Source organism: Mobula hypostoma, chromosome 7 (genome assembly GCF_963921235.1).
Source record: "Mobula hypostoma chromosome 7, sMobHyp1.1, whole genome shotgun sequence".
Lineage (NCBI taxonomy): Eukaryota > Metazoa > Chordata > Chondrichthyes > Myliobatiformes > Myliobatidae > Mobula > Mobula hypostoma.
Window position 1 is genome coordinate 112,837,325 of NC_086103.1, and position 288,358 is coordinate 113,125,682.

Below are 288,358 nucleotides of genomic sequence, written 5' to 3' on the forward strand. Positions count from 1 at the left end.
TAGTCTGTTAATGTTAATCTATTTTCTCTTAGAATAATTATAACTAGGGAGATACAGACCCCTTCAAAGACAAAAGGGGGCATCTTTGTGTGAAGCCTCAGAGATGAGGAAATCCTTAATGAGTATTTCTTCTTTGATATTGCCATGGAGATAGACCTGAAGACTTTGGAACTTGAGATAGTTAATGCGGAATTCTTGGAGTTAGTCCACCTTACAACAGAGGAGGTGCTGGATATTTTAAAATTTAGAAAAGTAGATAAATCTCCAGATCCTCAACAGGTATATCCAAGAATATTGTGGAAAGCTAGAGAAGAAATTGCAGGAGTCCTAGCTGTAAGTATATACACATTTATATACTAGTATATATCTCAGGGAATTGGAAGTTATCAAAATGATGGATGGTATGAGGAAAGTCTCTGTAAGTGGGAAGGGACTAGACTAAGAGAGACAGGATAGACTAGAAGTATGAAGTAATAAATTTAGTGTAGCAAGAGCAGGCCGAAACAATGGGGCTGCCAATATAACAGATTGTAAGCTGAAGGAAATATTGATACAGCGACACGGGGAGGATAAACCTCACACTATTCCAATGAAGTAAGTCATGGCATCAGAACACACAATGATGTGTTTGTTTCTCTAAACTACCATTGCCTGCCAAACTTACAAAAAATAATAAAAATTCCACCAAATCTGGATTCCTCTCCAAAATGCATTACACGTTATTTCTGGAGTAATTTCCATTCACCAGCCCTTCAAAATGCTCACAAATCCAGAATCTTCCAATCCAAAACCTTTTGTGTGATACACACAAAACACTGGGGGGATCTCAGTGGCCCAGGCAGCATCTATGGAGAGGGATAAACAGTCGATGTTTCAGGCTGAGACCCAGATCTGCATGACCTGTTGAGTTCCTCCAGGATTTTGTGTGTGTGTGTGTGTGTGTGTGTGTGTATGCGCGCACTGAGCAGGATTTCCCACATCTGCAGAAGCTCTTGTGTTTATAATTCCCTTTGTGTGATAATGATCAAAACATCAAAAAGGAAGATAATTCATTTGAGAATGCAATAGACTGATTCACTGATATAAGTGAGAAGAAAATATTTCACAAGTTTATAACAAACAGAAAAGATTAAGTTTAAGACCAAGCCATCAAGACTTTGCAAGCATGACCAAATAGGGTAGATCTAGTAATCTGCATTGTTTTGTGAGCCTAGGTGAATGTTGCCCACTTAATGAGTTCAGTATGAACTCAGCTCACCTCCCAGCGGTGGGGGAAATGGGGAATTAAACCACAGACAGAGGAAAGGACAAGAGGTGCTGGTAACCTACCTTCAGAAAAGAGGAGGTGATAGTCACCTACTTGCACAGGAGAAGAGAAGAGCTATCTCAGTCCCTCTATCTGGCTTCTCAACCATCATGCTATTCCTGCTCATAGCTACTTAACTTGCACGTCTTTCCACTGAAGTAGTTGTTTCACATTCCCTTCTGTCTGTCATTCCTTCTATGGGCACTTGCTGTCATCTTACATAATTTTATATCTCTGTCTCTCTCTCATTGTGCACCCTCACCAAATGCAGTGCATTCATCAAGTGAACAGATGCCAGTGCACCTAATCCAATCACTCTGCCAGAAGAGGAGAAGACTACGAAGTACATGTGGGACAGGGACTGATTCGAAGGAGCAACGCCTGCCTCCAAGCATCTCACAGCTGGCAAGTACAAAGAGGTAGCTGCTGATGATCCATGAGCTTTCTTTTGCTTTGGAAAATGGAAGCATTTCTGGGACAAAATTAAATAAAACACCAAATGAAATGTAGCATTCGGTTCTGATGACTTAATTTCAGCAGCAAGTGAAATATTATCACCTTCATCACAATAAATAACTTTACCTTGGCAACTCAGAGTTGTTATCTGTGCTAGAGCCTCTGGTCTACCTCAAAGACTACTGTAAGTCAAAGCCAATGCCTCCTCCCTGGGGGAAGGGGGGGGGGTCTGAGTTCTATGGGTGCACCATATTATGGGTGACTTGTGCAAACCTCACCCCAGCACTTGGGTGGCAACCAAAGGCAAATGGTTGTGTTTTCACTTGGTGACTCGCATTTCACGAGTCAGCAGGAGCAGATGGTGCAGTCAGAATTACTAAGTGCCTAGAAAGGGCATAGCCTTCTCCTCATGCTCATCAGTTGTACACAGATGGTGTAACCTGGGAGCCATCACATTCAAATAGCAAAATCAAACAAAGATCTGGAGGAGGTGCAAACAGAAGCAAATTCAGTTCTCAAAATCATTCTGTAGTGCTCACTGTCAAAAATCACTATCGCCCGAGGTGGATTGGAACAGCGGGTGTTGGAGATACGAAGGAGGAGATAACGCTCTACACACAAAGCCAAACAAGTGACCACATTCCCTTATTTTAGATCTTCAATCTAGCATGCTCCCATCTTCCTATTTTTAGCTGGTTCTGCTCCCACTTACATAGGAAGAACTGGAGACTTTAACCCTCTCATTGTGTCTGTTCGTATAATTATTGCTCCTGTGAAATAAGCCACCAGTCACCTTCCTTGTGCTGTTGCAGGCTGCTGATTGGACAATTCTGAATTTGTTCTGGAAGAGCATGGAAGAAAACTTAACGTGGGCACTGGATTGGTTCAAGTTCAAAGACCCGGCAGCCAGCTAGGTGAGCACTGTATGTCACCATCAGCACAGAATTTATCAGCATATGTCCATCTGCACTCCACGTTTTGTGTAACTTTATCTTGCCCTCTGTTATTGTTTTACCTTGTACTATATCAGTACATTGTTATAATGAATAGATGTCTATGAATGTAATTCAAGACACATTTTTCACTGTAGCTTGATACACGTGACAACAATAAACCAACTGACTAACTCACCTTTGTGCCTAATGATTGTCAATATTCCATTCTAATAATTATTGACTCTGAATCTCCAACCCCCTGGAGGAGAACATTTCAAAGATCAGGGACAATTTAAATGAAGAAATTATTCTTCATCTTGAGATTATGGTGCCTAATTCCAAACTATTTTGCCAGGGAAACAACTTTTCCCATTTGTGCAGACAAGCCACATCAATTTTACTTGTAAATGAGGTAACCTTCCTTGATCTTCTTACCCCTGATATCACTTGCTTTCTTATTTTTAACTTAATTCCTAACTTCTGGTGCTTTTTTGCAGAACCTGTTTATTCACCTGTATGCTTTTGGTCTCAATGTACACCTTATCTCCCTTCCATCCTCTCTTCCTCCTGTTTCCACAGCCCCCACCACTCCCCACCCAGCATTTCCTTTCCATTCCTTTCCAAATCCCTTTGGTTACCAGGTAAGCATCATGGCTCCAGAAGATACAGAGGATTTCCTAGTTTGGCCCTGGAATGTTAATCTAGTTCACTTTCCACAGGTGCTGCCTAGCCTCCTGAATGTTTCTAGCTTTTATGGTGGTATGTTCAGACACTTGCCTTTTAAGGGCAGCACTGAGATGCATCTGGTAGTACCACTGCCTCACGGGTTAATCCTGATGTAGAGTTTTGTCTGTGTGGAATTTCCATGTTCTCCCTGTGAATTGGGTCTCCTGCAACATCCCAAGTAACTGCAGGTTGAAACATTAATTGGTCACTGTAAATTTCTCCTAATTCAGAAAAGGTAGAATCTGTGGGTGGTAGGGTGGGGGGGGGGGGGGAGATGGTGCGAGTTGGGAATATGGAATTGACATAAGATTAGTGTAAATTCGTGGTTCATACTCAGACAGATTCAGTGGGCTAAAAGACTTCTCCCAAACTGTATTTCTCCATGACTCCAGTCAAAAAAACATTTTTCTGTTTCACACTCCCCACTACTTCTAGGCATTATTCTTTGGATTGCCCCTTCCTGGAATCAATATTTCCGGTTTTCCAAACTTTCAGTCTTCAATATGATTTTCAAAAGTAGCATACATGGACTATTGATTAGGACCAGTGTCCATGATAATTGAGACAGAGTGTCTCTGCCTCGTTTTTCACCTCAATGACTTGCAAAGTGGAGACATTTCATACCAATTTGGCAATTAGGATTGTCATATCAGCATTTTAATCTATTTAGTGATTGACAGCAATTTTATTGCAGAACTGATTGAATTACTTTAGGTCTAAATTATATTTATCTGATGGGTTTCACCTGATTTCAAATGAATTTGTAGTTAATGACTGAATATTTCCTGATTTATTTCACAATTTATAGCTTATAGATTAGGTTATAGTGAAAATTAGAATGTGTTTACATACAATATAATTTACTATTCAATAATAAACATAAAACTTAAATTCTTTAGACTCTGTTACACTCTTTCTGTACTGGTAAATCCTCTTTACCTCAAGAATTTTGTTTGAGCTTGGTTTCAATTTTTTATGCAGATTTCCACTCCTTCAAATCTCTGCTGCTCTGTCATATAATATGGCCTGCCAGGTTACCCATTGTTTGTTCAGAGGTTTATTTCCCATCTCTGTTCATTTAACACATACTCAAGCACTTTTTAAAAATGCTTTATTAATTCAGAGAACCTCTGACTTGTTTCATTTATTTCAAACTGTACTTCTGATTTCCAGAACAATGGCTGCATCTTGGCACTTTTAAGATATAGTAGGTGTCTTAGATTTATCGGAAACATTTCAGTTCAATAGTCATAGTCATAGTCATAGTCATACTTTATTGATCCCAGGGGAAATTGGTTTTCATTACAGTTGCACCATAAATAATTAAATAGTAATAATAACACCATAAATAGTTAAATAGTAATATGTAGATTATGCCAGGAAATAAGTCCAAGACCAGCCTATTGGCTCAGGGTGTCTGACCCTCCAAGGGAGGAGTTGTAAAGTTTGATGGCCACAGGCAGGAATGACTTCCTATGACGCTCTGTGTTGCATCTCGGTGGAATGAGTCTCTGGCTGAATGTACTCCTGTGCCCAACCAGTACATTATGTAGTGGATAGGAGACATTGTCCAAGGTGGCATGCAACTTGGACAGCATCCTCTTTTCAGACACCACCATCAGAGAGTCCAGTTCCATCACCACAACATCGCTGGCCTTACGAATGAGTTTGTTGATTCTGTTGGTGTCTGCTACCCTCAGCCTGCTGCCCCAGCACACAACAGCAAACATGATCGCACTGGCCACCACAGACTCGTAGAACATCCTCAGCATCGTCCGGCAGATGTTAAAGGACCTCAGTCTCCTCAGGAAATAGAGACGGCTCTGACCCTTCTTGTAGGCAGCTTCAGTGTTCTTTGACCTGTCCAGTTTATAGTCAATTCGTACCCCCAGGTATTTGTAATCCTCCACCATGTCCACACTGACCCCCTGGATGGAAACAGGGGTCGCCGGTACCTTAGCTCTCCTCAGGTCTACCACCAGCTCCTTAGACTTTTTCACATTAAGCTACAGATAATTCTGCTCACACCATGTGACAAAGTTTCCTACCGTAGCCCTGTACTCAGCCTCATCTCCCTTGCTGATGCATCCAACTATGGCAGAGTCATCAGAAAACTTCTGAAGATGACAAGACTCTGTACAGTAGTTGAAGTCCGAGGTGTAAATGGTGAAGAGAAAGGGAAACAAGACAGTCCCCTGTGGAGCCCCAGTGCAGCCCCAGTGCAGCTGATCACTCTGTCGGACACACAGTGTTGCAAGCACACGTACTGTGGTCTGCCAGTCAGGTAATCAAGAATCCATGATACCAGGGAAGCATCCACCTGCATCGCTGTCAGCTTCTCCCCCAGCGGGGCAGGGCGAATGGTGTTGAACGCACTGGAGAAGTCAAAAATCATGACCCTCACAGTGCTTGCTGATTCGCTTTCAAAACGGCAGCCCTATCTTGTCAGTTATCCAACGGATGATGCAGTTTTATACCATGGGCTGGGTGGTATTTAAGTATCCCGATGGTTACTTTAAAGTAGTTATAGGCTCCCTACATGAATTACTAAGAAAGCTAATAATTTATTCACAAACCTGCTCTAAACGTTGGCAGTTCTGAATAGGCCAGGCATCCCTCACAGTTTGTGGAAAATGATTTACAGTGAGCTGTTCATGATATTTGTCAGTTGTCACTGACATTCTCAACTGATTCTCCTTGTCCAGTCTGGCAAGTATATGCTCAGTTGAGGCTGTCCCAGCAATTTATAATGGAAAGCTGCTCAAGCACCCCCAGTGGAGAAGAACAACAGCAAAGGCTAAACTTTCAGTATTTTAAGACAGTCCTAACATACATATATTTGTTCTAAGCTTTTAATCAGAAACATTTATGGTTTGACAGCACAGTTGTTCTTATCCTGAGACGTGTCCTGCCAGTGCTTTATTTATTTGTTTGTTTGCTTGTTTATTTATTTATTGAGATACAGCAGATACAGCATGGAATAGGCCCATCTGGCCCTTTGAAACACTCTGCCCAGCAACCCCCCCCCAATTTAATCCTAGCCTAATTACTGGACAATTTTACAATGATCGATTATCCTACCAACAGGGATATCTTTGGACTGTAAGAGGAATCTGAAGCACCTGGAGGAAACTCACATGCTCTCAGGGAGGAGGTAGAAACTCCTCACAGGCAGAGCCGGGAATTGAACCCAGGTCACCTGGACTGTAAAGGGTGGTGCTAACCACTATGCTACATTTGTGAGCAGGTCATACTTGAATGTTTCCTCACTAGCCCAGTGAACCATGTGATACCTATTGTATATTACAGAAGCCTTTTCTTTGGCTGCACTGGGCTTCACCATGGCTCTTCACAACAAGTATTCACAGCATAGGCCTACTCAGGACAGTGCCATTGAAGTGTGACCTCTTCTCAATAGCCAGCTGCTACCCATGAAATATGATCATGCTTGAGGCACCATAGACCATTAGCAAATAAATTATTTGTTTGTAATGGAATCAGGAATAGCTATTTACATTTTTAACCTGCCCCCACGCAGAACTTGTCTGAGGTGAGCTGGTGATATCAAGTTATTTTAAGCAGCCCTGATTGATCTGAAGAACACTGGATAACTGATGACATTCGTAGCTTGCCAGAATTGTGGTAATATGATCTCAGGCTCTAGCTGAGACAGATGTTGACTTCTAGCTTCTTGTATACATCAATAGTAACTTGGCCTAAACCACACTCTCCCTGGTAGATTGCAGACTATCAAAAAATTGCAAACTATGAAGGTATTTTATAAAAAGTTTAATGATTCTTGTTCCATATTTTTATGTGTAAATATAGCACCTTGAATCTATAAACGCAAACAACAGGAATTCTGCAGATGCTGGAAATTCAAGCAACACACATAAAAGTTGCTGGTGAACGCAGCAGGCCAGGCAGCATCTCTAGGAAGAGGTGCTGCCTGGCCTGCTGCGTTCACCAGCAACTTTTATGTGTGTTCCTTGAATCTATGTTTCCTTTTCAGCAGAATGAAATTTTGCTGGAGTTTTCTTCAGTTTTCAGTTAACTCTGCAGTGAAATGATTGGGAGTCTGGTGCGATGTTATTTCCACCCACAATACCAACTCCATCTTCCCTCTCTGTATATGCTGACTGACCTACTGAGTAACATGGAATGGGAAAAGTCACACCAGTGCAGTAATGTTTGTTTTTACATTTAGGTGTAAACCATAGGACCATAGGAGTAAAAGTAGAATTGGGTCTGCTCTATCATTTGATCATGGCTGATCCATTTTCCTCTCAACCCCAGTCTCTCACCTTCTCTCCGTAACCTTTCCCACCCTGACTAATCAGGAACCTATCAATGTTTGCCTTAAATATAGCCAATGACTTGACCAGGGCCGGATTTAGTGGGGTCTGGGCCCCTGGACTGGGAGCCCTGATGGGCCCCTGCCGACACCATAAAATGCTGCTGTACCAAGCAAAAAAAGGCAAGAACAAGAGCAAAGGTCGTACTGGTCTAAATGTCAAAGCTGTGGACCAAGACTTTGGTTTAGTACAAACGTATGCTATAAACTTAGAGGCCTTAAGAGGGAGGACAGAAAGTAATGCAGATTCTCAGTTTAAAGGACAGCATCTAAAGCACTCAAAAATTGACCTAGGCTTAGTTGGCTTAGTAAAGTTTTGAGGGAGATGAACTATGACGTACCCAATCTTAAATCTTTATTTATTTATTGCTGTACATACTATAGGCCTTATTTGTCAAACAATACCAAAGCATTTTTATCCGGGTATTTTTCTCTGCCGTGTGTTCTGAGAAAGTAAAATGAAATGAGAGACAAGGGAGATGGCACTATGGAAAACTAGGAAACTTGACAATACTCCAACAATCTTTTTGAAAAATGAGGTCTAGCACATACTAATCTATTGCTGTGCTGTGTGGCTTGCAGAGTAAAGACCACTTATTACTTACTAGGTTTGTAAGCAGTCAACTATTAGCCTATTGCCACAAAAACAGGAATGGCCCTGACACACAAGCCTAGATATTTACAAAGTCAGATGCTTGTTTTTTAAAATTAAAGCCCAGTTCTTCTGGATTTCTTCGCAGCAAAGTCCTTGATCAGATTACTGAAATCCAGTTTCCGAACAAGATCAGTTTCAAGTGACATCAGAGTAAGATGACTCAGCCCGTCCTGTCCCATTGTGGATCTGAGCCTGTTCTTCACTAGCTTGAGCTTGGAGAAAGATGGCTCACCACTTGCATTTTGACGGGGAGAGTCAGGTAAAGCCTCAAAGCAATGCTTACATTTGGGAAGATGACCTGCAAGTTTTTTTCTCTAAGGAAGCATAAAAGCTCTGTTGCGGATGAGATATCTTTGCCACTTACAAATTCCCTGAAATGGACAATCTCCTCCACAAAACAAAACACACAGTTGGTGGAAGGGGAATATAAGAGCCATTGCTTGGATATGTACTCACCATTTACGGGCTTGTGTTTGAAGTGAAATTTGTTGAAAAAACGTCTCTGCTATTTGTATACTCGTTCCGAAACTTTGATATCCACATCCTTATCTTGGCAGGACTCTGGCCCTTTCTTAGCCCAGTATGCTCGGACTGAATCATCTAACGTTTCCTTTCCCCAGCGAGCAGGATCAGTGCTGTAAGGATCCTCAGCAGTGGTAACATTAACATTAATGGTGGCCCGACTTGGTTGTTTGGAGGCCTCTGTGGTCGGGAATCCCAAAGTCATGCTCTCTGCCTCTTCAACGTTAGCTGCTGGCTGTGGCAAGGACGGTGATCCTGTGCTAACGCTGGTGCTAGCGCTAGCTGTTGAACAAGTCTCTGTTTGTCCACCAGTCTCAGACTGTGAGAAGAGCAATGGTATTGCTGCATCATTGTGAACAGGTTTAAAAAATTATGTCAATTTCAATGACTTTTTTAATGCTTCTTTCTCACAGTCCTCTTTTTCTTGTTTCTTTTTTCTTTTCTGTGCTCCACTCTCGTATTTTTTTTTGTCTGCCATGATGATAGCCTAAAGTCCGGCCCTGGACTTGGCCTCCATAGCTGCCTGTGGTACTAAATTCCACAGAATCAGCATCTGCTGGCTAAAGAAATACCTCTCATCTCCATTCGAAATGTATGTCCCTCTGTTCTGAGGTTGTGCCCTCTGATCCTAGCCTCCCCCAATATAGGAAGCACCCTCTCCACATCCACTCTATCCAGGTCTTTGAATATTGGATAGGTTTCAATGAGATTCCGCACCCCCCCCCCGCCATTCTTCAAAATTCCAGTGAGTATGCCCAGAGTAGGCCCAGAGCCATCAAGAACTCCTCATATGATAAGCCTTTCATTCCTGTAATCATTTTCATGAACCTCCTGTGAATCCTGTCCGAATGTCAGCATATGCTTTCTTAGATAAGGGGCCCAAAACTGCCAGTGCATTTACCTTCCTTACCATCGACTCAACGTGCAAGTTAACCTTTAGGGAATTGTGGTAAGTCTTTAAGTCTGTTGTCCCAATACACTGAACACTGGTGCTCCCCAAGGCTGTGTGCTCAGTCCGCTGCTGTTCACACTGCTGACACATAACTGTGTCGCAGGATACAGCTCAAACCGTATCATCAAGTTTGCAGATGACACGACAGTGGTTGACCTCATCAGGAACGATGACGAGATAGAGTATAGAGAGGAAGTGAAGTGGCTGGTGGATTGGTATGAGAACAGCCTAAGCCTAAATGAGGAGAAAAGCAAGTAAATCATTGTGGACTTCAGGAAGGTGCAGATAAACCATCCCCCTCTGTGAGTACATGGCTCCTCCGTAGAGAAAGATAAGTGCACCAAGTTCCTGGGAGTTCACATCATGGATGACCTCACCTGGTCCCTTGAATCCCCTCCCTGAACAAGAAGCCACAACATTACCTCCACTTCCTAAGAAGATTGAGGCAAGCAAGGATCTCCCACTCTCACCCCCATCTTAACTGCGTTTTACAGGAGCACCACTGAGAGCATCCTGACAAGTTGCATCTCTATCTGGTATGGGAGCAGTCGAGCATTGGTCCAGAAGTCCCTGCAAAGGACTGTGAGGCACAGGGGTCTCCCTACCATCCATCAGGAGCACTGTGTACACAGGGCCTTTAGTATTATTAAGGATCCCACCCATCCATCCAGCATCCTCTGACTTTCTACTATCAGGCAGGAGACTACAATGCATAAAAACAAGAATGGTCAGGATGAGAATAGTTTCCCCCAGGATGAGAAATAGTTTCTTCCCCAGTACACTGCTGCATTGTACTCAAAGTGTCACTGGTTAATCTGTTCCGTACCTTACAATATTTAATATTAATGCACTTTAGTTTGTTATTTATGTGGGATTCATCTGTAGATTTTATCCTTACCTTCATGTTATGTGCGTTATGTGTATTATGTGCTTTACACCCTGGTTTGGAGAAAATTTGTCTCATTTCTATATACATTATATGGTTATACATGTTATATACATGTACATAATTAAATGACAATAAACTTAACTTGCCTTGAAAAGAAAGCAATCCTGCTTCTGAGTATTAGTTTCTCTTCTATTCTTACTCTAGAGCTTAACTAGTGAAACACTGGCTCATCCATCTGAAGGCAATTAAAACTCACAGGAGTGCTCTGTTACTGGTTGCATGAAGACCAAGAGCTTTTTGAGAACAGAATTTCTGCAGGTACTATTGCTCTCCAGCCAGTTCAGTTCTCCTTGAGTCCTTGCCTCTTTGTCGGGGGACTGTCCCTTTCCCTCTCCAATCACTTCATTATTTATTCATTCAGTAGCAGCTTCCCAGCTGCAAGTGTTGCTTGTATTTTGGAACGTCCTCTCTAGAGTTGACTGCAAAGATCACAGCTGCAGGACGAACCGTTGACAGTCACCACGAGTTGCTGCACGTCAATATCGTTCACTGTGCTGAAATTGACAAATTTTCAACCGTGCTGGTTTGTAAAATGATAGTTCCTACTTACTCATAATAATCAAATTTTATTCACTGCATTTCCTGGAAAGAGATATTAAGTAAAGGCCCAATGGTCGAAGTGCATTCTTTGTCCTCACTGATAGTTCTGGCCATCCCTACAAAAATTTCACTAGCAAATTGGGTGATGAATTTCCCAAATGAATACAAGATATCCAGAAACATGTTTGTTGTTACTTTACTCTGGGTTAAGTCACTTTCCAACGTTATGTTATAACCCTGCAACTTCCACTTCCTTATACTCTGTTTGAAGCCTCCTATAACTCAATTCCAGGTGTCTCAGTGTGAGTTTTTTCAATCATAAGGATGAGTTTTTGAAGCTTTTGAGCAATCGTTACTGCACATATTCATGATCCTCTGTTGGGATTGCTTCACAAGATGCCAGAAAATGGCTTGATTCCACTTCTCTGGGGAAAAACATTCAAAAGTCTAACAATCAGAGTATGAACATTTTGTTTTGCAGACTTGACAATTCTTGGAAGTCTCCAGCAACAGAAGCACAGTTCAAACAGAAAGGTTGTACATGATTCTTGATTTTGCACTCAACATATCCTCAGAAAAACCTTATATTCCCGTTCTTAATCTGTGATGTATAGTGGGACTACCCACCAACCTACCTTTATGAGTGAAGATACAACAGTATCTTTAAAGTTAATTCTTGAAAAATGGACATCATTGGCAAAGACAGCATATATGGTCTTTTCCTATTGTTCTTGATTCTTTATCATTTGTCCTAGAAATGTCAAGTAAAGTTTTTAAGTCCTAGCTTAATGAAATACTGCAAAAATATTCCTAATTGAAATCATCTTATCTTTTTGCCATGCTTATTTGGTTTAGTTCTTGAAATGAATTTTTTATTTCAGATGCAGTACTTTTGTCCCAATAATTGTGACCAAAGTTAACAATGACATATCTGCTTTAATTTTTCCTTAACAGTTCAATTGAATGTCAAAACCACAACACAGATGACTTTTACTCTATTTCCACAAGCCATGCTTGTTAATCTGCATTATGTATGGACTGATTGCACCTAGCTTGTCTAACGCTTCAAAACACATGACGTACAAATCCACTTGTCAGTTCCTGAATGTAAAACAGCTTTTACGTTCCAGCACAATAATGAACGTCATTCATAATCGCCAGCTGAAGCTATTCACTTCCTAAACAAGCTGTGCTTTAGTAATGGTGATCGAGAGAGCAACATTGGGCAGAGCATTAGAATTAACTCTTCCCCTTCAGAGTTGTAGAGAGATACAACATGAAAACATGTTCTTTGGCTCACCAAGTTCATGCTGACCATCAAGCTTGATTCCAGTTTTTATCCTTCCCCATATTCTTTATCTATTGCCCCCCACCCGATTCTTCAACACACCTATATACAATGGGTTACAGTTTTCACGTCTTTGAGATGTGGGAAGAAACTGGAGCAGGTAGAGGAAACCCATGCATGTTACAGGGAGAACGTGTCACAAGGTGAGCGGGCACCGCCTCAGCTCATGTCTTGGGTGCTGTGACTCAGATACTATGACACCTTGAGCTGGGCATCTGAGACAGTAGATGAGGACCGTGTAAAATGTTCCATCAGAAAGGTGGCACTTCTAGCCACAGGAGTACACCTTCGGGATGGGAATGAGATTTGAATCCACTGACTCTGGATTTAGAGGCAAAGGGGGCACAGCCTTAACAGACAACCTACACACTTCTAGGAGAACGCCGGCAAGAAATGCTCAGCTACTCTATAAATTGAATGGACCAATGTGTGAATGCACTGCAGTAGTCTTCGGATTCACTGCATTGTGGTTAGCAGCCTTATGTAATGAGGCTTAGCCCGCACTACCAGCTGTAAGCAGCTGAACAGCAGGATATGGAGTAGGAGAAAGACCAGGAGGAGGAAAAGAAGAAAATCGAGAGGCGACCCCACTGCCAATTATTTTGCAGGATGCACTTTGATACTAACTAGTTCTTTTTTGATTCTGATAAGCACACGGAGGCCATTTCCCACCAGACTGCATGTTACTGTTCTTCTGTTGCTGGCCACACAGCAGCGACACCAAACGATCATAAAATAAGCATGCTAAACCCAGAAAGCTCAACAGCAAATTATAATGTTAGTGTTACCTCCCCAGGGAAAGTCTCCCAGCATTTGCTGGATATTATTTTAGCACAGTTCCTGTGTCTGCTTTCACACCCTGCACAACCCTTTGTACATGCATCCAGAATCTATGTTATGACCGCCTGACATTCCGCTGTAGCTGCAGTGGAAGCTGAGATTTCTGGATGTAGTCTGGGTCAACAGCATTCAAATTCATTTCCCTGAGGTAATAGATAATTCAGGAAGAATAAAATCCCTTTTATTTCCCAGTACCATCAGCAATTCAATTCCGTCTTAAACTGCAAGTGCGTGTGTGTGATGTAGACCTGGTCAATGTCATAGCGCTAGAGACGTGAGCTCAATCCTGACCTCAGGTGATGCCTGCATAGAGTTTTGACCAGTAGGCTATGTGTAATATGCACTTCGTCTGCCAGATGCATGTCTTGCAACATTACAAGGGTGTAGAATATATTAAAGGTGAATCCTGGTGCTTGGTGGATGGTGTGTAGGACACAGTGAGGAGTGTGTGAGGCTGTTGCTGTCAGGAAATGTGGAGGAGTCTTGACCCAAACGCAGAGCAGCGGATTCAATCTAATGGTGAGCATTAGCTTTAATAATAGACTGCAAAATAGCAAACCGTGAGGGGTCACAAAACAAGAGAGAACAGGTACTAAACCCAAGAGGCAGTGAGGTAACAGACGGCTAGGAGCCACTGGTTGAGGCTGGCTGATTTGATGAGTGAAAGAGGACTGTGTCTGAGAACAGGTTTTAAGTAGCTGGAGCTGATGAGTTAGATACGAGCAGTAGGTGACTCCTATTAGCTGGATGGAGACGGGGAGGTACCTGCATTAACTGGCCCGACAGGACCCACACCACACCACGGACAGCCCCTGATGGCTGGATCCAGTGGAACTCCTCAATGAGTGATGGATTCAAGATCTAACCAGATCTCTCCCTTGGGCTGTACCCTTCCCAGTCAACCAGGTAATATACACCCCATCCACGATGACGTAAATCCATTAATCCGTGATCCGTGTACACAGAACCACCCTCCACCATCCTAGGTTCTGGAGGTGCACACTCAGGTGTGTTGAGTGGTCCATTGACAATGGGTTTGAGGCAGGGTACATGGAAGATAGGTGTCATCTTGAAGGACAGTGGCAGCTGGAGGTTGCAAGTGATGGATTGATGCAATGGGTAATCTCGATGGGAGCAATGGGTGTGTTGTGGCGTGGACGAAATCACCGGAGAGATAGAATCACTGGTAGATACAAAGCAGCTTCTTTATTTGACAAAACAACGTACAGCAGGCATCATACGGACGGAGACGCTTTCAGTGGAAAGGTCTGCTAGCCCGATGTGGGCTCAACATTTATATGCTAAACACAAAGGGCAATTGCTATTTATGAAGTTATAGACAATGCATAGACAATGTTTCCTTTTGATGCTACATATAAAATATCACACCTTCTGACTTTATCCTTTTCTCCTGACGCCAACATGTCTGAGTTGGTACTCACAGCCTTTAGGAGTGCAAGCCAAATCCATAATAGATTTATTTGGTATTTTACGTGCTAACATAGAGGACAATTAATATTTATAAAGTATAGATAAGGCTGTCTTCGGAACTACCTGTAATCTTCACACATCCATCCGCAGCATCTGGCCAGTATTCCGGTATTCACAGCTTTTAGGAAATGCATTGTTGTGAACTCAATCCACAGTACTTTGTCAAACAGAAGACTGGTGGCCAGAGTCATTTAAGTGTAAATGAATCATCTACCCAAAAACTCACTCTAACAGTTCCACCTCTTGGCCCTCCTAGATAAAAATTAAATTTTTACCAGGAAAGGCCAACCTTGGAGGATCTGCTCAAATAGGGCAGCAAAAATGCCCTGTCTCGAAATCCACCACCCCCCTCCAATTTTATGTACCTTGATATCTATCCTAGCATTCCCTAATCGCTACCTACCAAATGTTGAGCAGGGAGGCTGTTCCAAGTCTTTAGGAAATGCGACTGCTTTTGTGTGCCTGCCAGCTCTTTCCCTGCAGGCTGACTGCAGCTTAATCACATTCCTTTGTCTTCAGCCCTTCATCCTCTGGTTGCTGAAACTCTCCTTCCAGGAGCACCCACAGTCTCTCTCATTGATGAACAGGAAGGGGTTGGGGTGGCCTGTACGTAAACGTCATCTTGAAGGACAGTGGCAGCTCTCCCTGGTGGCACCCCCTTCCGAACTGTCCAGTCGATCACTGGCCCAACTGCTGAAAAGGGCCCAGCTCCTCAGACTCGGGGTGACTGCTTCCAGATGTCGTGTGAAGTCTGAAATGCCATCGAAGTGGTGGAGCTTGCCGTCTCTGCTTTAACTTAAAAATCCCTCCCCATCTATTCCCAATACTTTCTATATTATGCTATAAAATTAATCATCTACCTTCAGCAACCAGCCTTCTTTACAGAGTACCATCATCATCACACTTTAGCATGGTTTTCCAACACATTCTTAGTGTCTTCTGCTACGCTCTCGGCATTTTCTGCCTTTGCGTTTTCTCCGGGCATGTTTTCATCAGCTGTGGTCAGGTCTGGCATGACCGGCCGGTGTTCCCCTCTTAGGTTCTCTGTAATTTCATGGTTACTGGGTACACTTAGTTCCCCACTCTGTCTGTGGGAGCAACAAGAGGGTGAGTCGTATGCTTTAACCTGCTCCAGTGTTTCCACTGGCTGCCGCACCGAGTCTGTACATAGACACATGTATCATTGGTTAAGAGTACCGTCTGTGGTCCTATCCACTTGGGGGCAAACCCCGGCCTTTCCGGCAGCACCCTCACCATAACTTGGTCGCCGGGCTGTGGAAGGACTGTCTCCTTTCCCTCTGGCTCTCTCTGATCCGCGATTCACTGCTGTTGTTACGCTCGGTCCTTCAACACTTTAAGTTGGTTACAAAGGCCTTTCACATATTGGTCATTTTATCCCTGTAAGCCCCAGGCTCCCCACAACCTGTAATTACCCCATAAGGGAGTCGCATTGCTTGCTCCATCAATAGTTCGTAGGGGCTGAGACCCAAAGTGCGGTTCGGGGTTGTGCGCAATCTCATCAGGATTCCTGGTAATACATCCACCCATGTCTTTCCTGTCTCAGCTATAGCTTTGGTTAACGCATTCTTGATTGTTCAGTTCATCCTTTCTACTATCCCTGAACTCTGGGGGTGGTAGGGTACGTGGAACTGCTGTCGAATTCCTAGCAGTTGGCACATTTCCTTCATCACTTTCCCTGTGAAATGTTCTCCCTGATCTGAATCCACCTGGACTGGGGTTCCCCATCTTGGGAGGATTTCCTGAACTAGGATCCATGCAGCGGTGCGGGCGGTGCAGTCCCTTGTTGGGAAAGCCTCTACCTACCGGGTGAAGTGATCCATAATTACTATTCTGTAGCTTTTCCCCCTGCTTTTTGGCAGGGGCCCTGTGAAGTCTTTCTGGATGTTTTCCCAGGGTCCCCTTGGCCGAGGCTGGTTTGCCAGTTGTAGCTTTCTGCCCTTACCAGGGTTATGCTGGGCACAGATGATACAACGGTGGCAGAATTTCTCAACATCCCCACCCATCCCTGGCCACCAACAGTCCTGCCGGAGGGTTGTGATCATGCTCTGCCTTCCCTGATGCATCATTCCATGATATAACTTTAATAGTATCTGTCTAATACAGGGTGGGGCCACAGTGACTCTTTCCTCCCCATGTGTCCAGCACCCATCTGGTCCCTCCTTTGCTCCTTTTCTCCTCCATTTTCCCTTCTCTTCTGCCTCTACCTCTTCATATAATTTTACTAAGTTGGCATCTGTCATTTCCTCCTGCAATTTCAATTGCCTCTTGACCCCCTGCTGCTTTATTCGCTGTAATGTCTGCTCTCGGAGGAACTGGGACAACTTTATGTTCTGGAGTGACCACAGTCTCTCTGAGTATCCCCTGGTGTATCGCTATACCCGGAATAATGGACAGTGTGTCAGTTTGTACAGGGTCCTGCTTAGGGGGTTTATACAGACCCTCCTCTATTTTAACTGGGTTTACCTTTACTCGACTACAAGCTTGCTTGTGTGTAGCCGACACTGCTGGGAACTGCTGACAAGGTAACCCACAGACCCCATCCGGGCTGCAGTCTCTGGTGATCGGGGCAGCTGCGACTATACTAGGCAGGTTGTGTATTCTGTTGGTTGTATGCGTTCGCTGCCCCTGACTCGTCTATAGTATTTCTCCCTTTCCCGAATTATGTCTATTCCAAGGATTGTGCCCTCATTATTTGGACATACCCAGAAATACACTGGAAGCTGCACTCCCCCGATTTCTAGTATTTGCTGCTGGCTTCTTTCTGCTTTTACTGTTTTCCCTCCTACACCGCTGATATAACTGGCCTGTCCGGATGTTGGTAAGGGTAAGTCTGTTATCGATACTGATGCCCCTGTGTCCACTAACATATTGCATTGCCGTCCCCCTAACAATGCCGTTGTGTACATCCGCGGGTCACCAGCGCTGGCAGTGGAGCCCGCTGCCACATCTTTTTCTGCCCTAAGAGGCGCTGTTATGTCTCTTTGATCTGATCAACAGTCAGACTGGTTGCTGATGGGGTGAGTGACTGGGTGTCTGCCGTGACCTTCGCCTGGGTTTTTCCCTTCCCTTTTGGACACTGTTTCCAGTCATGTCCCGATAGGCCACAGCTGTAGCATATCAACTCCTTCACTGTCTTATACCTGGTACGGCAGTCCTTTGCTAGGTGCCCTGGCTGCCGGCAAGCAAAACAAACTCTCCGGGACATCACAGTGGCTGCATCCACTAGACCCACTTTACAATTTCTCTTGCCTTTTCTTTGGTCTATCTCACTGGCCCATGAAACTATCTCAGAGTAGTTGGGCTCCACCGTTATGCCTAAATCTAAAACTTCCTGGTGGGCTGAGCTCAGGCCTTCCTTTAGCATTTTCAGGAAGACTTGGTCATCCCTCCCTGGGTTATCCAACCCGGAATACTCTCGTATACTCGGTATTTACATGCATGGCTGTCTCGTCAGCCCTCTGGGTCACTGCTATTATCGTTCTCCAGCTACTCTCCCCTCCCCCCAGTGGCTGCCTCACTTCCCCTTTAAAAGAGCGATATCTTTCCTCATTGCTGGCGCTCTCAGTAGTTGCTCATGTACCATCCCCCACCCCCTGGGCCATCCTGTCCCACATATTCCTCGGGAACTTCACTTTTACCAATGCGTGTATATCTTTAGGGTGCATCTGGTGAATTTCAACCATTTCCTCGAGCTTGTGCCATAATTCTGAATTCACACATGCGACTTTAAGTGAGGGCAACTCAGACAAGATGCTCTGTTTCTCCCCGGGGGTGAAGGGCTTATGAATACTGTAGTCGTAATCAAGGTCAAGGGCTGGCTCGGATCATCAGGGTTCTCAACCTGACGTTGCCTGACTTCAATAGGTGCCATTCTGGTAGATCTCTCTGGGTAAAACCTCTCCCTGAGAATTCCCCACACTACGCAAAATATCAAAGACGGGTAGCAGTTAAACAGTACATACTTAAAACCGCAGAGTATGTATTCCACAATCTGCCACTTTTGAGTACTGTACCCGAACTCATGATGCCTACTGTATTCCCTTGCATCATACTTGCAAACGCGTACACTAAAATGCAACTCCCCGAAGGAGTATACACGCCCCTATTCCGGCGTCCCGAACTGTACTGTCGGTTATCACCTTTCGCAACTGGTGGCTCCATCTCACCAAGTTAACCAAGTTAGCATGCAAAGTTTCCTCACTGACATAAACACACGTGCACACGCACGCACTACTTTTACATCTACCAGTTCAGCTCTCCGCGTTCGTGATACCTCGTGTACCCGTGTACCATCGACCCAACAGATCCAAGTGTGAGTGTTATTCTGGAAAAATACTCACCAATTTAGACTGCTAGGAACGCTGGCCACAAGACGGGTCACGAAGTATCCCACTCCTGACACCAAATGCTGTCGCGTGGGTGAAATCACCAGAGAGACAGAGCCACTGGTAGATACAAAGCAGCTTCTTTATTGGACATAACAAGGTAAAGCAGGCATCATACGGACGGAGACACTTTCGGTGGAAAGGTCTGCTAGCCCAATGTGGGCTCGATATTCATATGCTAAACACAAATTGCTATTTACAAAGTTATAGACAATGCATAGACAATACTTTCTTTTGAAGCTACATACAAAGCATCACACCTTCTGACTTCATCCTTTCCTCCCGACGCCAACATTTCTGGGTTTGGTACTCACAGCCTTTAGGAGTGCAAGTTTAATCCACAATACATTTATTTGGTATTTTACGTGCTAACATAGGACAATTCCTATTTATAAAGTATAGATAAGGCTGTCTTCGAAACTACCTGTAATCTTCACACTTCCATCCGCAGCGTCTGGCTAGTATCCCGATATTCACAGCTTTTAGGAAATGCATTGTTGTGAACTCAATCCACAGTACTTTGTCAAACAGAAGACTGGTGGCCAGAATCATTTAAGTGTCAATGAATCATCTACCCAAAAACTCACTCTAACAGGGCGGATGGCCAGACACTGTCCCCAGGCTGGAATAGACTGGCTGGGCACGGATGGTGGTTGGCCTGGTGGTAGTACACACAATTGGCAGCTAGGATGAAGTCCTTGGCAATGTGGGACCACGGGTGTCAAGGGACCGGTAGGGGCCTCAGAAGCTCAGAGGACTGTTGGTTTGAGGAATCGGACTGGCACCTTGAGGGCAGGCTGTGACAAACTGACATAAATCTGCGATCATGGTGGGCGGCCAGTGGCTGTCATGCTCCAGTAACTCAAACCAATGGGACTGCAAGTTAGAGAAATGCCAGTTCCACACCCCTGTCATTTCCTTCCTGGGTTACGTCCTTTCAACCCAAGCCATAACCATGGACCCAGAGAAAGGGCATGCTTTCTCTGGGTCCATGGTTACAACTTGGGTTGAGAAGTGTGAGTTGCTAGAGACTGGTCCCTGGTGACTGTCAGGAGAGGGAAAGGGAATAAGCAGCCAGTGCAGAGTACCCCGTGGCCATTCCCCTCAATAATAAGCATACTGCTCTGGGTACTGTTGGGGAGGGTCGGGGTGACCTGCTGGGGAAGCTGCAGCAACCACGTCTCTGGCACTGAGTCTGGCTCTGTGGCCCAGAAGGGAGGAAGAAGAAGGGGAAGAAAGGGAAGAAGAAGAAGAGTGCAGTAGTGATACGGTGTTCCATAATTAGAGGAGCAGAAAGCAGATTTTGTCAATGTGAAAGAGACTCCCAGATGGTATGTTGCCTCCCCAGATGCCAGGGTCAGAGAAGTCTTGGCCCAGGTCCATAGCATTCTGAAGGGGGAGGGTGAACAGCCAGAAGTCATTCTGCTACCAATGACATGGGTAAGGAAAGAGAGGAGGTCCTGAAGAAAGAATATAGGGAGTTAGCCATAAAGCTGAAAATCATGACTTCCAGGTAGTAATCTCTGGATTGCCGTCCGTGTCACATGCCAGTGAATATAGGAATGGGATGAATCGGCAAATGAATACATGGCTGAAGAATTAGAGCAGGGGGCATGGTTCCTGATTTCTGGATATTTGCGATCTCTCCTAGAGAAGGCATGAACCGTACAAAATGGACTTGTCTTTACAGATCACTTACGGCATATGTAGTTACTAACCAGCTGTTGAGGAGGGTTTAAGCTTATTAGGCAGGAGGATAGGAACTGGAGTGATGGGGCCGAGAATGGGGCAGTTAGTATACAAATAGATGTAGTGTGGAGTGAGACTGAGGAGGGAAAGGCAGATGACAGGACAACATTGCAGACAGTGGGATGGGTTTAAGTGTAACAGAGGGCCAAAATCAAAAAAGGGTGATGAATTTAGGACTGAAGGTGGGACCTGCAATGCTGGCCAGAAACTTTATAGGAAATAGTTTCTGAAGCTATATTTATTCAACATTTTGTACCACTTGTCTCTGAACATTCACCTCTTGGGCAGGCTCCTTCCGTTGTCTTTGAGGTTGTGTTCGGAGGGATTTTTGGCATTCCCTAGAATGATGACACCATTCCTTTCCATTCCCTTAACCGCACTTCCTTTGCCACCGCAGCACTCTAAAGTTGTTGAGCCTGCTTCCTGCTCTAAGCTGTGTTACAGTTCAGTTAGTGCTAATATTTGTATAGAGTTTCCATGCCGCCAATATCTGATCAAATGATCATGGGCTAAATATATATTATGATATCTATTTATCAAATTCTCAGCCTATCAGGAAGGATGAGATGAAGGAACACATACCAATCCTCAGAGGGATCTGAAGTGGAGAGAGTGAGCAGCTTCAAGTTCCGGGGAGTCAAGATCCATGCAGTTATAAAGAAGGCAAGACAGTGGCTATAATTTATTAGGAGTTTGAAGAGGTTTGGCATGTCCACAAATACACTCAAAAATTTCTATTGTTGTACTGTGGAGAGCATTCCCACAGGCTGCATCATTGTCTGGTATGGAGGGGCTACTGCACAGGACTGAAAGAAGCTGCAGAAGGTTGTAAATCTAGTCAGCTCCATCTTGGGTACTAGCCTACAATGTACCCAGGACATCTTCAAGGAGCGGTGTCTCAGAAAGGCAGTGTCCATTATTAAGGACCTCCAGCATCCACAGCATGCCCGTTTCTCACTGTTACCATCGGTTAGGAGATACAGAAGCCTGAAGGCACACACTCAGCAATTCAGGAACAGCTTCTTCCCCTCTGCCATCCGATTACTAAATGGACATTGAATCTTTGGACATTACCTCACTTTTTAAAAAATATATGGGTTTTCTGTTTTTGCTCATTTTTTAAATTTATTCAATATATGTAATTGATTTACTTGTTTATTTATTATTATTTTTAATTTATTTTTTTCTCTCTGCTAGATTATGTATTGCATTGAACTGCTGCTGCGAGGTTAACAAATTTCACGTCACATGCCGGTGATAATAAACCTGATTCTGATTCAATATTTTTCTTGATGCATTATTTTAGAGTTATTGTCAGTAGTTCAATTACATCCAGTACAATAGGCCATTACAAAGAAATGGCAGCATTTCTACTTCATTAGAAGTTTGCAAATATTTGGCATGTCATCTAAAAGTTTGACAGACTTCTATAGATGTGTGGTGAAGAGTATCTAGTTGCATCACAGTCTGGCATGAAAACAAAAAATATCCTTGAATGAAAAAAAAACCCTCAAAATGTAATGGATACATCCCAGTCCATTAGATAAAGCCCCCCCCCCCCCACCACCACCACCACCATTGAGCACAAATACATGAAACACTGTTGCAGGAAAGAAGCATCCATCAATAAAGATCCCTACCACCCAGTCCATGCTATCTTCATCTTCTTACTGCTGCCATCAGGAAGAAGGTGCAAGAGCTCAGATCTCATACTACCAGGTTCAGGAACAGTTATTACCCCACAGCTGTCAGGCTCTTGAACCAAAGGGGATAACTTCACTCAACTTCACTTGCCCCATCAGTGAACAGTCTCCACAAACTATGGACTCATTTTCAAGCAGTCTTCATCTCATATTCTCTATATTTATTGCTTACTTATTTATTATTATTTTGTTTGTTTTTTTTTCCTTTTTATATTTGGAGCTTGTTATCTTTTGCACATTTATTGTTTGTCCTGTGTGTGGATTTTCATTGATTCTATCGTGTTTCTTTGTATTTACTGTAATGCCTGCAGAAAATGAACCTCAAGCTTGTAGATGGTGACATTAAGTATAGTTTGCTGTTAAATTTACCTTGAATGTTGAACTTTGATTTACTTTGAACTAATTTTCTAGTTATTATTACTTTGCCAAATAGGTAACCTCAGTCTAATTATTAAATTAATAAATTATTGTTGTCTCTATGTTTAACTTCTTGCATACTAATTCTTGCTATGTGGGGGTGTAGATTGCCTCATTATCTGAGAAAGTCATGCAACCGTCAGTGAACAGGCCCGTTATAATGTCATGATGGAATCGCTTGATGATGTAACTGAAGATAATTGGGAGATCTGGGCAGTGATACCCCATGGCTCATATGATTTATTTCAAACCACCAAAACCATCTTTCTTTATGCTTTATGTAACTGTGGCCAGTGTAATATTTTCCCGTTGGTCCTACTGTTCGTAATTTTGATGTGTTTAGTGATATCAGTAAACTGGCAGACTGTAAATTGTGATGGTGGAGACCGGAAAGGTCAGATCATTGGGAACTCTGCTGAAAATGGTCTTCTCCACTGGCATTTCTGATGTTCCTACACCCACATCCTCTCACTCAAACAGTAGGCAAGTGACGGGGCTGGGGATCTGTTAAAACTATGAGACTTATTTTGCAGTACGCAAAAGCCAAGAACCTTACATCACTCAGACAGGTTATATTTTCACATGCTTTTATGCGATCTATCATAATTTGTCGTATGATGTTAATCAGGCATTTAATATTAATTACAAGACCGCTAGGATGTATGAATATATAATTACCTTAATGTATCATTTCAGTCATATTAATTTAGTCTCGACGGAAAGCAGCAATTGAAACAGATGTTTTAGTCAAATGAAACGGTTAATTAACTTATAATTCCCTGATTTTAGACGAATCTACTTGTCCACTGTCCAGTCTCCTATTATCTTTCCCACTGAGCGTCGTACGAAGATTTTGCTGTGATATAGTCTCCGCGTTGCCTGTCAGTTCACTTGTGTAACCAGTCCTTACCCACAGTCCACAAATCCAGACCAACCTCCAATATACCGGGAGTGGTTTCGGACAACAAAGTGTCCCACACCCAAGAATGTGCAAGACCTGACGCAACCCGAGCGTCATTTAAGGACGGCACCAAATCACAGCCTGCCAGGGATATAACTGCTTGGCGAAAGCGGTTCAATTTCAAGGAATAACCAGCTTTGAAAATCCGAGGAGATGGACGAGAGGACGTCGTGGTTCGCTGCGAATAATTCAGCGACCTTTGCAAACCCAACGTCTGGCAGGGGAGATTACCTTCAAACGAAAAGAAATCCTCGTCGGGGATACTACACGCAGTATGGACACAGTTCCTCGTAAGTATCCGAACACGTGCGAATTTCAGCACGGATTAGATATAATAGAACATTTTCTTCACCAATTTCCAAGACTAAATTGGTTACCCGTTAAAACGTAAGAGTTTAAAAAGACTCGAAAAGATTTTGAAAAATTGTTAAGCCGTAGTTCCGGACTATGTGTTTTTGTGAATATCTCACTGATGTTATATTCGTATGCTAACTCCAACATATTAACAGATTAACTCCAACAGATATTTGGTCTCTGTTACCTCGATGGATTAGTTGCATTTTGCCAGGCGCTTTGAGACAGAGAACAGAATCAACCTAGTTTTAATGATCCCTTGGGTAATCTTGCCAACAGTAACTAACTGCGACCGACGTTGGCACTTCTGAAACTTCCATAATAAACTTATTTGTAACTGCTTGCCAGAATCACTGAGGGAGCAGGAGTGTTGTAGCTCCTGAATGTGTTGCAGAGATATGCAAGATCTGTCCGTGCTGTCTCTGAGAATGAAAGTAAGAGAGATGTCTGGAGTTAAGCTTAGAAACCCTGAACTGCTATCAGTGAACTGTATGTTGTTGGCTCTCCCACCAACAGTTTCTACAGCAATCGCTACTGAAGTGCGAATTTAAACTAATCAGTAAGAAGCGTAATTTAGCAGTAACAACTTCAGGATTACCGTCACGTGTGCAGCTGTCCGCTGAAGTCCTCATTGTAGTTCCTTTCGGCACTTTGCGCCTCTGCTAACATGTAGTGTGCTATATTTCTCCAGCATAATCTACAGAATCCATGATCTGATGCGACCCCTGCCTCTGTTCTTGCTGTGAAATAAATCTGAATATGTTTACATCCTCTAAACGAAGCGAGGGTAATCTTTAAATGGTATGATAAGCCAGAACTAAAACCGAAACCTTTGTTGCTGCACATTACAAATTTGATATATAGATTGTAATTCCCTCAGAAAAATATTTCAATCTACAATGGACCCTTAATTGTTTTTAAATATCATTTTAAATGAGTAATTATGACAGTTCGGCTTTCGCTAATAAAGTACAACTAAATATTTAACCTGTTATTACGCTATAATTTCCAATGACGAATCTCGCTGACAGTGCCGAAATAATTCGAAAACAAGATGAGGAAAATAATAGTTTGTAGTTAATATAGAGAAGATTCTTGGAAACCGCACAAATTTGTGACACAGGAGCCAATTTCTCTCGTGATGTTGGTCCGTGTTGGTTCAAACACTATTCAGACAGTTCTTTTTCACTTTTTCTTAATTCCAGTTCTTCTTCCTTTTATTTATCTAATTATGTGCCTGGTTTGCATTTGAATTCACCATTTCGAATTTCCTCTTTCTTCTCAGTCCTCCGTCCTTATCCAATCACATTGATAGTTTTCACACCACTGCGATCTGATTGGTTAAAGGGATGATTAGCAGCTCTCTCTGTTTACCCATGCACCCCAGAGCCCAGATCTAGTTTTGACATTTCCAGCTTGCAACCAAACAGCTCTGCTTGCTAAAAATCAAGAATCCAATTATGGAAAGGAAAACCTAATAACAGACAGAAGTAAATAATGTGCTGCAGCAAATCATGGCACATTGTGACTGATTCTTTTAGATGTTCTTAAATGTTTCATGTATACAGATCTGTTAAAATTACCAAATAAAGTACATATGAAATCTTATTAATTTTCTAATTCTGAACAGACTGTGATTGATATGTTATGTAGAAAATAGTTAAAGCTGTAATCTTTAGATTAGTTTTCCAAATTTCATGTAGCAAAGTTGGATTAATTTTCTAGCTCTCTACCCACCTCTTGTAAACTGAATTTATCATTGGTTTCCACTTGTTTTAAACTACCAACACTTAACTCTAGTAGGCATGATTACACTTAAGGGGAAACAATGGACTGTATTTCAGTTAGCAATAAAGTGGCATCAAGGGAAACTCGTCACAAAGACCATGCAGTTACTGGAGTACATTTCCCAATGGTAATTTCATTCTTGTGTCAAACTTCGATCATTGGCATCTAGCAGTAGCAATGTTAGCAAGACAAATTGAACAACAAATCTTATTCCAAACAAGAAAATGCTAATTCCTGAACTTTAGCTTATAAACCTTAAAATCTTTTAATAGAAGTCAAAATAGAGTTTTGGTCATAGTCTTGAAATCAAGGTCAAAGTTGAAATATTAAAAAATGTTATTTAAAAATAACCTAAAAGTATTATTCTGGGGGATATGGATTTGCGTATAAAATTAGATTTTGAATACTCAAATCATTTACCAGTATTCATCACTTAAGATGCTATTTTAGAAAGTCAGTTACAGCTCATTCAATGAGGCCTTAGATTTTAAAATGTTTTACAACAATCTGCAAAATATCGATGTGGTTATTAGTTTGGTGCTTTTGAAAAGGTTTCTGTCTGCAAGGACTTCACCAAAATGCCATTGCCAGCTTGTTTCTGCATTTGCACATTTAACTATGCCTGCACAAGCTCCAGAACACGCTATCATTTTTACAGTGAATATTTACAGCATCACTGTCATGGAAGCTGTAAAATCCAGACTCTACTTGACAAAAAAAATCTCTCAAACACTTCTGAAATGGTATACTTAGGAACATACGATAGAGTGCATAAAACTGTTAACCAATGTATTCGAATAACATATAAGAACAAATCATGTTTTATACTAATAATCTAAGGACAACAGATTCTTCCTTCTAAGTTTCACAGTTTGTCCAATTAACAATGAATTAAAAAATTGTCTTGTGTCGCATATGTCCATTTGAATAAATATTTGGTTGGTAATCAAGTTATTCTTAAAGTTGTAGATACATTTACAAAGTCAGAGGTAATCAAACATTCTTTGTGACACTGGTTGCTGTGTACACTACTAATATATTGTTCCTCATGATCAATTGTTTCCAGCTTAATGACTTTGAAATAGTTTGTGTTTTAAACAAGCCTTAGGTAAAAGGATTATATTTTTCTAGCCAAATACAAATTTTCGTGTTCCATGTACTGGTGCAAAATCACTTATAACTGTTATTTATTATAATTATTCCACTTACTGGCCTTTGTACAGTATATTGATATGACTTTGAAGACATTTAACTGTATCATCTTTATTATTCTGTACTTAAAATGTTATTATTGATCTACATTGTCCTTATCTTTACTCCAGACTCAAATACTGTTGAAGAGAACCAGCTTTTTGAACAATGAAGATTGTCATGTGATGCTGTCCGTGTGCTTGTCATGTTAGAGATGTCTTAATAATGTGTACTGTTTTGTCACACTTCACTGCACATCAATCTGCAGTAATGGGTAATCTGATTGAAAAATAGATATTCCTACAATTCAAAAGGAAATTACTGTAGATGCTAGAAATTTGAATTACAGGTGGAAATGCTGGAAAAAAAGAAGTTAAAAGATCAGACAGTATCAGTGAGAATGAACCAGCAGTGTATTAGGTCGATGATCCTTCATCACAACTGGGAAACGTATGTAGTTTAATGTTGCAGATGTAGGGAAGGAGAGAACAAAAGGGGCTTGCCTATGATAGTTTGTTGATCAGGAGAGACCGTGATGCAAATCGTGTTGGCCTAAGCCCAACATTGTCATCATTTCGGCTGACAGGGATGATGCTATTGGCATTTGCAAAGCTAACCTCTATATTGTAGACACTGAATGCCATCACTCTGACACCTGCGCACTCTTCTCTACAGAACATATCCCCATGATTATCTTCCATGCACTTGCTGAACCAATTTCTACTGGGGATATTCCTTCTGCCGCCTCCAATCACATGGTCCCCCAACCCATACTCATTCCTTTCCTACCTACTCCTGTAAGCCACAATTAGGCTTTCCAGGTAGCACCACCTTTTATGCCAGGAATAATTTCTACCACTGTTATTATTCTTAACCTCTTCAACCTGACTATAGATCAACAATGCTTCTGATGCTGTCCATCACTTCTTTATATATGTTTTTCTGGTTCCAGCTGGTTCATTTTCCCCATGGATAGCCAATCCCTCTACCTCTTCAGTCTATATGATGATGTCTGAGGGCCCTCCATTTCCTTCTGCAACAAAGGTCCAACTGTTCCCATTCCACCATCACTTTGGCAGAAAGTGTTCTCACGTAGAACAACCCCTTAACCTTACTCATTTCCTCCAGGTCAGTGCTATACCCCCATTCAACTTGGAAGGATGAGTCTGAGTTTCCAGTTGCCCTGCACTTTAGTTCCCTATCCCTTTCCCACTCTAGACTCTTTGCCTTGGTCTGTTACACCATTCCAATGAGCTTTAGCCTAAATCCAAGGAACAGAAATCCTTTATCCTCAGCAATCAACAGGGAATTCAGTAACTTCAGGTGATCAGCCATTCCTGTTCTATAATCTCACTTTTCCACCGTTCACTTTTTTTTCTCTGTCCTCTTGTGGTATTTCAGAATGTCCCTATTTCTACCCTCCTTCAGCCAGCACCACTAGTTGTGTCACAGGATTGCTACCCGATCACAGACCTTATTATCCTCCCTTCCTTTCCACAGTACCTCCAACCTTGCTATGTTTCTGACTTTTTCCAATTCTGATGAACAGTCATTAAGCTGAAATGCGAACTCTTCCTTTCTCTGCATGTGCTGCCTGATATGTTGAGCATTTACAGCAGGGCTTCCTGATCTTTTTTATGCCATGGACCAATACCATTAAGCAAGGGGTCCATGCACCCCTGTTTGGGAACCCCATATTTACAGCCTTTTCTGTTTTCATAAGTTTGGTAATCTCTGCTAACAGTTTTTTTAAAAAAAAAAGCGAGGAAAGAAGCTATAAAATAGGCTTGTGGTTAGCTTTGTATCTCGTAAAGAGAAAACAAATCTTAAAGTTGAATCTACTTGAAATAACCATAAATGTCATTGTAAATTGCTTATCAAAATGTCCATGTCTCCATTTTTTCCCAGGATTTAATCTCATGCAATGGTATGCATTAAAGAGTAAAAAAAAACGTCCCATGCATTTTCTTCTAATATCTCTGCCAAAGGAGCAGAGATCACATCAGTCATATCCTGAGACTGAAACTGCTGGAATCGCTTGCTCTTTAAGGAAAGTGTACCAGGAATGTTTGATTGGCACCTTGTTTATTATTCCTTCCCCTTCGCGTGCTTCGAGTTTTAAAATTTTCCCAACTGGAGTAAACTTGTTCCCATTTCCTAAATGCGTAGTCATCTTTTCTCATTGGTTCAGAGCCTCAGCCCCATGTTGGGAATCACCTGGATATTCCCATGGAAATAAGTAAGACATGGCACCTTCTATGCTGACTGCTTTTGGCAGATCTTGTGATGGCCTGGCAGGCTTATTGTGGAGTCCATGGGAGCATACGTTGTACTGTAGAAGCAGAATTAGGCCATTTCACCCATGAGTCTGCTCTGACACTCAATCTGTTTGTTTTTCAACCCTATTCTTCAGCCTTAACCCCTTTACCAATCCAGAACCTATCACTCTCTGCCTTAAATACACCCAGTGACTTGATCTGTGCAGCCCTACACGGAAATGAATTCCACAGGTTCACCAGCTGTTGAAGAAGTTCCTCCTCATCATAGTTTTAAAGAGACAGCCTTTTATTCCGAGGCTGTGCTCTTGGATCCTAGACTCTCCTACTCATGGAGACACCCTCTCCATGTCCAAGTCATCCAGGCCCAAGTCCAGCAGGGTGGCACAATCTTCTGCTGGCACAGGGGCAGCTAGTCAGCAAGATTTGGAGTAATGGATGTTATGCCTCATTTTCTTTGGCCTCCTTTCTCCTATTGATTATTTTCAGTTGTCGTCCGGCTCGTAATCAGGTTTGTTTGGTACACCCATTGTTTCTGATTGCTCTTGCCTCATTGAACTCATTTCTTCTTAATGGCATTCCCTCCTTGTTGCTTCTCACTTACATCCAGGAGACTGCTCATTCCCTTCACTATATTAATAACTTCCAGTTTCCTGTTCCCAGCTGGCTCATGTTTACCATAAACATTTAGTCCCAATATAATTCCACCCCTCCCCATAGAGCTCTCTGACCCCAGACCAGTTTCCTTCTCCAACATTCCAATCCACTTGGCAGAACTTGTTCTCGGCAACCTCTCTTTCAATTTCTCTTGCTTTCTTCTGTCACGTACCCCGTGACGGGTTAAAGAACCATCAGAAATGGAAAACACTTTGGAGTCCAGTATTGCTATTAACTAATGGTATTTATTAGCAACTATGCAATACAGTTATATAAATGCAGATACATCAAACAGGTTAGCAATGATTTTTTTTATTTATGTGTGTGGAAATATATGAAAACCAAGCTTCTTCATGTCTAGGGGTAATAGATAGTCTTACGATGATGAGTAAAATTCAGTTCAGTTCGTGGTATTTAGTTGAGTAGTGATGGAGAGAGAGAGAAGGAGAGATTTGAGTCTTCAGGTGAGCTGACGCCTTTGATCTTCCTGTTGTCCTCCGAAATCCTTCAGAAGTCACCGACTGTGACCACAACAAAGGGGACTGTTTTTCTGTGGTGGAATTATCAACCCAGGCGAGGGTTGGACACACTCTTTTCACACTGCGAGAGCCACTGATCGATCCGCCTGATCGATTCTACAAAACCCACCTTTTCTGTGGGCACAACAAAGCTCATTCAGTGTCCAAAACCATGTGTCTGTAGGTCTAGCAGCTGACCCTCTATTTATCTCACCATGTTGAATACCAGCTGTCCATCAAGCAGCTCCTCCCTTCTCTCTCTGTAAGAACTTGGAAGCTGCCAGTGTCCTTGCAGAAGTGTAAACATGCTGCAGAGAAACCATAACATCGATTGTCCATCAAATAACTCCACCTCTCTCTCTTTCCATGGCAACCCAAAAGCTGACAGCAGTAGTCAGTGTCCTTGTAAAAGTGTAAACACAAGCTGAAAGACAGACTCTGCCCCTCCCTCTCTCAGCAGAAATCCAAAAGTTAGTCTCAGTTCTTTCTTGTGCTTTAAAATGACAGTCCACAGCAAAAAGAACCCCAGGGGTACATAACACTTCAGACTAAGGATGCGGCTGTAGGCACTCAGTGTGTACACGCTATGCCTGTCTTTTAGCTTGTGTGGAACAGTCCCTCCTGCATAGCTAGAACCACTATCCACAGAATAAATACAGTCCACAAAAGTATAGATGGGTATCTAATCTGCACTGTAGGGACCTTGAGCTCATCATGTAGTAGACTGAGATTTCAGATTGCATGAAGGACAAAGCTGGGAGAGTACAGGCACATGTGAAGGAGAGATCAATTGGACGGGTCTCTTCAAGAACCAAAGTGCAGTGAGTTTTATACCTTCTTAGAGACAGTGATATTACATGGCAGGTAACTGACAGCCTAGCAGATATGTACAGTGCATGACCACTGCTGGTGAGGCCACTTAGCTATTCCGGGACCTCCCATTGCCTTGTGTATAAGTTTCTGACAGGGACTGCTCTTGCTCTCTATGTTTCAAAAGTGCCAAGTAACTTCCAAAATGTATAGCAGCCCAAATAACTCTGTTGCTCTGCTCCAGCTGGTGTGTTCCCTGTCTCTCTATTTCACCTGTATTTTTTATTTTCCCTTATCCTGATCTTATCCGTGTGTCATAACTTTGAATTTTAAAGGATCTCTCAAAGTGTGATTGGATTTCTATTTTAAAAGATTACAAAGCCCTTTGCCTCCTCTGTCTTGATGTGGCCTGCTAAATTCCCTACGTATCTGGCTAATTCCCAGAATGCCTCCTGGTCATTTGTTCTGTCATAATATTAAACATGCTTGTCTCCATGTACATTCAAAGTTCAAAATAAATTTTATCATCGAAGTACATATATGGCACCATATACAGCCCTAAGATTCCTTTTCCTGTGGGCATACTCAGCAAATAGCTAAAGTAATGACTATAACAGGAAGAATGAAAGATCAGCTAGAGTGCAGGAAACAACAAACTGTGCAATTGCAAATATAAATCAATAACAAGAGCATGAGATTACAAGATAAAGTCCTTAAAGTGAAATAACTGGTTGTGGGAGCATCTCAGTGTGAGTGTAGTTATCCCCTTTTATTCAAGAACGTGATGGTTGAGGGGTAGTGACTGTTCTTGAATCTGGTGGTGCGAGTTCTGAGGCTCTTGTATCTTCTACATGCTGGCAACGGTTAGAAGAGAGCATGGCCTGGGTGCTGAGGATCTCTGAATGCTGCTTTCCTCTGACAGTATTTCATGTACTGCCAACGTGCTCAAAGGTCGGAAGGGTTTCATCCCTGATGATTGTAGGATTTTCCATTAAAAGGCATTGGGGTTTCCATATCAGGCTATGATGCAGCCAGGCAATACATCCTCCACTACACATCTGTAGAAGTTTGTCAAAGTTTTAGATGTCATGCTGAATCTCTACTGACTCCGAAGGAAGAGGAAGCATGTCGAGCTTTCTTCACAATTGCACTTGCCTGCTGGGCCCAGGGCAGATCCCCTGAAACAGTAACACAAGAAGTTGTTGCGATGACACCACTCAGCCAATTTTTCAATGTCCTTCCTGTGTGCAAGTTAAGAAACTAGTCATTCATGGTTTATTTGCCACGTACTAAGTGGTTGTCTGATGTATAAATGTATTATGGTTAGTTCAAGAGCAGTTTATTTCACATAATTTACGGCAACAATAGATACATGCTGACTTAACAAAGGTGGCTTTCAAAATCATGTGTCTACACTATGTATTCAATCCCAATCATGGACTGTAAGGAACAAAAAAAAAAGTAGTTCTGTGAAATAGAATTGACATTCAATGGAGTTGGTATGTAATTTATAATTGTGAAACATTTTGGGATGTTTCTCTATTCTGAGAGTGCTAAGCTGTTGGCTTTTGTGGATGGAGGACACCGATTTTATTTAGTCTGTGATATCAAGAAACAACACAGAACACAGGATAGTGAAAAAGGTTGTTGAACCAGAAAACAACATAGCTTTAGTACTGCAAACATGAGGAATTCTGCAGATGCTGGAAATTCAAGCAACACACATCAAAGTTGCTGGTGAACACAGCAGGCCAGGCAGCATCTCTAGGAAGAGGTACAGTCGACGTTTCGGGCCGAGTCCTGACGAAGGGTCTCAGGCCGAAACGTCAACTGTACCTCTTCCTAGAGATGCTGCCTGGCCTGCTGCATTCACTGGCAACTTTGATGTGTCTTGCATAGCTTTAGTACTGATGTTTTGGTTTCTAGAACCTTGAACTAATTTGTTAAAGGATGAGTAAAAAAGTTATAGAAATGGCATGTTTTTTCACTCTGTAAAACACCTGGGTATGTTTTTCTGTTCTGAGAGTGATCTGCAAATGCAAGTCAATGTTGTTCTAATTCTGCTTTCTTTTGGTTCAGTTATATTACCACTTTCACCTGTTGGATTCAATTACTCCATTAAATCAGAATTCTACGTGTGTATAGAAGACTTGAACCATTGATGTGTCTTGCTTCCTTAGATTGAGCTCAGTATTGGACTGTTAAAACAGTGGATTTCAAAGTCTGTCTCATCATTATCATGCTTTGCATGTTGCATAAGAATTGAAAATGAAAGAAACAATGAGTCAGGAAGACTCGCAGTTGATGAGGAAGTATCTAATGGAGAGTAGACGAGGTGATCATAACATAGGTTATTAAGTTCCTACATTAGAAATTCAGAGGCCTGGATGAACCTTCCAAAGAAACAAGTTCAAATTTCACCACGGATGGGGAAGTTAGATTCAGGGGTTGGAATGCCTACTGCTGTTGACCTAAGCACCAAATTTGGGCGCTGTCGAAATTGAAAGAGATGTCCAACAGTCTAGCCAAGTTACAGCCTGACGTAGTTGTACCTCATAAATTGTATCTTGGAGAAAATGTATTAGCCTCCTCCATCTGAAACCATGGGTGCATCCTGTCCCAATGTCTGCTTGTATCCATCAGAAGTTGTGGCACACTGGTGTATAGACAGGGTTTCTCAGCCTTGGCTTTGGACTCCATTTAGGCTCAAGGCAAAAGATCAAACATAGTATCCAAACCTCCACAGTGCTCTTCCATGCTGAACAACACATGGAAGAAGCATTGGAAAGCTTTCAGAAACACAGGATATACTCTTGGGGAGGGTTTAAAACCCTCTGTTTGGAGATATCATCAACCTATGGCAGAAAGTGTCTGAATAAATGAAGGATAATCTACATGACTTTATTCTGCTCAATCAATCTGGTGCTGAGGGCATCTTTCCTTGTCAGCATTGGTAGAAATGAGCATTTCCAAATCCTTGTGGAGATAGTCTCAACTTTATCCTAGGGCTCCCACCATCACTGGATGTGGCATTATAATCATGCTCACTGGGTTGATTCAACAATGAAAAATTGAGCTCCTATGAAATGCTAAGGGTCTTCAGTAACCAGGAAAATCTGAAGATGAGACACTAACATGGTGAAGTTGCACCGCAGATCTATGTGTGTGAGACCATCATGAAGTAGACAGATCATGATGATTCCACAACCAACGGATCAGTTTGAAGCTCTGCAGTTCTGCTACATCAAGTTGTGAATGGTGTTGCGTAATTAAACTGCTAAGGGGAGTTAGCATCTTCAATGATGATGTGGCTCTGGTTAGAACATAGAATAATACAGCACAGTACAGGCCCTTTGGCCCACAATGTTGTACTGATCTTTTAACCTACTCATGATCAATCTGACTCTTCCTTTCTCTATAGCCTTCCATTTTTCTTTCATTCGTGTGCCTATTTAAAAGTATTGGATGTATCTCATGTATCCGCCTCTAGCATCAGCTCTGGCAGTGTCTTGCCACCCTTTGTGGGGGGGGAAAGCATGAACTAAGACAATTCCCCTCATACTTTCCTCCAATCATCTTAAAATTGTGCCCTTTTCGGATTAGCCATTTCCATTCTGGGGGGAAAAGATGCTGGCTATCCATTCAATCAGTGCCTCAGTTTAATGCTGAAGTCTGAAACGTTCACAACCATATTCATCTGGAAGTGTTGTGTAGATGGATTATTTCTCTCTGGAAGCCTGAATCAATATTATTAACTCCCTGTGATATCAAGAAAGAACTCTAGAAAGAGCACTAGAAAGAGTAAGGATGATGAAAATATCCTGGCTATACTACTGAAAACTTGAATTCTAGAACTGGCTACACCGTTAACCAAGTTGTTCTAGTGCAGGTAGAAAATTGACATCCATCCACCAAAATGGGAAATTGACCCAGGTGTCCTATTCACAATAAGCATAAGAGATCCAATCTGACCAGTTACTGCTCATTTGGTCTACTCTCAATCATGAGTAAAGTGATGGAAGGGGTCAAGAAACATTTGTTTACAAGTGAATAGTTTGGTTTTTGGCTGGACCTCTTGATGCAGATATGATCACAGCTTTTGTCCACATATGAACCAATGAGTGAATTCCAGAAGTGATTGTCTTGAGTTAAGCGCGACATTAGGAGCCCTTTGGAAAACTGGGGTCACTGGGCATTGAGGGTAAGACATTTTAATGTTTGTACTCCTAACTTGCAAAGAAGTAGATGTTTGTGATTGTTGGAGGTCTATCAGCCCAGGGCCAGTCCAATAATTCAGGAATTCCTATCAACAATAAGTCTCATCTTTGGTTGCTTCATCAATTCCCTTCCTTTCATGATAGTCTGAAGTGGGATTTCTTTGATGATAATCAGTTCTATTTCCAATGCAACAAATGAGACAGTCAATGTTGACATGCAGCAAAACTTGCTGAGGTAGAAAACTTGTGGTACTTACAATAAGTACAAAATAATCAAATGTACTTGAGTTACAGAAATTTCAAAGGGCATCAGATTATGCCATTGTTAGGTAGATTGTCTTTGTAAATAGGTACACTTGAGTGAGTTTGAGCTGCTCTATTATTGCCCTTTATACAAGCAAAAAAGATGTAAATTTTGGTAAGGGTTATCAGGACAGATATTATGACTCATAATATTGAGGAACCCCAGCTTCCAGGACTTAATTGAACCCAGTCAAAGAAATACTATCCATCAGATTGATGTATTTTAGCTGTTTCTTTACCAATATGATCAGCCAACACAGTTATGTCTTCAGATTCGTCAGGTATGTAAGTATAACACTCCTTGCCTATAACTGCATGTTTTCCTCTTAAGGAAAGATCTAATGCCATATGATTTTGAAGAATCATCGGATACATGGCAACTATTTCTGTGACTGCTTTCTCCAAGGCAACAATGGTCTCATTGCTATTCTTTCTAAAGCTGCGGCACCATTTTTGTTCTCTTTTATACTTCTTTTGAAGTGTATGGTATATATTGACATGCCGAAGAGCTAGAGGCATTAACAGCATCAGCAAATTCAGGTGATACCCGCAAGCACAGATTATGACTCAGCTCAATTGCAACATTGTGAGTAGCAAAAATTAGTAGAGATATAACAACAGCAAGTAATATTGGAATAAACATCATAATATTCAGCATTTATCAACTCCATTCAATGTCTTCTGGCTGTTTAGTGATTTGCTCACTGTAGCCCAATGGTGTAGACACTGAGTCAGAGGTTACTAGTACATTAACCTCAGTGCTTGTTGTCCTCTTTGACTACCACTTTAGTTTGCTTGCAGTAACTAGAGTGTATCCACTATTACTTGCATTTTCACCCTGCTGAGTTACTAATCAACAGCATTTGATAAGGACCTTCCCATGGGGCTGAGGGGGGGGGTTGGGTGGGGTGTGTGTGTGTGTGTGTGTGTGTGTGTGTGTGTGTGTGTGTGTTTGTGTGTGTTTGTGTGTGAAATCGGGACGCACTCACCAGGAATCGGGGTGTATCCTCCTGTTGGATTGCTCCAAGTGGCAGATACCAAGCAGACAAGCAGACTGTACAGATTGGGTTAATTTCATACATTAGTTAACTAAACTGTCTGCCAAAATACGTACATCGCCTCTCCGAGATCAGAGCTCCTTGCAGTGATATGATCACCCTGTTACTACCTTGAATGGACTAAATTTAGTTTTCTTGTTTGGGGGTTTCTCTGATGCTCCAGAGGACCATAGGAAGAGCTGAAAGCCATGGTACACTTTCTTCATGATTGTCAGTCGTTATTTGATCCTATTCATTCATTTGACTTCTCCTGATGACTCTGAATAATGTGGGCAGTCAAAAGGCCATTCAATGTTCATCAGTCAGCATAATTCCTAATAAAACACTTCCAGTGAAATGTGTTCTTTGGTCAGAGACAATGTGACATTACAGTCCCTATTGAGGAATGGAGTCATTGATCAGAGAATTTTCCGGTGTGTGGCTGCGGCTTTCCTTTCTGGAATAGCTTCCACCATCTTGAAATCTTGTCCACTATTACCAATATGTCCGAGTATCCTTGAAACTTTGGCAATATAATCCAGTTGTAGATGTTAAAATGGGCCAGGTGGGACAGGGTCATTTAATTGTAGCAGCTTTTCTGCTGCTCCAAGATCTGTTTTCTGGCGTGTTGTGCATATCTCAAATGATTGTTGACTTTGTGCCCTGAACTTTGGATTCCACCAGCAATGGGAGGATATGTAGATCATCTTATCTACTCTAATATGTCCTAGGGAGTGTACCTTCTGTATCAAATGAGGCAGCAACATAGTTGGAGCTACAAGTCCATGACTAGTGCCATGTCCATGCTCCATCACTGTATTGAGCTTGCATCGCTTGAATATCTTGTATGTTCATCTGTGATACAGAGTTCAAATTTGTTTCCATAATTTCAGTTGTCTGGTTCACTGTACATCTTCTCAGAACCTCTTTTAATTCTTTGACTTTTTTAAAATTTACTTAATTTACTCTTTATTTCTTTTGCCTCTTTCTGTGCTGCCTTTTTAGTTATTTCATTCGTGAATGCATTTCCATGACTTTCCATTGTAATAGTTTTGGAGTGGCTTTTACATTTTAATACAACCACTTCTGATGGCAATTGTATAACAATCATGAGTTTCTTTATTAGTTAGCTATTTTTGATTGGGTTTCCTACAGCCGTAAGGAATCTCCTTTGCCACCATAGGTTTCCAATGTTGTTTAACTCCAAAAGCATATTGAGAATCAGGGCAGGTATTAGCTGATCTTCCTTCTGCCACCTTACAGGCTTCATTCAGGGGCTTTTAGTTCTGCCTGTTGTGCATATGTATTAGGAGCCATGCTTCCTGATGCCTGCATGTCAGTTTCAGAAACAACCGGCCAACCAGCCATTCAAATTCCCCCCTCAATTGTTGATGAGACATTGGTGTACAGAATCAGATCTGAATTCAATGGAGGCGTTTCTTTGTAATTATTTGCATTTTATGGGACTTTGTTATCCTTGTCCAGCCATGATCATCATAGTCCTCCATGTTCAATAAGAATTCAGCATGCTTTTTCCCAATTAGCAAGCTAACATACAAGCTTTTTTTTTCTTGTTATATCAAGGCAAGCAAGGGCTGTGATGAAGGACTTAGTCATTTCTTTTTCATTCAACAATACAATTTATTACATCCAAAATTGCTTGTTGAAACTGTGTCAACAGATCACAATCTCCTGACATTTGTAGCGCAGAGGAGTGAACTTGTTGTTGAGTTAGTTTCTTCCTTCCTATGTCAGCAACGTCTAGCCCAGCATCCTCTGTGTATGTTTTAGGGGGTTGGTCTTGATGGTGCTGTGTTCAGACCAAAGTTGTTGCGATGTACATGATAAATTCCACTCCGACTTCTCCTGTAGGTTAATGAGTATTGGCTGTTGAGTAGTGTGACGAGAATACACATAAAATTAAGATGTTTGCTAGCCTGGGTTAGCATCAGTGACATCAGCAAGTGGTCTGCCACCTGCCCTCAGGGGAAGGAGAGATAAGGAACAATGGAGCAGCGTCTGGAGATGTGTAATGAAGGGACGGGGGAGAGAGAGCTGTCTGGAGCGGCTCCCCCCTTTGAACCCTGAACTGTTTGAAGTGATGGACAGGCGATACCCCAGCAGGGGGATAAAAAGGGACCGGTTCGCTAAGGCAGGACACACGCCACCCGAGGTAACGAGACCCTGGAAGCGGTACGCTTCTCACGAGTCGGTGGGAAATACCAGACAACGGCCAGGGTGGAAAGGTACGATCAGCGGGAACCCGGTGTGTGTCCGCCCTTGCCTGGGTGCCGGGTTCACTGCAGAGGATCGACCGCATCTGGAGGAGGGGTCACAGTCGGTGACCTCAGGTGACATCACCAAGGACCCGCCCAAAAGCTGTTTGTGAGCCATATCGCCGGTCTGTGAGTGAAGCCGTGTCTGAATGATCAGTTGTTCCTGTTCCCTCTCTCTCTTCCCCCACGTTGTCCATCACCATGGCAACGATTACTGCGGACTGAACTACTAAACTGGACTGAACTTTGAGTCACTTTGAAATTTGGTCATTTACCCCTAGACAACGATAGAGTTTGATTGATGCTGTTATCTTAATTCTGTGCACATGTGTGTTTATCATCGCTGAACTGTTGCATTTATTATCCTTTCGATTACTGTGTTGCTTGTTTCTTTAATAAAACTTTCTTAGTTCTAGTACTCCAGACTCCAACTGAGTGATACATTTCTGCTGGTTTGGCAACCCAGTTACGGGGTACGTAACAAGTGGGGTTCTCGTCCGCGATTTTGAACGCTAAATTTGGGACGGAGTAGATTGATTGGGTTAAAATTCCCGAAAGAAAGAAAAGACAAACAGTAGAAATGGAGGCTGAGGAATTTATAAAGGCGCCGACCTTGGAGGCATTAGAGGATGCCAGGAAATCGGAATTGATAGCTGTGGCCAAACGGTTGAATCTTGCTAAGGTGAAGTCGACAATGAGGAGAGAGGAGATACACAGAGCTATTGTAGAGCACTACGTATCTAAAGGTGTGTTTCCCCAAAGTGAGCTGGGGGTGGTGTCTATTGAAAAACCTGTTGGAGACGCGGTACAGGTACAGCTTGAAAAACTGAGACTCGAGCACGAGTTCCGGGTACGGCAGTTAGAACACGAAGAGAAGCAGTTAGAAAGGCGGGAGAAAGAGAAAGAGAGAGAAAGACAGTTGGAGAGAGAAGAGAAAGAGAGGGACAGACAGTTAGAGAGAGAGGAGAAAGAGAGGGACTGACAGTTGGAGAGAGAGGAGAAACAGAGGGAAAGGGAATTTGAGCTGGAGAAGTTAAAGATAAGGGCCGAGCAGGGGCTCGTGCCGAACCAAGGTGGAGGGTTCCAGGCGACCCAGGAGGTTAGGCTGGTTCCCCCATTTGACGATACCGACATGGATCGGTACTTTCTCCACTTCGAAAAAGTGGCTATAAGTCAGGAATGGCCGAGGGATAAGTGGGCTGTGTTACTTCAGAGTGTACTGAAAGGGAAAGCCCAACAAGCTTACTCAGCTTTGTCCGCGGAAGATGCCCAGAGGTATGAGGTGGTGAAAGAGGCCATCCTCAGGATTTATGAGTTGGTCCCGGAGGCATACCGGCAGAGGTTCCGGAATGCGAGGAAACAGTGGGACAGCACGTATTTGGAATTTGCCCGTGAGATGCAGACATATTGTGAGCGTTGGTGCGCCTCGAAGGGGGTAGAGGGGGATTATGACAGACTGCTACAACTGATCCTGATTGAGCAGTTTAAAGGTTGTGTCCCTGAGGGTATGAGACCCTACCTCGATGAGAAAGAGGCAGCCACGTTAGCCGCAACTGCTAAGTTAGCGGATGAGTATGCGTTGACGCATAAAATGAAGTTTGCCCCGAGTAAGGGCTACCAGAAGGGTAGTCAGGACGGCGGGGAGAGTCCGCTGGAAAAGTCAGAAAGTAAGCCGGGGACTAGTGAAAAGGATAAGGTAGACCGGGAGCAGTCTGGTAGGAAGTCTCCTGGGGTCGTCTGTTATAATTGTGGGAAAGCCAGACACTTTGCGTCCAGGTGCTTTGCCCCAAGGAAGGAGACGGGGAAAGGAAAAGTGGAAATTTGGAATGGCTGTATCGAGCTGTTAAGCGAACCGCTAGGGAAGGACAGGTCTGAAAAAGTCCAGGAAGGGCGCGAGAGGTTTATCTCGGCCGGACTGGTGTCAGTGAAGGAGAGGTTAAAACCAGTTCCAGTGCGGATCTGGAGAGACACGGAGCGTGTCAGTCACTAATACTGAAGAGTGTATTAGAGTTTAGCTCAGAGACCCAGACTGGGGAGGTAGAGGTCAAAGGTGTTGGGGAAGGGACAGAGTCAGTCCCTTTGCACCAGATACACTTACAGAGCAACCTGGTCTCTGGACTAGTCACGGTCGGGGTGAGGTCCGAATTACCGATGAAAGACGTGGAAGTCTTGCTCGGTAATGACATCGCCGGAGGAATCATGTTCCCAGTCGTGAGATTGACAGGTCAGCCTGCCAGCATTGAGGCCCCGCCCATGGACTCACAGGTTCATCACGGGCCCGCGATAGTGAATTTAGCTGAAACGTTTCTGCCAACCTTGTATGAGACGGGGTGTAGTGAGACAGGAGGCAGTAAGGGAGCTGGGACAGACGTAGCAGTAGCCAGGAAAGAATTTGTGCAGATGCAGGAGTGAGACGAGGGGCTGAGGGTTTCGGCAAAGACAGCTCTCTCTGACACAGCTTTAACAAGAGAACTAGTAGGCTATTGTGCGGAGGAGGAAGTGCTAAGGAAGAAAGGGAAATCAAGTACAGTACCCGCAGATGAGGACTGGGGGGTGGTGCAAAAGAGTTATGGGGATGAGGTTTTTAACATGGCCCACGAGGTACCCCCCGGTGGACATTTTGCGGTGCTGGAGGAAACAGTTGGTGGAATCGTGAAAGAGATGTACCAGCTGCCCAGGGGGAAGAATGTTATTAATCATGACCGACGCGAACTGAGATGGTCACCGGCTTTTGATATGCTAACAAACCAAGTTGGTGTTAGCGTGGAAATCAGTGAAGCTAGGGGCCCCCTGATAAGAGAAAAAAACCATTTTGATAAGATTAGTATGGGATCGATCAGATGGGAGAAGGCTATTGTTTTGGCCAGGTCTACTGATAAGGTCTCTCCCTTAATCCCCGAACAAAGCGAATCTTTAGAAGAAGTAATTAAACGACTCGCACCCGTGTGTTTGATTGTCCCGAGGAAATGCAAAGAACTGGGACGTTGGGTGATGTCTGTTACAATAGGGCAGCCTAGTAAAGAACGCTCATATATAATGAGTAATTCAGTGACTAAAGGGCTGATGAACACAGAGGTGTGTATTGGCAATTTAATACGGCTGTCTGAAGCCAGTTTGATAGTGAACCTTGAAAAAAATGAATTCGGCCACACGAAGGACACTTACCCGGGAATTGTAGTGACACAGGGGCAGCTGGCAGCGATGCAAGCTACAGTGCAGGCTATCGCTGACCTCCCAACCCCGACAGACAAGAGGGCCCTCAGAAGGCTCTTGGAGATGGTGGGGTACTGCAGGAAGTTTTGCAATAACTCTACGGTCAATACCCGTCCCCCTCCTACTAAGCCCTTGCGAGAGAAAACTGAGTCGGAATGGGACGACCCTTGTTATTGTGGTCCGGGACAAAACCAAATGAGAGGTTACATTGGTCGCAATTCATCAGTGTTTTTGGCCACTATGAAGTTTGCTGAGTTGGAGCCTGGTCTAAGGGATTATTAATAACACGTGTAAAAGGAACAGAAAATGTGATGACTGTCTGTCAAGGTGTTGACAGCTTCAAACTCGCTATGTTAGCCAAATAGCTGATAAAGATGTATATTTGTGTATGTATCAAATAATGTATTCATGTTTGTAATTTTTCCCTCCCGATAAAAATCCTTAAAGGGGGGAAGTGTGACGAGAATACACATAAAATTAAGATGTTTGCTGGCCTGGGTTAGCATCAGTGACATCAGCAAGTGGTCTGCCACCTGCCCTCAGGGGAAGGAGAGATAAGGAACAATGGAGCAGCGTCTGGAGATGTGTAATGAAGGGACGTGGGAGAGAGAGAGCTGTCTGGAGCGGCTCCCCCCTTTGAACCTTGAACTGTTTGAAGTGATGGACAGGCGATACCCCAGCAGGGGGATAAAAAGGGACCGGTTCGCTAAGGCAGGACACACACGCCACCCGAGGTAACGAGACCCTGGAAGCGGTACGCTTCTCACGAGTCGGTGGGAAGTATCAGACAACGGCCAGGGTGGAAAGGTACGATCAGCGGGAACCCGGTGTGTGTCCGCCCTTGCCTGGGTGCCGGGTTCACTGCAGAGGATCGACCGCATCTGGAGGAGGGGTCACAGTCGGTGACCTCAGGTGACATCACCAAGGACCCGCCCAAAAGCTGTTTGTGAGCCATATCGCCGGTCTGTGAGTGAAGCCGTGTCTGAATGATCAGTTGTTCCTGTTCCCTCTCTCTCTTCCCCCACGTTGTCCATCACCATGGCAACGATTACTGCGAACTGAACTACGAAACTGGACTGAACTTTGAGTCACTTTGAAATTTGGTCATTTACCCCTAGACAACGATAGAGTTTGATTGATGCTGTTATCTTAATTCTGTGCACATGTGTGTTTATCATCGCTGAACTGTTGCATTTATTATCCTTTCGATTACTGTGTTGCTTGTTTCTTTAATAAAACTTTCTTAGTTCTAGTACTCCAGACTCCAACTGAGTGATACATTTCTGCTGGTTTGGCAACCCAGTTACGGGGTACGTACCAGTAGCAAGCAATGGTTATTGAACCATGGTCAGGGGCAGTTCATCAACAGGTAACTGACCCACCTGTAATGATCGATTTCAGATTTTGATATCTCATTCCACTTGTTTGGTTGCTTGCACTAGCTCACTGTATGGAACACCAATGTCACTCCAATTTGTTTATGTGAGCTTCACCATTTTGGCAAAAAATTATTTCAAGCCCTCCATAAAAGTTGTCTTCAGGGGACCATACTCATTTTCATTTACTCCTAGACTCTTAAGTAACTTAACCGAGCTGCCCTGTAGCATTTCATAAACACATGATTCTGCAGATGCTGGAACTATCCACAACTCCACCAACCTTCATGTCATCTGAAAACCTACTAACCCACCCATCCACTTCCTCATCCAAGTCATCTGTAAAAGATCACAAACAGGAGGGTTCTACAGCAGATGCAATCTTGCTGGCTCCCTACTGGGCTTTGGAACACCTGGACAATAGCAATACCTACATTAGACTGCTGTTTATTGATTACAGCTTGGAGATTAACACTATCATCTCCTCAATATTAAATGGCAAGCTTCAAAACCTGAGCCTTTACATCTCCCTCTGGAACTTGATTCTTGATTTTTTTTTCATTGAGACTGCACAGTCAGTGCTGTTCAGAAATAGTAATGTATTATATCTGTATTGTACCATGGCCACAAAACAACTAATTTCACAACTTGTGTCAGTGACAATAAACCTGCTTTTGATTCTGAGGGTGGGGCGGGTTGTGCCTATGATGGAAAATTGGCTGCTTGGCCACACTGAAGGCAGACAGCAATGGACTGTATTCTACATGGAGGTCAGTGATGAGTTGATGTTCTGCAGGGATCTGCTCTAGGAACCCTCCTGTTTGTGATCTTTTACAGATGACTTGGATGAGGAAGTGGAAGGGTGGGTTAGTAGGTTTTCAGATGACATAAAGGTTGGTGGAGTTGTGGATAGTGTGGGAGGTTGTTGTAGGTTGCATCAGGACATAGAGCTGGGCTGAGATGGAGTTCAGTCCCGAAAAGTGTGAAGCGGTGCACTTTGAAAGATCAAAATTGAAAGTGGAGTAAGAAGTTAATGACAGGATTTTTAGAAGTGTGAAGGAATGGGGGAACGGAGTGGAGCAGGGGTCCATGTCCATAGATCCTTCATAGTTGCCACACAAATTGAAAGAAGCCATAATGCTGTATGCGTTAGCCTGCATTAGCCAGGGATTGAGTGCAAGAGCCATGAAGTAATACTGCAGTTCAGTAAATCTCTGGTTAGACAACACTTGGAGAAATATCCACCACTTTCAAATCTCTTACTATCTCTTCTTTCAGTTAGTCCTGATGGAGGGTCTCGGCCTGAAATGTCGACTGTACCTCTTCCTATAGATGCTGCCTGGCCTGCTGCATTTACCAGCAACATTTATGTGTGTTGCTTGAAATTCCAGCATCTGCAGATTTCCTCGTGTTTGTGTTTAGTAATATCCTCAGTTTTTTTTTTGCCTTAATATAGGAAGGACGTGGAAGTTTTAGAGTGCGCAGAGGAGATTTCCTAGGATGCTGCTTGGATTAGACAACATTACTTGTGAGGAAAAGCTGAGCCAGCTAGGGCTTTTCCCTTTGGAGTGAAGGAGAATGAGAGGTAACTCGATTGAGGTGTACAAGATGATAAGAGGAATAGATACAGTCAGTGCCTTTTTCCTCGGGCAGTAATGAACTATACCATTGCCATCCTTTTAAGGTGAGTGAGCGGAAGTTTACAGGAGACGATAGGGGCTGGGAATGGTAATAGATGTTGATTTATTAGGCACATTTCAGAGATTTAGATAGGCATGTGAATGAAAGAAAAATTGAGGGTTATGGTATAAAGAAGGGAAGGGTTTGATTGATATGGCTAAGTTTATGTATGACAGCACAACATCATGGACTGAAGGGCCCGTACTGTATTGTATTGTACTGTCTTGTATTCTATTTCAATGGACACATTGTAAGTGGGCACGACCGGTGTAATTGCAACAACAAAAATGTCAGGATGAATTTCATCCTGCCAGTGGTTAATGACTTTGTTCGACATCTTCTGGCTGGTTACTGAATTGTTGACTGTATAGGTGTTGAGTCAGAGGTTACCAGCACATTAAATTAGGTGCTTGTTGCCTCCATCTACATACCTTGGTGCCCCCTTAGCTTGTTATAGTGGCTAATGTGTATCCACCAACTTTTTCCTTCAACCTTTTCTGTTAAATTAGAAATCAACAGTACCTCTAAGATCCTTCCCACTGAGTGACCAATGGCTCCTGAGAGGTTTTATGATCAGGACCCACTCAGCAGGGATCAAGGTGTGTCCTCCTCCTGGTGGATGGCTGCAGATGACAGAAACCTAATGAGATGGAGACTGAGCAGCTTGGGTTAGTTTCATATGATGTTCAACTAGCCTGTCTGTCATGTGTATATCAGCCTTTCTTAGGTCAATAGCTCCGAGCAGTGGCATGTACAAAATGTTTGAGGATCTCAGCAGGCCAGGCAGCACCAATGGGGAAAATGTACAGTCGATGTTTCGGATGAAGATTCTTCAGCAGGACTGGAGGGAAAAAAGACGGTGAGTAGATTTAAGATGTGGGGGAGGGCATGAACATCAATTTCTTGAACTTCCAGTAATGCCCCCCACTTTATCATTCTCCATTCTCATTTCCCTCTCTCATCTTATCTCCTTGCCTGCCCATCACCTCCCCCTGGTGCTCCTCCCCACTTTTCGTTCTTCCGTGGCCTTCTGTCCTCTCCTGTCAATCTCATCCTTCTACGGCCTTGCATCTCTTTCACCAATTAAATACCCAGCTCTTTACTTCATCCCTCCCCCTCCCGGTTTCACCTATCACCTCGTGATTCTCTGTCCCTTCCCCCCACCTTTTAAATCTGCTCCTCCCCTTTTTTTCTCCGGTCCTGCCAAAGGGCTGAGACCCAAAACGTTCACTGTACTTTTGTTTTCCATAGATGCTTCCTGGCCTGCTGAGTACCTTCAGCATCTTGTGTGTGTTTAGATTTCCAGTATCTGTAGATTTTCTCCTGTTTGTGAGTAATGACATGTGTTATCTTGTCACCACCTCAAATGGGCTTGGCCTGGTCTTTGTGTTTAGGGTTGCTCTGTTGCTGCAGGAATCCATGGAGAGCGCTGTAGGTCATGCTACTCCCTCCTTGTGATACTTAGTCTTTGTCTGATCGTTCCATTTATTTGTTCTATCTGACCTGACATCATAGATAATGTGGACAGTATAAGGACCATTCAATGTCCATCTGTCAGCGTAACACCTGACATTCACTTTGAGTGAAGTGTGCCCCTTGATCAGGGTTAATCTCCATCTAGGTTTGTAGACAATGATCACAGTTTATGCTGTATGTGTGGCAGTAGATTTACTTGCTGCAACAGACTCCACTCACCTTGAGAACTTCTCCACTACTACCAATATGGCTTTTGATGGCTCTGGGAATTCAGAAGAACTGGGGGGGGGGGGGGGCAAGATCTCATTGAAATCTATCATATATTGAAAGGTCTCAATAGAGTGGATGTGGAGAGGATGTTTCCTCTGATGGGAGAGCCTAAGACTAGAAGATTCAGCCTCAGAATAGACAAGCATCCATGTAGAACAGAGATGAGAACTCCTTTAGCCAGTGTGGTGATCTGTGGAATTAATTGCTATAGGCGGCTGTGGAGGCCAAGTCATTGGGTAAGTCAGAGGTTGATAGATTCTTGATTAGTCAGGACATGAAGGGATATGGGGAGAAGGCAGGAAATTGCAGCTGAGAGGGAAATGGATCAGCCATGATTAAATGGCGGAGCAGACTTGTTGGGTCAAATGGCCTAATTCTGCTCCTATATCTTAGTCTAATATGTCTGAATATCCTTTTGCCTTGGTCCTGTAATTTAATCCACTTGTAAGTACAAATTGATCCCGGTGGGGCTGGAGATCTCCATTGTGCTAGCTTTTCTGCTGCTCTCAGCTTTGCTCCTTGGCAGATCAAGTAATTTTCAATGTTTGACAGGTTTGTGACATAATCTTTGGGTTCCACCACCACTGGGAGAATCTACTGGTCATCTTTTCCACTCCATTGTGTATCTTAATGAGTATATATGCTGTACCAGATATGAAAGCAGGGAGCTGGGGCTAACAGTTTGTGACTAGTGCTATATATCCATACTGTTATTGTTCAGTTTCCCATCATTCTCCATCCAGGATCACCTTTCATTGTTAGAGATCAAGCCTGAATATCCTCCATGTTTGTATGTGTGAGAGAGAGTTCAAGTTCGCTCTCATGACTTTAGCTGTGTGATTCACTTAATTTATTCCTTTCATTGCTCTCCATGCTGCCTCATCCACTAATGTGTTTCCATTATCCCCATCTGGAGTTAATTTTTGCACTAATGGGCCAATTTTGACTTGGGTCCCTGTTGCCATAAGAAATTCCCATTTGTCTCGATTGATATCCAAAACTGTGAACAACACCAAAAGCATACTGGGAGCCTGTGTAGATGTGAGACGGCAGATGAAAAATTCAGCTAACAAGTCTCAATCAGGGACTTTAGTTCTTGCCAGTTGTGCAGAGGCACCAAGACCCGTACTTCACGATACCAGCACTTCTATCCCATGCAGCAATTCTGACCCCTCCTTCAAACTTCATAGAGCCATCTATGAACAGAATCAGATCCGGGTTCTGTAGGGGTGTTACTTTTATGGTGATTTGCATCAACCTCGGCATTTTATAATCATTCCACAGCCATGGCCATCATAATCTTTGTGTCCTATGACAACAGTGCAGCTAGATTCACCAGGTCTGCCTCTCAGAAGTTTCACAAGTTCCCAAGTCTGTCATCCGTGTTTCCATGCCTGCCTCTGACATTCCCTAGTTTGCAACCCTTGATGGTCTCAAACAAGTTCCCTCCTGATTTATTCCATCCTCCTTGAGGGTTTTAGTAAACGGATGCCACCCACACTACTGTACCATCAGCGCTATGATTGTGCTGTTGGGTCATTGCTGGGGACTTGTCTACCACAAGGAAGACTCTTTTCCCTGTCAGGGCCCGAAAGGCTGGCCATGTACAAATATATTCAACAGTCACTCACCTCAGGGTTAATCAGACCCTCCACTGCTCTGGCGGGAGCAGGGTTCTTTTATTGTAACCAAAAGGGATGGGAGACTGAGACCTTAGATTATAGAGACTTCAACAAAATAACAGTTAAGAATCGCTATCCCTTGCCCCTACTTAACACAGCCTTTGAATTGTTGCAAGGGGTAACTATTTTCATAAGACTTGTCCTGAAGAACACTTATCACTTAATTCATACCCGTGAAGGGGATGAGTGGACGAGCCTTTAATGCCCCAACAGGTCATTATGACTACTTAGTGATGCCCTTTGGGTTGGTCTATGCTGCAGCTGCCTTCCAGACATTTATTAATGATGTTCTGAGGGAAATATTTAATCAATTCGTATTTGTGTCCCTCGCTGACACTGACTTTTGTTTTTTGAGCTCCTGTGATGAAAATTGAACACGTGTAAGGCGGGTTCATCAGAGCCTGTTAAAGAATCATCTGTTTGTGAAATTGGAGAAGAGTGAGTTCCCTGTCCTCAAAGTTTTTTTTTTGGGGGGGGTGGAATTTGCCATCTCCCAATGAAATCTTGTGGACCCTGAAAAAACCCGTGCGGTGCGAGACTTGCTGCCTCCTTCTCCTTCTTCTCAACAAATTCAGTGTTTTTTGGGGTTCACAAACTTAAGTTCAATAGCAGCCTTCGGACTAATCTGACCAAAAAGACATTGGGATCTTTCCGCTGGTCCCTGCAGCTGAGACAGCTTTCAATAAGCTCCAGACCATTTTGTTACAGCCTGAGTTCTGTGTCCACCTGATCCCAAGCTACCTTCATTGTTGAGGTAGATGTCTCTGAAATTGGACTGCATGCAGGGAGCAGAAAGTGTATCCCTGTGTCTATTTTAAGATGTTTATCACCAGCTGATGTGAATTATGACATTGGGAATAGAGAGCTCCCGATGATGAACTTGGCACTAGAGGAGTGGTAGCGTTGGCTTGAGGGAGCTAGGCACCCGTTTATCATCTGGACAGATCATCAGGCTCTGGATCAAAAGGGAATAGCTACACTCATTTAAGCACTGTTATGTTGTTATTTCATGCTGTTTATTTATTGCTATTTATTTATATCTACATTTGCATAGTTTACAGTTCTTGATGTTTACAGTTACTGTTCTGTAGATTTGCAATGTATGTCTGCAGAAAGAATCTCAGGATAGTATCCATTGACATGTAGGTACCTGATAACAAATTTAATTTGAACTTTGAATCATTTGGACAGACCATAAAAACTTGACTGGTATTCAGGGTGCAAAAAGACTGAATTCCTGGCTAGCCTGCTGTTTTTTAATCATTTTATTATAACATATTGTTGTGGGTCTAAAGATCAGATAACTGACACTTTATGGAGACATTTTGAGCCCTGGATATGGTGCAGAGGTTGGAGCCCATTATATTGGTTGAAAGGTTAGTACCCCTGTAACACTTCTAAGATAACAGGTCATCCTGGTATCTCGTGGATTCTAGAGTGCATTAAAAGAAGATGCTGGTAGCTTGTGCAGGCTTGTGACATCTGTGCCCATAACGAGAATCCTAATTCCCCTTCTCAAGGCCGCTGCCAACCTCTGCCCATTCCTTCACACCCCTGGTCTCTCCTTTCTCCAGATTTTATTCCCAGTCTGATCCCGTCACATTCCTCTACCACTACTTTAGTTGTGGTTGATAGGTTTTCCAAGGCTTGCCGATTCATGCCTAAGGGACCGAGAAATTCTCATGCACCATGTTTTCTGTGTGCATGGTTTTCCCACTGAAATTGTTTTGGATAGAGGTCCCCAATTCGCCTCCAAGTTATGGCGAGCATTTTGCAAGTTGATCTGGGCTACCTCTAGTCTTTCCTCATGCTTCCATCCTCAAACTAATGGACAGACTGAGAGGAGGAACCAGGAACTGGAACAAACCCTCTTACTGCCTAATATCCGGTAATCCACCCTCTTGGAGTGACCATTGGGTTCTCAGAAAATCATTTTAACATTCGTCATTGGGTATGCCTCCATGTGAATGTCAATTTTGGTTTCAGCTTCCTCTCTTCCCTGATCAGGAGGCAGAGGTTGGTGTTCCCTCAGCTGAACAATTTGTTCAGAGGGGCAAGTAAAGGTGGCTCAAGGCCGAAGAGAGTTAGTCCTGTCAACAGGTCAAGGCCAACAGAAAGAGGTAGCTGGGTTCCTCTTTTTATATTGGTCAATGGGTCTGGCTTTCAACTGAAGATCTTCTGCTCAAACTAGAATAGCCTTTCACTTTATCTGTCATTTAAAAATTATTAGGAAAATTAACCTGGTAATAAACGTTTACTTTGTAGCCCTCTGGCCCTGATTCCCAAGCCACCACCCCCACCAAGGATCATAGACGGTGAAACTGTCTTTACAGTCCGCAGATTGCTTAATTTGTGGAAATTAAGGACACAACTACAATACTTGGTAGACTGGGAAGGCTATGATCAGGAGGACAGGAACAGTGTTGGATTCCTTCCAGGGATATTTTAGATCCTGACCTTATTTCAGAATTCCATCATTCGTATATAGATAATCCTGGGTCGTCAGGTGCCAGCCATAGTGAGAGGGGTTCTGTCACTTCCTTGATTGTCGGTAGAGTATTCTGAGGTCTCTGACTGTGTTCGCCTTTTTTTTGGCTATTCTCTGCATTTTATTAATTATCATTATCTGTATTGTTGCACTTCTGGTTTTGTTTTGTAATTATTAGGTCTTGCCTAGTTTACATTTAAGTTGCAATTATCCTTGATTACTTTGAATTAAATCTCTGAGACTTTACAGGTGTCCAATCAAGTATCCTCGAACTTCTGTCTCTTACTAGAACAGTCATTTGTTAATGTAATTAGTGTGATGTTTATCAGCTGGGTACAGATTCGTTTGTACTCTGGAGTGCATTTAAATGGGCTGTGCTAACCCCTCATCTGTTGTTCTGATCCTTACCTAATTAAGTTCTGGCTGAGTTATTAAAGACCTTGTAAGTTCTACTGTTCTCCTTTATCTTTTTTGGTAATAAAACTCCTAGTTTTGTTTAACCCTTCTGAGTCTGTGATCCTGTGCTTGGGTCTGAAGTTGCAGCGTGACAGTGCATAGCATGTGACTGCTCAATAGCCATCTTCATTCCTGAAGCTGTATCTCCCTCATACTGATCAGTTCAAAAAATCCCTGGTTGTAAATGAGGACTGAGAAGAATCAGATCATTTCAAGCAAGGTTTAATTGTGAAAATACAGCATCATTTGAAGCATGTAACTGAAAAGCTTAGTTCTGTATCCAAATCTCATTTCTTCCTTGTACGAAGTAGCTATGAAAGCCCTTCAAGATTGGACAAATGCTGGAGAAAATAAAGGTAATTAAGATTTTACATGAAACAAGTTTGAGGAGAGTCAGCATCGGTGTCAAAAGAAATAGAAAATAGGTCAGATGTAAAGTCAGCTGCTGGTCCTCTAACTTTTTCTACAAAATCGCATGAAGCCAAACTTGCCTTCCGTCAGTGAACTCTGATCAGAAATATTAATTTGTTGAAATTATTTTGAAGAACTGACAAAATTGAACATTCATTAATCAGCACCTTAAGAACGGATTGAATGCTTGAACTGATTATTTGGTACAAAATGTTTGACCATGGGTTCCAGAACCATCATCACATTGACCAATAAATCATGGGGACAGTAATTTATTCAAACTAACTTGGTGAATTATAGGTACACACTCTTGGCTCACTGCCCTTTAGCAATCCTACTAGAATTCCTTTCTGGATTTCTTTAAAGTAAAAAGAATCGATTAATAATTTCTTGATGCATATTGCAGAAAGTTGCCTTAAATACTGCAAATAGAACATGAAAATAATCTAATACCTTCCAGTTCTTGGAGCCCTCAACATTCCTTCTAGGTGAGGTGATACTTCACTTGTGAGTCTGTTGGGGTGATTGCCTCAAACAGTCCTTCCAGGTGAAGTGGCACTTTGTAAGTCTGTTGGGATCATCTATTTTATCCAGTGCTCCCTGTGTGGCCTGAATATCGGTGAGACCCAAAGTAGCTCAGGAGAAAGCTTCACCGAGCACCTATGCTCCGTCCACCAGAAAAAGTAGGATCTCCGGGTAGCCTTCCATTTCCATTTTGCTTTTCACTCTCGTTCCAACATGCCAGTCCATGGCCTCCTTTACTGCTGTGATGAGGCCACACTCCGGTTGGGAGCAACACCTTATATTCCGTCTGGTAGCTCCAACATGATGGCATGAACATCTCAATTTCTTTAACTTCCAGTAATTGCTCCCCTCCCCCCTTCACCATTCCCCATTCCTATTTCCCCCCTCTCACCTTATCACCTTCCTCTGGTGCTTCTTTCTTCTTCCAGTTTTCTATCCTCCTATCAGATTTCCTCCTTCCCCACATCCTCTATCTCTTTCACCAATCAACTTCCCAGCTCTTTATCTTCACCCTCCTCCCATGCCAACAGTCTCACTTGTTTTCCTTTGTGCTGGAAATAAATGCCACACTTGATCAAACTTGATTAAGTGTTTTCACCTGTGTAATCCAGCATTTTTTATCCATGATTGGCAAGGAGATCTAGTGTTGAATGCTCCTGGTAAAAGCAACTGTGCATTCATGACAATGTGGTCTTCACTTTCCTGATGGTTGAGATTACAGTCATAGGGCATCAAATGGCCGGATTAGATTTGTCTTGCCTTTTGTGGGCAGGTGACGGAACTTGGTTTGGGCAAACTTCCAACATGTCAGATGGATTCCAGGTATGCTATTGAGTTGGAAGTGTTTGATTAGAGAGCCAGAACTAGCTGTAGTTCTGCAGCATAAGTTCTCAATGCCCCAGCAGGGACATTGTTGGAGTCCATAGCCTCTGTTGCATCCAGTGTGCTCAGCGCTTCTCCATTTGTGACATAAGTCCAAGTGGCTGAAGTCTGGCTTCTGTGATGGAGAGGAAGGGGGAAGATGACGCAACTCGCCCTACTGGCACTTGTGCTGTGATACTGAACTTCACCATTGTGATCACAGAGACCATTATAGAACCTGATGGCCTAAACCGACTGTTTATTCCTTTCCATAGATGCTGTCTGGCCTGCAGTGTGCCTGCAGCATTTTGTATGTGTTACTCCGGATTGCCAGCATCTGCACAATTTCTTGTGTTGATCATAGAACCTTTTCTTTCCATTATCTGTTTAATTGGCCTTAAGAACACCTTTCAATTCACTTTTGCAGGACTGTAAGAGATTTGATTTGATGTGTTGATTGCTAGGTTACATATTTCTGTTTATAGTACACAGCTTTCTCCATTCAGCAGTCACGAGACAGGGATATCAGTTTTTTAAAAAATATATATTATTTTTGTTGGTTTTTTGCACAAATCTTGCTTGACAATTTATTTTGAATGTACTTGTATTCTTAAGGAATTGTTAAAATCATAAGATAAAGGAGCAGAGTTGAGCCATGTGGCCTACTCTGCCATTTCACCATAGCTTTTCATTTCCCTCTTGCCCCCAATCTCCCCATATCCCGTCATACCCTGAGTAATCAATAGTCCATCAACCTCTGCCTTAAATATACACACATGACTTGGCCTCCACAGCCGCCTATGGCAACAAATTCCACAGATTCACCACTCCGGCTAAAGAAATTCCTCCTTGTTTCCATTCTAAATGGATGTCCCTCTATTCTGAGGCTGTGTCCTCTGGTCTTGGACTCTCCCAGCATAGGAAACACCTTCTCCAAATCCACTCAGCGAAGCCTTTCAACATTCGATACGGCTCATTGAGGTCCCCCACCCCTGCATTCTTCTGAATTCCTGAGTACGGGCCCAGAATCATCCAACACTCCTCATATGATAAGCCTATCAATCCCAGAGTCATTCCCATGAATCTCCTTTGGACCCTCTCCAATGTAAGCACATCTTTTCTTAGATAAGGAGCCCAAAACTCTCACAATATGTCAAGTGAAGCCTCACCAGTGCCTTATAAAGGCTCATCATTACATTCTTGTTTTTGTATATTCCAATCCTCTTGAAATGAATCCTAACTTTGCATTTGCCTTCCTCCCCACTGATTCAATCTGCAAATTAACCTTTAGGGAATTCTGCACGAGGATTTCCAAATCCATTTGCACCTCAAATTTTTGAATTTTTTCTCCATTTTGAAAATGGTCAATCCTTTCATTTCTTCTAAGTGCATGACCATACACTTCCTGACACTGCATTCCATCTGCCACTTCTTTGCCCATTCTCCTAACCTGCCTAAGCTCTTCTGTAGCCTGTCTGTTTCCTCAACATTACCTGCCCCTCAACCTATCTTCGCATCGTCTGCAAACTTGGCCCGAAAGCCATCAATTCCTTCATCCAAGTCATGGACCTATCGGGTAGAAAGAAGTGGTCCCAACACAGACCCCTGTGGAACACCAGTAGTCACTGACAGCTAATCCAAAAACACTTCCTTTATTCCCACTCTTCGCCTCCTGCCAATGAGCCAATGCTCTTTCCATGCTCTTTCCTGTAATGGCTGGCTGGTGGCATTGTGGCATCAGTGACGGACTTTGGAGTGAAGGCTCCCGAGTTCAAATCCAGCTGGCTCCCTTGCACGCTTTCCATCTGTGCTGGGTTGAGCGTCGAGCTAGCAACTCAGCCTCATAAAAATAAGAAAGCCTGCTAAAAAAAAAGTCGTCACGACTGCATCCCAATGACTCCACTTGGAGTTATGGGCTTTCTCCTTCATCCTTCCTGTAATACCATGGGATCTTAACTTGCTAGGCAGCCTCATGTGTGTGGAACTGTCAAAGACCCTATGAAAATCCCAGCACACAACATACACCAATTCTCCTTTATCTAACCTAGTTATTTCTTCAAAGAATTCCAATAGATTTGTCAGACAAAGATTTTCCTTAAGGAAATCACGCTGACTTTGGCCCCTGTGCCTCCAAGCATCCTGAAATCATATCCTTAACAATCAAATCCATCATGTTCTCAACCACTGAGGTCACACTAACTGGCCTGTAATTTCCTTTCTTCTGCCTCTCTCCCTTGAAGAGTGGAGTGACATTTACAATTTTCCAGTCCTCTGGAACAATGCCAGAATCCATTAGTTCTTGAAAGGAATTTACTAATGCTTCCGTGCTCTGTGGTCTCCGAGATGATTCCAGGAGGCAGAGGCATCGTGAGGGTCAATGTGCCTGTTCCATTTTAGTTTTTTTTTGCAGGGAGGTAGGATTTGGGGATGATCATGTTACCTTTCATTTCTTTCTTGGTTGCATGGCTTCCCAGAGAATTGAAGAATTTCAGAGTTGTATACTTTGATAATAAATGAATCATTGAACCATTAAATGCCACCATTTTCAAATCCCCGGCTTGTAGACCATCTGGTCCAAGTGACTTGTCTAACTTCAGACCTTTCAGCTTCTCAAGCACTTCTCCCTAGTAATGGCAACCTCACTCACTTCTGCCCTCTGACATTCTTAAACCTCCAGCATACTGCTAGTGTCTTCCACAGTGAAGATCAATGCAAAATGCTTATTCAGCTCGTCTACCATTTCTTTGTCTATTACTACCTCTCCAGCATAATTTTACAGTGGTCCAATATCTTAATTTCAGCTCTCTTTTACTCTATGTATCTGAAGAAACTTTTGGTATCTGCTATAATACTATTGGCAAACTTGCCTTCATATTCCATCTTTTCCTCCTTTATGACTTTTTAGTTGCCATCTGTTGAGGTGTGTGTGTGTGCCAGGAGTCCATTATTGCATCCTCTTACAAAGTGAATGACTCCCCTTAATGTTCCAAGTGCACAATTTTAATATATTACTGGTCATAACCCTTTATAACAATCATTTGACTCCGGAGGAGAAGAAAGCCGACTTAAGATCAGCTGAGCAGCAATAAGTAAATAAGAAAAAAAACACACAAAAAAGAACAAAGTGTCAACAGTGCTGAACAAGAGGACTTACCCCACACTTAAAGGGGATATCTGAACCTTCTAGCACCCCATATTCTGCCCCACTGCCAATATGGCTTTTAACACAGTCAAAGATAAAAACAGGGCATAATTTATCAATCCACCGATTTGTTACCATCGTGTTTAAGCTCCTTCAGGCTGGAGCAGCACTGCTAATTTAAACAAATAATGAAACTGTATTAATAAAAACAAACACGTTACCCATCCTATAAGATATCTTGCCGTTGAGTAAAGAAAAGGTAAAATAAAGCGACCATCGAGCACGTTATTGTCTATAACCAGGGCTACACAATATATACATCCCAACGTGTCCACAAAAGTTTTAACTTTGTTAGGAGAATCAAATATCTTGGTGGCCCCATTGTAGGTGATTTTCAGCGCTGCTGGGTACAGCATAAAGTACTGGATTCTGGATTCTCTCAGCGGCTTCTTTACCCGGTCGAATTCCTTGCGCTTCCAAATAACTGCTGCTGAGAAATCCTGAAAACACAGAAGCCTGGATCCCTCATATATTAAAGCCTGGGCATCAGTCCTGCAGTGCCTCGAAGCCTCCATCACTCTTTGCTTATCACCGAAATTATGGAACCGCACGAGGACAGGTTGAAGGTGTTGGTCTAGGACAGGTTTTGGAGCCAACGTACAATGAGGTCTTTCCACTTTAATGCGTCCAGCCTTGGTTTCCAAATCAAGGAAATTAGGCAGCTAGCCCTCAAAAAACTTTGCTGGCTGTCTGCCTTCTGTACCTTCAGGTAGACTGATGATCTGTATATTCTTTCTCCTACCTCTATTCTCAAGATCATTGATATGGTCAGACAGGCTTTGAACTTGCTTTTCCAGCACCCAGATGCGGCTTTGGGCTTGATCAGTTACAGTTTCTACCGCGGAGACTCGGTCCTCGGCCTCGGTCGTTCTCTTATCAAGATTTTTAAGCTCCAATGTGTGGTTCTGGAGTGTTAGAGAGAGTGGACCCAGCTTCTCGTCTATCGTTTTGGAAATGTTCTCCGTAACTTCCTGAGTTACTTGATGAAAAGCAGGGTCCAACATGTTAGCATAGCTAGCAGTAGCTAGCTCCTCAGCCCCGGGCGAGTGCTCTGTGTAGTCCATCTTGGCTGCCTTTTTAGTACTTTTTGATGGCAAGGTGTTGAAGCAGCTTAAAAAAAAATACTCATCAATGTTCATGTTATTAAATCCAACCCTTGGGCATTTAAAAAAAAGTTGAAACAGATAGGTTTATATGCAAAATTATCAGTGTTGCAGTGCTGAGCTCAGCAAAGCAGACCTTTCACTGCACCGCCATCTTGCAAAATCTCCATCCTCTTATAAAGTAATTACATTGATATGGCATTGAGTTAAGATAAATCTAATATTAAAATGTCTGGAATACTCAAGAGGGCTGAAGCAGAAAGGCATATCAAGTGGTAACAAATATCAGTAGTCCCAGGTGTCCATTTTGCACTGGCCCTAGTGGCCACATGTCTTCATGACTATTACCATTACTCACATTTTTCTTTCCAGACTAGGAGTTGAGACGTAGAAAGTCTCAAATGTCCAGTATGTAAATACAAAAAGCAAGTGGTGGATCACCTATTTACTATGCTGTCTTTTAAAGGCAGAGGAGGTGGAGTATACTTTATTTAACTCCTCATCATACACAAATGTGGTGGTTCTGTCTCAATTCTGCTCACTTGAACCAAAAACGTCTAGCATTCAAGGGCTGTCCATTTCTCAGCCATCACCTTGGTAACGGTGTACATTCCATCTCGGGCCCATGTCAAAAAGGCGCAAGACAGACAGAGCGATATAACCGACAGGCATGAAACGGCACTCTCTGATGCCTTCCCCATAATTTTGGGGGGGATTTTAACCAGGCCATCTTGGAAAAAGTGTCTAAATAATTATCACCAACATATTACTTTTGGCTCCTCTGGTTCTACCATACTGGACCACTGTTAAAATGCCATCATGAATGCTTACCGTGACATCCCATGCTTACACTTTGCAAAGTCTGATGACCCCTAGCTGTACTTCTACTCAGAGTCTGAAGACTGGAGCTCCAGTAGAGAGGACAAGAAGGTATGGACAAAGGAGGCGAAAGGAGTTTTGAGTCGGTGGACTGGACAGTATCCAGGGATTCATCTTTGAAAATGAATGAATATGCCACAGTTGACACTGACTTCATTAAATTTGTGTTGGGCACATGGTCAAGTGGGTAAGGCGTTCGTCTAGTTATCTCAAGGTCGCTAATTCGAGCCTCAGCTGTGGCAGCATGTTTGTGTCCTTGAGCAAGGCACTTAATCACACATTGCTCTAGTCTGTGCAAGGAGTGGCACCCCACACAGACTTCCAATCTGCGCCTTGTAAGGCGTGAAAATGCCCAACGCAGGCCTCTCATGGTCTGAGTCGACATTCCCTCCCCTCCCTCCCTCATTAAAGCCTGTGTGGATGAGTGTACGTCTATGAAAATGTATCATGCATATCTGAACCAGATTTGTGGTCTACGGATGGCTAGATCTGTGGCATTTAAGTCTGGTGATCCAGGACTGTACAAGAAGGCCCGGTACGACTTGCGGAGGGCTAACTCGAGAGCAAAAGAACAATTTTGACTGAGGATAGAGATGAAATCTAATGCACATCAACTCTGGGTAGGGTTTGCAGACATTACTTCCTACAAAGTGAAACCTAACAACATGAATGGCAGCAATACTTCACTCCCAGAAGAGGTTTACATCCTTAAGGCTGGCTTTGAAAGGCAGAATAAAACCACAGCTATGAGGATCCCTGCAGCACTTGGTGATCCAGTGATCTCTGTTTTGGAGGCTGACATCAGGACATCTTTCAAGGAGGTGAACCTGGCAAGGTGACAGGCCCCACTGGTGTACCTGGTAGGCCTCTGAAAGCCCATGACAACCAACTAGTGGGAGTGTTCAAAGCCATTTTCAATCTCTCATTGCTACAACTGGAAGTTCCCACCTGCTTCAAAAGGGCAGTAGTCATACTACTGCCCAAGAAGAGCAGGATGAGCTGCCTTTACGACTATTGTCGGGTAGCACTCATATCTAAGGTGATGAAGTGCTTCAAGAGATTTGGTTATGGCTACAATTAACTCCTGCCTAAGCAAGGACCTAGACCCACTGCAACTTGCCTATCACCACAATAGGTCTACAGTGGATGCAATCTCATTGGCTTTTCGTGCAGTATTGCATCACCTGGATAGTACTAATATTTATATTGGGCTGCTGTTTAGTGACTCCAGCTCAGCGTTTAACACTTGCTCAGCTGTGAGGTTCTGGCTTTATAAGGATAGTGCTGTGCCCTCCTTTATTTCCACATCTGATTCTCTCAGGCAAGGCTTTTTCCTTGTATAACTCCTGCTCCCCTGCTGAGTGCCCAATTACCACTGTCTTCTGATATCCCTGGTTTAGTTGTGATATGAACTTTGACTTCAGTATCTCCGTTGGCTTCATACTGGGAAATCTTTCATGCTTCTGTTAGTGGTGGGCCTGACTTCTGTTGATAACTGCTTCATGTGCAAGTTGGGCTACTGAAACCATTGATTGATGAAATAATTTTGATCCTGCTATGATGTAGCAAAACCAGTCCTATCTGATGTACTCTACTATTTCCAATATAGCTATGGCATTTGTCTAAAGGCCGGAGGAGAAGAGAAATAGCGTGCTGCACGTGCGCAGCCCTCTGATGAAAAATGATATCGTATCTGTTAAATGGGGCCGTGGACAATTCTGATTTGATGAAGATGGACGTGAAAGGACAGAGGAACATCTGGAAAAATTTCTGAAACGCTTGTTCGCTGCTGTCATTACTGCGCGGTCCGGAATCTTTCGGAGCATAGGCCTCAAAATCCCTGGCTTTGCCTGCTGTTGGCGACTGAGAAGGAGGTCGAATCGTTTGGATAGTGATGTCGCTCAGTACTTGGTGTCGGAGAGCTGATCAGAGCTCGAAGTTTTCAGATGACTTAGAGTCGGACCGTGGACGGGTATGGCAGGGAGAGTTTTTCTTCCTTCTCCCGTCTGTGTGAGATGTGGGACATTTGAGAGATTTTGAATTTTTACTGTGCTCATGGACTTCTTCGTCAAGTTATGGCATTGTTGCACTGTTGTAACTATATGTTATAATTATGTGGTTTTGTTAGTTTTCTTCATTCTTTGTCCTGTGTTTTGTGATATCACACCGGAGGAAATATTGTATCATTTCTTAATGCATGCATTACTAAGTGACAATAAAAGAGGACTGCGTGTCTTCATAATCTAAATCTAAATATAGTCTCCAAGATGTATTCATAGAATTTGGTTCTTTCAGCTCACCTTCAGTGAACAACACATTCTAGAATTCTATATAGTCACATCACGTTTCAGTAGCATGTGATTCATTTATTTTTATTGTACTGTCTCAAGATTGATGATGAAAGGTTTGTAGACATTGTCTTTGTGGACTTGTCTGCAAGAGTGGGTGGTCCAGAAGGTTAAGTTGTTTGGCATTCCGATGAAGTAGTAAATAGGATTTAGCATTAACTTAATTGCAGAAATCAGAATGGTAGTAGATGGGTGATTCTTTGACTGGAGGCCTGTGACTAGTGGTGTGCCGCAGGAACTGGCACTTAGTTCGTTAATGTTTATCATCTAAATCATCAATATAGGTGATAATGTGTTAAACTGGATCCTCCGATTTGCGGTTGGCACCAAAACTGTGGGTGTACTGAACAGCAAGGAAGGTTCTCAAAACTTGCAGGATGATCAGGACCAGCCTGGAAAATGGGAGACGGAGTTTAATGCAGACAGGTGTGCAGTGTAAAGCTATATTTGTGGTGAGAGGAGGTTATGGATTTTAGTAAATGAGCCTTGGTTAGCTGTTGCCTGTGTAGACATTGCCCCACATTAGAAGTCTATTCTAAGTATGGTGTCCTGCAAGCTCAGGATTGATGAGGTCTTGGAATTTCAGTCCTTCTGTACCTCCTGCCAGATGGTCCTCTTGTCTGCCTAGTAATTCTTTGATGCCTAAAATCCGTTTCCATGCAATCCACCATGAAAGCAATTGGAACGCAAATCTGATAACAGAAATTGTTGAAGCTACTCAGCAGGTCAGTCAGCATTTGGGGACAGAAAAATAGAGCTAATATGACCTCTCATCAGGATTGATTTATTGTATTTGCAGCTTATTGGTTTACAGAAGCCATTGATATAAGGAAGTCTTAGACGTGAGCAATATGTAGAGTAAACTACTGAGACTACAGATAGCAATGGGGCGGTTTGCAGCTGCAGTTTTGTTGACTGCTGAACTAGCATGACTTCCAGGAGAAATAGCAGCAATTTGTTAGATCTGGAATAAAGGTACCAGGGCAGGTTGTGGAAAAGTCATTATTTGTATATAAGTGATTAAGGTCATATTAAAAATAAACATGGTATACCAACTTGGTATAATTCATAGCTAGTATACTGAGTAGTAATAAATAGATGACATTTTTGATACTTGTTTTGTATTGATGGCATTTCAATGAGAAATGTCAGTTTAGAGTTTGCATTTATTGTTATTATTTGGCAATGTTGAGAGAAGATAGAGAAATATATCCTCCTTCTGCAACTAATATTTTTCCATTTGTATTTAACAGCCATTTCATTGCGGAGTGGCCACAGCACCAGACGTTGCAGAAAGGACGAAGGCAGGCTTTACGCGGGCCTGCCTACATGTTTAATGACAGGTCCACAAGCCTAACGCCTGAAGAAGAGAGGTTTCTAGATGCAGCTGAATATGGCAATGTCCCTGTGGTCAGAAGGATGCTGGAGGAATCCGAGACGCTCAACGTAAATTGTGTTGATTACATGGGCCAGAATGCATTGCAGTTGGCTGTAGCAAATGAACATTTGGAGATCATAGAACTCTTGTTGAAAGTTGACAATCTCTCTCGTGTTGGGGATGGTTTACTATTGGCCATCAGTAAGGGATATGTGCGAATAGTTGAGGCCATCTTGAATCATAAGTTATTTGCCACTAAGCATGCACTGACTTTGACCCCAGAGCAATATCAACCAGAATTCAATGATTTTTATGCCTATGATGAAGATGGTACCAGGTTTTCCCATGATGTCACTCCTATTATCCTGGCAGCGCACTGCCAAGATTATGAAATTGTTCACATCTTACTGAGGAGGGGAGCCCGTATTAACAGGCCACATGATTATTTTTGCAAATGCCAAGTGTGTACTGAGAATCAACTGAAGGACTCCTTCAGCCATTCAAGATCTCGAATAAATGCCTACAGAGGCTTAGCAAGTCCTGCCTACTTGTCCCTCTCCAGTGAGGATCCTGTGCTTACAGCTCTGGAGCTCAGTAATGAGCTCAGTGTATTGGCCAATATTGAGAAGGAATTTAAGGTAAGTGAAAGTTTAAAAAGAATAATCTACTATTGGCATTAACTTGCTAATATGATGAACTGATAAATGAGGCTTTGGGTCTACTCCAGCATTTGGATCTGAGCATTCAATTTTTGGTTCAGATTGTTGATCACTTTAATTGTTTGCATGATTTGTGTTTTTTTTTCCTTTTTGCGTATCAGACGTTGATCTGTCATTTTTATTTTTATTCTTTTTTTTCTCTAATTGGGTTCTTTTGGGTTTCTTGCTTTGTGGCTGCCTGTAAGCAGACGAATCTCAAGGTTATATAATTTGTACATTCTTTGATAATAAAGGTATTTTAAATCTTTGAACTCTATAGTGATCGGAAAACTCAACATTATTATCTATCTTAACCATGTATTCTGCAACTTAGAATCTATTGACCAAGACCTGTGACTCCTTGTTTGCTGATAGATAATTAACCTTTATGCTCACTGTTTTCAAAGAAGAAAATCACACTCAAAATATCATCTTTGCCTGCAGCCTCTGTTTATTAACTATAAAACTGAACCTACCTGCCATATTTGGCAATATCTTTTTTCATTCAAAACTTGTTTTCATTGGATCTTTGGTCTTCTCTTGTTGGATTGAAGAGAGAACCATGTGGCAGCAAGTATGACAGGGCTCATCATGGAAGATATTAGCTATTAGGACTTATAGGGACTTAGGGAGGAGCATGGTCCATGAACTGAGTTTCACGAATACGCAGTGCACTGAGATCTGTCATCTTCCGTAATCTCAGAGCATCTCAGATCAAGCCTCAGGCCATTCCAGTCTGCAGCCAATGACCTCTGCCACGACTCTGTGTTTGCTGCTCACCACTGAATTAGGGAGGTCACCCAAACATCATACAAGAAGAAAGGGCTTGGTATCATTCTTCCACAGTCTGGAGGAAGAGATTGACTGAACCCAAAGATTTTCTTGTATTGCAGTTTTCTGGAAAGTTAAGTATTTGCAACCTGGACAGAGATGGGGAGTTTCAGTCTTGGCCCAGTCCTTTCAAGCAACCTCCTACTGGGGAAGTATGTCTGTTTCCTTGTGCAATCACAGTTGCCTCTCATGGACTTCTCTGAAGAACCTAAGGTCTTTGTTAATGAATGTGCGTGCATTATCTTCCCCCACCACCCCTTTGTCCCCTGCACCTTTCTCCTCCATTCTCTCAGTCAGCCATTTTCCAGAGAGCAACCCTTTCTGAAGGTTGCAACAGTGGTATACATTTGGTAGACATTTCCCTTTAAGGCTGACTCCCAAGGGGACATCTGCACTGGCAAATCGCCCTGCTTTCAGGAACTACAGTAGTGTGCAGTGCGCCGGGGAACACTGCAATTTCATAGGGAAACCTGACAAAACAATCATGCTGCCAATTTTGAAAACAAAGTGATTATGTTTTAACAGTCCTGAATAAGAGCAGAAAAAACATTTATACCTTTGTAACTTCTTCACAGCTTATTTTCCCACTTGGTTTTGCATCATGAACAGATTTGGATATGTTGCATTTCTATCTGTTAATCTGTCTTTGATGTAAACTGTCAACTGCTGAATGTTCCAGTTCCTGTTCCCCATTATATCAGCAAAACATATCATGGCGTTTGTCAAAGTTGATTTTTTTTCCCCTTCGAAACACTAAACTGATTCTTACTCATACAATTTTGAAAAATTCAGACTCAGAATAAAATTCACTACTTTATCAATTCTACATCAAAATATACAACAAAATGCTTCATTTGTTAACAACCGACATCACCTAAGCACGTGCTGGTGGCAGCCCACGTTGTTACTGTAGCCTTTCTGATGAATTCCAGTAACTAATGTCAGGCCATCTGGTTCATTGTTCCCCTCTTTTCCTTTTTCTCTCATGCTTTTCATCTGCTGCCTCTGAGATAGTATGGATTGGAGGAGGTAGTGATGGCAAGGATTGTACAGGATGGTGAGAACTGAGAGCCTTCAGTGATCTGGTTCACTGCCTTGGAATATTAAATGAAGCTACAGATGTAAACAACATTCTATTATCATACTTAAAGCAATTTAATTTTGTATCTTCGTTGTGTTGTATGATGTGTGCGATCGTGGTCTTCCATCTGTCTTTAAATTGCCTGTGCGGAAGATTACTTTCATACTATTCTTGTTCTTTCTCTATCTATGGCCTTGATTGTTCTTGGCAATCTTTCTACAGAAGTGGTTTCCATTGCCACCTTCTGGGTAGTGCCTTTGCAAGATAGGTGGCCCTAGCCATTGTCAATACTCTTCAGAGACTGTCTGCCTGGTATCAGTGGTTGCGTAACCAGATCCTGTGATATGTGCCAGCTGCTCATATAACCATCCATCACCTGCTTCCATGGATCCATGTGATCCTGATCTTGGGGGGTGGCGGGATTAAGCAGGTGCCTGAGGGTGACCTGCAGGCTAGCAGAGGGAAGGAGCGTCTCATACCTCTGGTAAAGACTTGTCTCCATCCTGCCACCCAATACTGACTTTGTATAGTATAGCAAAAAGGAGCCTATTTATGTAAGCTAGTGTTAACAATTTAACTCCTGGGTTATATACATTAACACTGTACAACAAAAGGTAAAAGTTGTAAAATACTTTATGTAATTTGAGGAGGTGATACAAAAATTGAACATCTTGATGTTATAGTGCAGCAGGCTGGTGCTGAATGTTGAGATATACCTTGTTATTAATTCTCCAGACTCAAATGTTTGGTATCGGCCAGTGTGTGAGGAATTTTTCAGCTTTGGTCCTGCAGAGGAATAATCGGTATTGTTTGTGACAGTAGAATTGCATTGGTGCTAGAATAAGTGTTTGCAGAGTCTGGGTGTTTCTTTTCTCTAGCCTCTTTATATCCAACAGATGAGCAAATGGTATCCCTGCAGTACTTGTGTAGTAGAACTACTTTTGCTTCCCATAGAAACCCTGACATAGTTGCTTTATTCTGCAGGCTTGGTTATAAATTCCTATCGCTGTTTGTCACATCCTTACTTTCCAGAATTTCTGTACATAACAATCCATACTAAACTAAACCAAACCTGTTCCTTTCTTCTAATGTCCCACTCTGTCTCTGCTGTACCCACACTCTCTCAGCAGAGCAAACTCGATGGGCCAAATGGCCCAATTCTGCTCCTATGTCTTAAAGTCATATGGTCTCTCTCCATCATTAATTGATTTGTTTTGTAGTTACCTGACAATGGCAGATGTACATTACGCCAATGAATGCATAAAAAGGGATGGTACTAGAAATCAGAAATGGAAAGTGAATTTCATAAATCACTTGGCTGTGAATAGAGCAGGCTGGTTAATACTTTGATCGCATGTCCTTAGTCACCAGTTTTGTGCAGTGTACTTGAAGAGAGAGGAAACATTAATGTGTTTCTTTGCTCCTTAGATATTGGCATACTAACTGCTTCTTTTACTTTTTGGCCCTTGGAGATTATTATGGTTGCTAAGCTGCTACAGAGAAATATGAGAAGAGACACACAAAGATCAAAGAATGTTGTCGGAATAGTTCATGGCATTCTTCTTATCTAAAGTTTTGTTATCTAATCTGTGGTAGCCATGGTAGCATAGTAGTTGCAGCTTGGGGTGTCAGTTCAGTTCTGTCATCTTTAAGGAGTTTGTACGTCCTCCCAATGAATGTGTGGGTTTCTTCTGGGTGCTCCAGTTTCTTCCCACAGTCCAGAGAAGTACTGGTGATTAGATTAATTGGTCATTGTAAATTGTCCTCTGATTAGGCTAGGGTTAAATCGGTAGGTAGGTAGCTAGTGGCCTAGCTCAGAGGGCCAGAAGGGCCTATTCCAAGCTTTATCTTTGAATAAATAAAATAAATTGGGAAGAGGATGAGAAGAATTTAAGAAGGATGAATTCAAAAGCAGTGGGAGAAATGTCAAAGAAGCAGTACTGAAGAAGGGTCTCAGCCCGAGACATCGCCTGTTTGTTCATTTCAATTGATGTTGCCTGACTTGTTGAGTTCCTCCAGCATTGTGTGTGTCAGTGTCACTGTAGCATCTTGCACTGTGCATGTGCAGAGTGCATGAGGTTCATGGGTGTGTGACTGGTGTTGGGAAAATCACATCTGTGCTCAGTGAATCCCATTGAGAAGTCACTGGGAAAACGTTCCAATGGACTTAAACTTCACCACTAATACAATTCAACCTGCAGAAAAATAAATTCATTTTGCAAATAAAAAAAAATCCAATTTCCAGCCATGTCCTTTTTATTATTATGTTTTAAAAGATATTAATAAACCTGAGAATTGGGATTTAGCGAAGAGTGATCAAGAAATACAGAATCAGAATCAGGCCTGCATTGTGAAAATTGTGTTTATGTGACAACAGTACAGAGCAAGACATGAGTGTTACTGTGAGTTTAAATAGTTAGATAGATAAATGGTGCAATGTTGTGCTCATGGGTTTATTAACAAGTTGTTCCTCAATCATTGAGTGTCAGTATTCAGGCTCCTATATCTCCCCCCTGATGGTAGTAATGAAAAGAGGGCATGTCCCAGATGTTGAGGGTCTGTAATGATGGATACTACTCTCCTGGAGGATTGCCACTTCAAGATGTCCTCTTGAAGAACCTGTGATGGAGTTGGTTCAATCTCTTTCAATCCTGCACGTTGGAGGCTGCATACCAGACTGTGATGTAATCAGTCAGAATTCTCTTCACTGTATATCGGTAGAAAATTTCAAGAGTCTTCAAACTCCTAAGGAAGTAGTGCTGCTGGTGTGATTTGTGATTGAATCAATTTATTGGATCTAGGAAAGATCCTCAGGAATTTGAAGATGCTCACCCTTTCCATTGCTAACCCCTTGTGTGTTCTCCCAATTTCCCTCTTCACAATCTTGTTCTGGTTAAAATTGAGTGCAAGGTTGTTGCAATACCACTCAATCGGCTGATCTATCTCGCTTCTCTACATCACCTTGTCACCTTCGGAGATTCTGCCAACAACAGTGGTGTCACTAGTGATTTATAATTGATGAATAAGAAATAAAGAGAATAAAGAAAAGGAAACAGAAATATTATTACAGCTTTTATTTTTATTTGTAATTGGGATACCAGAATTGCCAGTACTATCTTGAAGTATAGCTGGGGTTTTGTGACAGTAGATCATATGTACCTCAGCTCTACGCCACTGGATCACTTAACCTTGATCAAAATTCTTCCTGTTTCGTGTGAATTGAATAACAAAATATAAAAGTCAAAAACTAAAACAAAATTGAGAGCTTACAAAATAAAAGAAAAGTTTAAATCAGAACTTTTTTGTAATTGTTCAATACCATTGACCACAATAGGGTCATTTCTATTACTTCAACAAAAATATCACCAGCACAAATGACTTCTCATTATTTTCAAAATTCTAATTTTATAATTTCTCTGCAAAAAAGAGCTTTACAAATATTAAACTCTTCCCTTCAAGAGCAGCACCAAAGCTATTGGACTTTTGAATTGACAGAATGCACAGTACATTGCAAACAAGCTGGCGTTGACAATAAATGGTGACGTAACGTTTTGCAGCTAGCTCACAAAACTTCTAGATATGTCTTCTAAACTATTATTGCTGCAATCTGCAGCCCACAATTTTCCTTTAATGTACCTTTTGAACTGTCTAATACTAGCAATTTTATGATAACCTGAAGAACTTGGTAGGCCTAGCTCACAGGAATGTAGGTAGGGCACCTTTACGCAGACGAAGGTCCACCATGGCTGAAAGAGAGGTCAAGAATGATGACTCCAAGCCAGTCTAAAATGGTGGGGTGTAAAACTTCTTGTACGCAGTATCTTGTTAGCAAAGGTGCAGTCACTGAAGAACAAGATAGAGGACCTAAGGGCAAGATTGCTGTATCAGAGGGAAATGAGGAATTGCTGCATTCTCTGGATCACAGAGACACAGGCCACCCCCAAACAGGTCAGATATGGCTGTCTGACTAAAGGGCTTCTCAATCCACTAGATGGACTGGCCTGCTGATTTAAAGAGGGCAAGAGGTGAGCATCTGTATTTCATGATAAACTCTTTGTGATGCTTGTTTGTGGTGGTCTTGACACACTCTTGTTCTCCCAAACTGGAACATCTAATGATTAAGTGCCATCCATTCTACTTACTAAAAGAATTTTCCTTCATGATCCTGACCAGTTTACATATTGCCAAAGTGCTCAATATTCAGCGCCTGATGTATTTCGAGTGCTGTGACTAGAAAACAAGAAACAGCCTACCCTGACACCTTTCAAATCAATGGTGGGGACTTCAATCAAGCTTCCTTGAAGAAATCTCTGCCCAGTTATTAATATATCACCTGCAGCACCAAGGGTCCCAACACTTGACTACTGCTACACTACCTCAAGAAATGCCTACCATTCCATCCCTCAACTGCATTTCAGGAAATCTGATTTTCTAGCTGTTCCTCTATCTACATAGAGGCAGAGGCTAAGGAACAAGAATCCAAAAGTAAGGACAAAAAAAAAAGGTGGCAATGGGAGGTAGAGGAGAGGCTATCAGATTGCTTCAAGTAGTGGACTAGGCCATGTTCGAGGACTCATCAGTGGATCTGAACGAATATGCCATGGTTGTCGTGGACTTTATAAAATCAGTCATAGATAGGTATGTCCACAAAATTCATTTAGAATTTTCTCCAACCAGAAGCCTTGGATGAAGCAAGTGATTTGCCTTATCAGTAGCATTCAGGTCTGGAGACAAAGTGAAATACAAGAGGTCCAGGTACAGCCTCTGGAAAGCCATCTCACATGTGAAGTGGCAATTCCTGACCAAACTTTACTCATTGATGGATGTTTAACAGTGTGGCAGGGCTTGAATGCTATCACCTCCTATAAAGTAAAACCAAACAACATCTGTGACAACAAGATTTTGTTCCCGGATGAGCACAGTGCCCTTTGTGATTGCTCTGACTGGCGAAACGTGTCAGGCACTTTCATGAACTTCACAGCCTTTGCTGCCCCAGTGACTTCAGCCTCTGGGACTGACATGAGAGCATTCTTCAGGAGAGTGAATCCATGGAAAGCATCTGGCCCCGACAGGATACCAGGCCAGGTACTGAAGACCTGCTCTGATCCAGTGGCTGCATTGTTTACTGATATTGTTAACCTCTCACTTTGGCTGTGTGAGGTACCCACCTGCATCAGGCAGGCCTCAGTGATACTGTGCCCAAGAAGAACATGCCTCAATGACTATCACTCAGTAGCACTTGCATCCACTGTGATGAAAGGTTAGCAATGAAATATACCAACTCCTGCCTGAGAAGTGACTTGGATCTACTCCACTTTGCCTACTGTCACAACAGGTCCATAGCAGGTGCCATTTCATTGGCTCTTCACTCAACCTTACAACGTCTGGACAGTGGAGATGCATACATCAGGATGTTCTTCATTGAGAACAGCTCTGCATTCAGTACCATCATCCCCTCAAAACTAATCAATAAGCTTTAAGTCCCAGGCCTCAATACCTCTTTATGCAACTGGATCTTTGATTTTCTCACTTACAAACCCAGTCAGTTTGGATTAGTACCATCATCTCCACAATAACCATTAGCACAGGTGTACCACAAGGCTGCGGGCTTAGCCCATGCTCTACTAGCTTTGTACTTAAGACCAGGAGGCTAAGCACAGCTGCAATGCAATATTTAAGTTTGCTGACGACACTACTGTCATTGGCCAAGTCAAAAGTAGTGACAAATCAGCATATAAGAGGGTGATTGAAAATACAAGAAGTCTCTGAGAAGCCAGCTGAATGTTGCCACAACAAACACATTTCACTTAGTGTCAGCAAAAACAAAGAGCTGATTATTGACAGGAGGAGTCACCAAAGGTCCATGAGCTAGTGCTCATCAGGGGATCAGAGGTGGAAAGGGTCAGCAACCTGAAATTCCTTGACGCGTCATTTCAGAGGATGTATCTTGGGTCTAGCACGCCTCTACTTTCTTAAGTTTGCGAAGATTGGGCATGTCATCTAAAACTTTATAGAAGTTTGTCAGATGCATGGTGGAGAGTATACTAATAGGTTACATCACAGCCTGCTATGCCCTTGAATGGAAAATCCTACAATAAGTAGCGGATACAGTCCAGTCCATAACAGATAAATTTATCTACATGGAGCGCTGTCCTGAGAGAGCAGCGTCCATCATCAAGGACCCCCAACGTCCAAGCCGTGCTCTCTTCTCGCTGTTGCCATCAGGAAGGAGGTGCTGGTACAGAAACCTGATGACCCACACCACCAGGTTCAGGAGCAGTTATTATGCCCCAACCATCAGGCTTTTGAAACGGGGGGGGGGGTATAATTTCACTCACTCCAACACAAAACTGCTTCCACAGCCTATGGACTCAGTTTCAAAGACTCTTCATCTCATGTTCTTGTTTGCTTATTTATTATTATTTTGGAGGTTTTGTCTTTTTGTATTTAAACAGTTCATTGTCTTTTGCATGTTGATTGTCACCATGTTGTGTGTGTTTCTTTATACTTACTGTGAATACCCACAAAAAATGAATCAGTGTAGCATGTGATATATATGTACTTTGATAGTAAAATTACTTTGAACTTCTGAACACAAGGACAGTACCATTTCTTTGTGCATCTAAATTTTGCTGAAGTAACATATAAAATGTAAGCTCTATACAATTTTGCACCACAGTTTTAAATCAATTTGCAGGAGCCACCCAGAAACAATTTGGTATTGTTCAAATATCATGGACAAAGTACCCGATTACCTTTAGCAATTAGCTGTTCAATAAAATTTCATTGCATAGTGTATGTATGTAAATATAGTGCTTCTAATTACAATGTCCCTTCAAAATAGACACAAGGGTTGAGAAACTTGTCTGCTTATTTTAGTTTCTGTCTGGACTGAAAGTGATGAAACACCTTCAGTGTAGTTTGTTTGCTTTTTATTAAGGAGATCTACCACAGCTGATACCACAATCATATTATCAGACCAGCTGCAGTGTGCCCAGTGTTTCTCATTTGTGAGATCTCCCAATATGCAGCAATTGTTGATCCATCAAATATATCAAAGGGACGAGCAGACAAACTATGCAATGATGCATATTCCTCCAAGCTGTAGGGGGCATAATTCAGCTCAGATCCAGATATCTTTAGTAACTGTATTGTGTAATTCACCTGGAAATACACATTGAGGTTGTCATTGCCACTGCATAGAACCCAAAGAGAAGGTGTGACTCATTCATTCACACTCAGTCTGCTCTGCTCTGGCTCTCTATTTGTTTCTTGCACCCATGCCACCCAGATTAAAGAAAGTTCAAAGTAAATTTATTATCAAAGTCAATTTATGTCACCATATACAGCCCTGAGATCCATGTTCTTGCAGGCATGCTCAGTAAATCCAAAAGCCACAATGGAATCGATGAATTACCGCAAGCAACAGTATGGACAAGTAATCAATATGCAAAAGATGACAATCTGTGCAAATACAAAAGGAAAAAAAATCAGACATAATAAATAAATAAGCAATGAATATTGTACATGAAATGAAGGGTCCTTGAAAGTGACTCCATATGTTGTGGGAACTTTTCAGTGTTTGGGCAAGTGAAGTTGACTGACGTTATCCCCTGATGGTTGATGGGTAATAACTGTTCCTGAATCCGGTAGTGTGAGTCCTGAGGCTCCTGTACTACATTCCTGATGGCAGCACTGAGAGGAGAGTATGAACTGGGTGGTGGGAGTCCCTGATATTCAATGCTGCTTTTCTGTGACAGTACTCCATGTGGGCACGTAGCCAAGTGGTTAAGGTGTTCGACTAGTGATCCTGCTCTCGCAAGACTAACGGATGCCTTTTTTTCACTCCATGTAGATTTGCTAAGTGAAAGGGTGGGCTTTGCCCTTGATGGACTGGGTTGTATCCACTACTTTTTTTTGCAGGATTTTCCATTCAAGCATATTGGTGTTTCCATACCAGGCTGTGATGCTATCAGTCAGTATACAGTACTCTCCCTCACACATCTAGAGAAATTTGTCAAAGTATTGGGTGTAATGATGAATCTTCACAAACTTCTAAGGAAGTAAAGATGCTGCTGTGCTTTCTTTGTACTTGCACTTACATGCTGGGCCTAGGACAGGTCTTTTGAAATGACAACCCTGAGATTCATTTTCGTGTAGGCATACTTGGTAAATTCAAGAACCATAATAGAATCAATGAAAACCTTGTCCCAATAGGATGGGAAAACAACCAGTATTGAAATAGATAATGAGAACACTTAGTCCTTGTTTATTGTAATTTAGAAATATATGCATGCATTAAGAAATGATACACTGTTCCTCCAGAGTGATATCACAGAAAAACAGGACAAACCAAAGACTAACACTGACAGAACCACATAATTATAACATATAGTTACAGCAATGCAAAGCAATACCATAATTTGATAAAGAACAGACCATGGGCATGGTAAAACAAGTTTCAAAGTCCCGAGTCGATTGACTCTCTCAGAAACTCTCTCTGCCATAAACCTCCAGGTACCGACAACTGTCGATGCGTTGGAAGCACCCGACCACAGCCGACACTGAGTCCATCCGTCTGAAAACTTCGAGCCTCCGACCAGCCACTCCGATACAGCCTCCCGAAAGAATAATAATAATTAAACACTAAATATTGAAAGCATTAGATGAAGAGTCCTTGCAAGTGTGTCCGCAGCAAATCAGAAATGTGAATCTAAACTTCTGATTGCAGATTTGTAAGGGTGATAGCACAAGGCAAAGTCATTCAGATGTGAAGGGGGAAGAGTGTGCCTGATGTGGATTAAAAAGTCAATCCTACAAATCTTGCACATTGAAGAGGATATCAAAAGATAAGTAGATAAGATGAATCTGCAGGTTTTGAGCCAGTGTTGGGTTTGGAGAAAACAATGTACATGGCTGCTGAACAAAGCTAATTCTCTGGAAGAAACAGCCAACTAGATGTACCTACTGTACATCAAGTGGTTGAAGCAAGGGCAGTATAACTTTTAACCAGACACTGTTGTACAATGTAATGTAATTCTGAAGCATGCCATCAGTCTCAGGAAGACCTCAGGAAGATCAGTTTCAAGTCCATGTACTTAATGTATCAAAAGCTTTACTGAAATCTGCTAGAATTCTTCAGGAGTTATTGTACACAAAGGACTGAGAGAAATATCAAAGCCATATTTAGCATATGTAACCCTCAGGTTTGGCTAGTGGCTTAATCTAGGAGAAGACAGCCTCCGGCCCGGACAGGCTTGGAGAAATCTTGTATGGATGGATGCTGTGTGTTGTGTTCCCCTGTTACAAATTAGTGCCATGAAATAATAAACAGTACACAATATGCAATTAAATGATTGAGCTTTATAATTCTTAATTTGACTATAGGTAAGTGAAGAAACAAAAAAAGAAAAAAGGCCCATTCTCATGAAACAGTCTAATGCGCAACATTGGAGCTCATGGTTCCGTCCATTCGTTCCCCATCGACCTCCTCTGAGTGTCTCGGACTCTCGCTCCAGATCCACTCCATCCGGCGGTCTACGAACTCTCTGCACTCGCGTCTTCTCTCTTCATCTCTCGCCGACAAAAGACTGCAAAATCCCTTCTCTCAGACCCACAAGAAAGAACAATATGCCTCTCATTGGATGGCGCACATTCCAAAGCCCCTGTTATCTCCAGTCATTACCCAAACACTGCTGCTACAGAGAAACCATTGCATTAGCAGTGAAATCTTACAGAGAGGCCATTAGCATCTACATAATGACAAAATCATGGAGGCAGGCAATGACAAGATTCAATGTAGGCAATAATTCCAGTAACACATCTCACAGAAGAATATGGAGGTGTCACTCATGATACAGGGAATCCAGAAATGGTGTTTCAGTAGATTTCAAGGAGAAATTTAAAGTCAAGTTGTAGAAACTGACTAAGGCAGATATAGTGATCAACTTCAGTTCATATACCAATCCTTTGAGTGTCCAAAGTTAGTATATATTGAGAGGTCAATTTACATAGATGAAACTTTGCCTACCATTTACCCATCCCCCTGTGAAGATGATAAAACTTGTTTTGCCATTAGACAGTGGTCTCAGTATTTTATATGTTGGATACAATGAATGGGTACAGTTTCAATGAGGGGAGATTTAATGAAGCCTGCTTCAATGTGTTATTTTGTTGTTCTTCAGCTGTCCATCGATTTTTTGATGTTAACTGAGGTCTGGGCAAGGTTGTATGGAAGACTGGCAGTTGCCCATGCTGCAAGTCTCCCCTCTCCACGCCACCAATGTTGTCCAAGGGAAGGGTACTAGGATCCATACAGCTTGGCACCGGTGTCATTACAGAGCAATGTGTGGTTAAGTACCTTGCTCAAGGACACACCATGTTGCCTCAGCTGAGGCTCGAACTAGCGACCTTCAGATCACTGGACTGAAGCCTTAACCACCTGGCCACGTGCCAACATGTTATTTTGTATATGCTGTTGGAAATGAAAGTGACACAGTACCAGACATTTTCTAAAGACCTTCTGCACCTGACTAAGTTCCAATGGGATAAAGATTATGTCAAATGACATATTGATCTTCAGAGAAGTAGGAATTGTTGCCGGGCGGAGAACCCTGATAAGCAGATGCAGGAAGAATTAGCACACATTGAAGTTTAAAGTGAACAAATTCTCCTACCCAGGTAGTTTGCAACCAGACTTATCAAAACCTGGGGTAGTAAGGCAGATGCCATTTTCAATAGATTCTGCGGAAGTAGGATTTATCAACTATCCATGCAAATTCCTTCTTCATCTGAGTGACCCACTGGTGTCTCCAGAGTAGCATCTGAGAATCAGGGAGTGGGGCTTATACCCTACAGTCGCTGTCAACTACTGCTGCAGCATTCTCAGAGATGTGGAATGACCCACTGTCATGTACCTGTATAAGCATGAAGCGCTTTCCTTTTAAGAGCTGTAATTGTTGCTTTTGTTAACCAACACCTCTTACTTTAGACACCAACAGAAAATATCAGTGCTAAGGCCAGAAATGGTACAATCAGCATGGGTAATTATTAAAATCATAGGAAATGATCAGTGCATAGTTGCGTGGATTTTCTGTGTGTCATTCACCAGAAGATCCAGCTGTGGACTAATTGCCCATTATGAATCCTGTGCTTGTTTAGTAGTCCTACCTAATTTTGTCCTTGATAGCTTTCAAGGTAATCGCTGAGGCGTGTCTCCAATTATAACTGAGTTTTATGATCAGAGTATATTAGGGTGAAAACTGACAACCCTAACCATAAAAAATTTCCTTGTCATAAGCTTATCAAGAATGCTAAGGCCATTAAATAAAATCCTTTATTACAACATTCTTAAACATATGTGCACAATAGGTCATATAAATTGCACCCTTTCCACTGTGTATGGAATATTTTGAAGCAAGTGTCTCCTCCTTCCTCATAGCTGGGTGGTTTTCCTTGGTGCTCTTCAGACCTTGTTCCCTCATTTAGCTGTGTACAGCGGTTTCCACCACTAAAGGTTTAACGCCCTCCTCTTTCATCAGTTGCTCTACCATTCTTCTTTTCTTTTTTTTTGTTCTCTTAAATGGTTCATTGCTGTATATTTCTTAAAAACTGTTAGTTTAACTTTGCTCAAATTTTAAGTCTGTTTTGTTTACTTTGCTGTATTTTTAATGCATATTTGTAATTAATAACTCTGAATAACTTGCTCAGGCAGTGTTGTCAGTTTGGCCATCAACCGCTGCCTTATTGCTGACCTTCCCTCAGTCTTGAGCTCATTTGTGAGGTAGTATTTTAATGACTGCACAATGCTCCATTCCAGTCACAATTCTACAGTAATTGAAGAAGCCCATGCCTGCTTCCAGTAAGACCTGAACACCATCAGGCATGAGTTTAAGAAGTGACAATTAATGTTTGCATCCAGTACAATGCACCATACTAATACAGCTCTTCACATGCGTCAGCATCTGCTAGGCATAATAAATTGAAAGTGATTTTCGTTTGCCAAAGACAACAACATTTTGGCCTGTATAATGTCAGAAAATCTGGGTATGCAGAATCATGTGTTGTTAATTACTTTGCAACGTCTGATTATGTGGGGAGAAAAGTACTACTTTATTTTATACAATGTGAGTCAATTTATTTGTTTCAGAAGTCAACACATGGGTGACCCTGTGATGCAGCAGATGGGGCTGCTGCTTTACAGCTCCAGTAACTCTTGTTTGATCCTGACGATAGGTACTGTCTATGTAGATTTTGCACATTGTCCCTTTGATCTGTATGTTTTCTCTGGGTGCTTTAAATTCCTTGTTATTATCAAAAATTCACTAGTTGGTAGATATGTCTTTTGTAAATTACCCCTGTTGTAGGTGCGTGTAGAATCAGGAGATAGATGATGGTTTTGTGACAGAATAGGTTACGGAAAAATAAGTTATGGAATTGTATTGCTGTGATCAGTCTAAAAGCTAACATAGAGCTGTTGTGTTGAGTAGCCTCCTTCTTTATCACAAAGCAATGTGAGAATGATATATTTATACAGATTAGCTGATGTGCTGCAGCGTTTGCATTTGCTCATGTTTGGTCAAAAATTCAGATTAAGGCTGTGATCCAAACATAGAATGCCTTGCATCAGAGCTGGTGGGGAAATAAAATTCTTTGGTAATTTTGTCACCAACACCGTAGAATTATCATAGTTGCTTTGTGGGAACTCCGCAAAATTAACAAACTATGAAATGTTTACATTAATTCCAAATCTGGAGTTTATTCACATATTATTCATACAATTTACCCATTTTATGGATGAACTTCATAATTCTGATAAGAAATAAAGTGATATGTAGTTAATTGACTTCCTATTGTACACACACACACTGGCTAATTTTCTTTTACTAGTGGTCTAGACATTTCTGATTTTTCAAACAGGTAATAACATAGGTTTTCAGTAACTTAATTGTTTTCACTAAAGCCTGGTCCTTTCTAATGTTACATTGTATACAAACATTTGACTTAAGCAATTCAAAGTTTTCATGAAATATCTTGAATTTCCCTGTCAGACAATAAAATTCCTACTGTTTTTCTGTGTGTATTAGATTCTCTAATCCTTATTTTTAGTGGTTATTTTTTGTAAAATTATTTTTTAAATTTTGTGTACACTTTGATTTTTTTTGTTGCAGTTCAGAAGTGTCATAATCCTGGGTATATCAAATAGTTGACTTGTCTCTGTTAAATTACCTTCTACATAGTTTCTACTGAAGACATGAAATGCTCTTCTAAAATAAATCATATTGCAAAGGACATTTAACTGATCAAAATGAAGGAAATGGCTGGCAGTAACATTAAACAATGTTCATTTGTAAGCGTTGAATAACTATAGTTGTGGCTAAGTAACTAAAATCTAGGTGCAATAATTTAAGCAGAAAGTGATTTAGACAGATACATGTAAATTGTGTGACCTGATTGACACAGTAAGCATATAAATAAAACACACTAATCAAATTATATTTATATGGATACATCACCACCTGTAGGTTCCAAGTAATAAACTGCCTTAACTTAGAAACATATTGTGCTTTTGTCTCTCACACTCTCTCTTACACACACACACACACACATTTTCATGTTTTATTGTTTTACACCATTGAATCACAATGGATTTAATTTGGCTTTCCTGACACTGATCAACAGAAAAGCCTCTTTTGTGTCAAAGTGAAAACAAATTTCTACACATTGGTCTATATTTATTACAATTATTAAACACAGAATAATTAATTGCATAATTACTCACCCCCTTCAAATCAGTATTTAGTAGATGCACCTTTGGCAGCAATAACAGCCTTGAGTCTGTGTGGATAGGTCTCTATCAGTTTTGCACATCTGGACGCTGCAATTTTTTCTTTATTCTTCTTTACAAAATGGCTTCAGCTCTGTCAGATTGCACGGGGATCATGAGTAACCAGCCCTTTTCAAGTCCAGTCACAAATTCTCAATTGGATTGAGGTCTGGACTCTGACTTGGTCACTCCAGGACATTAACTTTGTTTTTAAGCCATTCCTATATATCTTTGGCTTTTTACTTGGGATCATTGTCCTGCTGGAGAACAAATCTTCACCCAAATTGCAGTTCTCTTGCAGACTGCATAGGTTTTCCTCCAGGGTTTCCTTATATTTTGCTGCATTCATTTTACCCTCTACCTTCACAAGCCTTCCAGGGCCTGCTGCAGTGAAGCATCCCCAAAGCATGAGGCAGCCGCCACCATGCTTTACGGTGCGGATGGTGTGTTTTTGATGTGTGGTGTTTAGCTTACGCCAAACCTAGCGTTTAGTCTGATGGCCAAAAAGCTCAATTTTGGTTTCAACAGATGATAGAACCTTCTTCCGGCTGACTTCAGAGTCTCCTACATGTCTCTGGCAAACTCTAGCTGAGAATCCATTTGCTTTACTATTAACCTTAAATGTTCAAATTTCAATATTTCTTATAAAAGAAATAGGGTACACAAGAGGTCAAAAATGTAATTTCTGAAATGCAAACCACAAACTTACTGCAAAATCTATGCTATCTGAGGCAAGCATGTGCTGCAGATGTATGTAGTGGTGAATGAGTCTCCTCCCACTAAGTGTGCAGATGTCAGAGCTGGTAAGGCCTGACAAACAGAGATTCAGTGATTGGAATGCTGTGGCATTCTAGAAGCTGCAAATCTGAAATTATATCTGTAAAATTTAAGCATGGACTTGAGTATTAAAGGCAAGACTCTCAATAGGTTAATTGCTTTAAATTTGTGTTTTTCCAGAATGATTACAAAAAATTATCAATTCAATGCAAAGATTTTGTTGTTGGACTTCTAGACTTGTGCCGGATTACTGAAGAAGTAGAAGCCATTTTGAATGGGGCTGTGGAGACAAATCCCAACAGTAAGGGTGAATTTCGACCTAGCCTTAGTCGGCTAAAATTAGCTATTAAGTTTGAAGTCAAAAAGGTAAGAAGCATTGTAGGCACTGAATTCAGTATATTTTTATATTGTGAATTCCCACTTAACTATGAGTTTGTAATGATTACTTAATGTAGAGTATTTGTAATATTGTATCATAGTTACATCTGAAATCTTATGAAATATATTATTAATAAGAATCAATGAGATTATATGTTAAAGATTAACTGATCATTGTTTAATGCTTCCGATATTTAAGCATGTTCATTCTAGAGATGGAAACCATGATTTATCAGTTCAAACAAAAACTTTATGAAATAATACCAGAAACTTGAATTAGAAAGCTGAATGATAATTATTGAAACATTAGAGGAATTGTTTTGTGGGGTTCAGTGGACCATTTTTCAATGCAATATTCAGTGTGTCCCGTTATCATTTAGGGCACAGTTAGAGGGCAGTGGGTGTCATTGTGGAGACCTAGTGGCCAGAAGCCATTGCAAGTAATACATATTTCATGGATAGTTGGTGTAGCAGTGCACAGGTATAATAGTCGATGGGTGTTACATGGGGCATGTCATGGACAACCAGTGTTTTAACTGGTCTGCTTTGGGTAATAGTCTTTGAGTGCCAAACAGCAAGTAGCCAATGGATGTGACAAGGCATTTGATCAGCAGGGGATGCTACATGGGACCAGTAATAGGTTATTGGTATTATAATGGACACTGTTTTCGGGAAAGGAGTTTTGCAGGATGTACACAGTTAATGGCTTGCTATTGTTGTAATCTCATTGTTCTTTTGACGAGACCATTGAGAGGGCCTTCTTTTTTCATGGTGAAACTTCTACTGAATTGAATTGACAAGTGGGTTGCAGGCTCTTCATTTACGGGAATTCACAAAGTCATGCTTGGATCCAAAGTCAGTTAAAGAAGTTTACAACTTTTGATAAACTTTATTTTTCTTGGTTTTTCTTAAATTGTATTGTATTATGAATCAGAACTAGTAATATCCTCTAATTTTCAGACCTTCAGTACAAGCCCTTCTTAGAACAGGAGAGCATTTTATACCCTATGATTTGAAGAGAAAAATCTTCAACAGTAGCTTGTATTATAAACTGGATCTTGACAATGTGGCTTATGCTTTCAGTTCCAAGGTAATGGTGGAATCTGTATTGCATCAGAAAACTACAAATGGGGGCCTTGAATGCCTTGCTGCAGATTTCCATGACAGAAAAAGACACCTGCTCCATCTCTGAATGAGAAAATACTAATAAGCTCAACTGTTTTGTTTACAAATATCACTTATCATTATATCCTGTTCATTTCATGCATCCCACTATTATTTTTAGAATTAGAATCAGAATTGGGTTTAAAATCACGAGCATATGTTGTTAAATTTGATGTTTTGTGGCAGCAGTGCATTGTAATGCACAATAATAAAAAATCTATAAATTCTGGTGAGAAGAACATATATATATTAAATAAAACATTAAATGAGAAGTGCAAAATGAGAGCACAACAAATTTGTGAGGTAGTGTTCATAGGTTCATTGTCTATTCAGAAATCTGGTGGGGCACGGGAAGAAGCTGTTCCTGAGATGTTAAGTGTGTGTCTTCAAGCTCCTGTACCTCATTGAAGATATTCTTGATGCGAAGGAAGCTGGTGCCCATGGTGGAGATGGCTTGGTTTACAACTTTCTACAACTTTTTCTGATCCTGTGCAGAGCCCCCTCCCCCTCCACGATACGTTAGAATGTTCTCCATGATACATCTGTGGAAATTTGTAGGAGTGTCTGGTGACATACCAATTCTCCTCAAACTCCTAATGAAATGGAGTTGCTGTCGTGCCCTCTTGTAATTGATCAATATGTTGGGCCCATAATAGATCTTTAGAGATGCTGACACTCAGGAACTTGAAAATGTTCATCCTTTCCACTGCTAATCTTCGATGAGGACACGTGTGTTCCCTCAACCTCCCCATCCTGAAGTTCACAATCAATTCCTTGGCCTTACTGACATTGAGTGTAAGGTTGTTGTTGCAACATCACTCAACCAGCTGATCTACCTCACTCCTGTACGCCTGTTCATCACCTTCTGAAATTCTGCCAAAAATGGTTGTGTTGTTAACAAATTTATAGGTGAGTTTGAACTGTGCCTGGCCACACTGTCATGGATGCAGAGAGCATAGAGCAGTGAGCTGAGCATGTATCCTTGAGGTGCACCAGCACTGATTGCCAGTGAGGAGGAGATAATACTTCGGATCCACACTGACTGTGGTCTTCCGAAGAGAAGTCAAGGGCCTAACTACAGAGCGAGGTACAGCAGCCCAAGTTTTGGAGCTTGTTGATTAGAACAGAGAGTATGATTGTGTTCAACATTGAGTTGTGATCAATAAATAGCAGCCTTATTAGGTATTGCTATTGTCCAGGTGATCTAAGGCCGAGTGGAGTGTATGTGAGATTGCTTCAGCTGTAGATCTATTGTGGCTATAGGCAAATTGCAGCAGGAGTTAGTATTTTAGTTAACATTTCTTCAAGTCCTCCAACCATTTAACCCCACCCCCATTGTGAAAACTGCCTTCACATTGGTTATTTGTGACATGGTATTTTGGGATTCTTTGATGGTTAGCTGAAATTCAGGATTTGAATCAGAGGAGAGATTAAGGTGTATAAGGAAGGATCTGTTGCCTGTAAATGTAAGGCTATTCAACTATTTCCAAATGCAGTTTAGAATTCATGGATATTGCCAGCAATTTAGATTTTGAAAAATTGATTTTCTTTACAGTTACAGAATAATCACTTGACGAGGTTGTAAACTTTAGATGTAGTATTCCCGTCAATGAAAAATCTAAAGTTTTCTGAAATTGAATATTTCATTATAATGATATATTCTAAAAATGTTATGGTTGTGTATGACTACATCACTAACGCATCTATCAACTTCAGCAACACACATAAAATGCTTGAGGAGCTCGGCAAGTCAGCCAGAGCTTCTGTCCCTTTCATTTTCATTCCTGATGATGGGTCTCATTCTGAAAAATTGACTGTTTATTCCCCACCAAAGATGCTGCCTGATATGTTGAATTCATCCATCATTTTGTGTGTGTTGCTCAGGATTTCCAACATCTGCAGAATCTCTTGTGTTTACATTTATTAAATTCATAGTTTTATGTAAAAGTAAGAATATTACATTGGAAATGCAACATATTTAAATAATAAAACATTTTTTAAGTTTCATTAATTATCTCCACTTTGATTTCTAACATCATATTTGTTGTCTTTCCTTAAGTTTGTAGCTCATCCAAACTGTCAACAACAGCTTCTCTCTATCTGGTATGAAAATCTCTCTGGATTACGTCAACAGCCAATAGCAACCAAGTTTCTGGTTGTGTTAGCTGTAGTATTGGGGCTGCCATTCCTAGCCTTGTGCTATTGGATTGCACCTTGCAGCAAGGTCAGTCATCTTTGACTTTGTCACACCAGTGATGGGGGAAGTAAACCCATGACGGGCTAAGGGTAAAAACCATGGATTTATTTTCAATAGAGAATGCTGCACTCTGGATGTATATATCAAGTGACCATAAGCCCTAATCATCTTCATGATTTGTTGCCATCTTTTCCAGCTGGAACCCAGTACTGCCTACATGACATTCCTCTATTTAAATAATTAATTATCTGCCAATGCCCTTCATGGGAGTCAAGTCCATTTTGTTTGTTTGGACATACTGATCAAGAACTAAATACTGCAGTATTCTGTTTCTAATTTTACCCTCATGCTCCCTACTGCTGAACATAAATGTTTCAGCCTTCGGTTGTCAGCAAGTGGAATGCTGAGGAAGCGTGCATTGCTGCAGACAGTGTTATGCTTTTGTTAATCAAAGGCATCAGCTCAGGCAAATGTTTGCTGTAGTGTGACTTCCAAGCTGTGATGTATCATTCCTAATACAGTAATATTTGTTTGCTGATATCTTATACTGACGTCTTTTTCTCCAGTCCAATTTAGACTAGAGAGAGAATATCACAAACTCTCTAATCTATTGAAATCCCAACATTCAATTATAATTATAAATTAGTGGTGTATTAGAGTCATAGAATATTACAGTACAGAAACAGACCCTTCAGCCCATCTAGTCCATGCCAAACTATTAATCTGCCTAGTACCATCGACCTGCACCTGGACCGTAGCCACACCTATCCAAATTTCTCAGAAGTGTTCAAATCGAACCCGCATCCACCAGTTCAGTTGGCAGCTCGTTCCACACTCTCACCACTCTGTGAGTAAAGAACATCCCCCTCATATTCCCCTTAAACATTTCCCCTTTCACCCTTAACCCATGACCTCTAGTTTTAGTCTCACCCAACCTCAGTGGAAAAAGCCTGCTTGCATTTACCCTATCTGTACCCCTCATAATTTTGTTTACTTCTATCATATCTCTAGTCTCCAGGGATTAAGTCCGAACCTATTTAATCTTTCCCTATGACTCAGGTCCTCAAGTGTTGGCAACACCATTGTAAATTTTCTCTGCACTTGTTCAATCTTATTGACACCTTTCCTGTAGATTGGTGACCAAAACTGTACACAATACTCCAAGTTAGTCCTCACCAACATCTTATACAACTTAAACATAACATCCCACCTCTTTTACTCAGACTTTGACTTATGAAGGCCCATGTGCCCAAAACTTTCTTTACAACTCTATCTCCCCGTGACATCACCTGCAAGGAATTATGGATCTGTATTCCCAGATCACTCCGTTCTATCGCACTCCTCGATGCCCTACCATTCACTGTCTAAGTCCTCCAGTGGTTTGTCCTCCACCTCACACTTGTCTGCATTAAATTCCTTCTGCCATTTTTTCAACCCATCTTTCCAGCAGGTTCAGATCCCATTGCAAGCTTTGATAGTCAACTACACCCCAATCTTGGTGTCATCAGCAAATTTGCTGATCCTGTTAAACACATTATCATCCAGGTTGTTGATAAAAATGACAAACAACAATCGGACCCAGCCCCAATCCCAGTGACACCCCACTCATCACAGGCCTCCAGTCACAGAAGCAACCATCTACTATCACTCTCTGGCCTCTCCCACAAAGCCAATGTCTAATCCAATTTCCTACCTCATTTCGAATGCCAAATGACTGAACCTTCTTGACTGTCCTCCCATGCGGACCTTGTCAAGGTCCTTGCTAAGATCCATGCCTACTACATCGGCTCCCTTTCCTTCATCAGCTTCCTCGGAAAACTCTATAAGATTCGGCAGACGTGACCTACCATGCACAAAGTCACATTGGCTATTCCTAATCAGTCCCTGTCTATGGATCAGTGAGCGAATGTCATTCGATAATATATTGATGTGTAAGGAATCCCAAGGTGGTCATTGAAAGAGATTTGAGGATGGTGCACTGAAACAGTGAAAATAGCTCAAAAGTTAAATGCTTTTTATAGCTTAGCAAGTAATATTAACATCCAGTGGCAAATAATTACAATGATATCCAATTATTGCAAGCCTTGATGTATCATTTCCTGTGCAACAGTGTTTGTTTGTATCTGATTGTGTGTGTCTTAACTTTGACTCCAGTATATTCTTGGGAGGAAGTATCAGTCTTTATCATTTTTTTTCCCATGGACTCTCAAGCTCTGCATCTTTCAGCTTTTCTGGGTTTCCATTTATGGTACTCATTTTTTTTAACTAGTAAGGTATAAACTTTAAATCTCTCTGTATGTTGCAGCTGGGGAAGATCTTGCGAGCGCCTTTTATGAAATTTGTGGCCCATGGAGTTTCCTTCACGATTTTTCTTGGCCTGCTGATCATGAATGCAGCCGACAGGTTTGAGGGCACCAAACTCCTGCCGAATGAGTCAACGACAGATCACCCTAGGCAGCTCTTCAGGATGAAAACAACTGGTTTCAAGCCGACGGAACTTCTAATTATTTGCTGGGTAATAGGTAGGGATTTCATTTTTGTTTTTTAATCACATCAGAACTTCCCACTGAATTTCCATAACACCACTTTTAAAACTCAGAGGATGCTTAGGCCGCAATATATCTGGTACAGGGCCAGACTTCATTAAAAATCGAGGTAAAATCTGTAGAATTTAAATTCAGATAATAATCTGAACTCTATTATGTTTACTGAAGGTGGCTATAAATTTACCAACTTGTCAGTAGAAAAAAGATCTGAAGTTCTCTAGTGTGACTCCAGGCTTACTGATGTTATTCACTCTGAAACAGCACAGCAAGCTATTTGGTACTATTCTGCAATAAGTATAGAGAAAGCAAAGCCAGCTCAAAATGGGCACACCTAAAGGGAAGATTCCATCTTATTTCAACCTGGAGTGAAGGTCTATTCTTTTTTTCCAATATGGCACCGAGCTCTAAACTCCAGTGAATTGCGGCTGAGAGTTGCTTTTAAATTTTTAAAAAATTTTTTAATTGTTTTTAGGTTCATCAGGATGGTTTTGTGCATGGGAGGGAATTAAGGGCCAGGTTAGGGTTTAGGAACCGGAATGTGAGGGAATGGGAGGTCAAGCCGGAGTCTTAAGTCTCTGCTCTGCTTTCGAAGAACAGCAATGCAGAAGCGAGACATCAATGCAGATCGGATGTCAGACGTTGGACTGGTAAAGAGTGGATGTGACGTCCTCAGGTCAGTGAGTTGTTGGCAGGTTCCAGAGTCAGAGTTCCATGCAGGCAAAAGGAACGAGTTACAGTGGCCTCCTGGGTTTGCGAATCGGCGAGACTAGAGTTCGAGGCCTAGTGTTCGGGATCATGTCATCAGTGAGACAAGAGTTTGAGACCTAAGTGTTCCGGATCCTGTCATCGATGAGTCTGGTGTTTGAGGCCTAGTGTTCGGGATCCTGTCATCGATAAGTCTGGTGTTTGAGGCCTAGTGTTCAGTGATTGGCATGTACTGGGATTGACATCGAAGATTGAGGACAAGGATTGAATCAGAAGTCTGGAAGCTGAGGCCTGTTGGCCATAGGCAACTCAGGAATATTTGCAAGTCCACTGGGGAGGTTGAAGCCCAGTGTCTGCAGGCCTGAGTCCATGTCCATTGGAGGCTGGAGTCTGTCTGGGATAAAAAGGACTGTGTTTGTGCATGGTGGGGGGAACAGGGCTTGTATTTACTGTGGTTGTTTGTTGGTTATTGTGCTCCATGGAGCACTGCAGGCGTGTAACGTTAGTACTGGAAAGTGTGGCGACACTTGTGGGCTGCCCCAGCACACCCTCGCGTGTGTTGATTGTTAACGCAAATGACACATTTCACTGTATGATTTGATGTCCACGTGACAAATTAGCTTGAATCTTTAATCTACTCAATAAAGGCAGGCCTATCCAGTAATGCCAGGATCCTAAAATATGAATTTAAAGTCATAGTCATACTTTATTGATCCTGGGGGAAATTGGTTTTCGTTACAGTTGCACCATAAATAATAAATAGTAATAGAACCATAAATAGTTAAATAGTAATATGTAAATTATGCCAGTAAATTATGAAGTAAGTCCAGGACCAGCCTATCGGCTCAGGATGTCTGACCCTCCAAGGGAGGAGTTGTAAAGTTTGATGGCCACAGGCAGGAATGACTTCCTATGACGCTCTGTGTTGCATCTTGGTGGAATGAGTCTCTGGCTGAATGTACTCCTGTGCCCAACCAGTACATTATGTAGTGGATGGGAGACATTGTCCAAGGTGGCATGCAACTTGGACAGCATCCTCTTTTCAGACACCACCATCAGAGAGTCCAGTTCCATCCCCACAACATCACTGGCCTTACGGATGAGTCTGTTGATTCTGTTGGTGTCTGTTACCCTCAGCCTGCTGCCCCAGCACACAACAGCAAACGTGATCGCACTGGCCACCACAGACTGGTAGAACATCCTCATCATCGTCCGGCAGATGTTAAAGGACCTCAGTCTCCTCAGGAAATAGAGACGGCTCTGACCCTTCTTGTAGACAGCCTCAGTGTTCTTTGACCAGTCCAGTTTATTGTCAATTGGTATCCCCAGGTATTTGTAATCCTCCACCATGTCCACACTGACCCCCGTTTGAATGCTTGACTAGTAGCAGTCCTAAGATGATTAAATTTAATGTAATGCTGGAAAAGGACAGCTGCTATAATTCTTGATGTAGGCAAGGTTGACTGTCCATAATAAATTAAAATCCAAATAAATTTAGGAACAAAATGTTGGAAGATCTGTGGGATAGTTTCATGATAGAATTTAAAGAATCTGAATCAGGCATATTATCATTATTTTAGATGAAATGAAATTTGTTGTTTTGTAGGAGCAGTGCAGTGTAAAGTATATAAAATAATATAAATTACTAAATAAATAGTACAAGAGAAAAAATAATGAAGAAGTGTTCCTGCATTCCTGGGCTATTAAGTAATTAGATGAGAGAAGAAGCTGTTTTTAAATAATTGAGTGCAAAATGAGCTTATATCTATAAAGAATGAGTAAAGACATGACCATTGGTGATTGAAGCAGTAAGAAGTATAAAATTAAAGAGTTCAAAATGGAAAAAAACTATCAGAATTCCAGGCTGTGAGTGAGGTATACCAGAGGGTTACAAAAAAAGGTGTATTCAAAGGTATTAAATGGTGGGCAAATGTCTTTTATGGCTATATTGAAAGAAAAAGATGATGGTTAGGACCAATGTGGGCTTTTTAAGAACTAATGTTAATGAAAATCTAGAAGGGCAGATGTGTAGAATCATTTCTTTGCAGCAATATTTACTGTGGAGAAACAGGGCCAGACATTCAAAGACAATTATGGACACATGAAATTTAGTGTCAACATAAAACAGTAATAAAATGATGTCAATAAGGGAGCAAAAATTCACGACCAATCAAGTTCCATCCCTGGCTTCTGTAGGGGAAGGCTGATTCTTTGTCTATAATCTCAAAGAATTCTTTCAATTTGTGATGGAAAGGAAATGATATTAGAAAACCCTTTTCCAGTAGATCATCCTTCTCCCAAGATTCTACCAGGACAGAGGCCAATTCAGAAGGAGTGGCACTGTGTGTGTGTGTGTGTGTGTGTGTGTGTGCGCACCTGTGTTTTTAGTGGAGAACAGTAGAATAAGTTATAGGCAAATAAGTGGATTGATGGGATTGTTCTTAATGGGGCACAGACTCAATGGGCTGATTGGATTTCCTTGTTATCTTAAGCAAATGTTGGATGTGAGACTCGGCAAAAACTGGTTGCCTTGATAATATCAAATGCAGCATAATCGTATATCACGTTGAAATATTACAGCATCTGCTGCAACTTCCATGACTGCCAAGTACGTCTTGTGGGAGTAGCAGAGGTAGGGTGGTTCTGATGTGGTACCTACTGGGAGAAGAGTATCAGTAACACGAATCTTAATTAGATCAAATTTATCAGTAGATAGGGACAAGTGTATTAATAACTTTGCCATCTAGGGTTTAATTCAATAGTACAATAGCATATTCATTATTTGCCTGTTGACTGTAATCAAGTCAAACATGAAACTCCCCTCCACATATAAAATATACAAAGCAAGCTGGTTAATTGGTGAACTAGTAGCAGGATTAATGTCCAGTTCTTTTCTATAAAAGTGTCTGTCTATATATCATATTTGCCTTATCTTTGCAGATAAACTGAATGGAATCTGACAGTTCTTTTATATCTTGTGCTTGCTAAAGTTTTTCCAAACATCTCTTCATGGAGTGGAACTCTTTTGATCCAATTTTAAATTTATCTTTTACTAATTTATATATGAGGGGAATAATGGGATTGTTAAGGAATTTACAGTAACAATTTTGCCACTCTGTCACTGGTGGCATCTTGTGCGATTCCTTGGAATCAGAAATTGGAAGGTTCAAAAGTTGTTCTCGTTTTTTTTCAGGGAGAGTTTAGGCAGAGATTCCAGAGCATTATTAAGGGAATGCTCCACTATTAAACATGCTGCCTTTTAAACTCAAGTTCTGTTTCTCTTGGGAATTCAAAACAAATCCTGTGTTGTATTTCATGGAAAAACAACCGAGTTGCCCCAATATCTTGGCCACATTTATCTTTCCATCAACAATTCTAATTTCAGATTATCATCTCATCATCACGTTACTGGGAGCTTGCTGTTTGCAATTAATCTGCCATGTTTCCTTCATCACAACAGTGATCTCATTCAAAATCTCATCATAGGCTGTATAGCACTTTGGAACGTTCTGAGAGTGATATGAATTGTACTTCATAAATATAAATCTTCCTTCTTGAGGTTGTTTGATTGCTTGATATTAGCTGTATTTTGACCTTATCCACCAAGTAGGTTTGCAGCACGTATCAGTCTTGGTTTATAGTTCCTCCTCAGCAATCCCTGATTTGAGTTTCCTGGTGGTTTAGTGGCAAGAATGATGCAGTTAGCTTCAGTGTCATTGGGCTAAGGGGGCGAAATTCATCTGTTTTCTAGCTTCATCCTGAAAACTTGAGATGCCTGTGCATTCCCTGATTCATATTGTCAGGGAATTTGTGTAGCTCACATATAAATAATGTGACTTGCAAATTGAATGGAAGCAGCAGCCACCATCTTTCTCACTGAGCAGGATAGGATACTGTGTTACCAGCCACTTGCTCTAGCTCCCTCTCAGTAATCAGTACTGTTAGGGAAAGAACTATTCAGAATATGATGGCCAACTTTTTAATGTACTGTATTCCTAACAGAAGTAACAAACAATGATCTCTACATCTCTAAGAAAGCAAATGCCAGATGCAATTAATTTACAGTGAAATAGATAAAATAGTCAAGTTATTTCTCAAAAAGAACTATTTTACTATTTAATTGGCAGGAAGGTTGAACAAGACCAACAGTTGCGATTTTTGGTTTGATAGAACATTAGGCATCAAATTGTAACACTCCAAGCTGTTCTTCTGCACGAGTCCTGTTAGTGGCAGTGCTGTGCTGTTAGAGATTTTCATCTTAATGACACTTAAGCTGTTTATAAAGCTCGCACTATACTTTGAGATAAAATTAATCACTAGGAATTGCCTTACACTTGCAAAATGTGAAACTCAGTTCGAGGTCCAAGAGAAATCTGGAGTAAAAGTACCCGATTCATTGCAAACATACATTTGTTTAATTCAGGGAAGATACATCTATAACTAATCAATAGCTGCCTTCTTAGCCATTTTTTGTTGAGTATTAGCTAAACAGTTTTCAGATTGGCATCAGGTTATTTTAGATTTGTACACATGTGTCTGGATTTACTGCTACAAACCATTTATTGACCTGGACTACCATAATTAATTATCTCTTGGTATCTAGCTCATGGAAATTGGTAACAGTGTACTAATGTGCTAATCATTAAGAAGCAGCACTTAAAGTATCTTATCTATCTGAGGATTGCATCAAAAGGCTAGAGATATCAGGCCTTTGACTGTCTGGCTGCCTCACTGGATGCCTTAATTGTAATTTTGTGTAATTTTATACAACATTTTAGAAGAACTTGGAGTATGTAATACTCAGCACCATAAATACAGCAGGGTATGGAAAATACCATTGAGAAAATTCAGCAAAAGGCAAAACTGCAGGGTGCAAAAATGCATTTTGTGTGATGTCCCTGAGGGATCAACTACTTGTGATAATTTGTATTGAACCTAATTCTGAGGAGTTTGATTTTCTGCATATTACCTCATTTAATACACAGCAATACAGAACAGCAATTGATGTTGAGGAAGTTAAAGGCTGGGGTGAGGATCCACATGACAATGTGGGTTCACTTTCTTACTCGGGTATTTAAGTCACACGCAACAGCAAAGATCACCTGTACTCACTTGGGACTAAGATTTCACAATAACTATAATAGTGGTGAATTTGGGCTGTACTGAGATGGGTCCGTAATGCTCAGGAAGCCATTTGCTTCCTGCTTTCTTTGTGATTCTTGAATAGGTATTTTTGGCACATCTCTGCTACTTGGCAAATACTTTATACTTTATTGTCGCCAAACAATTGATACTAGAACGTACAATCATCACAGCGATATTTGATTCTGCGCTTCCCGCTCCCTGGATTATAAATATTAAATATTAAAAATAGTAAAAATTAGTAAATGTAAAAAATTTAAATTATAAATCAGAAATAGAAAATAGAAAAATGGAAAGTAAGGTAGTGCAAAAAAACCGAGAGACAGGTCCGGATATTTGGAGGGTACGGCCCAGATCCGGGTCAGGATCCGTTCAGCAGTCTTATCACAGTTGGAAAGAAGCTGTTCCCAAATCTGGCCGTACGAGTCTTCAAGCTCCTGAGCCTTCTCCCGGAGGGAAGAGGGAAGAAAAGTGTGTTGGCTGGGTGGGTCATGTCCTTGATTATCCTGGCAGCACTGCTCTGACAGCGTTATACACAATGTTCTATTCATGGAAAGCCTGGATTGAGTTAAGAATTTTGTCAATCTCCCTCCTATATGTTAATTCATGACCACCTTTGATTCAGGCAACAACACTGTCAGCAAACTTTAATATGGCATTGGATCTGTACTTGACCTCTGTCATAGTTACAAAATTTGAGTAGAGCATGGGCTAAGGCATCTGAATAAAAACTGAGAAATATACAAGATCTTTTTGTCCCAAGAACGTTACTCTCTAATTATAGCAATTTTAGTTTTTTTTTATAATCTTGGAATAACTTACATGATCTGTAATTCTTCAAAAACCCAAGCCTGGTGTCACCCAATCACAACTTACTGCTTTCCCTTATCCTTCTTGCCTTTGATTTTACTGAAGTTCAGAGCCATAGAGCCAGTATTCAGATTCAGCTTTATTTATCGCATGTACATGGCAAATACAGTGAAATGTGTCGTTTGCGCTAACAACCAACATGCCTAAGGATATGCTGGGGGCATCCCACAGGTGTCCCCAACATTCAAGCTTCAGTCTTTTTCATATCTCTGCCCAACCATTCCATTCATCTGCAAAACTCAGAATTAAGAAATCATCCCTCTACTTCTCAAAATTCAGCAGTAATCTTTAATGAAGAGCAATAAAAATGCCATGGAAAATAATGGTCAAATAATTGATACTAACTTCAGAAGATTATTCATTACAAAGTATCATGAAATCCTGGGAAAGCGCAGCAAAGAAACAGAGCTGAAATGTCAGATTGAGAACCTTCATCAGAATGCTGTGCATTCATCATAGTTTCTATTGCTCCTCTCACATGTTGGACATGTTTAAAGGGAAAATCCAGGTGACACATAAAGAAAAAAGTAATGATGAGTTTAGAATGAAATCAAAAGTGCATTGAGGGAGGTTTTCCATTGTCTTAGAATCTGGCAGGAAATCAACAAATTTTAGGCAATTTTATATTGATTTCTGTAATGCAGGGTACAGCATTCAGTGGAGGTCACCTGATGGCTGAGGAAAAAGTTGAATAGAAACTTGGTAGAGCTCGGATTCAGGATTGCAAAATAAGGGGTAGATTGAGGTAAAACTGCTGAGAAATTTGAGAGCAAGGACAAACACGGAATATGGGATCAGTTCACTGGCAAGAACAATCATTGAGGACATCAGATAACATCATGAGCTCTTGCACTGTATCTACTCAAGATACAATCAACTAGTTAGTAATGCAAATTTTGTCTTGTTGAACTATTTTTACATAAACTAGACTGACTTGTATTGGTGTTTACACTATTATTCTCATTGTGATTAAAATTATAGAGCAAATTAATCTTTTCTTACCAAATATTAAGATTAATTGGACATTAAGACCAAGAATAACAATCATTTATTAATCTTAGACACATCAAAGGGGCATTGAAGTATCAAGTACGTAAATAATTAGTAGACAAATATTTGGCTAAGTAATAACAGTTTAGGAAGCTTATTCTCTTGTGCCAAATTGATTCAGCTTTGATTGGCTGCTAACTATAAATCCATGATTCTGTGATTGTTTTGAGTTGCTATGAGCAATTAAAGATGAGATTGTTTAGAAAACATAAATAGCATAAAATAATTGAAAAGTAAAATAGTGTAGATGCTGGAAATTTCAAACAAAATTTTCAATCTGATAGCTAATGAGTTAAATATATAAAGGTAATAATGTGTGCAAAATTTGTCTTACTTACCCTTTATAAACTAACCTTTATAATTGCCCAGCACACTAAATAACTTTAGTAGATATGGGTGTGTGAAACGGACAAATACTGTTCCACAGAAATTGTGCTGAATTTGATTTTTTTTAATGCAGGTACCTGTTTTAGCACTTACAGCCATGGTTTAATAATGGAAAAGGAAAATTGGGACCATAACTGTGTGATCAAATTTAACTTCTAAACTAGCTGCTGGAAGGATAGTGTTAGATGTCAGTGTAATGACCCTTTATCCTCTCAACCTCTATTTAGTTCTGTTCTTTCTAGATCCTCTGTTGCTGGAAGAATGCATTTTCTATACCAATATTTGCATTAGGTTGCATTGTCAGACCTTAGGGAAACATGAACATTTAAATGTCACACCTAGATTTCTTTGTATCCGTCTGGTCTTGCCAAACAGTTTTATCGTTTCTTTCCTACTGGAAATTTGCCTCTTGTGTTTGTAATGGAGTTCCAGATAAAGAATTCCTAAACCTAATGCATTAGATTTAGCAGTGAATACTAAAGAAAAGTACAACTAGAACTAAACTAAATACTAGCAACACACATAAAAGTTGCTGGTGAATGCAGCAGGCCAGGCAGCATCTCTAGGAAGAGGTACAGTCGACGTTTCGAGCCAAGACCCTTTGTCAGGACTCTGCTAAACTGCTAAACTAAATACTAAGTAGGTGGAGTACCCTCTGATGGGGCAAAGCTTCATTTCTTTAATGAACTCATACCTTTCTCATCATTCAGCAAGGCTAATTTTGAACCAGTGGACACAGGCTCAAAATATAGTCAACATCAGTGGAGAAGATTGCATCATAGCATGGAGTGTGTGAGGATACGACTGGGATTTTGAATGCATCTGGGCTTATAAAAGGTTGTTGGAGAAAAATTTGCAAAGAAAGTATCGACAGCATCTGGCATTTGGCTGCCAAATTTTGGCACAAACAAGCAAACTTCAGAAGTTCTTTCAAACTGATTCAAAAATCTTCTTCAAATTACTGGTAGTAAGTAAAAGGTAGCTTTGGAAATGCTCAACTGTGAATTATTTGAATCTATTCAGATGGTTGTTGTCAGGGGAGACTATTGAATGATGTATTATCCATCAAGATGACATGTAGTCTGTAATGCAAGGAAGATAATTCTCAATTAGACCTCTGGTGAATCTCTAGGCACCAGCTGGTAGTGCATTCTTCACCTCTTTTGCCAAGATGGCATGTTATGCTAATCACTAGCCAAGCCATCATTTTGTTTGAGTATCTTAGTCTGTAAACAGCAGGGCAAGGAGAGGTCTTGTAACAAAATCACTGCCAGTAGCTCTAGGCTCCATAACTCGGTATCAGATGTATCCATGAAATTGAGGCCAGAGTTTTGAAGATTTTGCAGAGAATCACACTTAGCTTGACAAAGTTATGGCTTGTCCAGGTTTTTATATGAACTAATCTTTGTTCTTTATAGGCTGCAATGGCTTCCACGAAGTTCCCTTTAGATTTCCTTCTGGAACATCAGAAATGTTGATGAAAGAACTGTTGGCATTCCACTGGGTGCAGAAAATACTTGTTAGTTACTTAGGAAATGGAAAGACTAAAGTCAAGTGCTATCTCTTTCACCTCTCTTTAACATGTGTTCTCTTAAAACTAGCCCATTTAGAGTTGGAGGATGGAGTCAGAAGATTTTTCAGATGCTGGAATCTGGAGCAACAGACAATCTGTGGGAGGAACACAACAGGTCTAACAACATCTTGGGGGGAGGAGGTGGTGAAGACATAGGAATTGGAAAAATGTTTCTTCAAAGTCACGTACCTTGTTGAGACTTCATAGTGGAGAACTTCCATTCCTCCCACAGGTGCTGCCCAACCTGTTGAGTTCCTCCTGCAGTTGCTTTTTGCTAGACTTGGAGTAAGGTGTGCATGCAGAGTTTTATTTTTGCAAGAAGGTAAAGAAATTAAATTGTGACTTAAAGTGAATCATGCTGACACCATTGAAGTGTATTGCTGAGAGTCCATTCAGTTTAGGGATGTTGGATGTGTAGTAGGAAGTGTTTCTGCCAAATAGCATTGTATCATTCATCTGTTCCAATGACCCACATAACATCTCACTTGTGAACTTCAGCAAGTTAACTGTAGGTGGAAAATGATCAAAAATAATTAAAGTTTAAAAATATAACACAAAATTATATTTGTGGCTGGTTAACCTGAAATCACATGTCAGCTGTAGTAGCCAGTAAGCCCATGAGCCTCCAACTTTATTCCATTATTCTGCATATCCATCATCTATTACAAGTACACACTTTGTAACGATTAAATGATCGGAGTTAACCTTTTTGTTTTTCCTTCCCTCAGGGATGATCTGGTCGGAATGTAAAACAATGTGGTCCCAAGGCCCAGGAGAATATTGGCTGGAACTATGGAATTTATTAGACTTTGGAATGTTAGCCATCTTTGCAGCATCCTTCATTGCACGATTTATGGCATTTTGGCATGCTTCCAAGGCACAGAGTTTTGTGGATGAAAAAATTAAAATGGATTTAGTTAATGTGACTCTTCCAACAGAAATCCAGTACTACACTCTTGGTCAGTTTAATAGCTTCACCCACCAATCCTTGTTATGCCAATTAATCTGTATTCAGGTTTTACAGAGAAACACGCACTTTATTGTTTAATTACATATTTCTAACTGAAGACTGATATTGCTTTAGGAATAGAATTCTGTAATACTCATTCAAATTTCCAGACATATGGATATAATAATTTTCTAGAATGCAATGTTATGATTTCAGGTGGCGGAATAAGGTCAGTTCACAAACCCGATATTAAAAATATTTACTACAATAAACTAAGAATTAACATGCAGAGTGAACATGCTTATGTAGCATTGCAGCAAAGTAGTTCTGTTATTTGAGTACTAAATTGGCTTAAAAAGCAATTTTAAGGAATATTTCCTGAATACCTTGATTTGGTTATGTGAAATCTTAACATGAATGTTTGCCATTTCTGTGAAGCTAAGGCTGACTTCTGTGCAGATATAGATTATGTGAAATTAATCCAAAGCTTGGAACATACTTATACTTGGGTGTGAGAATTCCCGGGTTCCCACTGCAACTGCAGTAAAGCAGACCCTAAGCTTTGAAGCCAAAGGAGCCTGATCTTCAGAAAACTGAATATGAGCTTACTTAAATAATCTGATGTGACAAGCATGGGAGTTATGATGACAGGAAGTCAGGTGATGAGGAAAGGGAGTAAATTCCATCCTCGGCAGAATCCAAATTATTGAGTCGAGCAAGGTCTCCGAAGAGGGACGACAAGACTGCTGCTTTGGAAAAAGGATGTCAAACATTGAACTAAGAAAGTGATGAGATGGGGCTGCAAGCCCAGTGTAGAGAAAAGAAGGGTTAAATAGTTCTCGTTCTAGAGATGATGCCAGGGCAGACAAAATCACTAATAGCCTGGAAGGAGAGGGCTATGTCTGCCAGTGAGAATTTGCAAGCATGTTTACAGTGGCTATAGAAGTTTATTGTTCTCATAAGGTCAGTAAAGGAGTATTTTCCAAACTATGATAGAATGTGTAACTTAATCACAAAGAAATACAAAGGAGTTTTTGCTGGTATAAAAAGTGAAAGATGTGCTGATATTGAATCTTGATGGCCTGCCTTGAGTGTTAAGAAGTTTTATTAGAGTACAGAGTGTTTTTTGTGAAGGCATGGGTCATAAGTAGGCTGAGACATCAAAATTATTACTTTTGCATATACATGCAAATTGAGACTTGCCTAGTTATTTTCCACCTCTTTTGTTTGGATCTGCTGCTTGTTCTTCATATACCAGGTGTTCTGTAACACCTGTGTTATTTCAGAAACAGGTTGTCCTTCAGGGCATTCACTGTTCATTCTCTCCTCATTGTAAAGTTGTAGATCATTTCAGATATTAGAATACCCTGAATTTTGCTGTAGTTAAAACAGCAAACCATCATGGTTTCCCACTGTTACTCTGTGGAATTGTCAATGAATATGTGCTTTCTTAGTGTGGCTAGAACACAAATCTCTGATTTTCTGTTAGTGATTGTGTGACTCCAAAGCTGCAGTGTTTACCTACCATTTCTAATTAAATCAAGGAGAATCCATTGAAGTTCTGTTATATTTTTACAAATTTGTGCCAGGAAATATATTGCTTGTTACTTGCTCTGTAATTATTTATTACTTGGCCAACTATCTGACAGCAATTTTTTCTGAATGTATTGCGATTGATTAATATAAATCTTTTTAAATATGGCATTTTAAGACTGCTTTTAAGATTCTTAAGGTTATATTTGAAAATCCAGATCATGTGTACAGTGGTGCAATCTTTATCTAGTAGTCCATATAAAGAAGATTAAAAAGTTAATTAAAATGTTCTTCCTGATTTAATATATGTGAAAATCCTTTAATGTGATTGGCTATTCAGCCAGCTTGATGACATCGCATCTGCTGGTGCCAGCAATATCACTGATGTAATGCCTGACAACAACAGATTTCATAGAAGCAGCAGAACCCATTGCAAAAGTTGCTAGATCTTTCTGGGCAGATATCCTCAAGCTCAGCTGCAGACGCTATTGCTTTACTAGTGCATGCACACTCTGCTGTGATTCAGCACACAGTACAGGGCAAATAACACTTGCCTGTCAGCACTGCCTTACTTTAAAAATCCAGACTGCATTGTATTCAGGTATGGTCCTGCCCAAGGTTGGATGCATGAAAGGAAAGACCTAAAGAAGCAAAATTGGTATAAAATGTAGAATAGATGGAGGTGTTTAAGAGTAATCAGAGAATTGATTTGTCTATAACTTTATGATCATTTATTTTTGGAATATTGAATTCATAAAATATACATGTGCAAAATATTAATGGGTTAGGTACAGTAAGACAACAATCACAGTAAGGCCTCTAACAACTTCTATATAGATCACTAGTCATAAATATTTCTCTTCCTCCTTCCAGACTTTCTTTTTTCAGCTTCTAACTTCCAGTGTTGGAAGCAGCCAAAACTCCATTCTCACACCAAAGTTTTCGAAATTGTAAATGGCCATAGAAAGTAGTACAAGTGAAAAGGCATCTAGAGTTCAATGTCTTGAATCAAAAACTACATCAAAGTGAAAAAGCATCTGGTTAATCAAGACCAGACAAGGAGGGAGGGAAGGTTCTTTCCGTAACATGCAATATGATGTTAAGCTGCTTTTAATGAGCTGGTTTACAATGTTATTGCTAACAACATAGAAAAGCACTATTCCCAGAAACAGTTGGCCCAATCAGCAAAGTTTCAAAGAGGGTAACACTCACTGCAGATAAGAGTGCAAAATGATGATAGCAGATGGCCACTCATGATACAGACTGCTCTCCATTGACATCAATGAACCTATGAACTACTGTGCCAATGGTCTCTATATCATTTAGTCTGACAAAGATAACATCTGGTTTGCTGCCCATAGATAATTAAGCATAAGGGTTTTGAGCTGATGAACTCTTTTAGCATCGATTTCCATTGAAATCAGATAGACAAGAATTTCCAATATACAGGCCAGCTTTGTGGTTTTCCTTGGACACCTACTGACCCTGACCACTTGACTGGGACTCCTTTGATGATGTATCTTCAGGCATGTTATTGCCCTCCGTTGCGATTATGTAGCAACTTTATTGATGTTTGTAAAGATTGATTAGAGTAAATAGTGCTTTAACCTGCCAATCTGCTTTGATCCTGGTTATGATGATGGTTTATTTCCCCAGGGTACACAATAAAACATTACAATTTTGGCTCTTTTGGTGCTTTCAAACATACTTTGCAATGTAACACACTGTGTGGTAAAATTCTTGTTGATGGTATTGCACTTGATCTTTGTGAGTGAGACAATGAATTAGACAAAGTATAGGAGTACTGATCTGAAAGCATGACGGTATTGAATGCAATAAAACTTTTCAAAAGGAAAGACTGAATGGGATAAGCTGCAAAGCTGTGGTAAATGATCTAATGTCTGGTTTAATGGAATAGCAACAAAGAAATGCTTATTATTCAGTCCCGTTTCATGATTTTTTTTTTTGACTCTGGCTTCTGGATTAGCTTCCTCAGAGGTGATCAATAAATTGTAAGTGTTGGGCTTCCCTCCAAATGGTAATTGTCCCTTTTCTTACATTGTATTCTCCTCCGACAAAAGAAACCTGGTCTGCAGATGAAAAAGATTTTTAAAAAAGTCATGTGTAACAGTACCGATTCTGTGTTTGGTGTTGTCCTCACCAAGAGCACTGTGTAGTGGTGTTGTGGCCATTGCTTCTAATCCATGCTGTCTTGACTGGCTTTTCACAGTTGAACCAACAATGCCAAACCATTAACAGATTTACAGTATGTCCATCTTAGTTGCCAGTAATTGAACATGCCTTCAGCAAGCCAGACAAATTTGCTTTGTTTATGTGCTATGCAGCAACTTCAAAATAAACAGGCCAGTAACCTCCCCCAAAAAAGATGCATTTGAATATTTTAGACGGCATAAGATTTTGAGATTTATAACCAATATATTTTATATCAAAGTGAGGTAGAACTAAGACTCTGTCTTTTAAATGTTTCTTCCAGCTCGAATGAAGTGGCTTCCGTCTGATCCTCAACTTATCTCGGAAGGTTTGTATGCAATAGCTGTTGTGATGAGCTTCTCCAGAATTGCATACATCCTTCCAGCTAATGAAAGCTTTGGACCTTTACAAATATCACTTGGACGAACTGTGAAAGACATTTTCAAATTCATGGTCATATTCATCATGGTTTTTGTGGCCTTCATGATTGGAATGTTTAATCTTTACTCACACTACCTTGGAGCAAAAAAAAACAATGCATTTACCACGTAAGTACTGCTCAAATTTCAGCTATTTGGTGAATTGCTTGCACCTTGATATCTTGGAGAAGATTGTCATATACCTTTAAATTAATTAAAGATCCTTGAAAGCTTGCCTAGTTTACACTCAGATTTATTGACTTGAATTGGTATATCTATTAACTTATTTCCTGTTCAGACCTAATTATTTGCATAAGGTAAGTTCAGTTAAATGTTGTTTTAAAAAAAAGAATTGACTTGACTGATACCAAAGAATTGGAGAAGTTTTATCCAAATAAACTTTGAAAATGACTGCTGTGGACTACTAAAGTAATAAACTTTAATAACTTTCCTTAAACTTTAATAACTTGGACTTTATTTTAAGTTAGACTTTTTTTGTTGCCCATGTTACAATGATAACTTGAACAGATAGCTAAATTATGGAATTGGGTTATAAAATATGGCCAATCGCATATTGACATTTATACAGATGACTGGTTACATTTCTACTGGTGGTTGTATAGAAATTTATCTTGGGTTCTAGCTTTGGGGTTGAAGATGTGTATCAGGTGCGAAGATGGGGTGAGCATGGATGTCCAGCAAATGGAGGAGATGTGGGTAAGGGCAACATCAATGGTGAACGAAGGGAAACCCCGTCCTTTGAGAAAGGAGGACTTCCCACCACCTAAACAGAGATAGCGTTTCTATGTCCTCACCTACCACCATGTGAGCCTCCTCATCCAACACATCATTCTGCACAATGTCTGCCACCTTCAATGTAATCCTATCAAAAAAACATATTTACCTCCCCCAACTCTATGCTTTCCACAGGGATCACTCACTCCATGATTCTCTTGTCCAATTAACCATCCCCATTAATCTCTTTCCTGGTACATGAGCACAAGGAGTGGAGATAAAATACAGGGGTAAGGTAGTCACTTAGAACTAGAAGAATAAGGAACCTGCCTGAAGAAAGTCTGATACATTATGCCAAACAATAGCCAGTGACCATATTCAACAGAGCAGAGTACTACTTCCCCTTGATGTTTAGCATCAACTTCCTACCATCTTGGGTCTATTTCACTTATCAGAAACTTAACTAGACCAGTCATTCCATTAACAAGACTTCTAGAAAATATCTGAGTTTGGGTACTTAATACTGAGACTTAATTCATCCCTTCCAAGTGCCTTCCCACTATCGGCAAAACTCAAGTTCGGAGAGTGATAGAATATTATCCATTTTCTTTATTGGATCTGCCCTCAAAATCAACTAGAGCAAGACATTCTGGTTTCTTGCCACTGCATCTGTCACCTTACATACTCCTTACCTCCCCCATTAATGCTTGTGGTATATTTCAACAACTACGTATTGTTGCCACTCAACAACATTTTTGAGGGCTGTAACTGTGAAAGGAGGTGAGGAAGCACAAGTGCAATTCCAAGTCACTGACATCCCACCCTCGAACAGTAGATGGGCTTCTCTGTTATCATTGATTAAAATCCTGGAGTCTTTGATTTAACAGTAATGACTGTAAGGCATCAAGAAACAGCTTATCGATCTGGATCAGACTGGAACTGCTTCACAGTCATAATGCAGTGATTACACTATCTGGTTGCCTTTATCAACCTGATCTGTATCTAGATGTGGAGCACCTATCCAGAAAGCCCTCGTGTGAAGGGGGCTTGGTGGTGTGGTCTCAGATTGCTAACTACTGCCAAAGATCATTAATAATTGAAGGCATTTAAAACATTTCAGAGGTAATAATTAATGAGTGAAGAACAAATGTAGTTTAATCTTTTTCAAAGTCTTATAAATTAATTAAAATCAATAAGGTAAATTAAAATAACGGTTACCCTGTCTCACTTTAATAAAGTGGTTAGTGACCTCATTCCAGTGATTGGAGCTCTCTGTGGGATAAAGCTGCAGAGTTAGGTGTAATGTGCATTCAGTTCCCCTGTCCAGCAGAGCTCTGTTCAGTGACAAGTTCAGCGGAATGATAGATGTGCTGGGATTCTACATCTTGACTCTGATACACGTCCTTCAGTGCACAGCTGTGGAACTCCTCAGAGAAGTGACCATGCTCCAGCCCCACACTTTCTTCTCAAGGGTTAACAGAGATGAACAGAAACATTTCTTTTCTGCTTTTATTAACTATTCGCCTGTCTGTAGGTATTTCCAGGAAACATGAAATGGGAATTAATACCTTCACATAACGATGAAAGGGAAGCAATGTACTCCTTTACACTTACAATTTTAAATGGCTCAGAAGCAGGAAGATGAGTGAATTTGATCCATGTTTTAAACAGCAGGTTTTATTGACGATGCTTCAAAAAGGCATTCCAGTTATTTATAGAGTTGGTGTTTTGTGTTAGATGCTGGCCAAGATAAATGTGCCATTGAGATAGATTTGTGGCATTACCCATGTGCACATAGCATACTCTGGTGCAGGATTTTGCCAGCATTTGGACAAAAGCATCCATTACCCTAACTATGATGGAGGAAATCCTGCTACAGTATATGTTGTACTCAAATGCAGTAAAACATCTCTGTTCAATGTCTAGCGGCTAACACTTAATTCTCTCAGCTCCTCTTTTGTGCCCTCAATGTAGACTCATTAATTTTTTGTCATCTTTAAACAAAGGCCAGTTGATTAAAGCAGAGAAACTTCATTCATCCTCAGTCTTTGCTGCCATCTTTAGATTGCTGAAAAGGTGTTTTCATGATTAATCATCTTAGAATGTAATTGTACAGTGATTAAATTGATGGACATGGAATTAAGCTGTTTTGTACTGTGGTGCCGTACTGATTTTCCGGTGTTAAAGACCAATCATTGTTTGAGTTGTATCCTCTTGAGCTACAGTTAGATCACGCCTTGATGGAAATAATTTGTTAGTACAATACATGGAGCAACAATTATAGAACTGAGGAAATGTACTTTCTGTTATCTTTGTTCTTTAACAAAGACACACTTGGCATGGGTAAAAAGCTAACACATCTTTATTCAGACACTCTAGAAATAGGCTTCTAGCTCCACACTTTAGCACACGCTTCCAATACACCCACATCATCTCTGGTTTCTGGTGAACCACCTGCAATGCATACGGGGGAACTGCAGTTCTTTATTATGTACACACATAATGCATCTTTCCCCTCTAAAGCATAACAAACACAATACCATGTCCTCATAATCCTGCAAGAAACAATGCTTTCCAACAAAGATATTTACATTAATGTCAATTGTAATGAGCTTTTCAACACATTTACATTAACTTCAATTGTAATGAGTAAATACAGTTCCATTCACTCAGCCATTCTCAATCTATCTGTGCTGGCTTAATGATCTCTTTTGGACTGCTATTTGTTTCCACAGATGTCTTGCTTTCACTTAATACCATTGTCCTTTTGAAAACTCTGATCTACGTGTTCATTTCTTTCACATCATTGCCAAGAATCCTATCTGTTAGTCTCTGTTATTGTTCTTGCTGTGTGGCCATAATTCTCTCCACATGCCTCATAATGGAGCCTTGGACTACATTCACGTGATCAGTGAGTCTTTGCATAAGTTCTAACTGAGTCTGTCTCAACTTGCAGAGTTCTTTCTGTTGGCTGTGTATCATAGATAGCAACTCCTCCTGTTGGTTTGTGTTGAATTGTTGCTCTGATCTTGGGGATTGTGGTCTCCCCATCTTCCTTTTTATTTTTCCTCTTTAATTGGAGAAGAATTTTGGAGATATTTTTGATTTCCAATCTCTAACTGGAAGTTGATGGGAGGCAGATTTTGAACCACAGCTGCATGATGCAGAAACAAGACTGACGACTTCTTCATCATGATCACTGGTATTCTGACTGCGATGCTGATGCAGCTGATATGGACGTCTATGGAAGGTGGAGTTCTTGTGTTTCTCTTGCATAACCTCTCTGGAGCTCTCATGGATGCTGTTACGAGTTTTTTGAGTAACATTGGGTAAGCACCTGAGCCCCTCAAAGACATCTGTGTACTTTTGAGTATTGCCTGGTTACCTCTGTTGTGGGAAGCCACTACAAAAAACTCTTTCCACCAAGTTGAGCCTTTTCTTTGCAGTCAGACCTAATATTGGCTGTACTCGCTTTCCAACAATCAGTAGCTGTGCCTTTAAGTGCTGTACTTAAGTCCCTTGTACTTGAAATTCACTATACACCCCCCTTTACTGGTACGTTCTCTCAAGAATAGCCTGTCACTTTCAACTTCACTGGGTAAACCTTGCTCCTTACTTTGAGAGTCTTGTAATCATCCATGGATAACAGATTCACCTGGGCTCTGGTGTCAAGCTTGAATAGAATTATTGTCTCATTCACAGTCGCTGGAACAATCCATTCTGTTTCACCAGCACCACCAGTCTGTGGAGAATCTACAAAAACTTCCTACATTTTCTCAGCAACCTTATGCACCTCTCTTGGTAGCTTTGCAGCACTTTGTGAAATGATTCCTTTTCCCACAATTATTGCAGAACTTTCCGTAAGCAGGACACTTCTTTGGGATGTGTCCACCTCCACATTTGCTACATTACTGTGTTATGCTACGTCTTTGCTATGCTGTTGTTGTGTGAAACACCTTGTGCTCTTCCCCTTTGCTTTCACAGCGTGCACTGTTGTTTCTGCCGGTGCAGCTCCTAAGCTTGTGCTCGTGTGGTCTCCGCTGCCCTATACATTTACACAGCCTTTTCCAAAGACAAATCTTTTTCCCGGAGCAAGCTTTCTTTCAGCTCATTGTCTGGGTTTCCACAAACTATTTTGTCTCTGACTGACAAGTCTCTCAAATCTCCAAACTGACAAGACTTGCTCTGTGTGAGAAGATCAGCTAAGTATTGGTCAAAACTAACACCTTGTTTCTGGTCACAGGAAAAATGACTTAAAGCATGATTTTTTACTTGGGACACAATACTCCTTAAATGTTGCCATCGAGTGTTCAAAGTCAAGGCTGTCTCATCAATTTAAAGCTGTTACGGATGTCCAAAGCATCTTTGCCAATTACATGTAGAAAGATAGATGCTTTCAATTTATTCCTCTGTGCCTCCTGCTCTACTCACCACTAAATAAATATTGAATCACTGTTTGAAGCGTTTCCAGTTATCATTTAGGATGCCGGTGAGCTTGCAGAGCTGGTGGAGCACTTAGGTTATCTACTGAGGGAATTTTTAGACCCTCACCTCAATTTCTTAGTGAACGTCATGACAATGTACTCTCTTGCCAGCAGCTTTTCTCCATTGGAACCTAGCATCTCTTTCTTAGTCGCTCGCGGTGTTCAGTTACGCTTTGTATTTAGACCTCATGCCTACTTCTGAACCCATGACATACTTGCGTGGGTAAAAACCAACACATCTTTATTTAGACACTCTAGACACAGGTTTCTAGATCCGCACTTTAGCTTGCACTCCTAGTTCACTCACGTCACCTCTGGTTTCTGGTGAACCACCCACTTTGCACACTGGGAACTGAAGTTCTTTATTACGCGCACACATAGCACTGATCTCACTGACTGTGACTATAGCATTTCCCCTGAAAGCTCAGCACATAAATTTTGTTAGTATGCTGATTTTGATGTCCTTCTGCATCCTGTTTGCTGGGGAAATTGTTGGTTACTGAACTTTCCCTGGGCTTTTTAACTCTCAGCCTTGTGAGCCCGTTACAGGTTACTTTCAGGTTCAGCTTCAGGAGTTTTTCAGCTGTAAACGTGAAGATTATTGTTCCTAAATATTATTTCAGTCAGCTATTCATTTTGCACAACCATCTCTGAAATGGGCAGCCAATGCAGGATACCCTAGTGGCCATTCCCCTCAATAATAAGTATACCACTTTAGATACTGTTGAGGGGGTTGACCTACCAGGAGCCACAGTGACCGGCTCCCTAGCACTGAAGAGAAGAGAAGTAAAGAAGACTACAATAGTGATGGGCCAAATGGCTTAATTCTGCCCCTATATCTTATAGTCTCATGATCTTATGGTAAAATGAAGAAATTTGACCCAAATAATCTTGAGTTTACACTGCAGCATTTATCAAATTTAATAAGGAACTAAAACATTGTTTATTTTCAATTGATGTGCTGAATGAATCAAATGATATTTATCATTTCTCTTGCAGTGTTGAAGAAAGCTTTAAAACTCTATTTTGGGCTATTTTTGGATTATCAGAAGTCAAGTCAGTGGTCATCAATTATGATCACAAATTTATTGAGAACATTGGCTATGTTTTGTATGGTGTTTACCACGTGACAATGGTCATTGTGCTTCTAAATATGCTGATTGCGATGATTAACAATTCATTTCAGGAAATTGAGGTAAGTTCTCAATTCTAAATTACTGTGTATGATGTTGTGAATGGTTTTTAAAAAATGTATGGTCCACTGTTGGTTGCTGTGCTGAAAATTTGAAATATAACATGTAAACTTGTCCTCTGTAACCTGTAAAAACTATCTGAAAAAGTGCATAAAGTCCACATTATTCATCAGGAGTAGGGGCACAGACTTCCATGGATCACAAAAAGTTACGGATACCACTAAGGCTACTGGCAATTACTCTGAGGTTTAAACGACATACATGGTCAAAGCTATCAAGAACATTTGAGCTTGTTTATAAATTTCAGTGTGTAAGTTTCTATTTCAGTTGTATATCTACTCGCCCACATCTGACTCTTGGTGTTCTCAATCCTGAACCCAATGCCAGTACTGTCTGCATCTGCAATCAGGTTTCACACTCTTGATCCTGTCTCAAGCTCCAAAACTTCTCACTGTCCTGACCCCAAAGGTTCTCAACCCTGAACTCTCAACTACACTCACCTCTAGATGTTAACTTAGCAGATAATGAGCACTTGGCATATGTGCAGTGCACTCTGCTTTCAAAGCTTGCTTCCACTGTTTTCAATTTGAGTTTGGATTTTGATTCTAATAGCTCTGAAATAATATTTTGAAGTTTATCTGAATTTAAATTCCTTGTTCTACAGCTACCTTCACTGAGTAGAGCCCTTAGCAAGTTCCATCATATCAGTTTGAGAAATTGTTTCTTGTGGTTAGATTATTGATTACTTTTGGTCTGTTGCTGACCATTGAATTTAGTGTGGCTTTTTAGTTTGACGATGAATCACTTCAAGAAACTGTCCCCAATATGTAACATGAATGTGGTTTAAAAAAATGAGCTGATTTGCTTGTACTAATCTAAATGAAGATTAACATTTTCTGTTATTGTCATCCAATTTTTTTGCATGCTTCCCTTTTCAATTTTTCCACTATAATGGTAATAATTTTACCATTATTAGATTTTAGGTGCTCCTTAGATAACTATACAGTTTGCATGCCTACTTAACTTTACTAAACACTTTTCTACTGTATTAGCTGCGTATTGCTGTCCTTTCTGAGGATTGATAGCCTTGAATATTAGAAATACTTGTGTTTGTCCACCACCATTTGCAACTTCAGCATGTCTCAATGTATTTTACAACCAAATGAGCCGATGCTTAACCGATGCTGTCAGTTGCGGTTCATCTGATAGCCTGCTAGTCAGTAGGTTGTGCTTCCAATTCCTGTCCAACATCTGTGACAATAAGCCTGAGTAACCTAATGAAAGTTGGTAAAAATACATGGATAAAGATATTGTCTAACAAATGAGATTCCTTCTACTGTCTCGGAGGATTAAAGGAATACCACAGCAGTACTTGAAGAAGAGATGTCATACATAGTGTACTGACTAATAGTCATCCCTCTATTGACAGAACAAAAAGTAATTTCTGGCCACCATGACATGGTTACTTACAGGAATTACTGTATGAATACAGCTGCTCCGTTCTGTACATTACAAAAATGACTGTAATTCAGAGGTTCTAAATAATTTTGATATCTTTCCTATAGGTAGATGATCAGAACTTCTCACAATACACCAAATATGGTCTCATCAATGTCTTGTACAACTTCAACATGACATCCCAACTCCAGCATTCAATATTCTGATTTATGAAAGTCAAGGTGGTGAAAGCTGTCTTTATTACTCTTATCTACCTGACATGCCACTTTTAGTGTATTATGGATCTGAATTTCCAGATCCCCTTGTTCTCTTGCATTTCTCAATGCCCTACTATTCACTATGTAAGTCCTTTCCTAGTTTGTCCTTCCAAAGTGCAGCATCTCACACTTGTCTGCATTAAATTCCATCTGTCATTTTTCAGCCCATTTTTCCAGCTGTTCCAGATCCCACTGCAAGCTTTGATAGCCTTCCTCATTGTCCACTACACCCCAGGTTTGGTATCTTCCACAGATTTGCTGATCCAGTTTACCACATTATCATCCAAATCATTAATATAGATGACAAGAAACAATGGACCCAGCACCATTCCTTGTGGCACACTAGTCACTGGCCTCCAGTCCGAGGAGCAAACATCTACTTCCACTTTCTGCCTTTTACTGCTAAACCAATGTAGAATCCAATTTAATACTTCATCCAGAATGGCAAATAATTGAACTTTCTGGAACAAGGGAAAATCTGCAGATGCTGGAAGTCCAAGCAAGACACACAAAATTCTGGAGGAACTCAGCAGGCCAGGCAGCATCTGTGGAAAAGAGTACAGCCAACGTTTCAATCCTGCCAAAGGGTCTCAGTCTGAAATGTCAACTGTATTCTTCCATAGACGTTGCCTGGCCGGCCGAGTTCATTCATCATTTCGTGTGTGTTGCTTGAACTTTCTGGACCAGCTTCCCATGTGGGATCTTCTCAAAGGTCTTGCTAAATTCCATCTAGACAACTGCCTTTCCTTCTTCAACTTTCCTGGTCACCTTCTTGAAATACTTTGTAAGATTTGTTGGACATGTCCTACCACACACACAGTGATTTTGACAATCCCTAATTGGGCCTTGTCTATCCAAGTACTTGTATGTCCTGTCCCTTACAATACCTTCCAATAATGTAGCCTCCACTGACATCAAATTTACTGTCCTATAATTTTCTTCCTTATTCCCAAGGCTTTTCTTGAGCAACAGAACAACATTAGCTATCCTCCAATCCTCTAGCACCTCACTCATGGCTAGGGACATTTTGCATATCTCTGACAGGGCCCCTCCAATTTCTGCACTAGCTTTCCATAAAATCTGATGGGACACTTTGTCGGGCCTGGGGATTTTTCCACCCTAATTTGTCTCAAGACCTCTTCTGTAATCCAGATGCAGTCCATGAGGTCAATACTGTTTTGCTTCAGTTCTATAGACTCTGTGTATTTACAGATACAAAAAAATCCATTTAAGATCTCCTCCATCTGTTAGGCTCCATGTTCACCTTCAAGTAGACCAACTTTGTCCCTTTCTATCCTCTTGCTCTTAATACATCTGTAGAAGCCCTTGAGATTTGCCTTCTCATCCTTCTTGGGCAATCTTACCAACGCACACAAAATGCTGGAGAAATACAACACGTCAGGCAGCATCTATGGAAAAGATGAGGGATCTCAGCCCGAAACATTGACTATTTACTCTTTTCCATTGATGCTGCCTGACCTGCTGAATTCCCCTAGCATTTTGCGTGTGTTGCTTGAACTTCCAGCATCTGCAGATTTTCTCTTGCTTGTGAGAGCAATCTCGTGCCAACTTTTATCCCTCCTGATTTCCCCCGTAGATGTTCTCTTGCATTTCTTACATTCCTCTAACACCCCATTTGTACCTTGCTATACCTGCTATGCACCTCCTTCTTCTTAACCAGGAAACCAAGGTTCCCTAAATATGTTAGCCTGGGCTTTTATTCTAACAGGAGCATACAAATTCTGTACTCTCAATATTTCTCTTTTGAAGGCCTTCCACTAACTAAACATTCTTTTGCCTGAAAACAATCTGTCCTAATCCACTCCTGCCTAATCCTTTCTGATGCCATCAAATTGGCCTTTCTCTAATTAAAACCTCAACCCAGGGACCAGTTCTATGCTTTTCTATGATTATCTTGAAACTATACACACTGCTGTCTCCTTCTCTGATAAGTGATCCTCTAGATATTAATTAAGGGAACTTTGCTGAACTCATTTGACAAAATGTATCTCATCCAGCTCTTTTACAGTATGTGAGTTCCAGTCAATATGTGGAAAGTTAAAATCACCTATCACAACCTTTTTTTTTCTTGCAAATACCTGCTACCATTCTACAAATCTGCTCCTCTAAATCCCACTGACTATCAGGGGATGTATAATATAATCCCATTCATGTGGTCATCCATTTCTTATTCTTCATTTCTGCTCATATAGCCTCAATGAGACCTCCATTCTATCCTATCTGAATACTATATGACATTTTCCCGAATGAATAATGCCACTCCCCACCCCCTTTCCCTTTATCACATCTAAAACAATGTAACCGCGGAACACAGCTGCAAGTCTTGCCCCTCCTGCAACCAAGTCTCACTAATGGGTACAATATCATAATTTCATGTGCTAATTGTGCTCTAAGATCATCTGCCTTACTTACAATATCCCTTACATTGAAATAGATGCAACAAAGAAGATTAGTTCTATCAGGCTCAATCTTTTGGTTCCTGTCTTCATATGTAGGCTTTTTGTCTATTTGCCCTACAGCCACTCTACTACCTGCCCAGGCACCCTGGTTCCCATCTTCTCCCCCTCCCCCACCACCCCGCCCATGATGGAGATCTTCCAGGAAGCAGTGAGCAGCCTGACCTTGCTGGTTGCACACAATTGGGAATAGGTAGCAAATTCCAAGGTGTCCCAAACTGCGGATCGGAGGCAGGGCCCCAGATGATCGGTAAGGTCTGCATACGGTAGGAACTCATTGACATGGTGAAAGGCTGTGGCAATGATTGGGCTTCTGGCTCTAGCTCATCGGCTGATGAATAAACAGTTTGCTCCAGTACCGTGTTGTCACTCTGGATCATCCCTCAGTGTTTTCCAGGAAGAACTTTGTTCACATCGCTGAGCAGCTTCCAAGCTTGATCCTTTTGCCCGAACTTTGGTCAAAGTAAGAGACAAATGGCCAGTTGTGTCCTGGCTCACCTGACCATCTGTGTAGCCAGTAGCTCATAAAATATGGAGCTGGATGCTGCAGCCAGGAACTGGAGGCCATGAATACTGAGCATCCCACTCCCCCTCCTGTCTCTTCTGCTTCCTTCGAATTGGACTCTTGGACTCCTGGACTTCTGTTCTGGGGAAGTTGTGAGCAATGACTGAGATACAAGGCCGCAAAGAGACTGTCAGTGGTGGCTCAGTCATATTGTCCAGGAGACACTGAGAAGTGACTGAGACACATGGTCCAAGACAGACTGTGATCAATGGGTCAGATAGTTTGCCTGGGAGAGACCGAGTACTGTGAGTCAGATATACCTCCTGGAAGAAACTGGGAACAGTGACTCAGACACATGACTGTGGAGAAGCAATGAGTGCTGACTGAGGCAGACAGTGGACCTGGAGCTACCACAAGCAATGAGTCAGGCATATGGCCGGGAGAGACTAAGAGCAGAAGCTCAGTGTCCATTGGATCTTGTGCAAACAGAGGAGCAGTGCTCTAGCATCTGTCTATTGCCTAAGCTCTGTATCCATCCACAAGTTACTGCATTACCTGCTGTTTGTCCATTGTTGCTATGGAGTTGTCTTCACAGATAGTTATCAGGTTGAGACCAGGCTGAAAACTCTTCAGATATGTTTTAATTAGATCTTTTGGACGTGTAAGCTACATGTGATTGGAAATTTGGACAATGATATTGAATTGAATTGAATGATCTTTATTGTCATTATACATAGGTACAATGAAACTCTGTTTGGCTTCCTCTCAGGCAATTAAATAAAGCGGTAGATAAAACCAAGACAGTAATAGTAATAGTAAATAGATAAGTAGCAGAAAATAAGCTGCAGCAGCACCATAATATCACAGTAATGCAGAAATTGTTCTGCGTGGGTTGTTCTGTTCACTGAATGAGGGCAGAGGTTGGCATTTTCCATCATCTGTTTCCAATGGCAGGAGTTCTTTTAAAAAAGAAAATCAACAATTATGCTTGTTAAAATGAGGTGATGTATTTGACCTGAGCATGTTAATAACTGAATAAGGCCAGTTCTAAGCTGCAGCAATCACTGGCCATCTGGCTCCAACACTGCTGTTCATGAGGACAATTCTTGAATCTTTTCAACATCATTCTTTCTCAAACAGGTATGAATCTTTTAACCTGTTGGTTTGTTGCAAGCCTGTTGAAAAAATATTTCCGTTATGCTTTATAACTCCAAAAACGAATCAAAGAAAGACACAAGAGCCCAGGAGAATGTGTATGCTTAGTGAGGCTTGCAAAAATGACATGGTGATGTAATGGTGTATGCCATTCATGTATTACTTACGTATAACTTGTAATGAATTATGTGAACAACAAAGAATGCTTAATTAAACAATGTATTTAAAATATTACTCAAATATTACTGAAATATTAAATACACAATACTCCTCCCTGCTCAGCTATAAGTTTCAACCCTATATAGAATAACATCTCAAGTCATCCACAGCATAGTAAATTTTAAGTTGTCTCATTAAGGGCTAAAGATATATTTGTGTGGAAGATTTCTTACTCTTACAGGATAATGATGTCTTTCCTGACTATGGGGGTCATTCTGCTTGGCAGGGGAGGCTTGTGGATGTGAAACAATCTCAGGTTCTAGGGCCTCCTCCATGGTGGTTGTAGGAGTTCACTCTAGTCCTGCAGGAAGTGGTTCTGACAACTATGGATGTCATTCTTCTTCTTTTCTCAGCTTTCCTCTCTGGATTTACTTTAATCCTTGCTTCTCTCCCGGCCGTACCTCTGGACACCTTTTTTCTTTAATAATTGACTCTGCTCTCCTCAACTGATTGACGTGTCATCTCCAGATGACATCAGACGCAATCTACTCTGTGTAGGAGAGTGTTCTAGTTCTGTCCTTAATCTTTCCATGTACCCATTTTTGATCACCTCTGTAGTCCCTCATCAGGACTGCTTCTCCAGGAGTGAAACATCAAACCTCCTTATTTGAGGAATCCTCAGTTTGTCCTGCATACACTTTCTGAGATTAGGTTTGAGGAGATCCAAGTGCGAGCACAAGGAACAATCCAGGAAGAGCATAACTGGTGAGTTGTTGGTTGTGGAGTCTGTTGCATTGCAATATGCAAGGAGAAAATTGGCGAGCTTCTGATTCAGTTTCAGTGTATTGTGTTCTGCTGACGTTACTTGCAATGTGTTCTTTAGACTCTGGACAAACTTTTCTGCTAAGCAATTTGTAGTTGGTCGGTATGGTGCAGATGCAATGATATTCCATTCATTTTCAGGAACCACTGAAACTGTTCCACAATAAACTGTGGTCTATTGTCACTGACTAAGGATTCTGCATCACCAGACCTTGAGAAGTGGCTTCTGAACACATCAGCTACGTGCAAGACTGTAGTAGAGGCTATTGAGAACACGTATGCCCATGTTGTACTTCAGCTTCATCCACTACTACCAAGAAATTTGAGCCCATGAACGATCCCACAAAATGGTTTGGCAGGAAAATGTAGGTCATTCCTGGGGATGGAGAGGCACTGCTCTTGGCACCTTCTGGATGTATTAGCATCCCAAACAGTGCATGAGAAGCTGCTCAATCTGCTGACCTATTCCAGACCATCATACAAAGCTTTGAGCCAACGCTTTCATTATGATGTTGCCTGGATGACCAGCATATAGCTCCTCCAACACTTTAGCTCTCAGATCCACCACTGCTCGCATTTTCTCAGCATACTTGTGTGATGCTGGTGTGTCAATGGTGTGACCACAGTAAGTGATGCTTGGTTTAAAGACTTCACACTTGTTGTGCCATACTCCGAGCCCATAATAATCTAATCCTTTCAGCACTGTCTTGAGATTTTGGAGATTGTCTTCGTTATCCTCACTGGTAACAGTGATGTCATCCAGATAACACAGAGTGTCCTTGGCAGCCTTTCAGTACTTGGTCCATTGTTTTCTGCCAGAGTGCAGATGCTACTCCATAAATAAGCCTATTATAGTGATAAAGCCCTTTGTGAGTGTTAGTGGTGAGAAACACTTTGGACTCTTCTTCCATCTCCATCTGTAGGTAGCTCTCTGCTAAGTTCACTTTGCAAACCTTTCTGGGGGGTAACATTTCAGCAAAAATATCTTCTATTGTAGGCAGAGGATATTGATCTAATTTCAGTACTGGATTTATGGTGACCTTAAAATTGCCACAGATTCTGACAGACCCCATTTTTCTTGGCTACTGGTATCACTGTCATTGCCTGTGGGCTCCACTGAACCTTGGAATGAATTCCTTCGATGTCCATGTGATCTAGCTCAGTGGCTAATTTATCTCTGATGGTATAAAGAACACTCATGCTTTGTAAAACTTGGGTGTGGCATTTTCATTGAACAGTATCTTATCCTTGATATTTCTGAGTTTTCCGACGCCATCCTTGAACATTGTTATTGCTTCATCCAGTACCTTTCTTAATTCTCTCTCAGTTGACTCTGTTGCAGGGGATGTGGCATGAAAATGGTGGCTGAACATCCAGTTAGTTTGTAGTTGTCTCAGCTAATTATGGCTCCACAATGCTGGCCCACCTACTTTAAATGCATGCAAGCCAATGTGGTTCATTCATTTTTGTATTTCACTGTTACAATGTCATTCCTGCAGGAGTTACCTTTTCTCCAGTATAAGTTCTTAGTTGGATATCTGCAGGCTTCACTTCAGTATCTTTGAACTGTCATTCAAACTCATTTTGTGGAATGACTGAAACAGCCAAGCCAGTGTCCAATTCCATTTTAATTAATTTGCTATTCACTTCTGGTGGAAGCCATATTTCTTGACTCTGGTTAGATTTCACATTGTAATTCTGAAGGCCTGTGTCACTCTCATCATTACCAGCTTTTCATCAACAGCATGCAGATTCATTCGCTTTGAAACTGAAAATTGACTTTTTATCTTTTTCTCTCTTCCCTGTGAAGTCCATTTATTTTTGTCTGCTGAAAATGCTCTTTGTATGTTTCCTACTTTGTTGCACTTCCTGCAAGTTCCATCCTTAAATCTGCATTGACCTGGTGTATGTGAGCCCCTGTCACAAAAGTATCACAATTTATTTGGCTAGACAGGTTTCTGTTTAGACATTGCAATTTTGTTCACACTCACTTTCATTCCTGACTGCAAGTCAATCACATTTCAGGCTGCTGTTTCCATCAATACAGCTATTTCAACAGCTCTTTTGAGTTGTGCTTCAGTTAAAAGCCGTTTTTGAATGTTATCTTATAGGATTCCACAAACTAAATGATCTCTCAGTACATCAAGCCCATCACTGAACTGACAATGCTTCGCCAATCTCTTGAATTCAGCCACGCACTGTAAGCTGAAATAGATTCCCTTTCCTTTTGATTTCTCTTATGAAACTAAAAGTTGCCTGCAATCAACAACAGTTTCAGCTCTAAATGTTCCTGCATTAATTTCACAATATCAGCAAAGCTGATTTCAGCAAGTTTGCTTTGAGTAGTCAAACTTCTAAACAAACTGTGTACTTTTCTGCATATTACACTCAGCAATTTATTCAGATCATTCAGTTTCTATCAGCCTGTTGTCTTCTGTGCAATCAGATGTATCTATCTTTCTGATGTAGCCAGATTTTTGTTTCTTACTTACTATTATTATCACATGTTACTCACTGTTTATGAACCCATGAATGTCAACCACTTTGTTTTGCCTTGCCTTTTTATTAACTTGATCGTCTGCTCCCTTTCCAAAGATAAAAAATTGCTGCACTTTTTTTGAAACTCAAACATCTTGCTGCACTTCAACAGGTAGGTAGTCATCTTGGGTTAATTTTAAAACATACTTGTTATAACCATATAACAATTACAGCACGGAAACAGGCCATCTTGGCCCTTCTAGTCCGTGCCGAATTCTTACTCTCACCTAGTCCCACCGACCTGCACTCAGCCCATAACCCTCCATTCCTTTCCTGTCCATATATCTATCCAATTTAACTTTAAACGACAACATCGAACTCAACCACTTCTGCTAGAAGCTCATTCCACACAGCTACCACTCTCTGAGTAAAGAAGTTCCCCCTCATGTTACCCCTAAACTTTTGTCCTTTAACTCTCAACTCATGTCCTCTTGTTTGAATCTTCCCCACTCTCAATGGAAAAAGACTATCCACGTCAACTCTATCTGTCCCCCTCATAATTTTAAACACCTCTGTCAAGTCCCCCCTCAACCTTCTACACTCCAAAGAATAAAGACCTAACTTGTTCAACCTTTCTCTGTAACTTAGGAGATGAAACCCAGGCAACATTTTAGTAAACCTCCTCTGTACTGTCTCAATTTTATTGACATCTTTCCTATAATTCGGTGACCAGAACTGTACACAATACTCCAAATTTGGCTTTACCAATGTCCTATACAATTTCAACATTACAACCCAACTCCTATACGCAATGCTCTGATTAATAAAGGCCAGCATACCAAAAGCTTTCTTCACCACCCTATCCACATGAGAGTCCACCTTCAGGGAACTATGCACCATTATTCCTAGATCCCTCTGTTCTACAGCATTCGTCAATGCCCTACCATTTACCATGTATGTCCTATTTTGAATAGTCCTACCAAAACGTAGCACCTCACATGTTATGTTTTTTAACTCCAAAAACTAATTGGTAGTAAAACACTGGAGCCCAGGAGCATGCGTACACTAAGATTTTCTTTAGTGAGGCATGCACATATGATATGGTGGCATAATGACATATGTCATTCATGTACTTTTACATATAACCAATAATCAATTATGTAAACAACAAGGAATGCTTAATCAATCAATATTACTGAAATGTTTATACACAACAATTTTCCTGTTTTATTTTTACACAAGTCTTATTTCTAATTTCAATGCAGTTCTGCATTTACTCATTTTAGGGTTAAACCTGTTATCTGCTTTTTCAATTCCATGCATTATTTGATTAGTTTACACCTTAACTGTTTCCTCTTCAGGAAATACAACTCCATTTACATCCCTGTTTCTTTCTGGATACCCACCACCACTCTTCTCTGTCTAGAGGAACTTGTCCTCACTCTTAATAATTTCTCCTTTGGCTCCTCCTACTTCCTTCAAACAAAAGGTGTAGCCATGGGCACTCGCATGGGTCCCAGCTATGCCTATCTTTTTGTCAGCTACATGGAACAGTCTATGTTCCAAGCCTACACTGGTGCCCATCCTCCACTTTTCCTACGCTACATCGATGTTTGCATTGGTGCTGCTCCCTACAAACATGCTGAACTCGTCGACTTCATCAACTTTGCCTCCAACTTCCACCCTGCCCTCAAATTGACCTGGTTCATTTCTGACACCTCCCTCCACTTCTCGATCTCACTGTCTCTATCTCTGGAGACGGTTTATCTACTGATGTCTATTGGTTGTTCGTCCATCGTTGACGTCGATGAGGACCTGGACACCATTATTGATGGTGTCGAGACTAGCGCATGATTTGGATTTAAGTGAGGGAGAGTTGCGCAGCGTCAGCCTCACTCTCTCTTCCCAATTCCCATCTGGATCCAGTGGCAAGACAGAGTCTAGACGGCTGGAGATGGGACTAGGCGCAGTGGATGACCAGGACGTCTTCTGTGTCTTGTCCTGTTCTACACGTTCCACGACGCTTGCAGAGACCGCCTTCGTGACTGTTGGACCTTCCATAGGTCTCGTCCACTCAATCCGCCGGAGTCTGTCTTCACCTGCTGGGTTAGACAACTCCCTATCTCACCGAGGGTTTGAGACCCGTCGGCTACTCTCACCTGGTTTAGCCGGCTTGTCGAAGCCGTTGCCCGGGGTGTGGCTGCTGTCGCATGCAAACAGCTACGGGGAGCCACAGGTGAGAGCTGAGTGCCAGGTGGGGACCAAAGGTGGACTAACCGCCCTGAAAAGGACGCGACATGTTCCCCCACCAGAGGTGCTACCCCTCCCTGACACCCCATACACCCCTGATGTCTATTTTTAACCTATGGACTCTCAAATCTACTTGGACTATACCACTTCCCACCTTGTTACTTGCAAAAATGCCTCAATTCCTCCATCTCCACCACATATGCTCTTAGGATGCGACTTTTCATTCTAGAACGAAGGAGGATTTTCCTTCCTCCACCATCAATGCTGCCCTCAACTATATCTCTTCCATTTTACACAAGTCTGCACTTACCCCATCCTCCTGCCACCCAACCAGGGACAGGGTTCCTCTTGTCCACACCTACCATCCCACCAGCTTCCGTATCCAGCTCAAAATTCTCTGGAACTTCCACTATCTCCATTGGGATCCCACTACCAAGCACATGTTCCCCTCTTCCCCACTTTCTGCTTTCCGCAGGGATTGCTCCTTACATGACCCCCTTGTCCATTTGTCCCTCCCCACTGATCTCCCTCCTGGAACTTATCTTTGCAAGTGGAATAAGTGCTACACCTGCTCCTACACCTCCTCCCTTACAACCATTCAGGACCCCAAGCAGTCTTTCCAGGTGAGGTGACACTTCAACTGTGAGTCGGTTGGGGTCATATACAGTGTCTGGAGCTGCCGGTGTGGCATCTTGTATATCGGTAAGACCGGATGTAGATTGGGAGACCATTTCACCAAGCACTTATGTTCCATCCGCCAGAAGAAGCAGGATCTCCCAGTGGCCAGCCATTTTATTCCACTCCCCATTCCCATTCCGACATGACAGTCCACGGCCTCCTCTACTGTCGCAATGAGGCCACACTCAGGTTGGAGGAGCAACACCTTATATTCCATCTGGGTAACCTTCAACATGATGGCATTGACATCGATTTCTTGAATTTCTTGTAAAGGCCCCCCACCCCTTCACCATTCCCTCTCTCACCATATCTCTTTGCCTGCCCACCACCTCCCTCTGGTGCTCTTCCCTGTTTTTCTTCCTTCCATGTCCTCTGTTCTCTCCTATTGGACTCACCCTTCTCTAGCTCTGTATTTTTTTCACCAATCAATTTCCCAGCTCTTTACTTCATCATTCCCCCTCCTGGTTTCACCTGCCAACTTGTGTTTCTCTTTCCTCTTCCCCACCTTTTAAATCTACTCATCTTTTTTTCTCCAGTCCTGCTGAAGGGTCTTGGCCCGAAACGTTAACTGTCCTTTTTTCCCACAGATGCTGCCATCTGCAGATTTTCTCTTGACAGTGCCTGATCCACTGAGTTCCTTCAGGAGCTCAATATTGCTCCAGATCCCTGTATCTGCAGTCTCTTGTGTCTCCAAAGAATTTTGTAGCTGGAGAAGGGAAATCCTACTTATTTTGGTGATCTGGATAAAAAGAGAGAACATTGGAAAACTTAGTGCATTTGTGGTGGGAGAAATAGAACTGATATTACAGACTGGGTGTTTTTAAACTGCTCAATGTTAAATATTGAAGTTTGAAAGTATACCAAATGCTTTCTGCATGCCTGTCAATCTGAACTTGAGCTGAACTACCAATTACATTTCTGTTCCATAACTAAGATCACCTGGTTTATCTTGCATAACATTACCTAGTCCCAGTTCATCTCCCAATGAAGCCCTTGTGCAAGCTTTAATTCCTTCCTGACATTACCAACTAAGTACATTTCCTGGCCACCTGCCTTGATTATAGTGTAGATAAATTTTAGGTCACTGAAACCTTTTCAGCATTCAAATTGCCTATTTCTTGTTTATTAGTGCCACCCACAGTCTACTCTTTGTTCTTGCAACTTTCCTTTGGATGGGGGAACAGCTGTGATGGCTCTAGCAGACAGTCACAACCTCAGCTGGTCCTATAAGAAACAGGATAAAACCTGTAGATGCTGGAAATCCAAAGCAACACACAAAAAATGCAGGAGGAACTCAGCAGGCCAGGTGGTCTCTAATGCTGGGTGAAGCAAAGAGCTGGGAAGTTGATTGGTAGATGAAGGGCTGGAGGAGGGGGTATTGAAATGTCTGGCTACCAGGTGATCCCGTTTTAATTGCGAGACCAATTGGCTGAGCACTTAATGCTCCATCCGCCAGAAAAAGTGAGATCTCCCAGGTGCCAGCCATTCCAATTCCACTTCCCATTTCTATTCCGACACGTTAGTCCATGGCCTCTTCTACTGCCCCAATGAGGCCACGCTCAGGTTGGAGGAGCAATACCTTGTATTCCATCTGGGTAGCTTCCAACTTGAACTTCATGTAACTACCCCACTTCCTTCACCATTCCATCATTACTGTTTCTCGCTCTCACCTTGTCTCGTTACCTGCCCATCACCTCCCTCCAGTGCTCCTCCTCCTCCCTTTCCTTGCATGGTCCTCTATCCTCTCCTATCAGATTTCCCCTGTATCTCTTTCACCAATCACCTTCCACCCCTTTACTTCGCTCCCTCGCCCAGTTTTGTCTATCGCCCACCATCTCGTACTTCTTCCTTCACTCCACCCACCTTCTTACTCTGACTTCTCATCTTTCATTCCAGTCCCGATGATGGGGCTCGGCCTGAAACGTCGATTCTTTGCTCTTTTCCGTAGATGCTGGCCGGCCTGCTGAGTTCATCCAGCATTTGTGAGTGTTGCTTTGGTCCTACAAGAAGGCGGCTGGAGAGGGGGCATTGGTGAAGATGGCTGTGCCTGGCAGCCTAGCCAAGTCACTGATTCATCCCAGTTTATCTGTGGAAGCTGCTTTGGTCTAGAGCAACTGTACTTGATTTCTGCAAGCTTTGTCGTTCAGGAACTGCTGCCAAGTATTCTGAAGCTCTTGCTGTCAAGATCACTACAACCCTTTGCATCCCGAACATTGATATAATATTCTGATATTAGATTAGAATAATCTAATATTCTAATCTGATATTAAATTAGAAGATAATATTTTCATTGAAAGATACTGCCACCATCTGCCCAGTTTGACAATGCAAATCACTGCAGCACCTTACAAATAATTTTAGCAGAAGAACAGCAACAAAATGGGTGAAAAAATGACCAGGGCAGGATCACAAGAATTTAACTGATGCAAAAGCAGAAATGCAGGATGGGGTCTGAAAGGGGAGCTCAAAGGTTGGAGTGAAGATATCAGACACACACAAAATGGGAGAACTCAGAAGCAAACTATAAATAACCATAAAGGAAGTTTGATGACATATCTGTCATTACAGATTTTAATTATGTTCCTGATGTACTGTATTTACATACATTTTGTTACATCCATCACGGTATCCTTGGCTGATGCAGGAGGTGGAAATCAATTGCTATATGTGGACTGTAGTGGGATGTGACCATATAGGAATAATAATGTCATGTGTATGGGCTGGAAATAATAATTGCTAAGTGAAAACTGTTAGTGTCAGGGAATTGCTGATGTTTTATGCTTTTTACTTGTGACACAGATGAATGCTTGTATTTTTCTTTATGGTAAATTATCATATTTTCTTGATTTTGAAGAATGATGCTGATGTGGAATGGAAGTTTGCCAGAGCCAAACTATGGATTTCCTATTTTGAAGAAGGACGGACACTTGCAGTGCCTTTTAACTTGGTGCCAAGTCCAAAGGCCTTCTTTTATCTTCTATTGAGAATTAAGAAGTTTCTACCGAATCTTTGGAGATGTAGCAGAGGACAGTGCCAAGAAAATGCAGAGACGGCAAAGGTATAAGTTTGGCAATTAAAGCATTTAATGGATTTTTTAATTAAAAAAATGTTTGATAATATGTGCTCAATAAAAATGAGGCAAGGAAACTACCATCTGAAGTAGCATATAAACGAAGAAAAAAATAAATTTGCAGGACTAAATTGGAACACAAACTGGCAATACAAAGTGACAAATCAAAAGCAAGAGTTACAGCAAAAGAAACTTAAAAGCAAAACAAAAAAATAGTTTTTACAGTCATGTTGGGAAGACCTTACAAACAACTCAACTGAATATGATACCATTTTACAAAGTAAGGAAAAAGTAGACATATGAAATATCTGTAATGCTATTTAGAGTAGAAAAAAGGAAAATGATGTTGGATGCCAAAAGGATACTAATATTTAATCAGAGCAAGAACTCATTACAATCACTAAATTGGAGAAAGCAGTTGTAGCATTAGCATTTGTAGGTTCTTCTATATTACTATTTAGTAGGGCAGATAACAACGTGGAGGTTTCTTTACAAATATCCCTTATCGATGGTTAACACTCAGCTAGCATCAGAGAATGCTGGACATGCTCGGTAGGTCAGGAGGTATTTATGGAGGACAAGACAGAGCTAATGGACCATTTTTTTTAGAATTGAGAGAACGGAGTAAGTGCGTATAATCTGGCAGAGAATATGGAGAGATGCAGAGAATGAAAAGAATGACTGTGGAAGAAGGTGCATGATAGTTTGCTGTAGACTGAAGGCATCTTGTTGATGGCAATTAACATCCATTTAAAAAAAAAATCATTTTCTTCTCTGACCCTCTTTATAAACCTTCTCCCGAAACTATCAAACCTTCAGCAACCTCTCCTGGTAGTCAGCAATGTGTATCATCCTATTTACATGCTTATGATTATACAAATAATTATTTGCAAGTCATGTATGCACATTATCAAAAGCTACAAATAACTAAAGGTAAACCTACTTTTCTAATCATTTTGACTGCACCACTATAATATATAGACTCGACAATTTAGTATTATATTGCCTAGGTACTGATGAGCCCCGGTTTAAGATGGGGCTGGTGATGCCCAGCAACTACTTATTGGTGGCAAAACCAAAAGAAAGAAAGCTACTAAATACCTTATTAATGGCACTTCATTAATAACGATCACCATTAATTATGGAGAGATGAGTGATGGCGGCAGCAGAAATGGTTGAGGAAAGCAGAGGCGAATGTGCATGGGAGGCCTGGTTGAGGCAAGTGAAGGTGGAGGCGGGGTTCAAGCAGAGGCATCCCTGAGAGCAAGAAAAGTCCTGATGTCTGATCGAATCAGAAAGGTCAGGGTGTTGGGACCAGAAGCGAGGCAGGGGTTGTGATGTTTATTCAGCTCTGCGCTGAACTGAGATTTTGGAATGCAGTGATGCCTGGCTTGGCATCTGTGGTCTCACAATGTTTTCTCGGCCTTATGATGAACTGAGGCTGTGGCCTGTTGCAGCTGAAGTGATGCCTGGCTTTGTGTCTTTCATAAAAGTTCAGTTTCTGAAGCTATTTGTTAACTTTTATTGTTTGCACAATTTGTTTTTTCTCTCTCTGTGCATTGAATATTTGATGGACTTTTTAAATGGGTTCTTTTCGGTTTCTTTGTTTTGTGGCTGCCTGTAAGGAGAGGAAGCTCAAGGTTGTATAATATATACAAACTTTGATAATAAGTGTTTATTGAACTTTGAATGACTTCTCTGGTAAATTTAATAAATAACTTGTCTCATTATACCAAAGGGTTACTTTATTGTACATCAATCCATTTATTCTCATGCAGTTTTCAATATTCACTGTAATCTCCAAAACTTAAGAAAGAGCAATACCCCATTAATCACTATAGTAATTACATCTATACATTGTTGGCTAAGTATTCTAAAGAATCTCTAATCTCTAGAGACTGCTGTGTGTGAACATCACAGGAGACCAGCAGTTTCTGAGATACTCAAACCACCCAATCTGGCAACCTTGTCACTTCTATCATATTTCTTCCCCATTCTGATATTTGGTCTGAACAACAATACTTATTGACCATGTCTGCATGGTCTTGTGCACTGAGTTGTTGTCACATGATTGGCTGATTAAATATTTGCATTAATGAGCAGATGTACATAATTAAGTGGCCACTGAATGTAGATTTACTGGACAGAAATCTACAATTAAAAAACATGGAATGATTACACAAACTAAAACTGAATTTCCTGCTATGCAAGCAGTTATTTTATCAAAGTTTTCAAGGTCTTAAGGGGAGCTGATGAGATAAATATAGGGAATATATTGCTTTTGATTGGTCAGTAAAGGACTAGCAAGAATAAATTAAACTTGTAACTAAACATGCCAAGCATGATTATGAAAAACTTCTACATGGAAAATGTGGCAGATGTTTAGAACATACTGTAAATCAATGTTGCTTTGTCATCACCGTGTCAAGGGTTGGCTTTCCCTACCAAATATTGTTGCTGGAGAACCATCACTACAAGGGCTACAGTACTGGCAGTGGAAGATAAATGCATCCTTGAATGTAATAAAACAATTGGGGGAAAATAGATATTTTTATCTTAATATTTGAAAGCAACATTCAACAACTAGATTTTTTTCATAGTATTACAACTTGTCTTCAAATAGTATCTCCATCGAGTTTTGAGTTAGCAAGTGCTGTGTGTAGATTCTAGGTGCCAAAATCTCCAGTTAATATATCTGGCAAACATTATGCTATATCCAGACTTGTTCATTTTCTCTCCCCAGCTCAAACACTGCAAACAGTCAAGTATTCAAAGTTCTGAAACTAACAGTTTACATAATGTCAGAAATCCACCAACACGGTACCAGGTAAGCATACTTATGAGCATTATGAACCCTTACACTAACCTGCAAATGTATTACAATCCAAGAATTTTGATGGCCTCAAATTCTGGCTATGAGACTTTCTTTCATATTATGGCAGATACCCAACAGTAAAGATCTACTTACACCTGTATTTCAGAATTCCATCTTCCTTTGAATTAATTTAATATTTATTAAGTTACAAAACATAACATTAGTGAAGAGGATAGGATTTCAAAAAGAACCCGAGATAGCTACAGACCTGCTGAAAGTGCAGCAAAACGTTCAAAATAAATAAAAAGACAGAGGAACGTTGAGTGAAATGCAGTCCAGAACATGCAGTGGGATAATAGAGTCTGGAAGAAGCAGTACAGCACATATTCTTTGGAAGAGAAGACAGGATTGAGTTTAAAAAAAAATAAGAAAGCAGAAGAATTCAGGGTTCAAGAAGAGTGAGTACTGGGTAATAATAATCATTGGAAAAAAAATCAGAGATGACTGGATACAGCGGAAAGATTGATGAGTTTAATTATACAACAGGTTATTGGCTCCTGTATACTGAATGAATGGAACAATAATTTGACAGAATGAAATAGCCAATAAGAAGCAAGTGCCAATTTTGCTAAGTGTAAGATTGCTTCGAGGTATAACTGCTCCTACCAAACCATCACAATTAAGCTTTCCTGATATTGTCAAAGGAACTCAGGAACACTTAGAACCAAAGCCATTGTTGATTGCGGAATGGTTTAGGTTTCATAAGCGGAATCTAAAAGAAGGTAAGTCAATTTCAGTGTACATAGCTGAATTGAAGAGATTGTTTGAGCTTTGTCAGTTTGGTAATGGACTCAGTGATACACTAAGAGATTGTTTAGTCTGTGGAATCTTACAAGAATGCATTCAAAATGGCTTCTACCTGAAGTAGAACTCACATTTAAAACAACAGTTAAAATCACTATCAATAGAATCAGCGGACAGAGAAGTAATTGAGTGTAGTAGTGAGGAATGAAAGTGAGTGTGAACAAAATTTCAATGACTAAACAGAAACCAGCCTGGCCAAACAAATACGAGGAATTCTGCAGATGCTGGAAATTCACGCAACACACATCAAAGTTGCTGGTGAACGAAGCAGGCCAGGCAGCATCTCTAGGAAGAGGTACAGTCGATCTGCAGGGATCGCTCCCTACGCGACTCCCTTGTCCATTCATCCCCCCATCCCTCCCCACTGATCTCCCTCCTGGCACTTATCCGTGTAAGCGGAACAAGTGCTACACATGCCCTTACACTTCCTCCCTTACCACCATTCAGGGCCCCAGACAGTCCTTCCCGGTGAGGCGACCCTTCATCTGTGAGTCGGCTGGGGTGATATACTGCGTCCAGTGCTCCTGATGTGGCCTTCTATATATTGGCGAGACCCAACGCAGACTGGGAGATTGTTTTGCTGAACACCTACGCTCTGTCCGCCAGAGAAAGCAGGATCTCTCAGTGGCCACACATTTTAATTCCACATCCCATTCCCATTCTGATATGTCCATCCACGGCCTCCTCTACTGTAAAGATGAAGCCACACTTAGGTTGGAGGAACAACACCTTATATTCCGTCTGGGTAGCCTCCAACCTGATGGCATGAACATTGACTTCTCAAACTTCCGCTAATGCCCCACCTCCCCCTCGTACCCCATCCGTTATTTATTTATATACACACATTCTTTCTCTCTCTCACCTTTTTCTTCCTCTGTCCCTCTGACTATACCCCTTGCCCATCCTCTGGGTTTTCCCCCACTCCCCCCTTTCCTTCTCCCTGGGCCTCCTGTCCCATGATCCTCTCATATCCCTTTGCCAATCAACTGTCCAGCTCTTGGCTCCATCCTTCCCCCTCCTGTCTTCTCCTATCATTTTGGATCTCCCCATCCCCCTCCCCCTCCCACTTTCAAATCTCTTACTAGCTCTTCCTTCAGTTAGTCCTGACGAAACGTCGACTGTACCTCTTCCTAGAGATGTTGCCTGGCCTGCTGCATTCACCAGCAACTTTGATGTGTGTGGCCAAACAAATAGTGTTATGGTTCTTGTAGAGGCTCACATACAGTAAACAAATGCAGGTTTAAAAGCAGAATATACAACAGAATAGGACAAATACAGAAAACATGACAGGTCGACAAAAGTAAATAGTATACACAGGGAAGAGAAAATACAGTTTTAAAAAAAAACACTAATCTGCAGGATTTTGAAGAAAAATTTGATAATGATAAGAGTGAACCAGGACTGAGTAGCCTTGAGATTTACACTTTGGAAACAAACAGGAGACAAAGCAACACATGTGGCTTTCACCAGAAGTGAATGCAAGTTAATTAAAATGGATTTGGACACTGGATCACTCATTCCACAAAATGAGTTTGGTACTTCAAAGATACTAAACTGAAGTCTGCAGATATTCAACTAAGAACTTGTACTGGAGAAAAGATTAATCCTGTGGGAATGACATTTGTACTTGTGAAATACAACAACCAACAAGTCACATTAAGCTCGTTAGTTTTAAAAACAGGAGGACCAGAATTGTGGGGATATGATTGACTGAGAAAACTACAACTTGAATGGAGATCCATCCACCATTTGCATGCCATAACCCCACCTGTAAAGCCAACAGAACGTGAATTAAGAAATGTGTTGGCTGATGCCACAACTGTTTCCATGCCAAACACTGTGATCCGTTGCCCAACAGAGAACAAATAGGTGTTGGTGCCAACCTCCATGCCTCTGGTTGGAAAGCATATTGGACCAAGGAAGGCCCTGCTGCTTAGAGGAATCGTGAAAGTGACGAAAGCAGCGGTCCGACTACAACAGATTTTGTCATCAACATATCTGAGAAAACTTCTGATATGTTAATCAGGCAGTTATTTGCAAAATGTGGCTTGGTTTTAAGCTGGAAAAAAGTTCAAGGAGGTTCAGGAAAGTTGCAAGTATTCGGCTTTTGTGAATATAAAGATCCAGAATCTACTTGTCGTGTGTTAAGGTTACTGCATGAACTTCAAGTGGGAGACAAAAATCTGCTTCTATAAGTAGATGAAAAGACCAAAGCCCAGCTGGATGAATGGAAGGCCATAAAGAAAGGAGTTAATGGAGATCCGAAAACAGAGGGGTTGTCAGATGATGTGGATGAGGAAACCAAGAGGAGAGATCATATCTTCAGGGGAGCAATAGAAAGATCAATAAGAGAATGCTCCAGTGAACTAAAGGTTACCTTCCCAAGATCAAGATACACAAACTAGAAGAAAATAAGGGAGAAGAGATGGAGAGAAAAATGTGAATGAGGAAGAGAAAGGTGTGAAAGAGAGAAAGAAAAAGAAAGGGATTGAAGTAGATCTAGAGAAAGAAAAGGGGAAGAAAAGTGTCCAGAGCTATTAGAACCAATTCCTACAGTCTCAGAGTCAGCTGCTACAGCCGCCATGGAGGAGGCCCCAGAACCTGAGATAGTTTTAACAGCCAGAAGTCTCACCTGCCAAGAAGAGGGATACCCCTCGTCAGGAAAAACATTATCCCACAAGAATAAGAAAGCCTCCACAGTGATTAAATCTTTAAACCTGAATAGGTCAATTTAAAAATAACTATGCTGTGGATGTCTGTAGTTAGTAGTTGTATTATATAGTATACTGTGTATATAGTTGAGATGCATTCTGTGTTGAGCTGGAGTTCATAGCTAAGTAGGGAGGAGTGTTGTGTATTTGATATTTCAATAGTATTTGAGTAAATTTGTATTGCATATTGGTTGATTAAACATTCTTGTTCTTTAAATAATTCATTATGAGTTATACGTAAGAATATGTTAATTGCATACGCCATCACGCTACCATGTGATATGTACACACCTCACTTAAAGTAAAGATGAAGTTACTCTCACATTTCGGACTCCCTTCATTTGAATTAATTGAATGTTTTGAAGCTACAAAACATAACATCCTTCCTAAATCTCACTTTAATTAAGCTTTCCTTATTCAGTTTTATAGTAATTAAAGTACGAATTTTGTGAGTGTTAGTCCCACCTGCAGAAATTATCTCTGTCAATCAAAGGAGAATGATGATGGTTCATATAGCACCTTTCAAGAGTTTAGGCTATTTTAAAAGTCTTCACAACCAATTAATTTTTATTGAGGTTTAGTCATTGTTGCAGGAAAAGAATATCAATCAGCCATTGATCTTATGCAGGCTCATTGACAAACTGCTTTAATTAACCCCTTCCTCTTAAAAATGTTTACCCTTGAGTACTTATGGAGTCCTCTTTCTCCATTCATTCAAGCTGAATATTCTTATAGCCTGATGTATGTAATGGGATATCTAATTGGAGGACAGTGAGATCTAAACAGCAAAGAAATAAACTACCATCTAAACAGGAAGAAGGAGATTGAGGCTATCATTTTACAAAAAGTGCAGATTGAACTGATACAAGCTTTTAATTTTGCAATGTATCCAGTCAGAAGAAGCTGTCTATCTGGTTACTGACTTTGCTTGGATGATAAATTTTGACAAGGATATCTTTGTGATGCCTCGCCCTTTCCTCAGCTAGCTAAGAAAGCTGAAAGAACCTCAAATTAATCAATATCAAATTTATAGATTTAAAGAAATGTTTGCCATTGTCAGGTCTTTTGTATGCCTTCATTTGTTTAATGCATCATCCTCAAAGACCAGTTGCTACAGTGCCTATAAAAAGTATTCACCCCCCTTGGAAGTTTTCATGTTTTATTGTTTTACGATATTGAATCACAGTGGATTTAGTTTGCCTTTTTTTGACACTGATCAACAGAGAAAGACTCTTCTATCAAAGTTAAAACAGATCTCTACAAAGTGATCTAAATTAATTACAAATATAAAACTCAAAATAATTGATTGCATAAGTATTCACCCCCTTCAAGTCAGTATTTGGTAGATAAGACCATAAGATATAAGGGAGAATTAGGCCATTCAGTCTATTGAGTTTGCTCTGCAATTTCATCATGGCTGATCCTGGATCCCACTCAACCCCACACAACTGCCTTTTCACTGTATCCTTCGATGCCCTGACTGATCAGGAGACGATCAACTTCCGCCTTTAATATACTCACGGACCTGGCCTCCACCGCAGTCTGTGGCAGAGCATTCCACAGATTCACTACTCTCTGGCTAAACAAATTCCTCCCTACCTCTAATCTAAAGGGTCATTGCTCAATTTTGAGATTGTACCCTCTAGTTCTGGATATGCCCACTATAGGAACCATCCTTTCCACATCCACCCTATCTATCTCCTTTCAACATTCAATAGGTAGATGCACCTTTGGCAGCAATTACAACCTTGAGGTTGTGTGAATAGTTCTCTGTCAGCTTTGTACCTCTGGACACTGCAATTTTTCCCCATTCTGCCAGGGCCTGCTCCTCACAACATGATGCAGACACCACCACGCTTCATGGTAGGGATGGTGTGCAGTTGATTATGTGAGGTGTTTGGCTTACGCCAAACATAGCATTGAATCTGATGGCTAAAAAGCTCAATTTTGGTTTAATCAGACCATAGAACCTTCTTCCAGCTGATTCTGGAGTCTCTCACATGCCTTCTGGCAAACTCTAGCCGAGATTTTTTTCAACAGTGGCTTTCTCTTTGCCACTCTCCCATAAAGCTGCGACTGGTGGAGCACTCGAGTGGCTGCTGTTGTATGCGCAGTCTCGCCCATTTGAGCCATTGAAGCTTGTAACTCCTCTAGAATTGTCATAGGTCTCTTGGTTTTCAAACACCAATGATGGGGTCTCCCTCAATAGACCCCTTCTTGCACAGTCACTCATTATTTGAGGATGGCCTGCTATATGCAGATTTACAGATGCGCCATATTCTTTCCAATACCTGATGATTGAGTTAACTGTTTTCAAAGGGATATTCAGTGACTTGGAAATTTTCTTGTATCCATCCATCTCCTGACGTGCTTTTCAATAACCTTTTCTCTGAGTTGCTTGGAGTGTTCTTTTGCCTTCATGGTGTAGTTTTTGCCAGGATACTGACTCACCAGACCTGGACCTTCCAGGTACAGGTGTATTTTTACTACCGTCACCTTGACTGTACATGGGTCTCCAAAAACAGATCTCCATTTATGTGACTTCTAAAACCAATTGGCTGCACCAGTGATGATTTGGTGTGTCATATTAAAGGGGGAGGGGTGAATACTTATCCAATCAATTATTTTGTGGTTTATATTTGTAATTAATTTAGATCACTTTGACACGAAATAGTCTTTTTCTGTCGATCAGTGTCAAAGAAAGCCAAATTTAAATCCATCGTGATTCAATGCTGTAAAACAATAAAACATGAAAACTTCGAAGGGGATGGGGGTGAATATGTTTTATAGGCACTGTATGAATTGAAAGTAATTGAATCAGCATGGTGATATGGTAGTATAGTATTATGACAGTGTCAGCAATCACTGATCAGGGTTCAATTCCCGCAGCTGTCTGTAAGGAGTTGGTACATTCTCTTCAGGACTGAATGGGTTTCCTCGGAGTCGTCTGGTTCCCTGCCACATCCCATGGTTTCGTAACCATGGGTTAGATTTAGCAAGTTGTGGACATGCTATGGTGGTGTTGGATGCATGGCGACACCTGTGGTCCCATGATTTGACTTGATGCGAATGATGCATTTCACTGTATGTTTCAATGTTTAACTGCACATGACAAATAAAGCAAATCTTTAAAAAAAATCTTTAAACACCAAGGATGATAGCATAGGAAATCTGAATTGATGAGCTCACCAGAGAAGGGTTCCTCAATTAGTGGATTCAAGTTTGTTTAAAATATTCCAACAGAGTATTAGTGTTAGGTGAACCAGTAGTTCAAACTCTTCTCCCACTCTTCATCCAGAAGATTAAAATGCACGAGATCCACAGTGAATTAGTCATTTGGATTCAGAACTGGCTTGCCCGCAGAAGACAGAGGGTAGTGGTGAAAGGGACTTGTCCTAGCTGTGATTAGTTGTGTTCTGCAGGGATCTGTACCTCTGCTGTTTGTAATGTATATAATTGACCTGGATGAAATTGTAGGTGGGTGGGTTAGTAAGTTTGCGTATGATACAAAGATTGGTGGTGTTGTGGATTGCGTAGAAGATGGGCAAGGAATACAGTGGTATATAGATCAGTTGCAGATGTGGGTGGAGAAATGGCAGATCAAGCTTAACTGGACAAATGTGAAATGTTGCACCTTGGCCAAGTGGTTAAGGCATTGGACTAGCGACCTGAAGGTCGTGAGTTCGAGCCCCAGCCGACAGAACGTGTTGTGTCCTTGAGCAGGGCACTTAATCACACATTGCTCTGTGACAACACTGGTGCCAAGCTGTATGGGTCCTAATGCCCATCCCTTGGACAACATTGGTGTCGTGGGGAGGGGAGACTTGCAGCATGGGCAACTGCTGGTCTTCCATACAACCTTGCCCAGGCCTGCGCCCTGGAGAGTGAAGACTTTCCAGGCGCAGATCCATGGTCTCACAAGACTAACAGATGGTTGGTCAAATGTATAGAGACAGTACACTGTTAAGGGCAAGACCCTTAACAGTATTGATTAGCAGAGGGACCTTGAATGACCAAGTTCATAGCTTCCTGATAGTGGCTACACTGGTTGATACAGTAGTTAAGATGGTATATGGTACGATTGCCTTTACCATCGAGGCATTGCATTCAAAAGTCAGGAAGTTATATTGCAACTTAATAAAACTCTAGTTAGGCCACATGTGGGATATTGCATACTGTTACGTTTTGTAACTCCAAAGCATTAAACTAATTCAAAGGAGAACAAGAGAGCTGGGAATGAAAGTCTAACTTTGGATTTTGCTTTAAGCAAGGCACGCATGTATCAAGTGGTAGCATCATGCGTATACAATTCATTCACTCTTACATATAACCTGCGATGCTTTATGTAAACAATAAAGAATGCTTAATCAAACAATAATTACAATGTTATTAAAATATTACTGAAACATTAAATATACAACACTCCTCCCTGCTTAGCTATAAAGTCTGACTCAATATAGAATACATCTCGACTTATATACATATACTATATATACTGTATACTCTGTCAAACAACTACTATATAGATACCCACATCGTAATAAATTTTAAATTGTCCCATTCAGGCCTAAAGATTTAATCGCTGCAGAGGATTTCTTACTCTTGTGGGATGTCTTTCCTGACAAGAGAGGTCACTCTTCTTGGCAGGAGAGATGTGTGGCTGTGAAACAATCTCACATTCTGGGGCTTACCCTGTAATGATGGTAGTTGTTGACTCCTGGATAGCATGAAGTGATTCTGAAAGCTCTGGACATCCTTTCTTCTCCTTTTCTTGCCTTTTCTCTTTGAATCTATTTCGATCATTGCTTCTCTCCTGGTCACAGCTTCTTTCTCTTTCTTTATCCCACTCTTTTTCTTTCTCATGTTCCTTCTCGCTTTCACACCTTTCCCTTTCTGTCTCTCACTCACGCTCTTTCTCTCTGTCTCTTCTCTATTTCAACTCCGTATGTCTTTTTCTTGCCCTACTTTTTCTTCAAGTTTCTTGTGATGCTGGCCCTCCTGTTTTTACCACTTGGCTTGTTGGATGTTATACTTCTCTGTTACAGATGTTGTTCCCACAGGAGTCATCTTTCCTCCAGTGTAAGATCTTAGTTGGATAACTATTTGTAGTTGGATGGTACAGTGCCGATGTAATGCCTTATTCCAATCATTTTCAGGAATGAATGAAACGGTTCCACAACAAATTGTGGTCCATTGTCTAAGGGTTCTGGAACACCAGTTCTTGCGAAGAAGCTTCTGAACACCTCAACAGTGTGCAAGGCTGTAGTGGAGACTATTGACAACACTTCTGGCCACTTTGTACTTAGCTGCATCCACTAGTACTGAGAAATTTGAGCCCATGAATGATCTGGGCAAAATCCTCTACAGGGCAATGCAGAGCATTCTCCGGGATGGAGAGATGCTGCTCTTGGCATCTTCTGGATGTCTTGACATCCTGAACAGTGCATGGCAAGCTGCTTGATCTGCTAATCTAGCTCAGTATCCCAGGCCACTAGACAAAGCTTAAAGCCAATAATTTCAATTTGACCTTGCCTAGATGACTGGTATGTAGCTCATCCAACAATTTAGTGCTCAGTTTGGATGGCACAACAACTCAAAATCACCATATACGACAACCTCAGTCAAGGGAAAGTTCATCTTGTTGCTGTTAAAAATGGGGGAGCTGATGTTTCTGTTGCACATACCAGCCAGTTTTGATTGCACGTAGACCTGCGACACTGAGGTCTTTTCTGGTTTACCTTTGGATCACCTCTGCTGTAAAAGGGAGACTTTTGATTTGATTTGGAAAGAATACATCAAGATGAGTGTCCTCTTTTGTCAATTCTTCAGGTATTTCCTTTTCCAAGGGTAAAGGGGACAATCTGTCAGCATTTCTGTGATTAGTTGTCCTCTTGAATTTGATCATGTCATTGTATGTTCCAAGAAACAGAAGCCACCTCTGCATTTGGTGCTGTGCTGTTAGTGGAACACCCTTCTGTGCACTGAACATGGACACCATTGGCTGGTGATTAGTGGTGAAGATAAACTCTCTCCCGTACAAATTCAGGTTGAAGCATTTTACTCCCCAAATCTGGCATAGTGGCTAGGTTTGGTAGGAACCGTTATATTAATAGACAAATCCTAAAAAGGACTGCAACTATGACATGTTCTTTGGCCTTGGGCCATCCACCATTGCTTGTGTTTTCGCAGCACACTGGTGCATCAATGGTGTGACCACAGTAAGTGATGCTTGATTTAAAGACTTCAAACTTGTTGTGTCATGCTCTGAGCCCATGATCTTCTAATCATTTTAACGCTGTCTTGAGATCTTGGAGATGTTTGTTATCATCCTCACCAGTAACCATGATGTCATCCAGGTAACACTGCGTGCCTGGGCGCCTTCCAGCACTTGGTTCATATTTTTCTGCCAGAATCCAGGTGTAGATGCTACTCCAAAAACCAGCATATTATAATGATAAAGCCCTTTGTGAGTGTTTATGGTGAAAAATACTTTGGATTCTTCTTCCATCTCCATCTGTTGGTACGCCTCAGCTAAGCCTACTTTGCTAAAATGTTTCACTCCAGAAATATTTACAAAGATATCCTCTATTCTGGGCAGAGAGTATTGATCAATTTTCAGAACTGGGTTGATGGTGACCGTAAAATCACAAATCCAGACAAACCCTTTTTCATGGCTACAGGGACCACTGACATTGCCCATAGGATCCGCTCACCCTTGGAAAAAATTCCTTCAGACACCATGTGATTTAGCTCACTACTGCTTTATCATGGATGGTATAAGGAACTGGATGGGTTTTGTAAAACTGAGGTGTGGCATTTTCATTTAACACTGTTTTATCCTTGATATTTTTGAGTTTTCCAATGCCATTCTTGAACACAGCTGTTGCACCATTCAGCACCTTTCTTAATTCATTTTCGGTTGAATCTATTGGAGGGATGTAGCATGCAATAAGTGAATGGATCTCCAATCAAGTTGTAGTTGTCTCAGCCCACAATACTGGCTGTCCATATAAGCTCAACCTGCAGGCTTCAGTTCAGCTTCATTGAAATGCCATCAGACTCATTTTGTGAAATGACTGAAACAGGATAGCCAATGTCCAATACCATTTTAATTAAATTGCTGTTCACTTCTGGTGTAAGCCCAACTGATTTTTTAAATCTTAGTTTCCACATTGTAAATCTGAAGCCTGTTCAGTCCTGTATCACTATCATCATTATCAGATTTTTAAATTTACAACATGCAGATTAGTGCTCTTTTTCAAACTGCAACTTGACTTTGTATCATTTTCTCTTCCCTGTGCAATTTATTTATTTTTGTCTATCCTACTTACTTTTTGTATGTGTCCTACTTTGCTGCATTTTCTGCAAGTTTCGCCTTTAAATCTGAATTGATCTGATGTATGTGAGCCCCTGTCACAACAATAACACAATTCGTTTGGCACAGGTAAGTTTCTATTTGGACATTGCAATTCTGCTCACACACACTTTCACTCCTGGTAACCATTCAATTACTTCTCTGTATGCTGTTTCCATTGATACAGCTATGTCAACTGCTCTTTTAAAAGTAGGTTGTGCTTCAGTTAGGAGCCAGTTTTGAAGACTTACTTGCAAGATTCCTCAAACAAAATGATCTTTCAATGCATCATTAAAACCATCACTGAACTGACAATGCTCAGACAATCTCTTCAATTCAGCCGTGTACACTGAAATGGGCGTTCCTTCTTTTTGATCCTGCTTATGAAACCTGAAGCATTCTGCAATCAACAATGGTTTCAGTTCTAAATGTTTCTGCATCACTTTCACAATATCAACAAAGCTCATTTTGTCTGCCTTTAAACCCAATGCCTTCAGCAAAATTGGCACTTGGTTCTCATCGGCTATTCCATTTGTTTTAAAATACTACTTAATTCATTCAGTATAAAAATCCAGTTATCTGTTGTGTAATGGAACGTGTCTATCTTTCCGAAGCTGCCAGCCATTTTAGCTTTTTTAAATGATTATTATCACCCGATTCTCACTGCTTATGAACCCATGAATTCTTCCATTTTCTGTCTTTTTTTAAAACTCAGTTGTGTCTTTTCATCCAAAGAACATGTGCTGATTTGCTTTTTTTAAACTCAAACATCTTACCATGCTTCAACAGGTAGGCAGTTGTCTTGGGATCGATTTAAAAAAATACCTTGTTGCCACTGTTTTGTTTTGTAATTCCAAAACATTATACTAACTAAAAGGAAAACAAGAGAGCCAGGAATGCATGTCTAACTTCAGTTTTTGCTTTAAATGAGGCACGTATGTATCAATTGGTAGCGTGATGACGTATGCATTTCACACACTCATGCATATAACCCGCAAAGCATCATGTAAACATCAAAGAATGATTAATCAAACAATATCTTTGATATTACTCATATTACTGATATATTAAATACATAAGACACACAGCAGTGGTTCTCATTGTGAGCCATATGTTCCCCAGGAGGCCATGCCAAATTCATATGGGCCACAAGTAAAAAAAATTGTAAAGAAAATATTTGTCTGAATGGGGCAAGATAAGTTTAATGTTTGTAATGGAATATTACTTAGATATACAGTATAAATAAAAAAAGAAATGGATATATTGGAACTCTGAATGAAATGAATGGTAAAATAAGCTAGATGTTGCAAATGAGGTCGCAAAACAGCTTAGCCTGTGTGTGTGTGGTGTAGCACGTCAATGGTCATCTCTGCTCCTGTTTGACCATGCACAAATCACCATTCACACCCTGTAGGGGGTTCCACTGAGCCCCTATCCTATTCAGAGCTTTGAAATAGTTTTATTTTTCATATATACCTGTGTCAATATACTTAACATATAATAAAACTTATAACCTGCTCAAACATAAATATTGATTGTATATTAGAATAATTAGTTTAGCAACTTGTGAACACAATGGAGAGTGGGGGCCACAGAGGTAAATGAAAGTCACAGGAGGGCCACGATCAGAATAAGGTTGGGAACCACTGGCATACAGTTCTGGTCGTCTCATTATAGGAAGAACGTCAAGGCTTTGAAGAGGGTGCAGAAGAGGTTTATCAGGGTGCTGCCTGGATTAAAGAGCGTGTTCTATAATGAAGTGATGAACAAACTTGAGTTTTCTCTGGAGCAGCAGTGGCTGGGGGAAAAAGATTGAGAGGCATAGATAGAGTGTACAGGTAGTATCTTTTCTCCCCCAGGATTGAAATGTCTAAAACCAGAGGATATGCACTTAGATAAGGGGGTTAAGTTCAAAGGAGATGTGAGGGGCAAGTTTTTAACACAGAGAATGGTGAGGGCCTAGAATGCTGTCCCAGGGGAAGTGGTGGAGGCAGATACATTAAGAACTTTTAAGAGGTGTTTAGATAGGCACATGAATATGAGGAAAATGGAAGGATATTGGCACGGTGTAGGCAGAAGGGATTAGTTTAGTTGGCTATTTGATTACTAATTTAATTGCTTCAGCACAACACCATGGGATGAAGGGCCTGTTCCTGTGCTGTACTCCTCTGTTTTATTTGAAGCCGCTGTTGTAAATGCAACTTTAATCCCAAAAATTGGTGAGTTCATTTCATTGTAGTCAAGATGCCTCAGGCACCAATTTCCATTTTAACACAGGTGAGACGTGGTGAAATGCAGATTAAGTAATTAATCAACTCCTGGGAGTAAGGTTAATCACTGAAGGCTAAATAGACAGATTTAAACTATTCAGGCTTAAGGAATTCTGAATAGTTTTTATTTTCCTGTGCTAATACTAGAATGTGAGCAAAACACTTGTGAGCTGTCCCTAGCACACCCTTGGGTTGTGTTGGTTGTTAATGCAAATGATGCATTTCAGTGTATGTTTCAATGCGTGTATGATAAATAAATTAATTGGAATCTGATTCTGAATTTAAAAGGAAGGGAGTAGGACTAAATTAACAAAATTACTGTGGTTTTTGTAGATCAGGAAGATCAGAGTTGTTTCCCAAAAGTTGAACAATCATGGTCTAAAATCCTATCCATTCCATAGTCACTGAAGTCTCCCAATCTGTCCACCAGTCCTGTGCAATCATGCTGTCCTTCAGCCATGATGTTGCTACTTTAACCACATGCTGTCCGTCCCATGATCTCTCTTCCACTAGAATTCATTCCCGCCACCCTGACCACTAAAACTTTACTATCTTTACTGTGGTCTTTCACACCAAGCTGTCAATCAAACTTGCAGACAGCCTGAAAATTGAGAGAATCCCATGTTTAAAAATGCTGCAGGATGCTTCAAAATAAAACATACTTCCAATACTTTATTTGCTATTCCTTCCTTCTCCTATCTCATTGTGAATTATGGCACCCATCTTCCTATCTGTAATTCAGTACCAAAAGAGGGAAGCACATTTGTTGCATGGATATTTGAGGCAGGAGCTGATCTAGGATCTCAGATGCTGCTTTACTTTCTGATTTCTTGCAGCACATTGCTTGTAGCATTTTCTCAATATTAGCCATGACTATAATAGTAAGCAAGTGAGGTTTTAATATAATGGCTTTCCCAGGCAGTTCAAGAGCAGTGGATTTGGTGGATATAAATGTAATCACGATGCTGCCTTTAGTTGCTTGTAGTCAGATCTATTATAACTGCTCTGCAGTCTGCTAAGATTAGTAGTGCAGCGTGCTATGTACTGACTGCTACACATTTTCCTAGTGTCAGAGTAAATTCTGCAGTTAACAATATAAACAGATGTGAGACTTTCCCATGCTATTGTTAAATATCTTCTTCAGAGTAAATAGCATGTGTTCCAGTGCCCCACAGACCCAAAGACTACATAACTACTTCTATTAGAAGACATCCTGTGAGAAGTCAGTCTAACCTTCATGCAAAGTGACAATGGTAGGTTAGCGTGATCTGTGGCATAATTGTGCAACCAGGTGGAAAGTAGGTTTACTTTAAAGTGCGAATTGAAAAATAAATGAGAAAGTCAGCACACCTTTCACAATTTAATTATTTGAGAACACCTCATGACTGTGCAAGACTATAATTAATTTCAAAGTCTTTTTAAACCAACAATACTGGTGGTTAGATCATATTTTTGAGAAAGTTTTCACAGAGCCTTCCTGTTCTGTTCTTTAAAACTCATGCCCATAAATTGGGCTTTCAACTATTTTCATTGTGCGATTAAAACAATGTTGCATTTTGCACTTGAAATCCCCATTTGCTGGGTGTCTCCAAAAAACTGACTTGTTAGCCCCTTGCTAGCAGCCACCGAATTCCGTGGCGATAAACCCACCTTTCTCCGGCTTTGTACGTATAGGGTGTATACGACTTTGGTCCTGCCAAATCTGTGAGGTTGGGACATCTCACCCACCCAAACCTCGGTTTGTGTGAATGCTGTGTGATTTACTGCCCCCGGCAAGAAATAACAGATCATACACTGCATACAATTAAAAAGAAGTATACTTAATAATGTTAAGTTAAGCCAACAGTTATTAAATGAAAGAAAAAAAACAAAAGGGCACATTACTCTTTAATAGTCAATCGTGCACTTAAGTTGGAGCTCACCCTTGAACTTGTCTGTCAGTCACACGCTGAACCCTCGGTCTGCGTGAAAGCATGCACCACCTTCCGAATGTCGCTCGAATTCCATCCTGAACACTCCTTGAAGCCATTCATCTGCACAAAGCACCTTGTGCAACAGGGACAGCATTCCCAGCCGTCTTCATCCCGCTGTTTTCTCCCAGCTCCTGCCAACAGAGACCTCTCCGTCCGTGTCTGCCAGAACCTCCTCCCAAATCCGCCATCCTGATTGGCTGACAGCACATTCCTAAGTTGAATAACAACACTTCTTATCTCAGCTCAAGCTGAGAACAGTACAGACTGCTAAAATGAAATATGTACAGCACAGCAGTAAAAATCTTAACCAGGGTCTTACACACTAAGGCATGTTGAGGTTCCCTGCTAAACATCATTAAGGTGGTTTACATGGAGTTATGCACACTACATCAGGACCTGAAGACTTCTGAATGGCACCATACTCAGCTGAACACAGCTTCTGATGATTTATTCTGCACTGATCTGTGAAGGGTGTCAATCCTTAAAGGGGTAGTCCTTAGTACAGAGACAAAACTATACCTGTGGCGGAGCAAAGGGAGGCTGCAGGACAAAGGAGAATGTTGCTACATTTAATAAAAGGGACTCCAGCATTCTTATTAGTGACATTATACTCGGAGCAAGTTCCTGTCTGCAAGGGGATCCAAAAAACACAGGGTGGCTAACACAAGAAAAAGTTGGCTGGTGGTGACTGCAGTTGCCTCTTCTACGTCTGAGACTACTCATTGGAACAATGAACAAGAAAATTCTATGCCAACACAAATATATCAATGGGTTTTTCAGTGCACTGACAACAGCCATTTCAATAGCTGGGTCATGAATTCATTAATGTCACAGAATCATTGCAGGTAGACCTACAAATTACTTTCAGCCTTTAACTACCACTTTCAGATGCCATGCAGATATTACACTTATTCAGGACTTGGTTGTGCGTCTAATTCCAAGAGCATCAAAACAACGTAGTCCTAATCATGCCAACAATTTTAGTGTTATTTGCCTGATTTTGGTTTTAAAGTTGTTATGCTTTCATTTTAACTGAATACATGTTTACAGGGTCTGTAGCTGGTACTGAATAGCTCAGAAATATAAACGTTAGGTCTGCACTTGCTGATGCTGTTTGAAGTGTCATTTCCAACCATATAGGCAATATTTTGAATCTAGTTATGAATGCTATTCAACTAAATATTACAATGAACTGCTAGCTTTTGGTACTGTGATGTGTGATTGCTCTATGCAGCGCATGCCAGTGATTTTGGGTTCATTAACTGTTTCCTTAATTCTTACGCTCAGAAAATAATGAAGCGTCTCATAAAGAGATACATACTGAAAGCTCAAATGGATAGGGAGAAAGATGATGTCAATGAAGGTAAGTCAAAGGCACAGCTGTGTGATGGGAGTGGTCAATAAATTCTTGTTCTATGTATACATTACAAATTCTGCTCACCTTAGTAATAAAGTTCTTACAATCTACAGCTCATGTTTCAGTTTTCATCAAAAGAGCAATGATCTTTCTTCATATCATTGAACTAAGCAATTAACTTCAAGGTGACAATTTCCAGGTGCCCAGAGGCTGTAAAATGACCTTTGTTCTAGTAGTTTAAAAACAAAATATTTTACAATATGTTATTTTTGAGCAACATGCCCCACTTTGCTCATCTTGCCTGGAAACCTTGTTCTAGTTAAAGTTGCTGGAACATAAACTTATCATCTGGCAAAATAGAACAGACTAAAATTATGCAAAGTAATGTAACATTAGAGTGTGGAGAGTGTAATGGTAATTTGTGTGGCTTACTTATACTGTCATTTATTTCTAAAATAACTTATTTAAATATTATATAAATCTATTTTAGAGTACTTGTGTATGCCTACATAAAGTAAACGGTTAGGTTTCTACTCTGTTGATAGACAATGGCACTTCTGAGTTGTCTCAAGTGAAGTGTGGGATGGACAATGAAGCAATCTTATCTTTCAGTTCAGTTGCAACAACCTTTATAAACCATGTACTCTAGAGAATTGCTTTATCAGTGTGATATTTATACTTGCCAAATCAATTTACCTGTGCACTCCACTGCCCCATTTCACAATGCATTCATGAGCAACCTTTGTTGAAGCAGAGTTTGGTTGGATTCAGGAATTCGATATGAAGTTCTCTTATCAATTTAACCACAGTCTCTACCGGGTCACTTATTTAATGGGTAGAAATCATACTTCATCCTTTAACAATTTGTGACGCTCGAGCATCACTTCTTGAAAATCAACCAGAGGTGAGTAGGGTGACCCCACAATTTGCCACTGAAGTACAGACAAGACTTTCTAAAGCACCAAACATCTTCCAAATTTATGTTAGATAAATCATAAGGATGTCTGGACTGGTAGTAGAAAAGTGTTAGATTAATTTTATATCCTAGGCATCTGAGTCTAGGATATTGTTTATATTAACATTAGGTGTAGGGGTCATTGCCAAGGCTAACCTTTATCACTCATCACAATCACTTTTGTTAATATGGTACATTTCTTCTGGTAAATAGAAGCTTAGAGTTTGCTCTTGAATAGGAACCTCAAAGATTTAGACTCAGTGACAATGAAGGAATGGTGCTTTGTTTTCCCTTTGTGTGACTTGGAGGCAGACTTGCAGGTCATGGAGAAGTACAACACAGGCCCATCCAGTTCATGCCGAGCCACAATAGCAAATGGTGCTATTGACATATCTTTCTAGCAAAGCCTTTCTTAGTGTTAATGGCCACATACTTTGGAGTGGCTGTTGTAAAAGCCTTGGCCCATTGCCACCGTACATTTTGCAAATGGTACACACTTCAGCCTTGGTGTTGAAGAGAGCAAATGTTTAGAATAGTTGTTATGGTGCCAGTCTGACAATGAAATTTGTTGTTAATTTGATCGAGCTTCTTAAATACTTTTGCAACTTGTATCATCCGGGAGATGAAGTGTTTGTCTCTATCTGATAGTACTGTACCTGGAGTGATATATCAAAAGTCAATAAAGGTATCCACTTTCCCAGCAGCTACATATTTCATCCTAATGAGCACAAAATTCAGCCCAACTTTTAAACAGAGTAAATGAATGCATCAAACATCCTGAGAAGAGAATGTTCCTAAGTAAAAGTATTACAATAATAGTAAAACAACTGTAAATAGCATTCAACAAACAACAGGAATTCTGCAGATGCTGGAATTTCAAGCAACACACATCAATGTTGCTGCCTTCACCAGCAACTTTGAGGTGTTGTGTAAATAGCATTCAATGTCTTTTTAAGAAGGAAATTAATGAGTGCTCGACTTTGGATTTTATAGTGTCTACATTACCAAAAGATCAAATAAGTAAAATAATTAATAGGTTAGTCTAAGTGAATAGCTGAACAGATTGTGTATTATTGCTGTGTTACTTTATTTTATGTTACCAGGGTACAGTTAGATTTTTGAATAATTGTTATCAGTTTATAATTTCCTGTTCTGAATTGCATGTTTGTGAATTTTAATCCTAAACAGAAGTTATTTTTATTCAATAGTTTAGTTTCTTAGCCTTGATTTCTTGTTATTGTATTCTAAACTTTGGACTAAAATAGTTTGGTTACTAAGTTCTCTGTATTTTTATTAATTTGCTTGCTTGTTATTTTTAAGGTGAACTCAAGGAAATCAAACAAGATATTTCAAGCCTCAGATATGAACTGCTTGAGGAAAAGTCACAAAACACAGATGATCTTGCTGATCTTATCAAGCAGTTTGGAGAAAAATTGGGAGCCTAATCAATTGACAAAGAAAACAGTTATCTAGTAACGTTGCATCTTGAACAACTCTGCACCAAATCACCAACTACAATGATAGATTTTGCATATTAATTATAATAGTGCCAAATATAATTTAGATTTAAACATATCAATGCATAGTCAAAGCAGTAGTTATGCAATAATTTGTACAATATTGAAAGTTTTTAACATATTATTGGAAAATATAAACTGACTAAAGAATATACTGTATTAAAATTTTTGTATATCAATGAAAATGTGTGTAAATATGTTTTATTTACACAAGAACAAACATATTCTTTACAACAGGCACTTAAGAAACTCTTATATAGACCATTGATGATAGTAAGATTGAGTCCTATGTAGGAGGGGAAAAGTTGTATTGAATTTAGAGCAAGTTAAAAGGTTGGCACAACATCTTGGGTTGAAGGCTTCTACTATGCTGTAGTGTTCGATGTTCTATGCTCTAAAATTCTTCTAACACGTGCAGCTGGAAGATTTTGCATCTTCTCCATCATCATTTAGACAATACACTGCAAAGCCTCTTCCAGAGATGCCTATCCTGAAGAAGTTTAAATCTGCCCTTCCACAGGAGTTCATTGAAACCCTCTCTCACTGCTCCCCCTCTGTGACTCTTTGACCACGTGCTCACCCAAACCCGCTATCACAGCCAGGTATTCTTCCTGGGAACATGCCTTTGCTGCCACATTGCGCCACATGGCTTCCAGCTGCGAAACGTTGACTGTTTACTCTTTTACATTGATATTGCCTGGCTTGCTAAATTCCTCCAACTTTAATGCCTGCACATTAAATGGAGGATTTCTCTGGCACAGAAAGTGCTTTGGAGTCATTGTTGTCATCAGTATGGCTGAGTAGTTGGCAAAAACTGTGTTGTCAATTGGGTGACATCTTCCCGACTTGTATTTCAAGAGGGGTCAAAATGTTGGAAAAACCAAGGCAAGGTCAATTTTTCAATTTGAGTTGTATCTTCATATAAATGGCCTGGCTTCCCTACCCTCAGATCCCTCAGTTTCCTCCAGCATGTTCTATGCACGATATTCCAGAGCAAAACAGTTTACAGCTTACCAAAAAGTGATTGCACTGCAGAACAATTCATGGATGAGAGGTGGATGGAAGGATATGGTCCAGGTGCAGGTCAGTGGGACTAGGCAGAAAAATGGTTCGGCACAGGCAAGAAGGACCAAAAGGCCTGTTTCTGTGCCGTAATGTTCTATGGTTCTATCTCTATAAATAGCTGGCAGTGCTACCAGAAGGGCTTTGACGACCAGTAAGCCCATGACCCCAAACTCACTGGATGTCAAGGCTTCAAAATCATACACAATTAATGTCAAAGTAAAAACATTGAAAACTACTTTTTAAAATAATTGAACATGAATGAGCACTTGCACATATATTTATGAATTGTATTAAAATAGTTAATTATGTGCTGAAAATACAAAGAAAATTGCCTTCTCCTCACCCTCTGGCACAACTGTTTCATTATGGAGCTGAGAGCTCTGAGAAGGTTTGCACTGCTTTGTAAGATCCTCTTATGGATTCCATCATTACAATGCATATACTGTATACCAGGCCTGTATTGAAATGGAGCAGAAAGCTGTATTTCTGCCTGTGATCTGGAGCAGCATCTGCCAGCTTTTATGTTCTGTCCTTTTATAAAATGACCTGAGAAGAGAGCATAACCTGGATGGAGAGGTATCTGACGATTGATGCTGCTTCCTTGGGTCAGCACCCCATACAAATGTACACAATGGTGGAGTTGGCTTTGCCTGTGATGGACTGGGTTATATTCACCACTTTTTGTAGCTTTATCCATCCCTGGGCTTTGGTGTTTCCATTCTAGGCAGTGATACAATCTCTCCACTATGTATCTATAGAAGTCTGTCAAAGCTTTTACTGACATACCATATTAATGCAAGCTTCTAGGAAAGTGGAGGTACAGTCGTGCCTTTGTGATGATACTCAGAGTACATGCTGGATAGATCTGATATGTTGACACCAAGGAATTTAAAACTACTGACCGTGGCTCATTGTTCCCTGGTTTCTTCCTTTTGCAGTCAGTAAACAGCTCTGAGAGTTTGTTCTGGCACCACTCAACCAGGTTTTCAATCTCCCTCCTATAAGCCGATTCATCACCACCTTTGATTTGGCCAACAATGGTGGTGGGGTCATTAAACTTAAAAAGAAAAAGCATTGGAGCTGTGCTGAACCACACAATCATAAATGCACTGTAAAGTGAGTAGAGCAGGGGCCAAGCACACAGTCAGGTTGTGGAATGTGAATGTGGAGGAGATGCTGTTGCCAATCAGTAGTAACTGGAGTGTTCCAATGAGGATCGAGTTACACAGGGAGGTACCGAGGCCTAGGTATTGGAACTTAATTGTGACTTTCTAGCGATGATGGTGTTGAATGCTGAGCTGCAGTCAATGAAGAGCATCCAGGCCTTGTTCTTTTTTTGCTACTACCATCAATAAGGAGATGCAGAAGCCTTAGGTCCCACACCACTAGGTTCAGGAACAGTTATTACCCTACAACCATGAGGCCCTTGAAACAGCACGACTACTCTGAACTGATTCTATGACCTACAGTCTCACTTTCAAGGACACTTTGCAATTCATCTTCCCAGAGTTATTTTACTTGCACAATTTGTCTTCTTTTGCATGTTGGTCATTTGTCAGGTTTTGTCTGTTTGTCTATGGATTTTCTTAAAATTCTATGGTATTTCTCTTTCTCTTGTAAATGGCTGTAAAAACTGATCAACGACTATAGGAGGAAGAAATCGAAGGTCTGTGAACCAGTGCTCGTTAGTGAACTGGAGGTGGAGAGGGTCATTATTGTTAAATTCCTTGGCGTTATACTATCAGAGGATCTATCCTGGGACCACCACATTAGCGCCATTTCAAAGAAAGCACCACAGCACCTCAACTTTCTTAGCGGTTTCTGCAGATTCAACATGTCATCTAAAACTTTAACAAACTCTGTAGGTGCACAGTTCAAAGCATCCTGACTGGTTGTATCGTGACCTGGTATGGCAACACCAATGCCTGAGAATGGAAAAGCTTACAGAAAGCGAGTCCATCACAAGAAAAGCCCTCCACTCTACTGAACACATCTCGCAGGAGCACTGCCACAAGAAAGCAGCATCCGTCAACCGGGACCCCCACCATTGAGGCTATGCTCTCTTCTTGCTGCTGCCATCAGGAAAGAGGTACAGGATCTTTAGATCCCACACAACCAGGGTCAGGAATAGTTATTACCCTTCAACCATCAGGCTCCTGAACCAGTGTGGATAACTTCACTCACCGCAACACTGAATTGATTGCACAACCTATGGACTCACTGTCAAGGACTGTTAGTATTATTTATATATTTATTGTTTTTCTTTTGTATCTGTACTATTAACCTTTTTTTGCACATTGGTTGTTTGTCAATCTTTATGCATAGTTTTTCCCTAATTTGATTATAATTCTTTATTCTACTATGAATGCCTGCAAGAAAATAAATCTCAGCGTAGCATATGGTAACATAGAAACATAGAAAATAGGTGCAGGAGTAGGCCATTCGGCCCTTCGAGCCTGCACCGCCATTTATTATGATCATGGCTGATCATCCAACTCAGAACCCCGCCCCAGCCTTCCCTCCATACCCCCTGACCCCTGTAGCCACGAGGGCCATATCTAACTCCCTCTTAAACATAGCCAATGAACTGGCCTCAACAGTTTGCTGTGGCAGAGAATTCCACAGATTCACCACTCTCTGTGTGAAGAAGTTTTTCCTAATCTCGGTCCTAAAAGGCTTCCCCTCTATCCTCAAACTGTGACCCCTCGTTCTGGACTTCCCCAACATCGGGAACAATCTTCCTGCATCTAGCCTGTCCAATCCCTTTAGGATCTTATACGTTTCAATCAGATCCCCCCTCAATCTTCTAAATTCCAACGAGTACAAGCCCAGTTCATCCAGTCTTTCTTCATATGAAAGTCCTGCCATCCCAGGAATCAATCTGGTGAACCTTCTTTGTACTCCCTCTATGGCAAAGATGTCTTTCCTCAGATTAAGGGACCAAAACTGCACACAATACTCCAGGTGTGGTCTCACCAAGGCCTTGTACAACTGCAGTAGTACCTCCCTGCTCCTGTACTCGAATCCTCTCGCTATAAATGCCAGCATACCATTCGTCTTTTTCACCGCCTGCTGTACCTGCATGCCCACTTTCAATGACTGGTGTATAATGACACCCAGGTCTCGTTGCACCTCCCCTTTTCCTAATCGGCCACCATTCAGATAATAATCTGTTTCCCTATTTTTGCCACCAAAGTGGATAACTTCACATTTATCCACATTAAATTGCATCTGCCATGAATTTGCCCACTCACCCAACCTATCCAAGTCACCCTGCATCCTCTTAGCATCCTCCTCACAGCTAACACTGCCACCCAGCTTCGTGTCATCCGCAAACTTGGAGATGCTGCATTTAATTCCCTCATCCAAGTCATTAATATATATTGTAAACAACTGGGGTCCCAGCACTGAGCCTTGCGGTACCCCACTAGTCACCGCCTGCCATTCTGAAAAGGTCCCGTTTATTCCCACTCTTTGCTTCCTGTCTGCTAACCAATTCTCCACCCACACCAATACCTTACCCCCAATACCGTGTGCTCTAAGTTTGCACACTAATCTCCTGTGTGGGACCTTGTCAAAAGCCTTTTGAAAATCCAAATATACCACATCCACTGGTTCTCCCCTATCCACTCTACTAGTTACATCCTCAAAAAATTCTATGAGATTCGTCAGACATGATTTTCCTTTCACAAATCCATGCTGACGTTGTCCGATCATTTCACCGCTTTCCAAATGTGCTGTTATCACATCCTTGATAACTGACTCCAGCAGTTTCCCCACCACCGACGTTAGGCTAACCGGTCTATAATTCCCCGGTTTCTCTCTCCCTCCTTTTTTAAAAAGTGGGGTTACATTAGCCACCCTCCAATCCTCAGGAACTAGTCCAGAATCTAACGAGTTTTGAAAAATTATCACTAATGCATCCACTATTTCTTGGGCTACTTCTTTAAGCACTCTAGGATGCAGACCATCTGGCCCTGGGGATTTATCTGCCTTCAATCCCTTCAATCTACCTAACACCACTTCCCTACTAACATGTATTTCACTCAGTTCCTCCATCTCACTGGACCCTCTGTCCCTTACTATTTCTGGAAGATTATTTATGTCCTCCTTAGTGAAGACAGAACCAAAGTAATTATTCAATTGGTCTGCCATGTCCTTGCTCCCCATAATCAATTCACCTGTTTCTGTCTGCAGGGGACCTACATTTGTCTTTACCAGTCTTTTCCTTTTTACATATCTATAAAAGCTTTTACAGTCCGTTTTTATGTTCCCCGCCAGTTTTCTCTCATAATCTTTTTTCCCCTTCCTAATTAAGCCCTTTGTCCTCCTCTGCTGAACTCTGAATTTCTCCCAGTCCTCAGGTGAGCCACTTTCTCTGGCTAATTTGTATGCTACTTCTTTGGAATTGATACTATCCTAATTTCTCTTGTCAGCCACGGGTGCACTACCTTCCTTGATTTATTCTTTTGCCAAACTGGGATGAAGAATTGTTGTAGTTCATCCATGCAACCTTTAAATGCTTGCCATTGCATATCCACCGTCAATCCTTTAAGTGTCATTTGCCAGTCTATCTTAGCTAATTCACGTCTCATACCTTCAAAGTTACCCCTCTTTAAGTTCAGAACCTTTGTTTCTGAATTAACTATGTCACTCTCCATATTAATGAAGAATTCCACCATATTATGGTCACTCTTACCCAAGGGGCCTCTCATGACAAGATCGCTAATTAACCCTTCCTCATTGCTCAAAACCCAGTCCAGAATAGCCTGCCCTCTAGTTGGTTCCTCGACATGTTGGTTCAAAAAACCATCCCGCATACATTCCAAGAAATCCTCTTCCTCAGCACCTTTACCAATTTGGTTCACCCAGTCTACATGTAGATTGAAGTCACCCATTATAACTGCTGTTCCTTTATTGCATACATTTCTAATTTCCTGTTTAATACCATCTCCGACCTCACTACTACTGTTAGGTGGCCTGTACACAACTCCCACCAGTGTCTTCTGCCCCTTGGTGTTACGCAGCTCTACCCATATCGATTCCACATCTTCCCGGCTTATGTCCTTCCTTTCTATTGCGTTAATCTCTTCTTTAACCAGCAACGCCACCCTACCTCCCCTTCCTTCATGTCTATCCCTCCTGAATATTGAATATCCCTGAACGTTGAGCTCCCATCCCTGGTCACCCTGGAGCCATGTCTCTGTGATCCCAACTATATCATAATCATTAATAACAATCTGCACTTTCAATTCATCCACCTTATTACGAATGCTCCTTGCATTGACACATAAAACCTTCAGGCGCTCTTTTACAACTCTCTTAGCCCTTGTACAATTATGTTGAAAAGTGGCCCTTTTTAATGCTTGCCCTGGATTTGTCGGCCTGCCACTTTTACTTTTCTCCTTTGTACTTTTTGCTTCTACGCTCACTTTACACCCCTCTGTCTCTCTGCACTGGTTCCCATCCCTCTGTTGTGAACTAACCTCCTCACGCCTAGCCTCTTTAATTTGATTATACATATACATACCTTGGTAATAAATTTACTTTGAATGTTGCAACTCAATCTTAAGGTAGTAAATGGTAACATACATGTACTTTGACAATAAATTTACTTTGAACTTTGAACCTTGAACTTGATAGAGTGTTCTAGGGATTTTAAAAAAGCACGTTCAATATGGTTGTAATTTTATGATCATTAAGATAGGAACTAAAAAGAGTGTGTGGCTCCTTGTGTGTTGATCTTGAGCCTATGTGTCTATGTAAGTTTGAAGGTGAGGACCTTACTTTCCACCTCAGCAGATTTCGGAAGAGCTAACATCAAGAAATTCACTTCTGAATCTTCTACAAGAAAGGGCTTTCTGTTTTTACAATCACGACGGTAAGCTCTGAAGAACAGTCTTTTAAAGCAGTTATTAACATTTAAAGGTCAAGTTATGGGCAATCTATACTCATTTTATGGCTTAATTGTGATATACTGTACCCAGAGCACAAATGGACGAGGAAAAGGGAACAGAGTTGTCCATCCTTTGTACTATTCTTTGTACACACTCTTGCTCAAAATTTCAGGCCTTAATTTACTTAATTTTGACAAATTGGGCTCCAGATCTGTGAATTCATTTCAAATGAATTTCTAAGAAAATCCTAAATTTCCTTTCCAGTATAAGGACAGTCTACAAAGCAGCTTTAATTCATTAAAAATTGGCTCCAGTAGAGCCTTAATGCAGTATGGATTAGACACAGAGTGAAAAAAAAAACTTTATGACATCCGTGGATGACAGCAACCCTGACATAAAGTGGAAGGTAATTTACTGTCAGAAAATTAGGGGTGTGTTGATTATCCACTGCCAAAAAAAATGGATCTAGAGTTCTACACCTCTCTTTGTTAATGCTTTTCATCTGCTTCAAAATAATGGAGTTCAAATGTCTCAGAAGTAGTTTCAGAGCTCCTCTCATCTTTTAGAATCATTCCCTTGAGGGTGGCATGATACTTTTGAAATGATGCCAACAAAAGCTGATGAGAAAGCAGCACTGATTGCTAAGTAATAGATTTGAGAACAGAGCAGAAATATGAAAAATGGTCTCACAGAATACTGCCATATCTTCCAGTAAAGAAAGAGAATAAATGTATTTTCTTTTAAAAGGAGCCCTTTCCTTAAGAAAGTAGGTAATTAGGGAGAGGAGTTGATGAGGCCATTTTTGTTATAGCAGTTCATCATTCAAAACAATGAGATGAGGATTAGTAAACTAATGCCCTGTGGCACAAAACACCTCTAGTTTGATTAAGTGCACATTATTGATCAAGTTTATTATCAGAAGGCTTGAAGAAACAAATGAGGAATGGAAGATCATCACATGTGAGCTGTAACAAATAGCCCATTGAATTATAGAATCATAGAACTGTATGGCATGGAAGCAGGTCATTTGACACAACTCATCCGCAATGAACGGCGGGCACCCATTTGTATTAATCCCCTTGACTGGCACTTGGTCCACGATCCTCTATGCCTAAGTAATTCAAATATTCATCTAGGGCAGGGGTTCCCAGCCGTGGGTCCATGGACTCCTTGCTTACTGGTATTGGTCCATGGCATAAGAAGGTTGGGAACCCCTGACCTAGACACATCGTAAATGCTGTTAAGTATTTAATCACTTTGACTTATATAAATAAACTTTTATATTGCACCTGCTTATGTGTTCAGCAGTCAGTAATAAGTGTTTCATTCTCACGTTCAAAATGAAACTTCATATGAAGCAAACAAGTAATGATGACTGGAGTTTACCTGACTGGATTACTGCAAGGCTTGTAACACAGGAAGTAACTTGTAACGAGAATTGAATTAGTTGATCTTAGCATAGTTATATTGTAGGTGGTGCGGTCTGAGCTTGAGGTGTAGTGATAGACAAGTGTGTGGCTTTAGGGTTGTGATAGTCAGAGAAAGGTGCCAGGGGACTTTAAGGGGAAAGGGGTGATATTTTAAATAAAAAAAAATACACCACAGCTTATCTCCCAAACTGGACTCCATGATCCAGTTCATAAATATCTTAGGCAGTTTCTTTAAAGTAACACCAAGGCTTTTGGTGCCAAGCTGCGGTCTCTGTCAATAGACTCAGACCTGAAAGCTCTTTTAGGTTCAGAGGGAAAAACTTGGGGACAGAGAGGAGAGTTAAGGGTGAGGTTAGGGTTTAGGGACAGGGATGTGAGGAAGCTAGTGATCAGGCTGAAGTCTCGGCCTCCACTCCACACTGTACATTCCACATTTGAAGGCCAGTGATGTGGACATGCGATGAAGGACAGGTGTTGGGCCAATAAGGACTAGGCCTGTTGTCTGCAGGTTGTTGAGTTCCCTCAGGTCGGTGGGTCCTGGTATCAGACATCTGTGCAGGTATGTGGGCCGGTGACTCCCTAGGTCAGCGAATTGGTGAGTCCAGAATTTGAGGCCTGAAGCTCAAGATCTTATCATCGGTGAGACTTGGAGTCAATATCAAAGATAAAAGCCTGAAGGTCACAGACCAAAGTCAGTGAGTCTGGAAGTCAAGGTCTGATGGGCGATGTCCTGGATCTGCGAGTCTGCGACTCCACTGGGGAAGTGAGAGGTCCTCTGTCTGTGAGTCTGTGAGTTCACTGGTGGCTGGAGATCCAGAAGCAAGCTGCCTTGGGGTTGGAGGGATTTCTGTGTGAGTGGGAGGGCAGAAAGAGTCTCACTTTGTTACTGTTGTCTTGTTGTTGTGGTTCTGTTGTTGTTTTTGTTGTCTTGCTGAACAATATGGGCCTGGTGCTGGAAAGTGAACGACACCTGTGGGGTGCTCCTAGCACATCCTAAATTTATGCTGGATGTTAACATAAACAACACATTTCACTGTATGTTTCAATGTACCTGTGATAAAGAATTGAACCTGAATCTAAATCTGGCTGGGTTCACATTCATCATGAAGACCTGATTCTACTTAAAGAGGCCCAGCCCATCTGAAGTCCAATTGAATTTCCTGAAATCAGCATCCAAACTACCTGTCGTTAGACTCCATGACACATGTCTGGCCACTGATTAGCACTAATCACCATTCGTCTCAAAGTAGAATGGTTCAGAGAATGAGAACCTTTCTCCAGTTTCACTGCTACTTGCGCAATCTAGTGTAGTCTGGCAAGGCACGAGAAATCATTGTGGGTCTTAACTTCATTATATTAAACATGAGCAACCCTTCAATTCTAATGCAAAATATTGTAGAAGCTGGATATTTAAAATTTAAAAGAAAATGCCAAGGAACTGCCAGGGCCTCCACTTTCAGCTGCATGAAATGCTCTCTGCATTTGTTTTAAATTTTTAGGACTTTAAGTACTCAATGTATGTTTTTCTTCCAGAATATTCCATGTGATTCTGTAGTGGGTCACTATGCTTTACATTACTGGCAATTCTCTCTTGGTTTGTCTCATTTGCTTATGTGTCCATGACCAGATGATTTATGTGTATTAAGATAAGTTGTTATTGGCCAAAAACTAATCACAACCACTACTGCTGCTGTCCGGAAAAATAACTATAAACAGTCAATCTCTGGTTCCTATAATTTTCGTTGTTTCCCCTTCCAAGTAACAACACGAATACAGTATTAACTTTTACCGATAAAGGCTTGAAAAAGCTCTTTACAACATGCCTGCTCAAAATCCATATGGATGATATTCACTGCATTTCCTCTATCAATACACTTTATTGTTTTGTCAATGAACTCAATTAAACTTGTTGGAATTTATTTGCATTTTAATATTCTGCCTCTTTAACCGATTGATATTTTCTAGGATATATTAATTTTATCCTTTTTTATAATCTGCGGCATAAATGATAGATAAGATGACGTAGAGCTACTTGATTTATTACAGTCTCCAATTTTGAGTAGTGGTGCTAAAATTCCATTATCTAATCCACAACTGACTTGATTTCTGTATTCTGGTCAAATTGTCAGTTATTCCTAGATGAGGAGGTCTTCAGGATATTAACCAATAAATATAAATATAATTATGAATTATTGTGCATGGCTATTGCTTGATGTCCTGATGGACATCTTTCCAAACTAGAGCAACCTTCCATAAGTTTTGTAAGAACTTTGCAGGTAAGTGGACTGGGATGTTTAGAGGTGTGCCCTCATCTGATCTTCTCTTTAGTCCACCTAATCTTTATATTTAATGTTTTTATTTATTTCCTTACTATTTTGTTTACTCTTCCTCTGTACATTATTCAAGTATTCAATTAAATTTATTATCAAAGAATGTATAAACCTTGGTAACCATAAAGCAAACAACCCAAACGAACCCAATTAAAGAAAGAAAAGAACAAAAATAAATAATAATTAAAGACCAATACTCGATGCACAAGAGAAAGAGAGAAAAAAAACAAGTCATTCAAACAATGGAAGTGAACAACAGCATTCTGAACTAAAATTGAGACCTCAGGTCCGAACCCCAGAGCACTCCAGAGTAGGCCCAGCTTATCCGTTCATCATATTAGCAGCATGGACACAGCAGCAATCTTCATAGCCTCAGCACCATGGAGATGACCATCATGGAGAACAAGCGAAATCGGCTCTCGTCCCAACTGCCACCCTGTCTTTTCAATCTATCTAGGCTGGCATTTAAATTGACCCAATGATGGAACAGCGTCGAGGTACTCGACAAGGCTGTCCTCTTAGTCCCCTATTATTTGATATTGCATTAGAACCTCTTGCAATTGCTATTCGAGAATCTTCAAATATTACTGGGATAACTCGGGGATTAAAGTTCCATAAATTATCACTCTATGCTGATGATTTACTGTTATATATTTCTAATCCTGAGAAATCCATTCCTGCTGTTTTAGAGTTATTAGCACAATTTGGTTTTTTTTCAGGTTATAAATTAAATCTTAGTAAGAGTGAACTCTTTCCGATTAATAAACATCTTCCCTTATATTATAAATTTCCATTTAAATTGATTGATAATTATTTTTCTTATCTTGGGATTAAAATTATTTGTAAATATAAAGATTTATTTAAGATTAACTTTTTACCATTAATAGACCATATTACTCAACTTTCATCTAAATGGTTTCCCTTATATTTAACTTTGATTGGTCGTATTAATGCAGTTAAGATGTTTTTTTTGCCAAAATTTTTATATGTGTTTCAGGCATTACCAATTTTTGTTCCAAAATCTTTCTTTGATAAAGTTGACTCTAAAATTTCTTCATTTATTTGGCAGAATAAGAATCCGAGACTGGGTAAAATACACTTACAGAAAGCTAAGAGAGATGGAGGTTTAGCATTACCTAACTTTAGATTCTATTATTGGGCTATTAATATTCGACATATGAAATTTTGGTTACTTGATCAGGATATACTATCTATTCCTAAATGGGTAGCATTGGAACTACAATCTGTTCAGGGTTATACACTTGGCTCTATTTTAGGCTCCTCTCTCCCTTTTGATTCGAAACGCCTTAAGCAGGTGTCTAACCCGATAGTTAAATATGCTTTGCGCATTTGGTTTCAATTCAGAAAATTTTTTGATCTTAATCAATTCGGGTTAGCGATTCCTATTTTAGGTAACATATTTTTTCCTCCCTCTTTTACGGATCGCGCTTTTCAAACCTGGAAGACTAAGGGTATTTTACGGTTTTTGGATTTATTTTTAGATGGTTCCCTTATGTCTTTTGAACAATTATCTAATAAATATAATTTATCAAGAATACATTTTTTTAGATATTTACAAGTTAGAAATTTCCTAAGTACTATACTTTCTTCCTTTCCAATGCTTCCTCCTACATATATTTTAGATTCGATAATTAACCTCAATCCATGTCAGACAGGTGCATCGGCTATGATTTATAATATTATTATGAAACTTAGGAAAGCTCCATTTGATAAGATTAGGGTAGATTGGGAACAGGAATTGGGGCTCACCATTTCTGTGGATGATTGGGGGCAGATTTTACAATTAGTTAATACTTCCTCTATTTGTGCTAAACATTCCCTAATTCAATTTAAAGTGGTTCATAGAGCACATATGTCCAAAGATAAGTTAGCGCGTTTTTACTCGCATATTAATCCTTTTTGTGATAGATGTTCGGGGCAGATAGCCTCTTTAACTCATATGTTTTGGTCTTGTCCTACTTTGGAAACTTTTTGGAGAGATATTTTTAATATTATTTCTAAGGTATTAAATATAGATATCTCTCCTCACCCTATTACTGCTATCTTTGGACTTCCTAAAATTTCTAGTAATCTTTCCCCTTCAGCCCGTAGAATGATCGCATTTCTTACTTTAATGGCGAAAAGGTGTATTTTACAACATTGGAAAGAGCTTAATGCTCCAACTACCTTTTTTTGGTTCTCTCAGACGATTTTATGTTTGAATCTGGAGAAAATTAGAAGCAACCTTTATGATTCTTCATTTAAATTTGAACAGATTTGGGGACCTTTTATTCGATACTTTCATTTAATGTAATACATACCCTTCTTGTTTTTTTTCACTGTTTTTAAAGGAGGTCGGGATTGAGGATGTGATTTTAAGTTTAACTCTGTTTGGTTTCAAGTTAGCCCATTGCTTTGCTTTGCTTTTAGTTAGTTGCACGGTGGGTTTTTTTTTCTTTTTTTTTCCATTGATATATGTATAAAATTTAGTATACTATTATGTTATCTTGGTTTTTTATGTTTAAATTACATTGTTTGTAGTATTTTTTTTGGTATTGATACCTTCTGGAATTCTATTATATTTTAACATTGTATTAATGTTTATAAGGTTTACCTTTTTGTATACTTATTCAATAAAAAGATTTAAAAAGAAAAGAAAGAACAGCGAAAGGCTTGGCACCCTGGAGAGAAGGATGAAGATCATGGAGAGCGAGCAAAATCAGCTCTCACCTCCAATCTGGGCCGGCGTTTAAATTGTCTAAACAGTGCATTGTATATCACACTAGAACCCAGACACCGCTTCTGCGAAAGGCTCCGGGCCCAGATTTCGTCCCTAGCCCGAAGCCCCCCTCAAACTCTTAAAAATCGGTTCGGTGCCCAGATGAATCCAACCTTGCACCCGGCCCAGTTGTACGATCATCAAAATCGAATCTCGTCTTCTCCCCTGTCATTGTCCAGTAGGACTTCCTTTTAAAATTAAATACACTGTTCATTCTCCTTTTTTGTGACAAAATCTAATTTTGTCTTGGAAGTAAAGTTCATGTTTAGACTTTAAACATAGAATCATATGATCAGATAGTACTGAAGGAAGCCAGTGTGTTTGTACCTAAGTCAGATCTTTGAAAGAGATCCACCCCTTCTCTTTCCTCATACAAGTGAAATGTTTTTTTCTTCACAAACATATATTAAATTCCCCTCTGAAAAAAATGCTGTTGTATCTCCTTGCACAACTTCCTCAGAAATTCCTCTCCTTTCTGCTGTAAGAACTTATCTTCCCTCACCCTACTCCCACCCTGCCCACCTTCCAAACAGCATGGTTCTTTTTCTTTCTATTCCCATTGTGGCCACAATCTCTTTGCCGTTTTGACACCGTTTCCCTAGGTATTATTAAGACACTCTAACATTTTGGATAATGAAAGCCAAAGGTGTTTGAAACACTCAGTAGGTCAGTAGTATTTCTGTTAATGCTTCAGGTCAAGGACACTCTGTTAGAACTTGGGAAGAGAGAAAAATTCTTTACATTTTCTGAAGTGCTCTCTCACAGAGCAGTTTCAGTATTTTATTTTACTTAGACTTCTCCACTTGAATCTTCAATTTGCCTTCATATAATACCTATGTATGCTACTTCCATTCCTGTCCATTGCTTCTGCACTCTGCCCAAGTTCTTGCTCTCATATCACTTGATGGCCAAACATTGATACATAATCTGTATCATTTCCAATTAATGATCTGATGAAAGAAGACTTAATGGACGTATTTGCTTTTGTTCTTAATACCTCTATTTAAAAGCCAAGGAATTCTAAATGCTTTCTTGATATTCTTATCAAATTGGCCTGTCATCCTCATAGATTAGTGCACACAGAACCTACAACTCCATTCCATTGGTAGCACTTGGTTTGCATGGAGTCTCTTTCTTTCTTTCATTCGTTTAAAATGGAGATGGTTAAATGGACAGATAATTGGATTTAGGCTACTCCACGGTTCCTGGATTTTTTATTTTTAAATGGCATTTTATTTCCTAATATAAACCAATAAAATAAAGCTTAGGTGTGTATCTGTTGTTTCATAATTGGAAAAAGAAAACAACTGCTTAGTAAACAAATATATACAAAATAAGAAATATAACCAGTTTGTTTATTGGTTACTAAACGGACAGCAGAATGCTGACTGCTGTGAAGTGCCTCTTGTCTGCCTAATGTCACCACACAAAGATCTGCTTAGGGGGACTGAGAGATGTGGCATAGTATTGGTATTGGTTTATTATTGTCAATGTACCAAGAATGAGTGAAAATCTTGTCTTGTATAGTGTTCATACAGATCAAGTCACTACACAGAGCACTGAGGTAGTACAAGGTAAAACAAAAACAGAGTGCACGATAAAGTGCAACAGCTTAAGAGAAAGTGCAGAGCAGGTTGAAATAAGGAGCAGCATCATAACAAGGCAGATTGTGAGATCAAGATTCTATCTTATTGTACAAGAAATATGTTCAAGGGTCTGTTAACAGCAGGATGGAGGCTTTCCTTGGTCCTGATATACATGCTTTCAACTTCTGTATCTTCTGCCTGATGGGAGAGGGGAGAAGAGAGAATGTCTGGGGTGGGTGGGGTCTTTGATTATGCTGGCTGCTTTACTAAGGCAGTGAGAGGTATACACAAGGTCCATAGAGGTGAGGCTAGATTCCATGCTGTGCTGAGCTGTGTCTGTAACTCTGTAGCTTCTTGTGGCCAACTCTAGGACAGTTGCCACTCCAAGCTGTGATGCATCCAGATAGGATACTTTCAATGGGGCACTGATAAAAATTGTTGAGGGTTGACAGGGTATGCCAAATTTCTTCAACCTCCTGAGGAAATGAGGGCATTGATGTACTTTCCTGCTCATGATGTCAACATCGTTGGACCAGGACAGCCTATTGGTCATGTTCACTCCTAGGAACTTGAAGCACTCAACCTTCTCAAGCTCCACACCATTGATAGAGACAGGGACATGTGTACCCCCTTAATGATGTCACTGTTTTGGTGATATTGATGGAAGGGTTGTTATCATGTCACCACATCACTAAGCTCATTATCTCCTTCCAGTACTCCAACTTATCATTATTTGAAATATGACTCATAGTGGTGGTATCCTCTGTAAACTGGTAGAAGGAGATTGAGCAGAATCTGGCCATGCAGTCATGAGTGTACAGAGAGTAGAGCAGGGGGCGAGGATGCAACCTTGTGGCTCACCAGTGTTTAGAGTAATCGTGGTGGAGTTGTTGCTGCCTATCCTTTCTGATTGCAGTCAGTTGATCAGAAAGTCAATGATTCATTTGCAGAGGGAGACATTGACTCACAGAGTCCAGAGATTGGTGATAAGTTTGCTGTATCTACCTTACTAATTTCAGAATCTCTTGATGAATATCCAGAGTACATAATGCTAGAATCACTGTGGAGAAAAATATATTAACGTGGAATTATTTTCTGGATTGACTTACAGTGGTCATGTTAAATGTTGCAAACCCAATTTAATGCTTAGTAGAAAGAAGAAGAGGGCATGCAGCACAGACCTTACCGAATCGTTATGGGAAATTGTGAACAAGGTCCTACTTTTAACCCAAATAAACAGACTACATGCCTCTTTCACCTTCTCGCACCAAACTGATGGCCATACACTTCTCAGGCATCAGGTAGGAAATGGTCATCAGGCATGGTCACATATGTCATGACAATTAAAAATTGCAGAAACAAAATGTCATGGAAGTCAAACAGCATGCATGGAGGTGGAAATAGATTTAATCTTTCTGAAATATAACTTTTATTGCTCCCTCCACAGTGGCCCCCTGACCAGGTGAGCATTGTGAGAATGTTCTGTTCTCATTACAAAATATTATGATTTGCTCAATGATAAATTGAGCATTACTTTTACCAAATAGCAAAAAAACTTCTTCTTCCATATAAAATGCATCACACCTAATAAGTTGAATTAAACAAGCAGTTTTTGTCCCAACCTCAGTCAATGGTGATTCTGAACAAAAACAATTGTTTTTCCTTATTCTGTGGAAGGGAATGAATCTTCACAGCAACAAAAAGATCTTTTGAAGTCTTACTTCAATGACTCAAAGTTAAGGCACAAATTAACACAAATGCAAGAGTTCACTGAAGGCCAAAACTTAGATGTTATTATCAGTTCCAATTTATCTCAGTTCTGTGCTTTGTTCCAACAATGTTCCATGTTATCCTACAATAACTTTTTAACTTACATATTTAACTATCTATGGGTCTTTTCAAATACATATACATGCTCATAACTTGAGAGGGTGAGAGAGAATGTGTGTGTGAGATGTGAAAGTAATGTATGTATGGAGACAGAGAGAGGGGGAAGAAGAAAATGAGAGCAAAATATAGATAGAGAGAAGAGAACGAGTGTGTGTGTGTGAGATGTGTAAGGGGGAGAGAATATGCGTGTCTGTGTGTGTGTGTGTGTGTGTGTGTGTGTGTGTTGGTGAGAGAGAAGTGGCAAAGAACACGGCAGGCTAGTAAAGATCCATCCATGACACAGATCTACAATAAGTTAGAAATCTTAAGCAGACAAAACAAAAGACAAAGGGGACACAGACATGGTGATGCCAGAATGGCAATGAATTAAACTACAGAAAAGTTCAGAGTAAAGGGATAGTTACTTTATCTGTTCAATGTATAGTATCTGTTCAACGTGATCTATAATTGGCAATATGATATAATAGCACAGATGTAGTCACATTAACTCTAATGGTTAATGCAGGAGTGATCTTATTATCCTAGCTGTAAAGTATTAATGGTATCCAAAAACTGTTAAGTTAGCCCCAGCAAAGCTCACCTAATTATTGCTATTTTAATAAAAAGTATGGAATCATCATGTATCATTAGCTGTATCTAAAGCATTGATCTTTGCAGCATTAGCTCATTATCTACTGTAACCAAATGATAAATTCCCAGATTGACCAAGTGTATTGTTGGAATTTGTTAGAGGCTGGAGTTTGTCGAGGGCCTCACAGAGATGCTTCTTCTTCAACTACTCGTGAAATTCCTGAAGATTGGAAAGTGGTTAATGTCCTATTATTCAAGGGCTCCAAGGACACTAGACACTAGACACTAGAATACTACAGCACAGTACAGGCCCTTTGGCCCTCGATGTTGTGCCGACCCATATATTTCTTAAAAAGAAAGTACTAAACCCACAATACCCCGTAACCATCCATGTGCCTGTCCAAGAGGCTCATAAATACCCCTAATGTTTAAGCCTCCACTCCATCCCTGGCAAGTCATTCCAGGCACCCACAATCCTCTGTTTAAAAAACTTACCCCTGATGTTTCCCCTAAACTTCCCTCCCTTAACTTTGTACGTATGCCCTCTGGTGTTTGCTACTTGTGCCCTGGGAAACAGGTACTGGCTATCCACCCTATCTATGCCTCTCATAATCTTGTATACCTCTTTAAAGTCCCCTCTCATCCTTCTACACTCCAAAGAGAAAAGTTCCAGCTCTGCTAACCTTGCCTCATAAGACTTGTTTTCCAATCCAGGCAACATCCTGGTAAATCTCCTCTGCACCCTCTCCATAGCTTCAACACCTTTCCTATAATGAGGTGACCAGAACTGAACACAATACTCTAAGTGTGGTCTCACCAGAGATTTGTAGAGTTGCAACATGACCTCTCTACTCTTGAACTCAATCCCCCTATTAATGAAGCCTAGCATCCCATAGGCCTTCTTAACTATCCTATCAACCTGTGCAGCGACATGTGGGGATGTGGGGATGTGTGGATTTGAACCCCAAGGTCCCTCTGTTCATCCACACTCTTAAGTAACCGACTATTAACCCTGTACTCAGCCTTCTGGTTTGTCCTTCCAAAATGCATCACCTTACACTTATCTGAATTGAACTCCATCTACCACTTTTCTGCCCATCTCTGCATCCTGTCTATATCCTCTTGTAACCTTCGACAACCTACAACTCCATCCATAACTCCTCCAATCTTCGTATTGTCCGTAAACTTACTCACCCATCCTTCTGCCTCTTCATCCAGGTCATTTATAAATATCATAAAGAGAAGGGGTCCCAGGACAGACCTTTGCGGCACTCCACTAGTCACCAACCTCCGGGCAGAATACTTTCCTTCCACTACTACCCTCTGCTTTCTTCCTTTAAGCCAATTTTTTATCCAAACAGCCAAGGTTCCACTGATCCCATGCCTCATGACTTTCTGGATGAGTCTCTCATGGGGGACTTTGTCAAATGCCTTGCTAAAATCCATGTAGACCATATCTACCACCCTACCCACATCAATTTCTTTTGTTACCTCTTCAAAAAACTCAATTAGCCTCGTGAGGCATGACCTTCCCTTCACAAAGCTATGTTGACTATCCTTGAGTAGACTGTTCTTCTCCAAGTGCTCGTAGATCCTATTCTTAAGAATCCTTTCCAATAGTTTGCAGACCACTAATGTAAGACTTGCCAGTCTATAGTTCCCAGGATTCTCCCTATTACCTTTTTTAAACAAAGGAACTACAGTTGGCATTTTCCAATCCTCCGGCATCTCCCCTGCAGCCAAAGAGGATTCAAAGATCAATGACAATAGGGGGAACTAAGACCTTAACATCAGAGGTGGGGGAAGCTACTGGAGAGGATTCTGAGGGAAAGGATTGACCAGCATTTGGATAGACAGAGTCTGATTAGAGGCACAAGCATGGTTACGTGCATAGGAAGTTGTGTTTGATGTATCTTTTAGCATTCATTGAAGAGATGAAAGAGTAATTGAGTGTAGGACAGTGGCTGTTGTCTACTTAGACTTCAGCAAGGCCTTTGACAAGATCCCACATGGCAGGCTTGCCTGAAAGATTAGGAGCCATGGAACCCAGAGAGAGTTTGTTACGTGGATTCAAAACTGGCCTGGTGGTAGGAAGTAGAGACATGGTTAAAATGGAAAGAGACAGAGAATAATTACGAGATGTTAACAAGAGCAGAGGACCTGAGTAATAGCAAGGGGCTGGTTAGACTAGGTATTCCTAGGATTCTGGAGAATGAGGACTGACCTTACAGTGTCATTGAGTCATAGAGTGCTACAGTACAGTAACAGGCCATTCAGTCCATCATGGAGATAGGCGACCCAAACGGGACACAATACTCCAAATTAGGCCTCACCAGTGTCACATCATGAGAGGCATAGATAAAGTGGATGACAGCAATCTTTCACCCTGAATATGGGACTCTAAAACCAGGGGCATAGATTTAGGGTGAGAGGAAAAGTATTTAACATGGACCTCAGGAGCAACGTTTTCATACAGAGGGTGGTGAGTACATGGAATGAGTTACCAGAGGAAGTAGCTGAGGGTGAACACAGTATCATTTGCAAAGCACTTGGATAGGTTCATAGAGGGGAGGGGCCTGGAGGGATATGAGGCCAACGCAGAAAATTGGGATTGGCAAGTGGACAATGTCATTGGCCTGGACTCATGGGACCAAAGGAGCTGTATCTGAACTGTATTATTCTATGACTCTATGTCTAGCACAGGAAGCTAGAAAACAACCCAGGATGTGGTGGATGGAATCATTCTGGTGTTTGCATTGTTTTGAGCGTTGCATTGTGTGAAACTGGAGCTTTTCCCCTGGGGCAGGTCCTCGACATTTGTGCAATTTGTGCTTGATATCAAAATGCTAAAATGCTATGACCCTTTCAAAACTCTTTGAACACTGGAATGCAGAGTTTTGCTGGAAGCATTCAGAGTGGTGCAGCAGCAGGCTGAACATGCAAGACATAAGATAGAGCTCCACATGTTATCTGGCCTCTGTTTAAAAAACTTTAGCCATCTATTATTATAATGGTTGGCTCTGTAAGTGTTAACATTGAGCTGGCCACGAACATCCATCCTGGAAAAAATGGCTTCCAAGCTCCATTTACACCTTATATAAGATATTATTGAACTCAACCATATGCCTTGACATTTCATATGGGCTCTTGGGTGTGCCTAGAGATGTTCAAGTACCAGAATATATAGGGCCACTAGCTTCAATTGGCCTCCTACCCCTTGTACGTTTCAAACCTCAGGTATGTGAGCTCTTGGCCAGGAGTATCTGGTTGAATGATTTGTTCTAATTTTTGTCTTGTAAAAATTATGTATAATTAATGTTTAATTTATGTTTTCCTTATGAATGTCTTTCATATGATGCAATATGCCTGTGAAGCTGCTGAAAGTAAGATTTTCATTGTACTTGTGCAAATGACAATAAACTCAACTTTGACTTTGATAGTCTGTGTGTCACTGCTGGCTATAGGATTCTGTGGGAGCCACTATATTGATGTCCAGTGTCCTTACTCCAGAGCAGGTATCCACTTTTCGACTGTTGATATCAGCAATGGCCGTGTAGCACCTTCTTTTGCAAGTGAGACAGAAGGGTGATAATGAGCGTGCTGCAGGGGTGACATGGATGAAAACACAGGAGTATTTGTAAGTTGTAAGTGCCTGAGCTGTGCCAAGAATGTGATGATACAAGAAATAAGGGCAATGTGATTTTTTTGTCTTCATATCTTCAATTAACACCTCAACCATCATTAGAAATGGGGGCTCTTATTCCCATGCATGGACTGCCATGACTTCCACCAAGATTTCCAAAGTGCTACAATTTCCATTTGTGGAGAAAGATACTGAGCCTATGAATTGTTCTGAATCAGTACTTTACTATGGTTTGTTACTGGATACTGAGCTTAATGAAGCATATAAAATCATTACAACTATTCTAGAATACTATGGCCATTTCCTTGGACAAATTGCTCTATTAGTACTTGTTTGCGACTCAGGAGGTCTTCCTGCGACCTATGTCTGGGGTAACTCATTTTTTTTCTCTTCGAATCTTCAAGTAACACCTCAGCCATCATTAGAAATGTGGGCTCTTATTCCCATGCTTGGACTTCCATGACTTCCATCAAAATTAGCAAAGTGGTCAGTTCCTATTTGTGGATGAAGACACTGAGCAGTAACCCTCTAGAGCTTTAACTTCGGTAAGTTTCAGTTAGCTTCAATTAGTGTCTGAAATTGCACTCTATTACTGTGCTTTCTTGCAGTAAACAACATAACTGGTGTTGGCTGCAAGCAGGCTGACAAAGTTGTCATGTGCACTACGCTGGGTGAAGCAGGCAAAGATTTCACATTCTCTGTGATATCAATGTACATTTTCCACTGTAATTAAGTTGTGTATCTGGACTCTGAGGATGTGTTTGCATGAAATGCAGAGCCATTTCTGCAAGTTATTATCACCCAGGTGATGTGAATGAAGCAGCGCTGTTTAGTGGGTCTCAACTGTGCCAGTGCCAAGAGTAACTACCTCAACCAGATGGCTTCATAGTGATTTATGGCACACAGACTAATTAAGCTGTGTTCAGCTCAGGCTGCAAAGCACTTCAAGAAATCTGAATAGTCTATAAGAACTCATTTTAGTAATCATTAGAAGAAAAAGTTGGTTGCTCAGAATCTCATAGAATGTGGCATAATGATTAACAATAAGGATGTTTGTTGCTACATAGAAACATATTACCTTTCTTACTTAAGAAGAAAGTGGAGGATAAATTCTGCTGTGATAAGTAAAGACCTGGTGTTCTGTTCACTGTTCTTATTTCAAATTCAGGGAGGGGGAAGTGAAGTGGCTGGCAGATGTTGTGGACTGGAAACTTGGACTTGCACTTTTCCTGATCATCCTTCTGTTTTCACTGTGAGACATATGAAAGCATTGTGTGAGAAATTATTGCCAGATATGTGAATACAGGAGCGGTGCCTGAATGAAGTTTGCTGGCGAATTGAAGTTTCTGATGTGTTGTATTTGACCATGCATGTGAAGTTGGTAATTTGTTTTAGAATCCTACATCCATTCATAACAGATTGGTGTGAGAGGCAGAGGTGGCTTTGATGGCTGCCTGAAACTCTGATATAGAAGAACTCTCTTTTCTTTTTACATATTCAATTTACACCTGAACCTCATCAGAAATCAGGAGCAGCAAAGTTAGTAGAGGAAGGTCAAGGGAAGGAACAGCTAGGTTCAGCGGTGGTAGTGAAGAATTGGTGATCCGTAGATATGGGGAAAGTACCTGCTGCTGGAGGGGTTTCAGATGGGGAAGAATGGTGGTGGAATTGATGATGACATGGAGACTGGAAGGGTTGGTGGTTTTGGAAAGGGATCCATGTTTTCTGGGACCATAGGAATCCTGAAAGTGATTGGGCATTCTGCAGGGTGGTTTCTTGAAGCAAGTTGAAACCTTGCTATTTGCCTTGACCCAGAGCAGTGCTGGAAAGATGTCTTAAGGATCTGGCCCTTTTCATTTCCTCCATCCTGACAACTTTTCCAAAATTCTGGAAAGACAATCAGCAGAAGTTGCAAATAGAATTCATATATGTATAGGTGTATAGCCTCCTCAGGTTTTGGTGACTAACCCACCCGTTTGAAGCAGATTGATCACCTAGATGATCACACCAGTGCTACCTTGGTATCATAGAACCCATAAATAGGCAGTCTTGAAGATGAATTTAACTTCCCACCTGACCCAAGTCCATTTGTATTTCTGGTTAAAATTACATTCCCAAATTCAAACCTATCTATGGTGGACCATTAAGATCTTTTCTGAAAGCAAGTTTACAATCCCTACATTTGTAGGCGTATGGAAAATAGTGCATATAACAGAAGAAAACACTGCTAAATTTCCAAGCCTGGTTTCTACACATTACTATTTAATGATTCCAGGAAGCCTTTATATAAAATGCAATAGCACCAGTCTGCCACAAAGAGGCAAAATCTGCACAGAAATTCATCATTAGAATTATAGATTTCACCTTCCATTAGCTGTAAGTACAATAAACAAAGCTGAGATTTAAAGAAATGGCAGCTCAATTATGCCATCCACCAGAAAGAATAAGCTGTATAACTAGTAGTTTTCTACCAAGCCATCTTCATTCCAAATGTCATTGTAATGGCTATGCTTAGAATATGAATGTTGGTTTGAATATTTCCTCTGTTGTTTCTCTAAACTATGTGAAACTGTACTAGTTTTATTGATACTATTATACAATTTCTCTCATTGTTTCACATTTCAGGTTGAATCATAGAATACAAATCCACAGTTCTTTCATTTTAAAAAGGAAACCCTATAGTATGCTGTAGTTACATTAGTTCTAATTATCCAGTTTTGTTTCACATCCAAGTCTTCTTAGTACTCTGTAGTCTTCCATGTTCATAACTAACAGCCTTTTGATGTTTACTATATTGTTCAAACACTTTATCAGAAAGTGGCTTCTATACATTAACAACTGTCCGACACATTCATTTGGAAACACAATTGTTTCTGAATTAGTGAACCACGAACAGAGGTGTAACTATAAAGATCTAGGGCACTCCTCTAGTGTATTACTGAAGGAGTAGTGTACTTTTGGCAGTGCTTTCAAGAAGTTAAACCAAGAACATATCTGCTCACTTACATAGATATATAAGTCACCACTGACCTACGGGTGAAGAAGATCAGTATCTGTATCTATGAGTCCTGGCCAATACTGGGGAAGTCCTTAAATGTTACGAAAGAAAATGTACTATCAGCGAAAGTTTACAATGATATGTACATTGTCTGTTCCCCTTAGCAAAATGATGCCTACATATTAAATGTGTTACTTCATTGGTTGGAAAATCATTATGATCTTATGTGCAAAATTTGTCATTCTCCTTGAATATCATTCTTTATTCATCCTCTGGTACCCTCTGATAATTAATTTGATAATAAATTTATGTTGCAATCTTTGGTTACCGACCAAAATTGGAGAATCATTTAAACCTAGGAATTGCATCATAATGTGCATATGTTTTGCATTCCAGGATAGTGGTCCAGACACATCCATCTGAGATCTGCTGTAGTGTGGTTGATATTCCTGTTGTGCATCTGACAACAAGTCAGACAGAGCACTGACATTCGCTGTTCACTTAAGCAAAACCTTTCCTTTAAATTATATTTTGAGTTTCAAGATGTTTTTCTGTTGCATTATATCCATCGCTGATGATCTAAGTTAATTGGTCTGGAGATGCCTGAGGCTGGTCTGTCTCCATTTTCATACATAAAAATCCCAAATTAACTTTTAACACATAATAGTGCCTCTCATATCTCTTTAATCATCACTACATTAACAGATATAATCTATCCTAATTATTTATTCTTTTTGTTTCATTAATTAACAATGATTTCCTCCTTTCTATCCTAAAACTCTCAAAATGTCTGTTTCTGATTGCTTTTTCTAATGTTGTATTCACCATATTAGTTTCCCTGGCAAAATAGTTATCATCTCTGTTGGCTTCTACAGCTTATTGCATGATCCCCTTGGTGACTTTATCTTTCTAGTGATGTTCCTTTTACTACTTAACTACTTTAGTTTATACTCCTTAATTAATTATCATTGAGGAGAAAATTCTATGCTTAGCAGTTGCAATGGTGAAACTAAATGGTGAAGTTGTGATGGGACGAAGTCCGCACTTGCTGCTCTGAGGAGGACAAGGCAATGAAGATATTGGAGATAGGAGTGTGGAGGGAGGATGAAGGGTGGTACTTGGATCAGTGAGCCGTCTGTAGTCATAGGGAAAACACCATCAGTCTTCCCTGCACGGTGTAGGATGGGAGAGATCTGCTTGGAACGTGCGGTGAACCCTACAGGAAGCTGTGCATGAGTGAAGACCAGTTCTCTGGACCTTTTCTGTTCTGATTCACTTCCCAACAGTACATCTGGCTGTGGTGCCTAGTTTGTTGGACTTTTTGTGACTCGTGTGCAACAGTCATATGACAAGCGTTGTTAAAACTGCCTTCTATATATCATTTTGTGCCTCTTTTTGTCTTTTATTCATTTCACATTTGTTCTTCCACTTACTTTCTACTATTATTACCAGAGTTTACCCTTCTATTTGTATATGAATGTTTGTTTTTCTAATCTTTGTAATCAATGACCCTTTTTCTACTTTCATTATCCTACTTCAAATTATACAGCTCACCCACCTTCTTCCATCCCTTCCCTTTCTGATGATGCAGTAGCTTGCAGTATTTAGTAATATTTTCTTTATGGAGTCACATTTCAGTTGTTCCTATTTTATCTGTGTTTACATTTGCTCAAGTTCCACTATTCCATTTTTTCGTATGCATTCTGTTAACATCAATGGACAGAGGGTGCTTCACCTTTAACTGTTAATCCCTATTGCTTTTACATATCCTATTATTTTTTGGTTTGAAGTCTGCGTTTATTCCATGACCAGTTCTGTTACTTTGCCTCAATCTATGTTTTACTCTCATCCCAACGCTACAAAAGCTTTTGCAAGGGATTAAAATCCACATTCATCTGAATGACCTGGAGATCAGAAGGAAAGATGTGAAGTTCCCTTTATTGCATATTTTGTTTCATTTAATTTTTAACTTTTCTATTATTTATTTGTGCTTTAACTTGTTTGAAATTAATGTTATATTTCTTAATATTCTGGCATGGATTGATGATTTTTTAAGAAACAAAAATTAGGAAAAAGGAACAAGTAGACATTTTTAGGTTATGGGGTGGTGCACTGCTGAAATCAGCTTGAAGGATCCAGCGATTCACAACCAATATCAAACTTTTTTGATAAGGGGATCAAATGCAAAATTTCCATCCAGTTTGCTCACAGAACAAAGCCGTGTGCCAGTGTGGGGTATGAAGAAGATTAAGCAAAAGAAATAAACTGCGGGAGAATCTCAGTGGATCTGGCAGAATCAGTGGAGGCAGAGGAATGGTTGGTGTTTCGGATGGAGACCCTGCTTAAGGAATGGGACTGTAGAGGGGAGGTCATCAGTATGAAGGGGTGAGGAGGAGAGGTCAGATGGGGGCTCATGGGTAATACGTGGAACTAGGTGAGGAGGGGCATGATGGCAGGTGGAACCAGGTGGGTAGGGATGAGAGGAGAGGGACAATGACTGGTGGGTGATTGGTACAAACAGATAAAGAGATTAGATTAGATTATGAGGACACTCAGTCCTCGTTTATTGTCATTTAGAAATGCATGCATGCATTAAGAAATGATACAATGTTCCTCCACATTGATATCAGAAAAAAAAAGGACAAACCAAAGACTAACACGGGCAAGACCACATGATTATAACACATAGTTGCAGCAGTGCAAAGCAATACCATAATTTGATAAAGAACAGACCATGGGAACGGTAAAAAAAAAGTCACAAAATTCCAATCAATTCCCGATTGTCCCCGATAGCAGGCGGTAGAAGGGAGAAACTCTCTCCGCCGTAAACCTCCAGGCACCGACAACTTGCCGATGCATTGGAAGAACCGGACCCCAGCCGACTCTGAGTCCATCCCAAAACTTCGAGCTTCCGACCAGTCCTTCGACACCGAGCACCAAGCACTATCTCTGCAGAGCGCTTCGACCCCGTCCTGGCTGCCGAGCAACAAGCAAAGCTGAGGACTCGGGGCCTTCCCCTCCGGAGATTCTGGATCACACAGTAACTGGGTTAGGTGAAGAAGACGAGGATGGAGGTAGAGATTGAGGCTGGACAGTGAAAAATGGAGAAACAGAAGGCTACATGTACTCGAAATTGATAAGGCAGGTGATGTGGAGCCACATAAGGGAGAGATAATGTACAGAAGAAATCAGCTGGGAGAGCAGAATAGGTGCCCTGGTAGGTAAAGTGTGTGGCTGAATGGCAGATGGAACTACATGAAGGAGGAGAATGAAACTGGGTAACGGTGGGGCTCAGGGGTAGGAAAAAGGTGGGAGTGAAAGAACCTGTGTGGATCAGAATGAGAGAGAAAGGAAAGCAGGGAGTGAGGGTTATTTGAAATTGGAAAATTCACTGTTCTTCCTACTGGTTTGTAGACAACACAGGTGGAATATGAGGTATTGTTCATCTAGTTTGTGTTTGGCCTCAACCTGCAGTGCAGAAGCCCAAGGATAGGAATCAGAAGGGTGAGCTGAACTGCTGTGAAACTGGGAGCTCAGGATGTTCATTGTGAACCAACCAGAGGTGCAATGTGAAATGGCCAGTGGTCTAGTTTGGTTTCAGCGACATAGGTGGGGCCTCATTATTAGCACCAACTGCAGTAGACAAGCTTAGAATAGGTAGTCTGCCCTGGAAGGGCTTTTAGGCATCTGAATGGTGGTGAGTGCGGAGGTGTAGCGACAAGTGTTACATCTCCTATGGTCGCAGGGGATAGTTTCAATGGTTAGGGAAGGGTGGGTGCCAATGGATGAGTGTACCAGAGAGTTACAGAGAAAGTGGTTCTTGTAGATAGTTGAAAGGATAAGAGAGAGATGTGACTGATGGTGGGATCCTGTTGCAGCTGGTGGATTAGGTTATCAGGTGAGGGCATGATAGATGGAATATAATGTGAAAAGACTGTGAGGTCATCCACTTTGATCGAAAAAATAGGAAATTGACTATTTTCTAACTGGTAGGAGATCAAAAAAGCTTTTGATGTTCAGAGGAAATTAGTGTACTCAAGCAGGTAGAGAAAGGAAATGGAAAATGAAGATATATGTTGGTCTTTGTTGGAAGCCAATTTGAGGGTAAGGGTGTGAACACAATATTTCAATTAAATGGTGTCACACATGAAATATAATATACCTGTCTGCATTCCTACCTAAGGAAAATATAATTACAATAGCAGGAGTTAAATAAAGACTCATTAGTTTGATTCCTGGGCTGAAAGTGATCCTGAGAAGGAGAAAATAGATAGACTAGGTCTATACCCTGTTAAGTTTAGGGGAACAAGAAGTGATCACGTTGAAATAGACACATCCTTTGGAGCTTGATAGGTTAGGTACATGGAGTGACGCTTCCCTTGAATGAGGTAGCTAGAAGAAAAGGTCACAGGCTCAAAATAAGCTGTCGGTCATTCAGGTCAGAAACGCACAAGATTTAATTCTATTACATCTTGTGGAAAACTATCTCAAAACCTTTCTGTCACTCCAAGTAGACAAAGTCGACAGGATTACTTTTACACGCTAACCTAGTACCTCCTGCAATAAACTTACGTATTTGCATATTGTGACACGGAAGAAGGCTAATCAGATGCATGCCCCCTCCCAATGGGCAGTCCACCTCCCTTTCTCCTTATTCCCCTGTTTCTTTCCACTTATTCTACACATTTCTCTTCGATTTTTTTTTTACCATGTAACTACACCAATGGGTAACTTACAGCAGAAGATAAATCTACCATTATTTCTTCGGATTGTGCAAAAAACCAGCGAACCAGAGGAAAAGCAGTACTTTCATGTGGAGAACATGTAAACAACATCAGAGGTCAGGATGGAACCCGTGTCCCTGGAGATGTGAAGCCAAAGTGCTAACTGCTGGGTCACCGAATTAGTAAGCATTGTAAAATTAGCAAATTCATTACTGTTTAAGCAACTCCTCATAAAGTGCTTTATATATATTGTTAACTTGAATTATAATACACCTGATGTGCAAAGCTGTAACATGTTAATGTGATTCATTTTAAATGACAGAAATAATCTAATCTAATCTAATCTAATATTTAGGTCAACCTTAATAAGCCCTTCTGTAAAAAAGAACATTTACAATATCTAAGATGACAATAAAAAAAATCCCATAACATATTAGAGTAGCAGATCGACTATATCAACTATCAATCGCTTTCAAAGTCCATCTCTGTCAGATCTCAGACTGAATTGGCAACTGCCAGCAGTCAATACTAAAAATAATCTGCTCAATTTAACTAATCTTTGGTATTTTCTTTCTTGCTGCCGATTGGTGGTGAGTGATATGTTACTTTTAATTTGAGAGAGAAGCTGGGGATTTAGGGTCAGATGTCAGTGTTTGTTGGTGTTTTTCTGTGTGGTTTTGTTAGGAATCTGTTAGGTTTTGTGTGTGAAAGAGGAGTTAGAGGCTTTGATGCAATTGTTGCTTTTTTTGTGAGAGAGGGGAATGGGGATTTGAAGTTATTGTTGCTGTTTTTTGTGAGGGAGTGGGTATGGTTTTGTGGCTTTTGGGGATGTGAGCAATCCGTTAGTTTTTTGTGATAGGGATGGGGTATTTTGGGGTTTGCAAGTTTTGTTTCTTTTTTTTGTGTTGGGTAAAAGGGTGATGGCTTTTCAACAACTCCCATGGTTTTTCTGTATTTCATGGCTCTCTGGAGAAGACAAATATCGGAGTTGTATTGTACATGCATATTTAGACCTTTGAACCTTTGAGCTTATTTTACAGATGTGAATGCGTGTGTCCATAGGCTTATATGGTTTGATTGTTAAAATAAGATTAACCAACTTATGCTTTATTGGGTTATCATTAACTTTAGTATAGAAATGATAATCCATGCCGACTGTTCTGTGATTTTTAGATTTATATAATGCACTTTTATCAAAAGTTAGAAGGCAAAAATAAAATCATCCTCCAATAAAAGATTTCTCTCTTGAGCACAGCTAGTTTCTTCACCAACTTTTGTTTGCTCCATTATGCACATATTTAGCTCCTTGGTGGCATAATCCTTAAGACTTTATAAGCAAAGGGACAAAATAAAGGCAAAAAGTAAGAAAGTCTGAAGAAGAAATTATAAAAAAGGAAATTTATTTTGAAAAAGTAATGATAAACAAAGCTCCTGACAAAGTGATGTGAAAAGTACCAGGAGGGAGATCAGTGGGGTGGGACAAATGGACAAGGGAGTCGCGTAAGAAGTGATCCATGTGGAAACTGGAAAGTGGTAGGAGAGAGGAGGGAAAGGTGTGCTTGATGGTGGGATCCCGTTAGAGATGGCGGAGGTTACAGAGAATTATGTGCTGAATGTGGAAGCTAGTCAGATGGTAGGTGAGGAGAAGAGGAACCCTATCCCTGGTGGGTTGGGGCTGGATGGGGTAAGGGCGGGTGTATGTTAAATGGAAGAAATGCAGGTGAGGGCAACTGTGGTAAACCATATATATGTTGTAACTGGGTTAACTGTCTGGACACGCCCCTCTGCTGACTGCCCCTGTGGCTCCTCCCACAGACTCCTGAATAAAGGTGATTTCGCCTTGCCCCTCCCCCTCAGTCCAGGGGCAGACACTCAGCGTGGAGGTCGTATTGTACAGCGAATAATAGCCTTTCAGTATTTACCCTACTTCAGTCTTTTGGAGTTATTGAAGGTGCTTCAGCAACATTGATAGTGGAGGAAGGAAAGCTCCTTTCTTTGAAGAAAGAAGACATCTCCATATTTCTGAAATGAAAAGCCTCATCCTGAGAGCAGGTACAGTGGATGCAAAGAAATTGAGAGAAGGGGAGGGCATTTTTACAAGTAACAGGGTTGGAAGAGGTATAGTCCAGGTAGCTGTGAGAGTCAGTGGGTTTATCAACAACATCAGAAGATAAACTGTCTCCAGAGCGATCAAGAAAGAGGAGGGAGGTGTTAGAAATGGACCAGATAAATTTGAAGGTAGGGTGGAAGTTGGGGGCAAAGTTGATGAAATCGATGAGCTCAGCATGGGTGCAGGAAGCAGCACCAATGCAGTCATTGATGTAATGGTGGAAACACTGGGGAGTGATATTAGTGTAGGCTTGGAACATCGACTGTTCCATGTAGCCGACAAAAAGGCAGGCAAAGTTCGGACCCATGTTAATGCTCTAGGCTACACATTTTGTTTGAAAGAAATGGGAAGAGCTAAAGGAAAAAAAATTAAGAGTGAGGACAAGTCCCACTAGACAGAGGAGAGTGGTGGTGGAGGGGAACTGGTTGGGTCTGGTGTCCAGAAAGAAACAAAGAACTTTGAGATTTCCAAGCGGGGGATGGAGGTGTATATAAACAGGACATCCATAGTAAAGATAAGATAATGGAGGCCAGCACGAGGAAATCTGCAGATGCCGGAATTTCAAGCAACACTTATAAAAATTGCTGGTGAACGCAGCAGGCCAGGCAGCATCGACATTTTGAGCCGAGACCCTTTGTCGGGATTGACTGAAAGAAGAGATAGTAAGAGATTTGGAAGTGACAGTGGGAGGTGGAGAATCGAAATGATAGGAGAAGACAGCAGTGGGAGGGATGGAGCCAAGAGCTGGACAGTTGATGGCAAAAGGGAATTGAGGGGAAAATGGGACAGGAGGCCTAGGGAAAAAGAAAAGGGGGAGGGAGGAAGCCCAGAGGATGGGCAAGGAGTATAGTGAGAGGGACAGAGGGAGAAAAAGGAGCGAGAGAAAAAAAAATTATTATTAATAATAATAAATAAATAAATAACAGGTGGGGTACGAAGGGGAGGTGGGGCATTAACGGAAGTTAGAGAAGTCAATATTCATGCCATCAGGTTGGAGGCTACCCAGACGGAATATAAGGTGTTGTTCCTCCAACCTGAGTGTGGCTTCATCTTTACAGTAGAGGAGGCCGTGGATGGACATATCAGAATGGGAATGGGACGTGGAATTAAAATGTGTGGCCACTGGGAGATCCTGCTTTCTCTGGCGGACAGAGCATAGGTGTTCAGCAAAACAATCTCCCAGTCTGCGTTGGGTCTCGCCAATATATAGAAGGCCACATCAGGAGCACTGGACGCAGTATATCACCCCAGCCGACTCACAGGTGAAGTGTCGCCTCACCTGGAAGGACTGTCTGGGGCTCTGAATGGTGGTAAGGGAGGAAGTGTAAGGGCATGTGTAGCACTTGTACTTGTTCCGCTTACAAGGATAAGTGCCGGGAGGGAGATTGGTGGGGAGGGATGGGGGGACGAATGGACAAGGGAGACACATAGGGAAAGATCCCTGCGGAAAGCAGAGGTGGGGGGAGGGAAAGATGTGCTTAGTAGTGGGATCCCGTTGGAGGTGGCGGTAGTTACGGAGAATTATATGTTAGACCTGGAGGCTGGTGAGGTAGTAGGTGAGGACCAGGGGAATCCTATTCCTAGTGGGGTGGCGGGAGGATGGGTTGAGAGCAGATGTGCGTGAAATGGGAGAGATGCGCTTGAGAGCAGAGTTGATGATGGAGGAAGGGAAGCCCCTTTCTTTAATAAAGAACGACATCTCCCTCGTCCTGGTATGAAAAGCCTCATCCTGAGAGCAGATGCGGCGGAGACGGAGGAATTGCGAAAAGGGGATGGCATTTTTGCAAGGGACAGGGTGAGAAGAGGAATAGTCCAGGTAACTGTGAGAGTCCGTAGGCTTATAGTAGTAGACATCAGTAGATAAACTGTCTCCAGAGACAGAGACAGAAAGATCAAGAAAGGGAGGGAGGTTTCGGAAATGGAACAGGTAAACTTGAGGGCAGGGTGAAAGCTGGAGGCAAAGTTAATGAAGTTAACGAGCTCAGCATGCGTGCAGAAGCAGCACCAATGCAATCGTTGATGTAGCGAATGAATTATTATCATTATTAATTTTTTTTTCTCTCTCTCTTTTTTCTCCCTCTGTCCCTCTCACTATACTCCTTGCCCATCCTCTGGGCTTCCCCTCTCCCCCTTTCTTTCTCCCTAGGCCTCCTGTCCCATGATCCTCTCATATCCCTTCTGCCATTCAACTTTCCAGCTCTTGGCTCCATCACTCCCCCCCCACCCCCCTCTTCTCCTATCATTTCAGATCTCCCCCTCCCCCTCCCCCTTCCAAATCTCTTAACATCCCTTCTTTCAGTTAGTCCTGACGAAGGGTCTCGGCCCAAAACGTCGACTGTACCTCTTCCTATAGATGCTGCCTGGCCTGCTGCATTCACCAGCAATTTTTATAAAGGAGGCCAGGGAACTTGAAGTATTTGAAAGATTCAGAGCATGTTAAGTATCATGGATGTAGGTAGGAAAGGACTGAACCAGGGGTATGAAACAGAGTCAAGGTACGCAGGTATAAGTTCAGTGGGGCAGGAACAGGCAGAAACAAGGTCTACCTGGACAGGCAGGTTTGTGGATCTTGGGTAGGAGGTAGAAACAGGAGGTGCAGGGTGCAGGAATTATAAGGCTGGTAGCAGTGGATGGGTGATTCCCAGAGTTAATAAGGTCAGTGATGGTGTGGGTGACAATGGCCTTGTGCTCCTTAGTGGGGTCCTGTTCGATGGCTAAGAAAGAAAAAATATCAGAGAGTTATCACTTGGCCTAGGCAAGGTAGAAGTCAGCCTGCCAGACTACTACAGCACACCCCTATCTGTGGGTTTGATGGTGAAGTTAGGATTAGCGTGGAGGGAGTGGACAGCAGTGCTTTCGGAAAGAGTGAGGTTAGAATTGGACAGAGCAATAGTTGATGTCTCATTGGTAGTTAGTAATGAAAAGATCCAGAGCAGGCAGAAGACCAGTGTGGGGTGTTCAGGAAGAGGAGAAGGGGTCATCGGTGCAGTGTGGAGAGCCCTTGCCAAAGAAGTAGGTACAGAGATGGAGGCGGCTGGAGAGTGAGAGCTCAGCGTCATGGCAGGCACGGACCTCACTGAGGTGTGGGCACAGGCAGACAAAGGTGAGGCCCTTACTGAGGACAGAATGTTCTGCCTCAGAGAGGGGAAGGTCAGAGGTGGTGGTGAAGATCTGGAATGGATGAGAGGTGGGATCAGAGGGGGGAATGGAGTTGGTAGTGTCAGAGGAGGGGGAGGGTTGCGGTGTTCAGGGAAGGTGGGGTGAGAGGAAGATGGAGTCTCTGAGGACCCAAGAGCTGGCAGTGGGACCTGAGAGATACGGGATTGTAGAGAGGGGGTGGGGGAAGGGGAGACAGGAGTTCCAGCGGCAGCACATAAAGCCCTGGCCTGGAGGCACTGTCGGTCAAAGTCCAAGCTGGAGTTGGGGTTGGGGGATACACTTTGAAGGTGAAGGCACAACTTTGCAAAGTAGTGACCAGATGACTCATCTCTATTAGCAAGACAATGATGTGTCACCTAGTACACCAAACATGTTGGGATGTTTGTGTACTCGAGTGGGGGGGTGGTGGGTAGTGGTGAGTCCTCACAGTATTAATTGTGGAAGCTGGGATCTCTGTTGCAGAAGCCTTTAATACCATCTGCGTGAGTTACTTTGTCCCAGCAAGGGTATCTGGAAAATATGACATGCGGATGATGGCATCTAATAGGAAAGACAGGAGTATTGTTAGGGATGACAAAATGAATGACAGGAAGACAAGGTTAGAGAAAGAAGAACTGGAATTCATTCTTCAAACTTAGATTTCTGCCAGGGTGACATGTTCATGTACAACTCATTGATAAGTTCTTCTAGTTCATAAGATTTGTCCCAGGGTTTGTAAATCTTCTGTAGTTTGTAAATCTTCTGTAATTCAGCTGTATTTTATAAGTTAAAAATCCTCTGTGTGCTAAACATGCGTTAAGAATTATTTGCCTGAATTTAAACATGTATCATTAAAAATAAAATAACTATGCTTAAACTAATGTTATACCTGCAGGTATCTCTACCTTGGTAGGGAGGGGTACCCACCACTCTATCAATGGGTAATGGAAGCTAAGCCTCACCACAGCGAAGGAACCTAATCCTTGAAGATTATGTAGCGACGTGCTACACACAGAGCTAGAAATAACGACACACAGTCTGTAAGTTGCACTCAAGACAAGTTTTTTCAAACTTCGTGGCACTGGCTTTTACGCAGTTCTGTTCCCGGCCTCTCCGGGCAGAAATGATGTCAGAGATGCATTACAAAAGTCTCTTCCCGCGCGTGGGCTTTCTCCCCTTGCTGGTGAAGAAGAAGAATTTTTTTTGAATTTGTAGTTTGCTTCTTTTGCTCATTGATTGTTAGTCTTTGTGTGTAGTTATTCATTGATTCTATTGTCTTCCTTTGTTCTATTGTGAATGCATGCAAGAAAATGAATCTCAGGGTAGTATATAGTGACAAATATATACCTTGATAATCAATTTACTTTGACCTTTGAACATTGAACTTCCATCAGGGCTGACTGTGATGTTTTCTCAGTGTGTTTCTTGCAGTCTATTTGATAGGCAGTGTTTGGCTTGCAGTGTGCCATGCACATAACCCTCTTGAAATATCACCATTGCATCTCTACAACACACCTAGAGCCAATGTTGAAAGCTTAATGTTCAAAACTTATACAAGTTGATCAGCCAAATTGACCTCAGAAACAGCATTGAAGACAGTTTGAACAGCAGCTTCAAGTGGTGAGACTGTCTTTGTTTGTATCAAGAAGCAAGAAATTATCCTCAAAATACCAACCCAGCTAATGCCACCTCTCCAGCTAGCACTGCTGAAGGCAGTGGGATCCTTGTCCACAGCAACATGAAGCACCTGTAGTTCTTCAGCTGTGTACAGGTGAGCCTTCAGCCTTAAAATGGCCTGGCCCTCAGAATGGTAGTAACAAATGAGCAGCAGGGAAATTCCATCTCTGCTGAGTTCTGTTAAAATTAACTCTATTGAACAGAAGAAGTGATAGACAAATTATCATTAGTAAACTGATGTTTTAATTCTGAAATAATGATAAATGGTTCGCTACTTGCTGAAGCCATGTGGAAACCAAGGTAAAACAGCATCTTACTTCAAAACAAAAATCTTTACTATTCATGGATCCAACACCCAATTACTGCCTTTAATTTTGGTATCTGAGGAGCCCTGCAGGCAGAGGACTTTGCAGATAGATGCTAAGACAATTCAAAGCTAGTCTTCTTGCTCTTATGACCTGTCCTAGAGTGTTGTCATCCTGATTTGGTCTTATTCCTGGAGATTTTAGCAACAGGTGCTTCCAAATGCCTCACCCTGTTAAGCATCTTTTGCTTCCAATATTTTGATAGCCAAATAGCTAGAATATGTTTCTTTCTGTATTATTTAGTATATAGTCTTTGATACCAGAGTTTAATTTCCACAGATTAAGATAAAGTCAAGGAGTTTGCAAGCAACCACACAAGGGCTAAAGATAATAATCAAAACAGAAAATGCTGGAAATACTACAGAAGAAAACAGCATCTGTGGAGAGAAAACAAAGTCATGCTTCAGGTTAAAGATTCTTTGAAAGAACTGTTGAAAGAAGAAATGTAGTCAATTTCATAGTCATAGTCATACTTTATTGATCCTGGGGGAAATTGGTTTTCGTTACAGTTGCACCATAAATAATAAATAGTAATAAAACCATAAATAGTTAAATAGTAATATGTAAATTATGCCAGGAAATAAGTCCAGGGCCAGACTATTGGCTCAGGGTGTCTGACCCTCCAAGGGAGGAGTTGTAAAGTTTGATGGCCACAGGCAGGAATGACTTCCTATGACGCTCTGTGTTGCATCTCAGTGGAATGAGTCTCTGGCTGAATGTACTCCTGTGCCCAACCAGTACATTATGTAATGGATGGGAGACAATGTCCAAGATGACATGCAACTTGGACAGCATCCTCTTTTCAGACACCACCGTCAGAGAGTCCAGTTCCATCCCTACAACATCACTGGCCTTACGAATGAGTTTGTTGATTCTGTTGGTGTCTGCTACCCTCAGCCTGCTGCCCCAGCACACAAAAGCAAACATGATCGCACTGGCCACCACAGACTCGTAGAACACCCTCAGCATCGTCCGGCAGATGTTAAAGGACCTCAGTCTCCTCAGGAAATAGAGACGGCTCTGACCCTTCTTGTAGACAGCCTCAGTGTTCTTTGACCAGTCCAGATTATTGTCAATTCGTATCCCCAGGTACTTGTAATCCTCCACCATGTCCACCCTGACCCCCTGGATGGAAACAGGGGTCACGGGTACCTTAGCTTTCCTCAGATCTACCACCAGCTCCTTAGACTTTTTCACATTGAGCTGCAGATAATTCTGCTCACACCATGTGACAAAGTTTCCTACCGTAGCCTCATCTCCCTTGCTGATGCATCCAACTATGGCAGAGTCATCAGAAAACTTCTGAAGGTGACAAGACATTTTATGTTGCATAGAGGGTGGGATAGGACAAATGAAAGAGTGAAGCCAGGATTACCGTGCATCTGGTTCATAAATTAGTTCTGAGTTTCCTTCTTCCCATGAACATAGGAGTGGGGGCTACAAGAAGGGTAAGTAGCCCAACTGTGGCATTGTGTTTCAGGGAGGAATTCAAAAGGAGGTAGAGAAGAGAAATGTGATTGTAATTTGGGGGATGGTATAGTCAGGAGAATGGGTATAATTTTCTGTCCCCGTCTGCTGCTGGGTTCAGGACATCTCATCTGACCGCAGAGGAATTTGGAACAGCAGGGGAATAGAAAGAGATCCCTTTAGAAAAGAGATGAGGAAGAATTTCTTTAAGCTAGAGAGTAGTGGATCTGTGGAAATTCTTTGCCACAGACGGCTTAGGAGGCCAAGTAATTGGGTATATTTAAATTGGAGGTTGACAGTTTCTTGATTAATAAGTGTGTCAAAGGTACATGGAGAAGGCAGAAAGATGGGATTGAGAGGAAAAGATAAATCAGTCATGATTGAAAGTTGGAGCAGACTCGATGGACTGAATGGCCTAATTCTGCTCCAATGTCTTCTGGTCCAAAAAAAATCAAAGAAACTTGTAAAAAGGAATGAAATGCTGATTTTTTAAAAAGCTGAAAGAAATGCTTGGCAGGCAGCTAGTGTTAGTGGAGAATTAATATCGAAGATGGATAATCTAGAGCAGAGCTGGACAACTTCGATGCAAACATTGAGAGTGATTTACCTGGATTTGATGAATTCTGTATTGAATGTGTAAGGCTGCAACATATTCAGATAGAAGATCAGGTGCTGTTCCTCCTTAGATCAGTGCAGGAGGCCACAGATAGTTTCTCCCTGACCAAGGGTTAAAGAAATGTACATAGAATTTTTTGCTCGTTGTGTTAATTTATTGGTCTTCAAGAAGGATATAAAATTAAGCTGGTTGTTCTGGATGTGATTAAAGCTTGAAAGGAGCTTACTCATATATTCCAATCAAACTAGAAAGCTGTTTCTTTTATAAGAAAATGAATTTCAGCAATTTAGATTCAGATTATTCCACAATGGTGAATTAATAATGATTAAAAATCCCGCTTCCTTATAGTGAGCCTATTTTTTGCTTTTATAATAAATTTCACATTACTGCCTTTAACTCTTTGTTTAAGTAGTGTTCCATTGCAATTGGTCTGATTGGATCTTACAGTAGGCAATGTGGAAATGCATCAACTTGGTTTCTAGCAATCGCAATTTGTGTGCAGTTTCTGCCAGAATCAGCAGTTGACTCATAAATGAGAATCTGCCCCATTGTCTATTCAGTGCAAAAGCCAATTATCTATTTGTTATGATTTAACCTAGTGTCAGCATCTTCCAAATCCTTTCCTGTCAAGTAATGTGACCCATAGTTAAAATATCAGATGAAAATTATGACAGCTTTGATGAGGAGAATCTGGTGTAACTCCATCCCAATGATAAAGCTTAAGTGAAAAACATACTTGTATAGCAGTCTCCATCTTAGCCTCTTTGTTTTATTTTCTTTCAAAAAGTTTCTAATTGTTTAAATACAATTGGAAAACATGGAAAAGCAGAGCAAAATTAGTCTGGCTTATCCTGAAAAAATTTCACAGAAAACTAGAGAACTCAATTTACAGCAAAATAACATCATCTTTCATGGACAATACACAGCTTTCATTATATTACACTGACTGCCCCCCCCCCCCCAAATGTGGTAACTTGCAGTATCTTTAGAGTACCATTAATAATTTGCAAAAGAATTTAGGAGAAATAAGGTCAGAGGTTCTCATGCTCTATCACTTTTGAGGATAATTGAGTCACAGTTTTGTAGAAATAGAACTGAGCTGGTAAAAATCTCTTCTGGTTTGTTAACAAATTCGCCCCAAAAGGCAGCAATTTAGTCAAATAATCCAAGATATATTCATTAATGTCTAATCTAGTGCCTGCAGCTTCTGTGTCCTTTCTTGTTTTGTGATATGCAGCACTGTTAAAACATCATTGACAGTTATGACAGCTTGATAAGGTGACACACACAAAAAATGCTGGTGAACGCAGCAGGCCAAGCAGCATCTATAGGAAGAGGTACAGTCGACATTTTGGGCCGGGACTCTTCGTCAGGACTAACTGAAAGAAGAGACAGTAAGAGATTTGAAAGTGGGAGGGGGAGGGGAAGGGGGAGATCTGAAATGATAGGAGACGACAGGAGGGGAGGGGTGGAGCCAAGATCTGGAGAAGGGAGAGGATCATGGGACGGGAAGCCTGGGGAGAAAGAGAAGAGGGGAGGGGAGCCCAAAGGGTGGAGAGCAGGCAAAGAGTTGTAGTGAGAGGGACAGATGGAGAAAAAAGAGAGAAAGAGAAAAAGGGGGGAAAAATAAAAAATATATTAAATAAATAAACAAACAAAATAAATAAATAAGGGATGGGGTGTGAAGGGAAGGAGGGGCATCAATGGAAGTTCGTGAAGTCAATATTCATGCCATCAGGTTGGAGGCTACCCAGACGGAATATAACGTGTTGTTCCTCCAACCTGAGTGTGGCTTCATCTTTACAGTAGAGGAGGCCGTGGATAGACATATCAGAATGGGAATGGGACGTGGAATTGAAATGTATGGCCACTGGGAGATTTTGCTTTCTCTGGCAGACAGAGCGTAGATGTTCAGTGAAATGGTCTCCCAACCTGTGTCGGGTCTCACCAATATATAGAAGGCCACATCGGGAGCACCGGACGCAGTATATCACCCCAGCCGACTTACAGGTGCAGTGTCGCCTCACCTGGAAGGACTGTCTGGGGCCCTGAATGGTGGTAAGGGAGGAAGTGTAAGGGCATGTGTAGCACTTGTTCCACTTACAAGGATAAGTGCCAGGAGGGAGATCAGTGGGGAGGGATGGGGGGGACGAATGGACAACGAAGTCACATAGGGAGCGACCCTTACGGAAAGCAGAGTGGGGGGGACGGAAAGATGGGCTTGGTGGTAGGATCCCGTTGGAGGTGGCAGAAGTTATGTAGAATTATATGTTGGACCCGGAGGCTGGTGGGGTGGTAGGTGAGGACCAGGGGAACCCTATTCCTAGTGGGGTGGCAGGAGGATGGAGTGACAGCAGATGTGTGTGAAATGGGGGAGATGCGTTTGAGAGCAGAGTTGATGGTGGAGGAAGGGAAGCCTCTTTCTTTAAAAAAGGAGGACATCTCCTTCATCCTGGAATGAAAAGCCTCATCCTGAGAGCAGATGCAGCAGAGACGAAGGAATTGTGAGAAGGTGATGACATTTTTGCAAGAGACAGGGTGGGAAGAGGAATAGTCCAGGTAGCTGTGAGAGACCGGAGGCTTATAGTAGACATCAGTAGGTAAGCTGTCTCCACAGATAGAGATAGAAAGATCAAGAAAGGGGACGGAGGTGTCAGAAATGGACCAGATAAACTTTTTTTAGATTAGATTATGAGGACACGCAGTCCTCTTTTATTGTCATTTAGTAATGCATGCATTAATAAATGATACAATATTCCTCCATTATGATATCACAGAAACACAAGACAGACCAAGACTGAATAACTGACAAAAACCACATAATTATAACATATAGTTATAACAGTGCAAGCAATACCATAATTTGTTGAAGAACAGGCCATGGGCACGTTAAAAAAAAAGTTGCAAGTCTCTCGAAAGTCCCACATCTCACGCAGACGGGAGAAGGAAGAAAACTCTCCCTGCCATGCCCGACCACAGTCCGACTCGGAATCATCCGAAAACTTCAAGCCTCCAACCAGCCCTCTGATACCGAGCACCATCTCGGCCGAGCGCTTCGACTGCAGCCCCGGCCACCAGCAGCAGGCAAAGTCGAGGATTTGGGGCCTTCCCTCTGGAGATTCTCGATTGCACAGTAGCAGCAGCAGCGAACCGGGCATTTCAGAAGTTTCTTCAGATGTTCCTCCATGATTCTCACGGCTGTCTCCATCAAATCAGAATTGTGCACGGTCCCTATTTAACAAATATGATATCATTTCACCGGAGAGGTTGCATGCGCTGTGTCATGCTGCCATCTTCTCCTCCCACCCTTGCGAGCAGGGTGAAAGTTGGAGGCAAAGTTCATGAAGTCAATGAGCTCAGCATGCATGCAGGAAGCGATGCCAATGCAGTCGTTGATGTAGCAGAGGAAAAGAGGGGGACAGATACCAGTATAGGGTTGGAACATGGATTGTTTCACCAAGCCAATGAAAAGGCAGGCATAGCTGGGACCCATACAGGTGCCCATTGCTACACCTTTAGTTTGGGTGTATGGGGTGTCATGGAGGGGTAGCACCTCTGGTGGGGGAACACGTCGCTTCCTTTTCAGGGCGGTTAGTCCACCTTTGGTCCCCACCTGGCACTCAGCTCTCACCTGTGGCTCCCCGTAGCTGTTTTCATGTGACAGCGGGCCACACCCCAGGCAATGGCTTCGACAAGCTGGCTAAACCAGGTGAGAGTAGCCGACGGGTCTCAAACCCTCGGTGAGATAGGGAGTTGTCTATCCCAGCATGTGAAGACAGACTCCGGCGGATTGAGCGGACGAGACCCATGGAAGGTCCAACGGTCAAGAAGGCGGTCTCTACAAGCGTCGTGGAACGTGTAGAGCAGGACAAGACACAGAAGAAGTCCTGGTCATCCACTGCGCCTAGTCCCATTTCCAGCCGTCTAGACGCTGTCTTGCCACTGGATCCAGATGGGAATTGGGAAGAGAGAGTGAGGCTGACACTGCGCAACTCTCCCTCACTTAAATCCAAATGACGCGCTAGTCTCGACACCATCATAATGGTATCGAGGTCCTCATCGACGTCAATGATGGACGAACAAGAGAAGAGTTTGGAGGAAGTGGGAGGAGCCAAAGAATGAGCTCAGGATGAGGCTTTTCATTCCAGGATGAAGGAGATGTCTTTCTTTTTTAAAGAAAGAGACTTCCCTTCCTCCACCATCAACTCTGCTCTCAAAAACATCTCTCCCATTTCACGCACATCTGCTCTCACCCCATCCTCCCGCCACCCCACTAGGAATAGGGTTCCCCTTGTCCTTACCTACCACCTCACCAGCCTCCGGGTCCAACATATAATTCTCCGTAACTTCTGCCTCCTCCAACGGGATCCCACCACTAAGCACACTTTTCCCTCCCCCCCCCCGTTTTCCGCAGGGATCGCTTCCTACGCGACTCCCTTGTCCATTCGTCCCCCCCATTCCTTCCCACCGATCTCCCTCCCGGCACTTATCCTCGTAAGTGGAACAAGTGCTACACATGCCCTTACACTTCCTCCCTCACCACCATTCAGGGCCCCAGACAGTCCTTCCAGGTGAGGTGACACTGCACCCGTGAGTCGGCTGGGGTGATATACTGCGTCCGGTGCTCCTGATGCAGCCTTCTATATATTGGCGAGACCCGACGCAGACTGGGAGACCGTTTTGCTGAACACCTACGCTCTGTCCGCCAGAGAAAGCAAAATCTCCCAGCGGCCACACATTTTAATTCCACATCCCATTCCCATTCTGATTTGTCTATCCACGTCCTCCTATACTGTCAAGATGAAGCAACACTCAGGTTGGAGGAACAACACCTTATATTCCGTCTGGGTAGCCTCCAACCTGATGGCATGAATATTGACTTCTCGAACTTCTGTTAATGCCGCTCCTCCCCTTCACACCCCATCCCTTATTTATTTACGTAATATATTTTTTGTATATATTTTTCTTCCCCCTTTTTTCTCTCTGTTCTCCTTCTGTCCCTCTCACTATAACTCCTTGCCTGCTCTCCACTCTCCGGGCTCCCCAGGCTTCCCGTCCCATGATCCTTTCCCTTCTCCAGCTCTTAGATCCAACCCTCCCCTCCTGTCTTCTCCTATCATTTCAGATCTCCCCCTTCCCTCCCACTTTCAAATCTCTTACTATCTCTTCCTTCAGTTAGTCCTGATGAGGGGTCCCGGCCCGAAATGTCGACTGTACCTCTTCCTATAGATGCTGCCTGGTCTGCTGCGTTCACCAGCATTTTTTGTGTGTGTTGCTTGAATTTACAGCATCTGCAGATTTTTTCGTGTCTGCGTTGATAAGGCGAAGCTGATGCTATTGCATTCAATGGCAGAGCTAGAACAGAAAATTTTATAATGGGATAGGTACAAGATACTTCTTTTCTTAAGTCTAAGTTATTTTTCCAGACTGTGCTAGCTCCTGTTTACAGAGGAAAATTCACAATGCATTTTGACCAAGCTTTTACTTTCTGTGAGATCACACAGACCACACCATCCCACCAACATATCTCCAGCCACCTACTACATCCTAAATAATGCATGGTGGAAAAAATTGTTCTTTGAAGCTGATCCCTTGGTGTTATGTTCATGAGAGCCTTATCCCTTTAAAACCAACAAATAACTACTCTGTTCTATACAGTGTATTATCTGTAGGACAGAACTACTCCCAGGAAATCTGCCATCCAATAACATAATTGGAAAACAAACTTTAAAGCAGCTAAAGCATTCATTACATGCCATAGAATATAGGTGATCTTTTAGCTATCATTTCATTTAAGGGTTTTTTTGGCATATATAAATTGTAAGAGCTTCACTTTTGTGGTTTATAGCATTATCATCAGAACCCTATGATAGAATGATAGCTTCGTAACTCACTGCCAACTATCCTTTACCTTACAGACTCTTGACTTAATATATCCCCTGGGTGTAAGACTGCTTTCTGCTAGTTAAGCTCAGACATTTATGGCACAGTTAATGCACGTAGAGAAAATCTACTGCCATATTTCTAATAGCAGAGACTTGAACCAGTGCAGGTGCTCATAAGATATAGCTGAACTTTGATAGAAATCGTTTGCAAAATTACAAATGAAATGTTATAATTATTGTTAGATTACATGAAATTTATAAGAAAATTGTTTGCTGCCTTACTCAACAATTTTTACAAGATTCTTAGCAACTGAACACAATTTGAATGAATGTGGCCATTGAATTAATAAGAAAACAAAAATAAAGCAACAGGAAGGACAAAAAATTGAAATAAAAGACAGAAATCATTGGTGATCCTCAGCAGATTAGAAGGCATTGACACATAGAGGAATACACTCAGCAGCTACTTTATTTATCCCATCAGTTCCCCTTAAGACTTGAAAACTTTGATTAAATACAGTAACTTTCTGCTTTGCAGGGATTTTGGTTTTAAGTTCTAACTCCAGATATCTGCTGTAAATCTACACTCATGGTCACCTTAATAGGCACACCTGTACATCTGCTCGTTAATGCAAATATCTAATCTGCCAACATGAGGAATTCTGCAGATGCTGGAAATTCAAGCAACACACATGAAAGTTGCTGGTGAACGCAGCAGGCCAGGCAGCATCTCTAGGAAGAGGTACAGTCGACGTTTCGGGCTGTCTAGAGGGACAGAGGGAGAAAAAGGAGAGAGAGGAAGAGGTACAGTCGACGTTTCGGGCTGTCTAGAGGGACAGAGGGAGAAAAAGGAGAGAGAGAGAAAGAATGTATATATCTCTTACTAGCTCTTCCTTCAGTTAGTCCTGATGAAGGGTCTCGGCCCGAAACGTCGACTGTACCTCTTCCTAGAGATGCTGCCTGGCCTGCTGTGTTCACCAGCAACTTTGACCTAATCTGCCAATCATGTGGCAGTAACTCAATGCATAAAAGCTTGCAGACATGGTCAAGAGGTTCAGTTGTTGTTCAGACCAAACATCAGAATGGGGAATAAATGAGATCTAAGTGACCTTGACTGTGGAATGGTTGTTAGTGCCAGGCAGATTGATTCGAGTATCTCAGAAACTGTTGATCTCCTTAGATTTTTACACACAACAGTTTCTAGAGTTTACAGAGAACGGTGTAAAAAAAAACAAAAAAATCATCCAGTGAGCAGCAGTTCTGTGAGTGTGAATGCCTTGTTAATGAGAGAGGTCAGAGGAGAATGGTCAGACTAGTTCAATCTGACAGTAACTGAAATGACCATGCATATGACAGTGGTGTGCAGAAGAACATCTCTGAACACACAACACATCAAACCTTGAAGTGGGTGGCCCAGAGCAGCAGAAGATCATGAGCATACACTCAATGACCAATTGATTAGGGACAGAGGTACGTAAGAAAGTGGTCACTGAATGTAAATTTAAAGTAGTTGCTGGATGGTCAACACTGGTTTGGTGGGCTGAACAGATTATTTCTGTCCTGTTTGATTCTATGATTTAATCAGAACTAGTCTAATAAGCAAATTTGAGAAGAGTGAAAAACTATTAGGATTAACACTTGGGTGACATTTTCAATGAAAATAAAAATGCTAAAAATCAAAGGCCAAAATTGTGTTACAAGAAACATAATTAATCAGCACTATGTTATTTTTTGTTGCTGTACATATGAATTGTAATTGCCTCATCTGCTGTTGAGTAATGTTTCTGCACAATGTCAGTGCAAGGCAGTTCACATTACCATCTATGTGTTTTATCAGATACCATTAACAAAGTACATCTTTAAATTTCCAAGCACATTAATATTGGCTCCATGTTATCATTGACCTAGTACTGGAAATATTCATCTGTGTTGTTAAAAAGATGGAAAGAAAATTTGATCACCCATCATGAACCTAGTGAGAGTAAAACTTGATTCAGCTGCTCAAAGGACTTACCTTACATTCCCAGCGCATCTCAACCATTATCATTTACTTGAGAAGACAGGACCATTTGTGACTGGCTTCTTTACATCCCCAAGTCATTTGGTCCATGATATCATCACAGCATGCAATTTGAAGCACTAATTGTAGCAGGGAGTAGCCAGGAAAGACATTAGACTGTGAGACAAAATTACTTTCATGTGGGATTTTTGTACTTCTGTTGGAACAGGATCTTCCATTTGTCCCTGTACAGCCGTTGAACCTGACATTCAACTCCTCATTAACAATGACCCTAATCATACTTTCCATACTTAGAATAACAATAATCATACTTGTGATTCATGCCCTTATCTAGTTGTTTCTAAAGTATTGTGAAAGTGCCTACTTCCATCATCCCCTTTGGCAGTGTGTTCCAGAAACCATCATCCTCTTGGTGAAACCTTTCACACCTGACTTGAAACCTATGACCTCTAGTTTTAGAAATGTGTGCTCTGGGGATAAGTTTTGTATCGCCTACCCTTTCCATGCCCCTCATAATTTTGAAAACTTCAAACTTCTCCACTCCAAGGAAAATAAATCAGCTTCTCCAGCCTCTCTCAAAACCAGGACATATCATTGCAGGCAACAGTCTGGTCGGTCTACTTTTCATCCTTTCTAATATAATCATGTTCTTATTACAACATATACATTGTAATCCAACTGTAGACTAATCAAATGGTTTTTTAGTTGTACTCTATTACCCTACTCTTACATTCTTTGCCCAAGTTAATGAACACAAGTATTCAGTATGCCGCCTTCATCAGCTTATCAACCTCTTCTGCCGCTTTTAGGAATCCTTGGGCTTGGAAAGCCATGGCCTCTCTGTTTCTCGATACTCCCCAGTGCCCTACTGTACACGTTTTGCCCTTATTTGTAGTTCTAAATTTTATTGCCTTGCACACATCAGGAATAAATTCCTTCTGCTAATGCTCTGCCCACCTTTCAACTTATCAATGTCATCCTGTAGCCTACTTCTATTCTCCTTACTCTTAACATCACCAAATCTAAATCATTAACATCTATAACCATATAACCATTACAGCACAGAAACAGGCCATCTGGGCCCTTCTAGTCCATGCCGAACTCTTACTCTCACCTAGTCCCACTGACCTGCACTCAGCCCATAACCCTCCATTCCTTTCCTGTCCATATATCTATCCAATTTAACTTTAAATGACAACATTGAACCTGCCTCAACCACCTCAGCTGGAAACTCATTGTACACAGCTACCACTCTCTGAGTAAAGAAGTTCCCCTTCGTGTTACCCCTAAACTTTTGCCCTTTAACTCTCACCTCATGTCCTCTTGTTTGAATCTCCCCCACTCTCAATGGAAAAAAGCCTATCCACGTCAACTCTGTCTATCCCTCTCATAATCTTAAATACCTCTATCAAGTCCCCTCTCAACCTTCTATGTTCCAAAGAATAAAGACCCAACTTGTTCAACCTTTCTCTGTAACTTAGGTGATGAAACCCAGGTAACATTCTAGTAAACCTTCTCTGTACTCCCTCTATTTTGTTGACGTCTTTCCTAGAATTTGGAGACCAAAACTGTACACAATACTCCAAATTTGGCCTCACCAATGCCTTGTACAATTCCAGCATTACATCCCAGCTCAATGCTCTGATTTATAAAGTCCAGCATAGCAAAAGCTTTCTTCACCACCCTATCCACATGAGATTCCACCTTCAGGGAACTATGCACCATTATTCCTAGATCCCTCTGTTCTACTGCATTCTTCAATGCCCTACCATTTACCATGTATGTCTTATTTTGATTAGTCCTACCAAAGTGTAGCACCTCACAGTTATCAGCATTACACTCCATCTGCCATCTTTCAGCCCACTCTTCTAACTGGCCTAAATCTCTCTGCAAGCTTTGAAAACCTACTTCATTATCCACAACTCAAAACAATATTGTCCCAACCCTGCATACCATGGGCATATAATAGGTTTACGGACACAAATACAAACTTCCACCATCACTAACATATTAATTTTTCTGGGTACCACCGGTCCTAACATTTTGAACCAATCTCCCATATTGGACCTAGACAAAACCTTTTCTAAAGCCCTTGTAGACCACATCAACCACACTCTCCTCATCAGTACATGTTTTATCTCTTTGAAAACTTCAACAAAATTGCTAATCCATGCTGACAATCTTTGAATAATCCTTGCCTTTCCATGTGCAAATTAATCCTGTCTCTCAGAATCTTTTCCATTAATTTCCCTGGCACTCGCTGGACTGTAATTACCTGGCTAATCCTAATCCTAAATCCATTGTTCTTCTTGAATAAAGGTACCAGATTAGCTGTCATTCAGTTTTCTCTGTTTTCTCATCTGTTTCTCATCTGTGGGCAGTGATGATGATTTAAAAGTCTCTGTCAGCTGCTTGCAATCTTCTTACTTCCTCCCATGTGTGACATCAGGCCCAGGGGGATTATCCACCATTATGCCTGCTCAGACATCTAATAGCTCCTCCTTTTAGGTGATAAAAATCTAGAATTTAACTGCCACCCTCCAGAAGCCTCGAAGTACAATATTTTTTCTTAGTGAATACAGATAAAAGATTTTCATTTGTGACCTCACTTTATATCCTCTGGCTCCATACACAGATTGTGATTTTGTTCCCTAGTGGTTTTGGTTTTGTGTCAGATTAACCTCTTTCCTGTAATATACTGTAAAAAACTTGGCTGTACCTAATATTGACATCCCCCTCCTTCCCGTTAGTGCCCACATCATTCACAATGATCTCACTTGGGAATCAGCACTATTAGCTAATGAATTGTGTGAATTCAAATCTGGGCATTATACTCTGGCGAGATAGATTGATTACCACTATGTTCAAACGTAGTTTTGTATGTGGAATTTAGTGCACTTAAGATGGAAAGAAAAGTTAAAAATCTAATGCTATTCATGATTCAACAGATTATCAGCCAACTTGCATTGGTGGTGCTGCCTATTTGGTTCAGTTTACAATAAAATGTAAAATGATTCAAGCATTATAACTTATACCAACTAAAATGAAGTTCCAGCACAAACCTACTCATAATCATCTAATACCTAATATTGGATATAATAATAAAATCCTGTGCTTCACTAAGATTGCTGCAAAATGAAACCTGGCAGAGAAATATTTTACTAATCCGCACCGCTCTTCTGCAAAGTGTGTGGAGACGAGCTTCAAGCAGCAGCACATAAAAAGTGATGTAAAGCTGTCCTGGAAGAAAAGGTTTTAAAGCTTGCACTTGTGAACTGGAATATCGCCAAAAATATTTAGTAGATCCACCTAGCCATTTTCAAAATTTTAGTGTTGCTGCTTTGTCTATTAATCATAATGATTCTGCAGCTCAAACATGTGAAGAAAGAAATACTACAAAAGGAAATCTCAAGATGCCTAGATTTTCCACAGTAAAAATGAATGCTAATAAAGGACAGATTATAATAAATATTCATTACTAGTAACAAGCTAACTATACTACCTCATAATTTATAGAAATTTCCATTTACTATCCTTTGGTTCCAAATAAGAACACCCATAACCTCATGAGAGAATTTTCTCGATTTCCTTGCATGCTATTACTCAATTTCATGATTTTATCATTATCTAAGCTGACTCAGTGCATAATGGTTTATGGTGACATAGTACAACAAGATGACATTCCTTGATATTACAATGTAATTTATTCCCTTTTGGATAATAAGCAATGAGCAAAGTAGGCTTGACATAAATGTTTGATTTAATTCAGGGACGGAAGTGCAGCCTTTGGAGAGATGTTACACCTCATACCTGAGGTAATGTCTTGGTATTGCATTCCTGTTTGGTTTGCCGTCTTTTGCTTCAGTTACCCTGTATACTCACGTCGCCATCTACATCAACGGAACTATAGTGGAGCATGTATCAAGCTTCAAATTCCTTGGTGTCCACATTTCCAAGGATCTCACCTGGTCCTTGAACTCCTCCATCCTGATCAAAAAGGTGCAACAGCGTCTTTACTTCCTGCGGAGCATGAAGAAAGCTCACCTCTGTCCCAGGATACTGACGGACTTTTACTGCTGTACCATTGAGAGCATACTCACCAACTGCATCTCAGTGTGGTATGGCAATTGTCCCGTATTGGACCGCAAAGCACTGCAGGGTGTGGTAAAAACTGTCCAGTGGATTATCGGCAGCCAATTGCCCACCATTGAGAACATCTACCATAAACGCTGCCTGGGCAGGGCAAAAAGCATTATCAGGGATGCATCTCACCCTAACCATGGACTTTTTACTCTCCTTCCATCTGGTAGGTGCTACAGGAGCCTCCGCTCCTGCACCAGCAGGCACAGGAAGAGCTTCTTCCCTGAGGTTGTGACACTGCTGAACCTCTCATCACAGTGCTAAGCAGTATTGCACCCATATTGTACTGTCTCAGTACTTTTATATTTGTGTGCTGTAGCACTTCTCTATTCGCAGTTATTTTGTAAATAACACTATTCTTTGCATTTCTGGTCAGATGCTAAATTCATTTCATTGGCTTTGTATCTGTACTGGGCACAATGACAATAAAGTTAAATCTAATCTAATCTAAAAAAACTTCATTGACAAACAACAGAAAGACATTCCAGAAAGTATAGTTTATTGTCCTTCTCTCTTCTAGTTATGAATGTGAGTGATAAGTCCTTAGATGTCTGGAGTCCTATGACTCTTGCATCTTTTTGTTACAAGCTCATTTGGAAACTAGGGGTTCAACACTGCTCTGAAGCAGAAAGAAGTCTCTTGAGGATCACTCCTACCTTGCTATTTCCAGACATCAACTACAGAAAATTATGATCTTTAATTTTGTCAAAGTTTCTCTGTTCTGCACACATTAAAGAGAAGTTATAAGTTATTTCTCATCACTGGTCAAACCTGGTGCATCTTATTTTGCATGCCTAGCTTCCACTGATTTTCTTTTTGTTTCCTTTGCAACTATCTCTGAGTTCCAGAAATTTGTGCATGTGAGACCAAGAGCAGGCATTCGCAGCTTATTTCTTGTGGAACTCTATTACCTTCATGAATTTATTAAAGTGAATGAAGATATCATGTGGAATGCAACTCAGCTTCGAGAAAACATTTTGTAAGTCAGCTGATAGTACGTGAGCAAGTATCGGACCGAAACACTACGCTTGCCTTTAGGTTTCAACGAATAAAAATTTGAGGGAAACAAATGTAAATGTGAAATGGCATACACTACTTCAGATAATGGGTAAATGGTGTTCCACATATGAAAAGCAATGTAAGCATAATAAAGGTATTGCTTTCAAAGCTGGTGATTTAAGTGCAATTAAATCAAGGTCAAAAGTCAAAATAAAATTTATTATCAGAGTACATACATGTCACAACATACAACCGTGCAATTGTTTTTCCTGTGGGCATACTTAGCAAATCTATCGAACAGTAACTGTAAACAGGATCAATAGACAGCAAACTGTGCAAATGTAGATATAAATAAAAAACAATAAATAACGAGCATGAAGTAACAAGATAAAAGAATATTTAAATAATTGCAGCTGTCCCCTTTTGTTCAAGAGCCTGATGGTTGAGGGGTAGTAACTGTTCTTCAAACTGGTAGTGTGTCCTGAGGCAGTTCTACCTTTTACCTGATGGCAGCAGCGAGAAAAGAGCATGGCCTGGGTGGTGAGGATCTTTGAATATGGATGCAGCTTTCCTACTGCAATATTTCCTGTAGATGTGCTTCATGGTTGGGAGGGTTTTACCCATGGTAGACTGGTCCAAATACACTACCTTTTGCAGGATTTTCCATTCAAAGTCATTGGTGTTCTCATACCCGGCCTTAATGCAGCCTGTCAGCACACTTTCCACCACACATCTATAGAAAGTAGAGGTGCTGTCCTGCTTTCTTCGCAATTATATTTATATGCTGAGCAATGAGGGTTACTGATGGAGGAACCAGCAAAAATGCAATTTTTTCCCACTAATCCTATATCTAGTGTTCAGCTGGATTTCCTTAGTACAGGTCCACAATCCCTTATCCAAAATTCTGAAATCTGAAAAGCTCCGAAAATTGAAGTTTTTTTCGTGGAGTGTGGAACGTGTCGCAACAAGGCTTGTTTGGCGCACCAACAGCTGACGTCACCCAGGTGTGACGTGGCAGAACTAGCAGAGGCCGCCAGACATCAGTTGTGGCTCAGCGCTCATAGTGGTTACACGTGCACTTGCTGTTCGCTGATATTTTGTGTTCACTGTTGACTTTGTGTTTAATTTCACTGTGAAAATGTCAAAAAGAGCTGCAGATACCCCTATGGGTGACAATGAGAAAAAGAGAAGGAAGCACCTGTCATCGTCAGTGACGCAGGAAGTGGAGTTATTGCAGAAGCTTGATCGTGGTGTGTGCGGCACTGCAGAAATTTAAGAAGTGTCATGGTGTAAAATATCTGAAAGTCTGTGGTGAAAAAGCTTCTGCTGATCATGAAGCAGCTGAAAATCACGTTGACGAACTTGCCAAGATAACACCTGATGAAAACCTTAGCCCTGAACAAATTTACAATGCTGATGAAACAGCTTTGTACTGGTGCTACCTTCCTAGAAAAACATTAACAACGGCTGATGAGAGAGCACCAACAAGTTTTAAAGATGCTAAAGACAGGTTAACTATTCTCGGGTGTGCCAATTCATCCGAGATGTCTGAAAGGTGTACACAATTTACCTGTGCATTATTATGCAAAGGAGAAAGCATGGGTAACCCGAGAAATGTTTTCTGACTGGTTCAATAATCACTTTGTACCAGCTCATTGCAGGCACGCTGGACTGGAAGAAAACTGTAAAATTTTACTGTTCCTGGACAACTGCTCCGCACATCCCCCTGCTGAACTACTTGTGTTTGAAACTGTATATGTCCTAGAGTATTTACGTTCTACATTTATTCCAATAAATCATTTACCAAATGTTTGATTCGGTTCATTTGATACCAACTATTTGTTTCCTCTTTTCACTTATATGAGACAATAAATTCTATGCATAGGAATAGGGAAGTAGAAAGCTTGTCCTTGATCCCATGCTGAATGCGCAATATGGGCTTGACTTTGTGTTGTTCCCAAATCTGGTATTCTAGTCCACTAACATCAATAGAAGCTATCAGAATCAAATTTTGGATGCATAGTATAACACTTATATGCTCCTCTACTGCCAATGAGATTATTTTAAGCAGGAATCCTGGTTAGCATCAACCAGTTAGGGTGAAGGGCCAGTTCCTGTAGTATGCATCTGATTTTCATTTCCTTCTTCCCCGATGTGAGTGCAAAGAGCAGCAGGGACCTGCTCTGAAGTGACAGAGTTTTAAAAATGTTGCTTCACAGATTCAATCCTATCTTTGTGGAATCTTTGTTCTTTCTTTAACTGTGTGGAATGCACCAGAAACTTTGGCTCCTTGCCTTTTCCATAGACGTTTGGCTTAGTAGGTCAATTGTTAATGGTAAATTGCCTTAGAGTGTGAATGGATGAGGGTCAGGGTCAATTGAGGGGAAAGTGTGGACAATATAATGGGATTATTGTAGGGTCAGGGTAATGGTAGCTTGGTAGTCAGTGCAAATCCAAAAAGCCTGTTTCTATGCTGAATGGCTCTCTGAACTTCATCTCTCTCAACGAATTAAACTGGGGATCAGAGCAACATCTCACCATTCAACAGAAGTGCAATCCTGAGGCATGAAGCAAAATATAAGTCGGAAATATTTAAATTGTTTTAAACTGAATCTGTAAGTGAAATATAATAATGTTCTGGGTAATGAAGCTCCTGATTTTATTCTTCTTGATACTACTTATTAATAAACTTGATTTATGCACCTTTTACTGTTAGTCAGAGAAATTAATTATTTTTATACTACTTCCAGTGAATTCTTTATTGCTGAAAGGGTTTTTTGATTATGTCTGTTACTTCACTCCTAAACAATGATTCAATTTATGGAGATTGATCACTTGCTTCAGAGTGACGGTTTTGCTTTGGGCATGAGTTAAAGTGATTGACAACTGGACTAAACGTATTCTCCTAATGCATACGCTAACTAATTCAAATCTCCATCTGCATCCAAAGCAGGTCCAACCATTAGTCTTACCTTCTTTTACTACACATTGAGTTTGAAGTTAATGTTTTGTTTGTGGGATCTAGAATAGGTGTTACAGCAATCAGTTTAATGGTCTCCTGTTTGCCTATCATTCACTTTAATTCTTGTCTTTGAACAAGTTAATAGCTACATTAATAAATTATTGCCACTTTAGTTTGCTGCCAGCTTCTCTTGACAAAACTATGGGTATTTGGTGTGGAGATGATCTCCTTGCTTCTGGCTAATAGTGTTCCTCCCACTAAAGTTAACAAGGATTGGTACAAACATGACTATTTTTTGGCCTAGTATTCATTGTTTTTTTGCAGTCTGTTTACTTTGTCCAGTTCCTGAATTGGGAAATTGAAAAATTCTGCAGATGCTGGAAATCCAAAGAACCACACATAAAATGTGGAGGAACTCAGCAGGTCAGGCAGCATCTCTGCAAGTGAATAAACAGATGACATTTTGGGCCAAAACCCTTGTTCAGGACTGGAAAGGAGGCGCAAGAGTCAAAGAGCATCAAAGATCACAGAGAGGGAGCAGTGAGGGAGGGTTTCACTGAACTCCTGTTGAAGAGAAGGTTTAAACTTCTTCAGGGTAGGCATCCCTTGAAGAAGCTTCACAGTAGAGCAGCAAATCATAAACTGGAGAAATTCAGCAGATGATGGAAACATCAACATGAAAAATTCCCATTCACATTCCTTTTCAAATTCCCATTCTGACATGTCGGTCCATTCTGACTGTTATATTAATTTCCACAGATGCTGCCTGGCCTGCTGAGTTCCTCCTGAATTGGCAAATCAATGTGACGGTCTGTGTAAATGTGTGTAAGTTGGACAATGGGTGTATTCAATGATTACATTGGGTGTAGCCTCAAGGGGCAGGACAGAAATTATATGGAAGCATTCAATGAGAGATTGGCTTGCCAAAGGACATCTCTGAATCTTTCACAGCAAAAAAATCTGTAATCAGTCATCTGTGCTAAATATGCAATACGGCGACATACATATTCTAAGCGATTGCAATGATAATCCTGGCTTTGACCACTGACCTGGCTCTGTTGCCCCACTGGGGGGCCTGTGTGGATGTGCCAGGGGCAACACTTTACCTCAACACTCTACCTCAACACTCTACCTCCACACTCTACCTCAGCACTCTACCTCAGCACTCTACCACAACACTCTACCTCAGCACTCTACCTCCACATTCTACCTCAGCAGTCTACCTCCGCACTCCTCCTCAACACTCTACCTCAGCACTCTACCTCAACACTCTGCCACAACACTCTACCTCAGCACTCTACCTCAGCACTCTACCACAACTCCCTACCACAACACTCTACCTCAGCACCTCAGCACTCTACCTCAGCACTCTACCACAACACTCTACCTCAGCACTCTACCTCAGCACTCTACCTCAACACTCTACCACAACACTCTACCTCAGCACCTCAGCACTCTACCTCAACACTCTATCTCAGCACCTCAGAACTCTACCTCAACACTCTACCTCAACACTCTACCTCAGCACTCTACCTCAGCACTCTACCTCAGCATTCTACCTCAGCACCTCAGCACTCTACCTCAGCACTCTACCACAACACTCTACCTCAACACTCTACCTCAGCACTCTACCTCAGCACTCTACCACAACACTCTACCACAACACTCTACCACAACACTCTACCACAAGACTCTACCTCAACACTCTACCACAACACTCTACCTCAACACTCTACCTCAACACTCTACCTCAGCACCTCAGCACTCTACCTCAGCACTCTACCTCAACGCTCTACCACAACACTCTACCACAGCACTCTACCTCAGCACCTCAGCACTCTACCTCAACACTCTACCTCAGCACTCTACCTCAGCACTCTACCTCAACACTCTACCTCAGCACTCTACCTCAGCACTCTACCTCAACACTCTACCTCAACACTCTACCTCAGCACTCTACCTCAACACTCTACCTCAGCACTCTACCTCAGCACCTCAGCACTCTACCTCAGCACTCTACCACAACACTCTACCTCAACACTCTACCTCAGCACTCTACCTCAGCACTCTACCTCAGCACTCTACCACAACACTCTACCACAAGACTCTACCTCAACACTCTACCTCAGCACCTCAGCACTCTACCTCAGCACTCTACCTCAGCACTGCAGCCGTGGCTCTCCGGCAGGGCAGCCCCAGGAAGCAGATCTGGCAGGCACAGCAACAACCACCACTTGCCCCCACAGTGCAGCACTCCTTGCAGCAGCCCATTGCAACACAGCGGTTGTGGTGGTGCCTCAGGTGGCAGCCGGCGACAAGGTGGACTTCCCTCCCATTGACCGGCAGCTGCATGGGGAGCAGGTGAGCGATCCCGTGTTGGCCTGGTTGAGGGGATGGCTGAGTGTGGGATGGCAGCTGGAGTAGGCAGACCTCTCTGCCCTGGATCCAGAGACCAAAGCTCCACACTCTCAGTGAGGCACGCTGGAGATGCACAACAGGTTGCTTTTCCAATGGGGGCAGCTTTCTGATGACAACTGACATCTCCTTCAGCTGGTGTTCTCCTATGCCATGGTGCTGCGGTTGGTGCACGAGCTGGTGGGGTCCAGCCATTTCAGGGTCGCAAAGACGTTGGGCAAGCTGCATGAACGTTTCTATTGGTCTGAGTACAGGCAGGGTGTGGAGCTATTCGTTCACTGCTGTGATGCTTGCACATCCCAAAAGGGGCCAGGCCACCATTCTGGGCTGCCAATGCAGCAGTACATGGTGGGGACTCTGCATTATTGGTCTACTGCCCCTCCCGGAAGAACGGACTATTTCCCCCAGCTTGGCAGCTTGCCACAAGACTTTTCCTTTTTCTTCTCGACTATGTTCATCACTTCTCTGGACATCCAAGGTTCTTTTATCTTTCCATCCCTGTCCTTTCTTCTAACAGGAACATACCTTTCCTGTACTCTCTGCAACTGGTCTTTAAACACCCTCCTCATGTCTTCTGTAGACTTGCTAGAAAAAAAAGGTTTTCCCAATCAACTCTTTTAATTACTGCCACATACCCTTGTAATTTGCTCTCCCCAATTTAAGACTTTGATGGAAGGAGTATACCTATTCTCTCAGGTTCAGGTGTAACCCGTCCCTTTTGTAGAGATCATACATTCCCCAGAAGAGATCCCAATGATCCAGAAATCCGTGGCTCTTCCCCCTTAAAATGTTCCTCAGCCATTCATCCTTCTGCCAGGTCATCCTATTCTTACCCTCAATGGCACATGGCGCAAAGAATGAAGGGCCTATGATGTTTTTGGGTCTATAAGGACTTAAATGTTATGATTGTGTAAAAATATCAAAAATGCTATTGGAAAATTAATATGTTATCTACTGGGCTAGAATATAAGATCTTAGAAGTTGTGTAATATTAGTTCACTAGAATAGTAACATGGATCCAGGATAGGAATAAAGCTGAAATTACATAAACTAGTTTTGGTATTCCATGAAATGTAAAAGGCTCTGATTAACATCCTTAAAATCTTTCAAGGAGTTGACTGGATTGATACATAAACCTATTCTCATTTGTCAGTGTCTGAAAAAAGGGATCATAGTCTTTCCCGAAGTACCAATATACTCAGAAGGGAGAAATGTTTAAACGAGAGCCAGGACATTCAGGAGAGAAGTGAATACTTTTTTTGTTCAAGAAGTGGTAGAAGTGTACAAATTTCTCCCTCAAAATGGAATAGAGCTCTTCTCAGCAGATAACTTGTAATGTCTGATTGAAAAAAAAAATGGCTGGCAAAGAGATTTGTGGAATTTGGAGCTTTGTGTGATAGGTGGTAAGTTACTGTATAAATTGGCGTTGAATAGCCAAATAACTTACCTCTTTGCTTCTCCTACTGCTCCTCTGGTCTCAAACTTGTTCTTGGACATGATCCAGAAGCTCATTCTATACTAGACAATGGCGGATTTATGCTTTACTCCTGAACAATGTGAATATAATTTAGACCAATATTTTAATCTCTAGGAAGAGGTACAGTCGACGTTTCAGGCCGAGACCCTTTGTCAGGACTAGATGTAGGATCTTGCGATCTTTGCCTAACATGACAAAGTCAAAAAAACGGTGATTGCAGGCGTGAATCCGACGGAGGATGAAATAACGGGTAGGACCATTACAGACAGCGAAGAAAGTGCCCCGACGGTGTGGAAGGATCTGGGATAGGGACACCAAGTACCTCCTCATGGCGGAGAGAGTCGCCTTCAGAGCTTGACAGGAGAAGCGGCGAGAGGCAGAGTCAATAAAATGTGAGTACCTAGGATCCTCAGAAGGTCCAAATTGAGAGGCTCGGAAACGAATCCTAAAGCCAACTGGAGTAAGTTGGCGACGGAGGCACGTTCCAAGAAAGGATATATGGCTGTGATAGCGAGTCTGAGTCAAAATGTGGTCGAAAAGTTGAAGAGCCGAAGAAATTACAGATGGGGAGCGGTGAGAGATGGTTTCACTGAACTCCCGTCGAAGAGAGGATCTAAACTTCTTCGGTCTAGGCATCACCGGAAGAGGCTTCGCAGTAGTGAATTTTAAAACGCAAACAACAGGAATTCTGCAGATGCTGGAAATTCAAGCAACACACATCAAAGTTGCTGGTGAATGCAGCAGGCCAGGCAGCGTCTCTAGGAAGAAGTACAGTCGACGTTTCAGATCTCGGCCTGAAATGTCGACTGTACCTCTTCCTAGAGACGCTGCCTGGCCTGCTGCGTTCACCAGCAACTGTGATGTGTGTTGCTTGAATTTCCAGCATCTGCAGAATTCCTGTTGTTTCCAATATTTTAATGCTGCACATTGCAAGTACAATCTACCAGAAGCGATGTGAGCTGAATGTCCCATTATTTTTTGATTAGATGCAAGAGATTTTTGTAACAGTATTTTTCTGGAGTTAAAGCCAAGATTATTTTCTAACCTAGACAGTTAAGACAGTCAATTGATCGTAGATATGCAAACCGTCTGTGCATAACCAATAGTTTTTAAATGATGACTATTTTTCAAATATAATGCATTGTGAAATAAATGTTCTGCAATAACGAAATTTGGTAAATCTATACAAGTCCTTATTTCCTTTTTAACAGGGAACTAACACTTGAGTGCAGCACTTTGGATAGTTTTTATTTGAGTTAATAAAGTAGAAAAATTCTACAGCATTTAAATTCCTTTGTCTATTGAACTACTCAGTAAAAACAGATCTGCAAAGAACCATCTTGTAATATATTTAAGGTTATGAAAATCTTGGTACTTGCAATATAATATCCTTATGGGCAAGATTACAAGGGCATATACGTACAACATTCAAATATGCTATCCAAAGAAATAACAGAAGCAATGTTATTTGAAGGAGCAGTTTGTTTCATAAATGCATTCAATTATAACATCAAAACATGCGTCAATTAGTGTTTCAAGGTTACGTGTGAGGTCAAAGCTAGATGAAATGTAACATAATAACACTGGGAGTAAGCATTAGGTTAACTGTATGTAGTTTTGACCTTCATGGGTAGTATTTCAAAGTAGTTTTGAATACATATAATATTTCCAAGAATGCTCAATTAATTTGATTAAATTTAATCATAAAGCTGTATTAGCCTTATTTTTGTGATCAAAACATATCCAAAGCATTAATGAATAAACTCATTACTTCACCCTAAAGTGGAAATAGATGTGAAGCCAAAGTAATTCAAAGTAAATTTTATTCTCAGAGTACATATATGTTACCATATACAACTCTAAGCTTCTTTTTCCTGTGGGCATACTACTCTATAAAATAGTAACTAAAACAGGATCAATGAAAGATCAAGTAGAGCACAGAAGACAACAAACCGAGCAAATGCAAATATAAATATATAGCAATAAATAACGAGAGCATGAAATAACAAGGTAATGAGTCCTTAAACTGAGATCATTTGTTGTGGGAATATCTCAATAGATGAGAGTAGTTATCCTCTTTTGTTCAAGAGCCTGATGGGTGAGGGGTAGTAACTGTTCTTGAACATGTTGTTGTGAGTCCTGAGGCACTAGTACCTTCTACCTGATGACAGCAACGAGAAAAGACATTCTTTCTTTCAGGTTGCAAGAACAGCAGCTCTTCCAGTGTAACCTTACTGTCCTCAACAGCGCAACAAGTTGCACCTCCTGGCATACATTCTTCATTCCTCATATCTTAACAACAAAATTAAATAGTGGCTATCTCTGTGGTGTTACATAGACAGAAACACTTAGGTGTTGTGACAATGTCTGTTTTCACAGAAGTGGGTAAATTAGCAATATTTTTATTTTGCTGCACTGTTACCTCATTTTTCAAAGGAGAGTGATAGTAAAGAAAAAAAACAGGCTGCATGGAACATAAAGTAGCAGCAGAATGGCTTTTATTGCTCAGCAGATGTTGCTACGGTTACGCCATAAATCCTTGCATTCTCCTGCTCCATTGCATCCTTCCTGGCTGTGCGCATGTCTGCAATTCAACAGAATTGGCAACTCAACTCACATCAATGGAAGGCAAAGATGTTTGCTTAATTCGGAGAGATTAGACAAATTCTATGATTGAAGTCCACTGATTTCTGAGGGCAGAGGACCTAAAGTGATTAAATGGATGGACTGAATGTTTGCCAAAAATAAAATATATCTGTTAATTTGTCTGCAAAAGCACTGGCATCAGAGCCAATGAAAAGTATTTTACCTTCCATTTGCAGTTACACACATTTTAGAAGACAGAAGGTTAGCAATGAGAGCCAGAGACAGCATCTAAACTACCAAACACCATTTTATACCAGCTGCCTACTTGCTGAATAAATGTTTTCAAAACACTAAAATCTGATTACTGTAAAATAAAAATCTAACTATATGGTACTCTATCTGCAATAGCTGCAATAGGTGATACTCTAATATATAAATATTATACTTAAACATAAATATTTACAACACACATCAAAGTTGCTGGTGAACGCAGGACTAACCTGACGAAGGGTCTCGGCCTGAAACGTCGACTGCGCCTCTTCCTATAGATGCTGCTTGGCCTGCTGCGTTCACCAGCAACTTTGATGTGTGTTGCTTGAATTTCCAGCATCTGCAGAATTCCTGTTGTTTACATAAATATTTACAATCAGGTTATCCATGACCAAAGCTAGTGTTTGAAAGCCAATTAATGGGATTGCTGGAGAGTTGAAGTTTTTAAAAAAAATTGTTACATTGCTAATGATATCTGTGTTACACTGACTCAACGTCTTCAAAACCAAAGGTTCACAGCAAGAGAATTATCCATGTTCCTCTGTACATGATCTGGGCAACTATATAAATCATTAGAAGGTTAAACTGTTGGTTTGTTTGGCTGCTTCCAGTGCCAACTCACTGGTGTTCAGAATCTTTTTGTAGAACTGCAGCAGCACGTGTTAATATGCCCAATTATGTTCTGTAGATCTGAATTTGTCTGGAAGTCCAATCAAATAATTCTCAAACTGATTGGCAAATCTCCACTGCACTTCCTATGTACAACAAATGCAATGAGCTCAGAACGCTTGGCAGTTTGTTTGCTACTTTTAAATAGTCACATCTAAGTGAAAATGTAGCAAAAGGAAATCAGAAAACATTTGGCTTACTAATTTTATGCTCAGCAGCTGCAATGCATGGCTCTATTGAATACTATTTGCCAAATTAAAAGCTGCTCGCTCTACAGAATCCAGCACAGGTCACAGAAGCAGGGGGCAATGGCATTACCAAGAGAAGGGGAAGAAGAGTGCACACTTTTAGTGAGATTAACCCAAGAGATCCTCAGGAGACTGAAAACAGACATATCAAATGCCTAATATGTATGGGAAGAAATTGGAAAGAAATAATAATATCCAAAGGTATAAGCTTCAATTAATTTTGTAGCTAGATCAGCAGCAGAAATGCTTTTAATTAAAGAGAATGACAGCAAAGGGACAGACTGCATTATGAAGGTAACATTTGACATAAGAAGGTAAAATTTTTTTTTTTGCGTGTGCCTGCATGCGTGCGCGTCTGTGCATGTCCGTGCGTGCGTCCATGATGATGTCTTTTTCATGGCTTTTACAAGGCACGGATTGAGAGAGAGACTGTGTGGCGTGACACTCCTCACACAGACATTTTCACAGTATTTTCCCTGTATTTTACTCTTGACACTCAACCTGGCACGGATGGAAAGCATACTCGGGAGCAGACCCGACTAGTTTCAAACCGGGGAATCTCCACTCTTGGGTCTGGCACCAATGTCATTGCGCCACCGGCTAGCCCAGGAAGAAGGCAAAATTTTAAGGTGCATCACAAACTGCAGAGGCTGGAATTCCAAACAACATACACAAAGTGCTGGAGGAACTCAGTAGGCCAGGCAGCATGCATGGAAAAGAGTTTCGTTCCGAGACCCTTCATCAGGACTGGAGAAAAGAAGGTGATTGGAGGAAAGTATAGAAGTAAGTTTTTTAACACAGAGTAGGAGGGGTGGGGGGGTTGCGGAATGCCCTGCAAGGCTGCTGGTAGAGGCAGATACATTGGGAATATTTAAGGACCTCTTAGATAGGCACATGAATGATAGAAAAATGGAAGATTAATTTTAAGTGCTTTAGAAATTGTTGAGAAAACCGACTTCCAGAACTGTTCCAATATAGAACAAGACCAAAACATATGTGTCAGTGTAGCTATCTCAGTTTTACATCTATCACAATGACAATCAACATTAGGAAAGGTTTTAGAAAGTCTCTCCTTTGTCAAATGATAACGATGTACAATCTTAAATTGAATCAATGAATGGCTAGCACAAATTGAAGAAGAGTTAACCAACTTCAATATCCACATCCAATCCTCTGTCATAAAAGTCAAATTAAATTCCTTTTCCCAATCCTGTTTAATCAAAGGATTCATACTCATAATAGTATCTAACAGGTCAGCCTCCAATATGTAAGGGAAATTACTTAAATATTTTTGTAAAAAAATATCTAACTTGAAGGTATTGCAGAAAGTGTGAGTATAAAAGAGAATATTTATCAATTAATTGTTCAAAAGACATCAATCTATCTTCTTTAAATAAATCCAAAAAAGAATCAATACCTTTATTTTTCCAAAGTAAAAAAATTGGATCACTCAAGAAGGCTTAAAGAAGTAATTTCGGTAAATTAAACTACAAAGTTTAAATTTTTTAAGATTAAAAAAATTGCGGAACTGGAGCCAAATTTGTCAAGAATACTTAATCACAGAATATAGGTTTAAATTAACAACTTTACCTAATTGCATAGGTAACCAATAACGAGGTTAAATAAAACTGTTTCTAAAGCACTTAAAACTAATATACAACCTAATAAACTAACTGTGCCCTTTGGAATAGTTCTTCAAAATATTCATGGTATTTCTGTGTCTGACCAACATGTTATTGCATTTGTTACATTGATAGCTAGGAGGGCCATTTTGCTGAAGTGGAAGGATACATCAGCTCCCACTTTGTCACAATGGTTCTCTCTATGTCTCGTTTGGAGAAAATTAGAAGTCGAACCTTTGAACCTTTATTTGATTTTGAGAAAAGATGGGGCTCATTTGCTCGTTATTATCATTTGAGTTAATTGATATAATTTTTCCACGATCTAATTGTAAATTTTTTTAGTATATTTTCTTTTCTTGCTGGCGGTTTGATGTTTATTTTTAGAAGCTTTTTGTATGATGCATGACTCCAGGGTTGTACACCTAATGGGTTCTCTTTTTTTTCTCACTTTTCTGCTTAGTAGGTTTTTTTTGTTATCACAAAATTTGTTTTCAATCTTTAAAGTAACGTTTTTTTTGAGGCATTGTAAGTGTTGTTACTTCGATGTACTCATGTTATTTTCCTGTATATACAATAAAAAGATTTGAAAAGAAAGAAAAATGGAAGATTATGTTGGATGGAAGAGATAGGTTGATCTTAGAGAAGTTATATGATTAGAACAACATTGTGACTTGAAGGGCCTGTACTGCATTGTGGTGTTCTATGTTCTATAATAATGGATCAAGGTTTATATCCAATGATCCTTTGAGGAACCAAGAAAACTTTTAAATTAACTTTTTAAACCAAATTTGAAATGAACAAGATGCTGATGAATTATCACCATAAAAAGCAAAAAAAAATGTTTGTTTTACATTAACTCAAGGGAGGAAATAGAATGGTTAAGCCATTTGGATTGTCTGAATTTAACTATCTATTTTTTCACATTGTAACCAGTCAAGCTGTTAATTAGGTTAGTATATCGACACATACACTCAGTGACACTTTATTAGGTACAAGTGTATACCTGCTTGTTCATGCAAATATCTATCAGCTAATTATGTGGCAGCAACTCAATGTATGGAAAGAAACTGACATGGTTAAGATGTTCAGTTGCTGTTCAGACTAAGCAACAGAATGGGGAAGGAATGTGGTCTAATTAATTTTGACCATGGACTGATTGTTGGTGCCAGACGGGGTGATTTGAGTATCTGCAAAACTGCTAATCCCCTGGTATTTTCATGCACTGTAGTTTCTAGAGTTTTCAAAGAATGGTGCAAAAAACAAAAAAAAATCCAGTGAGTGGCAATTCTGTGAGTGAAAATGCCTTCTTATTAAGAGAGGTAACACAAAAGGCAATGTGTTAGAACAGAATCAGAATCAAAATCAGAATTAGATTTAATATCACTGGTATATGTTGTGAAATTTGATGTCTTGCACTAGTGGTAAATTGCAATACATAATATAAAAACTATAAATAACAATAAGAAATCTACATATATATTCAATTAGATTAGTAGTGCAAAAAGAGAGCAAAAAATAAAAAAGTAGGTAGTATACATGGGTTCATTTATCCATTAAGAAATCTAATGCCAGAGGGGAAGAAGCTGTTCCTGAAACATTGAGTGTGTGTCATCAGATTATTCTTCCTCCTCCTTCATGGTAGCAATGAGGGAAAGGCACATCATGGATGGTGGATGTCCTTAATGATGGATCCGCCTTCTAAGACATTGTCTTTTGAAAGTGATCTCGATGCTCGAGAAGTTAGTGCTCATGATGGAGCTGGCTGAGTTTACAAATTTCTGCAGCTTTTCCAGTCCCGTGAAGTGGCCCTTCCATACCAGATGGCAATATGTATCAGATGGTATATCTGTAGAAATTTGTGAGAGTCTTTGGTGACATATCAAGTCTCCTCCTAATGAAATAGAGCTGCGGTCATGCATCTATATGTTGGGCTCAGGATAGATCGTCTGAGACAAGGTCAAGTGGAGAGCCAGTGAGATTGCATCTGCTGTAGAGCTGTTGGTGCAATAGGCAAATTGCAGTGGGTCTAGATCCTTGCTTAGGCAGGAGTTGATTCTGGCCATGACTAAAGTCTCAAAGCACTTCATCACAGTAGATGTGAGTGCAATTGTGTGATGGTCATTGAGACAGCTCACCCTGCTCTTCTTGGACACTGGTACAATTGTCAGCCTTTGGTGTTATAGTCCAGTCCGTGAAGTCCGCATTCCGGTTCATGGTCTGGTCCATCGATCCTTGTTCCGGGTTTTCCTGTTTTCTCCCTTGTTCTGTTCGGTGCCTTAATTTGGTTTGCTGGACTGTTCCCTTCCCTCCCCTTCCCTCCCCTCCCCTCCCCTCTCCTCCCCTCCCCTCCCCTTCTGCCTGAAACCTTCGCCTGCAACCTCGTCAAGTTCAACCACCGGAGTGAGTCTGGAGCCTTGCCACGCCAAGAGAAGGAACTGTTGGGTTTGGAACTGTCTCTTTGTGTGCCCCTGTTTAGTGTCCGTGTTCTGTGTATGAGTCCCAGCTCTACATTCTGTGCTGGAGATTCCTCGTCCTGGGCTGGATTGTTCCCTTCCGAATCCCCGACGGTTACTTCGCCTGCAACCTCGCCTGCTACCACGCCTGCAACCTTCATCTGCCACTTCTTCAGAATCCTTGTCAAGTATCATCGGCAGTGACCTCATCAAGTATCCTCGGCAGTGACCTTGTCAAGTATCCTCGGCAGTGACCTCATCAAGTATCCTCGGCAGTGACCTCATCAAGTATCCTCGGCAGTGACCTTGTCAAGTATCCTCGGCAGTGACCTCATCAAGTATCCTCGGCAGTGACCTCATCAAGTATCCTCGGCAGTGACCTTGTCAATTATCCTCGGTAGTGACCTCATCAAGTATCCTCGGCAGTGACCTTGTCAAGTATCCTCGGCAGTGACCTCATCAAGTATCCTCGGCAGTGACCTCATCAAGTATCCTCGGCAGTGACCTTGTCAAGTATCCTCGGCAGTGACCTCATCAAGTATCCTCGGCAGTGACCTCCTCAAGTATCCTCGGCAGTGACCTTGTCAATTATCCTCGGTAGTGACCTCATCAAGTATCCTCGGCAGTGACCTTGTCAAGTATCATCGGCAGTGACCTCATCAAGTATCCTCGGCAGTGACCTCATCAAGTATCCTCGGCAGTGACCTTGTCAAGTATCCTCGGCAGTGACCTCATCAAGTATCCTCGGCAGTGACCTCATCAAGTATCCTCGGCAGTGACCTTGTCAAGTATCCTCGGCAGTGACCTCATCAAGTATCCTCGGCAGTGACCTCATCAAGTATCCTCGGCAGTGACCTTGTCAATTATCCTCGGTAGTGACCTCATCAAGTATCCTCGGCAGTGACCTTGTCAAGTATCATCGGCAGTGACCTCATCAAGTATCCTCGGCAGTGACCTCATCAAGTATCCTCAGCAGTGACCTGGGCAGTTACCTCAGCAAATATCCTCCGCAGTCATCCCGGCCCTGCATCCTGGAAAGCATCCCGGCCCTGCGCTCCAAGGAGGAGTCCCGGCTTCGTTCCCAAGAGCCTAACCAAGCCGAGTCCAAGAGCCGAACCAAATCTAGTTCAAGAGCCATGTCCTGTGCTGGAGATTCCTCGCCCATCCCAGGAGTACCTCACTCAGCCCGGTGCTGGAGTTCCCTCGTTCTGTCCATGAGCCTCTTGTCCTAGCCAGGCCACGTCTAAGAACCTCGTCCTGTCCAAGTCATGGATTTGTGTTCTTGTCATGTCCATGTGCTTTGTCCTGTGCAGGAGTTCCACGTCCAGTCCTGTAGCCTAGTCATACCCAGTCCTGTAGCCACATCAGTCCTGTAGCCACATCTCATACTCGCCTAGATCCAGGGTTTGAGCCTGAGTCAAGACCCAGGTTCCGGGTCCCTATCCAGTTTCTGGCTCGGAGTCCTAGCCCAGGCTCCTAGTTCCAATTTCATTGTCCTAGTCCCGCTTTCCTAGTCTTAGTCCTAGCCCAGGCCCAGTGTCCTTGTCTCGTCCAGGGCCTGTGTCCATATCCAGCATCATTTCTTCCGTACTCACCTTGCTATCTTGATACACCTTGTCCTGTTCCTAGTACTTCAGTGTCTGTGTCTTGCATTTGGGTCCAGCTGCCAGCGTGCTCCCGTATAACATTTGGAAGCAGTTGGGAACCTCTGACTGCAGCAGTGAAAGATTGTAGATGTCCTTGGTTGGCATAGATTTTCTGACATTGGTGTCTGAGACACAAATGGTTGCAAAATACTGCAGGGAATTGCACAGGTGTAGTTTTATACTCCCTTTCAAAGTGTGCATAAAAGTTGTTGAGATCTTCTAGGAGTGAAGCATCACAGCCATCTGTGATGTTAGGTTTTGCCTTGGAGGAAATAATGGCTTAGAAACCCTACCAGAGCTGACATACATGTGATTCTGTCTCTAACTTCAATCAAACTTTTTTTAACTCTTAAAATAGCCTTCTGTAAGTTGTACTTGGACTTCTTGTATAGTTTTAGATCACCGGTCTTGAATACCACAGATCTAGCCTTCAGCAGACTACAAAATCTCTTAGTTCATCCACAGGTGGTTTGGGTATGTTTGGTATGTTCTCGAAGGCACACAGTAATTCACATAGGTCTTGAGGAAATCGGTGACAACTGTGGCATATTCATTCAGATTCAAAGATGACTCCTTGAATATTGAGCAGTCCACTAACTTAGATCAGTCCTGTAAGTGTTCCTCTGCCTCCCTTGAACATAACTCTTTCACCCTCTCCACTTCGATGCTTTGGTCTTTAGTCTCTGCCGGGAGTATAAGTACAGACAGGTGATTGGACTTTCCAAAGTGTGGACATGGGCTGGTATGGTAAGCTTTCTTCCATTGGTGGTATGATATGGTGATATGTAGTTGTCCTGAGACTTCTTCAAGCTGATCTGGTTGAAATCTCCCGCAATGATCAGGAAGACATCAGGTGTGCTGTTTCAGATGCTCAGCTCCTCCATTCATCAGAGCTGGAATATACAAAGCCACCAGGATAACAGTGGAAAAATTCTCGGTAGATAATTTCACAATACTTAATTGCTAGATGTTCCAAGTTGGGTGAGCGGAATTAGGACAGAATTGACATATCTGTACACCACCTCCTCTGCCTTTGAAAGACCCAGATGTTCTGTCTTTCTGGTAGATGGTGAAATCCTTAGACTGCAGCGCTGTGCTCAAGATGGCAGGGATGTTTTCTTGAAGCAAAGTACACAGCAGTCCCTGATGTCCCCCAGTACAGCAATCCTGCTCTGTGGTCTTCAGTTTTATTTTTCAGAGACTGTACATTTCCCAGCAGGATAGGTGTTTACAAAATTCATTATAGTTATACGTAAAAACATGGGACTTGCATATGTCATGATGTTACCATGTGTTATGTGCATGTCTACTTAAAGTAAACATGTAGTTAGACTCACATTTTGGACTCCTGTGTCTTCCTTTGAACTAGTTTAATGTTTTGAAGCTATGGAAATATAACATTGGCAATGAAGTATTTTAAAGCAAACCCAAGACAGCTACTGACTCATTGAAGTGCAGCACGACATACAAATTTTCAGAAAAAGCGCAATGAGAAATGGTAAGTGAAAAAACAGTGCAGTTTTAAAAAGAGCACTAATCTGCATGTTTACTAAAATATGATAATGATGACAGTGACACAGGACTGTGTAGCCTTGAGACTTACATTGTGAAAACTAACAATAGACAAGCAAAATGGTTTACACCAGAAGTGAACTGCATATTAATTAAAATAGAATTCAACACTGGTTTGGTTATTTCAGTCATTCCACAAAATAAGTTTGAATAACATTTCAAGGAGACTAAACTGAAACCTGCAGGTATCCGACTAAGAACTTGTACTGGAGAAAAGTTAACCCCATGGGAATGACACTTGTTATAATGAAATTCAACAAACAACAAGCCACAGTGGGCTTAGACTGTATGTAGTAAAAGCAGGAGGTCCAGCGATTACAACTTGATTGGAGGTCCATTCAGCATTTGCGTGCCACATCCTCAACAATAAAGTCAATAGAAAGCGAATTAAGAAAGGTACAGGATGGTGACACAACTGTTTCCTTGCTGAACACTATAAACCATTGCCCAGCAGAGGTAAAAAAGCTGTTCGTGGAAAGCACATTGGACCACGGAAAGACCATGTTGTTCACAGGAATCATGAAAGTGTTGAAAGCAGTGGTCTGACTGCAACAGTTTTTGTAGGTAACATTTTTGAGAAAACTTCTCATATTTTAATCAATTACTTGTGGAAAGTGGCTTGGTTTTAAGCTGAAAGAGAGTTCAAAGAGATTCCGGAAAGTTGCAGACGTTTGGCTTTTCTGGGTATAAAGAACAAGAATCTACTCTGTATGTGTTAAGGTTATTGCAAGAGCTTCAACTGGGAGACAAAGGGCTGCTTGTAGAAATAGATGCAAAGATGAATGCCCAGCTGGCTGAATGGAAGGCTAAAAAGTAAGGAGTTAATGGACATACAAAACAAAGGATTTGTCAAGATAATGTTGTGGATAAAGAAACCAAGATGAGAGATTAGAAGAATTAATAAGAGAATCTCTAATTATTTAATAAGAAAGTGAGGAGGGAGGAGAAGATGGCAGCGCTACGCAGAGCGTGCAATCGTTCCAAATGATATCGTATCTGTGAAGTAGGATGCCGTGCAAGGCCTTGGTGAGACCACACCTGGAGTATTGTGCGCAGTTTTGGTCCCCTAATCGGAGGAAAGACATCCTTGCCATAGAGAGAGTACAAAGAAGGTTCACCAGATTGATTCCTGGGATGACAGGACTTTCATATGATGAAAGACTGGATCGACTAGGCTTATACTCACTGGAATTTAGAAGATTGAGGGGGATCTTATTGAAACGTATAAAATTCTAAAGGGATTGGACAGGCTAGATGCGGGAAGATTGTTCCTGATGTTGGGGAAGTCCAGAACGAGGGGTCACAGTTTAAGGATAAAGGGGAAGCTTTTTAGGACTGAGATGAGGAAAATCTTCTTCACAGAGAGAGTGGTGAATCTGTGGAATTCTCTGCCACAGGAAACAGTTGAGGCCAGTTCATTGGCTATATTTAAGAGGGAGTGAGATATGGCCCTTGTGGCTAAAGGGATCAGGGGGTATGGAGAGAAGGCAGGTACAGGGTTCTGAGTTGGATGATCAGCCATGATCATACCGAATGGCGGTGCAGGCTCAAAGGGCTGAATGGCCTACTCCTGCACCTATTTTCTATGTCTCTATGTTTCTATGTGCACAATCCTGATTTGATAGAGACAGACATGAAGAAGCACGGAGGAACATCTGGAGAAACTTCTGAAATGCCTGCTTCGCTGCCACTGCTACTGTGCGATCGAGAATCTCCAGAAGGAAGGCCCCAAATCCTCAGCCTTGCCTATTGCCTGTTGCCGGGGCTGGAGTTGAAGCGCTCGGCAGAGATAGTGCTTGGTGCATCGGTGTCAGAGAGCTGGTCGGAGGCTTGGAGTTTTCGGACTGACTTGGAGTCGGACTGTGGTCGGATGCTTCCAGGATGCTGCATTGGCAGGTTTGCGGCGCTGGAAGCTCATGGCAGGAAGAGTTTTCTTCCTTCAACCATCTGCGTGAGATGATGGGACTTTCGAGAGACTTTGAGACTTGACTGTGCCCATGGTCTGTTCTTATCAAATTAAGGTATTGTTTTGCACTGTTGTAACTATATGTTATAATTATGTGGTTTTTGTCAGTTTTTCAGTTTTGGTTTGTCATGTGCTTCTGTGATATCATTCTAGAAAAACATTGTATCATTTCTTAATGCATACATTACTAAATGACAATAAAAGAGGACCGCGTGTCCTCATAATCTAATCTAATCTAATCCAATAGAGTCTCTGTGGGTGGAAGTTAGGAACAAGAAGGGGTCAATCACACTTTTGAGTGTTTTTTATAGACCACCCAACAGTAACAGGGACATCGAGGAGCAGATAGGGAGACAGATTCTGGAAAGGTGTAACAATAACAGTGTTGTCGTGGTGGGAGATATTAATTTCCCAAATATCGATCGGCATCTCCCTAGAGCAAAGGGTTTAGATGGGGTGGAGTTTGTTCAGTGCGTTCAGGAAGGTTTCTTGACACAATATATAGATAAGCCTACAAAAGGAGAGACTGCAATTGATCTGGTATTGGGAAATGAACCTGGTCAGGTGTCAGATCTCTCAGTGTGAGAGCATTTTGGAGATAGTAATCATTATTCTATCTCCTTTACCATAACATTGGAGAGGACTAGGAACAGACAAGTTAGGAAAGCGTTTAATTGGAGTAAGGGGAAATATGAGACTATCGGGCAGGAAATTGGAAGCATAAATGGGGAACAGATATTCTCAGGGAAATATACGGAAGAAATGTGGCAAATGTTCAGGGGATATTTGCGTGGAGTTCTGCATAGGCACGTTCCAATGAGATCAGGAAAGGATGGTAGATTACAGGAACCATGGTATACAAAGGCTGTTTTAAATCTAGTCAAGAAGAAAAGAAGAGCTTATGAAACGTTCAAAAAACTAGCTAATGATAGAGATCTAGAAGATTATAAGGTTAGCAGGAAGGAGATTAAGGAAAAAATTAGGAGAGCCAGAAGGGGCGATAAGAAGGCCTTGGCGGACAAGATTAAGGAAAACCTCAAGGCATTCCTCAAGTATGTGAAGAGCAAGAGGTTAAGACGTGAGAGAATAGAACCAATCAAGTGTGACAGTGGTAAAGTGTGTATGGAACCGGAGGAGATAGCAGAGGAGAGGTTAGGGATAAGTTTTTTATGCAGGTGAGTGCGTGGAATGGGCTGCTGGTGACGGTGGTGGAGGTGGCTTCAATAGGGTCTATAAGAGACTCCTGGACGGGTACGTGGAGCTCAGAAAAATAGAGGGCAATGGGTACCCCTCGATATTTTCTAAGGTAAGGACATGTTCGGCACAGCTTTGTGGGCTGAAGGGCCTGTATTGTGCTATAGGTTTTCTATGTTTTTATGAATACACCTGTGAACTAAATATGCCTTCCAAGATCAAGGTGCACAGGCTATAAGAAGGAAAAGAAAAGAGAAGAAAGATGTCCAGAACTGCCAGAAACACTTCCTGCAGTCTGAGTCAACTTTTACAACACCACAGAGGAGGCCCCAGAACCTGAGATTGTTTCACAGCCACAAGTCTCACCTGCCATGCAGGGTGATTCTCCTTGTCAGGAAAGACATTATCCCACAAGGGTAAGACATACTACACTGCAAAGAAATCTTTCAGCCTAAATGGGACAACTTAAAATTTACAATGCTGTGGATGTCTGTATATAGTTGTTGCATTATGTAATATACTGTGTATGTAGTTGAGATGCATTCTCTATTTAGTTGGAATTTATAACTAAACAGGGAGGAGTGTTGTGTACTTAATATTATAGTACTATGTGAATAATCCTATTAATACACATATATTAATACACATCCTATTATACATCTCTGAATACACAGCACATTGAACCTTGCAATGGATGGGCTACAGCAGCAGGAGACCACAAACATACACTCAGTGACCACCTTATTAGGTACAGGAGATTCCCAATAAAATAGCCATTGAACACACCTAATAGGCATGTAGCAACCAAGTCTGGATGGGTTTGTTTCATGCTGATCCAGGTCTATAAAACAGGACAGTACAGGGTTTGTTTCAATTTCAGAAATGATCATTTCAGAGATGGAGGACAGGGTCACTGATCTGCAGCTTCTCTGGCATTTCAATCCCAAGGAGTTTTCAACCCCTCTCCCGCGTTGCATTGATTGACCACAGCAATAGGAGGGAAAGTACAATGGATAAAAATACTCATGATGAAGAAAAGAAAAGACCATAAGACCATAAGACAAAGGAGCAGAAGTTGGCCATTCGGCCCATCGAGTCTGCTCCGCCATTTTATCATGAGCTGATCCATTCTCCCATTTAGTCCCACTCCCCTGCCTTCTCACCATAACCTTTGATGCCCTGGCTACTCAGATACCTATCAATCTCTGCCTTAAATACACCCAATGACTTGGCCTCCACTGCTGCCCGTGGCAACAAATTCCATAGATTCACCACTCTCTGACTAAAAAAATTTCTTTGCATCTCTGTTCTGAATGGATGCCCTTCAATCCTTAAGTCATGCCCTCTCATACTCGACTCCCCCATCATGGGAAACAACTTTGCCACATCCACTCTGTCCACGCCTTTCAACATTTCAAGGAACGTATTTAGGAGAAGAGAAGATATAGATAATAATAAAAAGTGGAAAATGAACATGATTTGAAGTTATTGTTCCCTGCATCAATATACATTGCTCCATTCTTTTCCCAAAATGCCTCGATAATAGCTTTTAATGACACCCAGAACGCACGTTCTGTGCACAAGTGTACAGTAAATAATGTCAGTTAGGGGGGTGATGGGTGTAGTGGAAGAGCATAATTTGCAGAGGGTTGGAGAGTCAGTAGAATAGGGAATGATGAGACTGGAATACCTTCCTAGTGAATGCAAGTCATCATTCAGAGGTACAGGATTCCGATTCAGGTGCATACATAGAAACATAGAAAACCAACAGCACAATACAGGTCCTTCGGCCCACAAAGCTGTGCCGAACATGTCCTTACCTTAGAAATGACCTAGGGTTACCCATAGCCCTCTATTTTTCTAAGCACCATGTAGCTATCCAGGAGTCTCTTAAAAGACCCTATCATATCCGGCTCCACCACCGTTGCCGGCAGCCCATTCCATGCACACACTAACCTCTGAGTAAAAAACTTACCCGACATCTCCTCTGTACCTACTCCAAGCACCTTAAAACTGTGCCCTCTCATGCTAGCCATTTCAATCCTGGGCAAAAGCCTCTGACTATCCACACAATCAATGTCTGTCATCATCTTATACAACTCTATCAGGTCACCTCTCGTCCTCCGTCTCTCCAAGGAGAAAAGGCAGAGTTCACTCAACCTATTCTCATAAGGCATGCTCCCCAATCAGGCAACATCCTCGTAAATCTCCTCTGCACCCTTTCTATGGTTTCCACATCCGTCCTGTAGTGAGGTGACCAGAACTGAGCACAGTATTCCAAGTGGGGTCTGACCAGGGTCCTATATAGCTGCAACATTACCTCCCAGCTCCTATACTCAATCCCAGGATTAATGAAGGCCAATCCACCTTATGCCTTCTTAACCACAGAGTCAACCTATGCAGCAGCTTTGAGTGTCCTATGGACTCGGACCCCAAGATCCCTCTGATCCTCCACACTGCCAAGAGTCTTACCATTAATACTATATTCTGCCATCATATTTGACCTACCAAAATGAACCATCTCACACTTATCTGGGTTGAACTCCATCTACCACTTCTCAGCCCAGGTTTGGATCCTATCAATGTCCCACTGTAACCTCTGACAGCCCTCCACACTATCCACAACACCCCCAACCTTTGTGTCACCAGCAAATTTACTAACCATCCCTCAACTTCCTCATCCAGGTCATTTATAAAAATCACGAAGAGTAGGCGTCTCAGAACAGATCCCTGAGGCACACCACTAGTCACCGACCTCCATGCAGAATATGACCCGTCTACAACCACTCTTTGCCTTCTGTGGGCAAGCCAGTTCTGGATCCACAAAGCAATGTCTCATTTGGATCCCATGCCTTCTTACTTTCTCAATAAGCTTTGCATGGTGTACCTTATCAAATGCCTTACTGAAATCCATATACACTACATCTACGTCTCTACCTTCATCAATGTATTTAGTTGCATCCTCAAAAAATTCAATTAGGCTCATAAGGCACGTCCTGCCTTTGACAAGATCTGTTGACTATTCCTAATCAAATTATGCCTCTCCAAATGTTCAATAATCCTGCCCCTCAGGATCTTTTCCATCAATTTACCAACCATTGAGGTAAGACTCACTGGTCTATAATTTCCTGGGTTATCTCTACTCCCTTTCCCAAATAAGGGATCAACATCCTCAACCTTTCAATCCTCTGAAATCTCTCCTGTCCCCATTAGTGATGCAAAGATTATCGCCAGAGGCTCAGCAATCTCCTCCCTCGCCTCCCACATTAGCCTGGGGTACATTTCGTCTGGTCCCGATGACTTATCCAACTTGATACTTCCCAAAAGCTCCAGCACATCCTCTTTCTTAATATCTACATTCTCAAGCTTTTCAATCCGCTGTAAGACATCCCTATAATCACCAAGATCCTTTTCCGTAGTGAATACTGGAGCAAAGTATTCATTAAGTACCTCTGCTATCTCTTCCCATTCCATATACACTTCTCCACTGTCACACTTGATTGGTCCTATTCTCTCACATCTTATCCTCTTGCTCTTCACATACTTGTGGAATGCCTTGGGGTTTTCCTTAATCCTGTCCACCAAGGCCTTCTCATAGTCCCTTCTTAAGAATTTTATTCTTAAGCTCCTTCCTGCTAGCTTTATAATTACTTAGTTTTTTGAACCTTTCGTAAGCTTTTGTTTTCTTCTTGACTAGATTTACAACAACCTTTGTACACCACTGTTCCTGTACTCTACCAACTTTTCCATCTCATTGGAATGTACCTATGCAGAGCTCCATGCAAATATCCCCTGAACATTTGCCACATTTCTTCCATACATTTCCCTGAGAACATCTGTTCCCAATTTATGCTTCCAAGTTCTTACCTGATAGCCTCATATTTCCCCTGACTCCAATTAAGTGCTTTCCTAACTTATCTATTCCTATTCCTCTCCAAGGCTATGGTAAAGGAGATAGAATTGTGATCACTATCTCCAAAATGCTCTCCCACTGAGAGATTTGACACCTGACCAGGTTCATTTCCCAATACAAGATCAAGTACAGTCTCTCTTCTTGTAGACTTATCTACATACTGTATCAAGAAACCTTCGTGAACACATCGAACAAGCTTCACTCCATCTAAACCTCTTGCTCTAGGGAGATGCCAATCGATATTTGGGAAATTAATATCTCCCAGCACGACAATCCAATTATTATTACACGTTTCCAGAATCTGTCTCCCTATCTGCTCCTCGATGTCCCTATTACTATTGGGTGGTCTATAACAAACCCAGTAGAGTTATTGACCCCTTCCTATTCCTAACTTCCACCCATAGAGACTCCGTAGACAATCCCTTCATGAATTCCTCCTTTTCTACAGCCGTGACACTATCCTTGATCAACAGTGCCATGCCCCCACCTCTTTTGCCTCCCTCCCTGTCCTTTCTGAAACATCTAAAGCCTGGCACTCGAAGTAATCATTCCTGCTCCTACACCATCCAAGTCTCTGTAATGGCCATAACATCATAGCTCCAAGTACTGATCCACGCTCTAAGCTCATTTACTTTGTTCATAATACTCCTTGCTTTAAAATAGAAACATCTGAAACCATCGCTCTGAGCGCGTCCCTTCTCTATCACCTGCCTATCCTCTCTCTCACACTGTCTTCAAGCTTTCTCTATTTGTGAGCCAACCACCTTTTCCTCCGTCTCTTCCCCAGTCTATTCAGTTCAGTTCCCACTCCCCAACAATTCTAGTTTAAACTCTCCCCAGCAGCCTTAGCAAACCTCCCCGCCAGGATATTGGTCCTCCTGGCATTCAAGTGCTACCCGTCCTTTTTGTACAGGTCACACCTGCCCCAAAAAAGGTCCTAACGATCCAGAAATCTGAATCCCTGCCCCCTGCTCCAATCCCTCAGCCACGCATTTATCCTCCACTTCATTCTATTCCTATACTCACTGTCACGTTGCACAGGCAGTAATCCCGAGATTACTACCTTTGTGGTCCTGCTTCTCAACTTCCTTCCTAACTCCCTGTAGTCTGCTTTCAGGACCTCCTCCCTATTCCTACCTATGTTGTTGGTACCAATAAGTACCACGACCTCTGGCTGTTCTCCTTCCCACGTTAGGATATCATGGATGTGATCAGAAACATCCTGGACTCTGGCACGTAGGAGGCGAACTACCATCCGTTGTTCTTTTCTGCATCCACAGAATCTCCTGTCTGACCCCTAACTCTCGAGTCCCCTATGACTACCGCCATCCTCTTCCTTTCCCTACCCTTCTGAGCCACAGGGCCAGACTCAGTGCCAGAGGCACGGTCACTGTTGCTTCCACGAGGTAGGCCGTTCCCCCCAACAGTACTCAACGGGAGTATTTATTGTTAAGGGGGACAGCCACTGGGGTACTCTTTAGCATCTGACTCCTGCCCTTCCCTTTCCTGACTGTTACCCACTTATCTGTCTCCGGAGGCCCCGCTGTGACTACCTGCCTATAGCTCCTATCTATTACCTCCTCACTCTCCCTGACCAGACGAAGGTCATCAAGCTGCATCTCCAGTTCCCTAATGCAGTCCCTTAGGAGCTGCAGCTCGACGCACCTGGTGCAGATGTGGCCGTCCGGGAGTCTGGGAGTCTCCCCACATCTGACACCCAGCACAGAACACAGGCCTCGCACCATACTTCCTGTCTGTATTCTACACAGGTAGCCTACCTCGCCTCGACCCGTTATCGCCGAAGCCCCATTAAACCAAAGCCCTTCTACTCTGTCTTCCTCTACTCCGATGTACACATGAAAAGATGGCTATTTGTGGGAATATGCAGACTCTTTCAATCAGTCTTGAGGGGAAATAGTAACTTTGGAGTTCATGGTCCTTTTTGCAAATCAAATGATTGTGTGCCACTGTGCAAGCTCTCATGAAAACTACAATATCAGCCTGAGCTTAACCATAGAGGTGCAAGTATTCAGTCTTTGTGATTGGGGCTGAAACTATGCTTTTATACTTTTTCGCAAATCATTATAGATTCTTACTGAAGGAAGTATAGAATCTATGGCTCAAAGGTTCAAAGGTTCAAAGGTCAAATTTGATGTCAGAGAAATGTGTACAATACACATCCTGAAATACTTTCTTCACTTTACACACCTTAGAATCAGAAAATCTACAACATGGCTGGTTATGTCAGAGCCAGAAAAATGAAGCTCAACTCATCAGACTCTGACCAATCCGTGGAAGCACAGACTATAAGGACAGTACAGGGAAGATCAGGGATAATTCAGCTGCCAGTTTGTTAGTGGGCAAATTTCAGCATGGGCTTAGTTACAAGGAATGAATGAGGACTTTAAGAGCACGATGGCCTACAACTGAGAAACATGGCAAGAGGCCAGAGTTTGTAAAAGAGAGACACTGAGAAACACAGCATTCATTTAACACAGAGTATTTCACTGGGCTTAAAGCCCAACCTTTCCAGCATGGATGTATTATTCAACTTCATCAGCACAATTGTAGATATAGCCCATGGGGCAGCAGCTAGGAGTTAATGTCCTAATTGCCATTGCTGTTGAAAGCTTTTCCACCAAATGTTTGTGTGCTACTAGGCAATGCAAGCTCTGACTGAAACCTTAGTGTCAGCCTGAACTTAATCTTAGATGTGCAAGTATTTAGTCTTTGTGAGAGGGCCTGAGGCAGTACTTAAATCAACCCAAATGTAAATCAGAAAAGATCATCAACACTCACAACATGCTGGAGGAACTCAGCAGGTCGGGCAGCATCCATGGAAACGATCAGTCAACATTTCGGGCCAGAACCCTTCATCAGGACTGAAGAGGGAAGGGGCAGAGACTCTATAAAGAAGGTGGGGGGAGGGTGGGAAGGAGAAGGCTGGTAGGTTCCAGGTGAAAAACCAGTAAGGGGAAAGATAAAGTGGTGGGGGAGGGAAGCAGGGAGGGGATAGGCAGGAAAGGTGAAGAAAGAATAGGGGAAAACACAATGGGTAGTAGAAGGAGGCGGAACCATGAGGGAGGTAGTAGGCAGCTGGGGGATGGGGCAGAGCGAAATAGGGATAGGGGAAGGGAAGGGGAGGGAATTACCGGAAGTTAGAGAATTCAATGTTCATACCAAAGGGCTGGAGACTACCTAGACGGTATATGAGGTGTTGCTCCTCCAACCTGAGTTTAGCCTCATCATGGCAGTAGAGGCATGTATGGATATATATGAATGGGAGTGGGAAGCAGAGTTGAAGTGGACGGCTCTTGGGAAATCCTATCTGTTGTGGCGGACGGAGTGGAGGTGCTCGACGAAGCGGTCCCCCAATCTGCGTCGGGTTTCACCGATGTAGAGGAGGCCGCACCGGGAACACCAGATGCAATAGATGACCCCAACAGACTCACAGGTGAAGTGTTGCCTCACCTGGAAGGACTGTTTGGGGCTCTGAATGGTGGCAAGAGAGGAGGTGTAGGGACAGGTGTAGCACTTACGCTTACAGGAATAAGTGCCGGGTGGGAGATCCGTGGGGAGGGACGTGTGGATCAGGGAGTCACGGAGGGACCGATCCCTGCAAAAAGATCATCAAAATGCTGTCATCCTTCTCTTCTGGAGATGTCTTTGGCTTCTTCTTCATCTTCTTGTAGACAATCCCTTGTCATTCAGAATGTCTTGCTTCTATCTCAGTTTCATGGGTTCTGAAGTGACTGATGAAGGAGCTGAGCAGTTTGGGAAATGGTGCATCTCTTCTGTCCTTTACGCTTGTATTCCTGCAAACCGTTTTAAGGCACTCTCCACTTTGAGCAGGAATAGCTGGAGATTTCCACATGTCTGCAACGATGTTAAACTTTTTAAAGGAGGTTTTGAAAACATCTTTGATTTTTTTTTCAGTCTATGGTAATGCCTAACTGTAATGGAGCTGGGAATACTACCACTTTAGGCAGACTGGTGTCTGGCATACAAACAATGTGACCTGCCAATTAGAACTGGCTGAGTGTCACTGAAACTTAATACTGGAGACGTTAGCCCAGGAGAGGGTGCTGCTGTTGGTTAACTTATCCTGCCAGTCATTTAGAAAACATTATAGAGACTGTACTGGTAGCACCTCTTCTGAGCCCAAGGTCCCTACTGTAGTTAATTCACATCTCCACAATATACACAAGGGCAGGCTTCACCGCCACCTGGTTGATCATAAGCAGGATCTGAAATCTTAATCTTTGATCTTTTTTTCTCAGATAGCCAAAGTACTGTACCAGTGCACCAACGGTGGTGGCAGTATTTTTGACCACTGATCTGATTTTATTACATAAGTGGTTCTTGAGTTACTGGAAATACTTCTTGTTTTCTCAGGTCTCTGCGTAGTGTTTTAACAATGGGGAGAAATTGTTATGCAGCAGAGGTAGGTTGGTGGAGGATCTCTGCATGCTTCAATGAGAAAGGCAACAGTGACTCAGATCTTGGCCTCCAAACAAAATGCAAACACAATTGCCATCCACTTACGACATCTCAGTAACCGAGGACAGAGTGACCTTGGTTCTGGAGTGGAGGTGACATAAATTGAACAGATTCCCATTTGTCCTGCAGCTTATCTGCTTTCCAGCAGGAAGCTAACAGGAAGTCAAGTGAGAAAAATAATAAACAAAATAGTTTGTGGTAATAGCACGGTACTGCTTGACTGTGTTCGTCACTATGACTGGTTCCATTATGGCTGATGATTAAGATCAGAGCTTGCATGCCATTATACAGCCAACAAAAGCAGGGGATGATATACTGAGGGTTACCAAATCTTAGAAGGATAGCTCACAATCAAAGCTTTATGTAAAGTTAAAAAGACTGTGTATAGTGATAGACTTGTTGCACAGCGAAGATCATGTCCACTGGGCTTCTTGGTAGATGAAATCCACACTGTAACCTTGGAATTAACTCTTCTGCAATAGACACTTGAAGGGATCCCAGTAGAATATTGCAGAATAACAAGGAGACTGCTCCCTATTTACTGAGATCAGATTTAACACTTCCCTTGAAGATAGTCATGATTATGGCATGTCCCAGATATGGGAGGTGAGGCTGTAAATGCTACTGATGACCCTCTCTGCCAAGCTTTTGAACTTCAGCAGGAATACTGACTATTCTCAAAACCTTGTTGACTTGCAGCTGATATTAAGCCTATTGACTCTTGTTAGTCTTAAGTGGTAGCAGGACAGTACTGGATAATTTGCTGTAGCACACATTTCAAGTGCGGTGCCAGTTTCGGGAGTTCTTTGATATGTTCCTTCAATGGTTGGTGAGTTCCTCTTTGTCTTTGATAAACTTAACTGTTCTGGTCCATATGAGTCATAGGCTGTCTTGACAACAACGAAGATTCATGCATGTTAATGTTCTTAGTGAGTGTCTCGATTCCTGTGTTCTTTCCACCCACTATCTTCAGGTCTTCTGTTTGACTTTAGCCTCCAGGTGTCTGGAAAAGTAATTTCTTTCCCAAGAGTAGAGTTTCCATTCCGAGATCAGCTAGTGCTTGTTGTTAACTAACTTTTGGGTCTCCTGATAATTCTTGTCAGATCCCTCCTAGTGTTGTCATTTAGCGAGGCCAAGAATCTCTTCACAGGTGTCAATAATGGTGGATCAAAGGCAGAAGAATGGAAGTAAAACACAGATCAGCAAAAACAGGAAAATAATTTAAAACTGCAGGTGGAGTGTATATATATTTTTCTCAATGTTTCTCCTGTTTTCTACAAAAGGTGGTATCAACAAGATACCCACTGTGGTAGTTTAATTTTATGTTCCGTATTTCATGTTGGGGTCTCATTGAGAGATCAGTGTGGTTCACATTTGGGTCCATCCTGCAGCTGTTCTGAAAGTAGTGAATTTCCTAACTTTATGATCTGTCACAAATAGAAATGGGTTTCCCAGCAAGAACTGGCGAAACCTTGCCTTTGAATTTAATCACCAATGCCTCCTTGTCTACTTGCACACAATCCCTTGCATTTTTGGTTATTGTGCCAGGTGTGTGTGCAATAGACCACATCTACACCCTCTGATATGTGACAAAAAACTGCTCCCACCTTGTGCCTAGAAGTATTACAAGTTAGATGGAATACACATATAGTGAATGGCAAAAAACACACTGCTGAGATTCTTTTTACACAGGATTTTTACTGACTTTTGCTTCAACATCATGGTTAGTCCTTGTTTAGTGGTTGCTGAAGTGATGTCAATAATATGGCAAGGCCAGGTAGGCATCAGGGGTGATACGGAATCATAGTTAAAACCTGACTGAACTCATTGGTATTTTAGGGATCTACTCAGTTCTTCTTACACTCTGCACACTATCTCCCATTACATCTCCATCTGTCCACCAGCAACACACTCCTCTCACTGGATCGTCTTCCCCACTGTTCCATCTGCTACCCTACTTCCCTCTAGCTTGCATTCTCAACCTTCCTGTACCATCGTATTCCATCATTTGCAGCCCTTTATTGCCTCCACCTATCACCTCCCATCTACTGTCGCTGTTTCCATTTTCCTTCCTCCATCTGCTTGTGACACTTTCTCATCTGGATCCACCATTTGCTTGCAAGCTCTTGCACCTCACCTCACTATTTTGTATTGCCTCCCCCCTGTATTTTAATTCAATTGAAGTCTCTTGCCCTGAAACATCAGCTGTTCATTTCCCTCCACAGCTGATGCTGGACTAACAAATTCCTTCAGCATTTTTCATTTTGCTCCAGACTTCAGCATCAGCCATTTCATATATCTCAATATTTTTGGGTTTCCAGCCTATGATGAGGTGTTAATTTCCTCTTTTACCGATTGCCAGCCCCATTTTATATTCTCTGCAATTTCAGCAATGTACATCCTTTTGGAAGAAGTCACATTTACTCTCTTTAAGCCTGACAGATCACCTGGGCATGGCAAGGAAGGGTTATGACATGCCTTCATACCTTATGACAGGGTATTGTCTGTACCCTGACTGATCTTCATAGGTCAGGGCATAGACAATATACTGGTTAGAGTGCATTTGCTGTATTGTGTGCAGTTCTGATTGCTACACTATAGGAAGAACATGGCTAGACTGGAAAGAGGGCAGAGGAGACTGGTGCCTGGATTAGCTTTAGCTTAGAGGAGAGCTGCATTTGTTTCCATGGAATGAAGAAGGCTGACAGAGGTATGTAAGATTATAAGAGGTAGAGATAAGGGAAGTAGTCAGACTTTTTTTACCACAGTAGATGTATCAAAACAAGAGAATATAGGTTTAAGGAGAGAGGAAGGCATTTTAAAGGGGATTTGGAAAAAATGCTTCTTTATACAACCAATGCTTGATATCTAGAACTTTTTGTCAGATGAGACGTCGAATCAGATACTAAACTATGTTTAAGAGACACTTACAGAGGAACTCGGGGAGGCAAAATGGAGAATGACACAGACCTAATGAGGGAAGATAGGATTATTGTAGATGAGCAAAGAGGTTGGAATAAATATGGTGGTCTGAAGGGACTGGTTCTTTGTGTACAAATCTATGACTCTTCGATGCTGATGAAGTCTTGCAAACCCTTCCTTGAATGTTTGGATGTCTTCTGCCTCTGTTATTGCTGCAATTAGAGTCTCACCCTGATTGCACAGACAACATTGGATTACTTATAGGCTCCTAGAATATATTTGGTGCCAATTGTAAGTCCAATAGTCGTTTGATATATTAGTGGGTGTTTATTGTCAAGGAATGCTGGTTTTTATCATTCACATTAAGCTAGACATATGAATATAAGAGATTAAGTTTTATCAAATAATTTTCTGCATGCCAACTCTGGTCTCAAAGTTTAAGATACATACGCCAGGTTTTGCTCATTTGCTCTACTCTGGTCAGGGTTACCTTGACATTGAACAGGGACTGATGGCCTTGTCTATTCTGGCATCCAGTACAATGGATATAGTCTATTTGTTCAGTTCCACTTCCAACATTACAACATACCACTCAATCATCCTTCAGTCTGCACTGTTACCCGTAATGCAGGTGACACCAGTTATTCTGCTAATATAATTAGTCAATATAGTTAGTGGTATTGTTGTCTGCCCATTATAATGGAACACACATTTTATTCATCCTAATAGTCTCAGAGTCTCATCAGAGTTTGTTTTTTAATTTTAAAATGCTCCTCACCAGTGGCACTTGGCTATGCTTCCAGGTAATTAGGTGATCCTTCACATGACTGAACAGACTGTGGCTGTGTCACTATTCCTTTTGATGTTTTGAAAATTGACCATTACATTAATCCTAAAATGATTTTTGTTCAATTTTCACTGCTAGTATGCATACTGTATGTAAACTACATTCCTCACATTGCTCAATTATTTTGATATCCTGTCCCTGTTTTTCTAATTATTTATTTCCCCACCGCTGGGACTCTGTCTGCTACTAATCTAATTCACTCTATTCCATCTGGTCTTGCACTCAGAGGTTATGTGCCCTGATTTTATGACCATGAATAAAAATTGTAGCTCCAAACCAGCCGACTTGAGCAGAGTGGTTCTCATTGCGACAAGAGCAGGATTTCCTGCCAAAGCTATTTTATACACCACATGCTGAATGCTGGAGCTCCTGCCAATTTTCCTGCTGTTGATCCATACACTGCACTTACATTAACATCCTGCTCTCTGTGAAACTCCATTTTATTACTAACGGTTGTGTCCAGAGATGAGGCTATCCTGTATTCAAGGTTCAAGATTGTTTAATGTCATTTCCAGTTCTTGAATGTAAAGAGAACAAAATAATTGCTACTCTGGATCAGCTGCAGCACAAAATAAAACTCATTGAGAAAAAGGATGTAATAATAATAAATACAATAAATATAGATACATAAGCTAGCTTATATACATAGATTGATTATATGCCCATAAAGTGATGCTATGCACAGGAGTGTCTGTACACAAGGCGACCGACAGGAAATGTTAAAGTAGATATAATGCTCTGGTTCATATTTTTACTGTTATGCTGTATGCATTTCATTTTGGTAGTTCTGTAAGAGTAGCTTGTTTGGGTTACTGTTGAAGATAAGGGATGATGTAGAATGTGTGCCATCCAGTTAGTGGGAGGTTTTCTTGGTGAGGGACAATGAAGTTGGGCTTGGGGTTTTTTTTGGTTCGGCGGGAGATGAAGAGAGAAGACGCTGGGGAGAACCGGTCGTAGCACGTGATTCGGTGGGAGACCCGTTTGTTCGAGATGGATTGTGGGCGACGTTCGGAAGGTGGTGTGGGTGTTCATGTTGACCGAGGGCCCAGTGCGCGAGTGACAGAGAAGTTCAAGATGAGCTCCAACTAGTGCACGTTTGACTGTTTAATTAGACTGGGCTCTTCTCTTTTTGTTATTCTTTATTAACCTTTTAGTTAAGATTCATAAATATAATTCCTTTAATCGTATGCCGTGTACTGTCTGTTATTTTGTGGCATTAATTTGTAACAGGGTAGCAAATGACACAACATCCACACAAGCCGGGGTTTGGGGTGGGAGAGTGCCTCAATATCATGAGTTTGGCGGGGCCGAGGTTGTTTTCCCAGACTTATGCAGCCAAGGAAACCACAAGGTTTCGTAGCGATGACTGGGGGCATAAAGGGATGGGTTGGTGGGTGGCGGTGTTGATCAGTCTTACTGCTTGGGGAAAGTAACTGCTTTTGAGTCTGGTGGTCCTGGTCTGGATGCTACGTAGCCTCCTCCCGATGTGAGCGGGGCAAACAGTCCATGAACTGGGTGGGTGGGAACCTTCAAGATGTTACTGGGTTGAAATGATTTGTGATTTTGTTTTCCCTATTTTGTTAATGGGATATTGACTGTTTTAAGGAAGTGAGTAGATTTGCCAGCATTGTGCATATGTCTGATCCTATTCCTTTTGATTACAGGTATCTTTTTTCCTTGTCTTAGATATCAATAATGTTATTTAACAGGACAAAGCATCTCCACCTTTTCAATATACTGTATGTATGGTGGTGCTTTGAAGATTCTATTCCAGGCCTGTCATTTTGTAGGGTCTACCAGCCCATTACTTATGAAGTTCATTTTCTTAACTATACAACTCACTCATTCTTTGAATAAGTCTAGTAAATCTTCTCTGAACTGTTTACGGTAATTTGCATAATTCTCCGAATCAAGTGATACATAAAGATAAATGTAATGTTATAATTTATTTCAAGAACAGTAAGTATTAGCAAGTATTAGCAATAACTTGCTAATAAAGCATTGGTCAGAATGCATATGGAATATTATCAGCAACTTTGAACTCCACATTTAAGGAAGAACATGCTAGTCCTGGAGAATGTCCAGAGGAGTTTCACAAGAATGATCCCAGAAATGAAAAACTTAACAGATGAAGAGCATTTAATGCCTTTTATCCTAGACTTGATGGAGTTGAAAAGGATGATAGGGAATCTTTTTGAAACCAACCAGACACTGAAAGCTCTGGATAGCGTGGTTGTGGAGGAGTTGTAGGAGGAGAGTCTTTAATAGGAGAGTCTAGGATTTGAGGGCACAGCCTCAGAATGAAGGATCATCCCTTTAAAACTGAGATGAGGAGGAATTTCTTCAGAGAATTCATGGAGATTTTGCCAGAATGTTGGTGGACACAAATTTCTTTGTAGTAGTGGATGCAGCTACAAAGTGGTCAGAAGTGTTCCCACACATGTGTTGAGAAGCCTCTTGTCAAGGACTGGTACTGCAGAGCGCTCAGTCAGTGACAAGGGACCAGTTGTGGAGCAGTTTCAATCATTCCTGAAAATTAATGGAATAAGACATATAACCATATAACAGTTACAGCACAGAAACAGGCCATCTCGGCCCTTCTAGTCCGTGCCGAACTCTTACTCTCACCTAGTCCCACCGACCTGCACTCAGCCCATAACCCTCCATTCCTTTCCTGTCCATATATCTATCCAATTTAACTTTAAATGACAACATCGACCCTGCCTCAACCATGTCCCCTCTCAACCTTCTATGCTCCAAAGAATAAAGACCCAACTTGTTCAACCTTTCTCTGTAACTTGGGAGATGAAACCAAGGTAACATTCTAGTAAGTCTTCTCTGTACTCTGTCAGTTTTGTTGACATCTTTCCTATAATTCAGTGACCAGAACTGTGCACAATACTTCAAATTTGGCCTTACCAATGCCTTGTACAATTTCAACATTACATCCCAACTCCTATACTCAATGCTCTGATTTATAAAGGCCAGCATACCAAAAACTTTCTTCACCACCCTATCCACATGAGATTCCACCTTCAGGGAACTATACACATTATTCCTAGATCCCTCTGTTCTACTGCATTCTTCAATGCCCTACCATTTACCATGTATGTCCTATTTTGATTAGTCCTACCAAAATGTACATATTACATTTGCACCATACTACCCAGCTACAAATGTCTTGGAGGAAAGGTTTATCTGGCGTTTAAGGAAAGCACTGTGAGCAATGTCTGCAGAACACACTACACTGACTCTGAATCAGAAGCTTGCCTATTTTCTCCTTGTGTATCACATTGCAGCACACTCCACAACCAACAACGCACTGGCTGTCCTGTTCCTGGGTCACTCCTTGCACTCAGTATGGGATCTCCAAAAACCAATCTAGAAGGAGTGTGCAGTACAAATAGCTCAGACAAGTTGAAAGTTTGTGAGACAAAGTGGTTCGATATTTCACTCCTGGACAAACAGTCCCGGCGAGGTATTACAGAGGTGTACTTAGAAAGATTAAGGACAGAACTGGATCACTCTCCTACACAGTAGAGATTGCGTCTGTTGTTATTTGGAGACAACACATCAATTAGCTGAGGATAGCAGAGTCAATTGGCAGAGAAGAAAAGTACCCAGACCTGTCAGAACCACTTTTTGCCACCCCAGAGATAACTCCTACAACCACCACAGAGGAGGCTTCAGGACCTGAGATTGTTTCACAACTACAAATCTCACATGCCAAACAGAGTGACTCCCCCACACCCTTGTCAGGGAAGATATTAACCCACAAGAGTAAAAACTCCTCCACAGTGATTAAATCTTTAGTCCTGAACAGGACTATTTAAAACTTACTATGCTGTGGATGTCTATATAGTAGTTATATTATATACTATACTGTGTATATAAGATGACTGGAGAGCAGTATGTTACATATTTGAGTTGAGATGCATTCTATATTGAGTTGGAGTTTATAACTAAGCAGGGAGGATATTTCTGTAATAATTTGAGTAACATTGTAAATACATTGTTTGATTAAGCATTCTTTGTTTACATAATTCATTATGGGTTATATGTAAGGAGTACAAGAATGGCCTATATCATTTTGCAACCACGTCATATGTGAGCGCCTTAATAAAAATAAGTAAAATAAACTACAATGTCTTGTAAAAGATTTGTGAATCACGCGCTCCTTTTTGTTCATCGTAGAGCCCAAAAAAACAGGGAAAATTGTAAAGCATGAAAGAATAAAACTTCAAAAACTGAAATGTCAGCAGTTCAACCACCTATTACAACCCGTAATCTTTTTGGATGACTCTCTATTAGCTTTGCAGAAAGTGATGGAGCAAGACTTGGCCATTCCTCTTTACAAAATTGCTCTAGTTATGCCATATTATTTGGAGAGTGGCAGTGGACAGCAATCTTGAGGTCTTGCCAGAGATGTTCAATCCGGTTAAGGTCTTGACTATGACTGGGCCACTCAAGGATGTCATTTGAAGCCATTCCATGGTTGTTCTGGCAGTGTGCTTTGGGTCATTGTCCTGCTGAAAGTTGAACTTCCTCCCCAGATTTATCCAGGATATCTCTGTATTTAGCAGCATTCATCTTCTCATCAATCCTGAACTGATTTCCAGTCCCTGCTACTGAAAAGCATCCTCATAGCATGAGGCTACCTCCACCTTATTTTACAGTAGGGATGATGTTACCTGGCTGATGGTTGGTATTAGATTTAGATCACACATACTTAGTGTTGAGTCCAAAAAGTTCCACTTTAGTCTCATCCAATCACAAGACCTCTTTCCACATCTTTACAGTATCTTCTAAGTAACCATTGGCAAGTCTTTACGGGCAAGGATTTTTTTTTTAGCTAGGGTGTTTCCTTGCCACTCTTCCATAAATACCTTTTTGTGCAAGGCCTTAGAGATTCTGCAGCCATGAACTTCACTTCCAACTGCAGCCGCTGACTTCTGCAGCTCACTCAGAGTGACTGTTGATGTCACAGTAGCCTCCGTTATAAGTGCCATTCTTTTCCGTTTGGAGGCCAGCCTGACCTAGGCAGTGTGGCAGTGGTTTCATATTTTTTTACGCTTTTTCATGATGGACTGCACTGAGCCCTGAGGTATGTTCAGTGCCTATGAGATGATGTTGTACTCTTCTCTGGATTTGTGTTTCTCTATTGTCATTTCCCCATTCTATCTTGAGTGCTCTTTTGTCATTTTGATTTGTTCTGTTGAAAATCTTACATTCTGTTGGACCCTACAGAGATAAAGGATATTTATTCTTATGAGTTTATTGAAAACAGGTGATCCTCCAATTTTCTGCTTCAACAAATTGGGTGAGTTGGTAAGGTAATACACAGTATTTCCCCTGAGGAAAGTTAGCATAGAAACTACAAAGGCAATGAATACTTTTTCAGCCTCACAACTTTGATTTTTAATTTTTAGTAAATTGTTGTTAGATTTTGGAATTTTTCTTCTGATTTGACATGATGCACAATGTTTTGCAGATACGCTCAAAAATCCTTTTTCGATATATTTCATCTCATTTTAAAATCTTTTTATTAATTATTATTGAAAATCGATAACAAAAAATACATTAAAATAATCAAGTCAATGTATCAATATGTATAATAAGAGTCAAACTAATGATGCAGTAAAATGTGAAAATACTTGTGGACACTGAATACTTTTCAAGTGCTGCAAGTAGGCAAGTTTTGCAGTTCCTGCATTTTTCTTTCAATTAGTTTCTGGAGTTACAATACTTAATGATAAGCTTAAGACATTAGCAAACTGTTTACATCACACGTTTAGCAAAAAATGAAATAAATAGATACCATCCTATTGAAGAAGACATGAGGTAGATGAATCTATAAGTCTGATTAACAAGATGGATTTGATAAAATTCTTCAGGGAAAGAGACAGTGATTCTTGGCGTTAAGCAGAAAGTGAGGAGGAAAAAGGAATTTCAGAGGACAGAATCAGAAGAACACAGTTGTTAAGGGAGTATTCTAAAGGGAGGATGACACAACCATGGCTGACAAAGGAAGTCAAAGGCAGCATAAAGGCAAAAGAGAGGGCATATAATATAGACGAAAGTAATGGGATGTTTGAGGACTTGGCAGCTTTTAAAAAACAACAGAAGGCAACTAAAAAGTCATGAGGAAAGAAAGATGAAAATTGAAGGTAAACTAGCCATTATTATAAAAGAGAATACTCCAAGGATTTGAGATATATAAAGAGTAAATGAGAAGCGAGAGTGGATATCGAACCATGGGAAAATGCTGCTGGAGTGGTAGTTATGTAGGACAAAGAAAGGACAGACAGCTCAATAAGTATTTTGTGTCATTCTTCACTGTGATACAAGACACTGGCAGTGTGCCCAATATTAGAGAGCACCAGGGGGTAGAAGTGAGTTTAGTGGATATTACTAAGGAAAAGCTACTTGGGAACCTGAAAAGTCTGAAAATGGATAAGCCAGCTGTACCAGTAGAGTACATCTCAATGTCTTGAAAGAGGTAGCTGAAGAGATTGGGCAGGCATTAGTAATGATTATTCAAGAATCACTAGATGCTGGAATGGTTCCAAAGGACTGCAGAATTACAAATGTCGTCCAGTCCTTAAGAAGGGAGGAAGGTAGAAAAAAAAGAAATGATAGGCCATTTAGCCTGACTTTAGTGGTTGGAAAGATGTTGGAGTCCATTATTAAGGATAAGGTTTTGGGGTACTTGGAGGCACATGATAAAATAGGCTGAAGTTAGCATGGTTTCCTTAATGGGAAATCTTGCCTACCAGATCTGATGGAATTATTTGAGGAAATAATAGGCAAGATAGACAAAGACCAGTCAGTGGATGTTGCTTATTTGGATTTTCAGAAGTCCTTTGACAAGGTTTTGCACATGAGGCTGCTTAACAAGATAAGAACCCATGGTATTACAGGAAAGATACTAGCATGGATAGAAGATTGGCTGACTGACAGAAGACAAAGAGTGGGAATAGAGGGGGCCTATTCTGGTAGGCTGCCCGTGACTAGTGGTGTTCTGCAGGGGTCGGTGTTGGGACTATTTTCTCACATTGTGTACCAAGGATTTGGATCATGGAATTGATGACTTTGTGGCCACATTTGCAGATGATACAAAGTTAAGTGGAGGGACAGGTAGTGTTGAGGAATCAGGAAGTCTGTAGAAGGACTTAGACAGATTGGGAGAATGGGCTAAGAAGAAGTATAGTTTGGTATAATATAGGGAAGTGTATGGCCATGCACTTTGCTAGAAGGAATAAAGGAATAAACTACTTTCTAAACAGGGAGAAAATTCAAAACTCAGAAGTGTAAAGGAAATTACAGTCCTCATGCAGGAGTACCACATACACAATATATGCTCATACCCAAATAGTGAGTAAAACACATTCTAACAGTTCTACCTTGTGACAATATGATGCTTTGTAGACTTCAGAGGCCCTAGGATTACATTTCCATTTCTGAAGAAATCACAACCAAATAGGTAAAAAGCTTATCAGGAGTATAGCACTCCTCACAGGTAGCCATCTTTCTTCTCCTGCTAAGTCCTTTGCCATTGTCAAACATAACACACAAACTATAGTAAGACAAATGGTTTAAAAGTCAAAAGTGTAAACCATGCTAGCATAATGCCATCGTTAGCAGTGAACTACACATTTACAAAGTACGTTATATAAAATCTTAAGGTCCATATATGTAAAAATTATCCATGTTAGAAAATAAATATGCAAAACCTAAACGGATAAGTAAAAAATAATGTTTGTAGACTCATCTTTCCGAGGGATTGTGTTATTAGACCAGTTAATCCTGACAAACAGATCCAAACTCTCATGAAGATGAAGCAAACCCAAGAGCTTGCATACCCATAGACAACTTTACTGATCAGGACTAGGAAAAGGGGAGGAGCGAGGCAGTCCCTGCTCTTCACTCTTTCAGGGTTCAGGGAAAAACAGAGGAATACTGTCGGTAAAGAGATAAGTATGAGGCAAGGGACAGCAAATTAGACATGGGGAGATTACCCATAGTCGTGCAGGTTGGGTATGCGACTTAATGGAGTCTTAGGGGTGGAACCATTATACAAAAAGCAGGCTTCACAAAACTTCCATCGTCACATACTTCAAGATTTCAGCAAAAAGAGCACAACAAGAACAATAATTCCAATGACTCGGGGAGTGATCTATTGGCAAACTGCAAAAAAAAATCTTCAACCCAAATTAAAGTATCCCAATCCACCCAGAAACTGTATTCACTGCTGAAGAAGCCAGATTTGCGACAGCTGGACAGGTTTTAGCAATAATTTCAGCTAGAGCTTTAAACCAGTCAGAGGCTTAGTATGCCTCTGCAGAGGAAACTTGTGATAGGAGAAGCCTTGCTCATATGATTATGCCAGAGTTAGTCTTGTAACGTATAGAGAAATATTCTTTTAATTTAACTGAGTTTCTTCTAGCCATTGTTAATGAATTTCCAGTACTTCTAGAACATTCATTGTTGTATCTTTCATAAGTCATTCCTTAAAACCGGACTTGTGTTTCTGTCCGAAATATGTAACATAGATTAAATCAACAGATTACTCCAAGAGCTATTTCCTCTATAAACCTTAAAAAATGGGTGATCCTCTGATAGCAGCATTTCTGAACAACTGCTGTCATCAGAAATTTCCACTTTCCAAGTGAACCGAAGGATCACATCATTGTGTAACTCTTGCTTGGCTAGCGGCTTAATATAGGGGATCACAGCCCCAGCCCCGCCAAATTTAAGAAATCTCGTTTGGGTGGATACTGCGCGATGTATCCCCTGTTACAAATCAGTACCCCGAAGTAACAAACAGTACACAATATGCGATTAAATGATTAAGCTTTATAATTCTTACTTTGACTATATGGTTAGTAAAGAAACAAAATAAAGAATAAAGGGCCCAATCTTATTAAGCAGCCTGTTGCGCAGTGTTGGAGCTCACTGATAAGTCGATCGTCCACCATCGACCTCCTCCGATTGTCGCTGCCCTTTGGACCCTCGCTCCAAGTCCACCCCGTCCGGCTGTCTACCAGCTCTCTCCATTCGCGTCTTCTCTCCTCATCTCTGCCCGGCAAAAGACCACGAAAATCTCTCTTCCAGCTCACAAGAAAGAAGAACAGCATTTCAAACCCCATTATCTCTAGTCAAGGCTCAAACATTGCTGCTACAGAGAAACTATTAAATTATCAGTGAACCCTTACAGCGCGTTACACAACAGTGAAACCCTGCAGCATGTTACACTCTCCCCCCACCAAATTTAGTCATGTCCTCATGACATTGAGATAATTTGCCAACCCTTCCTACAAAACACCAAGCCCAATCCAAGTGTAAAAGGCAGTGACATAGCTCCCCAACACAGTAGGGGTTACACTCTGTTCCCCTGGTGCTGTGTAGGCCAACCTATCTAGTGGTCTCGTAATTCTCTGAGACCTCTGCACCCCATTATCTAACTTTTCAGGTTCTGACACTACTGGGGATACTTTTGGTCTACCTGGCGAGGCCTCCCCCAATCTATCGTTCGTACCCACCAGCAACTCGGAGACCTTTGTCCCGTGATCAGATCCCGCTTCCTCCCCTGCAGAGCCCCGCTGCAACCCAGGCTGCCCACAGATAGCCTCCCTCACTTCACCTGTCTCAATGGGAGAAGGGCCAGGAGTCTCTTCCTCAATCACTGGGGAGTTAGTGAAAGACAGCAAATACCACACATCCAGGTCCTCATCCTACGAATCAGTATCCCTCTCAGGGGTGGGGGCCAGCCTAACCTCACCTGTTGTGAGCCCTGCAGTCACCCCGCGTTTCCAAAGAGTCCTCTTACTAGGTGTAGGCTCCAAGTCAGGCTCTGGGTCTACCTGCACCTCTTGTCCCAGGGGCAACAGGTGGTTCCGATGGAGAATCTTGACGGGCCCATTCCCATCCTCTGGTTTCACCCGGAAAACTGATTGGTTTGGCATCTGGCTCTCCACCACATAGGGCATAGCCGCCCAGCGGTCAGCCAACTTATGCTTTCCAGGTAGCCCCAAATTCCTTATGAGGACACTATCTCCCAGCAGAAGTTGGGAGAACCTCACCTTTTGATCATATCTTCTCTTATTCCCTTGATTCTGCTGGGCAGCCGCGACCTCAGCTAATTCATAAGCCTTTTTCAGCTCTCTTCTCATATCAGACACATAATTCAGACAAGTCTTCGGTGGTAAGTCATCCTCGTCAGTCCCAAAACAAAGGTCAATGGGCAACCTCGCCCCGTGCCCAAACATCAGATAATATGACGAGTATCCAGTAGATTAATTTTGTGTACAATTATTACTGTGAACTAGATGCCTAATATGTTGACTCCACTTGCTGTTCTTGCCGATCTCCAGGGTCCTGAGCATGTCTAGCAAGGTCCAGTTAAACCTCTCTGGCTGGGGATCACCCTGTGGGTGATAGGGTGTGGTCCTCAACTTCTCCACTCCAAGTATACCCAGTATCTCATGGATGAGTCTGCTCTCGAAATCCTGTCCCTGATCACTATGTATTCACCTGGGAAGGCCATAATAAATGAAATACCCCTCCCATAACACCTTTGCCACCGTAGAAGCCCTCTGGTCCTTGGTAGGAAAAACCTGAGCATATCTGGTGTAGTGGTCCATGATGACTAAGACATTTGCCGTGTTGCTGGCATCGGGTTCTATGGACATGAAATCCATACACACCAGGTCCATAGGCCTACACTCTGCAGGTGGTACAAGTGAGCTGCCCATGTAGGCAGTGTCTTCCGCTGTATGCATCGAATGCATGACTTGCAGCATTTCTTGACCTCTGACTTCATTTGGGGTCAGTAAAACCGGTCTCTGAGCAATCCATAGGTCTTTTCCACCCCCAAATGTCCAGAATCATCATGAAGTGATTTCAACGCCATCCTCTGATACTTCTCAGGCAGAACCAGCTGACAATGCTAGGGTCAGTCTGAGGATGATGTGACCCGGTATAGGATCTGTTTCTTCAACTCCAACCGAGGCCATTCTTGTAGTAATGGAGGAACCGACGTGTGTTTCGTCCTCTCTGCCTGATCCATGGTTCCCTTTTTGACTGCCACCCAAATGGTACCAATATAAAATCATCTCGCTGAGCAGCAGCCACTTCCCCAGAACTCAATTCTGGCAGCTGATTTGTCTTCAGAGCAGAAGGGTTACAATGAACTGGGGGGATGGCCTCATCAAAAGCCCCAAGTTGATCCACTGCTCGCTCCTGCCCCTCCTTTTCCTCTGCCTTCATGGTGATGGCAAACTGATAAATGGCCTTCACCCACTGGGCAGGAACGCTCACCGACTCCTCGTCCCTGACCAGTCCCTCATGCACTCGTCGGGACAAAGCATCAGCATCAATGTTCCTGCTTCCTGACCGGTACATCAGGCTGAAATCATAGGCATACAACGCCGCCAACCACCGATGGCCTGTGGCATCCATTTTCGCCAAGGTCACGATATAAGTTAGAGGGTTGTTGTCTGTCCTCACCTCAAACTTGGCCCCGAAGATGTAGTCGCTCAGCTTATCCACCACCGCCCATTTCAACGCCAGAAATTCGAACTTGTGCAGGGGATAGTTTTTTCTCGGAGGGCGACAGACTCCGGCTGACAAATGCAACTGGCTTCAACCCAGTGCTCTGGTCCAGATACAGCCCACTCGACTGGCAACCATGTGCAGTACATATGGCAATTGGGGGTCTGCAAAAGCTGGGTCAGGAGCTCCTTCAGTGACTGAAAGCCCTTCTCACATTTTGCAACCTATCTCAGTACCTGGGTTTAGATACTCTCCACCCTCCTTTCCTTTTTGTCCCCCCTCCCTTTCTTCCCCAAGGGAGGATAACCACACAGAAGTTGATTCAAAGGCTGATTCACTTTTGCATAGCCTTTCACAAACCTCTGATAGTAACCACAGAACCCAAGGAATGGGCACAGAGTGCTTGTTCCTCTGGGGTCTTGGCCAAGTGGTAACCGCCTCAATCTTAGCTGGGTCTGTAACTACCCCATCGCATGAGACTATATGCCCAACATAGCTAACAGACGTTTGGCAGAACTGGCATTTGTCCAGGGAAAGGTTTAACCCTTCAGCTTTCAGGTGGCCCAGCACTTTCAACAGCCTCGCTTCATGTTCTTCCAAAGTGGATCCAAATACTATGAGGTCATCCAGATACACCAATACCTCAAGCAAGTTCACGTCTCCCACTGTCTTCTCCGTGACCCGCTGGAAGTTTTCAGGAGCTCCAAAGATGCTCTCGGGCATCCTTTCGAACTGGAAAAATCCCAGGGGACATATAAATGCCGTATTTTCTTTGTCAGTCTCACTCATGGGGATCTGGTAATACCCACTCGTCAAGTCCATCACATTGAACCATTTCACACCACTCAGGCAGGCCAGCGCATCTTCAATCCTCGGGACAGTATACTGGTCAGGGATGGTGCACCTGTTCAGAGTCCTATAGTCTACATACATCCGTATCTTCACATTCTTCGTTCGGGCCACTGCTATTGGGGACATATTGGGGCTTCGGGACTCAGTGATGATCCTAGCTTCCTTCAACTTCCACAAATGCTGCCGAACGTCTTTCACCTCTGCAGGGGCCAGTAGCCGCGACCTCTCTCTGAACAGGGTATCCTCAGTCACCCAGATAGTGTGACGTGTGCTCTTGGAACAACCCACATCAAACTTGTCAGTGGAAAAGACACCTTCCAGCTTCAACATCTTCTCTACCAGCCTCCTCTTCCAACCCACAGGAACGGGGGAGTCCCCGAAGTTGAATGACTCAGCTGTCAACTTCCCCCCTTTTCCAATAGTTTCTCCCCGGCGTGCCTCACAGGAGCACTAGACATTATCGTCACCGGGAACAAATGCACCAGGGGCATCCCCCACTTGAAGGTGACCTCCCTCTTCGTAGTGTTCCTGATGACCACGGCCATCCTGAGTTCCTGTACAACTGAGGGCAGCAATTTGGGCCTCACCAGTACCCCAGCAGGAAATCCTGACTCCCCCCCCCCACCTCCGCCGTGGTCTTCTGTAGCGTCCACTCAGAGGGCTTTGCCCTCAGGCACTCCAGGAAATTTGGGGTCCCCATCACTCTCACTACTTCCCCGAGCTGTACCACCATTGACTTCGACTGGGTGAACCACACAGTCCCTCATTTAAATTCAGTATCTGGCCCAATGCTCCCATGCACTTCCTCAAAAGCAGCTGGAAACCCCGGGTTCACAGACAATGTTCCCAGAGAGCTCTCGCCAGCCTTCTCCTTGCAGGCCCCCATGATCTTCCTCACAAGAGGGGGGTTGGTCCCCACCAGAACTGAAACGCCGCCCCTCGCAACAGGGTCTGGACAAACCAGCACCTATGTATTAAGGACCTCAGACACTCTCACATCGGGTTCCAAGAACTCCAGCTTCGCTGACAAATAACTGTCATATGGATAATCACTAGCACTAAGCCCCCGGACTCCAGTGCCCTGAATGGTGTCAATGGTAAATGCTTCAGATATCGGTTTTAAAACGAACATTACAACAACGTGACTTGCCACCCGGTGTTGAGTATGGCTTTAGCATAAATACCCTCTATTCATAGCAACACACTGGAGCATGGACCCACTAAGCCTTCAGGAATTGGGTTTTTCACTTTTGGGGATTCCTTGGAATATTGATAAGAACGTGTTCCCCCAGAGACACCAGGCCATTCCCTCACTGGGTCTCCTCTAAGTTTTCCCAACGACTCTCCCTGCTGAGGTACCCGAGGGCTCACTAGCCTTCTGGTGTGACACCTGCTGCCAGCAGCCCTCCGAACTGTTCGTCCCCTTGGGGAATCCGCACACCCCCCATCAACTCCATCATGTGGGGGGGGGGAGGTCACACCTGTTGATAACAGCTGACGTATCTCTGTTCTCAACTCTGCCACGATAGCCTACCGCTTCCCGGGGTAGGCTATCTGTGGTCACTTCACCGCAGGGGACTACTACTGAGGACTGTACCCTGCTGGCGGAGTCCTCCCGCGCCTCTGCCGCATTCTCCTCTTCCTGTACCTCTCTGATCAGCTCAACAAAAGATGGAGGGGGGGGGGGCTTCTTATGAGACTGTCGAAGACCCCACGTAATCGGGTCATGGGACTGGGCTCCCCTGGCTATCTGGTCCACTCTTAACTGATCCAGCTCAGCCACCTGACTGACCCCTCTGTGCTGCAAGCAATTTAGCTGCCCCTCTAGCCGAAAAATAAAAGCAGAAAGTTTCTCCCCTTCTCCTGACGCATGTTCTGAAACCCCAGCATGAGCTCCATGGGGCTTCCAGTCAGGCCAAAAGCATTGCCCAGTGCTTGCAGATAATTGACAGCTGTTGCTATGGGAGATTGCAACCTGACGGCTCTCACAACATCAGCGGCCCGCCCATTCAAACTTTCAAACAATCTCTGTCGCTTTTCATCATCAGAGCACTGCCACTCATCTAACAACTGAGAGGTCCGCTCCATCCAAGCCTCATACTCCTCCTCCCCTTTAGGGGTGGGCATTATTCTAGAGAATAGGCTGAGCCTGCCACAACTGGGACTTTGAATCTGATTTTTCCATTTATTCGCCAGAGAAGTTTGGGCGGATACTAACTCAGAATTCTCACTCTTCATTGGGAACATGGACTAATTAGACATTCCAAATCTGACCACTCTTTCCCCTCACTCCTCAGAAACAAGAGAACCCTGTCTTTGAAGTCTCTGCCCCCAGCTGCTACTACCTCAGCGCTGGTCTGCATTAAAACGAGAGCCGCGCCAGACATTTTATCAAACCTCCACACACAATTGCAACTTCAACAGTACCTAACAGTGAAATTAAAAATTCATCCGGAGTACAAATATCTGCCCCACTGGTTCATTGCTCAGGGTAATCACACAGCATCCAACGGAATCAATCCCAAATGTAGCCCCCACAATTGTAACTCTTGCTTTGGCTAGTGGCTTAATGTAGCGGGTGACAGCCCCTGGCCCAGCCAAACTTAAGAAATCTCATTTGGGTGGATGCTGCATGATGTGTCCCCTGTTACAAATCAGTACTCTGAAATAACAAACAGTATACAATATGTGAGTAAACGATTAAGCTTTATAATTCTTACTTTGACTATATGGTCAGTAAAGAAATGAAAAGAAGAAAAAAGGGGCCCAATCTTATTAAACAGTCTGTTGCACAATGTTGGAGCTCACTGATACCTTATACTTTATAATACTTTATACTTTAAATAAAATATATAATACTTTATACTTTAAGTCGATCGTCCACCATTGACCTCCTTTGATCGTTGCTGCCCTTCGGACCCTCGCTCCAAGTCCACCTCATCCAGCGGTCTACCAACTCTCTCCATTCACGTCTTTTCTCCTCATCTCTCCCCGGCAAAAGACCGCAAAAATCTGTCTTCCAGCTCAGAAGAAAGAACAACAGCATTCCAAACCCTGTTATCCCTAGTCATAACCCAAACATTGCTACTATAGAGAAACCATTATATTAAATCAGTGAAGCCTTATAGCATGTTACACAGCAGTGAAACCCTACAGCATGTTACAAGGGTTATTATGAAAGTAAGCACTGTCGAGGCATGTCTGTATGGGCATTTTTACTCCAATTTTTAAAAAAAAGTCCTGAAAATTGTTTAGGGCCAAATCATTTTTTCTCTCTCTGCCTGTTGCTGGTAACATCATGTGACTGAACACACAGCAATAACTGAAGGATTGTCTGTGAACGTAACATTGTCTATTTGGGAAGTACTGTAATATTATCTGTGCAAGCCCAAGGTTTAGCTCTATGAATTGGTCTCCAACAGTAACATTTGTCACAAGCTTGCTTCCCCATTTTTCAATTTGTAGTTGAAGTCTATCTGAAATATACAGTAATTGATTTTGAAAGGACACCAATAATTGAACTAATTTTCATTGTACGGTATTATTTGCATCACAGCATGAACTATTCATGATGATTTGATTAAAGGCAAGTAAGAAATCTATATAGATACAATAGCCTTTAGGCCTAAAATCTCTGAAGAGTTTATTGGACTTATCAATGCCCATTGATCAGGGAGGAAAACATATTTGTTTTATCTTGGCTTCTGCTTCAGTGCATCTTTCCAATTTATCTTCCCGTGCAAAAACCTGGATTAAGGAATTCATTGAAGCACTGAGAACATAATCCATAAATGCAGAAAATGGTCATGTTATCTTGACATTTAAAAATGGAATGGAGCAGTGGCCATAGTTGGAGAAGTGGGAACATCTAATATCTTCCTAGTAAACATGTTCATGTAATTGTTGGCCATAAACGGAGAGTGCAATAAGATATCTGTCTAATGTAGAAATCTTCATTTAAAAAACTCTGTGGTTTTTCACAATGCTCTAGTCTAATGGTTTCAATGTCATGTCGCCATGAATGGGATTATTCAATGACATAACAGTGTCTATACTTCTTTAGTAATGTAGAGAGAGATCGATGACAAGAGATTCCTCTGCTAACTTACCTTCTACATCTGGACTGGAATCTTTCAGTTTTGTTATGGTGTCATTAATCATTTCTACAAATGATTCTTTACCTTCCCATATATTGACACTTATTTCATCTGCAACGCGTTCAGAGTGAATGTTTAAGTGGACAGGAGCAATCGTTTTGTCAGAGGCAAAAATTAAGGGTTCCAGTGTATTCATTCACGTATGACCAACAGGAAAGCATTATTCAGTGATATATAATTTAGAACCAACATTGCTCGCAGATCCCTTTAAATAATATTCTGCAAGTCATTAAGTATTAGGGGTGTCTGAGCCTGACGAGACAGTTCTGTAGTAAATACGACTTTGTCTGTGAAAAATCAACTGGTAAGGAAGGCAGAAGTAAACAATATTTTTACAGTAGAAGCATAAATGTAAAATTAAAATACAGCAAAAGCAACATTTCTTCCTGCAGTCTCAGGCTGTCTCATTCTGAAAACAACAACGCATTTTTGGGTGTATTATCCCTGGGCACTGTACTGTATCTATTAGATCTTCCTCAAGTAAAGAAGAATTTTTTTTTGTTGCTTTTCAGATTTAAACAGTTGTTTTATCTTTTCAATACATTTCATCCCCTTTCACATTAGGCAACCTCCTACACCCATTCTTCCACAATTGTTCTTTCAGTGCCTTTTCACAATTGGCGCTGTGCTTACGGACGGTTACACATCATGGATAAGCGTAGCCTACTTAACCTCCACAGTAGACCAGTTTTGCCAGGCCTCCTTTATCTCTCAGTTCCTTTGCTCCACTGTGTCACTTGATAGCAACTGGAATGGAGTGATGTACTCCACTTGTTTGTCTGTTTGCTCACACATGGCCTGAAAACCTTCCCCACTGAAGGAGGTCCCGCAGTCGGCATGCATGCAAGTGGAGGCCCAGCATGTGGGAATAGGGAGTTTTGGAGTGCTGCGACGATTGTGGTTTCACTACAAGAAGTCGTGGAGATTAACCACGTATATCTGTACAAAGATCAATTATCACGAGTATATATTTATTAGGTTTCTGATAAGACCTTGGGATGCCGGATTTGGGCCGATATAATCAATTTTCCACACCGGCATTGATGCATTAGGTTTTGTTTGTCATATAGGGGTTGGTCTTATGACCAGATATTCTTTATTATTTGCAACAAATTACTTACAACCACTCAACATGTAAGGCCACTAATATAACATGACTAATTTTGCATGAGTGGCTTTCCCAAATCCTTGGTGGGCTTCTTGAATCAGTGGGCAGGACTAATTGGCAATTCTGGACCAAACTTGAATCAACAAACGGTGCTCGACAATTGTGCAAGTGCTTGAATTCTATTACCTCTTATAGAGTTAAATCAAGTAACATAAGGCTTCACTTCCAGATGAGCTCAATGGCTTCTATGCTCGCATTGGCCATCAAAACATGGAGGAACCATCACAAACTCCCACATCCCCTGATGATTCTATGATTTCAGTCTCTGACGCCTTCAGGAGGGTGAACACACAGAAAGTATCAGGCCCAGGTGAGATACCTGGCCAAGTATTAAACATCTGTGCTGATCTTCTGGCAAGTGTCTTCATTGAGAACTTTAACCTCTCACATCCACAGTGTGTTGTGCCCAACAGCTTCATGCAGGCTTCAATTATACTGGTGCCCAAAAAGAGCGTGGTGACCTACCTCGATGACTATCACCCAGTGGCACTTACATCCACAATGATGAAGAGTTTTGAGAGGCTGGTGGCGAAACATTTCAACTCCTGCCTGAGAAGAGAATTAGATCTGCTCCAATTTGCCAACCAGAGCTAAAGGTCCACAGTAGATGCCTTCTCATTGGCTCTTCAATCAACCCCGGAACATCTGGACAGCAAAGATGTAGACATCTTTATCAACTACAGCTCAGCAATCAATTCAATTATCCCATCAAAACTAATCAATAACCTCCAACATCTGGGCCTCAGTACCTCCTTGTGCAATTGGATCCTTTATTTCCTCACTTGCAGACCCAGTCAGATCGGATTGGCAACAACATGACCTCCATCATCACAGGTGCATCACAATGTCCCCTGATCTACTCACTTTACATGTGTGACTATGTGCTAGGCACAGCTCTAATGCCATACTCAAGTTTGCTGATGTAGGGCGGATCAAAGATGGTGAATCAGCATTTTTGTTCCATGTATATAAATGGACACCTCGGAACTTGGGCAAAACTGAGTCAGCAGGACCAAAATCCCCTCCTCAACTTCAGTACAAACATGCTCCAAGTCACATTGCCCATTTGGGATAAATCCAAAGGATAATACCCCAAGAAACATCATTTCTCAAACAACAGCAGACAGATTAGAAAATTAAATAGTGTACACCATACAATAAGATCATAAAAAAATCAACTTGGAATTCTCAGACTGTAATAAATAATGATGAAAATAAATTAGGAATAATTCTAAGGACACAGCAAGTGGAATTCTTGTTTCACAGCAAAACACTGGAGAAATTGATGAGAAGTATGCTTTTTCACATTTTGAATCATTCCCAAAGGTGTACCCTCACACATTGCTTGTGATAGCTGTTAGATGATGATCAAATGAAAATTCAAGACACTACTGCCATATCGCTTTCTGGAGCCAACTCCAGTTCCAGCTTGCCCATTCCCAGGCAGCGATGGACAATTCTTGACTTCGCTTTTTCATGCTACCAATTGATGCATTTCACCATGAGATTATAGAAGGACATTTGCATCCATAATTAATTGCAGGCTGTTAATACCCAATGTAAGAAAAATATGTTTTCTAATTGCAAACCATGGGAGATTGTTTGAAATTTGAACTCTGTTTATAATCACAAGGCTGGTAGTTTGTCAGTTAAAGCACCTCAGCTGGCATGAAACTATTGCATTCTACCCAGACAGGTTAATTCTCAAAGCTCTAGTGACATAATTAAAACCAGCTATGTGCTGATATAATGGATAATCACATCACTATAAATTAAGAGTCATTCCCTGGCATTATCCTCCAGAATCATTCAGGATCTAAATAATTTAAATCACGCTCATTCAAAACCACTGTCTATGAACTAAATACTATACTGTGCACTTTATGCTATTAAGACACCATTTTCCTTTTTTTGTAAATACTTTACAATGATGAAAAAAATGGATCAAAACCCTTTAAAGATGTGATAGTGACTACTTTCGAAAGCTGTACTTGCTATGTCTGAAAATGAGTCAATGCATCATTTTTATAGTAATGTATTTCACCAGATAACTGCAGTGACTAACACAATATGTTATTCAAAGAGGGCTTCTATTTTAGAAAAGAAAAATTATTTGTTACATTTAGACAGGAATAAAGCAACCTTAATTGCAGTAGACAATTTCTGGAATTAAACATCAAGCAAATAAATGATGTGCCACATTGGAAGGGAAGATGATCTGTCCATTAAATTATTCTGTGAATTGAATTACTCATTATAACAAATCTGTAATACAGCAATGTTTTTTTACCATCAGATAATGCTTCTTAAAAATTTTACATATTTAAAAGCTTTATCACTAAATGTATAAAAATACAATTGCATATCTTTTTCCTCAGTGTTATACAACTGAACGTTGACTTTCTTCACCTGGTGAAGCACAATACTCTCTAGTTCTCAATATTTTCTGTCAATCCAAACTTTCAGTGAAGCAAGGGGTGGGATTATGTATAATGCTATTATTCCTTATGTGCATTATGGATGGAGTCATGGGGGGATCTTGGACTTCATTGCCCAGGATTGACCACCTTTGAGCATTTCCAGGGCAACATGCGTGGCACACAATAATGACTCTGCTAGTTAAGTAAATCAGTTCCTTGAGCCACTAACACCACATGACACGGTAGCCATGAAAAGCCCCTAATCATCCCAGAGCAACCCGTTCCCGCCAACTCCCGGGTAGAAAGCCACCACCTTGATCCTTGATTAAGACCTTAATGGTCTTAAGGTGAAAAAGAAAGGCTGAAATGAGATTAATGAAGTTTATTTTATACTCCTTTCAGTGGTTTATCTCAATACCTGATTTGAGTCCTAAATACAATTCAAGGACATTTTCAATCTCTCAGTGCTATGAACAGAAGTTCCCACTTGCTTCAAAAAGGCTACAATTATACCAGTGCCTAAGAAGAATAATGTGGACTGCCTTAATGACTATTGCCCAGTAGCACTCACATCTACAGTGATGAAATGCTTTGAGAGATTGGTCATGATTAGACTGAACTCCTGCCTCAGCAAGGACCTGGACCCATTGCAATTTGCCTATTGCCACAATAGGTCAATAGCAGATGCAATCTCAATGGTTCTCCACACGGCTTTAGACCATGTAGACAACACAAACACCTACGTCAGGATGCTGCTCATTGAATATAGCTCAGCATTTAAAACCATCATTCCCACAATCCTGATTGAGAAGTTGCAGAACCTGGGCCTCTGTACCTCCCTCTGCAATTAGATCCTTGACTTCCTAACCGGAAGACCACAGTCTGTGCAGATTGGTGATAACATATCCTCCACGCTGACAGTCAACACTGGTGCACCTCAGGGGTGTGTGCTTAGCCACTGCTCTACTCTCTTTATACACATGACTGTGTGGCTAGGCATAGCTCCAACACCATCTATAAATTTGCTGATGATTCAACCATCGTTGGTAGAATCTCAGGTGGCGACGAGAGGGCGTACAGGAGTGAGATATGCCAAGTAGTGGAATGGTGCTGCAGCAACAACAACCTGGCACTCAATTTCAGTAAGAAGAAAGAGTTGATTGTGGACTTCAGGGAGGGTAAGACGAAGGAACACATACCAATCCTCGTAGAGGGATCAGAAGTGGAGAGAGTGAGCAGCTTCAAGTTCCTGGGTGTCAAGATCTCTGAGGATCTAACCTGGTCCCTACATATCAATGTAGTTATAAAGAAGGCAAGACAGCAGCTGTACTTTGTTAAGAGTTTGAAGAGATTTTTCATGTCAACAAACACACTCAAAAACTTCTATAATTGTACCGTGGAGGGCATCCTGACAGACTTCATTCACTGTTTGATATGGAGGGGATACTGTACAGGACTGAAAGAAGCTGCAGAAGGTTGTAAATCTAGTCAGCTTCAGCTTCATCTTGGGCACTAACCTACAAAGTACCCAGGACATCTTTGGGAAGCAGTATCTCAGAAAGGCAGCGTCCATTATTAAGGACCTCCAGCATCCAGGGCATGCACTTTTCTCATTGTTACCGTCAGGTAGGAGGTACAGAAGCCTGAAGACACACACTCAGTGATTCATTAACAGCTTCTTCCCCTCTGCCATCCAATTCCTAAATGGACATTGAAGCTTTGAACACTACCTCACTGTCTTAATGTACAGTATTTCTGTTTTTGCACATTTTAAAAAATCTATATGATATACGTAATTGATTTACCTGTTTATTTATTATGTTTTATTTGATTTACTATTATTTTTTTCTGTCTCTGCTAGATTATGTATTGCATTGAACTGCTGCTACTAAGTTAACAAATTTCAAGGCACATGCCAGTGATAATAAACCTGATTCTGATCAATATCAATCCAGCTGAGAATTGGCACATTTAACTCTTGAGTCATTCTAGATAGCAATTATATCACAGGACATCCGATAGACAAAAAAAAAATCTAATTCATTGTTTCAGTACAACAAGATACAATTATCAAGCATTAATTGTCAACAATTAATATTTCAGTTTGAATGCCTCTTTTTTAATTATTGACCTATACCATTATCGTGATGTGTCTGACCTACTCACTCTGCTCCAACATCTGCCATCTTCTGGTTCAACTTAACCAGAACCGTACAATTATGCCTCAGACTCTATGAAAGCCATGCCATCATCTATTGGACCCCACCAGAATCCCCACCATCATCTTTAAAATCTCAAGCTTCACCAGAACCCTACCATCATGTTTTAGACTCCACCAGATCCCACATTAACACTCTGCTATTGCCTCCCCACCCACAAACTGGATAAGAAATTTCTGAATAAACAGAGAAACAACAAGCTCCTTTCTCAATATACATATAATAAAGGGCTGATTTCTTTGTTAAACTGACAACACATCAAGGGCACAGTCTTAGGCATCAACACAAGCTATCTGAGTTAAATCAGTAAAACATGTTCCTGGATGGCCAACGGAATTGTCAATAGACTGTTGGAAGACAGTCCTTCAAACTTCCAACATCTATCAGAGCATCATTTATCCGTAGTGAAGCAAAGAGTTCTGGAGGCAGTAATGCAAAGAACAGAAGGGAATGCATTATGTTACTTATCTTGCAACATAGCCACAATATAAGGCATGGTGTTGCTATACGGCAGAATTACAGTGGCAAATGGTAGAACTACAGTTCCACATCACCATTTTGCTTGGTCAGTGATAATCTCTGAATATAGTTCAAGTAACTGTGTGTGTGGGCAAAACTATGACAATGGAGTTTAGTGTGGCAAAATCTGACATCATATACTTCATTTGTCACAACCACAGATTCGGCAGCACCCCAGATATGGCAATTGTCCTCATGAATATGCATGTCATCTAATTCTTGTTTCATTAAAGTGGTACTTAACTACATTCTTTTCGTCATAGCGCTTGTCAAGACATGAGCAAAGCACAGCAACATTTCGCTGCGTGCTTGCATTCGTCCTTGCTTGAGAAATTGGACTGTCAAGTTAACTGACTCTGAAGACTAGTGATATTCATTTTATATTTAGTTATTCCTTTCAACTGCAGTGATGGCTTCATTTTCCCTTTGAGAGTTTTAGTTAACAGCTGTTTGGCCTAATGCTTATTGTTTGCTTATCCCTCTAACTTCGTTTGCATTAAAGACTGTGAAGAATCAACCCACTTCAGTGCTTCTCGCTCCGCACTTGAGCCATATCCGAATATAGTGACAACATTATAAGGAATCGAAGGGAAGGCTCATATAAACACAGTGAGATTGCAATGAATAGATTAGCAAGGAATCTTCTTTTTATTTTAATATGAAATCTAATAATGGAAGTCTACTCTACTAATGACTGTTCAATGAAAGTGTAACCTATGATCCTGTTAATATAAAGGATGCCTTGGGCGCTGCTTGTCGGTAGAATCCTGTACAGATCAATTCTACCTACAATAATCTGGATGACTATAATCTTGGTTACCATTATGAAGACAATGAGATTGGCAACCAATGTTTAAATGGGTGTGAATTGTTCAATTTCAAAGTAAATTTTATTATCAGAGTATATACATGTTACCACATACAAACCTGAGATTCTTTTTCTCCTGTGGGCATACTCAGCAAATCTACAGAGTAGTAACTGTAAACAAGACCAATGAAAGAGCAAGAGCATAGAAGACAACAAAGTGTGCAAATGCAAATATAAATAAATAGCAATAAATATGAAAGCATGAAATGACAAGATAAAGAGTCCTTAATGTGAGATCATTGGTTGTGAGAACATCTCAATAGATGAATGTAGTTTTCCCCTTTTGCTGTAGAGCCTGATGGTGAGGGATAGTAACTGTTCTTGAACCTGATGGTGTGAATACTGAGGCACCTGCACCTTCTATTTGATGGGAGGAGCATAGAAGAACATTGCCTGGGTGGTGAGAATCTTTAATGATGGATGCTGCTTTCCTAAGACAGTGTTTCATGTAGATGTGCCCAATGGTTGGGAGGGCTTTAACCATGATGCAGGGGGGTGGGGGAAGGTAAAAGTATGTTTAGCGGTAGAATCCCTTTGGAGTTGATGGAAATTGAGAAGAATGATGCTTTCAATGTAGAGGCTCATATGGTGGTAGGTAAGGACAAGAGGACCTCTATCTCTGTTAAGATAGTGGGAAGATGTGGTGAGTGCGCATGTTCAGGAAATAGAGGAGATGTGGGTGAGGGCAGCATTAACGGAAGAGGAAGGAAAATGTTTTTTGAAGAAAGAAGATATCTCTGATGTCCTGGAAAGGAAAGCCTCATCCAGGAAACAGACGCAGTGGAGACAAAGGAACTGGGAAAAGGGAATAGCATTTTTACTGGGGACAGGGTAGGAAGAGGTATAGCCATGATAACTGGGAATCAGTAGATTTATAAAAGATGTCAGTAGGCAATTTGCCTTGAAATGGAGATAGAGAGTTTGAGGAAAGGGAGGGAGATGTCAGAAATAGACCAACTGAATTTAGGGCAAGGTGGAAGTTGGAGGCAAAGTTGATGAAATTGATGAGCTCAGCATGGGTGCATTAAGCAGCACCAATGTGGTCATCAATATAGTGCAGGAAGAGTTGGGGAGCATTACTGGGAAGGCTTGGAACATGGACTGTTCTACATAGTCAATGAAAAGGCAGGTATAGCTGGGGCCCAAGCGAGTGCCCATTGCTACCCCTCGAGTATTTTTGTCAATATGTTATGTTACATTTCATAGATTAGCTATAGGAAGAGGTACAGTCGATGTTTCAGGCCAAGACCCTTCGTCAGGATGTCAGAATGCCTGGCCTGCTGCGTTCACCAGCATTTTTTGTGTGTGTTGCTTGAATTTCCAGCATCTGCAGATTTCCTCATATTTGCATTCATAGATTAACTCCTCTATTTAAACAAGCTCCTCCATTTAACAAGAATTTTTAAAAATATGGTTGATTTTTTAAAAATAGTACATAATATTTTTAATATTCCCTTACCCAAGCAAAAACAATAGCAGTGGCAAGAAACCAGGGAATTATAGACCGGTTAGCCTAACATCGGTGGTGGGGAAACTGCTAGAGTCAGTTATCAAAGATGTGATAACAGCACATTTGGAAAGCGGTGAAATCATCGGACAGTCAGCATGGATTTGTGAAAGGAAAATCATGTCTGACGAACCTCACAGAATTTTTTGAGGATGTAACTAGTAGAGTGGATAGGGGAGAACCAGTGGATGTGGTATATTTGGATTTTCAAAAGGCTTTTGACAAGGTCCCACACAGGAGATTAGTGTGCAAACTTAAAGCACACGGTATTGGGGGTAAGGTATTGATGTGGATAGAGAATTGGTTGGCAGACAGGAAGCAAAGAGTGGGAATAAACGGGACCTTTTCAGAATGGCAGGTGGTGACTAGTGGGGTACCGCAAGGCTCAGTGCTGGGACCCCAGTTGTTTACAATATATATTAATGACTTGGATGAGGGAATTAAATGCAGCATCTCCAAGTTTGCGGATGACACGAAGCTGGGCGGCAGTGTTAGCTGTGAGGAGGATGCTCAGAGGATGCAGGGTGACTTGGATAGGTTAGGTGAGTGGGCAAATTCATGGCAGATGCAATTTAATGCGGATAAATGTGAAGTTATCCACTTTGGTGGCAAAAACAGGAAAACAGATTATTATCTGAATGGTGGCCAATTAGGAAAAGGGGAGGTGCAACGAGACCTGGGTGTCATTATACACCAGTCATTGAAAGTGGGCATGCAGGTACAGCAGGCGGTGAAAAGGGCGAATGGTATGCTAGCATTTATAGCAAGAGGATTTGAGTACAGGAGCAGGGAGGTACTACTGCAGTTGTACAAGGCCTTGGTGAGACCACACCTGGAGTATTGTGCACAGTTTCGGTCCCCTAACCTGAGGAAAGACATCCTTGCCATAGAGGGAGTACAAAGAAGGTTCACCAGATTGATTCCTGGGATGGCAGGACTTTCATATGATGAAAGACTGGATGAAATAGGCTTATACTCGTTGGAATTTAGAAGATTGAGGGGGGATCTGATTGAACCGTATAAAATCCTAAAGGGATTGGATAGGCTAGATGTAGGAAGATTGTTCCCGATGTTGGGGAAGTCCAGAACGAGGGGTCACAGTTTGAGGATAAAGGGGAAGCCTTTTAGGACCGAGATGAGGAAAAACTTCTTCACAGAGAGAGTGTTGAATCTGTGGAATTCTCTGCCACAGGAAACAGTTGAGGCCAGTTCACTGGCTATATTTAAGAGGGAGATAGATATGGCCCTTGTGGCTAAAGGGATCAGGGGGTATGGAGGGAAGGCTGGTACAGGGTTCTGAGTTGGTTGATCAGCCATGATCATACTGAATGGCGGTGCAGACTCAAAGGGCCGAATGGCCTACTCCTGCACCTATTTTCTATATTTCTATGTTTCTATATTTCTCCATTGGTACCATTTTCAATTCCTTGGAAAATTCACTACTGAAGCATTGTTCATCTCTTGTACTTAACAATCACATAGTGAGGCAAAAACCTAGTCCTTATATTTGTTATATGAAGTTTTGTGAAGTGTGCATTTTTTTTGTAAGTACTGATCCTGCTTTTGCTACCTCATTTACCAAATGACAGCTTCAAGCTTCAAGCAAGTAATTTACATGAAAAAAACACATCTATAGCCTTGTATTTTAAAAGGTTATGACTGTCATTTAATAATTGATACTTTCTGTGTTACAACCTGAAAGAAAGTTTGTGCTAGTTCTATGTCAATAGATAACTGGATGGGAATAAAATTACACAGCCATTTCTCTTTACACAGTAAATTAAATCTTCCTTGACTGGTCTTGTGGTCACTTTGACCACAAAATCTTGACTAGTTAAGAGGAGTTGAGATCTGACACTGATTTAAGGACGGAAATTTGAACACAAGACATAGAACACTGCCCTTGTGTCTGCTCTACTACTTAATAAGATCATTGTGGAAATGAATTCTAGATGTGCAATGGCTGTTTACAAGGAAAGATCTTCTAGTTTAAATTTATTAAAATAACTATCCAAATCACCACATCTGTCTTGGATGTATCTGCAGACCATATTAGTGGTGGAAGTGAAGTAGAATTTAATGAGATTAGGCAAGTTAAATGGAAAATGTTGTTGAGTAAAAATCAAGCACTTAGAAAGAGCACGACAAGTCAGTTCACTCCACATACAGCATTTGTTGACAGTTATGATGTAGGGATAAAAACTATAAAAGACAAGAGTGCAAGAATAGGTTGGAAGAACATGATTTTGGAGGAACAATGGCTAACCTCTTGTAGAATGGTCGCTGAACTGGAGCAGCTGTTGGATAAGTATCGTTCAACAGGTCACCATTATAACATGTTTGAAAGGAGGCTGGATTAAGTTCCACTATCTTCACCTATTCCAGACAAAACCCATAACAAATTGTTCTTCTTCTCTGTCAATTCACACCAAGTTGGGCATTCTCATAATGCAGGAGTCATGATAAGGTTTTTTTTGGAACACTGTCCGCATATTCCTGGAGTGATAGTTCCTTTTGTGTTAAAATATTGTAGGTCAGGCTTTCCTTTGTGAAGATTGAACCTAAGTTTCAGTGCATCTATTGGTTCCTGAATGCTCAGACCGCCCACCAGCCAGATCAATTCATGTTCCCTCGTGGTCTGCAGCCTGCTGAAAAAGGAGACAAGTTCCCTTTTCTTGAATGGAGTGCTTCCATCATGACAACAATGCAATGGAGCCCTCCCTACTGTGGTGTACTTCAGTTTCTGCAGGCTTTTCAAATGGAAATTAAGCAGATCACGGTTACAGCCTCAGACTGAGGGATCCAGGCAGTGCGAGTGGCTGTAGCAAGTGGAAGAATATATTTGTGGAAGAAAACCTTAGCGTACTGATGGACTTTATCTCGGGCATGTGTAGATAGTATGCCACTTCCTTGGCTAAGCCACCTTGGCTAGAAGTACTTTCCCTTTCACTCCTGGCCTCCTCCACCACTGGATGCTTAGTGGGGCCACCACTCCCTTTATGTCATCATAAATTACCCATAGTGTCATAGAGTCATACAGAAGTACAGCACAGAAACAGGTCCTTCTGCCCATCTAGTCCATGCCGAAACCATTTAAACAGCCTACTCCCAACAATCTGCAACAGGACCATAGCTCTCCATATTCCTACAATCCATGTGCCTATCCTCATCCAGGCAGGCTGCTCCTGTGCCACAGGACGGTGCTCTGGCTGCTGGGGGGGACTGGTCCCGATCCTTTTGGTGGGTGTAGGCAGGGTGCAGGGAACTGGAGGGGTTCCAACTCCACCACCCCCCGATGTGTTTGTCAGACTCAGGCCTCGGGAAACCACGCGGGAGAGGGTCCCACATAATGTGAGCCATCTTGCGGGGATGCCCACTGTGCCATTCTGTGATGCTCCGAAGTGTTTCTTGTACGGGCTGCTCCTGCACACCTTCCACTTCTTTGCCTTCGTCTGCCGACCAGACTCGCCTTGGTGTTACCATCTGGCAGTGGAGGAGGTCCCCAGTGGAAATTTCTTTATTCAGGGGCCCTTCCCTGTACACTGGGGACCTAGGGTGGAAGGCGTTGCACAGGACAGTACCGTGCAACAGGTACTGACACCCCGTCCACCTGTCCATTCTGTGTCCGGGAGGGGTCAGTGTACCATGCTTATATGGAGTGTGAGAGGTTGCTGCCCCTGTTTGAGTATCTGAAGGGGCTGCTCAGGTTCTGGCTGCACGTCAGCCCTGCGCTCCTTGTATACGGGCACCCAGTACGGAAGGGGGCAGGTCATGAGAAAGATCTCCTGGTGGGCTCGCTCTTGGGCCTGGCCAAGATGGCCATTCATGAGTTGAGCCGGTGGAAAGTGCAAGGCACTGCCCAGGCCAACTGCCTGCCCCTCTTCCAAGGATACATTCGTGTCTGGCTGCCCTTGGAGAGGGAGCATGAGGTTGAAATGGGCACATCGGTGGATTTACAGGAGCAGTAGGCCCCCTGGTGTATTGGTTGACTAATAAAAAGGCTTTCTTTATGACCCTATCTACTGTGATGCTACTTTCAACAAATTATGCACCTGTATCCCCAGATCCCTTTGTTCTGCTGCACTGCTCAGTGCCCTGCTGTTCACTGTGTAAGACCTATGCTGGTTGGTCCTACCAAAATGCAAAATCTCATACTTGTCTGCATTAAATTCCATCTGTCATTTTTCGGCCCATTTTTCCAGTTGATGCAGATCCCTCTGCAAGCCATGATAGTCTTCCTTGCTGTCCACTACACCCCCCATCTTGGTGTCATTGACAAATTTGCTGATCCAGTTAACCACATTATCATCCACACTGTTAGTTTTGATGCCAAGCAACAAGGGACCCAGCACCGATCCATGTGGCACACCATTAGTTACAGGCCTCCAGTCAGAGAGGCAACCATCAGTCTCTGGCTTCTTCCACAAAGCCAATGCCTAATCCAATTTACTACCTCATCCTTAATGCCAAACGACTGAACCTTCTTGACCAACCTTCCATGCGAAACCTTGTCAAATAGGCAACATCTGCTGCCTTGCCTTCATCCACTTTCTTGGCAACTTCCAAAAAAACTATAAGATTGGTTAGACATGACCGACCTTCCATGAAGCCATACTGACTGTCCTTAACCAGTTCATGACTATCGAAATGCTTATATATCCAGTCTCTTCACAATACCTTCCAACAACTTTTCTACATCTGATGTCATACTCACCAGCCTATAATTTCCTGATTTCTGTTTAGAGCATTTTTGAAACGGTGAAACAACACTGGCTATCCTCCAATCCTCTGGTACCTCTCCTGTCACTAAGGATGTTTTAACCATCTCTGCTGGGCCCCGGCAATTTCTACAGCTACCTCCCGTAGGGCCTGAGGGAACACCTTGTCAGGCCCTGGGGATTTATCTACCCTGATTTGCCTCAGGGTAATAAACAGTTCCTCCGCTGTAATCTGCACAGGGTCCATGAAGTTGATGCCACTTTGCCCCACTTCTATAGACTCTGTATCCATCTCCCAAGTAAATACAAATGTAAAGAATACATTTAAGAACTCCCCCATCTGTTTTGGCTCCACACATGGATTACCATTCTTGTCTTCCAGAGGACCAATTCTGTCCCTAACAAGACTAATGCTCTTAACATACCTGTAAAATCCCATAGGATTCTCCTTCACCTTTTCTGCTCGAGCTACTTCATGCCTTCTTTTAGCCTTCCTGCTTTCTTTCTTAAGTGTTCTCTTGCATTTCTTGTACTCCATAAGTACCTCATTTGTTCCTATTTACTGATACCTGCTATGCACCTACATTTTTCTCTTAACTAGGGCCTCAACATCTCTTGAAAACCAAGGTTCCCTTGACCTGTTATCTTTATCTTCTATTCTGACAGGCACATACAAGCTTTGCACTCTCAAAATTTCATTTTTTAAGGCCTCTCACTTTCCAAGTACATCTTTGTTGTAAAACAGCCTATCCCAATCACACTTGCCAGATCAGTTCTATCAAAATTGGCCTTTCCCTAGTTTAGAATCTCAACCCGCAGACCAGACCTATCCCTATGCATATTTACTTTGAAACTAATGGTATTGTGGTCACTGGATTCAAAGTGTTCCCATACACAAGCTTCTGTCACCTGCCCTGTCTCATTCCCTAATAGCAGATCCAGTATTGCACTCTCTCATTGGGACTTCCATGTACTGATAAAGGAAACTTTCCTGAACACATTTGACAAACTCTATCCCAACTAGTCCTTTTACAGAACAGGATTCCTAGTCAATACGTGGACAGTTAAAATCACCTAATATAACAACCTATGTTTCTTGCAACATTCTGTGATCTCTTTACAAATTTGTTCCTCTAAATCCCCAGGACCGTTGGGCCATCTGTAATATAGTCCCGTTAACATGATCATACCTTTGTTATTTTTCAGATCCACCTATTTATGTTTATTTTCATTTGAAGGATCTGAATTTGATTTTCTGCAATAACTGATTATTTTTGCAATAAATTTGATAAGTTACTGAATGAGAATTACTTTGTTTAAAAGCTGTGATGCTGGAGAATCGTCATGAAAAGGAGTTGAGCTGTATAGATATTGTGACGCTCCTGGGCGGGGGAGGGGGAAGCATGGTCGATTACCGCCCTACATTTCTAATGACCAGAAATGTTTATGGTTCTTGTGTTAAAATGCTTTCGTGGAATTATGGTGGGAAGTTTCAGTTCATTTATTGCTTCATTTCAGCTTGGGCTATGCAGTTATTTGCCTGTATATTTGTGGGTCACCCTAACTGTAACCGCGGTGTGTGATGTCGCCTCCCCCATCTGTATGAAACTGAGCTGTTCTCTCTCCGGGTTATGGTACCTGGTCTGTTTTGGTGTTTATCATAATAAAAACAGTTATTGAGTTTAAAGAGCTTCCTCATCTGTCATTATGAACCAAATGCTTGCCACAATATATAAGTTTTGAATTGGAAGACACACTGACTTGAACTGAAACTGAAGTTAACCATAAGACTTAAGAATAGGAATTCAATTAGATTTCTAACTAACTAGGAATAAATAAAAAGCTAAGGTTAGTCTGTAAATCATTAAATATAGAATAACACTAGTTCTAATTGGTTAGAGAAATTGGAGTAATAATGTTATTCTAATGAATATCACTGATTCTAACTCAAGAGAAATTTGGTTTTTCTTCTATCTGAGATTTGGAACCTAATAGAATGTTCGAATTTTGAATTGTTCTCAGTTATATAAATATTTTGTATATTTTTTTTGTGAACAGAAATTACCTCCAGTGTGTGTTTTCTATTCACTGCCTCTTTCTGATATCTAAAGCTTCTGATGGCCTACTAGCACCAGGTATAGTACTATGTCGTTTGATTTTTATCATAAAGAGTGCAGCGACCAGTCACCCGAGATAAGACAAGTGTAACACAAATGTCACCCCTGCCTCTCCTGCAACTAAGTCTTACTAATGGTTACAATGTCATACTTCCAGATCTTGATTGATGCTCTGAACTCATCTGCCTTTCCTATGCTGGTTGTTGCATTGTAATATATGCAACTCAGGATCCTAGTCTCACTCTGCTCAACCTTGCGATTCTTGACTTTGTCTGAAGTCTTACTAACACTTATCTCCATTAACTTATCTGGCACCCTGGTACCCATCCCCTTGCTACTCTAGTTTAACCTCCTCCCCCCCATGTAGTATTAGCAAACCAGTGACTAAGGTCACTGTTATGTACTCTGCCTAAATCTGGTAACTGTGTGGCAGAAATCTGCAATTGACTGTGGCACAAAGCACAAAGCAAGTTTGAATGCTGTGATTGCACTTCAGAATTTCTCGGACCTGTGCTTCCACAACAATTCAGAATATTCCTCTAAATTACTCAAAAATCTACGCGACCTTTCTTTATCTAGCAAAGTTTCTTATCCACAACCAGAAACCTTTACTGCCCAGACAATAAATAAAACATAATTAAAATGATAACTTCAGAAATGATAGTAGAATTGTTTTTTTTTGTGTGTCTTTAAGACCCTTTATTTTAATTGTGACGAAAGGCCTCAACCTCTTTCAACAGTTTGATATTCCTTCCAGAGGTGGAGTTGCCAAAATATTCTTTCAGGAGAAATTTGGAAACTTTGCTCTACAACGTAGGCCAGTGATATTGACGCAACTTTAATTTTGAAGTAGGAACTGATAGATTCTCGTGAGGTACAGATGTCAAGAGATGCTCGACAAAGTTGATTAAATGGAATCAGCCAAAGCCAACAGAATGTTGAAAGAGGCGGCAGACGACTGAGGCTCAGAAAGATTAACAGGTACGGTTATGGGGCAGAGGTGACAGATCATGGGCTTGGAGTGGTCTCTGATCATGCTTGGCTCCATTTCTGGAGTAATAACAGGAGGTTCTGATTGCTCAAAGTGAAGATACCATTCACTGCAGGCAGCTTTGATTGTGTGGCATAGCGATGGTTTTAAGGTTGAGTTGATTGCCTTTAGGGTGTGTGGATGGAAAGTTGGAGTTGGCAGATGATTTTAGGCTGGACTGATATTTTTTGGAATGGGTAATAGTTTTGGCGTAGGAGATTGTCTTTAGGGTGGGTGGATATTCTTCAGACCCTTTGGCATCAATTGCCATAATTTTGCCTCTGACCACAAAATCTTGTATTCATTGTACAAAAGACTGCTATGAGTACTGCAGGAATAGAGAAAGAATCCTAACTAAACCAGTCATTCCGTCACATTATTGGTGCTAGCCTTTAACGATCTTTTTGCAGTCTTACTTTACTCTTTCCAGCTCCATTTTGTAATTCCATGTTTTGCCTTTATTCCTGTTGCTACTCCACCCAAGAGTATTGTTGATTTTTCACATATGTCTTAAGCTTCTTCAGTGCAAGTTTAATTAGATTATAGAGCAAAGTAGGTAGAGCAGGCAGTACAGCATTGGATAGAGCATTCAGCTCCTCAGTGTGGTGCCGATCTTCATACCAATTGTCCTCCTCCAATGTGTCATCCATATCCCACCATTCCCTTCATATTTATGTGTATGTATTTATCTAAAAGCCTCTTAAACACCAAGCTGTCAGATTCCACCACTACCCCGGTAACCAATTACAAGCACTTATCACCCATTGTGTAAAAAGTCACTCCTTATGTTACCTTCTGAACCTTAAAAGTATGTCCTCTGGTGTCTGATATTTCAACCCTGAGGAAACAATACATCTGTTGACCCTATCTATGCCTCTTATAATGTTTAAAAACCATCAGGTTTCCAGTCAACCTTCAATTCTCTAGGAAGAACAACCCTAGATAGTCCAACCTACAATACAGGCAGCATCCTGGGAAACCTCTTCTGTGCCCTCTCCACAGTCATTGCATCCTTCCTATAATGAGGCAGCTGGAATTGTATGCCCAGGTGCAGAATTTGATACTCTCAGGTTCACTGGGACCTTGCCTGCTGCTCGTGAGGATGCAAAGATCACTGATAAAGCCCCAGCAACCTCTTCACTTGCTTCTTTCAATATTCTGGAAAATCTGACATAAGGTTTGGTGGACTTCTCCGCCTCAATGCCCAGCACTAATATCAAGTGTTTTACTTGGTGTTTTAATTGAACAGGATCGATTCTGGTAAACATTGATGCTGTCACGCTCCAGTCCGTGAAGTCCGCGTTCCGGTTCATGGTCTGGTCCGGTCCGTGGACGCTGGACTCCGGGTCTTCCGGCTGTCCCTTGTTTCAGTTGGGCTTAATCATAGGCACCTGATGCTCGTCTTGGGGATGGGAATATAAGTGGCCCTGGGTTGGAGTGTGGTTGCTGGTTCATTTCGTCAGTCTCCCATCCTTGCCTCTGTGGGGTAAGTCAGGCTGTCTTTGCCGTTACCCTGCAGTTGGATCTGTCCTTTCCTGTCCTTGCCTCCATTGGGTAAGCTGGGCTGTCTTTGTTGTTACCCTAAGGTTGGACTGTTCCCTTCCCTTCCCTTTCCTTCTGAAGCCTTGCCCAGCAACCTGTGTTTGGGGCCTTGCCCCATCAAGATAAGGAACTGTCTATCATTAAGTTGGAACTGTCTCTGTGTCCACGCCTTCGCTACGTAGGTCAGGCCGTTTGCCGCTACCTAGTGCTTGGAATGGTCTCTGTGTCCACGCCTTTGCTAGGTAGGTCTGGCCGTTTGCCGCTACCTAGTGCTGGGAACCGTCTTGTCGTGTTCAGCATTCTGTGTAGAGCCCTGGCCCCAAGTCCTGTTCCCTAGAAGGTGTCCTGGCTCTGTTCCTTGTACAAGTCCCGGCCCTATGTCCTGTTCTCAAGGAGGGATTCTGGTTCTGTGTTCCATGTCCCTGTGTTCCTGTCTCTCAAGACCAAGGCTCTGTGTTCCTGTCCACTGCCAAGACCAAGGCTCTGTGTTCCTGTCCACTGCCAAGACCAAGGCTCTGTGTTCCTGTCCACCGCCAAGACCAGGTCTCTGTGTTCCTATCCACCAAGTCAAGGCTTCGTGTTATCGTCCTGTCCATGTGCCTCTTGTTCAGTCCTGTAGCCTTGCCTAGTCCTGTCTCCTAAGACCACGTCATGTCTTCGCCTAGTTCTGGAGCCCGAGCCCGAGTCAAGACCCAGGCTCTGGGTCCTTGTCCAGTCTATGGCTCGGAGTCCGAACCCAAGCCTCGTCATGTCCTCGCCTCGAAGAACCCAAGCCTCGCTATGTCCTCGCCTTGAAGAACCCAAGCCATCTCCATTCCTGTAGCCATGCTATGTCATCACCTAGTTCTGGGGTCCGAGACCGAGTCAAGACCCAGGTTCTGGGTCCTTATCCGGTGTCTGGCTCGGAGTCCAAGCCCAGGCTCCTAGTTCCCAGTTCCTTGTCCTGGTCCCGCCTGCCTAGCCAATGTCCTAGCCCAAGTCTGTGTTTCTTGTCCCAGGTCTCCAGTCAAGTCCTTTTCCTAGTACCTCAGTGTCTGTGTCTTGCATTTGGGTCTGCTCCCAGCACCCCGGCTTATGACAGATGCATGATAATGAAGAGTTTTCTCAATGCTTTCTCCCACTGCACTTCAATATTGTGAGACCTAACTTTATTTACATAATATAAATTATGTGTCTAAGATTATAACATTTGGGTTCTTGTCATACCCATATAAATTTTATATACACCCATTTAAGTTTTATATACCCATTCTGCAAATGATGCAGAGATATAATTTGAATGACACAATGTAGGACATTCAATTTTAATACTAACAGATTAAAAAGGGTAAGAGTATTTATGATTATTTGTGGTTGAAAACAATGTTATAAACTAATCACATAAAATTTTACTTACTTTTTTGTGGTTTACAGGCTACACAGGGATCTTAAAACCTGATTTGCTAATTCTTAATGACATTATAACTTGTGGCAGAATGTAAAGGCATTACTCAACAAAACCATCCTTTTTGATCTTATTTCCCCACATTCACCACATTCCTGAATGATATTCCAATTTGTATGCCAACCTATAAATATATCAGATACTAAAAGATCATCCATTCCACCAGGCTGATCCCACGTTATAATTCCTGAAGGACCAAGACTAAACACCTCATATGAATCCGTACACAACCTTGATCTCCTGTCTCTTCTCAGACGTAGCAGGGCCAAAGCACAGCAAAATTCTACTCTGAAGATAAGGTCAGCAGAAGTGCATTATCTTTCGCCTTCCTGGTGCAGGAAATCACTTTGACCACTTGAGTGCTAATTATAAATCTTATTCCCTTTTGCATTACATGAACTTCCCCAGCCTATCCAGCTCCCCCTCGCATAGAGTACTGTGCAAAAGTTTCGGGCACATATAGAAACACAGAAATCCTACAGCACAATACAGGCCTTTCGGCCCAACATGCTGTGCCGAACATGAACTTACTTTAGAAATTACCTAGGGTTACCCATAGCCCTGTATTTTCCTAAACTCCATGTACCTATCCAGGAGCCTCTAAAGAGACCCTATTGTATCCGCCTCCACCACCGTCACTGGCAGCCCATTCCACACACTCACCACCCTCTGCGGGAAAAAAGAAACTTACCCATGACATCACCTCTGTACCTACTTCCAAACACCTTAAAACTGTGCCCTCTTAAGCTAGCCATTTCAGCCCTGGAAAAAGCCTCTGACTATCCACACGATCAATGCCTCTCATCATCTCATACACCTCTATCAAGTCACTTCTCATCCTCCGTTGCTCCAAGGAGAAAAGGCCAAATTCACTCAGCCTATTCTCATAAGGCATGCTCCCCAATCCAGGCAACATCCTAGTAAGTCTCCTCTGCACCCTTTCTATAGTTTCCACATCCTTCCTGTAGTGAGCTGACCAGAACTGAGTGCAGCACTCCAAGTGGGGTCTGACCAGGGTCCTATATAGCTGTAACATTACCTCTCGGCTCTTAAACTCAATCCTACAGTTGAAGGACAATGCACTGTATGCCTTCTTCACCACAGAGTCAACATGAGCAGCAGCTATGAGTGTCCTATGGACTTGGACCCCAAGATCCCTCTGATCCTCCACACTGCCAAGAGTCTTACCATTAATACTATATTCTACCCTCATATTTGACCTACCAAAATGAGCCACCTCACACTTATCTGGGTTGAACTCCATCTGCCACTTCTCAGCCCAGTTTTGCATCCCTATCGATGTCCCGCTATAATCTCTGACAGCCCTCCACACTATCCACAACACCCCCAACATTTGTGTCATCGCAAATTTACTAATGCATCCCTCTACTTCCTCATCCAGGTTATTTATAAACATCATGAAGGGTAGGGGCCCAGAACAGATCCCTGAGGCACACCACTGGTCACTGACCTCCATGCAGAATATGACCTGACTGCAACCACTCATTACCTTCTGTGGGCAAGCCAATTCTGGATCCACAAAGGAAGGTCCCCTTGGATTCCATGCCTCCTTACTTTCTCAATAAGCCTTGCATGGAGTACCTTATCAAATGCCTTACTGAAATCCATATACTTTACATCTACTGCTCTACCTTCATCAATGTGTTTAGTCACATCCTCAAGAAATTCATTCAGGCTTGTAAGGCACAACCTGCCTTTGACAAAGCCATGCTGACCATTCCTAATCATATTATGCCTCTCCAAATGTTCATAAATTCTGCCACTCAGGATCTTTTCCATCAACTTACCAACCGCTGAAGTAAGAATCACTGGTCTATAATTTCCTGGACTATCTTTGCTGCCTTTCTTGAATAAGGGAACAAGATCTGCAACCCTCCAATCCTCTGGAAGCTCTCCTGTCCCCACTGATGATGCAAAGATCATTGCCAGAGGCTCAGCAATCTCCTCCCTCGCTTCCCACAGTAGCCTGGGGTACATTTGTCCGGTCCCGGAGACTTATCCAACTTGATGCTTTCCAAAAGCTCCAGCACATCCTCGTTCTTAATTTCTATATGCTCAAGCTTTTCAATTCACTATAAGTCATCCTGACAATTGCCAGATCCTTTTCCATAGTGAATACTGAAGAAAAGTATTCATTAAGTACCTCTACTATCTTCTCTGGTTCCATACACACTATTCCACTGTCACACTTGATTGGTCCTATTTTCTCATGTCTTATCCTCTTACTCTTCACATACTTGGAGAATGCCTTGGAGTTTTCTTTAATCCTGCTCACCAAGCCCTTCTCATGGCCCCTTCTGGCTCTCCTAATTTCATTCTTAAGCTCCTTCCTGCTAGCCTTATAATCTTCTAGATCTCTATCATTACCTAGTTTTTTGAAGCTTTTGTAAGCTTTTCTTTTCTTCTTGGCTAGATTTTCAACAACCTTTGTACAGCACAGTTCCTGTATCCTACCAACCTTTCCCTGTCTCATTGGAATGTACCTACAGTGGCATGCCAAAGTTTGGGCACCCCTGGTCAAAATTTCTGTTACTGTGAATAGCTAAGTGAGTAAAAGATGAACAGATTTCCAAAAGGCATAAAGTTAAAGATGACACATTTCTTTAGTACTTTAAGCAAGAAAACTTTTTTATTTCCATCTTTTACAGTTTCAAAATAACAAAAAGGAAAAAGGGCCTGAAGCAAAAGTTGTAGAAGCCATCCTCTTTTCATCTTCGGCTTTTTTACAGACAGTGTGATGTTTGCTTCCGGAATTTGTTGGTATTTAATTGAATTCATTCTTCCCTCTACCAGTAAATGTTCCCCGTGCCACTGGCTGCAACACAAGCCCAAAGCATGATCGATCCACCCCTGTGCTTAACAATAGACAATAGACAATAGGTGCAGGAGTAGGCCATTCGGCCCTTCAAGCCAGCACCGCCATTCGCTGTGATCATGGCTGATCATCCACAATCAGTACCTCGTTCCTGCCTTCTCCCCCTATCCCTTGACTCCGCTATCATTAAGAGCTCTATCTAACTCTTTCTTGAAAGCATCCAGAGAATTGGCCTCCACTGTCTTCTGAGGGTGAAAAAGTTTTTCCTCAACTCTGTTCTAAATGCCTACCTCTTATTCTCAAATTATGGCCTCTGGTTCTGGACTCCCCCAACATCGGGAACATGTTTCCTGCCTCGAGCATGTCCAATCCCTTAATAATCTTATATGTTTCAATCAGATCCCCTCTTATCCTTCTAAATTCCAGTGTATACGATCCCAGTCGCTCCAATCTTTCAATATATGACAGTCCCGCCATCCCGGGAATTAACCTTGTGAACCTACGCTGCACTCCCTCAATAGCAAGAATGTCCTTCCTCAAATTTGGAGACCAAAACTGTACACAATACTCCAGGTATGGTCTCACCAGGGCCCTGTACAACTGCCGACAGACCTCTTTGCTCCTATACTCAGCTCCCCTTGTTATGAAGGCCAACATGTCATTAGCTTTCTTCACTGCCTGCTGTACTTGCATGCTTACTTTCAGTGACTGATGAACAAGGACACCAAGATCTCATTGTACTTCCCCTTTTCCTAACTTGACACCATTCAAATAGTAATCTGCCTTCCCGTTCTTGCCACCAAAGTGGATAACCTCACATTTATCCACATTAAACTGCATCTGCCATGCATCTGCCCACTCACCCAGCCTGTCCAAGTCATCCTGCAATATCTCAACATCCTCCGCACATTTCACACTGCCACCTAGCTTTGTGTCATCTGCAAATTTGCTAATGTTACTTTTAATCCCTTCATCTAAATCATTAATATATATTGTAAATAGCTGTAGTCCCAGCACTGAGCCTTGCGGTACCCCACTAATCACCGTCTGCCATTCTGAAAGGGACCTGTTAATCCCTACTCTTTGTCTCCTGTCTGCCAACCAATTTGCTATTCATGCCAGTACCCTACCCCCAATACCATGTGCTCTAATTTTGCCCACTAATCTCCTATTTGGGACCTTATCAAAGGCTTTCTGAAAGTCCAGGTGCACAACATCCACTGGTTCTCCCTTGTCCATTTTCATAGTTACATCCTCAAAAAATTCCAGAAGATTAGTCGAGCATAATTTCCCCTTCGTAAATCCATGCTGACTCGGACCGATCCTGTTACTGCTATCCAAATGTGCTGCTATTTCATCCTTTATAATTGACTCCAGCATCTTCTCCAGCACTGATGTCAGGCTAACTGCCTAATGTGAAGGCATAACAATTGGAGTGGTGTAGTTTTCATGAAATTCTGCACCCTTTTTTCTCCAAACATACCTTTGCTCATTGCAGCCAAATTTCAGCATCAGAAGTTTGCAAAGAGACATCTAAACAAGACTGATGCATTTTGGAAACAAGTCCTGTGGAATGATGAAGTTAAAATAGAACTTTTTGGCGGTAATGAGCAAAAGTATGTTTGGAGAAAAAGGGGTGCTGAATTTCATGAAAAGGACATTTCTCCAACCGTTAAGCACAGGGGTGGATCGATCATGCTTTGGGCTTGTGTTGCAGCCAGTGGCATGGGGAACATTTCACTGGTAGAGAGAAGAATGAATTCAATTAAATACCAGCAAATTCTGGAAGCAAACATCACACCGTCTGTAAAAAAGCTGAAGATGAAAAGAGGATGGCTTCTAGAGCGGGATAGTGATCCTAAACACACCTCAAAATCCACAATGGACTACCTCAGAAGGCGCAAGCTGTAGGTTTCACCATGGCCCTCACAGTCCCCCGACCTAAACATCATCAAGAATCTGTAGATAGACTTCAAAAGAGCAGTGCATGCAAGACGACCCAAGGTTCTCACAGAACTAGAAGCCTTTTGCAAGGAAGAATGGGCAAAAATCCCCCAAACAGGAATTGAAAGACTCTTAACTGGCTAAGAAAGTGTTTACAAGCTGTGATACTTGCCAAAGGGGGTGTTACTAAGTACTGCCATGCAGGGTGCCCAAACCTTTGCTTCAGGCCCTTTTCTTTTTTTGTTATTTTGAAACAGTAAAAGATGGAAATTAAAAAGTTTTCTTGCTTAAAATATTAAAGAAATATGTCATCTTTAACTTTATGCCTTTTGGAAATCAGTTCATCTTTTTCTCGCTTAGCTATTCACAGTAACAGAAATTATGACCAGGCGTGCCCAAATTTTTGCATGCCACCGTATGCAGAACACCATGCAAATATACCCTGAACATCTGCCACATTTCTTTCGTACGTTTCCGAGAACATCTGTTCCCAATTTATGCTTCTAAGTTCCTGCCTGATAGCTTCATATTTCCCCTTACTCCAACTAAACACTTTCCAAACCTGTCTGTTCCTATCCCTCTCCAATACTATGGTAAAGGAGACAGAATTGTGATCACTATCTCCAAAATGCTCTTCCACTGAGAGACCTGACACCTGACCAGGTTCATTTCCCAATAATCAAGCAATAATCCCAGATCAAGTACAGCCTCTCCTCCTGTAGGCTTAACTACATATTGTGCCAGGAAACCTTCCTGAACACACCTAACAAACTTCATCTAAACCCTTGCTGTCGGGAGATGCCAATCAATACTTGGGAAATGAAAATCTCTCACCACAACAACCCTGTTATTATTACTCCTTTCCAGAATCTGTCTCCTTATCTGCTCCTCAATGTCCCTGTTAATATTGGGTGGTCTATAAAAAACACCCAGTAGAGTTATTGACTCCTTCCTGTTTCTAAATTCCACCCACAGAGACTCCGTAGACAATCCCTCCATAACTTCCTCATTTTCTGCAGCCGTGACACTATCTCTGATCAGTGGTACCATGCCCCAGCTCTTTTGCCTCCCTCCCTGTCCTTTCTGAAACATCTAAAGTCTGGCACTCTAAGTAACCATTTCTGCTCCTGAGCCATCCAAGTCTCTGTAATGGCCACAACATCATAGCTCCAAGTACTAATCCAGGCTCTAAGCTCATCTGCTTTGTTCATGATGCTTCTTGCATTAAAATAGACACATCTCAAACCATAGGTCTGAGCACATCGCTTCTGTATTACCTGCTTGTTGTCCCTCACACTGTCTCCAAGCTTTCTCTATTTGTCAGCCAACTACCCCTTTCTCCATCTCTTCAGTTCGGTTCCCACCCCCCAGCAATTCTAGTTTAAACCCTCCCCAATAGCCTTAGCAAACCTCCCTGCCAGGATATTGCTCCCCCTTCTGATTCAAGTGCAACCCGTCAATTTTGTACAGGTCATGTCTGCCCCAAAAGAGGTCCCATTGATCCCGAAATCTGAATCTCTGCCCCCTGCTCCAATCCCTCAGCCATGCATTTATCCTCCACCTCATTCTATTCCTATACTCACCGTCACGTGGCACAGGCAATAACCCCGAGATTACTACCTTTGAAGTCCTGTTTCTCAACTTCCTTCCTAACTCCTGTTGTCTGTTTTCAGGACCTCCTCCCTTTTCCTACCTATGTCATTGGTACCAATATGTAGGCTCAGTGGATGACCAGGACGTCTTCTGTGTCTTGTCCTGCTCTACACGTTCCACGACACTTGCAGAGACCGCCTTCTTGACCATTCGACCTTCTATTGGTCTCATCCGCTCAATCCGCCGGAGTCTGTCTTCACATGCCGGGATAGACAACTCCCTATCTCACTGAGGGTTTGAGACCCGTCGGCTACCCTCACCCGGATTAGCCGGCCTGTTGAAGCCATTGCCCAGGGTGTGGCCGCTGTCGCATGCAAACAGCTATGAGGAGCCACAGGTGAGAGTTGAGTGCCAGGTGGGGACTTTGTATTAACTTAATCGTATCATGTGTGTTATTTGGTAACTGGAAAGACATAATATATCTTACTGTGCAAAAGTCTTAGACATGCGGGATGGTTTTTTGAACCAACATGTCGAGGAACCAACTAGAGAGCAGGCTATTCTGGACTGGGTTTTGAGCAATGAGGAAGGGTTAATTAGCAATCTTGTCGTGAGAGGCCCCTTGGGTAAGAGTGACCATAATATGGTGGAATTCTTCATTAAGATGGAGAGTGACATAGTTAATTCAGAAACAAAGGTTCTGAACTTAAAGAGGGGTAACTTGGAAGGTATGAGATGTGAATTAGCTAAGATAGACTGGCAAATGACACTTAAAGGATTGACGGTGGATATGCAATGGCAAGCATTTAAAGGTTGCATGGATGAACTACAACAATTGTTCATCCCAGTTTGGCAAAAGAATAAATCAAGGAAGGTAGTGCACCCGTGGCTGACAAGAGAAATTAGGGATAGTATCAATTCCAAAGAAGAAGCATACAAATTAGCCAGAAAAAGTGGCTCACCTGAGGACTGGGAGAAATTCAGAGTTCAGCAGAGGAGGACAAAGGGCTTAATTAGGAAGGGGAAAAAAGATTATGAGAGAAAACTGGCAGGAACATAAAAACTGACTGTAAAAGCTTTTATAGATATGTAAAAAGGAAAAGACTGGTAAAGACAAATGTAGGTCCCCTACAGACAGAAACAGGTGAATTGATTATGGGGAGCAAGGACATGGCAGACCAATTGAATAATTACTTTGGTTCTGTCTTCACTAAGGAGGACATAAATAGTCTTCCAGAAATAGTAGGGGACAGAGGGTCCAGTGAGATGGAGGAACTGAGTGAAAAACATGTTAGTAGGGAAGTGGTGTTAGGTAAATTGAAGGGATTGAAGGCAGATAAATCCCCAGGACCAGATGGTCTGCATCCCAGAGTGCTTAAGGAAGTAGCCCAAGAAATAGTGGATGCATTAGTGATAATTTTTCAAAACTCGTTAGATTCTGGACTAGTTCTTGAGGATTGGAGGGTGGCTAATGTAACCCCACTTTTTAAAAAAGGAGGGAGAGAGAAACCGGGGAATTATAGACCAGTTAGCCTAGCGTCGGTGGTGGGGAAACTGCTGGAGTCAGTTATCAAGGATGTGATAACAGCACATTTGGAAAGCGGTGAAATGATCGGACAAAATCAGCATGGATTTGTGAAAGGAAAATCATGTCTGACGAATCTCATAGAATTTTTTGAGGATGTAACTAGTAGAGTGGATATGGGAGAACCAGTGGATGTGGTGTATTTGGATTTTCAAAAGGCTTTTGACAAGGTCCCACACAGGAGATTAGTGTGCAAACTTAAAGCACATGGTATTGGGGGTAAGGTATTGATGTGGATAGAGAATTGGTTAGCAGACAGGAAGCAAAGAGTGGGAATAAACGGGACCTTTTCAGAATGGCAGGCGGTGACTAGTGGGGTACCGCAAGGCTCAGTGCTGGGACCCCAGTTGTTTACAATATATATTAATGACTTGGATGAGGGAATTAAATGCAGCATCTCCAAGTTTGCGGATGACACGAAGCTGGGTGGCAGTGTTAGCTGTGAGGAGGATGCTAAGAGGATGCAGAGTGACTTGGATAGGTTGGGTGAGTGGGCAAATTCATGGCAGATGCAATTTAATGTGGATAAACATGAAATTATCCATTTTGGTGGCAAAAATAGGAAAACAGATTATTATCTGAATGGTGGCCGATTAGGAAAAGGGGAGGTGCAACGAGACCTGGGTGTCATTATACACCAGTCATTGAAAGTGGGCATGCAGGTACAGCAGGCGGTGAAAAAGGCGAATGGTATGCTGGCATTTATAGCGAGAGGATTCGAGTACAGGAGCAGGGACGTACTACTGCAGTTGTACGAGACCTTGGTGAGACCACACCTGGAGTATTGTGTGCAGTTTTGGTCCCCTAATCTGAGGAAAGACATCTTTGCCATAGAAGGAGTACAAAGAAGGTTCACCAGATTGATTCCTGGGATGGCAGGACTTTCATATGATGAAAGACTGGATGAAATAGGCTTATACTTGTTGGAATTTAGAAGATTGAGGGGGGGATCTGATTGAAACGTATAAAATCCTAAAGGGATTGGATAGGCTAGATGTAGGAAGATTGTTCCCGATGTTGGGGAAGTCCAGAACGAGGGGTCACAGTTTGAGGATAAAGGGGAAGCCTTTTAGGACCGAGATGAGGAAAAACTTCTTCACAGAGAGAGTGGTGAATCTGTGGAATTCTCTGCCACAGGAAACAGTTGAGGCCAGTTCATTGGCTATATTTAAGAGAGAGTTAGATATGGCCCTTGTGGCTACGGGGATCAGGGGGTATGGAGGGAAGGCTGGGGCAGGGTTCTGAGTTGGATGATCAGCCATGATCATAATAAATGGCGGTGCAGGCTCGAAGGGCCGAATGGTCTACTCCTGCACCTATTTTTTATGTTTCTATGTTTCTATGACACCCTAGCTATATATATGTGCTTGACTTTTGCACAGTACTGTAGATTGTGAAGTTAGTTTGTATCCTACGAAATCTCAACAGGAGCAACAATTTCTGTGGATTATCATGAAATGATTGTGACTTGAAATAATAATTTTATTTTTCTCTGTAGGTGCTGCCTGAATTAATGATTGCTTCCAGCATTTTCTGTTCTCTTTTCCAAGCAAAATAAAAGTATATGTATTTACACTTTCTCAGTGCTGAGCCAGTCCAGAGCTTACTTGTTTATTTATGTCAGCTAAGAAATGGATAAGCAGTTTCATAAATTTAATTGTGCTTGTCTTTGGAGATTTGTCACAGTTGATGTTCTGAAAGGAAACTGGAAGAACTTGTTTGAGCTTGTTTATTTTGTGAAAATTCTACCACAAAATTGAAGAGTAGCAACAGGTCTATGGACAGAAAAAATGAATGTGCTCGTCGCTGAATGAATGATTGCTTGCAATTATCCATGTGAGGAGTTAAGCTGTTTGAATGTCATATGAAGAATTTAAATGTATATTTTTGGTGTTTCTTAAGTCCACTAGAGCTCAGTCAATATCTTTTAGAACTATCTACTAGCCTTATTCAAAAATTAAACAAAAGCAGAGCTTTTGAAGGGAGGAATTTTGGCCAGACAGTGCTCTTAGATGGTGAGATAAAGAATGTCACTGTTCAGGATAGATTTTTTCCGACACAATTTTCTCTTTTAGAGAACTCTAGGCAAGACTTCTGTCCTCTATTGCATCCAAGCTAACCCAAGCTGTTTTTCTAGGATCAGACTTATTGTAACACATGAACTAAGACATAGGAATGAGAGTAAGTGACTCAACCTTTGACCTTCTCTGTCAATCATCAATATCATGTCTGACCTTGTATCCATTGTGCCATTGCCAAATTTATCCCTATATTCCTTGATTCCACAATGCCCAAAAGTCTCTTGATTTCTGTTTTAAATGAACATAAAGAGAGAGAATTTTCACAGCCGTCTGGGATAACAAATTCCAAAGCTCACCACTCTCAAGTGAAAAATATTTTCCTAATCTCTGTTCTAAATGTCCACCTTTTATTCTTAAAATGTCCTTATTTGTAGACTTGTTGGCATCCCTGCATTTCGTCAGTCAACCCCTTTCAGAATATTGTATGTTTCAATAAAATCTCTTCTTATCATTTTAAACTCCAGAGACTGCCTCCTCATTCTATTCTCTTGAGCCCAAGACTTCTGAATAATACTGTACAAAGAGTAAAAGAGAGGTGACAGTGGATATTGGACCACTATTAAGTGACCCTGGAGATGTAGTAATAGGGGACAAAGAAATGGCAGATGAACTTATGCGTCAGTCTTTACCACGGAAGGTACTAACAGTATGCCAGAAATTCAGGAGTATCTGGGGACAGAAGTTGCTATTACTAAGGAGAAGGTGTTTGGGAAACAGAAAGGTCTGAAGGTAAGTAAGTCACCTGGACCAGATGGACTGCATGCCAGGTTTCTGAAAGAGGTAGCTGAAGAGATTGTGGGGACACTAGCAATGATCTTTCAAACATCGTTAGATTCTGGAACGGTTCTGGAGGCCTAGAAAATTTGAAATGTCATTTCAGTCTTAAAGAAGAGAAGAAAGCAGAAGAAAGGAAATTATAGGCCAGTTGGCCTGTCTTCAGCGATTGGGAAGATGTTACGGTTCATTATTCAGGATGAGGTTTCTGGATACTTGGAGGCACCTGATAAAATAGGCCAAAGTCCTCACATTTTCCTTAAGGGGAAATCTTACGTCACAAATCTGTTGGAATTCTTTGAGGAAGTAACAGGCAATATAGACAAAGGAGAGTTAGTGGATGTTGTTTACTTGGATTTTCAGAAGGGCTTTGATAAGGTGCCATACATGAGGCTTCTTGACAAGATAGGAGCCCATCGTATTACGGGAAAGATACTAGCATGGGTAAAAGATTGGCTGACTGGTAGGAGGCGAAGAGTGGGAATAAAGGGAGCCTTTGCTGGATGGCTGCCCATGACAAGTGGTGTTTTGCAGTGGTTGGTGTTGGGATCGCTTCTTTTCGCATTATGTGTCAATTAATTGGCTAACAGAATTGATGGCTTTGTGGCCAAGTCTGAGGATGATATGGTGGAGGGGCAGATAGTGTTGCGGATGCAGGAAATCTGCAGAAGGTCCTAGGCAGAATGGGAGAATGGGCAAAGGACTGGCAGATGGAATATGATGTAGGGAAGTGTATGGTCATACACTTCGGTAGAAGGAATAAAGGCATAGTCTATTTTCTAAACAGGGAGAAAATTCAAAAATCAGAGGTGCAAAGGCACTTGGAGTCTTGAAATGATAACTTGTAGGTTGAGTCAGTGGTAAGGAAGAGAAATGCAAAGGGATAGAATATAAAGAGCAAGCATGTGATGCCATGGCTTTATAAAGCATTGGTCAGACCACACTTGGAGTATTGTGAGCAGTTTTAGGTCCCTTTTCTAAGAAATGATGCACTGGCATTGTAGAGTGTCCAGAGAAGGTTCACAAGAATGATTACAGGAACGAAAGGTTTCAAATATGAGGAGCGTTTGATTCCTCTTGGTCTGTACTCTCTGGAGTTTAAAAGAATGTGTGGGGATCTCTTTGAAACCTTTTGAATATTGAAAGGACTGGGTAGAGTAGATGTGGGGAGAATGTTTCCTACAGTGAGTGAATAGAGGATCAGAGAGAACAGCCTCAAAATGGAAGGACATCCTTTTAGAATAGAGATGAGGACTTGTAGAAGCTTTGGAATGAGGAGTTGTTAACCACAGGTGGCTGCAGAGGCCAAATCACTGAGTATTTTTAAAGCAGAGGTTGATGGGTTCTTGATTAGTCAACGTGTGAAAGGTAACTGGGAGAAGGCAGGAGAATATGGTTGAGTGGGATAATGAATTAGCCATGATGGAATGGTGGAGAAGACTCGATGGGCCAAATGGCTTAATTCTGCTTCTAAGTACAGTTCAATGCCATATTAAAGGAGAGTTGCATAGACTGATCTCAGACGAGCAGAGCCACACCGAATCAAGTTCCTTGTCCAGGCAGGGTATGACATTTTGCCCAACCCATCCAACCATGCATAGCCGGGGGAAGGTTACTACCCCAGACTGTCTGTTGTGTTCCAGGAGAGGAAACTTGAACCAACAAATCCACTGGGCATTGAAGTCTCTGAAATGGCAGTACAAAAAGGCCAGTGAGGAGCAACAACCACCTCTAGTAGAGATGTGTAGCATCCTCGGGACAAGGATTATGACCCTGTGCAGAGCCGAGTGACATAGAAGGTGGTGCAAGAGGAGAGCCAGGAGGCAAGCAGCCATCATAGCCAACCCGTTTGCGGTCACCAAACAACAACTGGGACAGAAGCTAATTGGGACCTTGGTGTGCTCCAAGAAGGATCTAGACTGCATATTCAGACCACCAACAGTGGTCCCAAAAGACGAGGCAATCTGGGACATTGTAGCATCTTGATATATCCACCTCCAACCAGCACTGAATTGAACAGCAGGAACACACTCCTGAAAAAGGTGCAAGATGTGGTGAGGAAGGCAAGGTCTAGCTTTGCACCTGAACTGACTGGAGTTCCAGACAAAGTCTATAAGCACTGTCCCAAACTGCTTAAATGGCTGGGGAGGATACTGAAAGTCGGTCGGAGGAGAGGAAAGGTAGCTGAGCAGTCAAGATTTGCTGATGGGGTTCTGATCCCAAAGGAAGAAGATTCCAGGAACAGCAACCAATTCAGGATTACCTCCTTGCTCAGTGTCAAAGGAAAAAATCTTTCTCAGCATTGTGGCAAGGTGGCTGGCAGTTTTCATCTCCAACAATGGCTACATTGATACATCTGTGCAGAAGGGAGGTATTGCAGGAGTGCCTGGGTGTTTGGAGTGCACGGGAGTGGTGACCCAGCTCATTCGAGAGGCACAGGAGAACAGAGAAGACCTGGCAGTGTTCTGTCTTGACTTGGCCAATGCCTATCCTTCAGAGGCTGGTGCAGACAACCACGGACAAGCATCAGGTTCACCCAGGAGGAAGTCAGAGTGGCTGTGGGTGAAGAGAGGTCCACCATTTTGCCCAGTCCATCCAACCCGAAAGGCGGGGGGAAGGTTGATGCCCCAGGCTGTCTGTTGTGTTCCAGGAGAGGAACCATGGCACACACCTTCAGCTGTTGCCTGAAAGCTCTTGGAGAAGGCCGATACCGCCGGAGACATGACTGGGTATTGAAGACCCCCTGTAAGAAATCTCCTTAAGAATCAGTAACAGCAAACTAGTTCAACCCTGCAACTGAACTGATTTCATAATAGACTATAAACTCACTTTCAAGGATTCTACGACTCGTATTCTCAGTATTATTTATTTATGCATCAATTTCCTTAAGGTTATTATATCCAGGGGTGGTAATGGGGACAAGCTCCCACTATCTATTAAATGCTTCCAATGGCCTGTGCTTCAAATAGTCTCTGATAACCAAGTCCAGCTCCTGGAATTCCTGTGTGGCTTAGCTACTAAGCCCGGCAGAACTGTTTCTACTAACAGGCAATGGGACAAAGGCTGGTTACTGGTACCTTAAAGCTAGTTATTTCAAGCAGATGGGGCTCGTCAGCTGTGGTTGGCAGCTCATCTAGGAGAAGGAGAACTCTGATCTCAAACCTCTGCTGCCTTGTGGGTATACCCACTCACGGGGAAGGCTTCGGGAATAAACTGCAGGGGAAAAATCTGGAGCTGGAGTCCTAAGGCGGTCCTACAATGCATTCAATGTTGACTGGCAACTCCTGCAACACTGCTGGTACCAATTTGTATTGGTGTGTTTAAGGACTGCATAAGTTAAGGACTGCTAAAAGCTAAGGAAAGAGATATTATGTAGCAAAAATGAGTGGGAAGTTGGATGCTTGGGAAGCTTTTAAAATCCAACAAAAGTCAGCTAAAAAAGCTATAGGAAGGGAAAAGATGAAATATGAGGGAAAATTAGCCAATAATATAAAGCTTTTCTGGTTATATAAAGATTAAAAGTGAGTGAGAGATGATATTGGACCACTGAAAAAATGAAGCTCATGAGGTAGTAATGGCAGACATCCCACCCTGCAAAAACTCAATCAGGGAGGTAGCACCATCAATTTGTGGGAGACTCCTGGAACTTCTGGGAGAGGGGGGATGTCTGCAATAGAGTAGTTCCTTAGCAGCTAGCCAGCTAGTTTAAATAACGTTAGCTATGCTAATGAACGAATGACACCTGTTAAACTCACCTCAACACGTCTTTTACAGTCTTAACCCTCCATGGGCAATAGAAAAGTCACTGTTGCAAACAGTGCAGCGAGCATCACTGTCATTATTTTTGACCCCTATTCGGCAGGGGTACACTTTAGTGTAGTCTGGGATGATGTATGTTTTATTTTTTCTTCTTTTGGAACACTCTGCCATCCAATGCTGTTACAGGAAATATACTGGCATGGATAGAGGAATGACTGACAGGCAGGAGACAGCAAGTGGGAGTAAAGGGGGCTTTTTCTGGTTGGCTGCCAGTGACTAGTGGTGTTTCACAGGGGTCAGTATTGGGACCACTACCTTTCACATTGTTTGTCAATAACTTAGATAGTGGGATTTATAGCTTTGTGGCAAAGTTTATGGATGATACAAAAATAGGTGGAAGGGTACATAGTGCAGAGGAAACAATGCAGTTGCAACAGGACTTAGACAAATTGGAAGAATGGGCAAAAAAGTGGCAGATGGAATTCAGTGTTGGGAAATGTATGATAATGCATTTTGATAAAAAGAACAATAATGTAGACTATTATCTAAATGGAGAGGAAATTCAAAAATCAGAGGTGCAAAGGGACTTAGGAGTCCTCATGCAAGACTTCCAGAATGTTAATTCACAAGTTGAGTCTAGTACAGAAGGAAAATACAATGTTGACATTTATTTCAAGGGGAACAGAACATAAAAACAAGGAGACAATGCTGAAGCTTTATAAGACACTAGTCAGACTACACTTGGAGTATTACCAATAGTTTTGGTCCCCTTATCTCAGAAAGGATGTATTGTCATTGGAGAGAGTCCAGAGGAGATTCACAAGGATGATTCTGGGAATGAAGGGGTTAACATATGAGGAATATTTGGCAGGTTTGGACCTGCACTCACTGGAATTTAGAAGAATGCGTGGGGATGTCAATGAAACCTACCAACTGTTAAAAGGACTAGATAAGGTGGATGTGGAGAGGACATTTCCTCTGGTGGGTGTATCCAGAACTAAAGGGCAAAGCCTCAAACTGAGGGGTGACCTTTTAGAACAGAAGTAAGGAGGATATTTTTGTAGCCAAAGAGTGGTGAATCTGTGAAATGCTCTGCCAAAGACTGTGGTTGAGGCAAAGTTTATGGGTATATTTAAAGCGGAAGTTGACAGATTCCTGGTTGGTTGGGGCATCAAGGGATATGGTGACAGGGCAGGTGTATGGGATTGAATGACATCCAGGATCAGCCATGATAAAATAGCAGAGCAGATTCGATGGGCTGAATAGTCGAATTCTGCTCCTATATCTTGTGGTCTCTGCCATTCCTTTGGGTTCTTCAGACGTGTGGAGATGCTTGCTACATGGGCAACAGCTTGCCCTCCATATCGTACTGCGGAGGCTTGCGTATCTAGACAGCTAGGGTGCAATATCCATGGTTGACCCTGACCGACAGAGGCTTCTCTCACTCATTTATTTATTTATTACATTTGTCTTCTTCTGCAAATTTGTTGTTTATCAATATTTGTTCTTCATTGATTGTATTGTTTTGCAATGTCTGCAAGAATTGATTCTCAAGGTCATATCAGGTGAGATATACAGACTTTGATAATAAATTTACTTTGAACTTTGACTTTGACCTTGTGCATTATTATAATCCAAGAGTGTGGTCTTTACCTTTGGCAGGAATAACAGCTTGGAATATTCTGCATATACCAGGTTAAAGACATAAGTGCATACAATACATCTTTAAGGCTATTTCCTTGTACCAATGTAGGATATGTCTTCTCCTCAAATACTTCTAATATTACAGCATTTTTTATTCATTTATATAATTTTAATGCAAGTTGCTGTGGAAATGGCAAGCTAATCATAAGGTAGATCTTTTCTTGTCGTTACACCTGGGAAATTTACAACAAAACAAAGAAACATACATTTTGGGATGCGACTGACTGCTTTTCTAGCAGTTGTTAAATTTTATGTGTTCTTAACAAGTGAATTTATCCAATCACAGCAGGAAATGAGGATATGTTTCCTATCAGAACGTTTATAAATCTGAATTAGTTATAACTAACCAAATAAATTTATTTTCCCCTTTGATTTTTTCAGTTTCTATTTAACCATTTATTATTTTGGTACCATTCATAGTTTTTCCGATCTTTCGTTGTGTGAAGCTTTTACGTTAATAAAAACTGACCATTTTTAGCTTAACATTCCTATTTAACCTCTGGATCAATGTCTGATAATGCTTTCTTATTCTATACTTAAGGGGCATTTTCATACAGTTTACTATATCACATGTTGCTTGTTTACTATTTCAATCCAAGGCTTAATCACAAGTTTCTCTTCCTCTGTTATCTTTGCTTATTGTCTTAAAGTGATTCACCTTTGATACCCTAAATTCATCTGTTTCATGCATTAGAAAAAGTACAAGACTCAAGTCCACAGCATTTGAATCTTACATTGTCTTAGACTCACAGCTGTATCAGGAACCATTATTCTGGACCTCATTCTTTGCACCCAGATCAAATAGTTCTCTATTAAATTTGTGAATTTCTTCCTTCTTTGAAAGATCTCAACCATCATTATACATGATGTCTGTAATTAAAGTTGTACATAATTAGTACCCTTCGTACTCTGATGTTCTTTTTATTTGCTTCAATAAATCTATATCGGTTTCTTCCTTTTGCTCTGGTGGACTATAACAATTTCCAGTCACTAACTTCTTTTCCTTCACTTGACAAGTTTCTGCATAAATTGATTCAGTCCTTCTCTTGTCTAAGATTCATTCTCTTTTGATTATTGCCAGATCGCTTCTTTCTAACAATGCTTTAACTCCCCAGGTATTTTTTTATTCCTTTGAACCTTACAATGAGAAATCTGCAGTCATTTGAACTGTGTCTCTAGCAAGCTGATTAGATCTATCATTTACTTACATGCGGATTATCCAAGCTTCAGTGCTTTATTTGTGATGCCTTCTGAGCTACTGCAAAAATATATCTAAAATTATCAGTGTCTTAACAAATTAAGTTGTTATGGAATTTCATTGTTCACAAAATAACAGAGGGATCAGTCAGTGCAATGTTTAACTGCTATTAACTAAATACATTTCTAGCATGTGTACTTAACAACAACAAAAGTTTCAAGAAGGTTGAGTTTTTTTTTAAGATACAAAGTAAATTAAAAATGCAGAAGGGTGAAGAAAAGTGAAGAAAAATGCATTTATGTAGTTCCCCGTGATCTTCCAAAGCACTTTCCCATCAATTAAATATTTTGAAACTGCTGAAAGTGAATGAAGGGTCAGGTCATGTTTGATTTCAAGGTGTAGCTAAGGAAAGGAGGACAGAACTCCCTTCTCTTCAACTGGTCATGGAATGTTTTTTGCTTTTATACCCATGTAAACAAACTGATTTAACATCTCAGCAAACAAATGGCACCTCCAAAGCTAATTCCTTTTAACTACACTGAAATGTGAATTTAAATCATAAATTCCTTCATGCTGCTCAGTAATCTTTCAATCATAAAGTATAGATGCTTTGCTTTTTTTGTAAAATCAATGAAAGAATTTTATTAAAACGCTTAGCTCAACAATTCCTAGATATATGAAAATATTTCCTCAGTTTTATAGTCTAATTTAAATTTCAGTCTTGTTTAATTTCTCAGTTGCTTTCCTGTTACCCTAATGAAATCTTGACTAGGTTAATGCATCTTATATGGAAGGCACTAAATTTCAGGCTCATGGGACAAAAAAGCTGTTGTTATATAAAGCTGAACGAGATGGTTTATTTAATTTTCCTGTCAGCAGGACCATCTCCATTTCATCAGATTTCACACTGAGGTCTTTGGATACCCTGGCAATCCCACTACAAAGGACTCTGCAACCCATGTTCTCATTATTTATTGCTTATTTATTATTTTTATTATTTTGTTGTATTTCTTTCTTTTTGTATTTGCAAAGGACTCTGCAACTCATGTTCTCATTATTTGTTGCTTATTTATTCTTTTTATTATTTTGTTGCATTTCTTTTTTTGTATTTGCACAATTTATTGTCTTTTGCACATTGGTTGTTTGTTTGTCTTTGTTGTCTGCAGTGCTTCATTAATTCCATTGTGTTTCTTTGTATTTACTGTGAATGCTTGTAAGAAAATGAATGTCAGTGTAGTTGTATATGGCAATACATTTATACTTCGATATTAAATTATTTTGAACTTCAAACTTTTAAAGATCAGGAGGGTCTGACACCCTATTCAGTCTCACTGAAAGTATAGTTGCTCCCAATTAAAATTAGGGTTCACTTTGCTCTATATAACCATATGACATACAACCATACAACTACAGCATGGAAACAGGCCATCTCGGCCCTTCTAGTCCGTGCCGAAATCTTGCTCTCACCTAGTCCCACCGACCTGCACTCAGCCCATAACCCTCTATTCCTTTCCTGTCCATATAGCTGTCCAATTTAACTTTAAATGACAACATCGAACCTGCCTCAACCACTTCTGCTGGAAGCTTGCTCCACACAGCTACCACTCTCTGAGTAAAGAAGTTCCCCCTCATGTTACCCCTAAACTTTTGCCCTTTAACTCTCAACTCATGTCCTCTTGTTTGAATCTCCCTCATTCTCAATGGAAAAAGCCTATCCACGTTAACTCTATCTATCCCCCTCATAATTTTAAATGCCCAATACATTCATCATGAGCTTAATATGGGAACCAATGCACACGTGTTAAAGTGGTAACAGCTTTTTCACACTACTTTCTTAAATGTTTTCAATCACCATATCTTCATTCGATTGGAATATTACTATATGGTACATGGAACAATATGAGTATTCTTGATGACAGGTCTGAGAAGAAAAACAGAAGAAGGCAACCACCATCATCTGTCATACATGCCATGTGTATCGGTCCATTGGACCTCCTTCCAAGATTCCCGCCATCATCTGTCATACATGCCATGTGTATCGGTCCATTTGACCTCCTTCCAAGATTCCCGCCATCATCTGTCATACATGCCATGTGTATCGGTCCATTTGACCTCCTTCCAAGATTCCCACCATCATCTGTCATACATGCCATGTGTATCGGTCCATTTGACCTCCTTCCAAGATTCCCACCATCATCTGTCATACATGCCATGTGTATCGGTCCATTTGACCTCCTTCCAAGATTCCCACCATTATCGTCATACAAGGGCAACCCAACTGGCTTACTCCACGTAACATTAAGATTACCTGACAAATTGCCCAATGGACTGATTCAGCAGGGCTCTCATAGACGTAAAACATCGAGATTGTGACAACCATGAGATTCTCTATATTCAGATGCAGGATCAAAGCAGCAACCTTGCCCTCTGCTACAGGGGTTGCTGCACAAAGGAGTAAAAAGGAAAACAAGATCAAAGATTTGTAATTGCACAAGGATACACTTTGAGAAATGTTCTTATAGTTACGCTTCTGTTGTTTAATAGGAGCACTTAACATTGACTGGAGCAGCTTCTCAGGGATGTGGCATGATGCCTGGGCCCACTTCCCATTGTCTCTGCCTGCCTGCATCCTTGAAGAACTGAATGAACAGACATGTTGCACTCAGCACCGACCAACAAGTCAGAGCAAGATCTAAGCAGCAGGCTTAGACCTCTATCCCTGTAGTCCACCTTTGTCTGCTCATTAGAGAAAAATCTAGAAACTACTCAGAGATTTTTAAAAAGTATGAATAACTCTAGTTAAAAAAAAGCATGAAATTGGATTCAATGGCAAGTAATTTAGTAAAGAAAACAGTCCAATGCACTATCTCCACTAGGCTTCTGCCTTTCACCATGCACACATAGAAGTCTGAACTGTGAAATTGATGATGCCCTCTTTGCCGCCATCGGTCTTCATAGCTGGATTGCTCATGGGATGGTCAAAGACCCAGGTTCAGCGTTTCTGGAAGTTGGAGGCCCAATATCTGCGAGTTTATGGGTCCAGACCAGGGACTGGAGATTGAAGGCCTGGAGGCAGCCTGTCCTGGGCTTGGAAGCCTGTTTGTGTGTGTGAGTGGGTGGGAGGGAGGAAGTGAGCTTGCTTGCTTTCTTGTTTTGTTTTGTTACTATCGTATTGCTATTGGTTGTGTTGTTCTGCTGAACATCACGGACACGTTATGTTGACACCAGAATATCTGGCAACACCTGTGACTGCCCCAGCACACCTTTAGGTTGTATTGGTTATTATCACAAACAACACATTTCATTGTATGTTTCGATGCCCAGATGAATAAATAAATTAATTAGTTAATCTGAATCTGAATGAATTAATCTGTATGAACCTAATCAGCCAAGAAGGAAGTCCCTTTCCCTTGTTTCCCACCAGTTGGTCCTAAGTGTATCAAAGGGGGCAGAAGCTTGGACTGCATTTCACTGAAAAAATCAGCTCAATCTTGAGCACACCTTGTGAATTTTGTTTTATATCTTACTATAGCTGAAGTGAAACCCTTTGTGGTTTATTATTAATTCAATTTAGATTGGGGCTGTGCAAATCAGCAGGTATGGCTTGTGGCGAGGGGTTGCCAATTGGGCACACATACCGTTATCCACTCTCACCTGGACTTTGCCATCAAAGGCAAAGTTGATATAATTGCTATCAGCAGAAAATGAATCATCAATCACAACCAGTTGGAGACTTTTGATCTATCTCTGGAAGGTTCTGGTAACATCCAGAGGCAGAAAAAATTCTCCAAGATCCGGCAGGACCTTACCAAGGAATATGCAGATACTGGTCAATTTGTACAGGAAGTCCAAGCCTCTGGAAGCTCAGGAATGCTTTCCTGAGACCTCCAGCAAGCTGAGCACATGTATGACTTGTTCCAATGGTATTTTGCCCTGAAATCTGGTTTTTGTATTGGTTCCCTTTGCTGTTGGTCACCTGTGGTTTCTCCTTCGCAGTCTGTTGCTGTTGCTTCCCTCTGAAGAACAAAACACTCTCAATGAATCCTTTTCAAATTAGGACCCAGGAAACAACATTTATTCCTTCTGTATAGCTGACTATTACTGAGTGCCATGAATTGCCACTGAATTCTCAAGTTTCCGTTTCAGTTTTGAGCTTCAGGAAGCATAAGTGGATGTACATAACCAAGTTTAACTTAGAAACTGGTACATTCCAGTCTATGTTTGGACTCCTGAATTTAACCCATTCTCCCACTAGAGCAACTACACATTGATTTCAATGTTAACGTTTTGTCCTAAGAACAAATAAATTCAGAGTAAAATGCAAGCAACAAGAGTAAAGGAGGTTCAGCTCTTGAAGGTCACTGGAACAACAGCCTGATTACAGTCAGAATTCCCTCACTTACTACAACACAGAAGGACCATACCGGGCCATTTGATCGATGCTAGTTCCAAAAAGAACAATCCCATCTGCCCTGTTGCTCTGAATCTGTCTATATCTCATTGACTGTGAATCTGGGCTGCTCCATTAACTGAGGAGGGTGTGAATGCATTTGAATGTTGTGCAACATTTAGTGACCACCCATTTGCTCAATGACTGCAGTCAGTATTCTCCCACCTCATTGGTTAATATTAACTGGTTCCATTGCTGCCTCTATGTTTCACAGGGTTGACAATTTTATATGTAAACCTGGACATAAAAGAAAAATAAATAGGATCTTCAAAGTAATTTTCATTTTAAATTAATCTAAACTACATATCACAAGATCTTGTAGCTTTCTTCACTTTGACATCTATCAATAATATTATATGCAGCAATACTAAAATCAGTTTAACGCAGGACAACAGGGAAATGACACTGCTATCTTCTTACTGATTAATTTGGTGAGTCAAGCTAGAATATTATGACAGCTTGTCTTTTAAAGCTAGATCTCCCTCAACTTGCATCTTTAGTTGTTTTAGTCCTTGTAGATGCATCCCAGCATTGGACTTACACTCTGCAGTAAAACCTTGAGATTTTAAGTGGTTTGTTCTTCATCTTTGCTACCATTTAAATCGATACCTCTATACAGATTTTATGTGACTTGACTGTATTATTCACATTGGTTCAGTTAATTCCGGCCTAATTTGGGCAGTGGCAATCCAGAAACAGCCTGACCTTAAGATTTAGGGTAAGGGGTGAAAGAGTTAGAGGGGATTTGAGGGAGATCTTTTCTCATCCAGA

The 288,358-nt window shown here is 41.5% G+C and overlaps 1 protein-coding gene across 5 annotated transcripts; it reads left to right on the top strand.

Moving 5' to 3' along the window:
- Positions 1-24,462: 24,462 nt before the first annotated feature.
- LOC134348997 (short transient receptor potential channel 6-like) lies at positions 24,463-145,031 on the top strand. Of its 5 annotated transcripts, none has more exons than XM_063052830.1 (12): positions 24,463-24,600; positions 62,961-63,723; positions 80,478-80,663; positions 83,899-84,063; positions 86,342-86,558; positions 97,038-97,268; positions 101,286-101,550; positions 107,640-107,835; positions 122,927-123,130; positions 125,886-125,969; positions 142,417-142,492; positions 144,762-145,031. In XM_063052830.1, exons 1-12 carry the CDS (start codon positions 24,464-24,466, stop codon positions 144,884-144,886), a joined length of 2,649 nt encoding a protein of 882 aa, XP_062908900.1. In that variant the 5' UTR covers position 24,463; the 3' UTR covers positions 144,887-145,031. The 5 variants fall into 5 exon arrangements, with proteins under 5 accessions (XP_062908900.1, XP_062908895.1, XP_062908897.1 ...); XM_063052825.1 differs by lacking the exon at positions 24,463-24,600 and adding an exon at positions 124,447-124,473 and having other exon boundaries at positions 62,967-63,723; positions 122,927-123,124; XM_063052827.1 differs by lacking the exon at positions 24,463-24,600 and adding an exon at positions 123,267-123,312 and having other exon boundaries at positions 62,967-63,723; positions 122,927-123,102.
- The last annotated feature ends 143,327 nt before the right edge of the window (positions 145,032-288,358 follow it).

Bases quoted from the DNA above. Each gene is read 5' to 3' on its own strand.
- LOC134348997 (XM_063052830.1), top strand. From the start codon at position 24,464: ATGGACGAGAGGACGTCGTGGTTCGCTGCGAATAATTCAGCGACCTTT. The intron at 84,064-86,341 runs GTCAGTCATCTT...TGTATGTTGCAG, and splicing joins GGATTGCACCTTGCAGCAAG to CTGGGGAAGATCTTGCGAGC. The intron at 123,131-125,885 runs GTATAAGTTTGG...TTCTCTCCCCAG, and splicing joins AAAATGCAGAGACGGCAAAG to CTCAAACACTGCAAACAGTC.